This window comes from Ovis aries, chromosome 12 (genome assembly GCF_016772045.2).
Source record: "Ovis aries strain OAR_USU_Benz2616 breed Rambouillet chromosome 12, ARS-UI_Ramb_v3.0, whole genome shotgun sequence".
Classification (NCBI taxonomy): domain Eukaryota; kingdom Metazoa; phylum Chordata; class Mammalia; order Artiodactyla; family Bovidae; genus Ovis; species Ovis aries.
The window spans coordinates 2,422,394-2,670,473 of NC_056065.1; the positions used below are offsets into that span (position 1 = coordinate 2,422,394).

Below are 248,080 nucleotides of genomic sequence, written 5' to 3' on the forward strand. Positions count from 1 at the left end.
ATCTCATCCTTGGTCGTCCCCTTCTCCTCCTGCCCCCAACCCCTCCCAGCATCAGAGTCTTTTCCAATGAGTCAACTCTTCGCATGAGGTGGCCAAAGTACTGGAGCTTCAGCTTTAGCATCATTCCTTCCAAAGAAATCCCAGGGCTGATCTTCAGAATGGATTGGTTGGATCTCCTTGCAGTCCAAGGGACTCTCAAAGATTCTTCTCCAACACCACAGTTCAAAAGTATCAATTCTTCGGTGCTCAGCCTTCTTCACAGTCCAACTCTCATATCCATACATGACCACAGAAAAAACCATAGCCTTTAGATGGACCTTAGTTGGCAAAGTAACGTCTCTGCTTTTCAATATGCTCTCCAGGTTGGTCATAACTTTAGTCTTTTTACAACTTAATAAATAGAATTCACAGCTCATTACGGGGTCATCATCTGAAGCCTGCAGAACACTGGCCTAGGCTGACGTCTCGTTTTACTGAGGACAGATTGAAGGCCAAGAGGAGCACGCGTGCCCAACAGCAGATCAGAGACAGACCAGATCTAGAGCTCAGGCCTCTGAGCCCTTCTGCCCCTGCACTAGGGTCTCCTCTGGGCTCTGACCCAGGCCTCCTTTTGCACTGATGTCCAGAGGCCTCACTTTCTGTGGCCCTGGTCCATGTAGGACAGACTGGGAGGATCTGAGGACAGGTTCCTCCATGCCCAGGAAGGCCGGGGGTTGCAGCCACTTGTCTTGGGTGCACCCTTATGAACTTCTCCTGTTTCAGCACCGGGTGGCAGGAGAGAGAGGTGAAGAGCATGGCCTGTGGGGAAGGAAAAAGGGTGTGGTGGGCTCCTGGATGTGGCCAAGAGGTCAAAGAGCAGTATTAGCATCTTTATTTGAGGTCAGGAGCCTAGAAGCAATACTTTAAGGCTGTGAGGGGTTCTGTTAAGACTAAACTATCAACAATAAGCATTGCTGCTGCTGCTAAGTTGCTTCAGTCGTGTCCAACTCTGTGCGACCCCATAGATGGCAGCTCACCAGGCTCCCTAGTCCCTGGGATTCTCCAGGCAAGAACACTGGAGTGGGGTGCCATTTCCTTCTCCAATGCATGAAAGTGAAAAGTGAAAGTGAATTCGCTCAGTCGTGTCCAACTCTTCGTGACCCTGTGGACTGCAGCCTACCAGGCTCCTCCATCCATGGGATTTTCCAGGCAAGAGTACTGGAGTGGGCAATAAGCATTGATGGGAATACAAATCTGCACTATCTTCCTAGAAAGTATTTTATCGTTACCTTAAAATTTTTTTTTAATGTTCAAATGCACTGAACCAGAAATTCCACTAATAGAATTTAATATAGGTGCCTGGAGAATCCCAGGGATGGAGGAGCCTGGTGGGCTGCCATCTATGTGGTTGCACAGAGTCGGACACGACTGAAGTGACTTAGCAGCAGCAGCAGCAGTTATATATACAAAGATGTTCACTTCAAAGTTTTCTATTATCAAAAGGAAAAAAATCTGAATAACAGCAGCATGGAATCAGTTTTAAAATTCTGTTACCACCACCATCACAACTGCTGGGGTCCAGCCCCGGTGGATCCAGGGAATTCAAAGCGAGGACAGAGTCGGTGAGGAGAGACTTATTTATTTATAAATATCAAGAGAGATTAGGAAAGAATGGTGTAGTAGGAAAATTAGTGGAGAAAAGAGGCTGAATAATTTGGTTTATGCAGAGAACCAATAAAACTCTGAGACAAGGAGTTTGCACTGTATATGTAGGCCACCGGTGCCCGCTTGAACAGTGGAGGGTGCCCCATCTTGGGCTCTCTCTCACTGGGTCTTAGAAGCCAGGGCAAATAAGTAGACACGGTGAGCCTCCACACTCCAGATGGGAATTCAGCCAGAAAAGGGAGAAAAGAACAACATGGGGGAGCCAAGAATCAGTGCCAGACCCACAACTTATTTTCAAAAGCAGCTTATATACCCCAAGTTGTACATAAAGAAATAATGGAATATGCAGAGTTATGCAGGGGCAGCAGTCCTGACCCTCATTGAGACTAGGCTTTTTTTTTGCATACCTTCCCGTATACAAAAGGCCTTAGGTGGTTTTACATCATCTTCTGGCCAGGGGGCCTGTTAACATTTTTATGGCTCTTTTCCTAGATAAATGTCTATCAACCAGAAAACTCCTTTTCCCTAGAAGTGTTTTGTCTTTACTCTGCATCACCCTCAAAGTACTAAATAAAGTTACATTCCTGTAGAACAAAGGTGCAGTGGGTTATAACAAAGAAAGTACTTAACTCAAAGATCTAATGTTGCTAATACCAGGGCTACTACATGTTTTTTCTACATACCAACTATATCTACAAATAGGAGATATGAAAATTTGGCAGCAAGTATTGGCTCAATAAATGAAACCCTTAATCAGTCCTATTCTAATGATTTTGACTTCTTGGAAGCCCCTACATTCCTAGGATGTTTTAAGCTTCCTGTGCCTCTCGCGGTCGGGAGGCCACAAACAATCACATGCGCAGCTGTAAGAGTATGGCAGGCAGGTTAGAAAGCCATCAGAGGGGTTTTGGGATTGAAACACTCTTATTATGCCCAGGAGATTTATTATCTAAAAGCTCTAAATTAACTTTTCCCAGAAAAACGTGGTGGTGGTGGGGGGGACAGCCCCTGTTAATGACAGAAGAGTAGGTGGAAAGCATAACACAGTAAAGCAGGCAGACTCTGGTTTTGGGGGTAGATGCTCAAGAAAATCCAGGGGGGACCCCTGAGGCCAGATCCCACCTTTGCGTTTTGTCAGGCCCCCTTCCTCATGGCCTTTGCCGTGGGCGGGATTCCTCATGCTGGCTCCCGGCACACAACAAAAAATGTATACTGTGCAGCCATTAGGTATAATAATATAGAGTTTAAACAGCAGCTTTCAAAATAGTATGTGTGCTATGACCCCATTTGCGTAAAGCGTCCAAGGATTCTCTAGGTAGTGGGGTGAAGGTGAGTCACTTTGGGAGTTTTCAAACCATACAGCCTTCCTCAGCCCCTCACCCCAGGAAACTGTGATGTGCTCTTCTGGGACCTACAGCTTCCCTTTGAGAATCACTGTGCAGGGTGGAGGGGATAGAAAACCGCCAGACGTGTGTGAAGTGTGTGTGTGTTGGTAGGGTGTTGACGGGCTGTTGACCAGGGTGGTAGCAGGAATTGGCTTTGGGTGGTAAGACTTTCATGTGGTTTTCAGTAATAATACCTTTAATAATTATGAGAAAATACTGTTTAGTTTTTTTAACCATTCGCCTGTTCAAGGACATCTGGCTTGTTTCAAGTTTTGGGCTATCACAAGTAAAGTTGCTATGAATGTTCCTGAAGAAGTTGTTTAGTGAACATGTTTTCATGGCTCTGCCCTGAATTCCCAGGAGCGCAACTGAGATGTGTTTTATGGGCTGGTGTATGGTCCACCCTGGAGAATGCTCCGTGTGCACTTGGGAAGGATATATAGTCTGCTGCTGGTTGTGTTTCATAGATGTCTGTTAGGCCTGGTTGGTTTATAGTGTTCTTAAAGTGTTCTATTTCCTAGTTGAACTTCTATCTAGATGTTCTGTTTTTGAAAAAGGGATATTGGAGTCTCCAGCTATTTATTATTGTTGAATTATGTATTTCTCCGTTTCTGTCAGGTTTTGCTTCATGTATTTTAGTGGTCTGTCATTAGGTACATCAGTTCAGTTCAGTTCAGTCGCTCGGTCGTATCCGACTCTGCGACCCCACGAATCGCAGCACGCCAGGCCTCCCTGTCCATTAGATACATACACGGTTATAATTTTTATATCTTCCTGATGGACTGACCCTTTTGTCATTGTGAAATACTCTTCTCTGTATCTGGTAACATTTTTCTGTATGTGTTAGAGTCTATTCTATCTGACATCAGTCAGTATAGCCATTCTAGCTTCGCTGTGGTTGCTGTTTGCAAGATATATCTTCTCTCAGTTTATTTGTAGCTTTCAAAACAAAGTGTGAGTCTTGTAGACAAAATACAGGTGTATCTTTTTCTTTTTTTAAATGCATTCTGACAATCTCTGTCTTTATTTGGATTCTTTACTGTTTTATTGGCACAATTGGATTTACGCTTGTTACCTCGCTTTTAATTTTCTATGCATCTCAGGTCTTTTTTGTTTCTCTTTTCGTCTTTCACTATTTTCTTTTGCACTAAGTGAATCTTTTAAATGCAGCATTTAAATTTCTTTAATATTTTTTTAAACTTTAAAAAATTATTTTAACGGTTGCCCTAAGGCCTTTTACCAAACACATCTTTTATATATATATATATATGTATATATATATATATACATATATATATACACACACATATTTGTTTATTTGGCTGCACTGGATCTTCGTTGCAGCATGTGGGATCTAGTTCCTGGACCAGGGAATGAACCTGGGCCCCCTGCACTGAGAGTGCAGAGTCTTAGCTGCTGGACCACCAGGGAAGTCCTCCCAAATACATCTTAACTCATTATATTCAGCTTCAGAGTTATACTAGCTTAACTCCAGTGATATATAGAAATGATACTCCTATATCTATTTCCTGATGCCCCCCATTTTTTAAAGCACAGATTTCTATGTCAAATGAAAGAGTTTCTGTACAGCAAAGAAAGCCATCAACAAAAATGAAAAGGCAACCTATAGAATGGGAGAAAACACTTGCGAATCATATGTCTGATGAGGGGCTAGTACACAAAATATGTAAAGAACTCATGGCTCAACAGGAAAAAAAATCCATTTAAAATGAGTGGGGGATCTGAAGATATGTTTCCAAAAAGCATATAGAGGCCAACAGATTCATGAAAAGGTGCTCAACATCACTAGTCATCAGGGAAAAGCAAGTCAAAACCACATCTGTTAGAATGGCTGTTACTAAAAAGACAACAAATAACAAGTGTTAGCTAGGATGTGGGGAAAGGATGTTTTTGAAATGCATAGAAATATCCAGTCACTATGCTGTATAACAGGAACTAACATAGTGTTGTAGGTTAATTATACTTCAAAAACAAACAAATAAGAGAGCTTGTAGAAAAACAGACCAAATTTGTGGTTAACCAGAAGTAGAAGGTGAGGGGAGGGGAAATTGGATGAAGGCAGTCAAAAGGTATCAATTCTCAGTTATAAGATAAATAAGTACTAGAGATGTAACATATAACATAATAAATATAATTAATACTGTTGTATGTTGTATATTAAAATTGTTGAGAATAAATCCTAAGAGTTCTCATCACAAGGAAACACATTTTTTTCTATTTCTTTAATTTTATATTTATAGGAGTTGATGAATATTCACAAAACTTATTTGGTAGTCATTTCATGATGTATGCATTATGCTATATATCTAAAGAGGGTTTCCCTGTAGTTCAGATGGTAAAGAATCTGCCTGTAGTGTGGGAGACCCAGGTTCGATCCCTGGGTCAGGAAGATCCCTTGGAGAAGGGAATGGCAACCTGCTCCAGTATTCTTGCCTGGAGAATCCCATGGACAGAGGAACCTGGTGGGCTACAGTTCATGGGGTTGCAAAGAGTTGGACATGACTGAGCGACTCATATTACTACTACACACCTTAAACTTATACAGTGCTTCATGTCAATCATAGCTCTGTACAACTGGAAGAAAGTTTCAAAAAAAAAAAATAAATATGTGAAAAACTTAACCTATTCAAAAAGTTCTCTGAATAGAACTTTTTCATAACATATATGGTAGCGACACTAATTTAACCTGAAATCACTTGCTGGCAAACCTGACCTGAACCATTGCAAGGCAATGAATTATAGCTTTATTCATCTGACTCAGTGTGAATATTCAAACATCTCATGGCAGAAGTATCAATGTGTTTGATTTACACACTGTTGCCCCAGATGTCACTGGGGTTGTTACATAAGGTATGGTTTTGCACCAAATTATCTTTCTAAAATCTGAACAATTTTGAATTCTAAAATACATCTGGCCTATTTTCCCAAAGGCACCTGGGAGAGCATCATATTCTATTTTTCAAGCCTTCTTGAAATTTTCTTTTTCCTTGCTAGTGATAAAAGAAAATACTCCTTTCCTCAGGAAACTGGGAACAAGGGAAACAGAGACAGATTTTTTACTTCTATTTATAGCTAGCCTCTGTACTCTCTCTGAAAAGTGTCCTTTCCTGAAGTGTGCAGGCCCCACTGCAGTTTGTAAAGCATCTACAGAGATCAGTGGCCGTGGAAAGGAAGCCTGGAGAGGGGAAGTGACTTGCTGGAGGCTGAGACCACGTGGCATCTCCACTGGGCAAGTTCAGGGCAAGTTGTTCATAGGCGCTCAGGAAGTCATTGCTCATAAACTGTTATGTCCGAATCACGTGTTTAGTTCCAAAACTGAACTTGTGGTGGGGAAGTGGCTCAGAAGCTAGAAAGAGAGCATGACAAGTGGAAATGGAGCCCTCTGACGGGGCGCCTAGGGTCAGTGCTGGGAGCTTCTGTGGGCCTCAACCTCGTGAGGGAAAGAAACTGTTGTTGGGGGCATGTGGAACAGGGAGAGTAGGACAGAAAGGCTGGGCACTCAGGGTCTGTTTGGAGTTTGAATTAGGGAATAAACTGGGACTGTGGTTTTAGAGATCCCCAGGACCATCTGCAGGGTCGACGATTTGCCAGATGGATTCACAGAACTCAGAAAGGCGGTCCTACCCATGTTTACAGTTGGTTACTGTGAAAGGAAACAGCAGAGAAAGCAGACGCATAGGGCAGGGCCCAGGAGAGACCTGGAGCAAACTTCCAGTTGTCCTCTCCCAGTGGAGACATGTGGACAGCACTTACTTTTCCCAGCAATATTTGGTGATGGAAGAAATTTTCACATAGTGAGTACAGTGGAGTCATTCAAGCTTAGACATGATTTAACTTGAGCTTAGGCTAACCAAAATAGCCTGCTTATGACCTGTCAAACACGCACTGTCCATCTGCTTTAAAGATTTTGCATTTTAAAATTAAAATGGAGTAACTGTGGTTCAGGCATCCAAAATGGAGCTGGGTGGCCACTGTGGATGTGGTTTCAGACATGTGGTTTTTGCATTGCTCACAGTTTGAATCTCCTGAACTGTGTTAGTCTCAAGGACACCACCAACCATTCTTAAAATAATTATCTGCCAGTTGCAACCTTATGGTCTCGAGGTCCCCACTTGTTACTAAGCAACCACTTTGGACCCCAACCAACCCTTGCTTAACAAATACCCGTACTTCTTCCCAGCTCCAGTCCTAATTCTTGACAAACAATTTATGCAGTTGTTGTGGGTTTTGTCTTTATAAGCCTCTCCCATTTTGTAGTCTGGCAGAACACAAGTACTTCTTGAATCTGTGTCTCCCAGACTATAGTCCTGCTGCTGCTGCTAAGTCGCTTCAGTCGTGTCCGATTCTGTGCGACCCCATAGACAGCCCACCAGGCTCCCCGTCCCTGGGATTCTCCAGGCAAGAACACTGGAGTGGGTTGCCATTTCCTTCTGCAATGCATGAAAGTGAAAAGTGAAAGTGAAGTCGCTCAGTCGTCTCCGACTCTTCACAACCCCATGGACTGCAGCCTACCAGGCTCCTCCGCCCATGGGATTTTCCAGGCAAGAGTACTGGAGTGGGGTGCCATTGCCTTCTCCTGAGTATGGTTCAAATAAAACTCCTTCCTATCCCTATTGCAGATTTTTTAAATGTTTTAAAAAATGCTTTTATTTTTAATAAAAATGTTTAAAATGTTTCCATCAGCGGTAGCAACATGTACAGACTGTTGCCAGCCAGAGACACTCACCTGAGCTTACTGGAGGTCAGACACAGAGGTTTGGCTGACTGCCTACGTGACTGGGGGCATACCTAGTAAGCCACTATCTTACTTTGGCCCCATTGTCAAGCCTGGTCACACCGTATCACAGATGATGTCATGACACTCTGAAATTTTCCCAGCCAAGTGTGTTTCATTGCTCTGCAACAGAAGTTCAAGGAGCCACAGTCTGTCTGACCCACACAGAAGCTGGAGCTCCCATAGTTGTATCTCAGTGGTTTCACTCAGAGACTCTTTATGGGGATTTCTGGCTTCACAAGGACCATGAACTTCAAACCTCTGGAATTCCTCCTAGACCAAAAGGACTTAAAGAGACACAAGCACACAATGAGAGAAATGCAAATTAAAAAAACAGTGAGCTACCACTGTATACCTACTAGAAGGGCCAAACTCTGGAGCACAGCACAAATCACTGATCATCAAATGCCGGTGAGGATGTGGAGCAATGGGAACTCTCATTCACTGCTGATGAGAATGCAAAAAAAAAAAAAAAAAAAAAGTAGAGCCACTTTGCTTTGTTTTTAAAATTATATTCACATACATTCCATAATATAAAAGCAAACAACAGCAATAGTAAAAAAAAAAAAAAAAAAACTAGTATAATTCAAAAGATTGCTGACATTCAGATGAAAGTTGCCCACCGCAAGGGCTATTGGCAGCTCCCTTAAATCCCTCTAAGGCAAGGCCCATCTTGGGCCCAGTGGGCTGCATTTTGACCCACTGAGGGGCTTTGCTTGGTTGTGTACAACAGTCTATTTAAACAAGTAGAAGCTCAAGGCCTTGGTGGGGGCAGGCTGTACACATTCTCATTTGTGAGATATCAGCTCACTTCTTATCATCTCATCCCAGCCACTTTCCAAAGGGTGGGATGAAGTCTATGAGCCAGGGAGCCAGCTGGGTTTGCTTTCTGACTGCATGACTTGCTTGCTAGCTTTGGGGCTTCGGTGGGCCAGTTAACTACTCTGTGTAAAATGCAGCTTATGGTAACTCTAATAGAAGAACCGCTTTGGGAGACAATTTGGTGGTTTCATACAAGATCAAGCATGCTCTTATCATATGATCCAGTAACTGAGCTTTTTTGGTATTTACCCAAAGAAGTTGAAAAACCTATGTCCACATAAAAGCTTGCATGGGGATGTTACAGCAGTCTCTTACACAGTTGCCAAAAGCAACCAAGATGTCTTTCAGTAAGTGAACACATAAGCCGTGGTCCACCCAGACAGGGCAATTTCATCCAGCGTTAAAAAGAAATGAGCTATCAAGCCATGATGAGACATGGAGGCAACTCAGCTGCACATCACCATGTGAAATAAGTCAACCTACAAAAGCCACTTACTATATGACATTCTGGAAAAGGCAAAATTATGGAGACAGTCAACGGATGGTTACCAGGAGTTAGGTAAGGAACGGAATGAATAATCAGAGCACAGAGGAATCTTTAGGGAAGTGGAAACACTCTGTAGGATATTATAATGATGAACACGTCATTCATACATTTGTTCAAACCCAGTAGAATGCACACCACCAAGAGTGAACACTAGGGTAAACTATGGACTTTGATTGATAACAATGTATCAGCATAGTTTCATCATTTGTAACAAATGCCCCACACTGGTGAGCCAGGATACTAAGAAATCTCTGCACTCTTATTTCCAACCTAAAGCTTCTCTTAAAAGGAACAGCGTTATACTTCCCTAGCAGCACAGTGGATAGGAGTCTGCCTGCCAATGCAGGGGACACCAGTTCAACACCAGATCTGGGAAGGTCCCACACAGCATGGAGCAATAAAGCCCTGTGCCGCAACTCCCGAAGCCCATGCGCCCAGAGCCTGCGCTCTGCGCCTCGAGAAAGCCCGCACGCAGCGACAAGACCCAGGAACCAAAGTAGACAAATAAATCTGATTAAAAAATAAAGTCAATTTTTAAAAACTGGAATTGGGAGCAGGGGACATACTCACTCATGCTTTTCTGATTTCCTTACCTTCTGCTGTAGGCATCTTTGTAAACAGATATAACACACAGGAATGCTCTCCTCCCTTCTCATTTTGACGTAATCTTCTCCTCTCCTTTTCACCAAGGTGAGTCAGCATGGCCTCAGGTCCTCCTTTTGCTGTGATCATTCCAGGGGTTCTGTGCTCCGTCTCCCTCTCCTGTGGTTGCCCCCACAGGTCCCCGAATGACGCAGACAAGAGTAGCCTCGGTGGGGCAGGTTCTCCAGGGCAGGCACAGCCCAGATGGAGACGCCAGCAGGGGCCCCGCACCTGCTCCCTCCCAACATCTCTAATGCTCTGGAAAACGGAAAATCAACTTTATGAATACCCACACAGCATTCCCCAGGATTAGGATCTGTCCTCATCCCTTCTCCTCAAGACACCCTCACCCCTCCTCCATGTGTCCCCCATTTTATTCCCCATCAAGCAGAATAGAGACCAGAGGGTGGAAAGGCTTCTCCACCAACTACCCCAAGGTCATAGTACAATGAGTGCCTGCAGCCCCAACATCCACCCCAAGGGAAAGAAGAAGCTCACGAGAGCTGGAAACCTAAAGCTTTGGCTTAAACAGTCATCAAATATGGCTTTCTACTTTAAAACACATCTGCTTGAAGGCATCTGGTTTTGGTTAAAGGCACAGACCCTGGAGCCTTAGCACAGGGGTTTGAATCTTGCTCTTCAGTTAACCAGATGGGAGACCTCAGGCAAGGAGCTTCACCTCCAAGATTTCCTCACGGCTTTAGTGTGACGAATCGATGTGTTTAACAGATGTCAAGTTCTTTCACGAGGGACAGTCACACGGTAAGCACTATCTAGGTCAGCTATTACTGTTGCTGCTGTTTTTCAGCCACTATGTCCAACTCTTTGCGACCCCATAGGATATGCACCTGGCTCCTCTGTCCTCCACTGTCTCCCAGAGTTTGCTCAACTCATGTCCATTGAGTTGGTGATGCTATCGAACCATTTCATCCTCTGCCACCCTCTTCTTTTGCCTTCAATCTTTCCCCAACATCAGGGTCTTTTCCAATGAGTCAGCTCTTTGCATCAGGTGGCCAAAGTATTGGAGCTTCAGCTTCAGCATCAGTCCTTGCAATGAATATTCAGGGTTGATTTCCTTTAGGATTGACTGGTTTGATCTCCTTGCTGTCCAGGGGACTCTCAAGTCTTCTCTAGCACCACAATTTGAAAGCATAAAATTTTTGGCTTCTTTACAGACTAACTCTCACATCTGTACATGACTACGGGAAAAACTATAGCTTTGACTACACGAATCTTTGTCAGCAAAGCGATGTCTCTGCCTTTTAACACAGTCTAAGTTTGTCATAGCTTTCCTTCCAAGGAACAAGCATCTTTTAATTTCATGGCTTCAGTCACCGTTCACTATTATTACTTTAATATAAAAAATGTGTTCAATACTAGCTAGAATACTAAACTTCCACCACTCCATCTCTGTCCTCATCAAGTCTGAGCAAAACTGATGATCTCTGAAGGTATGCTATGTTCTAGAACCCTTGATACACTAGTGATCCATGTCTTAAAGGATCCAAGTAGGGAAAAGATGACTCCAGACCAGCTCCAGCCAAAACCCCTGTAGCTGGCTAGTGCCAAATGGACCCATTGCTTCCCGCAGGGGGACTAAAACCACTGTGCTTGGCATCAGAGCCCAGGTCAACCTTACTGAACCGTGGGTCTCCATCGCAGTATCTTACTCCTGAGCACCCTCCGGGTAAACGTGACTTGTCTAACTATTAAAGGAGCCTTCCCACCTTCCTGCAGGGAGACTAGAACCACTGTGCCTGGCGTCAGAGCCCAGGTCAACCTTACTGAACCGTGGATCTCCCTTGCAGTATCTTACTCCTGAGCACCCTCCGGGTAAATGTGACTTGTCTGACTACTAAAGGAACCTTCCCCCAAACCAGTATTTTGAAACATTTTTATACTTTAAGACAGTAAAACTATTGCTCAGGTGGAAAAGGCGCTACTTTTTGTTCTAATTTTTATTTTATACTGGACGATAGCTGCTTCACAGCACTGTGTTAGTTTCGAGTGTACAGCAAGGGATCCCACTATACGTACACGTGTAGCTATTCTCTGTCTAATTGCTTCCCATTTAGGTAACTGAAAACCAGTGGGTGGAGTTCCCTGTGCTATACAATAAGTCCTTGTTGGTTATCTATTTTGCTTTCTTAATTAATTTCATCTTTAAACTTAGCTGCACTGGATCTTCGCTGTGGTGCGCGGTCTCTTTGCCACAGTATGCAGGCTTCTCCAGCTGTGGTCTGTGGGCTCGAGAGCGGGGGTTCTGCAGCTGTGGCCTATGGGCTTAGCCACCCTGTGGCATGTGGGATCTTAGCTTCTGGACCAGGGATCGAATCCGCATCCCTTGCACTGAAAGGCAGATTCTTAACCGCTGGACCACCAGGGAAGTCTCCTGATTATCTATTTTTAAATATAACAGTATGTGTGTGTCAATCCCAAACTCCCAGTTTACCAACCTTTCCCCTTTGGTATCCATAGGATTGTGTTCTATGTCTGTGAGCCAGTTTCTGTTTTGTAAATAAGCTCATTTGTATCACTTTTTTTAGATTCCACATATAAGCAATATGATACGATATTTGTCTTTCTCTGCCTGATTTACTTCACTTAGACTGATAATCTCCAAGGCCATCCATGTTGTTACAAATGGCATCAGTCCATCATTTTTAATGGCTGGATAATATTCCATTGTAGATAGGTACCACGTCTTCTTTATCCATTCATCTGTCAGAGGACATTCAAATTGCTTCCACGTCTTGGCTGTTGTAAATAGTGCTGCAACGGACATTGCAGGGCATGTATCGTCTCAAACCATGGCTTTCTCCAATTACATGCCCAGGAGTGGGATTGCTGGACCACGTGGTAACTCTATTTTTAATTTTTTTAAGGAACCTCATACTGTTCTCCATAGTGGCTGTACCAATTTACATCCCCACCAACAGGGTAGGAGGGTTCTGTATAGGGGTTATTTCGTATGCAGGCCCCTTCTCAGACAGTTTTAGGAAGCACAAAGAGTTGAGGACCTAGAAACCAATATACTTAAAACTACTCTTGTGCGCATACTTCCTGAAGAGTCTCTGGCTACCCACAGAGACAGATCTACCCCATCTTGAAGGTTGACATTACAGACTACAATGCTTGAAGTGGTTGGCACTTGCTACATTTAAACTTATTTGTTCCGGAGAAGAAACTACAGAGGTAAAAGCATGGAGACAGAAGACAGCCTGCTCTGGCTGCAGTTAGGGATGTAAGTAAAGAGACGCCTAGGAAACAAGGCTGGAAAGGAAGGTTGGAGTGTGAGTACCAGGGCTTGACTGCCATGCTAAGGTGGTTGGGCTTCAGCTTTACTCAACAGTGGCTGAAGAGTCTTGAGCAGAAGCAGCAGCTGTGGGATGATGCCAAGAACACTTCCTGGAAATCTGAGGACCGGGGTGCAAATTGTGCCTCGGTCACCGTGCGACTTCAAGGAAGTCCTTCTGAGGTTTTGTGCCTTTGGTCAGGTTTCCCAGAAGCAGAGCCTCAGACAGGCTGTGCCCATGACTTCTGGGGGGAGGCGGGAAGCTGGGTGAAGAGGAAATTGCCAAGCCAGACTGTGTCTCAGGTAAAGACCTTGGCCTGATCCACAGGGGCTCGGGGTATAACTCTGTGGCACAGTCCTCCCTGGGCCAGGGGTCAGGCGTTGCACTCCGCGTGAGTTATCATCGGCCTGCAGGCCACCCAGGGGGGCACCCCGCTCAGCCAGAGCAGCCCCCAAAGGGTAGAGGGGATGGATACTGCAGCGGGGGCAGGGCACTGGGCGTTCAGGCGGCTGTGCGGTGTCTCCCGCAGCCGGGTTCTACTTTTTTCACACAGGCCTAATATACTGACGCTGCTGAAGTTTTCGTGGGAGCCACGAAACAGACATTCTGGGCTAGGAAGTCGCAAAAGCAGGGACAGAACCGTGTGACCGCATGGCTTCAGGGCGGTAGTGTGCCTGAGCCAGGCTGTGTCAGCCTACAAGAGCTCCCGGCTGCATTTTCAGGGACCTTGCAATCTAGTTGTAAAACACGGTCGTTGCTGTTGTTGCTCTTTAGTCATTAAATCATGTTCAAGTCTTGGCGACCCCGTGGACTGTAGCCTGCCAGGCTGCTCTGTCCATAGGATTTCCCAAACAAGAATACTGAAGTGGGTTACCATAGCCTTCTCCAGGGGATCTTTCCTACCCAGGGACTAAACTTGCATCTTCTGCTTCGGCAGGCAGATTCTTTACCGCTGAGCCACCAGGGTAGCCCCAACACCATCATTACTTAAAATTAAGTTACAGAGGCTCACAATTAAATAATTATATTGAAGACAAAAGTAATAACTACTGCAAGACTTCATTTCTAATTAGTCTACTACCCTTTATGTCATCTCTGATCATGAGGCTGTTCACGTCGACTGTTCTGGGGTGCAGGACATAATATAATCCTGAGCCACTCAGCGCGTGCTTCTTCCCATCTTCACATTCAGCGACCGGAAGTAACTGTGGTGGAAGAATTTGCACCACAGGAATCAGAAAACGCTACACATCAGGGCTTCCCCTTTTCCCCCGGTGAACCTATTGTTATATATTTACCAGGACATCTGTGCTTCAGACAGACTCGTTCTCGCCCTAACACACAAAAATATGTACACAATGGCCAAGTGACTGCCCAAAGAAGGTTCTCTCTGGGCGAGAGGATGGGCAGGTGAGACACTTTTGTTTGTCCCTGGATTTTTTACAGCTGGGTGTTACTGAGGGAAGAAACAGTATGTGGGGTTCTTCTCCCCATCCTGGCCCCCTCAGTTCAGTTCAGTCACTCAGTCGTGTCCGACTCTTTGTGACCCCATGGAGTGCAGCGCGCCAGGCCTCCCTGTCCATCACCAACTCCCAGAGCTTGCTTAAACTCTTTTTTGTTGAGTCGGTGATGCCATCCAAGCATCTCATCCTCCGTCGTCCCCTTCTCCTCCCGCCTTCAACCTTTCCCAGCATCACGGTCTTTTCCAATGAGTCAGTTCTTCGCATCAGGTGCCAAAGTATTGAAGCTTCAGCTTCAGCATCAGTCCTTCCAGTGAACACCCAGGACTGATCTCCTTTAGGATGGACTGGCTGGGTCTCCTTCTAGGATCTCCTTGGTACCTGATCTCTATGAAGCAAAAGGAGTTCGTGGCCCCTGAAAATTTCTCATGTGCTTTGAATCCAATTATGGCTAGTCATCCATTCATTTCAAATTCTCTCCTGTGTCTGAGAGGGTAGGTCCCCCTTACTCCAGCCTCAGCTTCAGCAAGGGAATGAGAGATGGGGACTCAGGTTGACACAGGCGCCCCTCAGCAGGAAGACGGCATTTCCCCAGCTCCTGACATTCAGAGTCAAAAGACTCAGTTCATCTGAAGCCCCAAGAGAGAGCAAGATGTAATTATTAAGGCAGCTTTATTTACAAAAGAATTATTATTTATTGGAGAAATTATTTTTGTAAAAAGACTCTTAGAGGATCCTTAACAGGAATTCTGCACACAAAACTCTAAAACTGTGATGAACCTTGGGTTTAAGGTTTAGAAGCACACACCAGCCCATCTGCCCAGACAGATCAGTACTCTCCTGGGTCCACCCACCCAGAGGAGGTGGGAGGCAGGAGGGCTACCCATCCAGGCCTGAGTCTACAGACACAACGTACTGATGCTTGTTTAGAATAGAAACCTCCTCCTACTGTCTCCCGGGGGTTCTGTGCTAATAAACCGGCACTAATATGACCAACCCAGATAGCATATTCAAAAGCAGAGACATTACTTTGCCGACTAAGGTCCGTCTAGTCAAGGCTATGGTTTTTCCACTGGTCATGTATGGATGTGAGAGTTGGACTGTGAAGAAAGCTGAGCGCCGAAGAATTGATGCTTTTGAACTGTGGTGTTGGAGAAGACTCTTGAGAGTCCCTTGGACTGCAAGGAGATCCAACCAGTCCATTCTGAAGGAGATCAACCCTGGGATTTCTTTGGAAGGAATGATGCTAAAGCTGAAGCTCTAGTACTTTGGCTACCTCATGGGAAGAGTTGACTTGTTGGAAAAGACTTTGGTGCTGGGAGGGACCGGGGGCAGGAGGAGAAGGGGACAACAGAGGATGAGATGGCTGGATGGCATCACTGACTCGATGAATGTGAATCTGAGTGAACTCCGGGGTTGGTGATGGACAGGGAGGCTTGGCATGCTGCAATTCATGGGGTTGCAGAGTCGGACACGACTGAGCGACTAAACTGAACTGAACTGAGTAAGATAAACGAACAGGGGTGGCCAGCCTATAGGCCAGGCTCTCAGCTGCCCCCTCCTGGCTCCCAGCTCATGCTGGTCCTGGCAGTCAGCAGGGATTGTGCTGAGGGCCAGTGGGTAGGGGAGGGCAGAGCAGAGAAGCCTGGGTTCTGGGGCTGCAGAGTGCAGGTGCAGCCCGGAGGGTCTGGTCCAGGGCAGAAGGAGGCGTCCCGAACCATGTACACTTCTGGTCCCTTTAGCAGAGTGCGACCACAGTCTGCAGAAGATGGGGGGGGGGGGACCTGCAAGGTACAGGGACGGACAGCCAAGAAACACGGACAGACAAGAAATTTTTGCATGCTTGCTGTGTGCAAGAGGCAGCATCAGAAAGGTAATTTGGAGGTTGAAGGGTTGCAAAGGGTAAGGCATTTCCATGGTTTATGGAAAACAACAGGAAAGACCATTGGAAATCTTAAAATCTTACCTAGAATATCAGTGGCTACCATGTTACAAATCTTTTGTGGTTGTTACATGTGGTTGATATATATATATATATATATATATATGGCTATATTTCCATAGCCAGCATGTTTATTTCTGTCAAATATGTTTACTTCTCCGAGAAATAATTCTAATAAAGTAACATTCATTTCATACAGAAGAAGGGAAGCAGACGGTTTTCAGGCTATGAAGACAGCCACATCTATCTACATTTCGTTTCTTTGGTCTGCTCACTATTTATGTGTTTGGCAATACCTAACCGTAATGTGTTTACTTCAGTTAGCCTGTATTTATTTATTAACAGGGCATTCTTTAAATGTTCTCATGCCTGCCTTAGACCGTAAATAGAGTCTGTGTGATTCCTTGACCAGCAGCCTGCACAGCGCCACCTGCCGGGAGGTGCTTCATTCGTAGACGCCTGCTCCGAACAACTGCGCAAGTCGTGTGCGGCCCAGCCCCAGTTGCCGCCAATGGTCTTCAACAGAACTTTCTTTTATACTGTAACAGCAACCGTTCCAAACACTTGCTGGTTTGTAAGGACAGTTAGGAAAATCATGACCATGGAGTCACACAGGGCTGCCTCAGGACTGCACGGTGCCTCTGCTCTCCATCCACGGCAGTGAGACGTTTCATTTTAACATATAAAATATTTTAAAGATGCTTAAAGTGGACACCCGAACACAGGTGAAGGAAAGGCACTGGCTCACAGTCTTCATGGACTGAGACAGACACCAGGAGCAGGACGCCTCACCACACAGCTCACTCCTCAGCTCTAGAACTTTCTTTAACGACAGAAATGTTCTTCAGTCTTGGCTGAAATGTGGCTACTGTGACTGAATTGAATTTGTGATTTTAATTACTTTAATTTTTTAAGAATTAATTTGTCTCTGCTGGGTCTTCGTTGCTGCGTGTGGGCCTTCTCTAGTTGCAGGGAGCTGGGCCGGGGGCCACGCTCTGGGCGAGGCGTGCGGGCTGCTCACCGTGGCGGCCCCTGTTGTGGAGCGCAAGCTCTCGGGCACGCAGGCTTCAGCAGTCGTGGCCCTCGGGACGCTTTGCCCTGTGGTGGGCGGGATCTCCCCACACCAGGGACGGAGCCCAGGTCCCCTGCTTTGGCAGGCGGATTCTTAACCACTGGACCGCCAGGGAATTCCAATTAGTTAGATTAAACTTAAGTAGCCGCCTGTGGCTTGTGGCTGGCACCACTGGGCAGTGTGGTCTATACTCACAGAAGCTCTGCGTTCATTCGTACATTCGTTCAACGGTTGAATAAATATTTACGGAGCTTCAGCTACGAGCAGCACGCGGTGTTTGATTCTGTGGAGGCACAGAGAATAAAACCTCCCTACTGTCAGGAAACTTCCAGTCTAGTTAGGGAGACACGTCTGTAAAGAAAAGTAACATCACAAGCTACGAAGAGGGCGTGTGACACGCACACTGCTGCCCAGGTGAAGGCAAAGGGAGAGGGGCGGGGCCTGGCAAAGGGAGGGGGCGGGGCCTGGCACAGGGAGGGGCGGGGCCTGGCACAGGGAGAGGGCGGGGCCTGGCACAGGGAGAGGGCGGGGCCTGGCACAGGGAGAGGTGGTTTTTCCCCACCAGAGAGATGTTTAAGCAGGGTCTTAAAATAGGAGTCTACTGCCAAAATAAAGTGAGAGAGAGGTTTCGGGAAGAGGAATTGTTTAACATGTTTTAACCATTTGATTGTGGTGATACGGATGCTCTTGTGGTTAGCAGTGCCTGATCCCTCTCAGGACTATTTGTACAAGTGAATTTGCAAGACATCTGCAGAAGAAAAAGCTCTTTCGGCAAGGATTTTCTAAATGCCAGGACTCTCTGCTGGGGAGGGATCTTATTCATTCCTGTTTGGGGACAGGATTATGCCTAGAAAATGAGTCCTTATAGGCCTCTGGAAAACCAAGCTTTCATATATTTAGAGAAAAAGAGTTTGAAGCTGGGCTGTCTTCTTGCTGGCTGGCTGGCTGGAGGAGAGGAAAATGTAAACAGGTGTAGGCTTTTCACTGCGGTGGAGAATAGCTCCGAACAGCCTACTTTCTCCAGCACATTTATGCGGGTGAAATTTGCCCCAAATGATCATAGTGGGCAGCCTTTAAAGGGGGAAATATGCTTCGTGTACAAGCATGAACTGGAGTGGTTGCAGCTCTCGCTCACAGATGAGGGACAGGGCTGCAACAAAGACTGTTCCAGGGCCTCGCCTCCCCTCTGCCTGCCTCCTTGTTCCCTGCCAAGGGTGCAAGACTGATTCCACACCTTGCAGAGGGTTCCACATCTGGGAGCTAACAACACGGACATTGTGTGTGCTTTTCAAGTGACCTCAGGGCCTCAGCCCTCCTGCCCTCAGCAGTAGATGATTTTTTTTTTTTTTAATTCCAAAGCAGGAAGTGAGAAATCAGGTAGAAAATGCTCTCCAGCCTGGAACTAGACTGGACCTTTCCTTTGGGTGCTGAGAGGAGGTAGTCAAGAATGTGCCAGATGCGAGGGCATTATGGGGCTCGTGGAAAGGACCATGTGTGTCCCCAAGTAGGGGAAGGATCAGGCCCCAGTCTCAGTTTTCTCCCTCCTTCTCTTAACAGTGAGTGAGTGAGTGAAGTCTCTCAGTCGTGTTCGACTCTTTGCGACCCCGTGGACTGTAGACCACCAGGCTCCTCCATCCATGGGATTCTCCAGGCAAGAATACTGGAGTGGGTTGCCATTTCCTTCTCCAGGGGATCTTCCCCACCCAGGGATTGAACCCAGGTTTCCTGCATTGCAGGCAGATGCCTTCCCTTAAATCTACATACAAATCGAGGTTTAAACTCCCTTTCTGGCTTAGGGGACTTCCCTGGTGGCTCAGATGGTAATGAGTTTCTGCCTCCAATGCAGAAGACTTGGGCTCAATCCCTGGGTCGGGAAGATCTCCTGGAGAAGGAAATGGCAACCCACTCCAGTATTCTTGCCTGGAAAATCCCATGGATGGAGGAGCCTGGGGGACTACAGTCCACGGGGTCGGAAAGAGTCGGACACGACTGAGCAACTTCACTTCTGCCTTAAGGAGGGGAGGAAATGCTGAGGGAAAAGAAAGAGGGGGTGAAAGTTTCTAGCTTCTTAGGAGACGTATGGAAAATGGGGCTCCATAGTGACATCTTCCATTGACTTTCTCTGGGCCTGCCCCCCTCCACGCCCCACACTGCGAGGGGCACAGGCTCCTGGATCTTTCTAAAATCTTCAGTACTCCGTCTGAGCACACGTCTCAGCTTGCTTGGCCACATCCTCACCATCTCCCTGCCCCTTAGTGTGGCCATCACTCTGTTCCCCTTGCCCATCCACAGGAAGCTAGAATGTCCATCTTTCAGCACTGGTCACACAACGGGGCAGTGTAGGGAGTGCGGGGGACATGGGGAGGGGGCACACTGACATCTCTGAGACCTTTGCAGGACTCCAGATTCCACCACTTACCATCTTCAGAGTTGGGGAGCAGTCCCCAGAACCACCTGCACTTTGTCACCAGTTGCAAGCTTGGGCATCCTCCAAGACCACCTCAGGTCCAACAATTTGCTGGGAGGACTCACAGAACTCACTGGAAGCTAGTATACGGCTGGTTATGCTCTATCACAGCAAAAGGACTCAGAGTAAAGTAGACACAGGAAAAGGCGGAGCCCAGGAGAGCTCCACGTGCAGGGCCTCTGGACGTCCTCCCCAGAGGAGACACAGGGACAGGACCAAACCCCAGCAGGGATGTGTGATGGTGCGCACAGAGGACAGCCAGCCGGGGAGGCTCACCTGAGCCTCAGTGTGACGGTCTTTATTGAGGCTCCGTCACTTCCCCAGGGGCTCAGCTGGGAAAGAATGCGCCCACTGTGCAGGAGACCTGGGTTCGATCCCAGGGTCGGGAAGATCTCTGGAGAAGGGCATGGCAACCCACTCCAGTATTCTCGGGCTCCCCTGGTGGCTCAGATGGTAAAGAATCTGCTTGCAATGCAGGAGACCTGGGTTCGATCCCTGGGTTGGAAAGATCCCCTGGAGGAGGGCATGGCAACCCACTCCAGTTCAGTTCAATTCAGTCGCTCAGTCGTGTCCGACTCTGCAACCCCATGAATTGCAGCACACCAGGCCTCCCTGTCCATCACCAACTCCCGGAGTTCACTCAGACTCACGTCCATTGAGTCAGTGATACCACCCAGCCATCTCATCCTCTGTTGTCCCCTTTTCTTCCTGCCCTCAATCCCTCCCAGCATCAGAGTCTTTTCCAATGAGTCAACTCTTCGCGTGAGGTGGCCAAAGTACTGGAGTTTCAGCTTTAGCATCATTCCTTCCAAAGAACACCCAGGGCTGATCTCCTTCAGAATGGACTGGTTGGATCTCCTTGCAGTCCAAGGGACTCTCAAGGGTCTTTTCCAACACCACAGTTCAAAAGCATCAGTTCTTCGGCGCTCAGCTTTCTTCTCCCACTCCAGTACTCTTGCCTGAAAAATCCCATGGATGGAGGAGCCTGGTAGGCTGCAGTCCATGGGGTCGCGAAGAGTCAGACGCGACTAAGCGACTTCACTTTCTCTTTTCACTTTCATGCATCAGAGAAGGAAATGGCAACCTACTCCAGTATTCTTGCCTGGAGAATCCCAGGGACCGCCGAGCCTGGTGGGCTGCTGTCTATGGGATCGCACAGAGTCGAACACGACTGAAGTGACTTAGCAGCAGCTTTCTTCACAGTCCAACTCTCACATCCATACATGACCACTGGAAAAATCATAGCCTTGACTAGACGGACCTTAGTCGGCAAAGTAATGTCTCTGCTTTTGAATATGCTATCTAGGTTGGTCATAACTTTTCTTCCAAGGAGTAAGCGTCTTTTAATTTCATGGCTGCAGTCACCATCTGCAGTGATTTTGGAGCCCCCCAAAATAAATTCTGACACTGTTTCCACTGTTTCCCCATCTATTTCCCATGAAGTGATGGGACCAGATGCCATGATCTTCGTTTTCTGAATGTTGAGCTTTAAGCCAACTTTCTTACCCACTCCAGTACTCTTGCCTACAGAGTCCCCATGGACAGCAGAGCCTGGCGGGCTAGAGTTCATGGGGTTGCAGAGTCAGACATGACTGAGCGGCTAAGCAGCAGCAGCACTTAGACTTGACTGACCCCCTTGTGGTTGACCTAAGTTTCCAGCCCTCTGGCGGTGATGCCCCAAACCCCCACCATAAACCACATTGTCGGCATAGACTATCTAGTGAGGCTGAGCCCCTGCAAACAGACAAAGACCCTCTTGTCATGCAGGACATCGCTGGGCATCCCAGGGGTTCAGCGATGACCTCCCAGGGGCCAAGGGCAAAGGCTAAGCCTGTCTTTGGGCAAGGTTAATCCTTTACCTGGTTACCCAGGTGGTGCAGCGGTAAAGAATTCTCCTGCCAATGCAGGAGATATAAGAGATGCAGGTTCAATCCCTGGGTTGGGAAGATCCTCTGGCTAGGAAATGGCAACCCACTCCAGTATTCTCCCATGGAGAGAGGAGCCTGGTGGACTAAGGGGTCTCAGAGTCGGACACAACCGAACACACACACACACACACGCACAACCCTTTACCACATCCCACCTGCAGATGCTGCAGTTTACTAATCTCGCTGGGCTTCTGCTTCCTCATCAGTAAACTGGAGACAGTGAGGCCAATCTCACTGGGTTTTTGTGAGGACTAAATGATCTAACATATGGGAAGTTCAGTTCAGTTCAGTCACTCAGTCGTGTCCAATTCTTTGCGATCCCATGAACTGCAGCACACCAGACCTCCCTGTCCATCACCAACTCTTAGAGTCCCTCCAAACCCATGTCCATTGAGTCAGTGATGCCATCTAACCATCTCATCCTCTGTTGTCCCCTTCTCCTCCTGCCCTCAATCTTTCCCAGCATCATGGTTTTTTCAAATGAGTCAGCTCTTCGCATCAGGTGGCCAAAGTATTGGAGTTTTAGCTTCAACATCAGTCCTTCCAGTGAACACCCAGGACTGATCTCCTTTAGGATGGACTGGTTGGATCTCCTTGCAGTCCTCCAAGGGACTCTCAAGAATCTTCTCCAACACCACAGTTCAAAACATCAATTCTTATGCACTCAGCTTTCTTTATAGTCCAACTCTCTCAGCCATACATGACCACTGGAAAAACTATAGCCTTGACTAGACTAAGTTTGTTTACAAAGTGATGTCTCTGCTTTTTAATATGCTGTCTAGGTTGGTCATAACTTTCCTTCCAAGGAGTAAGCGTCTTTTAAATTCATGGCTGCAATCACCATCCGCAGTGATTTTGGAGCCCAGAAAAATAAAGTCTGACACTGTTTCCACTGTTTCCCCATCTATTTCCCATGAAGTGATGGGACCAGATGCCATGATCTTAGTTTTCTGAATGTTGAGCTTTAAGCCAACTTTTTCGCTCTCCTCTTTCACTTTTGTCAAGAGGCTTTTTAGCTCCTCTTCACTTTCTGCCATAAGGGTGGTGTCATCTGCATATCTGAGGTTATTGATATTTCTCCCAGCAATCTTGATTCCAGCTGGTGCTTCCTCCAGCTCACAGTTTCTCATGATGTACTCTGCATAGAAGTTAAATAAGCAGAGTGACAATATACAGCCTTGACGTACTTCTTTTCCTATTTGGAACCAGTCTGTTGTTCCATGTCCAGTTCTAACTGTTGCTTCCTGACCTGCATATAGGTTTCTCAAGAGGCAGGTCAGGTGGTCTGATAGTCCCATCTCCTTCAGGATTTTCCACAGTTTATTGTGATCCACACAGTCAAAGGCTTTGGCATCGGCATCGTCAATAAAGGTGAATGGGAAGGGCCTGGTACAAGAAAGGTTTCAACAAAAATTGGGTGCCTCCTGATTTCCTCCAAGTGCTCTGTCCTCAGGCTTCTACACCTGCCCAGGGATTCATTCCCTCTCTCTTCTCCCAACCTTTTATACCAGCTGGCTTTTATTTTTCTCCCAGAAAAGAATTATACGCTACATGCTATGATGCTGCTCTTCTTTTAGAAAGATACGTGTGTGTATTCTTATTTCTTAAGTGGCTCCAGACCTCTCCACAGGGCTTCCTAGGTGGCACTCATGGTAAAGAACCTGCCTGCCAATGCAGGAGACACAAGATCCCTGGGTCAGGAAGATCCCCTGCAGGAGGGCATGGCAACCCACTCCGGTATTCTTGCCTGGAAAATCCCATGGACAGAGGAGCCTGGCGGGCTACAGTCCATGGGGTCGAAAAGAGTCAGACACGACTAAAGCAACTTAGCAGGCACACATACCTCTCTACCCCATACATAATACAACCTATTTGATAACTGATGTCTGGATGGGCTACACTGAACGTCCTTGAGCATACACATTTTTGTGATTTGCGCCAGTGTTTCTGTAGGCTAGAGTCTTAGAGGTAGCACTGATGAGTTAAAGGCTACATTAAAGTTTTTGATGGCACTGGCAAATTGCCCTGTATCAAGTTAAACCTCCAGCAATAATGCAGGACCTGTCTGTTTCCCCACACCTGCTAGGGGCCATGCAGAAAAGGGTGGCTGAGGGTATAAACGGATGCTGGTGGGACCCAGCCGTGTCCCTCAGCACTCCCAGGCCAGTGTCCCGCAAGCACTTGAGACAGCGCGGAGTCTTTCTTTTGGCCTGAGCACAGGGTAAGGCAGAGCTTGTGCAATTGGGTTGGGAGCCATGAGATGCTAGGGAATGTAAGAATCATTTGTAAGAATCATTCGTGACTCAACACTCAGCATTACAAAGGACACAGGAAGTGGGGCTTCAAGTCTAGGGTCAGCAGAGTGATGCCTGCTGGAGTTTCAGACAGAACTAGAGACACACACTCAGGGGAGAAAAGGATACAGGAAGGCCAGAGAAAGGTCTGGAGAGAGAAAGCAACCGCTTTCTGCCCTTGGCACCGAGTCAGCCTGTTCCCGACACACAAGCGTGAGCCCAAGCCGGTCCCTGTCCCCAGAGCCTGTCGCCAGCAGGTGGCGCCCTCCCCTAGTCAGGGGGACGCCTCGGAGGAGCGAGCACCTGCTGCGCGCCCACTCGCCTCTGGCCCAGAGTTCATTTCTTCACACTACAGCTGTGAGACGCGAGTTCCAGTTCAGTTTCCACCAGCAAATCAAAGCCTCAGTTTTCTTACCTGTTTTGAAGAAGATGAAGGAAAGGAAGAGAAAGCTGGGCAACAGCTAACATGTGCGCAGAGCGTTTTAGTTTACGAAGGACCTTACCTGATTGGTGTTCACTTTATCCCTATTTTACAGATGAGAAAAGTCAGTCTTCGCTTAAATGATCTGCCCAAGTTCACTCTGCTGGTCAGCTAGGACTTTCTTGGCAAATCCCATGCTCCTTCAACATCAGAAGGCTCTAGGAGAGAATCTTCAAGAAGATAAAAATTAATATAATACTTGAAAGCTCTGAACAAATAGACAGAGAGTTCTGACGGAGAGTTTAGAGTTGAATTATAGATAATTACTGTATGTGAGGGCTTCCCTGGTGGCAACAAAACAAACCCAAAATGAAACATATTAAGTCCAGAAAAAAAAAAAAGTTTGCAGGAACGGAAAATGTCAGTTGTAAATAGGATTTAAGTAATCATAATAAATGGAGAAGGCAATGGCACCCCACTCCAGTACTCTTGCCTGGAAAATCCCATGGACAGAGGAGCCTGGTGGGCTGCAGTCCATGGGGTCGCTAGGAGTTGGACACAACTGAGCGACTTAATTTTCACTTTTCACTTTCATGCATTGGAGAGGGAAATGGCAACCCACTCCAGTGTTCTTGCCTGGAGAATCCCAGGGACAGGGGAGCCTGGTGGGCTGCCATCTATGGGGTCGCACAGAGTCGGACACAACTGAAGTGACTTAGCAGCAATCATAATAAACACTAGTTCTGATTTAACCAACGTTGATATCTGACTAGATTGGGAGGTTGGAGAAGAGAACAGGACGGGTATATATGAAGAGTGTCTTTCATAGGGTGGAATCAAGAGATAATGCCTAAACAGAAGCAAGAAGTTGCAACATAGCATCTTATCAGATACACGGAAGTAAATAGGCAATAATCAAAGATCAAAAGGGTTGACAGTGATGGCTTCTAGAGAGTGGAAAGCATGAGAGAAACATATTTTGTAAGAAATCTTATAGAATGATTTGGCTCTAATTCATACTTGTAATTCTATACTTGTATAGATTTAATAATATTTTTCAAAAGAAATAAAGGAAATTGCCCACATTCACCCACATCCGATGTGGTGGAGGTGGGATCTGAGTCCCAGCAGGCGTCTCTGGCTGGTGTCATCACCACAGGCAATACCACCTAAAAAGTATCTCCATCTCATCACTGTAAAGAGCCAGCAAATGATCTAAACAGGAAACCCAGCAGCTGACATACAGCAGATGCTTAGAAAAGGGAAATTATTTCTTTATTCTATGGAGACAGCCACAGCTGGACACGTCCAGTGAGAGAGTAAGGGGGTCCTGCCCTGAGTCCAGGCCTAAGGGCCCTGGTGCTTTGAAGCACCTTTCTCTAATTTTTCTAAGTTTCTCCTTAGTGCTTGGGACCAACTGGGGCCAGTAATGCTTCTGGATGGGGCTCCCCAGTGTCCAGATTCTCCCCTTCAGAGAAATTTATAGCATTCTACCTCACCTGCCAGTGGGGCTGACCAGACCCCCCAAGAGGCTCCTGGATGCTGCAGGGTCATCCCAGGGCCTTGTGGTTAGGCCCCACTCCAGGAGCATGCACTGTTCTGTTCATAGGATTGTGTGAGAGTGGGCTGCCAGAATGATGCTGAGACTAGATGTTGAATGAAGTCAAATTGTTTGTAGAGATAAGGGACCCTGCAAAAACTTTTCCCCAGGGTTCCTTACACCTAGAGGCAGCCATGCTTTCAGGTCCTGTCATATCAACACCTTCCTTTCCCATCGTATAGACTTTGCCTAATAGCTGTAATTGTAAGTCTCAAAGCACCTAACTTTGTTGGGTATTTGGATGATTCCTCTATTACTGGCCATCATTCATTCCTTGATCAAGTATTGATTGAGCACCTACTGTGTGCTACAGCTGGGAACAGCTTGCGGAGCAAGACGCATTCCTGCTCTTCCGGAGCCCACAGGCTGGAGAGGGGACAGAGAGGCTGGGGTGCAGCTCAGCAATCGTGGTGCTAGGGCAGAGGCTGTGTGAGCACAGGGAAGGGGGCTGAGTGTGCTTTTTTTTTTTCCTTGGCTTCTTTGACTGCCACATGGTACATGGGGTCTTAGTTTCCAAATCACAGACTCCTGCATTGGAAGCAGGGAGTCTTAACCACTGGACCACCAGGGAAATTCCCTGAACATGACTTTAAATGGGACCTCAGAGGGGACTGCCAAGGGAACTGTGGTTTGGGATGACGGATAGACTAGAAACTTCTTCCAAGTGCTCTTCCCGCCTAAGGTTATGTGATGCCCCAATCCAGATCTCTCCATGGTCTCAGGTGACAATGAGCTCGTGTCTCACTCAGCCTGCACTGGGCCTCACAGTTCCTAGTTCTGAGTTCAGTCCAGTTCAGTCGCTCAGTCCTGTCCGACTCTTTGCGACCCCATGAATAGCAGCATGCCAGGCCTCCATGTCCATCACCAACTCCCGGAGTTCACTCAAACTCATGTCCATCGAGTCGGTGATGCCATCCAGCCATCTCATCCTCTGTCATCCCCTTCTTCTCCTGCCCCCAATCCCTCCCAGCATCAAAGTCTTTTCCAATGAGTCAACTCCTCGCATGAGGTGGCCAAAGTCAGCTTTAGCATCATTCCTTCCAAAGAAATCCCAGGGCTGATCTCCTTCAGAATGGACTGGTTGGATCCCCTTGCAGCCCAAGAGACTCTCAAGAGTCTTCTCCAACACCACAGTTCAAAAGCATCAATTCTTCGGCGCTCAGCTTTCTTCACAGTCCAACTCTCACATCCATACATGACCACAGGAAAAACCATAGCCTTGACTCCTAGTTCTGAAGGGGTCATCTAATCAACTCTTCGTCGTCCAGTTGAGAAAACAGGCCCACAGAAAAGTATCTCACCACGTCAGAGAGTCAGAGTCAGAAGGAGACTTTGGATGTCTGGCCTCCCAGTCCTGGGCTTCCTCCCCCTTAACTCAAGTCTGGGCAGGGCCTGAGCCCATTTAAATGAAATTTCCCGCTTTTAAAAGACCACTCCACCATCAGCAGGTGTCACAGCATTGCTCACGTCTCCAGTTCGGGATTCAGCAGCTCTCCAGGAAAGAAAAGCTCCTGAGAGTCTACCAGAAGTCTCCCTGGGAACAAGCCCCCCAAGGAGTCCCAGTCTGATGGTGGAGGGGCGTGCACAGGACAAACGCGATAGTCCCGGATAGCCCGCCAGCGTGTTCCCTCCTGCAGGTCTGGCTCGGCGAACGGAAACCGGAGCGGATCACTACCGTCCCCAACCCCGGTGCGCAGAGGCCGGGGGTCCGTGCGAAGAGAAAGGCGGCGCGGGCGGGGCCCGCAAGCCTCTAGCCCGCGCCGCGCCAGGCCCTGCTGGGTCCCGGCCCGCGCGCTCCCGCGTCCGGCCCTCCCTCCCCTCCCCCTCCCCCCCCCCCCCCCCCCCCCCCCCCCCCCCCCTCCCCCCCCCTCCCCTCCCCTCCCCTCCCCTCCCCTCCCCCTCCCCTCCCCCTCCCCCGCCGCTCCCCTCCTCTCCCTTCCCCCTCCCCCGTCCCGGCGCGCGCGGGGAGGCGCGGGCGCGCGCACGCAGGCGATCGGGGGCGCGCGGCCGCCGGGGCGCGCACGGGCCGCGCTCTGCCCTAATGCGGCGGCGGGCGGCGAGCGGCGCTGCGGGGGACGACAGGCAAGCGGCGGCGCGGGCGGCGGACAGCGCCGGCTGCACCCGGGGCCGGAGCCCCAGCCCTTGCAGGTAGGCACGCGCGGAAGCCGGAGACGAGCTGCGGGTGGAACCGGGTCGTGGAGGCCCGTCCAGCGCCGTCCCCTTGCTCCCGCCCTTCTCTGCCTGTCTCCATCTCTCAACCAAGCCCATCCCCTCCTTCCACGCCGCGACCTCTCCCTCCGCGTCGTCACCTGCCCGAGCCCCGAGTCTGCACCGGGACCCTGCCCGACCCGGCTCCCCGCCCCAGCCCCCCGCACGCCTTTGCTCCTTGGCCGCCTCCCCTCCCCCTCCCTCCCCTCCGTCTCTTCGCCTGTCCTTCCGTCCCCGCCGCACCCCGAGCTCTCCCCTGACCTGTTTACCACCGCACCCCACTTTGTGCGACCCCGTCCCTTCTGTTTTCCCTTCCCCGCACCCCCGCCTCCCTCCTGCCCTTACTGCTCCGGCCCCCGATTCATGCCCCCGTCCCTCCGTGTGCGTCTCTCTATCAGCTCCCTCGCAGTTTCTGTCCCCACCGCGTCCCTTCTGCACACCGGGGCCCAGCCCCTTCCCAGCTGCCTCCTGGTGTCCGCCTCCACCTTCTCCAGAAGGCCGTCTTCTCCCCCTTGGCTGTTACCTGGCGAGCCCCCCATCACTTTCCCCACCTGCCCTTCCTGGTGCTGTTTGTAGCCACACAGACTTGTCCCAAGCCCCCTCACCTGCCCCTGGGCCCTCCTCCTCTGCTTGGGGAGGCCTAGGACTCTGAAGGCCCTGTGTGCTCACTGTGGCAGAATCCACTTATACCCCTTTCTGCGTGTTTGATCCTATTCATGGCTCCGCGGTGGGGAAGGGCAAAGATGCTGCGTGTTATTAGGCCTCTCTTATGTTCCTCTTGAGCCACTGTCTGCCTGTGGCTGTTCAGGTTTGTTTCCTAGAGGGATGGGGGTGGGGGGAGGAGGTGCTAAGCTTAGGAAAACTAGAAAGGAGGAGAAGCAGAATCCAAAGAATGGCTTCACGGCCTCTTCCTGGTCTTGGTCTGAGCCCTGGGATGCAAAGGCCTGGATGAGGAGCCTCTCTGGAGGGCAGGAAGATTTCAGATTTTAGAAAGGATTCTTTCACAGTCTCCAAGTCAGCACTTTGGCATCGAGAGCTGTCATGAGTGTAGCCCATGGGCTGGGCTGAGTGGGCAGAGTGCTGAATCACCTTAGGCTCTGGTCCCCATGGCAGTCCCTCTTGCCCTGAGCTGGGTTCTGTGCCTCATTCCTTACTTGGCATTTGGCAGTGGTGTGTGTGTGTGTTGGGCAGAGATCCCTCCTTCCTCAGCCCAACGGAGTGGATGACGATGTCCCTTTTCTGTCTGTCTGTCTCCCTGGCCTGAGGGCCCGGTGTGTATTATCTACCCTTGGAACTCGGATGAGCCCTTGCTGGGCCCTAATCACGTCTCCAGCAAGGGCAGACCACAGGGCTTGGAGACCCAGGTGGGCAGGAAGCAGATTTTTTGTCTAGAGCTGGAGACCAGCAGATTCACAACCCGTTGAACTTGAACCATAAGTAAGAGAGGCCCAGGGAAAACGTGTAGAGACCCTGGAGACTGGTCACACCGGCTGGTGGAACAGAGGGAAGAGGAGGACAGGAGCCTGCCCCTACCCGCCCCCCCCCCCCCCCCCCCGCCGGTGTGGGGGCGATTGGATTTGGTGGCTTTGCATTGCAGGAAGATTTAAAGAAGATGGGGGTGGGATCTGCTCTGCCTCTAATAATTCTGCTTTTTGTCCTGATAGAACTGGCACTTCGGAGGGAGTAATTTCTTCCTCCCCTGTTTAGATTCAGCTGAAGGTGTGTGTGTGTGTCTGTGTGTGCGCGCGCACAGGCACGTGCGTGTGTATAGAAAGAGAGAGAGCAAAGAGAATGAGAAAGAATAACACAAATGAGGAAAGAGACTGTTACACTTAGCCCAGAAATTGTGTTTGGCACCGCGAACCAGGCAATGGCAGCCCAATTCCTGCCCTCGGGACCTCAGCTAAAAATCCCAAGTCTTAAATTGGAGGTTGAGAGCAAATTGCTGGTGGATCCTGCCCCTTCTCCGCAAGGCTCCCTAACTTTAGAATAGAGTGGACTCCTTCAGCTCATGAGCAGCGTCTCTGAATGGACAGGCACAGGCAGGGTCCAGCAAGGGGCTGGGGGTTCGAGTGTGCTGCTGGGGGACTGGCTGTCCTCTGCTTTGTCAGTCTTCCGCGTTCCTCCCCGCATGAGTGGGGTGGGGTGGTGGCTTCCCCTGGCATCAGCATTCCCAGGGCTCACAGCTTTTCCTGCTCCAGGGAGGAGGTATCACCTGGAGCCATCTTTGAGAGCTGATTGGATTAAGTTACTGATGTTGAAATGCTTGCTTGGGGCTCAGGTTTAGTGGGGGATTCTGATAATTGTGTATATATCTCCTAGTTCTGTGCAGCGCATCTCATCTCTCATCCCTTGTTTGATATCACAGAGGCTATGGCAGGGAGAAATTGAGGCACACAGAATGGAAAGCCAGCTCTCTGTGGGTTGAGACAGGCTGGGCTTATGGGGTCAGGCTGTATCGGTCAGGGGTACGTTGAGGAGGTGGCCGGTGTTTGGGGGTTGGGTTCTTGCTTTGGATATCTGGTGGCAGAGGCACAGAAGATGGTCCTGTTTCTGCAGTGACGGAGAGACAGGATTCCAAGCTTCCTGTTACTTAGTTGTTGCAGTGTGTTCCCTTTCCCTGGTGCCCCTCTTCTCTAAGATCATCCAAGAGCTGGGGTGTGAGGATCATCACTTAGTCTTTAGAAAAAGAGATTCCTAGGAACCTAGAAAGAGAGGGGCAGAGAAGTTCAGTCTTCAGTCTGTTTGGCTTGGGAGAAGAGGAGGGGAAGGAAGTAAGGGGAATTTAAGGCTGGTTACATACTTTCTCATTCAACAAATGCTAGTTAAATCCTACAGTGTGCTAGGTGCTGGGATCATAGAGATGGAAAGTAAAACAGGGTCTCTCAGAGCTGCCAGTGTGATGGGAAAGAGAGACAAGCGATCAGACAAATAGCACAGATAAGCTTGAGTGAGGACATGGGGCCAGGGATGAGGGACGTCTTTCCCTCCAGCGGCATCAGCCCCCTCCACCGCAGCTGGGAAGAGGGCTCGGTTGGTGTTGTCTAAATGGGGCCCAGGGCTGACTTGGAGGTTGAATGTGAGGAAGAAGGTGGTGCAAGATATTAGCAGATCCCTGACTCCGGGAAGAGGTGGTGTTCTGCATGCAGCTGAACCCTGCTCGCTGCTGCCTCAGCCTGATGGGGGAACCCTGGGACGAGACTGAGGCTCCTCAACTCTCCCATTCTCATTTCTTAAGCACTTGTATTTTAGGGGCAAAGGATGGTCAAAATATGCTTAGAATGGCAGAGTGAGCCAGAGGAAAGAGGCCCAGGATCTGCCCTCAGGGAGCTCCTAACTGATGGAGAGACAGCGAGTACAGATACTTGCTCAGGAGCAAGGTGAGTAAAGTCATTGTGAGCTCGACATGGGCAGAAGGGTCTCGGAGTTCTGGGAGGTCACGGTCAGGTGGGGGTCATCGGAGAAATTCAGATAGGAGGGAGGAGGCTGATGGTGACAGAGGGATCCGTAGAAGCTACACTCTTGAGCACAGGTTGCCGTGAACATCCACGGCAGCCCAGGATAAAGACAGCCATCCTCACCTTTCTGAGGAAGCCCCCTCCTCCCTACACATCTGCTTTATCTCATTTCATTAGTGTGTCCCAAGCCTTTGAATATATCCTCGGGCATATTGTTGTATGCCCAACTAAGCTACATGTTGGGCGTATAAGTTGAGTTGGAGTTACAGAAATGAAAACAAATGTAAGTTCACTACAAGAAATGCTCCGCCAGAGGCAGATGGCTTCCTGGCCTTGCAGGAGCGTGGCTGAGGGGTCCTGGCGGGCAGGAGGGCCTGGGATGACTGCACCGCCCTGTTTGGATCGACGGCCGCTTTGGCTAGAAAAGCCTCATGTCAGACTTTTGAGCGTTTACTCCCAATGCCCAGCTAGGGCTCAGGCCTGGCGGCAAGGGCAGACTTTAAATGTGTGCGGCCTGGTCCCTGGGGCTTCAGGGAGGGCTCTGGGAGCTAATGACTGTGCTGGGTGCTTGAGGAGGCGCTTCTCACAGCTTTGCTGACCCGGGGCATTGGTCAGACTTTGCCAGCCAGCTTGAGATCTCTTGATCCACCCTCTTTGCTTAGGTTTTGAGACAAGCGAGGAAAAATAAAAGTGGCGTAATACAAAAGTGGCACCAAAGTGGTATCGTATAACTAAGTCTTCAGACCCTGGGCAGTGAGATTTCCAAGGAAGCAGTTATGCCTCAGTATGGCTTATGGAGTCAGGGACGTGACAGCATTGTGAAAACTGCTCAGCTTTGGCTTCAGACAGACCTTCTGTCAAAGCTTGGTTCTTCTACTTATTGGCTGAGGAGCTTCAGTCTCCCCGTCTGTAAAATGGGACTGTTAATATGAAGTTTGCAGAGCTGTGTTAGGGATTACATGTGATAAGACAGAGGAGACTCCAGCACCCTCCCTGGCCAGCAGTAAATACCAAATGCTAACTATTCTTCACAGGGGGGTGAAAATGGAGCTGAACCTTGAAAGGTCAGTAGAGTTTTGGTAAGGAAGGGAAGGTGAGAATTTTCTAGATGAGGGAACCCACCAGGGGTATAAGCAAGAACTCTGTGGAATCAGATTCTCTGGAAAGAAGTGACGTGCCTCCCCTGCCTGCTCGCCCCATTTTCCTGCAGTAGAGCCTTACCGAAGGGACATCATCACGAACAGCAGGAGGGGCTTGTTTTACTTCCAGCCCCATCATTCAGTGCAGTTCAGCTCGGTCGCTCAGTCGTGTCCGACTCTTTGTGACCCCATGGACTGCAGCACGCCAGGCCGCCCTGTCCATCATGAACTCCGGAGCTTGTCCAAACTTCTATCCATCGAGTTAGTGATGCCATCATTAACAGAGCTTCAATATGTTTCTCTCTCTCTGTAACACTAGAAGATTGCTGAAAGTCTCTAGTCCCAGAAGCTCGTGTCTCTGGAATTTATGTTATGGATTAATTTCTTGTCTTGCCTTCCCTCTCCCAAAAGCCATGCCTTGGAAAAGTCGGAGTGCCTGGGCCTGTCGGATCATCCCCGCCGGCTGTCACCATCTCCACTGACTCCACCAGCCCCTCTGACCCCGTAGCTCCCCTCCTCTGGGAAGCAGCTGTCTGAGCATCTGCCTTCTCCTTCACCTGCTCCCGCTCACTCTTCCCCTCCCAGACTGGGCCAGGCCCTCCTGAAAGGCCTCCCTGGCAGCCCATCTCCCCAGCATTATGATGCTAATCGTGTTGTTAATTTTTCTGAGATGCAGAAAGAAAGCCCCAATCTGTTCTAATGAATTTAATTAGAGAGGGGCTTGGAGGGCTTCAGAACCTCTTACCAGGATCACAGTAAACAGGGTTAACGAGATAAACAGCTTGGGAGCAGCGGCTCAAGGGTAGGAAGGGAGGATTTCTGACTCAGTCCTAGAGTGAGGAAGCTCTTGGCACTGGAGTTGGAGGAAGGCTCTGTGAGCTGTTGCTCACCATGTGGGTTCCCTTTTGGGTTCCTTCTGCCTGCCCCACGCAGTCCCATGGACATAGTTGTATATCTAGGTCTGTCCTTGGGTAACAGGAACCTTTGGGGAGGTCTTACTATTCTTATCATCATCACCAAACATTTATTGAGCATGTGCTATGTGGGTAATGGGTACCACACCGTCTTCTGGAGCAAAATGGAGGCTCACAAGACCTTGTCTCTACTCTAATGGAGATAAGATATATATATATTCAAATATAAGAAACAGTTGCTAATTCCGGACAGTAAATGCTGAAAGGTTGACAGGAGATTATATTGGGCTTGGACGATCTGGAAAAGCCTCTTGAAGGAGGAGATAATTGAGGGGGATCTTGAGACCTCGAGATTTGAAGACTTGGTAATCAGAGCTGCCGGAGGACTGCAGATTCGGTGGCAGGAATGTGCAGGGGTGTTTGAGTCACGATGAGTAAATGGCATGGCTTGTGTGGTGGATGCATGCAATTCAGTAGTGAGGGACGTTTTTGGAGCACGGTACTGAGACACGGTCATAGGGGTCCCTGAGTGCCGGGGTCTACTTTTCTAACCTGATCACGCTGCAGTCTCGCTGCTTTCCCTCTCTGAGCACTTAGAATGGTCGGCTTGGGGAAGGGCTTGGGACAGGTTGATTGTGGCCCTGATGCTGGGCTCACTTGCCTGCATCCAGTTGAGACCAACTGGGGTCGGTTGACCAGATGCTAAATTTTGTTCTCAGATCTTGTGACTTTCGGGGATGAGAGTGAATGGCTGGCAGAGCAATTCCAAGGACTTTTCCCAGTGATGATAGTTCCTGGCCAATTTGCTTTGGCAGTAACACTTTTTTGCAAGAATTCAGTGGAATCTTCCAGTTCCAGGCTCAGTGAATTTCATAACTCATCTCTTTCTATTACTAAGAGTTCTTTGAATGTATGTGTATACAAGTATATGTATGTTTATGTGTGCGTGTCGCTTTTGCTATTGAAATTGTTTCAACTGGATTCTCATTCTAACGTGATCTTTATTTGCAATACAAAAGTTATTAAACTCTTCTGGGTCTCAATTTCTCCATGTGCGTGAGGGAAAGAACCATCCCAGTATCCTATTGCATGTGGATCTGGAAGCTGGTGCTTTGAGAACAGGATTTTAAACACAAAGGGGGTCATATAACAATCATTTTGACAAGAAGTAAAATGTTGAGCTGAAATTTTAAGCCAGTTCTCACTCCCCTTTGGAAGCTCTTGACTTGTAAGACCAGTCCGAATTTTATTTGGGGGCACCAACAAAATTATGTTTTTTGTTATTTTCCATAGTCGGTCTGGGCTTACGCCTAATTAGCAGTGGGGTGAGTGCGCTGCGGTCAGGTATCGGTTGGCCTGTCCACGGATGTCTGTATGAGAAACCTTGTTATAATGCCAGTATTATAATACACTGTGCGATATTTTTCCCCGTGTTAAAGGTGACGTGTTCTCTGAGGCCACAGGCAGTTTTCCTGTGCTGTGACGTAGGAAAGGACAGAAACAGGATCTCTTTCTGATCGTCATCACACACTGAGTGGAAATGAAGCCTTTGTGACTCATGTTGGAAGCTAAACCAGGGTCTCTAGCTGTTCCCAGCTCTGAGCTGTGCCTTGGTTTTTTGTTTTTTTTTTTTTTTTTGGTGTTTTGTTTTTTTTTTTTTCTTTTTTTTACATGGTGTTCTTGCATCTGCGGTTAGTCTTTGAAGCCTCTGTTATGAGCATAGCACACTTCCGGGTGGCAACTTGTTTTAAGAGAATCTTCAACTCAGAGAATGTTAGAGATGGTTTCATCTAAGATCATTATTTTACGATCAAAATGTCTAGTTGCTGGCAAAAGTAGGTCTTCCATGTACTAGGACACTGGGAACTTTAAACTCTGCATATGAACCTAGTAATTGTACAATTGTAATTAAGTTCCTTAAAGCATGATCTAAACTAGAAATGCCTTGGTGTGTCAGAAAAGAGAGGATACCAGTGTAGACTAAAGTCCTTTGGGAAGATTTTGAAGACGCAGGGGCTGATCTGGGTCCCCAGAGATGGGTAGGAGATAAAGGTAAGGAAACGGGCTAAAGGAGCATAATCAAAGGTTTAGAGGAGGGGAGTGGTCCTCTGGCATTGACTTGGCCAGGCTGGAACAGTGGAAGGTACAGCTGGAGGGGCCAGCTGGGGCCAGACTCCAGAGAGTCCTTAATCTGACTAGAAATTGGACTTTGTCTTGAAGTTGGTGAGGAGCATTTAGGCTTCTTAGCTGAGCTTGCTCTTGTTCTGAAGACAAGATGGTGGCATTAGGAGACATGAGTGACATCCCTGCATAGGCAGTGCTGTCTGGGGAGTGTTGTTTCTGAAGGGTATCTCGGGCAATGGGGAGGACTGGAACGCTTCCTTGGCAGGCAGGGAGCTTTGTCGCTGTCCAGGGTGCTGACCTGCCATCTGAAAGATTTTTCTCCCCAGTGATGCCATGTTAAAAGGTAAAGCCAGGGAATGCTTAGAACCATCCAAGAGGGATCTGGAAAACAGTTCTGGCTAGGACTAGGTGGCATGTGGGCTTTTTGGCACCAAATTGGTTTGCAGCATTTGACTTCACAATCTTCGTGATGAAAGCAAGAGTTTGGGTTAGGAGAAACTAGTAATAGCCCTTTTAAGAAGGAGAGACCGTGTGTGTGCACATATGCATGTTAAAATGACCCAGTTTGTAGCCTTGTAAATTTTGCCTTAGAGTGTTTGTGTTTACATGAGACTCCCAGCACATTGCCTCTTTCATTGTGAAAAGGTACTCTTTCTACCCAACATTCTGAAATGTGCCTAAAACCTCTCCAGCACACCTGGATAGAACAACAGAAGTCCCCAGAAGACCCTACTCATTTCTTTAAATGAAAATCTAGATGTTCAATATTCGTGCTGTCCAATAGAGCCTTCTGTGATGGTGGGCCTATTTTGTATCAGCATTGTCCAGCACGGTAACCACTGGCCGCACTTAGCTGTTGAGCACTTGAAACGTGGCTAATGTGATTGAGAACTGAAATTTTAATTTAATTTAAATATCCTGCACAGCTCTAGTGTCAGAATCTTTGCAATTTGCCTCTTACATTTGCATATTTGTCTCTCACACTCGAATCTGTTTGACTTAGAACAAAAGTGGACTTTTGAACGGGGAGGAGTTTGACGCACTGCTGGAGAAGGCGTCATGCTGAATCGGAACTGAAGGTCTGTACGTGGCTATGAGTTTTGCCATTTTTGTCACAGTGAGAACAACCATACGTGATGCACTGCGGTTTTCCTTTCAAGGGCAGGGAGAAGGCTCCTTGGATTCTGGCTCTAGTCCCAGGGACCTGATCCGAGACTTTCTGGAGCCTTGAATGGGCCAGGAACTCAGTGTGTATGCCTCTGGACACTTGACTCTGTGGTGAGATGGGGTACAGATTTTGTACTGTAACAGTAGATGTCAGATGTTTGTGGGCATTCAACAGAGAGAAGTTCCTGGTCTTGATTCATCTTCCTTTCTGACTGTAGGCATCATTTCATCTTGTTTACCTGGATGTGGTCAGTGGTAGAAATACCAGAGGGGAAAACGCTTTAAAATGCCAATCAATAGGCAAGTAATAACAAACTGTCAGAAAACTGGAATAGAAAATTTCCATTGTGTTGTTATGAGTCTGTGCACAGAGGTCTGTGTAAGCTTATCCTAAATATGTTTGATTTCTTTGCATCTCAGTCTTAGGCTTTCTGTGTATAAGTCTAGTTTTCTTAACCAGAGTGTGTGCTTTTTGAAGCCATGCTTTCTAGTTTTCTTACATAGAATCTCAGTTTTCTGATAATAATCCTTAATAAATGCCTGCTTGTGAGTAGCTCTTTGTTACCCTGGAGCTCTGGGTTTGACTCCTAGAAAATGCATGTGCATGAATACAGATAATATTTCTCAAACCCCTGCTGGGCCTAAGCCTCTGTACTTGGTATTACGGGCAGTGACAAAGGAGGAGCCAGGGAGGGTCGATCTCAGTCTAACAGGAGAGCAAAGGCCAGCACGTGAGAAAAATTACACACACACACACACACACACACACACACACACACACACACACTGATGGAAACAAAGACTGAGGGCAGCGGGGGGTGCAGAGCTGGGGGAGGGGCGCGGGCCGCTGGCAGGACCGCCCTGTGTGTGTGTCGCTGGCCTTCTCTTGAGGATTCCCTCCTTCGCGAGGCTTAGCCGGTACCAGCCACCCCGTGCCTGCAGAGACAGAGCTGCTTTTATGGTGGGTCGGGCTGCCCACTGTCCTGAGGCTGGGCTGAGGCGCTGCTGTCCTGAGCTTGCCTCTTCTGTGGTGGAGACGCTCCGATGGGGGGAGGGAGATGCAAGGGGAAGAAACTCCCTTTTCTTCTTGTCACTGAAACCGTGGCAGGGTCCTGCTCTCAGATTCCCTCCTGCTCGCAGAGGGGCTTGCTGGGGCTCCGGCGGCTCTGGTCCGTGGAGCAGCATCGTGCAGGCTCAGGTGTGACTCTGCGGGGACAGGAGGTGCAGAGCTGAGTGAGGCGGCTCCCCGCTTTCAGCCCAGCTCTCCTCTCTGGGGTGTGCCCTGCATGGTGGGGAGCAGGTGGGCTGTATCCCTCAGCAGGGCTGGGAGGGCCTTCTCTGATTGACTCTCAGGACGGAGCCTGCCCTTGCCCATCCTCCACCTGCCCGTGAGTCCCTGGGGATCTTGTTAAAGTGCGGGGCAGAATCAGTGGCTTTGGACTGGGCCTGAGCATCTGCATTTCTGACAAGCTCCGAACTGGGGCTGGTACCACTCATCAGTAAACCGCACCGATTGGCAGCGCCCTGCACGTGTGTTCTCAAGCTGGCAACGAGTTAGCTTCACCTGGAGAGATGTTCAGATGTGCTGATGCTGGGACCCACTTGCTGCCCATTAAATCACAGTCGCTAAGAGTCGAACCTCAGCGCAGGAGCGTTTCAGTTTCCTCTCGGTGATCTGTAACGTTATTTACTGATTTATTTTTGGCTGTGCTGGGTCTTCACCGTGCACGGGCGTTTCTCTAGGTGGGGCCGGCAGGGGTCTGTCCTTGTTGCAGCACGTGGGGCTCTCACGCGGTGGCCTTTCTCGTGCAGGGCACAGGCCCTAGGCACACGGGCTTCGGCGGTTGTGGTGCACAGGCACAGTTGCTGTTCCCTGGCTCTAGAGCACAGCACGTGGGCTCCGCTGCTCTGAGGCATGAGGGGTCTTCTCAGACCAGACATCCCATCCACGTCCCCTGCCCTGGCAGGCGGATTCTGTACACGGAGCCACCAGGGAAGCCCCTCGTTGATTCTAATGTACAACCCAAGCTGAGAAGCACTGACTCTCTGGATGGGTTTTCTCCTCCTCGGACCTGCTTTTCACCTGGCTGTTTATTCGTCTCTTAGCCCAAGAGATAAGAAGTGCCTTGAGGGCGCGGAATGTCTTATCCGCCAGCCTTGCCCACCAGCAGTCCTCAGTCAGCACACGGGCGGTCAGCTCGGCTGGCCGTATCACGCTGACCTCTGCTCCCAGAGGCGCACCACCAGCCGTGAGGCACAGAAGCCGGTGGCTGGCATCGGGTAGGCTGGTGCTGTTCCTGGAGCCGGTCACGTGGGCCTCCAGCCCTGCATTCAGGCCCAGGACAGAGTAGACTTAGAAGAAGCAAACAGTAAATGGATGATTATTCTAGTATCGGGTGGCAGGAAGGGCACTGGGTCAGGGATCTGAAGGGACTAGAAGCAGTTATTCACCCTTCTTTAGCTTTAATTTTCTCAGTTGTGAAGTGGGGATAATAATGCCTACCTAACAGGACTGTGTAAGAGCTGTATAGGAGAAGGAGCCCTATAAACGCTGGCGTGCACTTAAGCGCGTGTGTTTGTGTAAGGGTCCGTTTGCACAGTGGCTGGCTGAGCTGTAGGTGCTGGGCTTCCAGCCCTTGTCGGAAGAGCCTCCCTGGTCCCACTGTGTGTGCCTCTGTCCGCAGGACAGCCAGGGGCCGAGGGAGGCACGGCTGACTGGACATCGGCCCTGTGTCAAGGACTGTGTTAAATGCGTGCCTTCTGCCGATTCACTGACCCGTCACAGCCTTGGACTGGATATTTATCCCCATCACTTGGAAGGGTAGAGGCTCAGAATGGGCCTGAAGTAGGTTATCTCTGAGTGGCAAAGCTGGGATTGAATCTGGTTCCAAAGTCATTCCTGGCTCATTACCCAATGGACAGCTCTGAATTCCAATATGTGCTGATGGTCCCTTGTTTGAGAAGTTTACGTGTCTGAGAGTCACTTGTATTGAAGAGTGAGATAAAAGTCTGGGAACACAGACCCCCCGGTCTTCTGTTAGGAAACGTTAGGGTCTGATGGCCCTGGAGCCTTCTGAGTCTTGACCAACACGATACTGTATCACCACGGCTCGGAGGCTTCATCAGGACCCGGGGTGGAAGCTACGGCCCCCTCCCCATGCAAGAATCACCATCTGCCCCCGCGGTGCCCTCTCTGCTGGGCGGAGCCTCTGAGCCCAGCTCTCGTCTGCTTTGCCTGTCTAGGCTTGCCTTTCATGCTGGTGCTCTGTAAGAAAATGGGGCCCTGAAAGGGGACACTCCCAGGAGCCTCTTTATGCACAAGTGTGACATCGGCAGATGATTTTCATCTCCTGGCGCCCGAGCTCCCACCCTGCGGTGTGTTGGGGGGTCTTCTCCAGTAGACCCAGCGCAGAGAGGAGACCCAATGTCTGCTGTCCTCCTGTCCGCCTCTCTAAGCTCAGTAATGCTGCCATTATTACAAGGACACACCCTGGCAGAAGCTATCCTGGCTAAGCTGTTGAGTGAAAGAGAGAGGAGGGCTGTCTTCATGGTCTGACCAGTTATGGAGGGACCTACCTCATCCAGGTGCTTATCTGTCTTTACTTGGAGTTGGAAGAGTTCTTTAATTAAAGACCTTATCAGGTGTTAGCTGAGACTAATGGAATCCATACTTAGAGGACCCCCCCCAAAAAAAAAATTTGACCGTAGGATGGGAATTTCCTCTCCTGTGTATCTGGGTAGGAAACTCAGGCATGGCGGTACACGCGCTGCAGATATCCCAGGTTGTGGCTTTGCTGTGAATTTCTAATGCTCCTCACTGAGAAATGACTGACTCTCTCTTCTTATATCTGGTCCACATTTACCCTCTTGCTCTGTTCCAGTTTGACTGGTTTTTTCCTCTCGTACATGCCATGAAATTCTGGGCTGAGATGCTGCTTTCCTGTTTCAAAGCCAGTATGACAACATCCAGACCTCTCCTAGACTTTGTTGATGGGTTGTTCAGTGTTTACTTTTAAGTACAGAGTGTTTATGCGTTGTGTTGCTTCAGTATTTTCTCTGCTAAATCTCCATTTCGTATTTTGGCTTTTCTTTCTCTCTGAGTGTCCCTAGGGTTTTCTGTTTCTGAGAGCTCTGTTTCCTGTCTCTGGTTGTGCACGATCAGCATATGCTGCCCTTCTGATAAGAATAAGGACATCCAGTTAGGCCTGGGCTGAAAACTGAATCCTCTGTCACCTGGAGGAACTGATGCTTTTGAACTGTGGTGTTGGAGAAGACTCTTGAGAGTCGCTTGGACTGCAAGGTGATCCAACCAGTCCATCCAAAGGAAATAAGTCCTGAAAATTCATTGGAAGGACTGATGCTGAAGCTAAAACTCCAATACTTTGGCCACCTGATGTGAAGAACTGACTCACTGGAAAAGACCCTGAAGCTGGGAGGGATTGGGGGCAGGAGGAGAAAGGGATGACAGAGGATGAGATGGTTGGATGGTATCACCAACTCAATGGACATGAGTTTGAGCAAGCTCTGGGAGTTGGTGATGGACAGAAAAGTGTGTTGTGCTGCAGTCCATGGGGTCACAAAGAGTCGGACACGACTGAGCGACTGAGCTGAACTGACTGATAACCCAGAAGCTTGGCCACCCACAACCTGTCTGTGTAACACTGTTAAATACCCTGTCTAACTTAGAGGTCTGTGGTCTTAGTACTTTAGTCTTTTTCACTCTCCCGGACTGGGGTGTTCCAGCACAACCCGTCCTGGGTTGTATAGGAATCAGCGTGAGCCTCCTGGGCTCTGGGACTTGGGTGGGTTTGGCCGGTGGCCCCGGGTGTCTGGCTCTTCCTTCTTCATCTGGCTGCCTTCACGCAGTGGGGGCCTTCATGCTGCACTGACAGATGTGGAGTGTGCAGGTTAGGGGAGTTCAGTTCAGTTGCTCAGTCGTGTCTGACTCCTTGTGACCCCATGGACTGCAGCACACTGGCTTCCCTGTCCATCACCAACTCCCAGAGTTCACTCAGATTCATGTCCATTGAGTCGGTGATGCCATCCAACCATCTCATCCTCTGTTGTCCCCTTCTCCTCCTGCCTTCAATCTTTCCCAGCATCAGGGTCTTTTCCAAGGAGTCAGTTCTTCACATCAGGTGGCCAAAGTATTGGAGCTTCAGCTTCAGCATCAGTCCTTCCAAAGAATATTCAGGACTGATTTTCTTTAGGATAGATGGGTTGGGTCTCCTTCCAAGGGACTCTCAAGAGTCTTCCCCAACACCACAGTTCAAAAGCATCAATTCTTTGGTGCTCAGCTCTCTTTATAGTCCAACTCTCACATCCATATGTGACTACTGGAAAAACCATAGCTTTGGCTAGATGGATCTTTGTTGGCAAAGTAATGTCTCTGCTTTTTAATATGCTGTCTAGGTTGGTCATAGCTTTTTTTTTCCAAGGAGCAAGTGTCTTTTAATTTCATGGCTCTAGTCACCATCTGCCAAGATAAAAGGGGGCTTCCCCTGGTTGTTCAGCAGAAAAGAGTCTGCCTGCAGCTCAGGAGCCAGAGGACACGTGGGGTCAATCCCTGGGTTGGGAAGATCCCCTGGAGGAAGCTATGGCAACCCACTCCATTTTTCTTGCTTGGAGAACGCCATGGACAGAAGAACCTGGTGGGCTAAATCCATAGGGCTGAAAAGAGTCCTGCACAACTGAAGCAACTTAGCACGCATGCAAGATAAAATGAGATACAGCAAAAGACTATGAGTGCTGTGTGGCTGGACCCTTCTGGAAGGTTCCGGTGCAGGAGCGGGGTCAGGGCCCCATTCCAAGTCAAACTGAGAAAGTCTCTGAACACATCCCGTGGTTCCTCTGCATTATGAAGCCTTGAAAAATAAAGAAAAAGCTTTTGGATGGCAACCTAAAAAATTACAGTGGGGCTTCTGAGAGCAAGAATGCTTTTGTTTCTCACCAGGCTGGTGACATCATGTTGGGTCTACCCAGATGTGTTATGCTGGGGACAGACTAAAACAGGCCAAGGACTACTCAGTGGTAGCTAAAGGTATTCTATTGCCCTGGACTATTTTTCCTCCCGATCATTTGCCTGCGTTCTTTTCTTTCTGCCCTCCCAGGTTTGTTTTTCTCAGCTCCCAAAGTGGAATGCTCAGGGGCATGCATCTGGTCTTGGAAGTAGAAGATGGTGCAAGAGCAAGGGTCCGGAGTCAGGCTGCCTGGATTCCAGTCTGCCTCTCTGCTCATTAGTGGTGTGATCTTTGGCAGATAAGAAGCACCTGATGAAAGTGAGCTGCTGCTGCTATTCCCCACCTTCCCGTCTGTAGCTTCATGCCCAGCCTTATTCAAGTACACCTAACGACTTTGGGGAGCAGCCAGAAAATATTTTTGAGCCTCAAACAGGTGCTCATTTGCGTGCTGGGTACTGTGAGAGTTCCAGTGGAGAGGGAAGAGGCCATCTTTGCTCAGAAACCTTGCACTCTAGTTGAGCAAGCGTTCCAGGCATCCGTGCGTGGTGAAGATGGCTAACTACACAAAGTGATAAAGGGGGATGCCAGTGCATGGTTTGGAGCACAGAGCTCTTGGAGTTTGAGAGTTCATTTCAGTCTACGGTAGCTTGGAAGATTCAAGGAGGTGATTCAGAGTGGAGCTTTGAAGGATGGAGCTGTGACTTTTTCTGTGTGCCTAGCAAGCTCATTAGATTGTCTCCTGTAAACAAGGGCCGATAGAAATTCAGAAGAAATGGATAGTCTGGTGATCCTCGAGCTCTGATTTCCTGATTCCATTTTGGCCACACCTACAAGGAGAAAGGGTGGCGGGGAGAAGGGATGGCTTCTCTGAGGCACAGACACAGCAAGGAAATCAACACAAGGTTAATCAATGAAACAGAGGCAGAAGTGAGACCACCTATCAGGCCAGAGTGTGAGAGTTCATTTCCAGTTATAAACCATTTCATTTCCCTTGTCTTGCTTCCTATAATCTACTTGTATCTTAATCATCTGCTTGCTACACTGAGTTAATACCCTAAGCTCATGATGGTTTCTGCTGTAGAGGTGGGGAAACCAAAGCATAGGGAGCTGGTGACCAGTTGAGGAAGCAGCGTGCATCAGAGCAGAGGCAAGCCGCATTTTCTACCTGTGGATTCCCAGTCTGCTCTCTTCTGGGTGTGTCCTGGGACATGGGGCTCGGCTGGTGTCCAGCGTAAGGCAGGCCCTGGATCCCTTGGTGGGCGATGGCGACCAGCTCAAGCAGCTCTGGCCCAGAACGTCATTGACCATTGATACCCCCTCCCAGCTCTGGCAGGGCTTCAAGTCCTGGTCTCACCAGCCCTGGGACTTGGTGGCCAGGCCTGGGAAGGGCCCACTGTCTTCTTGCATCACCACTGGCTGTGTGGCTGCTGGCTGGCTGGCTTGTTCGGCTTTAACTTGTTTTGTGTAGATTGCTCTGAGCCCTGTATTCAGCTGCAGCTGGGCAGCTGGCACCTGCTCAACCTTGGCCCCAGAGTGTCCTAGAATCCTCTGTGGTACCGATGGAGAACTGCTGGCTCTGTGAGTGCGTGTGCATGCATGTGCGTGTGTGTGTGTGTGTGTGCGTGAGTGGAGACGGAGGGAGAGGATGGGTGTGTGTGTGTGTGTGTGTGTGCATGAGCGGGAGAGGGAGGGAGAGGATGTGTGTGTGTGTGTGTGTGTGTGTGCACGTGAGTGGAGACGGAGGGAGAGGATGGGTGTGTGTGTGTGTGTGTGTGCATGAGCGGGAGACGGAGGGAGAGGATGGGTGTGTGTGTGTGTGTGTGTGTGCATGAGCGGGAGAGGGAGGGAGAGGATGGGTGTGTGTGTGTGTGTGTGTGTGTGTGCGTGAGTGGAGACGGAGGGAGAGGATGGGTGTGTGTGTGTGTGTGTGTGCACGTGAGTGGAGACAGAGGGAGAGGATGGGTGTGTGTGTGTGTGCGTGCATGAGCGGGAGAGGGAGGGAGAGGATGGGTGTGTGTGTGTGTGTGTGTGTGTGCACGTGAGTGGAGACAGAGGGAGAGAATGGGTGTGTGTGTGTGTGTGTGTGTGCACGTGAGTGGAGACAGAGGGAGAGGATGGGTGTGTGTGTGTGTGCGTGCATGAGCGGGAGAGGGAGGGAGAGGATGGGTGTGTGTGTGTGTGTGTGTGTGCATGAGCGGGAGAGGGAGGGAGAGGATGGGTGTGTGTGTGTGTGTGTGTGTGTGTGTGTGCATGAGCGGGAGAGGGAGGGAGAGGATGGGTAAGGAAGGTATTAAGCCTCCTGAAAAGCAGACCTCCTTCTTTATTGGGGGTTCCTCTGGGTGGAGGTAGCTCAGAGCTGATGTGTGATTGTCAGGAACCCGTGTGGTTTTCTTCTTGCAGATGTGGGAAGCTGCCCTTGGTTCTCTGCCTGACCCCCAGTGGGAGGACAGGAAGTGTGGCGTGGTCATGAGTCCTGGCCATTAGTGGCCTGTGACCCTCCCCACGCCGACTCCCCCCACCCCCGCCCCGGCTGTTGTCATAGCAGCAGCAGCAGTAACAGTAGCAAGAGTGAGCTTAGAATAATGGCAGTTTCCAGATAGTCAGAACTTACCCTAGGCTAAGGGCTTTTAATCAGTGTCTCCCCACTCAGGAAGCATTACTCTCAGTGGCCCTGCTTTACGAGTGAGTGAAGGGAAGTTCGGGGAGCTGGATGGCTTTTTTCTGAGGTTCCTCAGCTAGGAAGCTGTGCACCAGGGGCTTCGATTCAGATCCTTTTGATCCCAGTCAGATTCCATCTAACAGAGCTCGCACCCTCCGGTGCCGTCCTGAAGGCCGAGGAGGTCCTTTCCCTCTGGAGAGCCCACTGTCGGCTGGACCACCCCCCGCTGCCTCCTGGTGGAGTGGGAAGAGGCACCCATCCGGCAGCTCATGGGCTCCTTGGTTCTGTGTCTCACGAGAGACGTGGCCGTCTGAGCTGGGGAGGCCCTCGCTCTGGGTGGGAGGAGGACGAAGCCTGGGGAAGGGACTCGCTCAGAGCTGGCGGCAACCTAGTGGCAAAGAGAGGGGTAGAACCCGGTCCCCCCACCGCCTGTTTGTCGAGCACCTTTCTAGCCCACGTCCACCCCCAGATGCCAGTGTGAGACGGTGGGGAGGAGGAGGGCCAGGCCAGCTCTCTTTTCCCTACTGGGCTGTCGGCTTGAATGGGCAGCGGAGATTCCGCCAGCTTCTTTTCCTTTGTGTTTGTTACCCACTGGTGCACTTGGGAAGTTGGGGGGCTGTAGAGGACTTGACTCTTTCCTGCCACTCCCCAACCCTCCCATTTTTTCTTTCCAGAAAATTTCACAACCCGAGTAGGTTCTGAGAGACCCCTCCCTGGCCGGGTGACGGATGCGCCTTCATCTCTATCTGGAGGCAGGCCACTTTGGATTTTGCACCTTCCCCTGGAGCAGTAGGCCTGGTGGCAGGGGGCGGGGCGGCTGGCGTCTTGGTGGGAGTTGTCAGGTTTGCCTCCTGAGGTGAAGAGCTCGCAGGATCCCTCCAGAGCCAGAGGGGCACAGTTGCGTTAGTCTCAGCTGTGATGTCAATAAGACGATGAATATACAGACAGGTGGGGCAATATGGGCTTTGGGGATTCGTTTCTGACTCTGCGTCTGTCTTCCTGTCAACCCACTGGAAACAGTTATTTCCTGGAGGGACACACGGAGACTCAGGGACCCAGAGCCCAACCAGGGAAATCTGGAGAACTCATCCTGTCCATTTCACCCATCCTACCTGAAAACCGATGCTACCTTGTAGCAGGGATCAGCAGGACTCAGTGGGTTGGATGCACTCCCCTTTGTTATTATTTTTTTAAATAACTTGTATTAAAATAAAACATATATACAGTAAAAGTATAGAAATCCACATTTTATGTTTCTTAAATGTAAGTTTTCTGGTTATAAAGGTAAAATTATAAAATTTGAAAAGCATTAACAAACCAAAACCCCCAAGCACTTAGAAATCACAACCATTAGGAGGTGATGTGTATGTTTTCAGTTGCTCTTCTCCTGGTTTGAGAGGTATTACCAGAAGTCGGCTGCTGGGAACAGAGGACATGGACAGGGTCCTGGAGGATCCTTTGCCCCTTCTCAGGATGTCTCACTGCTGGTCGCAGCTGCAGCCTAGCTTCTATTCTTCACCTGCAACTTAAAGACACAATCATCCCTGCCCCAGCTGTTAATAAATCAAATAATTAGTAGTAACACCATGCAAGCCATTATTTGAATTTTCCTGCATTGTTCAAAGTATAGAAGTCAGATGTGATGAGTTGGAAAGAGTCCCAGAGTACTGAGGGCAGGTGCGGCTCAGGGAGGCCAGTTGGCCTGGGTAAAGCCTGCTGTTTGGGTCTCCCGCTGGGGCCTGTGGACAAGGCTTCGAGGGCAGCAGCCCCTGAGTGGGAGGATGTAGCCCCACTCTTGGGCATGTCAGCTGCAGCCACTTGCAGCTGCGCCTCCCTACAGAGATCGCCTTCCACTGGGGCACTGAGTCATTTTACGTGGAGTGTTCAGAAAGTGCTTGGGGCTGTGACAACTCTGCCAGTGTTTGTGGATGCCGTCGTCATCCAAATCACCATCTCATTATTCAGGCTGGGATAGAAACTGTCAGAGCTGCAAGGGACCGTGAACACAGGCTAGTCTGTGATTCTCAGACCAGCCTGCGCTGCTGTACCCTGGATGGCCTCTGAGAACACTGGCTACTGGGCCCCGCCCCCACAGTTTCTGAGTCAGGCGTTCTGGGGCGGGGCCCTGAAGTGCGCATTTCTAGCAAGCTAGCAGCTGATCTGCTACTGCTGGTTCAGGGACCGAACTCGGAGGATGGCTAATCCAGTTCTTTCATTTTCGGAAGTGTGGGCCTGCTGTGGTCTGAAAGTGTGTGTGTCCCCGCCCCCTACCCCTGCCAAAGTATCTGGGTTGAAAACCTAATGCTTAAGGTGATTGTATTACGAGGTAGGGCCTTTGGGAGTTCAGGAGGGTGGCACCCTCGTGAATGGGATTAGTGCCCTTACTTATAAAAGATCCCTGAGCTAGCTCTTCCCTTCCACTGCGTGAGGATGCAGTGAGAAGGCCGGCGTCTGTCCCGAGAGAGGCTGCTCACCAGAACCTGACCATGCCGGCACCCTGACCTGAAACTCCCAGCCTCCAGCACCGTGAGAAGGAAGTATCTGTTGTCTGTAAACCGGCCAGCCTGCGGTATTTTGTTACAGCAGTCGAAGGGGCTGAGACAGCATGGTGGACCACACTGTGTCCTGGGTCGCTTATGCTCCAGGAAGTGCCGGCAGCTGGGTCTTCAGAAGCTGCTTTCTTGATGAGATAGAAGCTGTCCCGACTCTGGAAAGGAGACAAGAACAGGCACCCCTTGACTCGGGGAGAGGCAGAAGCAGGAGTATACACCCTGACCCGCTGCGGCTTCATTCATTACTTTGATCGAGTGCTGGGGGGGGGGGAGCTGCGCCTGGCTGTGGGGTGGCCCGCAGACGGGAGGGTCTGCGTGCTGTGCAGCTCTTTCCCGCTCCCCTCTCTGGTCCCCTGACAGGGCCTCGCCCTCAGACGGCTTTGCAGTCACCCTGGCACTGCCAGGCTCACAGGGAGAGCAGAGGACCCAGAGTCAGGAGCTGGGTCCCGAGCCTCCTCTGCCCCGACTCTCAGGTGACCTCAGCTAAATCCTTGCCTGGAGACCTCGGTTTCTTCACTAAAAAATTCAGTGTAGCGATAGATGAGGTTGTGGTTGAACAAGACCTTTTCCTACCTTGTGATTCGGAAACTCTGGGGACTCTCAAGTAGTTAAAGTGTTGTCTGACTTCATTTCTGCTTTTAATCAGTTAATAGCTCTATTCTGTTTCTTCCTCCTTAATAGGAGACAGATTGGGCTCTGCTGGTATGTGAGGGGTGAGGATTTGGAGGTTAGTGCTGTAATGTATTATCTGCTGAACCTTGCTGGCTGCAGGGTGCTTTTGCTCTCAGAGTTTTAATTTGCTTTTCTTCATAGTCATCTATGGTTTCTTTTATCCGTAATGAACCATGAGTGGAGACAGGAAACATATGGAATGTTAGAGAGCTAATGGGGAACACAGTAATAATTCTACAAATTTCCCTGAAGATGGTGGTTACCATATTGTAATCATTTGACCAGAATTTTTATATAGCACATCAAGATGTTTCTAGTACTCAGAAAAAGTGATAATTATACCTAAAGTGGCTTTTCATTCACTGGGAATAAACACTATTTACACCTATAAAAGAGAAATGCATGTAAATTAGTCTGAACACTTTTCTCTTACAGAAACAAAATTTCAAGCTTAACAGAGCAACCAAGAATAAGAAGTTCCAACTTCAGGATGTGAGAGCAGGTTTTGATTATTTTTATATCTTAACATTTGATTAAGTTACTATAATTTGTTCACCAAGCCCGACGTGATATAATATGCCATCTAAAAATGTGTCAACAGGGAATTCTCTGATGGTCCAGTGATTGGCAATGTGAACTCTCACTGCCAAGGGCCCAGGTTCAGTCACTTCTCAGGAAACTAATATCCTGTGCCTGGCATGGCCAAAAAATGAATTTTAAAAAATGTGTGCTTTTTTTTAAGTCTAGTTAACCTGAACTAATTGGGCAACTTGTTAAGTTGGGAACGTGGAGAGTTCAATTTATTCCTACAATAACCATTATTAAGGATTGTGTTACAACCGCAGTTTATCAAATTTTTGATAGTAATCTAATCTAAGAAAAGACAGAGGAATCAGAGATCAAATTGCCAACATCTGCTGGATCATCGAAAAAGCAAGAGAGTTCCAGATAAACGTCTATTTCTGCTTTATTGACTTTGCCAAAGCCTTGACTGTGTGGATCACAATAAACTGTGGAAAACCCTGAAAGAGATGGGAATACCAGACCACCTGACCTGCCTCTTGAGAAATCTGTATGCAGGTCAGGAAGCAACAGTTAAAACTGGACATGGAGCAACAGACTGGTTCCAAATAGGAAAAGGAGTACGTCAAGGCTATATATTGTCACCCTGCTTATTTAACTTATGTGCAGAGTACATCATGTGAAATGCTGGGCTGGATGAAGCACAAGCTGGAATCAAGACTGCTGGGAAAAATATCAATAACCTCAGATATGCAGATGACACCACCCTTATGGCAGAAAGTAAAGAACTAAAGAGTCTCTTGATGAAAGTGAAAGAGGAGGTTGAAAAAGTTGGCTTAAAGCTCAACATTCAGAAAACGAAGATCATGGCATCTGGTTCCATCACTTCATGGGAAGTAGATGGGGAAACAGTGGAAACAGTGTCAGACTTTATTTATTTCTGGGCTCCAAAATCACTGCAGATGGTGACTGCAGCCATGAAATTAAAAGACGCCTTACTCCTTGGAAGGAAAGTTATGAGCAACCTAGAAAGCATATTAAAAAGCAGAGACATTACTTTGCTGACAAAGGTCTGTCTAGTCAAGGCTATGGTTTTTCCAGTAGTCATGTATGGATGTTAGAGTTGGACTATAAAGAAAGCTGAGCACTGAAGAATTGATGCTTTTGAACTGTGGTGTTGGAGAAAACTCCTGAGAGTCCCTTGGACTGCAAGGAGATCCAACCAGTTCATCCTAAAGGAGATCATTCTTGGGTGTTCATTGGAAGGACTGATGTTGAAGCGGTAACTCCAGTATTTTGGCCACCTGATGTGAAGAGCTGACTCATTGGAAAAGACCCTGATGCTGGGAAAGATTGAAGGCGGGAGGAGAAGGGGATGACAGAGGATGAGATGGCTGGATGGCATCACCGACACAATGGACATGTGTTTGAGTAAATTCTGGGAGTTGGTGATGGACAGGGAAGCCTGGCCTGCTGCAGTCCATGGAGTTGCAGAGTCGGACACGACTGAGCGACTGAACGGACTGACTCACTGAATCTGATCTAAAACAGCATACTTTTAAACTTAAAAGTATGCAAAAATAATCAAATTATATCAGCATTTCCTTGGCATGATTCCATGCTAGAAAGATGAGAACCATTAACAAGAACAACCTGTAAGGTACCTTCTGGTTCCACTAGGATTCTAGGATGGTGTGGGGTCTGAAAACCATGATGAAGAATGTGACAGTTCTTCTAATGATACATCGGGGTTGGTGAACACAGTGTGCCCCCTTCCTCCTAGGTTGTTTATGGAGATGGGATTGGATGCAGTCTTTGAGGGTCCAGGTGTCAGAACTACAACAAGCAACATTCTGTCCAACTTACTTAAGGACTTCAGATTGGAGCAGAGAATTGGAGGGGATCTTAGATATCATCTAACCCTTTAAGAGCTGCCCCCAAATAGGAAGTGGAGTGAGAAGCCTTGCAAGAAGTGAACTCTGTGTCTTAGGAAGTGTTTAAGTAGAGGCCGGTTGACCCCAGGCCTGGGATGATGGCCTGCCCTGCTGGCCTGCACGGCTGGAGCCTGCCAGTGGGGCTCAGAAATGAGCTTGGCCAAATGGTCGCTGCTCTCCCCTCTCCCACCAGCTAAAAGCTGTCTTTGGCAAAGGTCAGTCCAGGGATGGATGGGTGTGGGACCTGGTCTTGGAACTCCTGGGAACACTGCTGCAGTGCTCCCTCTCGCCAGTCTCCTAGGCATGCCTCTGCTGGGTGAGCTGGTTGCATGCCTTCCGTGCCATCAGAATTTTAGCTGCATGTTTGAAAGAGGCACTAATGACGTCGTCTGGTGGCCATTAGGTGTGGAGCCTGGTGTAATGGCCCTTGGCCTTGGGACGCATCTGAGGCCTCACGTCGCCTACAGCATCCTCTGCTGGGTCAGTAGACATTGTCTCCCCGCCACTTCCTCCCAGCCTGGCTTGCTGCTTTTCTGACCACATTAACAGATGGGAAGCAATGTCACAGAAAGTGCGAACCCTAGATAATCTACGGTCCACATTAGGTTTACGAATGACTGATTGCATGTCATTTTTGCACAGATTATCTCCCTTACCTTCTCTTTCATTGAGGCTGAAAATGAATGCTTTTACGTATACTTGGAACCCATATTGGAAGTGGGGTACCCACTGAATTCATTCAGGCTCAGAAGTAAGCTGTTTGCTGCAGATAATTGATTGCTTTTAGTTTCCCACAGTCACATTAGCTTATGTTTTTATATGTTAATCCTCTTCAGCTTTGGTCATTTCCTGTGTGTGTGTGTGTCTCCTCACATACCCCATTTAGACTTGACCTTCCTCTCCGAGCCCAGCCTAGAGCATCTTTCTGCATCTTTTTATAGTCAAGACTCCGTAGCCGGCTCCCCTACTCTGGGGAGTGCAGTTTTAAGATGCAGCCAGCTGCAGCACAGGGGCTGTAACCCTGAGCCAGTCCTCTGTGTTCCATCCCTGTCCATGGGAGGCATTTGCTGTGTGTGTGTGTGTGCTGAATGCAGCTGTTCACACAGCGCGCACCTCCTGGTATGATGTCAAGCCCAGCCAGCCCCTCCACAGCTCACTGACATATTGAGAGAAGTCTCTGATGTTCTTGACCTGCCCACTTGGAGAGTGAGAAGGACTCCCCATGGTGAAGGTGTGAATGAGTTTCTCAGTGGGGTTCTCAGGACACACCCTTTCTGCCTGCTGCTCTGCTGGATGTCTGCCACCGCAGGAAATGAGGGGGCGCGGGGTGGGGAGATTGGAGACATAGGGACCACAGGAGAGCTGATCAGCTTCTTTCCTGCCCTTCTGGGTGGGGTTAGCAAGCTTCCTGACAGTCTCACTTGACCATTAGCGTGATCTTGCTGCTGGACCGTTCCTCGACTGCCATGAGGCTGCTGGCTCCTCTCCGCCCTCCAGCTTTATGTCTGACCTGATCATAGCCTCTCAGCAGGAGCCCAGATCCTGCCACTTCTCTTTCTCTTGTTCATTCTGACCCTTGGGCGAGGACCATCCCACTGTGACTGGGGGTTGCGTGTAAGTGGCCCCAACTGCTTCCACTTTTCAAGCCAGGCCCCTTCATTCTGCGGCAGACCCTCCACCTGGGAGGTGCCAGACCCTCCACTGCAGAGATGAGCCCCTGTCTTGTGGGAAGGGCTGGCTCAGCAGGGAGCTTGGCCTGGGACTATGGGGCTCCGTTGCGTTGCCTCCCCTACCCTCCAGACCGGGAAATCCTCTAAGCTGACCTAATTACCTACATGGAGGAGCAGTTTGAGGAGGGCGGGGACCCTTGGACTGGGGGTGTGCAGCACTCTGGGATTAACCTTTTGGTTGCTGCCGCCTGAGGACAAGTGTCTTCTTTCCGTTTGCAATCCTCGTGGAGGTGAACCCCTTTGGAGTCCTTCCAGCCTGGACAGTCCTGCCCTGGTCATTCATTCGTCTCAGGGATGCAGGAACCACAGTCCCAGCTTGGCATAGATCTGCTTTGAAAGTGGTAAAGTGTTAGTCACTCAGTCATGTCTGATTCTTTGCAAGCCCATGGACTGCAGCCCACCAGGCTCCTCTGTCCATGGTTATCTCCAGGCAAGAATACTGGAGTGAAGAAGCCATTCTCTTCTCTAGGGGATCTTCCCAACCCAGGGAGCGAACTCAGGTCTCCTGCATTGCAGGCAGATTCTTTACTGTCTGAGCCACCAGGGGAGCCCTTCAGTTCAGTTCAGTTCAGTAGCTCAGTCGTGTCCGACTCTTTGCGACCCCATGAATCACAGCACGCCAGGCCTCCCTGTCCATCACCAACTCCCGGAGTTCACTCAGACTCACGTCCATCGAGTCAGTGATGCCATCCAGCCATCTCATCCTCGGTCGTCCCCTTCTCCTCCTGCCCGCAATCCCTCCCAGCATCAGAGTCTTTTCCAATGAGTCAACTCTTCGCATGAGGTGGCCAAAGTACTGGAGTTTCAGCTTTAGCATCAGTCCTTCCAAAGAAATCCCAGGGCTGATCTCCTTCAGAATGGACTGGTTGGATCTCCTTGCAGTCCAACGGACCCTCAAGAGTCTTCTCCAACACCACAGTTCAAAAGCATCAATTCTTCGGCTCTCAGCCTTCTTCACAGTCCAACTCTCACATCCATACATGACCACAGGAAAAACCATAGCCTTGACTAGCCGGACCTTAGTTGGCAAAGTAATGTCTCTGCTTTTGAATATGCTTTCTAGGTTGCTCATAACTTTTCTTCCAAGGAGTAAGCATCTTTTAATTTCATGGCTGCAGTCACCATCTGCAGTGATTTTGGAGCCCCCCAAAATAAAGTCTGACACCGTTTCCACTGTTTCCCCATCTATTTCCCATGAAATGATGGGACCAGATGCCATGATCTTCGTTTTCTGAATGTTGAGCTTTAGGCCAACTTTTCCACCCTCCTCTTTCACTTTCATCAAGAGGCTCTTTAGTTCCTCTTCACTTTCTGCCTTAAGGGTGGTGTCATCTGCATATCTGAGGTTATTGATATTTCTCTCGGCAATCTTGATTCCAGCTTGCGTTTCTTCCAGTCCAGCGTTTCTCATGAGGTACTCTGCATACTTACCTGGGCACATCTCCGCTCCTCTTTCTCAGCGGGGACCCTCAGGTGATGGTGTGTTTAGCCAGAAGCCCCAGTCTGTCCTCCTGCAGGGTCCCCTTCCACCCCAGTCCAGGCAGAACCGTTCAGTCCCCTGGGGAGTCCCTGGAGAGACACAGGTTTCTGATGGACCCTCGCCAGGCCTGGCTGTGCTGACGCCTGCTTCTCCAGACCCACCGCCTTCAGGGATGCTGGAACCTGGGGGTTTGCTGTGCGGGCCGCTCTCCGTGCTCATCAAGCAGTTATGGAGCGTGTGCTTTATGACGAGTGCCTTCTGTGGCCTCATGCTTCCCAGGGTGCAGGATTCTTTGCCTGTGAGGCTGCTGCATTTGACTTTCCTTACAGTGCTTGGAGAACTCTGACTGGGAGCCTAGAAGAGGGCCCCTGGGACTCAGGCTTAGTCAGTGAGGGAGGCATGGAGCCGGGATCAGCTTTCAGCCCGCCTGCCTCCGGGAATGGGCTTCTGCAGCACGGCAGAGGCTGTGTTAGGGCTCGGCAGATAGAGCACATGTGTGCAGCTCAGGGTCTTCCTCAAGGTTATAATCTTAATGTGGGAACGAGATTTACACACGCAGAAAAAGACTCAACAAGGCCATTCCATGCGCGAACATAACTGACTCAATTGGCAGCTGATAAACCGCAGTGGGGTTAGGAGGGAGGAAGTCCACCGTTGACTGGGGTCATTGAGGAAGGCTTTGTGGAAGAGTCAGGTTGTGAGCTCGATGTGCAAAGATCACCAGTATTTTGATGCGTGGAGAAAAGGAGAGAGGATGACTAATAGGCAGAGCGGGAGGGACGAGTGAGGAAACCTGTAGCAGCAGGGCAGGATACGTGTGTGGGGCAGGGAGGCCGAGCAGGCCCTGCTCGTGTCTCTGTGTGTGCCCACATGAGTGGAAATGTCTGGGAAGCACCCGCCAAGGTAGCGAGACTAGACTAACTACCCATATACCTAGGGCTTAACTTAAAAAAGTAATCTATTGAGAGGCAATTTGCGTGACATAACGGTTTCAAAGTGGTGTTTAGTAGATTCACCGTGTTGCCCCACCACCTCTTTCTGGCTTCAGAACTCTCCCATCACCCCAGAAGAGCACTTGCTCTCCATTTCCCCCTCCCCCGTCCCTGGCAGCCTTCCATCTGCTTTCTGTCTGTATGGATTGGCCTGTCCTGGACATTCCATATCAGAGGAACCCTGCAATGTGTAGCCTTTGGGGTCTGGCTTCTTCTCCTTGGCTTTCACTAATCCACATTGTAGCATGTATCGTCCCTCCTCATGGCTGAGTAATATCTATCACGTGCATATATCATGACCTGTTTATCCATTCAGCCGCTGGTGGGCTTCTGCACTGTCTCACCTTTCGGCCCTTGTGAAAGGCCACTGTGAAACTGTGCACACGCGCTGGTTTGGGTGCCTGTTTTCAGTTCTGGAGGTGTCTGCCTAGCAGTAGAATTGTGGCTCATGTCATTTATGGTTAAGTGGCGGAGGAACCAGCAAACGGTTTTTTCCCCCGGTCGCCCCATTTTGCGCTCCTGCAGTGATGCCCCGGGATTCCAGTGACTCACGCCTCCCTCCTGGTGCTTGTCCTTTGACCTGAAGATCGCCCTGCACAGTTTTACACCCTGGACTCCGAGGAGCAGGTGCTTCTTTCTCCCAGTAGGACTTAAGCCTGCTCACCTCAGGCTGGAGGCCCTGGCCGCTTCTGGTTCTTGTCATCCCTTGCTGTGCACTGGTTCTGCCCGCAGGGCAGCCTTGTGTTCTTCAGGTTAGGGCACGGGGCCCAGGAGGTGGGGTGACTCTGCTGTGCTCAGCCCAAGCAGAGGAGCCCGGGATGCCTGCAACAGCCTGCCTCCCCGGCACTGAGTCTGCCGGCCACTTTCCGGGCTGGGCCGTCCTGTCTCCCAGCCTCAGGCCCCTGGAAGCCCGCTGCATGGACACGTGGCACCTCTGATTTCTCTGACTCTGCTGCTGAGATGATGTTTCCATTTTGGTTGGCACCCCAGAATGGCAGCTGGCTTTGAGGGGGTCCTGTTTGGGTGGCATATTGCTGGGACAGCCATAACGAAGTACCACAGACTGGGTGACTTGAACAGCAGAAGCTTGTTTCCTCCCAGTTCTGAAGCCTGGAAGTCCTAGGTCAGAGCAGCAGCAGGGCCGGCTTCTCGCGCGCCTCACCCTCAGCTTGGGATGGCCCCCTTCGCCCCGTGTCCTTGCTTGCGTTTCCCTCTGCTCCTGCCTGCGTCCCGCCTTCTGTTCTCATAAGAACACCAGTCATGCTGGGTTCGAGCCCGCGCTAAGGACCTCATTTTACCGTAATTATCTCTTCAGGAGGTCTGAATTCTGTCCCATTCTGAGGTTCTGGAGGTTCGGACTTCAGCATAAGAGTGTTGGGGGCCGTGGTTCAGCCTGTGACGGGTGGAGAGGGCAGCCAGGGTGAGAAGGACGGGGTGGGGGGGAGCAGAGCGGTGCGGGGAGGGCCTTGGGGGCCTGTGATGTCTCTGGGTTCCTGTTTGGTTCCTCTTTCAGCCAAACGCAGAACAGGTGGAGGAGGGGAGATGAATGGCGGCAGCCTGGAGGGCACTGGGGGCTGTGGGCAGGCGGGGGAAAGCAGTGTCCGCGATCAATAATTTATTCCTGGGTGCCACGCAGGAGGGCGTCGTCATGGCAACGAGCTGTGCTGGCCTGACAGTTGCCTCTCTGAGCTGCCCCTCCCCTCTCAGCTCCTCCCGCCCTCCCTCGCCTTCCCCTCGTTTTTCTTGTGGGGATGTTGTCCTCACAGGAGCTGTAGCAGCCCCGTCTCCATCCCCGCGTGGCCGCGGTTAGGGGGAATGATCAGGGCCTGACTCCTTTCTCTGAGGTCATCCCGCTGCCTTTTCAGCTGCCGGGCCCCTCGTGCAGGCGCCCTGGGTGCTGCTTTTTCTGCCGCCTGTTTCGCGCTACACCTCACCGTCTCCCAGTGAGCAGAATGAATCAGCTCCTTGTCACGCTCGCTGTGCTTGGAGCTGCCGTCCGTGGGGAGGTCCCTTCGAGCCTGGCTGCTGGGCAGTGCCTCCCCTGCCTGAGGCATCCTTGCGCGGCAGTCAGCAGCGACAGAAGTTGGTCCTTCATTCCTTTCTCCCGACCTCAGGGGACTGGAAGACACCAGAAGCACGCAGGAGGTCTGTAGTCCCCCCTGGTGCTGAGTGTGCAAGGCGTGAAGGCGGCCTCCGGTAATCCCTGAGTCAGGAGGAGGCCTCGCATGCCTGGGTCGCTCTCCCATCTTTCCCAGAGCCTGGGTCTCAGGTCCAGCAGCTGCACTGAGCTTTAGCCAGAGAGACAATTGAATTTTAAAGTTACTTTTCATATGCGCTACAATTCACTGCTTCCCCAGTTCACTGACTGTCACAACTAATAAGGGATCCGGGTTGGTAATAACCATTTAAGACTTAATGTTATTAGTCTTGTAATTGCTGCTAAGGGTCTTGTCTGTTCTCTGGATTTGTAAATCCTCACGCATGAAGATTAGGAAAACATACCCCTAAGCTGGAGGCTGCCGGGGGCCGGTGGTTGGAGAGCAGCCTCAGCTGCCTGACTGGTGTGTGTTTCCTGCTCAAGCCTGGAGCTGGCCACGCAGAGAGGCGCCAGGAGCATCTGCGAGCCCCTCAGGGAGCTGGCGGAGGAAAGGGGGGGGGGTGCCTTGCAGAGCAGTGTGGCCTGGGTTGCCCTCCTGACAAGCAGCTGCTGGTGGAGGGAAGAATCTCATCTGCAGGGAAGGACAGCTCCTTCCCTGCCCCCAGCCCAGCCCCCAAGCTCCCTGCACTGATGACCCAGAAGAGACAGGAGTGCTGTCCTAGGCAGCCAGTCAGGATGCCGCAGGCAGAGGTGAGAGTCGGCAGGGAAACCAGCTGAATTAGAAACGCTCTCCTCTGGCTTTGTCTTGGGAAATGTCCCTGCTTCTCGCCACAGGGGATCTTTTGTCACACGTGGCTTGAGCTGCGTTTGCTGCGGGCTGGCTGGTGGTGGTGGTTGTCGCACCCCGCACCCCTTCTCCTCTCGCACCTGTGAGGCTCTCGGCCCTGCTGCCTGTGCGCTCCGCCAGCCCTCGCCAGCACCGCTGCCCTCTGCAGACTGCTTTCTTGCCAGAGGTGAGCGGAGAAACCCTGCCCACTTACTTCTTTTGTCTTTTTCTCCTTTCCGTAGAATACCCACAACATAAAATTGACCGTTTTAAAATACACAGTTCCGTGGCATTTCGCTTATTCACACTGCTGGGTGGCATCACCACTGTCTAGTTCCAGACCCCTTCCATCACTCCCATCGCCCCTGGCCATCTCTTCTCCGCACACGCCTCTTCTGGACATTTCATAGCAATGGAATCGTGTGCTCTGCGGCCTGTTGTGACTGGCTTCTTTCACCTAGCACGATGTTTTTAAGGTACGTTCATGCTGTAGCAGGTCCTGTGTGGCTCTATACTATTCCATCTGTGTACACCACGTTTTGTTTATCCGTTGATCTGCGGGTAGGCATTTCGTTTCTTGTGAATGGTGCTGTCACGAACATTTGTGTTCACGTTGTTGACTGAGCACTTGTTTTCAGGATCCTGGCATGTATGCCTGGGAGTGGAGTTTCTAGTCCGTGTGTTTAACTTAACGAGGACCCGCCAGACTTTGCCCGCATCTCTGCATGTCCCAGTCTCTGTCTTCTTTAGAGAGCAGGCAGCCTGCTCCCTGTGCCCACTCTAGGCCGTTGGCTTTGGCAGCCACTTCTGGAAAGTTTCTGGTTCCATGGACGGAGGAGCCTGGTGGGCTGCAGTCCATGGGATCACTACGAGTCGGACACGACTGAGCAAATTCACTTTCACTTTTCACTTTCATGCATTGGAGGAGGAAATGGCAACCCACTCCAGTGATCTTGCCTGGAGAATCCCAGGGGTGGGGGAGCCTGGTGGGCTGCCTTCTCTGGGGTTCGTACAGAGCCAGACACGACTGAAGCGACTTAGCAGCAGCAGCACCCAGCCAGACACAGTGACGTGAGTGGATACAGCAAGGGATCTGTGGGGACAGTAGCGTGATTTCAGATTGCTCTTAATTGTATAACCAGATCTTACTCATTCACACATGTGTTGTCCTCCAAAACTGCACCATTTGAGGGCTGTGTATTTATCCCTATAAGGGGGCCAGTGCTCAGAATCTTGTTTCATCCTGCTAGGAATAGTCTTCAGAGATCTATCCTCGATAATAGTAATTCTCCGCTTTTAACATCAAATAGTATTCCCAACTGCGTCACCAGCTGTCTTTCCCATTCTTAGCCCTATCTTTCAAGCTAAGAAAAAAATCGAATCTACCCACATAGGATAAACATTTGCCACCTTGGGGGCCCATCAAAAGTTATGCTATAGGCTTTGAAAGCAGTTCCAAAGAGAAGCTTCAGGAATGTTCTAAGGACAGGCAAGTGCATTGTTGGAATATGTATATAGCCTCCCAAGGGGACTTCTTGGAAGGAGTCAGCAGACATCCGAATGTAAAAATTCTGGTGTGTTCATTTAAAAGATCAGTCAGAAAGCCTTATAGGCATACACTAAAAAAGATGATGTGAATAGTTATTGAATTATGTACCCCTCCAAGATACCAAGAAAAATATGCATTTTAGGAGTTTTAGAGAGACCAAGTCCAAAATATAACTTGGGAATGTGGTGGGCTGCTAAACACGAAATAGCATTGCCTAACTGCTGGGGAGGAGGGGTCAGTGGGGAGCCCCGTCTTCATGAGGGTCGGTGGGGCAGTTAGGTGTTTGCAGTCATTGGTCTGGCTGGGAAGTGAACTATGCACAGATCATTCTCCCCCTTAAGGGGCAGTGTGGGAAGGGAGACTGGTGATGGTGCAGGTGAACTGGTACCTTGGCAAGTGGAATTTTAAAAATTTTAAAATAGCACATCTCTTGCCGTCTATCTTCCCTGGTGGCTCAGACGGTAAAGCATCTGCCTACAGTGCAGGAGATCCGGGTCCAGTCCCTGGGTCGGGAAGATCTCCTGGGGAAGGAAATGGCACCCTACTCCAGTATTCTTGCCTGGAAAATCCCATGGATGGAGGAGCCTGGTAGGCTATAGTCCATGAGGTCGCAAAGAGTCGGACACGACTGAGCGACTTCACTTTTCACTTTTGCTTGCTGTAGCCTGAACAATCCAGGGCTTCTCTTTAAAGGTTAAATATTTCAGCCAGCTTTGGAAGTCTGGCAAAGAACTCAGGGCAAAGGCCCTAGGCCAGTGTGCTGGATATATTTTACCTACTGGGTGACAGAAGCTGAAGTCAGCAGTGAAGAGGGTGGAACTAAAGACATCTAGAGAGGGGCCTGGAGGGAAGGTGCTGGGTCAGAGACAAGCAGTCTGGTTCTGAGGAGATTTCAGACGCATGTTGGAGGCTGGTGACGTGTCCCAGTTCTGCAGCCAGGCCCAGGAAGTGAGTGACAAGGTCGGTGGAATTTCACAAATAGATCCCTCCACCACTGCATCATCACAGTAACTCACTCAAAGGTTTGCAGAGTATCGCCCTCTGGGGAAATAGCGCTTCTGAAATCTTCTGTCTTTGTCGCATTTATCCCTGACAGGCATTTGTCTGTAGTCGGATGTTGATGGGTTTGGCAGCAAAGCAGGGGAGGGTGCTGCAGTGATTTTTGAAAAAATCTTTTTTATTGCTGTAACTATGTGTGTACGTGTGTGGCACGAGATTTGCCATTTTAACCATTTTAAGTGTACTGTTCTGGCATTTAGGATATTATGTGATACAGCTGTCACTGCTCTCTATTTCCAAAATGTTTTCATTACTCCAGTGGAAACTCTGTAAACATTCAGCAGCAACTCCCCATTCTCTGCTGCCCCAGCCCCTGGCGACCTTAACCTACTTCCTGTTTCTGTGAATTTGACCACATAGGTCCCTCATATAGGCAGAATCGTAGCGTTCTAGACACAACATTTATCACTTTGTGTCTCGCTTGCTTCACCTGGCGTGTTTTCAGAACTCATCCGTGTCTCCGCATGACTCAGAGCTTGATTCCTTTTTATCGCTGGGTAATATTCTATAGTTTGGATAGACCACATTCTTTTTAATCCTTTCATTCATTGATGAACTCTGGTGTTTTCCCCACCATTTGGCTATTTTGAATAATGCTGTGATGAACACTGGTGTGTAGCTGTCTGTTTGAGTTCCTGTTTTCAGTGCTTTGGGTGTGTCTGTGGGACTAGAATTGCTGGATTGCATGGTGATTCTGTGTCTAACTTTTTGAGGAACTGCCAAACGGTTTTCCGCGGTGTCTGCACCGTATTGCCTTCCCGCCAGCCGTGTGGAAGGGTTCCACCTTCTCCACCTCACCAGCACGTGTTACCTTTCATTTTACTGATTATGGCTATGCTAGTAGGTGTGGAGCAGTATCTCTTCATGGTTTCGATTCGCCTTTTCCTAATGGTTAGTGGTATCAAGTGTGTTTTCATAGATCTTATTTGGAGAAATGTCTTTTCTAATCCTCTATTTGTTGTTTGCCTTTTTTGTTGTTGAGTTTTAGGAGTTCTTTATATGTTACGGATGTTAAGATTTTATCAGATATGTGATTCGCAAATATTTTCTAATCTGCCGATCTTTTCACTTTATTGATGATGTCCTTTGATGCATATAAATTTTAAAGTTTCATGAATTCTGATTTATTTCTTCTTTTGGTTTTTTTGTGCTTCCACATCTAAGAAGCTGTTACAAAACCCAGGGCCATGAAGACATATTTCTAGCTTTCTTCTAAGAGTTTAATGGTTCTAACTCACACTTACGTCATCGGTCCATTTTGAGTTAATTTCTGTGTATCATGTGGAATAGGGATCTAAAATCATTGGTTTTCGTGTGTAAATCCAGTTGTCCTAGCACCATTTGTCGAAGAAACTGTTCTTTCTCCATTAAGTAGTTTTGGTACTCTGGTCTAGAATCAATTAGTCATACAATCATCAAAAAATCCACAAACAACAAATGCTGGAGAGGCTGTGGGGAGGAAGAACCCTCCTACGCTACTGGTAGCAGTGTGAATTGGAATAGCCACTCGGAGAACCGTATGGAGGTTCCTTAAAACACTAAAAACAGAGCTACCATGCTTCCCTGCCGTGCCACTCCTGGGCATCCATCCGGAGAAGAACACGACCCGAAAGGATGCATGCGCCCATGCCCATCGCAGCACTGTGTGCGGCAGCCAAGATGTGGAAGCGACCTGAGTGTCCACCGACAGAGGGATGGGTGAGGAAGTGGTGTGTGTATCCAGCGGAATATTACTCGGCCATAAACAGAATGAAATAAAGCCGTTTGCAGCAACGTGGATGGACCTAGAGAGTGTCATACTGAGTGAGGTCAGACAGAAAAGGAGAAATACTTCTGACATCCCTTCTACGCCTAAAAAGAAATGATACAAATATACTTACAAAACAGAGACTCACAGACTTAGAAAACGAACTTATGGTTGCCGGGGTAAAGGATAGTTAGGGAGTTTGGGAAGGTCCTGTACACACTGCTATATTCAAATAGACCTCTTGTACAACTCTGCTCAATGCCATGCGCCAGCCTGGATGGGAGCGGGGTTTGGGGAAGAATGAACACATGTATATGTATGGCTGAGTCCCTTCGCTGTTCGCCTGAAACTACCACAACATTGTTAATGAGCAGGCGGATTCTTTACCAGCTGAGCCCCCAGGGAAGCCCAAGAACACTGGAGTGGGTAGCCTGTCCCTTCTCCAGCGGATCTTCCCGACCCAGGAATCGAACTGGAGTCTCCTGCATTGCAGGCGGATTCTTCACCAGCTGAGCTATGAGGGAAGCCCAATCAGCTATATCCCAATGCAAAATAAAAAGTTTATAAAGTTTGAAAAAAAGATCAGTTGGCCAGAGACGTGTGAGTTCATTTCTGAACTCTAAATTCTGTTTTGTTGGTCCGTCTCGCCTTGTGCCAATACGGCACTGATTTGATTGCTGTGGTTTTATCCTGGTGGTGGTGCTTGTTTAGTCACTAAGTCGTGTCCGACTCTTGCGACCCTATGGACTGTAGCCTACCAGGCTCATCCATGGGAATCCATGGGATTCTCCAGGCAAGAATACTGGAGTGGATTGCCATTTCCTTCTCCAGGAGTTTTGCCGTAAGTTTTGCAGTTCAGAAATGTGAGTCTCTGATTTGTTGCTGTTCTTCAAAATTGTTTTGGCCCTTCAGGTCCTCTCACAAGTCTGTATGAATCTGAGCACAGTCAGCCACTGCTGAACAAACTTTTGTGTGGATGAGAGTGCTGACTTCCACTGGGTGAGCGCCCAGAGGTGGGACTGCCGGACTGCAGGTGTTAATGTGCCTGGCTTTAGTGCGCGCTGCCCAGCAGTCTTCCGCAGTGACTGTCCCCGTTCCTGCTTCTGCCAGCAGTGTACATGTTCCAGTTATACCACATCTTTTCCAACGTTTAGTACTGTAAATTTTTTAGTCGAATTTTAGCCACTCTGGTATATTGGCCCAAAGTATGAGTCAAACACCACGCTTATTCTTGAATTCTTTGCTCAGGGGCTCTTTCTCCTGGCACCAGGCCTTGAAGAGTACTCCTTGCTCCCTTCCCCATCACCGTGAGCCAGGGTCTTCCTCTGGATGCTGGAGATCTGGCTGGTGGGCAGGCAGAATGGGCTGCAGAGTTTCACCCTCCCTGGGGAAACCTCGGGATGGGGAGTGTGTGTGTAGGGTTGCTGAAGGAAGTTTGTAACTGGACTCTGCCCTGGCTGCAGCAGCGGATGGTGTGTGTTCCAGTGTGGACAGGGCTTTGGAGCTGTGCCCAGCTGCTGAGAGAGGTCGGTTGTTAGGTAACCATGCTTCACAAGAATGAAGAAGCTGGCAGAACTGTCCCATCTGACCTTGGGCACTTGCTCCCAGAGGCGGCTCCTTTAGGCACAGAACCTGAGACCACAGAGGCTAATAATAGGTTTTCCTAGCCCTGCAGCTCACCAGCGCTAGAGACTTGCAGGCCTTTATCTTGTACTTGCCCGGTTCTAAAGACTCCAAGACAGTACATGTCATTTCCATTTTCAGCTTGCTGGGTAGCTAAACCCAGTGAACGCTGGCTGCAGGCTCTGTGCACCAGATACTGAACCAGGCACTTAGGGAGCTGCAAAGAACTGGGTGAAGTTCCTGACTCTAAGTGCTTCATCATCCAATAGTGGAGGAAATGCCTGTGCCCATCATTGCAATGAAAGGGAGGACGGGATCTGTGCTTAGGGAGGGATATAAGGAATTTGCTTGGGAGCCGGAGGCAGGAATGGTCACATCATGCTAGAGGATAGGTCTGGTGGCTTCCTGGAGGAGGTGGCATTGGCTCTAGGCCTTAGAGGATGGGTAGGATTTTGCTGGGTGGGGCAGACAGGGTAAAGGAACTCCAGGCAAAGAAGCAGAAAAAGCAGAGATAGAGATGGTCCATCTCAGACATTTGGAGAAAAGCAAGCGTAGCAGATTACTGGGTGTTGATGAGTTCCCTGGGTGTTAGCCTGGGAGAGGTGGGTTTTATTCTTCAGAAGCAGGGTTTGCAGGTGGCCGATTCATGCAGTGCTGTTCCTGACTAGAGAGCAGCAGGGAGACCCTGGGCCTGTCCCACCCTCTCCTGACCCTTCTCCTCCACACCCATGTGCAGACACACATAGAAAGATGGTACACATATCAGGATAGACACACATACCCATAAACATGCACAGAGGAGCCAGGACCCACACATGTGTGAGATTAACAGACCCACACATCAAAACACATATCCTTCCATTGGAACTTACACACACATATTTGTACTCACATACCTACACGATGATGCCAACCCATAAACCCAAGGAGCACACATCCCATACCATGCATGTGTGTTGAAACACCTGTGCACATGCCCAAATACCCACACATATTGAGTCACACTAGAGTTGCACGCACAGACCACTAGACAGACATTCTGGGACAGTCACACACATAAGCTCACCAAGCCAGGCATGTAGGTATGCACTGAGATGTGCATACACTGAGACATCTTCACGCAGCGAAGGGTGCTCACACTCACGGGGGCGCACGTGTGGGAGTCAGAGCCCTCCCCCAGGTGTGTGCCTTCACACAGACTCACAAATGCACGCTCACACACAGGCACAGCCACAGACAGATCCGAGTGGCACAGTCCTGGGCTGGCTGCTCTGGGAACACCTGTCCTCCTCACCCCAGCCTCACATCGGAGCGACTGGCTTTCTGCCGGCCACCTGCAGCCACGTGCACTCCTGGCATCTCGGCCCTGGACAAGCCCTCAGAGGCTCTCCTAGCCCGTCTCCCACTCCCTGTGGGCATTTTTCAACTGTCGTTGGGGGTCTCCCAGCTATTGCTTAACCACTTTAAGGGAGGTATTTCTTGACAGCAAGTTTAGTAGAATTTGCTTTTCTTTCTAGGAAGTGAGGATTCTGTGCCTGGAGGTGAGGCTGAACCCTTCGCCACAGCAGTTAACAAATGTGATGTGAGGACCTCAGGCGGGGACTCAGACCCGCCCCGAGCCTGCAGTTCCTATGCACCCTGGGTCACGCTCTGGCCGAGTTGCCAGTCCCCAGACGGTTTCATTGCTGACTGTCCTGGGGTGGAAGAGTGGCATTCCAGTCCTGCCAGCAGGGGCTGCAGATGGCAGAGGGGTGCTCCTGATGGCTGGGGGCGAGGGGCTTCTCCCCCGGGCACAGCAGCCCAGCTGTTATTCCAGCCTAAGCGGATGTGACCCACAATCCGGCCGGCCGCCCTGCAGCTCTCTGCCCTCTCCTGCTGGCCCCCCTCTGGCTTCCCACCCACCCCACCCCTGCTCTGCCCTGGGCCATCACCCCGCATCCAGAAAGGGGCTGCTGTCAGCGGGGGCTCCGAGGGACCGGCTAGCGTGGCTGCGCCCGTGAGAAGAGCCACAGACACCGAGAGCAGGAGAGGTGGGGCAGGGGGCGCTGCCCTCCGGGGCACCCCGTCTGGATGCTTGTCTGGCTTTCTCAGTCTTTCTCTCTAGTCCTCTTCAACGTGGGATAAATCTGGTCCCTCCAGTCACCCCTCCCTATCCTGCTGATGTGCAGGGGGATTTGCTTCTGCCCCTCATCTGAAAGGTGCCCTTTTCCAGCTCTGAACCTTAGGCCACACCTTCCACTCTGGCCTGGCCCTTCTCAACGATCCTTCCCAGACGTTCCCACACTCCACTAGCCCCACGTTCCTCACTGGCAAGAGAAAGGGCCCTAAGCAGCCCCTGGGGAATGGCCAAGCAGGAGGCAAGTTGTGGGGCTGAGGGAGCCGGGCCCGGGGCTGGGTTATCACCTTGCCGCTCAGTGTGGGGCGGCCGTGGGAAGGGAAGGTCCAGGGTCCAGAGGGGCTTCCCCGAGGGAAGTCGAGGCAGGGGCCAGGGCTGCCCTGTCTCTGGGCTGGGGGCGGGGCCATCCTGTTACACATACTTCTCGTCCACCAGAGCAATTTATGTTCCTTGCAGAAAATTTAGGAAATGTAAATAAACTCAAAGCAAAAATGCAAATTATCTATAGTTGCACTATTCAAAGATAGCCATTCTTACCCTATTTTTTAAATCTGCCTTTTTTTCACTTTTTCATATTATTAAGACGCCCTGCATTCTCTCACCATTTTAACAATTATGTAATATTCTGTGGCCTGCGGTAGTAGTAAGAATCGAAGCTTTTTTATTTTAAGCATTTACCTTATTTATCAGGTACTGTCGTTGTTGAATTGATTGATTGTTTTTTTATGCCAATTATACAAATAGTGAGGCATAGAGAGGCTCAGGAATTCGCCTGAAATAACACAGCCAGTAAATGGCAGAGTCAGAATCTTTGTTTCCATAGCCCACAGCCTGTCAAACCATGGAGCTGCCGTAATGTGGTTACCATTTCCCCTAGTGATGGCTGTCTAGGGGTCTTCTAATTTTTTACCTTTATAAGCAATACCCTGATAAACATTGTGTGACGTATCTAATTAAACTTGATTATTTGCTTAAGATCTACTCCTAAAATGGAATTTACAGAACAAAGGGCATAAACGTCTTAGAGACATTTGAACGTATCTCTAAGCTTTCCCCCGGAAGAATGTTACAAGGGACTCGCTCACCAGCAGGCTAGGAGAGCTTGAGGGAAAGCCTGACCTTCTGAAGTCTGGCCCTCTTAGGGGGAGCAGGCTGGAGCCGTAGCCTGGAGGTGGCTTCCTGCGGGGTGGTTGGAGAGACTGGAGACATTTAGCCCAGAGGAGACTGGAAGTTTTGGCAGAGGCTACACGCATGGCTGCCATCAAATGTGCGATGGGCTGTTGAGAGGAAGAGAGACGGTTTGTCCTGGAGCCCTGAAGCAGAGGTGGGCCAGCGGGCTGAGCCGAGGGGTGTGGAGAGCCGCCCCCTCGTGTGGGCAGCACCTGGCCGTGATGGGCAGGGTAGGGGTTGAGTAAATGCTCCGTGACCCGCTGCTGCCCTGACTTGCGGGGGGGGCCGGTACCACCCACAGCACACTGTGCTCCTCCACGACCATGACGTCTCCAGGTCTTAGCTGGGGGGTCTGCGCCCCATCCGCCCCTGCCTTGGGGAGCCTGGCTCGGCCTGGCACTTGTCTGCGTCTGTCCCCCTCGAAGCCTGAGCGGCACAGCCTGGCCTGTGTCACGGGTCGCACAACCCCTCCATTATGCAGGAGGGGACCCGGCGGGGAGAGAGCGAGCAGGCTGGCTGGGGGTGGGGACCCGAGTGCTTATTAATAAACAAGAGCATTGTGTGGCGTCCCATTCACAGCCTTCTCAGGGGACATGGTGGGCTTGCGATAACAGAGCCCTGTTTGTGCCAGGAGGGCCGGGGAGGTGGCATGTGGGAGGTGGCGAGGAGCAGGGAAGCCACAAGCTATTTTGACTCCACCGAGGGCCGGGCTGCTGTGTTTGCTCTGCGGGAGGTGGCCAAAGGGAAGACCTAGCTAGGAATTCGCTCAGGCCTGCGTCTGCCCCCCAGGGTGGCCTAAAGCACGCCTCGCTGTCCATCCCACCTGTCCCCACGGAGGGAGACTGAGCAGGCTCTGGGTGGACTGGCCGCCTCCCCCTGGACGGAGCTGGGATGCTTGCCTCTGCCCTGTCCCTTGGCCTCCTGTCCCCGCCCGATGCCTCCTTCCAGGTGAGTCCCGCTTCGGCCTGTGTAGGATTCTGCATAATTCCCTGACACTGCTAGAGCTCTGCTTGCGTGCAAGGTCTGCAAAAAGCTTCCGTGCCAGAGAGTGGACCTGTTTGGTGTTAGGATCAGGAACATGAAGCAGGTGGGCCAGAAGGGAGAGTTGCGATTGTGATGAACGAACTGAAACGTAGGAGGGAGGCCGGTGGGGGCGAGGTGGCAGGGGCGCTTTGGGCTGAGGAACAGGGGTGTCGGGGAAGGGCGGTGCTGAAGCTCGTTTCAGCCCAGGGAGGACTCGGTGCTGTGACCTCACTGCGCGGCTCTCTGCGTTAACGCTGTGACCTGGCCTTCCCCTCTGTTTCCTGTCTTTCCTGGCCTCTCCCTTTCTCTTCTCCAGCTCCTTTCTCTGGGTCCCACCAGCCCAGGTGAGCCCCTTGCCTTCCAGGCCTGCCAGGAAGGCTCAGTGTTGGCATCTCCGGGTCTCAGGTCAGAAGGCAGAAGCTGCTGCTTGCAGAGAAGTGAGAACAGGCCGTTTCCCTCTCGGCTGGCTTCCAGGGATGAGAGCAGCTCCTAGTTCAGGGGAGTCCTGGTTCCCTGTCATTCAGTGCTAAACCAGAACAAGGGGGGAGTCAGATGCCTGGGTCAGCTGGCTCTCCCAGGAACTGATGGTGCCTCCCTTTCAGCTTTGGAAGTGAGTCTGGCCAGGAGCTACCTTGAATTAGGAAACCCTTCCATCATAAGACAGCTCTGAGAGATGCATGCTGATCTGGTTGTGAGTTGGGAGGGAAAAGGAAGGGGCTCCTCCCGGTGCAGAGCAGACAAGGCAGGCTCTGAGCCTGGCACACCCCTGGTGTTGCCTGCCTGGGCCCCAGCCTCAGCGCGACGGGTGATGAGCAGGCTCTGCAGAGAACGCTGCCCTCCCGGGCTCTCCACAGCTGCCCAGCTGGGCATTTGCCTCCCTCCCTCCTCTACAGTGTGAAGCAGCAGTGACTATTTTTAGAAGCATCTGCATGCTCTTGGGAGCACTGTTTCTGTGGTTTATCTGCTGGGCTGGATGCTCGTCTGCTTAGTACGTGAGCCCTGGAGAACCAGCTGGACGTGGGGTGTGGGAGTGTGTGCACGTGGAGAGTCTGATGGGAGTCAGCCGCCCGGAGGGATGACCCAGCGTCCTTCACCAAGCTTTTGGGGTTTCCTTCTGGCTCTGTCTGTGACTGGCAGTTGCTCTGGGAGGTTCCTGAAAGGTCCAGGAGCAGAGACAAGGGCCTTCCCCAGGAGGGGGCGTGCTGAGTCACTGTGGGCACACCACCTTCCGAGGCTTCCTTGCACATGGGGCTCCAGGAGGAACCGGCCAGGTGGCCTCCCCAGTGATGTGGACACCATCAACAGCCGTAACAGTGGCGAACATTCGTGGAGAGCTTGCCCTGGGGCCCACGCTGCTGGAGCCTTGAGCTCTGTCATCTCCTGGAACTGTCCCAGTAACTGTGCAGCTCTGCGCCGGGCTCGAGGGGGGAAGCATGCCCAGTGTCGCACTGTCTGCCCTGCTCCGGAGCCCCCGCCCTCCAGCCCGAGTGCCAGTAGATGGAAACAGTGCTTGTGGCCTCGGCGGCCACGAGGACCGAGGTCAGATGCAAGGACGCTTCCTGACGGTGACAGGGGGCTGGGTGGGATGTTCCTCCTTGGAGATCTTTGAGAAGCACCCAGCTCTGCAGAAGAGGGAGGGGGCCTTCCTGCAGGCCGGACTCCGGGTTCATGACCACTTGAGGGATTTTCTTGCTTGGGGTCTTGGCAGCTTTGTTTCCTGGACCCCTGACCATCCCTGAAAGATGCTGGACCGTGTGTCAGTAACACAGGGTGCCCACCGCCAGCGGCTTCTGGGCGCACCAAGGACTTACCCAGCATCTGGGATGTGGAAAGCTGGGAGACTGGACCATTCACGAGGCCCCAGGAGGAAGGCTGAGAGAGGGGAACTACTCCTGGGAACTCTGGAGCGCCTGAGGGTTAGTGGCCTTCCAGGCAGATGTGCGGTGCTCCCCCAGCAAGCAGCGCTCAGCGTTGCTGGGGCCTGTGGCCCTGGGCCTCTGCACACAGGCGTCTGTGGTGGATGCATGCTCAGCGAGAGCTGCTGGAAGCTCTCCAAGCAGACACCGTGTAGGCGCCAGAGCAAAGGGCCCCTCGGTGAGATCTGTGAGCTGTCGGGGAAGGGCTGGGGGCTCCGTGTGTCAACTGCTCAAGCAGTTTCTGCCCCGTCACCCTGCCAGTGCCGTGGAGCAGCCTCAGAAGCATGGGGCGTCTGTCCTTCCCCGATGGGCTCTGTGAGCAGCAGATGCAGCGTCCTGGAGGCAGTGTGGCAGGGTGGTCAGACACGTGGGTGATGGGGCCAAACGAGTCTGGTCCCAGTTCCACCTCTGCTGGGTGACCGCCTGGCTTCCTCAGCTCTTGATATTGATAGCAGGTGCCTCTTGGTTTTTTGAAGGTGAGTGAATGACCCAGGAAACCGTTTAGCACAGGAGGAAGGAGCCGGGGCCCCTCTGTCGAGGGCTACATGGGTCTCTGTCCTGCGTGGGGCTGTCCTTCCACGTGCTGGTTTCCCCGGCGCTCACCTGGGCTCAGTGAAGGGGCCCAGCAGACCCTGGCTGCCCCCTGCCCCCTTGAGCTCTGGGAGCCAGCACCAGGCTGGACACTCAAGGTCCAGGGCTCCTGCTGTCTGGGCTGCCTTTGGCCCTGTTCGCTTCAGGTTTCTGGAGGTGAGCGTCCTCTTGTAGTTTATGCCAGGTTTCTGACTCCACGGGTCTGCTGCACGGCTCACCTGTTAACAGCACTTGGGGGCCTGGGAACCAAACCGTGGCTCCATTCTGTTCCCTTTCTGCCCTGTGACAGGCTCTCCAGGGCCCCGCCTCCAGTTCTAGCCTGCTCTCCTGCTCCCGCCTCCTCCCTCGCCTTTCTGACCCCTGGTCCTGGTTGCATCTGCCGAGATCCTGCCCTTTCTCCGCCAGCGCCCTTCTCCCCTCCCGCCTCTGTCTCGTCCCTGCTCTGAACCTCACCAGGGTCATCCTTCTCAGTGATTCTAGCACACTGTGTCATGCCTGCTGCACACATCTGTGGACATTTAAAAGTACTTCAAGGCCCACACAGCGTACTCTCTTTCTGGGGTGGGAGACTTAAAGGCGGCCCCTCTGATGTGTCAGCCTGCATTTATCATCGCTTCTGAAAATGAGAGGTAACTGTCCACTTCGCTCTGGACTGAGCAGGGTCAGGATGAGGGAGCTGGGGGGAGGAAGGCGGTGGATGCCCTCTGACTGCCCCCAGGCCCTGCCCAGGCTTCTGACACATGTCCTCATTCATTTCCGTCAGTAATCTGAGGAGGCAGGTACTACAATCCCCATTTCACTGGCTGGGAAACAGAAAGGTTAAGTGACTTGCCTAAGGTCACACAGCGATTAAGCGAGAGAGTCAGAATTTGAGTGTGGGTCTGTTTCTTTCTACTGAAATCATGCAGCTTCTAGAAGGAGGTGGGTCAGATAGGAGACAAGGAGGTGACAGAGGATGAGATGCTAGGACGGCGTCATCAGTTCAATGGACACGAGTTTGAGCAAGCTCCGGGAGACAGTGAAGGACAGGGAAGCCTGGCTTGCTGCAGTCCAAGAGGCCGCAAAGAATCAGACACGACTGAGCGACTGAACAACAGATACGTCAGAATTTTGATTACCCGGGAGCTGGATTTTTGACCCTGAGCAAATCCAAGCGTCCTGTTCACATCCCTTGCTTGCAACTCTCATCTCTTCGCCATGGACCTCCCTGAAGGCAAGATGGGAGACCCCAGCGCCCCATCGCTCTGTCAGCCTCTCGTTAGACCAGGCATGGGGGCACCGCCGATGTTCAGCTTCCCAGAAGCCACACGTGCCTGAGAGTAAATGATATTTTGCCAGAGAAGGGAAAGGAAAACAGATCTGGAAGTGCCTGAATGATACAGCATTAGGAAGTTGAAGTGCTTTCCTCCCTAAGAACAGGCTGGAAAGGCATATCCTGCAAAGCTCTTGCAGACTGTCCAGGAGGCTTGAGTGCTGGGCACCTGCTCAGTCTGTGGGGAGTCACTGCTCCTGTTGCCGTCTCGGGCTCTCCTCAGAGCTTTCTCGGTCCCCAAGCCCTCAGCTCCCCTGGAGGCTTTTATAGGGAAAGATATAAGTGGCAGGTAATGGTCCTGAGCACACTCCAAGAGCCAGTGACAGGGGCCAGCCACCCGGTTCCCCCTCCTCAAGTCCCCAACCAAGACAGGATGTTACTAACTAGTTCTGAGGGAGCATTTGAAGTTCGGCCTGTGTGGTCTGATTGGGTCTTTGTCTGCCTGACTCTGAAATCCTAGGGTTAGTGGGAGGAGGCAGAGGCAGGTCTGTGGGTCTCTTAGACTCAACACAGAACAGCCTGGCCTACACACAGTCATTTGGGATGTATCGTCTTCCTTCTTGAGCCCTTTAGGTTTACCTCCTAAATTACTACCAAAGCGTGTGACTTTGTTACCCGTGCTCTTTTTTTTAAACTTCAAAAATAAACTGTATTGAGGTATAATTTTCATTCAATAAAGTGTACTCGTTTTAAAGGTATCATCAGATGAGTGTTGATAGATGTGTACGCCCACGTAACCACCACTGCAATCAGGATAAAGGTTATTTCATCTCCCCTAAAACTGCCCTCATCCCTCTGCAGTGAGTTTTCGCTCAGGCGCCGGCCCAGGCAGCCTCCCAGGGCGCCCTGTCGCTGAGACTGTCTCTGCCGCTCAGAGATGGCCTCTTTGTGCCGCTTCTGGGGTCTGATGAGACGTGGGAGAGAGGGAGTGCCTTGACTCGCTGGGTCTCTGCGCCCTTGCCTGGCCTCCCGCCATGCTCCCGTCTGCAGCTCACCGTGTCCTCAGGCAGGCAGGGGGACCGCTGTGCTCACCCTGGCACTCCTGCGGCAGAGCCGCCCCAGGTGGCCCCTGCTGGAGGACACACCACTAACGATTTGCTGCAGCTTACGTGACCTTTCTGGGATCCAGCTCACCTGTGCTTCAAGTGGCCTATTTGGGGATATATTGAGGTTGCTTTCAGCCTTTGGGAAAAAGGGATACAAGCTAAAACCAAGATGCTATCAATATGGCACTTTTTCCCCTCTTTATCATCATCACCATTATTGTTTAATTGTGGTTAAACATATACAACATAAAACTTGCTGTTTTAAACATTTTTAAATGTTCGGTTCAGGGGCGTGAAGTCCATTCACTTCGTGTGCGGTCACCATCTCCAGAACCTTCCGTCCTGCCCGACCGGAATTTTGTGCCCATTAGATACTAACTGCCTATGGGCCCCCCCAACTCTGGTAACCACCATCCTACTTCCTGTCTCTGTGAATCTGGCTACTCTAGTAACCTCGTGTTAGGGAATCAGTGTTTGTGTATCTGGTTTATTTCATTTAGCATAATGTCTTCCAGGGTCATCCATGTTGCAGCGAGTATCAGAATTCCGTTCCTTTAAAACACTGAGCGTTATTTCATTGTATAAATAGAGTACGTTTTGCTTATCCGTCAGTGGCTATCTGGGTTGTTTCTGCATTTTGGCTGTTGTGGATAATGCTGATGTTATGAACATTTGTGTACAAATATCGGTCTGGTCTTCGTGGTATTTAAATGCTCAGCAAACCCTTCTAGCATCTCCTCTTGCTTAAACCTGCTGCTGCCTGAGGCCTGGGAGAGGAATGCCCTTCTCCTTCTTAGCCCGCCGCCCTATCCCTTCTGGCTTAGTGCCTGTGACAAGTGATGCTATTCACACACTTCAGTCTTGGATGGGTATTGGGAGCTCAGGTTTCCCAGGCAGTAGAGTTGAGTTCCTTTCTTTAGAAGCAGTCTTTTGTGTCTTAGTTACTAATGTGTCTTAGTTATTCTTGGCCACCAGCTAACTTCTGGAGTTTGATTCCACAAGCTTCTTAAGAATATAATAGAACAGCTTTGTTTCATTAAGGGAAGAAAATAAATTTTATCCAGCACCTACTATGTGCTAGGTACCTTTTGAGGTGCTTTCACAGTACTGGAAGCTTCACTTCCTTTGCCTCACTGGGTAGCCCTGTGACGTAGGGACAAAGCCTAAGTTTTAAGGGTAAGGAAGCAGAGGAGAGGCTCAGAGGGCTTGTGTTACTTGCCCAAGCTCAGAGGCCAACACTCTTTCTATACACCACCTAAATACCATACTGATCTTTCAAATGCCAGAGATATTTTCCAGATCTTTTCTTTTACAATATAAATCCAGGCCTGGTGTTCCACCTGTCATGTGGAAAGAGTAAGCCTTTGGGCTTCTTTGCCCTGCTGCTGCTAAGTCGCTTCAGTCGTGTCCGACTCTGTGCGGCTCCATAGACGGCAGCCTACCAGGGTCCCCCGTCCCTGGGATTCTCCAGGCAAGAACACTGGAGTGGGTTGCCATTCTCTTCTCCAATGCATGCTTGCATGCTAAGTTGCTTCAGTCATGTCTGACTCTCTGTGACCCTGTGGACAGCAGCCTGCCAGACTCCTCTGTCCATGAGATTCTCCAGGCAAGAATACTAGAGTGAGTTGCCGTTTCCTTCTCCCTAGTTCTGTAAAAGAAGGAATTATTAATCAAAGTTTTGTTTATTTTTCAAAATATACAAGAGTAGAGAGAATAGTCTCATGGATCCCCACGTCTCCCATGCCACCAGCCTTGTTCCATTGACCAGGTTCTTCTTTTTGATCTGTGGGGTCCTCCCATGTGGATTGGTAGCAGTTGGCATTTTCTGGAAGAGGGAAGGGGAGTCGGCAGATCTGGGCACCATGAAGTTAAATCTCTTCCCAGCTGGAAGAGTGTTAATTGCCATCAGTTGGAATCCCCTCTGATGGTTCATTATTCAGCTGGTTACTGAACAGCATCCAGGAGGCAGGGGGAGGGGACCAATCTTTTGAGAGGCCTGGTGAGTCCTGGCGAGGTGATGTGCAGAGAGACTTCCTGCTCTTAAAGCATTTTCCTCTTTCCGTTTGATTTTACTGGAATTTTTCTGAGTAGGAGGAGAGGTTATGTGAGGATAGCCATCCCTTTAGGGGAACAGCCAAGGCAATCTAATATGAAGTGGGAACCAATAGGAAATAAGCTTATGGCCTCTTCAACTAGATTTATTTAACAGACATTTTAATTTTTTTTTTTTAATATCCACCATGCGCCAGACACTGAGCCTCATCCTGGGAGTCCAACTATGTAATGTTGATATCTGCTCTGGAAAAATTTGTGGTCCACAAAAATAGCAGCTATTATTAGCAACTAATGTAACAGCTGATAATAACAACTCACATATGTATGTGCTAGACGCTTGACATTGTCTGATTATACCCCCCAAAGCAGTCTGTAAGATGGGTACAGTTTGTGTCTGTTTTGTAGACAGGGACACTGGGGCCACCGCGTCCCACCTCTGGCGGAGGGGTGGCGCTGTGTGTGTTCTTGCCGTCCTGTCTGAGCAGAATGAATGTCTGGAGGGGAGACCGCAGGTGACGGAGGGTGGAGGGACCAGGGGCCATCTCTGGGGCTGCAGGAATGGGCTCACATAAGCGCCACCAGATGTGCTTTCGCAAAGGATGGGGGCAGCCGAACGGTACATTTTTTCTCTCAACTTTGCAGACGATGTGGGATTCCTTGTATTTCAAAGCCAGGGCAGCTCTTTGGGAGAAAGGGAAGAGTGAAGACTGGAATTTAAGAGTGCTTTTTGGAGGCTGCAGAAAGTGATAGAGAAAAGACAACGGGCTAGGTTTGTTCTGTTTTTGTTTTAAAAGGAAAAAAAGATTTGCCGTCTTTCAAGGGAGAAGAGTTGGGGAATGAGAGAAGTGGTTTCTCGTGTGAGGAAGGGGCAGTTTCTGCTCTGGTTGACATAGCCCAGCTATCGGATGCTGGGACCCTGGTGGTGGGGTGTGGCTCCCCGTTCACGGGAGCTGGTGGTGACGGCACTCTCTTTCTGGGGTGAAGGTGGCTTGCTATGCCCAGTTTCTTTCGCATGGAAGCCTGCTTTCTGAGTTTGAATATATTTTCTAGGGTCAGATCGGTTAGTATCTCTGTAGAACGGTTAGTATCTCCATAGAACGGGGCACCAAATTGTTTAAATATTTTAAAAGAAAACCTGTGACTGTCTTTCGCATTCATCCCAGGAAGCCCCTCACACCTACTCACGTTTAACCTGTAACCTATGGTGTAAGATAAATGTAGACCCTCTGGCTCCCTGACCGAAAAGGAATATGAGACATTGAAATGAGAGTCCCAGGCTGGGATCCCTTTTAAGGGAAGCACTTATTATGAGTGTTTTAATTTTTTCCACTTTAATTTTTAAGTCATTTGAAAAGAATATGTGTTTTTGATTTTGCCATGAGATCGGGTGAGGTGCCATCTGGCTCAGAGGCAGGGGGGCAGGACGTCTCAGGTTCCTACCACCTGTATGATTTGTTTTTTTTCTAGTTGTCCCTACTCCGAGCTCCCAGGTAACATAGAAGCAAGATTTTATGCAGGATCGGCTTCAAGTAGAATCCGGGAGAACATCCTGCCTTTCAATCAGTATATCATCTCCATGTATACCTTGCTGACAGAGAGGGGAAACAGACCAAAGTGTGTGAGGATACCTCTGTCAGGAATGGAGCGCTTCCCAAACCAGCAGGAGGAAAGCCTGTCTCCACTCAGAGTAAACAGCAAGAGTGATGCTGCCTGCCCTCCCTCCAGGGATGGCAACTCACAAATGCCAGTTGCTATGGATACAGGCTCCCCTGGGGCAGCGGTGGCGGTGGAGGCCTCAAGGCTGTTGCAGCGATGCAGGGCTTGGGGTGGTGTGTTCCTGCAACGGTGCCTCAGCGCGGGGCAGGGGCCAGCCTTGCCTGCGCCACCACCTGGGCTCCTCTGAGGGGCTCTGGTGGCCAAGCCTGCAGGGTGGGTGGGGCAGCTGGGGTCGGCCACACTGTGTGGAGCCGCTGCGCCGTAGGTGGCAGGTGGAGGTTCAGGATTGGGCCCCGAGGGGAGACATCGGAAGGAAGGGGAAGCGTGGCCTGTACCATCAGGGAGCTCTGGTATGAGAGGCTCAGTGGGCTCCCAGTCTGATGAGGCCAACCAGAGGCACAGGAAGAGCCAGGGTGGGGGCAGAGACGAGGAAACAGCTGTCACCCCCTGTTTCGAGCCCTCCCGCGGCCTCCGTTTTGGCTCGCCATGAAGTCGGACTCCCCTGCGTGGTGTACACGCTCCTCCCCCAGGCTTCCGCCGCCCTGGGCTCTGGGCTTCGGGACTCCAGCTGGCCTCTGCCTTGGGGCCCTTCCCTGCTGTGCCCTGGCCTAGAGCTGTTCGCCCGTCACCTCCTCTGCCTTCACTTCATTCGGGCCTCTGCTTTGGTATCCTTTCCTGACCACCCCGTGTCAAATCAGGACTCCCTTCCTTCCTACCCCCTTCACTTGCCCGCTTTCCCTGCCTTGCTTTTCCTCACAGCACTCGTATACTTGCTTGTTCAATGTGTGATTGCCTGCCCCCCCACCTTCTGGAAGGTCCGCTCCTCCAGTGCTGGGACAATGTCTTATTCATCCCGGAATCCCATTGCTAAAAGCATCGCCTGGCACATGGGACGCACTCGATAAATATTGGATGACTAAGTGACGAACTGTGTAGCTCAGAGAATTGCATTTGATCGTGTGAGATTCTGTGAGAATGTTTACAATATGCTTTTGTATTGCTCTAACAGTTGTCAAGAGAAAACTTCTCTAAGCCAAGGAGAAAGACAAATACCATATGATATTGCTTATGTATGGACTCGAAACTATGATACAAGTGAATTTATCTGCAAAGCAGACTTATAGATAGAGGGAACAGATTTGTGGTTGCCACGGGGGTGGGTGGGGGAATGGTGCATTGGCGTTTGAGGTTAGCAGATCCGAAGTATTATATAGAGCATGAGCAGGAAACAGGGCCCTACTGTGTGACACAGGGAACTGTATTCACTATCCTGTGATAAACCATGATGGAAAGGAACGTGAAAAAGAGCGTGAGTGTGTGTGTGTGTGTGTGTGTGTGTGTGTGTGTGAATAACTGAATCACTTGCTGTGACAGCAGAAATTAACACTATAAATCAACTATACTTCAATAAAATAAATTTTTTTAACATTTAAAACGAGAAAAATTCTCTTGTACAATTCTAAGTTGCAATTAAGAGACAGTGTTTATAAAATTAGATTTTGGTGTTTTTAAGACAGTACCTCTTACGCTGGGATATACAGACCCCTTGGGGGGGTGCGGTTCTTAGATATGCCCGTGAGAATTTGGGGATTGTTTTTTCTTTGGGAGATGCTGTACGTTAGTCAGTTTCGGGAAATCCATGTGAATCACGCACGAAACGGCTCATGAGGTGGAGTACATTGGAGGTGGACTCTGGAGGACTTTCTGGAAAACAGATCTTAATCAGTAGTTGTAAGAAAAAGGCAGGTCTTCATACAGGACAGAAGAGCTTTGGGTGACTCACTTTGAGGGCCTGGTTTGTAATGCTGAGAAGCCACAGTGGGCACGCTCTCACCGGCCACGGGGAGCAAGTGTGCCTGGCCGAAACGGAGTCTGAACTTGGGTAGAGCAAGGCGAAGCGGTGACGCTGAGGGTCTTTCCTGCTCTGAAGGCCCGGGCGGGAGTGCCAGCTGTGCACTGAGCTGTGACCCATGAACTCTGCTTTCTGGCCCCTTCCTCGTCACTCACGTCTCACTGGAGTCCTGTTGGCATGACGCCCCCCGTGGCCTGTGCAGCTGGGGCGTGGAGAGTGTGCTGGGCCCAGCCCCTCCCCGTGGCCTGTGCAGCTGGGGCATGGAGAGTGTGCGAGAGTCAGCTGGCAGGTGGAAGATGGCCCGCCCTAGGGAAGGCGGCCCCCAGCTCACCAACTTGCAGTCCTTTGTTTAACTCGGAGTCAGCCAGGCCAGAGGTCAGCCTTTTCCTTGGGAGACCATCAGAGCTGGCCTGAGGTTGAGGGGGAGCGGGCCAGGGTGTGACCCTACCTCCTGCATCCGCCCTCCACTGTCTGCAGCCTGGCTGCCTGTGGCATGTGGTTGGCAAGCCTGGTCCCAGGCTGCAGACCTGAGGGGCTGGAAGGCCGTCTGCAGGCCTTGCGGCGGTGCCCTTGCCGTAGGGACAAGGTGCCTGGGGCCCCGAGAGTTCCAGAAGAGCTGGGACGCTGTCCCCACTCCCAGCTCGGAGCTCTTTGCACTGTCTCCTGTTTAGGGCAAGAGCCCAGGCGGGTGAGCCGTGGGCAACAGTGCATCAGCACCTCAGTTTTCAGCCCTGTGTCCCACCCGAAGCACTGAGGTTTGCTCTGGGAAGTTAGAATAAGTGGATCCTGTTCTCTGCTGGAGCGACAGTTATTCTCCTCGGACACCGGACTGCAATGTGGCTTCCTACCCTGTCGGGCTCCAGGCAGGGCGTGTCAGGGGGTGTCAGCCCTGTGGATGGAGTGGCCTCTGGATGGAAAGGCCGTTGGCCTGCGGGAGGTATCTTTGCCCTGCAGTGCCCTCCCCTTCTCTGTCCAGTTTCCTGTCTGCCTCCTGCTGCTTCTTCTGGGGTCAGTTGTCTTGGTGGGTGCGTGCCTGGTTGCTCAGTCCTGTCCGACCTTTTGCGACTTTTTGGACCGTAACCCACCAGGCTCTTCTGTCCATGGGATTTTTCAGGCAAGAATAGTGGAGTGGGTTGCCATATCTTCCTGCAGGGGATCTTCCCCACCCAGGGGTCAAACCCGAGTCTCCTGTGTCTCCTGCATTGCAGGCAGATTCTTTACCCGCTGAGCCATCAGGGAGGCCAGTCATCTTGAAAGTGGTTCCTAAAACCACCACGTGGGCTGTGCACTCCCTTCTTCCTAACCCCTTAGCCTAGAGGGGGAGAGTGTGGAGATTAGGAAGGGTCAGGTAGAACCTTTGGGGCTGAAATGCCTGAAGCAGAAGGTAAAGTCAGGAGTGTTCTGACCCCTTAATTTGGGATCTTGAGAAATGAGCCATATCAAAGTGCTGAGAGCTCTGCTTTTGGAGTCCAGGAGACATAGATTTGTACCACAGCCTCTCCTCTTGACCTTGAATAGGCTACTTAACCTCCTTGACCTTGAATAGGCTACTTAAGTTTCTTGAGTCTTGGTTTTCTTATCTGAAAAGTGAATTTAATGGCCCCTGGCACCTTGCACTGTGTGGTGAGATACCGCATTACCCTGCATTACCCTGAGATGATGCATATCAGCAGAGCCTTTATCCAGGAACCCAGCACCTCGTGGGCACAGGTGATAAGGTGACTTAGCATCGCCGTCAGCACCACTTGACAGTGCTGCACCTGTGTCGTGCCCAGTGCCATGCTGGACGCTGAAAAATACAGAGAATCACATGTCAGCCACCGAGGACATAAGTTGGCTGGAAAGAGAAATACACACAAGACAGAGGACAGTGCACAGCATACACAGAAATCTAAAATGAGGTTTAGACCGTAAGGGTGTCGGGGAGAGACCCATGGAGGGAAGAAGCCTTTTGAGGAGTTAAGGGTGGGGTTAGGAAAAAACTTGATATATATTCAAAGTAATACTCTACTTTTAGTATCTCCCTGCCCCTGCAAGTGAACACTTTATAATAACACACGTGGAGCAACAAGGAAGCCCTCTGGCTGAGGGGCCAGGTAGAAGGTCCAAGTGGCCAGAGCCTTCTAGCCCCACCCTCGCCATGATCTCCGAGGGGCTCATCCATGGGCGCCTCCTTCCCAAAGAGCAGAAGATCTTTGTGGCTAGATAGAGGAGGAATCTTCCACCCTCTTCGCTGTCACTGGACTCTGTGGGATGCTAGAAATATTTTCCAACCCACCGAAGGAGAAAGAACCGACCAGGGCGGGTGCCAAAATATTCAGTCAATTCGAAAGAGTCTTTTGTTTGCTGAAGAAAGCGCCTGGGCTGGAGCCTCCTCTTCTGATCTGACATCACAGCCTGGGGGGTTGGGCCTCCTGTTCTGGCCCAGCCCCCACTCCCAGGCTCCAGGGTCTTAGCCTGCGCAGGGTTCTACCTGTTAGTTCCGTCACCTTCAGCGAATCCGTCAGCCCCTCTGGCCTTAGTGGCTTCACGTGTGAGATGGTGGCGGCAATTCCGCTCGCTTTGAAGGGGGTCTGGGAGGGTGGGATGATCTTTCACTCCCCTCCAGCTCTGATGCAGCGAGTGTTGCCCCTTTCCAGAGATGCCAGACACACAGCTGTCATTGTTTGGAACACGTGAGAGCTGTGCTTTGGATCTGCCTTTGAGCCTCCAGCTCAGGCACATTCACGCTTCCTCAGGGATGGGTTCTCTTCTTTCTCTTAGAGGGAATCTAATTTGGGGGAGTAGCTTAATCAGGAAAATAAGTATAAGATCAAGCTGAATGGAGATTCTTTTAGTTGCAAACAAATGAAGCTGATTTTATCCAACTTCTGACTGACCCAGAAATGGATTCCAAATGAAATGTCAAAAATGTTTTTGTGCAAAGACTCATCCTTAGAAAGCAGGTGGTAGGTTCTTATTATTTTAAAGACAGGACTCATGTGGGCATATTAATTCTGATATTTTTAATGGAGTTTGCTGTTTATGTTTATATCTCATGTTTTTAAAAAGTGATCCTCTTCATTCCTGTTCATTTCCTAATGCATTTGTCTTATGTGGGTGGATACTTGTGCTTTTTATGTTATTAAAAATGTGGCTTACGGAGTTCATTATCAATTATAAAAACATAAAATGTTTTATGTCAGTGGTTCTCAAACCTTTTAGCTTGTTCAAACCCAAGTGGCTGGGCTCACGCACAGAGCTTCTAATTCAGTAAGTTTGGGGTGAGGCTCAGTAATTTGCATTTTAATATACTCCCAGGGGATGCTGTTGCTCCTGGTGCGTATCTTGAGACACCTCCTGAGCTAACTGAAAGGGGCTTTTGGTCAGCAAATCCAGCTCATTATTTTACGTGTTGGTTAACTGAAGTATAGGAAGAAGAGGCCCCTTTACCAAGTGTCATGTAATTCGATTAGTAAGAAAGCTGGATCTGAAACCCAGGCGTGCAATAGGCCCAGTCTAATGCTTTGCGAATTATTATTTCTTGGTTGGAGGCTAGCTAACATGAGTGTAAGTTTTTAAGATTTTGTAAGACCTTCCTGGTTTCAAATAATCTGGCCTGTTATCCCCTTTAGTACACCTGGGCCTTGATTTTTATTTCACCACAGGAATAACTTGTGTTTGATCTGCTTTTTAAAAATTTGTGATAAAATGCACACAACACAAAATTTAAAATGCTGCCCATTTCTAAGTGTACTTAGTACACGTTGTTATGCTGCGTCACCACCACCAGGACATTTCTTATCCTCCCCAAGGGAAACTCTACCCAGTAAAGTGAAAGTGAAGTCGCTCAGTCGCGTCCGACTCTTTGCGACCCCATGGGCTGCAGCCCGCCAGGCTCCTCTGTCCATGGGATTTTCCAGGCAAGAGTACTGGAGTGGGGTGCCGTTGCCTTCTCCATGTGCCCAGTAAACAGCTCCCCATTTCTTTGTCCCTCCGCCCCTGATAACCACCATTCTACTTTCTACCTCTATGAATTTAACTACGTTGGGTATCTCATGTAAGTGTAACCATCTTAGTATTTGTCCTTGTGTGTCTGGCTTATTTCACTCAGCTCAGTGTCTTCAGGGTTCGTCCGTGTTGAAGCCTGTGTCAGAATGTGGTTCCTTTTTCAGGCTGCATAATATTCCGTTGTAAGCACACACCGCATTCTATCCGTCCATTCATCCGCTGATGGACACTTGGGTTGCTTCTGCCTCTTGGTTACTATGAATATTGCTGCTTTGAACATGGATGTGCGAATATCCCTTCAAGCCCCTGCTTTCAGTTCTTCGGGGAATATACCCAGAAGTGGAATTGCTGGATCACACTTCGAGGTACTTGATTTTCTTTTGATTCTGTGAGCTTGCGGCTAGAAATATGGATCTGCTATTAACAATTAGTGGGTAGACAGAGCGGGAACGGTCCCTGGCTCTTACTCATCTGGTGCTCACGTTGGAAGGTGAATTCACTGCCCTGAGGCCTTGTGACAGAGACCCTGTTATTTTCAGTCTGCTGCCAGAGATTGCAAATGCTCCCCTGCGTTTTCTCTCTTCTGCTCCTGACTCTGCTCTGACTTCACTACCGCCAGTCTTCATTCAGGTTTGCCTCCTTCTTTGTCTTTGAGCATTTTCCTGATAGTTTGTATTCCTGTCCATCAAATCTTGCCAGCCCCAAGCACTCCCACTGCATTGCAGAATGCAGTCTGGAACCGATAGATCCAACCCCGTTACACTGCACCTTCCGTTTTCTAAATGGAACATGACTGCGATCAGGGAGGCAGCATGCCAGGCGGCGGCGTGGGAAGACCTTACATGTAGTAGAGATTAGAAAAAATACTTGTAGAATTAATGAGTGAGTGTGACGAGAGAGCGAGAAGCTAGCAGACAGGGTTCCAAAGCTGGGCATTTGGCAGGAAAGAACCAGTTACTTGGATTGGTGTTTTGCCACCACCCAGCTACCTCTTGTGTTACTCTGCAATTGGTGAGGCCAGTTGGGAAGTCTGGCGCTTGCTGCTTACGAACGGGTGTCAGCTTGAGGGTCGAAGAAGGTGTCTTCCTTGGGATCCGTTCCTGTCTGGAGGGATCTAGAGCAGCTGCTTTTAGCAGCTTTTTGGGGGGCTGAAGGGGAAGAAACAACAGGCCCTAGGCTTGCCAGCTCACAGTCCCAACCCAGCGTGCGGAACCCAGATGTCTCTTTAGCTGACTCAGGAGGATGCTGTGAAACTTAACGAAAATCATAATATTTTTAAGTGTAAGGAAAGTTGAGACTAAATAGCATTCCCTTTCTGGTTGACTTATAAAATTCTTCTGTCAATAAAGTTAAACCAAAAGCATCAGGTGTAGGACTCCTGAAAGGTGTGTATCGCCTTCACTTTCCCACCTACCCAGGATCAGGGAAGCAAGCGGCCAGGTTGCTTACTCTTCTCCAGTTTTGAGTTTTAAAGCAGCAGGATGCCCATTATTGAGCCCATCAGAAATGACTCTGTTGGTCTAGCTCTAGAGCTCCATTATCCAGGTTAACTGAGGGGAACAGTGAAGCAGATGGGGCCGTTAATCCACAGAATCCCTGTGGGCCCAGAACAGCATCGCTTTTACTTACTTTGTTTCCGCAGACGATGCTGCCTTTCTGTATAGAGTTCCCTGGTTACAGGCCCCTTTCCCCACTTCGCTCCATCTCTCCGCAGTGGTAAATGTCTTGGCAGGTCCCAGGGCATTTTCCCAGGGGCAGTAGACCAGACATCCACCTCTAAATGTCTGTCATCTGTGTTTCCTTTCACTCACGTTAGAATGGAGGCTTATAAGAGTTCTCAGATCCCAGGAGCAATTGTGGAAGGTAAATGTCCTGGGTGGTAATTGGTGATCTCTCTGGCTGTTCAGGTCTTCAGAGTACAAATCTGTAGAATCCATTGACATCAGTGGCTTGCTCCTAATTGTAACCAGACCCTACCTTATCTCAGCATTGTGCTGCAGCTTAAAAGGTAATTCCCCTCCAGTTAACTGACTACCTTCTCCTGTCGCTATATCACAGTGATCACAGGAGACCAGCAAGCAGGCCTCCTCTGTCTCTGGGAGTTCCCTTGTGCATCTGCTTAGGGTGCTACGTAGCACAGAGGCAGATGTGGCTGGCTCTCTGGGCGTTAGACCTGTGGGAGAGTTGGTGCTTTGAGTCCTCTGAGGTGCCTCCTTGGTAACATCTGTCTCTTCCTCCGTCCAGATAGTGTTTGCTTGTGCTAAGAGTGGCCCGGGGGCCAGAGCTGAGTGAGACCTGGTGTGTGCCTTCACAGGGCTTCCAGGATGCTTGGGAAAATCAGACTGCTCTGTGTGAGACTGTTGGCAGAACGTAGAGCACCCAACCCTGGCATCCCACAGGTGAATCAAGGGAGCAGGTGAAACTCTTGTTCCTAAACTCGGCATAAAATAGTATCAAAAGAGGGGGAGAAGTGGAGTGTTTTAAGCATCCTGAGTAAACGTACTTAAGAAAAACAGTGTCTGTGTCTTTGGAAAGTGAGGGGCTCTTTTCCAGGAGGGGTGGTAGAGGGGAAGGACGTGTTTGCTCTGGTTGTGGACTGGGCCCTCTCGGACAAGCAGAGTGGGATGGGAGGGGTCCTCAGTTGGGAGCCGAAGAAATGTCGATCTCCCTTGAAGCCCCTAGACACAAGGTGTTTAGTGTCATATTTGAGTGGGATCTACCCCCTGGAAGAATCCTAGATGACTCGGCCTCTGACCCAGAGTCTGGAGAACACAGCCTCAGGCAAAGACTTGTGTGGCCCACCTTTGCCGGCGAGAGCAGCCCCAGACAGCAGTGCGGCAGCAGGTGACGCGGGGAGAGAGGGCGCGCCAGCACGCGGACGCGCTCCTGCTCTGCCGCTACTTGGCATCAAGCCCAGCCAGGGGTTCCGTCTCTCAGGCTTGTAAGAGCTGACGCTCCTCAGTCGGGAGCAGAGGGTATTCCTTCTCCCATGGGTCAGTAGCTCGTCCCACTGGGCCTCATTCCCTGGCATCTCTGGGTCACACTTGCCTGGCCTCCCCTAGTAGGCCCTGCCGTGTCTCAGCCCACAGGGTCAATAGGGAGCCCTCGGGCTGGAAGCCGGAGGTGCTGGGAGTGGGCAGAAGTCTAGGCACAGGCGGGTGGTGCCCACGTGATGTGGGCAGTTCTGTACAGCTGGTCACTGAAGCAGTGTCGGGCTGGAGGGAAAGGCTGAAAGGCCCAGGCGGCAGATGTGGCTGAGGGGGGGCCAGACCACACACTCGCGCACCGTAGTGGACAAGAGGCAAGATAAATTTGCTTTCAATATTGGCAAGAATGTAGGGCGTAGGATGGGGCTGGGGGTGGTGCCAGGAAGGATTGGTTTTCCTTTGCGTGAAGATAAAGAGGAAAGATAGCCAGGTAAGCAGCAACAGCTTCCGTTCAGTCCGCTGTGGACCAACCTCTGGTCAAACGAACCTAGTCTGCAAGGAAACCATTGACCTCTCCAGTCCTCCTCCACGGAGCCTGCACCTAACCCAGCCCAGATAAAAGAGTTCTGTGGACTCCTCAGCCAGTACTGAGTGCCGAGGATGTGCCTGGCACCTGTGTAGGCAAGTGAGGCTTTAGCAAGCAATATACAAGCATGAAGGGGGGCTCAGTGTTGGCAAAATTGAAACATTTTGAATAAACTGAATCTCTGACACGGACTATCCGTTTGCACTTTTCTTTTACTAGCTTGCATTCACACTTCAATAGTTAACCCCTTCCTCCCTTGAACTCTTAAAACCTTCATTTCTTTAGTAAAGGCAGCAACATTATCTATGTTGCATCTGGTTTTTACTGCTTCATAACAAGCCACCTCCAAAACTTAAGGGCTTAAAACAACCACCATATCATTTATTCACAATTCTCTGGTCAGTAGTTTAAGAACAGGGTGGTTCAGACATTCTTCTGCCTGGAATCACTCACGTGGTTGAACCCACCAGGCGGCCCAAAGGGACGGTGTCAGACAGCCTTGCTCATCTGGCATGAGCTGTTACCAGCTGCCTGGCTGAGGGCTGTGGTGCCCCATATGGTAGCAACTAGCCATGTATGGCTGTTGCAATGTGGCTGGCTCAATTTAAGATGTGCTGTGAATATAGAATACACCAGAGTTTGAAGACTTAGCAACTATATCTAATGTAATATATCTCATTAATAATTGTGATATATTAATTTTGTGTTTTTTAAATGTTGAGTTTGAAGCCAGCTTTTTCACTCTCCTCTTTCACTTTCATCAAGAGGCTCTTTCGTTCCTCTTTGCTTTCTGCCATAAGGGTGGTGTCATCTGCATATCTGAAGCTATTGATATTTCTCCCTGCAATCTTGACTCCAGCTTGTAGCTTCATCCAACCTAGCATTTCTCATGATATACTCTGCATAGAAGTTAAATAAGCAGACTGACAATATACAGCCTTGATGTACTCCTTTCCCAATTTTGAACTAGTCCATTGTTGCATGTCTGGTTCTAACTGTTGCTTCTTGACCTGCATGCAGGTTTCCTAGGACATAGATAAGGTAGTCTGATACTCTCATCTCTTTAAGAATTTTCCACAGTTTGTTGTGATCCACACAGTCAAAAGCTTTAGTGTAGTCAATGAAGCAGAAGTAGATGTTTTTCTGGAATTGTCTTGCTTTCTCTATGATCCAAAGGATGTTGGGAATTTGATCTCTGGTTCCTCTGCGTTTTCTAAATCCAGCTTGAACATCTGGAAGTTCTCAGTTCACGTATTGTTGAAGCCTGGCTTAGAGAATTTTGAGCATTACTTTGCTAGCGTGTGAGATGAGTGCAATTGTGCAATAGTTTGAGCATTCTTTGGCATTGCCCTTCTTTGGGACTGGAATGAAAACTGACCTTTTCCAGTCCTGTGGCCACTGCTGAGTTTTCCAAATTTGTTGGCATATTGAGTGCAGAACTTTCACAGCATCATCTTTTAGAGTTTGAAACAGCTCAGCTGAAATTCCATCACCTCCACTAGCTTTATTCATGGTGATGCTTCCTAAGGCTTACTTGACTTCTCACTCCAGGATGTCTGGCTCTAGGTAAATGACCACACCATCGTGGTTATCTGGTTCATTCAGATCTTTTTTGTATAGTTCTTCTGTGTATTCTTGCCACCTCTTCTTAATATCTTCTGCTTCTGTTAGGTCCATACCATTTCTGTCTTTTCTTTTGCCCATCTTTGCATGAAATGTCCCCTTGGTATCTCTAATTTTCTTGAAGAGATCTCTAGCCTTTCCCATTCTGTTGTTTTTCTCTATTTCTTTGGATTGTTCAGTTAGGAAGGCTTTCTTATCTTTCCTTGCTGTCCTTTGGAACTCTGCATTCAGATGGGTGTGTCTTTCTTTTTTTCCTTTGCCTTCACTTCTCTTCTTTTCTCAGCTATTTGTAAGGCCTCCTCAGATAACCATTTTGCCTTTTTTCATTTCTTTTTCTTGGGGATGGGCTTGATCACTGCCTCCTGTAAAATGTTATAAACCTCTGTCCATAGTTCTTCAGGCACTCTATCAGATCTAATCCCTTGAATCTATTTGTCAATTTCACTGTATAATAGTAAGGGATTTGATTTAGGTCATACCTGAATAGCCTAATGGTTTTCCCTACTTTCTTCAATTTCAGTCTGAATTTGGCAATAAGGAGTTCATGATCTGAGCCACAGTCAGCTCCTGTTCTTGCTTTTGCTGACTGTATAGAGCTTCTGCATCTTCAGACTCAACATTCAGAAAATGAAGATCTTGGCATCCAGTCCCATCATTTCATAGCAAATAGATGGGGAAACAATGGAAACAGTGAGAGACTTTATTTTCTTGGGGTCCAAAATCACTGCAGCTGGTGACTGCAGCCATGAAATTAAAAGGCGCTTGCTCCTTGGAGGAAAAGCTGTAACAAACCTAGACAGCATGTTAAAGGAGCGTGTAAAGAAGGCTGAGCACTAAAGAATGGATGCTTTTGAACTGTGGTGTTGGTGAAGAATCTTGATCAAACCAGTCAATCCCAAAGGAAGTCAACCCTGAATATTCATTGGAAGGACTGATGCTGAAGCTGAAGCTCAAGTACTTTGGCCACCTGATGCGAAGCACTCATCAGAAAAGACCCTGATGCTGGGAAAGATTGAGGGCAGGAGGAGAAGGGGATGACAGAGGACGAGATGGTTGGATGGCATCACTGACTCAATGGACATGAGTTTGAACAAGCTCTGGGAGATGGTGAAGAACAGGGAAGCCTGGTGTGCTTCAGTCCATGGGGTGGCAAAGAGTTAGACATGATTGGGTGACTGAACAACAACAATTATGTGTTGAAATGATAATTTGGATTAAATAAAATGCTAATTCTACTTGTTTCTATTTATCAGTTTCTTTTTAGTATTTTAATATAAGTATTAGAAAATTTTTAACTATATATGTGGCTTATATTTCATTGGACAGCATTATACTATATGAATGAAATATGTAGTTGTGTTACAAATGAAGCTATGATTTCACAGTTTATACACATAAATGATGAAATAGATAAATGGTCCTACCTTTCACCTCTGTCCCATACATTTCACTTCTGGTAGAAGGATCCAGAATTATTTAAGGTTGAGGAGCTTGGGCTAGTGTGCAGAGTCTTGCTTTGTAACACCTCTGTTTGAAGGAAGAAAGCGAAGGTCCAGAGGGCTAAGTGACTTGGTGAGACCTAGAGCCTAGGACTGCTCCAGTCCGGGCCTGGGCTGTGCTGCTCAGGCCCCTCACTGACATGTTGGTGAATGCCAGGCTTCTCCGTGGACCACCTGCTTCTCCAGCTTCGGTGCTTTCCTCCTGCTAGACACCTGCATACCCTTCCCCACCCCACGTTGCACCCTGTGCCTTCATGCCACAGACAGCCCAAGTCGATCCCAAGCCCCAGAAGCAGACACGGTAGCTCAGGCCTGTAGTTTGGCATTCTGCTGTAGTCAGCTGATGTCCACTCGTGTTGCTGGGACAACATGGGGAACAGTCATCAAGCCAACCAAAGGACGGAAAGTAGACACTGCTCTTAGTGACAGTCGTTGAGCTTGACTGAAGGACATCCACCTAGTCTTTTGACCCACAGGCTCTAGGTCCTGAGGGAGTCTGCAACTTCTGGGACCACCATAACACAACCGTACCCTTTACCTTGCTGAAACTCAGAGATCAATACTATTAGCAGGAAAACAGTTATCAGGTTTTATAGTGATCTTGTTGAGACTTGCACTAAAGCACAGCAGGAAGCATGACTAGTAAGGGACAGAGTAATTAGATACTTTGGAGCCAAAACTGATAGAAATTGATTGTGGAAGGCTTAGTGAAACAGAAGGCTTCCCTTGTGGCTCAGCTGGTAAAGAATCCACCTGCAGTGTGGGAGACCTGGATTCGATCCCCAGAGAAGGGAAAAGGCTACCCACTCCAGTATTCTGGCCTGGAGAATTCCACAGACTGTATAGCACATGGGATCGCAAGGAGTCAGACCCAACTGAACGACTTCCACTTTTCACTTTAGAGAAAGAGAAGAGTCTGGTTCTCAAGTCTGGGTAGGTGGATAATTGTGTCATTCACGGATAATGTGACTACAAGGAAGAGGAATAGGTTTGATAGAGAAGATCATATGTCTTGTTTAATTATGTTGTTTTTAAGGTACCTATAGGAGACCCAAGTAGAGATGGTCAGTTGCTGCTGCTGCTGCTGCTGCTGCTGCTGCTCACAACTGTAAATATGAATTTAACTGTGGGAGAGGAGGGACAGGAGAAATTGATTGGGAATCTTATTAAGTAGGAGATGATTAAAACCATTGCAGAGATAGGATTCTCCAGAGTGGTGCTTGGTAAACTAAGAAGATATTGCTTGGGAGTGAGACCCTGGGAAATAGCCATGTTTGAAGTACAAGGAAGGTAAACAGAACCTTCAAAGTAGGCCAAAAAGTGATCTAGTAACAGGATCTTGAGCTTAATCTATAATTGCTGAAGAAAAGGGAAAAGATTCCTGGAACATAGTGGGCCATGTATTCAGCATTTTATTGCCCCCAAAGCTTTGTATACAGAAAGTGAAAGTGAAAATGAAGTCGCTCAGTCGTGCCCGACTCTTTGTGACCCCATGGACTGTAGCCTACCAGGCTCCTCCATCCATGGAATTCTCCAGGCAAGAGTACTGGAGTGGCTTGCCATTTCCTTCTCCAGGGGATCTTCCTGACCCAGGGATCAAACCCGGGTCTCGTGCATTGCAGGCAGACGCTTTACCGTCTGAGCCACCAGGCAAGCCCTTGTACACAGAAGACACATAATATTTGTTGAATTCGATTAAGTCGCATTGTATCATACTGCACTTGTTTGAACTGAATTGGGTTTACTACTTTCTGGGCTACTCTAGCTATTTTAGGCTTTTTCCCTGCTCTGTTCAGCTTCTCGCCTTTCCCTCCTCTTGTTCACTAAGTCCAGTACAGTATACAGCAAGAACTTTGCTTCCCAATTAAACATTTCAGGTCTTAGTAAAAGCTGTTAACACATTACCTCACCAGTTACCATTTGCCAGCCTTCAGATGACTGTGAACAGAATAACCAGACGGCAGAGGCTTAAGTAAAAGGACACTTAATTACCTCTCTGAGCAGTCTGAAGATATGTAGCCTCAGGGGGTAGGACTTATAGGACTCAGCTTTTGTTTCTCTCCTCTTTGGTGTCTTAAGTTTCTTGATCCTTAAGTCTCCAGGTTTAGTGCCTCATGATTATGGGATGGTTGCCATACTTCTAAGCATCATATCCTAAAATAGTCAAGTTCTTGGAAGGAATAAAATGTCACATGTCACGCCTGTGCTTTATCTTTGTCAGAGATAAAAATCTTTGTCAGACGTTTCCCTAGCCAGTTTCCTCTTATGTCTCATTGGCCAACTTGGCCATTTCTAAACCAAGCACGAGCAAACGGAGATGGTATTACTGTGCTGACCTAACCAAATCATGGCTCGTACCTTGGAGCAAGAGGATGATCCACCTTCTCTAAGCCTGGCACTAACAGGAAAAAAAAAAAGAAAAAAAAAAGGATCCTAAAAACCAGGGAAGAAGGAGGGATGACTTTTGGATGGGAAACCAGTGGTGTCTTCCATACCCATATTTTTGGCCCTTGCAATTTAGGCTTGAAAACATTCAACCCAACATTTATTAAGGGGCTCGGTTCAGTTCAGTTCAGTCGCTCAGTCATGTCCGACTCTTTGCGACCCCATGAATCGCAGCACGCCAGGCCTCCCTGTCCATCACCAACTCCTGGAGTTCATTCACACTCACGTCCATCGAGTCAGTGATGCCATCCAGCCATCTCATCCCCTGTCGTCCCCTTCTCCTCCTGCCCCCAATCCCTCCCAGCGTCAGAGTCTTTTCCAGTGAGTCAACTCTTCGCATGAGGTGGCCAAAGTACTGGAGTTTCAGCTTTAGCATCATTCCTTCCAAAGAAATCCCAGGGTTGATCTCCTTCAGAATGGATTGGTTGGATCTCCTTGCAGTCCAAGGGACTCTCGAGAGTCTTCTCCAACACCACAGTTTAAAAGCATCAATTCTTTGGCGCTCAGCCTTCTTCACAGTCCAACTCTCACATCCATGCATGACTACTGGAAAAACCATAGCCTTGACTAGACGGACCTTTGTTGGCAGCTATGTAGCAAAACAGTTATTTCACCTATTTCACCACTGAGGCATGTAACAGGTCAAACTTTAAAATACTGAGTAGACCCTTCTGCCTACTACCTTTCGTTGGCCGCTGTCATTCCTGGGAGGTCTTTAGTGCTTGGGATACTGAATCGGCCGACTGGTTCTGCTCAGTTCTAAATCAGTATTGCAGCCACATTCCTCACCATCTTGGTTGATGCAGCCAGCCCTGACTTTGCAAATCCTGTGTTCATATCACAGTCACTCTCTTCCACCTCCTGCCTTGCATTACTCCATTCTTGACGAGTCACCTGCTCACCTATGCTTCTGTTCTGATTCGAACACAGTATCTGACGTAGAATGTTGCAGTGAGTCCATTGCCTGTTCATGAAGTCTCGCCCGACAGAAGGGTCGCCACTGAGCCAATAACAGTAGTTATCTATGTAGGAGAGACTTGAGAGGTGTTAAGGGGTTTGTTAACTTCATCTGTATTACATCTCTTACTGCAAGAATGTATTGTGTTACTTGAAGAATTTAAAAAGAAAAAACCTCTAGCCTAGCTTTCAAAGCTTCCCACATTCTGTCCAGCCCCTCTCGCATTGTGCTTCTGCATGAGCTCCCCTCTCCATTCGAACTGGCATCCTTCCTGCCCTCAAGACCAGCCTTGAGTCTTTCATTCCACAGACACAGCCCAGGATCGAATGATGCACGCGTTCCCTGCCTGGGATCGAATGATGCATGCGTCCCCTGCCTGACTTGCTTACTTCCTACCCCGTCTTTAAGCTTCCAAGAACTAGGCTGTCTGCTCAGCAGCCCCCACGCCATCTCTTTAGCAGCTGCAGCTCCCCCCCATGAGTCTCCCACAACCCCTTCCTTCTCTGAACTCTGATGCACTTTTGCTGTGGTATATACATCAGTGTTCCAAACACATCTGCCCCTTGGTGTCATTGGTCTCAGCTCTTTGTTCTTGTTCTTCAGTTGCTAAGTCCTGTCTGACTCTGCGGTCCCGTGGACTGCACGACACGAGGCTTCCCTGTCCTTCAGTGTCTCCCAGAGTTTGCTAAATTCATGTCCATTGAGTCAGTGATGCCATCTAACCATCTCATCTTCTGTTGCCCCCTTCTCCTCTTGCCCTCAATCTTTCCCAGCATCAGGATTTTTCCCAAAGAGTCAGCTCTTCATGTCAGGTGGCCAGGGTACGGGAGCTTCAGTTTCAGCATCAGTCCTTCCAGTGAGTTTTCAGGGTTGATTTTCTTTATGGTTGACTGGCTTGATCTCCTTGCTGTCCAAGGGACTCTCAAAAGTCTTCTCTAGCACCGCAGTTGGAAAGCATCAATTTTTCAGCTCTCAGCCTGCTTTACAGTCCAACTCCCCATCTGTACATGACTACTGGAAAAACCATAGCCTTGACTAGACAGACTTTTGTTAGCAAAGTGGTGTCTCTGCTTTTGACTATGCTGTCGAGGTTTATCATACCTTTTCTTCCAAGGAGTGAGCATCTTTCAATTTCATGGCAGCAGTCACTGTCTGCAGTGATTTTGGAGCTCAAGAAAATAAAATCTATCACTGCTTCTACCTTTTCCCCTTCTATTTGCCATGAACTGATGGCACCAGATGCCATGGTCTTAGTTTTTCGAATGTTGAAGGTTTTTCGGTAATTTTAAACTTTTTATTTCGTGTTACGGTGTAACTGACTGCTGTGTGGTAGTTTCAGGTGAAGAGCGAAGGAACTCTGTATCCATTGAATGTTGAGTTTTAAGCCAGGTTTTTCACTTCCCTCTTTCACCGTCATCAAGAGGTATCATATCACCTGCATATCTGAGGTTGTTGGTATTTCTCCCAGCAAGCTTGATTCCAGCTGTGATTCATCCAGCCCCACATCTCACATGATGTACTCTGCATATAAGTTAAATAAATAGGGTGACAATATATAGCCTTGATGTACTCCCTTCCCAGCTTTGAACCAGTTCATTGTTCCATGTTCGGTTCAAACTTGCTTCTTGACCTGCGTATAGGTGTCTTAGGACATAGATAAGGTAGTCTGGTATTCCCATCTCTTCACGAATTTTCCAGTTTGTTGTGATCTACACAGAGACTTTAATGTGGTCAATGAAGAAGAAGTAGATGTTTTTCTGGAATTTCCTTGTTTTCTCTATGATCCAGTGAATGTTAGCAATTTGATCTCTGGCTCTTCTGCCTTTTCTAAACCCAGTTTGTACATCAGGAAGTTCTCAGTTCACATACTGCTGAAACCTAGCCTGAAGGATTGTGAGCATAACCTTACTAGCATGCAGAATGAGCGCAGTCGTCCAGTAATTTGAATGTTCTTTGGCACCGTCCTTCCTTGGGATTGGAAAGACAGCTGACCTTTTCCAGTCCTGTGGCCACTGCTGAGGTTTCCAAATTTGCTGACACACGGACTGCAGCACTATAATAGGGCCATCCTTGGGTGTTTTAAATATCTCAGCTGGGATCCCATCACCTCCATTAACGTTGTTCATAGTGATGCTTCTTCCTAAGGCCCACTTGACTTCACACTTCAGGATGTCTGGCTCTAGGTGAGTGATCGCACCATCGCGGTTATCCCGGTCATTAAGACTTTTTTTGTAGGGTTCTTCTGTGTATTCTTGCCACCTCTTCCTAATCTCTTCTGCTTCTGTTAAGTCCTTACCGTTTCTGTCCTGTATCATGTCCATCCTTGCATGAAGTATTCCCTCGATAGCTCCAGTGTTCTTAAAGAGATCTCTAGTCTTTCCCATTCTATTCTTTTCCTCTACTACTTTGCATTGTTCATTGAAAAAGGCCTTCTTATCCCTCCTTGCTGTTCTCTGAAACTCTGTGTTCGTTTGGGTATGTCTTTCCCTTTCTCTGTTGCTTTTTGCTTCTCTTCTTTCCTCAGCTGTTTGCAAAGCCTGCTCAGACAGCCACTTTGCCTTCTGACATTTCTTTTTCTTGGGGATAGTTCTGGTCAGTGCCTCCTGTATAATGTTGTGACCCTCTGTCCGTAGTTTTCCAGACACTCTGTCTACCAAAGATCTAATCTCTTGAATCTCTTCATCATCTCTGCTCTACCAGAGATCAAATTGTGAACATCTGTTCAATCATAGAAAAAGCAAGAGAATTCCAGAAAGACATCTACTTCTGCTTCATTGACTACACTAAAGCCTTTGACTATGTGGAGCACAACAGACTGGAAAGTTCTTAAAGAGATGGGCATACCAGATCATCTTACCTGTCTTCTGAGAAACATGTATGCAGGTCAAGAAGCAACAGGTAGAATTGAACACGAAACAATGAACTGGTTCAAAATCAGGAAAGGAGTACATCCAGGCTGTATGTTGTCACCCTGCTTATTTAACTTCAATGCAGAGTACATCATGCGAAATGCCAGGCTAGATGAATCACAAGCTAGAATCAAGATTGCTGGGAGAAATATCAATAACCTTAGATATGCAGATGACACCACCCTTATGGCAAAAAGCAAAGAGGAACTGAAGAGCGTCTTGAAGGTGAAAGAGGAGAGTGAAAAAGCTGGCTTAAAATTCAACATTCAGAATACTAAGATCAATATTACTCAGCCATAAAAAGAAATGCGTTTGAGTCAGTTCTGATGAGGTGGATGAATCTAGAACCTGTTATACAGAGTGAAGTGAGTCAGAAAGGGAAAGATAAATATCATATTCTAACACATATATATGCAGTCTAGAAAAATGGTACTGAAGAATTTTACAGGGCAGCAGTGGAGAAACAGACATAGAGAATAGACTTAGGGACATGGGGAGAGGGGAGGAGAGGGTGAGATGTACGGAAAGAGTAACATAGAAACTTACATTACCATGTGTAAAATAGATAGCCAACCGGAATTTGCTGTATGGCTCAGGAAACTCAAACAGGGGCTCTGTATCAACCTAGAGGGGTGGCATTGGGAGGGAGATGGGAGGGGAGGTTCAAAAGGGAGGGGATGTATACCTATGACTGATTCATATTGAGGTTTGACAGAAAACAGCAACATTCTGTAAAGCTGTAATCTGTAATCCTTCAATTAAAAAAAAAAACCTGAGATCATGACATCCGGTGCCATCACTTCGTGGCAAATAGAAGGGGAAAAAGTAGAAGCAGTGACAGATTTTGTTTTCTTGAGCTCCAAAATCACTGCAGACAGTGACTGCAGCCGTGGAATTGAAAGGTGCTCACTCCTTGGAAGAAAAGCTATGACACACCTAGACAGCATAATTAAAAAGTAGAGACACTACTTTGCCGACAAAGGTCCATGTAGTCAAAGCCGTGGTTTTTCTAGTAGTCATGTATGGATGTGAGAGTTGAACCATAAAGAAGGCTGAATGCTGAAGAAGTGGTGCTTTTGAGCTGTGGTGTTGGAGAAGACTCTTGAGAGTCCCTTAGACTGCAAAGAGATCCAACCAGTCCATCCTAAAGGAAATCAATCCTGAATATTTATTAGAAGGATTGTTATTGAAGATGAATTTTGGCCACCTGATGCGAAGAGCCAACTTGTTAGAAAAGACCCTGATGCTGGGAAAGATTGAAGGCAGACGGATAAGGGGACAACCGAGGACAGATGGTTGGATGGCATCGCCGACTCGATGGACATGAAGTTGAGCAAGCTCTGGAAGATGGTGAAGGACAGGGAAGCCTGGCGTGCTCCAGTCCATGGGGTCGCAAGGAGTCAGACGCAACTGAGTGATTGAACAACAGCAACTGTATAAGGGATTTGATTTAGGTCATATCTGAATAGCCTAGTGGTTTTCCCTATTTTCTTCAATTTAAGCCTGAATTTTGCCATAAGGAGCTGATGATCTAAGCCACAGTCAGCTCCAGGTCATGTTTTTGCTGACTGTGTAGAGCTTCTCTATCTTCAGCTGCAAAGAATATAATCAGTATGATTTTGATATTGACCCTTTGGTGATGCCCATGTGTAGAGCTGTCACTTGTGTTGTTGAAAAGGGTGTTTCCTATGACCCGTGTGTTCTTTTGACGAAACCCTGTTAGCCCTGCTTCATTTTGTACTCCAAGGCCAAACTTGCCTGTTATTCCAGATATCTCTTGACTTTCTGCTTTTGCATTCCAGTCCCCTATGATGAAAAGGATGTCTTCTTTTGGTGTTAGGAAGGTCTTGTAGGTCTTCATAGAACTGGTCAACTTCAGCTTCTTTGGCCATCAGTGGTTGGGGTATAGACTTGGATTACTGTGGTGCTGAATGGTTTGCCTTGAAAACAAACAGATGATTCTGACATTTTTGAGATTGCACCCACGTACTGCATTTTGGACTCTGTTGTTGACTGTGAAGTCTACTCCACTTCTTCTAAGGGATTCCTGCCCACAGTAGTAGATGTAATGGTCATCTGAGTTAAATTCCCCCATTCCCATCCATTTTAGTTCACTGATTCCTAAGACGTCAGTGTTCGCTCTTACCATCTCCTACTTGACCGTGTCCATGGACCTAACATTCCAGGTTCCTCTGCAACGCTGTTCTTCACAGCATGGGACTTTGCTTTCACCGCTAGATACTCCCGCACCCCAGTGCCGCTTCTGCTTTGGCCCCGCCGCTTCATTCGTACCGTAGCTGTTAGTAATTGCCCCCTGCTTTTCCCCAGGAGCATATTGGACACCTTTTGACTTGGGGGCTCATCTTCTGGCGTCATATCTTGTTGCCTTTTCATGCTGTTCGTGGGATCCTCATGGTGAGAATGCTGGAGTGATTTGCCATTCCCTCCTCCAGTGACCACGTTTTGTCCGAACTCTGTGCTATGACCTGTCCATCTTGGGTGGCCCTACACGGCAAGACTCATAGCTTTGTTGAGTTACCCAAGCCCCTTCGCCATGACAAGGCTGTGATCCGTGAAGGGGTGCTTTGGGGACTCACACCCAGGTCATCCATTCCTGCTGCCTTTGTTCTTTCACATTCTGATTTTAGCTGATAACACAGGATAACAGGATTTCACGCGACAAAAGTGAAGTTTAAGATCTGTTCCCAGAAATGCCTTGCCAGTGGCGTGGAACCCCTGCACTGTTCCTTCAGCTTCTAGAGAGGTACCTCATGGTAACGTCTCTGGTGTAGTAGACTTGATGCATTACTTAAATGCCACATTGTTACTTAATATTCTTATTTATCTCATCCCCCTAACAAGACTGTAAGTATGGTCAATGTCCTGTTTTATTTATTTCTATTTACCCCCCACAGTATCTTTCCTAGTAAATATTTGTTGGTTTGATTTCAGTCTTATTTCATACAACATTTTGTTCCTATGAGGAAAATGCAAATCAGCACTCAAGACTGTCTCCTCTTTTAATACTTAAGATCCCACGTTTGAATGTGAGGGCTGATGTTCCCAACCCCCTTTCTCTGTGTGGCTCCTCTAGTCCTGCATTCATCTACATGGAGGCACACAGTCTTCTAGCACCTTCTCCAGGCTTCTACTTTCCTCCCTCATCTGCAGGCGGCTGAGAATGAAGGGAATTGGTTCTGCCGATGGGTTAGGTTGCCTGGAGATGGCCTGATCCACTGGTTTCCTTGTGATTATTTTGTTTAGAAGATTCTAAACTGCACACAGGTCTGCCCACTCTCTGGCCTGAAGGAGACAGCATGGAATTGGCCAAAAGGAACAAGATGGAGGTGGGGAAGCCAGAGTGGGGTAATCAGAAAAGCTGAATGCCGAGAAATGAGGCTCACTGCCTGAAGTCACTGTGAAATTGGTGGGAAGGATAGCATTGCAGCCTCCGCCTGTGGCTGATGCTTGCTGGGTTTAGTAATTGTATTCCGAGTAGCATTTAGGCTGGCATTTAGACAGGCCTAGAATGTGAATTCTTGCAGGGGAGGCAGCCAACACAATCCTGCTTTGTTCCAGTTCTTTGAGGACTAAGGAAATAATTTTTAAAACAATACTCTCCTTCCTGGGCTGTCACTCGTTTGTTTGCTCTGAGGATTTCTCAGTAACTCCTTGGTCTCTGTTCTTTTTAAATTGTATGCTCCTAACCACAAGCAGCGGGGTTGCAAAGAGTCGGACCCAACCGAGCTACTGAACTGAACCACAAGCAGAAATTGGTAGAAGGGAGGGTTTGGGTTTATATGAATGGCTGGGGACGTATTAATTGTGACATTCTGTGCATGCTGGACACTCATAAAGGGCCCTGGATCAGAGCCTCTCATTCACTTGTTCCTTTAGGCATCCATGCGGTAAACACATTCCAGGCCTTGGTTTTGTGTCCAGGACCATCCAAAGAACTGTTTGGGTTGGGAGAGAAGTGAAAGACAGGAGGCTGTGGTGAGCGTGCAGTCATAATATTATCAGTGATGATTGGCACCATTTATTGAATCTCTTTTTCTCTGACCAGAGACCAGGCTAGCGATATCACAGATATTGCTCAGCTTGATCAGCCAGCATCTCTGGAGTGCTTCTGGTCTCGGCACTGTGCCTGGGCCTGGGGTACGGAGCTTGGTCTGGCAGGAAGACAGATACCATTAAACAAATGTCCACAGGTGTGCGAGAGGGCCTTGCCACTCTCCAGGGCACTCCTCCCAGCAGCATCCAGACCACCTGCATGCAGCTTGTTACAAATGACAAATGCAGGGCCCCACCCAGGCATGCTGTAGTTTAGTAAGATCACTGAAGTTTGGGAAGCACTGGCCAGCAGACTGGGATTATCTTGGTCTAAAGTAAGAGATGAAGGAAGGCCTCTCCCAAGCAGAGACTTTTACACTGAGATGTCACGAGGATCCAGCAGGAAAGGCAACAGGTGAGGCCAGGGTGGAGCGAGCCCCAGGTGGCGGCAACAGCCTGTGAGCACATGGGGCTGTGAAGTCCAGCGTGGTCGCAGAGCAGAGGGCTAGGCGGGGGCCGGGACGGGGAGGCCTGTTAAGAGATTTAGATCAGTGAGAATGGGTTGCAGAGATGCTGTCCCCAGTGTATCAGTGAGGCAACCAGATTACAGAGGGGTTGAATGAGTGGCCCACAGCGACACAGTAATTCACTGGTAAACTGATGGAAGCTGTGGTGTGTGTCCAGGTCTCTAACTCCAAAGCCCATTTTATGAATCACTGCACAGTTTTGTCCTCTGAGATCACTGATAAGACAAAAATATATACACGATATAATTTTAACGCATCTTTGTATAATTTAGGATTTAAAGTCGCAAAGAGTTGGACACAACTGAGCAACTGAACTGAACTGAACTGAACTGTGATGGCTTAAATAAAACAAGATGATTAAATTTGGAATAAAATAATAAAATCCATGAGCTGAGGGGAGATAGAAATTCCATCTGAGCACAAATTTTTTCCCCCTAAGTTTCTTAGGAGATGCAGAATAAAAGGAGACACTGTAAGGTTAGTCACTCAGTTGTGTCCGACTCTTTGCAACCCCATGGACTGTAGCCTGCTAGGCTCCTCTGCCCGTGGGATTCTCCAGGCAGGAATACTGGAGCGGGTAGCCATGCCCTTCTCCAGGGGATCTTCCCGACCCAGGGATCGAACCTGGATCTCCTGCATTATAGGTGGAGTCTTTACCATCTGAGCCACCTGTAAGTTGTATAGCTAACCCTTATGATCTGAAAAACCTGAAGTAGCCCTCTTCCTCAGGAAGCACCTGTTTCTTTTTCCTGTCATTCGACTGTAAGAGGAAGCATGAAACTATTAATTGTGAGGGCAAAGCGCTCTGTGATTAAACTAGGGCTGTGCTGCTGGGCTGAGGGGCCCCTTCCTTCCTGTCTGCTCCCAGGGCGGGCAGCAGGACGCATGGGGCCGGAATGTGGAGGGAGAGGCAGGGAGGGAGCGGGGAGACCAAGCACGGCCAGTTGTTCCACATCTCGTCCAGTCCAGAAAGGTGAGGCTCGGCATCGGGGATGAGCTGAGTGCCTGATCCTCTCCCAAGAGTCTGATCTCCCAGGTTCCCTCGCGTGGTTCATGGATTTCTGAGAGGTCAGATTGCAGGGGAGAAGAGAACACAATCCCCTGTCCTTGGTGTTGGGGGGGTCAAAAGAGGAGATGGGGGTCCTGGGTTTCAGGGCACTCTAAAGCTGTTGGGAAATGTGACCTTTAATCTGAGGTAGCTTCCGGTCTAATGGAAGAGACACATCCCCTGCCTTCAGACAGCTCCTGGTGTGGTGGGGGAGGCACAGCTCATGAAATCCAGACTGAAGGGGAGGGAAGACCCACCCCAGGGAGTCCCCAGGCTGATGGGAGAGAGAGAAAGCCTAGACACAGGATAGTAAATAGAGCACAGTGACCAGAGTTACCAAAGCCAGATAGAAAAGTCACATTACTTAGGTCTCCATGCTGCCACCAGAGGACTTTGAAATGTTCGCTGCTTCTTGCCTTCTCCTGGCTGCTGAAAAGCAGCAAGTGCTCATCATACCTGCAAAATGGGAAGCTGGTGAGGTCAGTCGTTTCCGAGATTGGGCCCATCTTAGTTGAGCCAGTCTCCTCTGCCTGTGGCTTGTTTTAGGCGCCTCCTTAAGGCCCTGGCAGGATGTAGGGAGACAGGTAGCTGGCAACACTCAGGCTGTCTTTCCACTCCCCTCATCCAAACCCCAGCTTTGGCTCACAACTCACATTCCACTGTGTGGGCCGGGCTCGTGGTGCGGGTAGGAGCCAGCTCCTGCCTCTGCAGAACAGCTGGGCCTCTAGCTGATGCTCTAGGGTGCTGTCCAGCATACAGCGTGTGTGTCTGGCCATCCTTGGTGAAATGGAATCCTGCTGTCTCCCTGCCCTTCCTCCCTAGCACCTCCCTGGGAGCCTCTGACTGCTGATGTCAGGAAAGAGAGAAAGAAAACTTGAGGTCTACTGCAGGCAAAGTTGAATTAATCAGGAAGCTCTTGCTTTTGTCCCACAAATGACTTAATGTCACCTTGAGCAAATTGAGAGTTGGACTATTAAAGAAAGCTGAGCACTGAAGAATTGATGCTTTTGAACTGTGGTGTTGGAGAAGACTCTTGAGAGTCCCTTGGACTGCAAGGAGACCCTACTAGTCCATCCTAAAGGAAATCAGCCCTGGGTGTTCATTGGAAGGACTGATGTTGAAGCTGAAACTCCAGTATTTTGGCCACCTGATGAGAAGAGCTGACTCATTTGAAAAGACCCTGATGCTGGGAAAGATTGAGGGCGGGAGGAGAAGGGGACAACAAAGGATGAGATGATTGGATGGCATCACTGACTCAATGGACATGGGTTTGGGTGGACTCCGGGAGTTGGTGATGGACAGGGAGGCCTGGCGTGCTGTGGTTCATGGGGTCGCAAAGAGTTGGACACGACTGAGTGACTGAACTGAACTGAACTGAGCAAATTCTCCTTCATTCCATTGCTGTGTTACCAGGGCCACTGGTTTTCCCATCAGTATTAAACTAAGGAAGCATGGTGGACAGGAAAGACCATGTGATATGAAATCATGGGCCTCAGATTCAATTGCTGGCTCTCCTGCTTCTAACTGTATGACCTTGGGTAAGGCAAATCTCTTTCCCTCAGATAAAGGATTTTTAAAAATCATTTGAGCTTCAGTTTTCTTATCTGTCAAATGGAAATAATGGGAATAATGTCTACCATACAAGGAGGTTGTGAGGATTAGTTATAGTGAAAATGCTGAAACACTTTGACAAGTTTAAAGCATTTAAAAGCCAGTGTTCTTTGTTGAAGGGAAGAGTGATACCCTTCCCTTTGCACGTGGTTGTGGTGGTGGTAATATTGGGGGGAAAAGGTCTTAGTGAAAGCAAAAAGTTTATTAAAATACAAGAGTCTGTGCTTGTGCTTAGTCACTCAGTCGTGTCCGACTCTTTGCAACCCCATGGATTGCAGCCCACCAGGCTCCTCTGTCCATGGGGATTCTCCAGGCCAGAGTACTAGAGTGGGTTGCCATGCCCTCCCCCAGGGAATCTTCCTAACCCAGGAATGGAACCCAGGTCTCCCACATTACAGGGGAATTATTTACTGTCTGAGCCCCCAGGGAAGACAGGGAAGCCCCCAATACTGGAGTGGGTAGCTTATCTCTTCTCCAGGGGATCTTCCTGACCCCAGGAATTGAACTGGCGTCAGCTGCATTGCAGGTGGATTCTTTACCAGTTAGAGATTTAAAATTGGGAGTTTTCAGCATATAGTGTTAAATCTTAGTCTCTCAGTTGTGTCTGATTCTGCAGCCCCTGGCACTATCCCTTTTCAGCGTATACATGGTGTTTAGTGCCGTGAGACTGGGTGAGATCCCAAGGCAAAGAGCCTAAGTAGAGAAGACCTCCTAGGATAGGGCGTGGGGCACTCCAGCCCTAGAAGATGGGCCGAAGAGGAGGATCCGGCAGAGGAGATGGAGAGGGAAGAGCAGTAAGGAAGGAGGAGGATGGTGCTGTTTCAGATGCCAAGTGAAGTGCTTTCAGGAACACACAGCAATCGCTTGTGTTAGAGCAAGAAAGATGAGACTAGGAATTAATTCACCACTGGACTTACACTGTTGAGGTGACCTTGATAAGACCAGTTTTGGTTGAGTTGTATGGGAAAATCTTGGTTGGTACAGGTTTACGAGGAGTTTGGAGAAGGGAAATTAAAGGATATAAGCATTGGCAGGCCTGTAAGGATTTTTCTTGTGAAGGGAAGAGAAGTAGGGCCACAGCCAGAGGTGAAAGTTGGGCGAGAGAAGGCTAATCCTTGGCTTGGGATAAACTGCAGCATATTTGTAAACTAGTGGGCATGATCCAATAAGCAAGGAAACCTTGATGAGGCGGGAGGACAAGAAGCGTTGCTGGAGCTCGTTGCTGAGCCAGCAAGAGGAGACTGGGCCCAGAGCCAGACAGGTCACCCGTGGGGAAGGACAAGGAGCTGGGATGTGCAGGACATCAGCTGGCAGGCGGGCATGTGGGGCGGTGGCTTCTGTGGAGGTTCCTGCTTGTTATCTCTGTTTTCTGTCGAGGAATAAACATGGCCATCAGCCAAGAGCAAAAAAAGATGGGAGAGTCCCAGTTTCTTTAAGCTGTAAAGTGTCAGGCATTCTTCTCAAGTGTACATGGAACATCTCCAGGATTGACCACATGCTGGGTCACAAGGTGGGCCTTGGTAAACTCAAGAAAATTGAAATCATGTCAAGCATCTTTTCTGATCACAAAGCTATGAGATTAGAAGTAAATGACAAGAAAAAAAACTCTAAAAAACACAGACACGTGGAAGCTAAACAGTATGCTACTCAACAACCAATGGGCCACTGAGGAAATCAAAGAGGAAGTCAGAAAATACCCAGAGACAAGTGAAAATGAGAGCACCACAGTCCCAAACCAGTGGGATGCAGCGAAAGCAATGCTTAGAGGAAAGTGCATAGCACCACAATCTTTCCTCAGAAAACAAGGAAAATCTCAAACAATCTAGCCTTACCCCTAAGACAACTGGAGAAAGAAGAACAAACAAAATCTAAAGTTGGTAGAAGAAAAGAAATCATAAAGATCAGAGCAGAAATGAATGGAGACAAAACTATTACAAAGATCAATGAAACTGAGAGCTGCTGCTTTGAAAAGATAAATAACATTTATAAACCTTTAGCCAGGCTCCTCAAGAGAAGAAGAGAAAAGACTCAAATCAGTAAAACTGGAAATAAGGAAGAAGTTAAAACCGACTCCACAGAAATACCAAGGGTTATAAGAGACTATGAGTAACTGTATGCCAATAAAATGGACAACATGGAAGAAATGGACACATTCTTAGAAAGGTACAGTTGCCCAAGAATGAACCAGAAAGAAGTAGAAATTATGAACAGACCAATTACAAGCACTGAAATTGAAACTGTGATTAAAACCCTCCCAACACACAAAAGTCCAGGACCGGATGGCTTCACAAGTGAATTTTATCAAACATTTAGGAGAGAATTAACACCTATCCTTATGAAGCTGTTCCAAAAAATTGCAAGGGAAGGAAAACATCCAAACTCATTTTTATGAGGCCACCATCAACCTGATACCAACACCAGACAAAGATACCACAAAAAAGAGAAAATTAGAAGCCAATATCACTGATGAACATACATGCATAACTCCTCAACAAAATTCTACCAGTCTGTATCCAACAGTACAAAAAAGATCAAGTGGGATTCATCCCAAGGATTTTTCACCATCCACAAATCAATCAATGTGATACACCATGTCAACAAATTGAAGAATAAAAATCATATGATCATCTCAGTAGATGAAGAGAAAGCTTTTGACAAAAGTCAGCACCCATTTATGATAAAAACTGTCCAGAAAGTGGGCATAGAGGGAACAGACCTCGACATAATAAAGGCTATACAGGACAAACCTACAATCAGCATCATGCTCGATGGTGAAGAGCTAAAGGCGTTCCCTCTAAGATCAGGAACAAGACAAGGATGTCCACTCTCCCCACTTTTATTCAACATAGTTTTGGAAGTCCTAGCTGTAGCGATCAGAGAAGAAAAAGAAGTAAAAGGAATCCAAATTGGCACAGAAGTTAGACTGTTTACAGGTGACATGATATTATACATAGAAGACATGAAGACACTACCGGAAAACCACTAGACCTCATCAATGAATTTGGTAAAGTTGCAGGTTACAAAATTAATACACAGAAATCTGTTGCATTTCTATTCACTAACAGCAAAAGATCAGAAAGAGAAATTCAAGAAACACTCCCTTTTACCGACACATCAAAAAGGATAAAATACTTAGGAATAAACCTACTTAAGGAGACAAAAGACTTGTACGCTGAAAACTATAAGATGTTGATGAAAGAAATCAAAGAAGACATAAACAGATGGAAAGATATACCATGATCATTGATTGGAAGGCTCAATATTGTCAAAATGACTGTACTACCCAAGGCAACCTACAGATTCAATGCAGTCTCTGTGGAAATTAACAATGGCATTTTTTTCGCAGAACTAGAACAAAAAAAATTCTCAAAACTTGTATGGAGAAACAAGAGACCCCAAATAGCCAAAGCAGTCTTGAAAAAGAAAGATGGATTTGGAGGTATCAGGCTCCTTGACTTCAGTGTATACTACAAAGCTACAGTCATCAAAATAGTATGATATTGGCACAAAAATAGAAACATAGATCAATGGAACAGAATAGAAAACCCAGAGTTAAGCCCATGTACCTATGGACACTTGATCTATGACAAAGGGGGCAGGTCTTCACAATGTTGGAAAGACAGTCTCCTCAAATGGTGCTGGGACAGCTACATATGAAAAATGAAATTAAATCCTTCTTTAACTCCATACGCAAAAATAAGCTCAAAATATCCAAGTGTGAGACCAGACACTATAAAGCTTCCAGAGGAAAACATAGAACACTCTCTGACATAAATCACAGCAGTATCTTTTTCAGCTTATCTCCTAGAACAATGGAAATAAAAACAAAAATAAACAAATGGGACCTACTTAAACTCAAAAGCTTTTGGACAGCAGAAGAAACAAAAAACAAAAAGACAACCCACAGATAGGGAGAAAATATTTGAAAATGACGTGACCAGTAAGGGATTAGTCTTCAAAATTTACAGCTAATGACTCTTAACAGCATCAAAACAAAAAATCCGCTCAAAATTGGGCAAAAGACCTAGATAGACATTTCTTCCAAGAACACATACAGATGGCCAATAGGCACATGAAAAGATGTTCAGCATCTTTAATTATTAGAGAAATGCAAATCAGAACTACAATGAGATATCACATCACACCAACCAGAATAGCTATCATCAAAAAAAATCCACAAACAATAATTGCTGGAGAGGATGTGGAGAGAAGGGAAACCTTCCCATACACTGTTGATGGGAATGTAACTTGGTACAGTCACTACAGAGAACAGTACGGAGGTTCCTTAAAAAACTCAAAATAGAACTGCCGTATGACCCTGCAATCCCACTCCCAGACATGTATCTGGAGAAAAACATAATCCAAAAAGAAATATGCACCCCAGTGTTCATCGTATCCGTGTTTACAATAACAAAGACATCGAAGCAACCTCAGTGAGCGTCTACAAAGGGGTGAATAAAGAAGATGTGGTACATATATATACAATGGAATAGTACTCAGCCATAAAAAGAATGAGGCGATGCCATCTGCAGCGACATGGATGGACCCAGAGAGCGTCATGCTGAGTGCATCAGGCAGAGAAGGAGGAATGTCATATGATACCTCTTATATGTGGAGTCTAAAAAGAAATGATACAAATGTACTTGCTTACAAAATAGACTCACAGATTTCAAAAATGAAATTGCGAGAGGGGAAGGGACAGTTAGGGAGTTTGGGGAGGACATGTACACATGCTGTATTTGAAATGGGTTAACGACAAGGACCTGCTGTGTAGCACATGGAACTCTGCCCAGTGTTACGTGGCAGCCTGGATGGGAGGGGAGTTTGGGGGAGAATCTTGTTCAGTTGCTAGGTCGTTTCCAATTCTTTGCAGCCCCGTGGACTGCTGCACACCGGGCTTCCCTGTCCTTCACTATCCCCTGGAGTTTGCTCAGATTCATGTCCATTGAGTCTATGATGCTATCTAACCATCCCCAACTAGCCACTGGGGGAGAAGGGATACATATATACGTATGGTTGAGTCCCTTCACTGTTCACCGGAAACTATCACAACATTCTTTTTTAATCAGCCACACCCCAAAATAAAAGTTAATAAAACGTAAAGGAAAAAAGAGAGATAGAACTCCAGTTTATTTTTTTTTAATGTCTAAGGGAAAAAAAGAGATGAAGTTAAAAGAGATGTAATAATTATCAACTAGTTTGTGGATCTTATTTGGGCTCTGATTCAAACAGTGGATAAAACCGCCATTTGCGAACCTATTGGAAATTTAAACAATGAGTGAATATTTGATAATAATAAAAGTTTTATTTTACTTTTATTTCTTTTGTATTTCTATTTTAAATAGTGCTGCAATGAACATTGGCATACACGTGTCTTTTTGAGTTGTGATTTTCTCAGGGCATGCGGGCAGGAAGCTACCACATAGCACAGGGACCTCAGCTCTGGGCTCTGTGATGAGCAAGAGAGGTGGAATGAGAAGGTGGGAGGGAGGCTTAAGAGGGATGGCATCTATGTACACACATGGCTGATTCACGATGTTGTACAGTAGAAACTAGCGTAACATTGTAAGGCAGTTATATTCCAATAAAAATTTTTAGGTTATTGATAATTTTGGAGGTGTGCTGTTATTGAGGTTATGTTTTGTGAAAGTGTCGTCTTTTAGAGATAGATGCCAAAATATCTATAGATGAAATTGTCCAGTGACAGGGGATTGCTTCAAAATAATCCAGTGGAGAAGCGTGCATGTGCGTGTGTGTGTGTGTGTGTGTGTGTGTGTGTGTGTGTGTGTGAGATGATGTGCGATTGGCCTTGGGTCAGTAATTGTCAATGTTGGCAGGTGTGCTCACGGAGATTCATTATGTTTTTTCCTACTTCATAATGAAATTAAAACAAGGGGAAAAAGAATGGGGAAGGAGAGGTCGGGGGTTAAGAGAGGAGAACGTAGGAATTGCCATCTGGGAGAGCAGATGAGCAGGAGATGCGTTTGATTGGCGTGTGCCTTTAAGGACCCCCTTGAGATTCAAGAGCGTGAATTAAAATGAGACCAGACTGCATGGACATATATATTTGCCTAGCCGTGACCAGCTGCACATGTAGGGATCAGCGCAGGTGGGGCCTTGTGGGCTTAGGACGAATTAATATCATCTTCCCATCATAATGATAAAAGTCGTGGAGGATCAGAGTCCTGTTTTTGCTTCACAGATAATTTGACTGATTCCCCAGCCCACTCACATGTTTTGACTAGACTCAGTACTCTACCGCAAGTACCTTAAAATGGTTTATTTGCAGGTGCTAAACAGAGGAGGGAATATGGGAATTTATTGTGTACTGGCTGTGGAGTGTCAGTCTAGGGAGATGAAGACGTTCTTAGGAGGAATGGTGATGATGCCTGCACAGCAGTGTGAATGTACGTACCACTGCTGAACCATACGCTTAAAATGATCAGAAGGGTAAATTTTATGTTGTGTGTGTTTTGTGGTTGTTCAGTTGCCCAGTCGTGTCCAACTCTTTTCCATCCCATGGACTGCAGCACACCAGGCCTCCCTGTCCCTCACCATCTCCTGAAGTTTGCCCCCAAGTTCATGTCCATTGCATCGGTGATGCCATCCAGCCATCTCATCCTCTGATGCCCTCTTCTCCTTCTGCCCTCAATCTTTTAAAGCATCAGGGACTTTTCCAGTGAGTCGGCTGTTTGTATCAGATGACCAAAATAGTGGAGCTTCAGTTTCAGCATCAGTCCTTTCAACGAGTATTCAGGGTTGATTTCCCTTAAGATTGACTGGTTTGATCTTGCTATCTAAGGGATTTTCCAGAGTCTTCTCCAGCACCACAGTTATAGATTCTTTGGCATTCTGCCTTCTTTACAATCCAGCTCTCACAACCGTTCATGACCACCAGGAAGACCATAGCTTCGACTATTCAGACCTTTGTCGGCAGAGTAATGTCTCTGCTTTTCGACACACCCTCTAGGTTTGTCATAGCTTTCCTGCCAAGGAGCAACCGTCTTGTCATGGCCGGGATCACTGTCCGCAATGACTTTAGAGTCCAAGAAGAGGAAATCTGTCACTGCTTCCAACTTTTCCCTTGTGTTTGCCGTGCAGTAATGGGCCCGGACACCCTGATCTTAGTTTTTTTTAATAGTTTTAAGTCGGCTCTTTCACTCTCCTCCTTTACCCTCCCCAAGAAGCTTTTTAGTTCCTCTTGGCTTTCTGCCATTAGAGTCGTATCATCCACATATCTGAGGTTGTTGATGTTTCTCCCTCCTATCTTGATCCCAGCTTGTAACTCGCCCAGCCTGGCATTTCTCATGATGTGCTCAGCGTATAGGTTAAACAAACAGGATGAGAGTAGACAGCCCTGTTACACTACTTTCTCAGTCTGGAACTAATCAGTTGTTCCATACAGGGTTCTAACTGTTGCTTCTTGACCCTCATACAGGTTTCTCAGGAGACAGGTAAGATGGTCTGGTATTCCCACCTCTCTAAGAGTTTGTTCCACAGTTTGTTATGGTCCACACATAGAAAAGGAAATGGCAGCCCACTCCAGTGTTCTTGTCTGGAAAATCCCAATGGACAGAGGAGCCTGGTGGGCTACAGTCCGTGGGGTCGCAAAGAGTCAGGCACAACTGAGCGACTAACACTTACACACACAGCGTAACCGATGAAGCAGAGGTAGATGTTTCTCTGGAATTCCCTTGCTTTCTCCATGATCCAGCGAATGTTGGCAATTTGATCTCTGGTTCCTCTTCCTTTGCAAAACCCAGCCTGGGCATCTGGAATGTCTTGGTTCGCATAATGCTGAAGCCTAGCATGCAGGATTTTAAGTGTGACCTTCCTAGCGTGGGAGATGAGAGCAACTGTCCAATGGCTAGCACATTCTTTAGTACTGTCCTTCTTGGGAACTGGGATGAGGACTGACCTTTTCCAGTTTTGTGGCCACTGCTGGGTCTCCCAAATTTACTAACATATTGAATGCAACACCTTGATGGTATCACCCTTTCGGGTTTTGAATCTATATTTTGCCAGTGTTGTTGTTGTTGTTGTTGTTGTTGTTTTTAATATTTACTTGGTTGCATCTACAGGGGAAAAAAGTGGAAATAGAAGTGATTGCAATTGCCTTGTGTCCCACGCTCCTCCTCTTTGGTCCTAATTAGGGGGTAGTCTTTTTAGAAGGAAATGGCAACCCACTCCGGTATTCTTCCCTGGGGAATCCCATGGACGGAGGAGCCTGGTGGGCTACAGTCCGTGGGGTTGCAAGAGTAGGACGTGACCTAGCAACTAAACCATCACCACCAGGGCGTAATCTCAGTTTGTAAGTCCTTTCCCCACGTGCATGTGGCTGGGATGGGTGTGATATTATTGCCTCTTGTGAACAGTGTCAGATCCTCATTTTCACTTGTTAGCTTGTTCGGTGGAGGATGTTGCTGAGGTCTAGTTGGGAGTCAAAGCATGCTCTAAAGATGTAGGGCGTTCCCCACCCCTAATGATGGCTCGGGTCTTGTAGAGTGCTGCCTTCACCCGCTCCTGTCAGTTTGTGAACTTTCCCGGGCTCTTCCATCTGAAGTGAGAGCCTGTCTTTCCTTGGAGCCTTTCTTCCTAAGTCCCAGTCACAGGAATAGAGCTTGCTGTGACATCATGTCTGTTCTCTGGCCAGTTCATGTTGCCTTTACAAATTTGCCTCTCATTCATGGTGTATTTTAAAACCAAGGCATATGGAATATATAAACTAATTATAGTTATACCCTTTTCCCCCTTAGGGAAACAATTTTCTGATACAATCACAGTAACAATTTTCTGATATAATTACAAAGAGAAAGCAAGGTGAAAAGACAACCCTCAGAATGTGAGAAAATAATAGCAAGTGAGACAACTGACAAAGGACTAATTTCCAAAACATACAAGCAGCTCATGCAACTCACGGAGAAGGCAGAGGCACCCACTCCAGTGCTCTTGCCTGGAAAATCCCATGGACGGAGGAGCTGGGTGGGCTGCAGGCCATGGGGTCGCTGAGAGTCGGACACGACTGAGCAACTTCACTTTCACTTTTCACTTTCATGCTTTGGAGAAGGAAATGGCAGCCCACTCCAGTGTTCTTGCCTGGAGAATCCCAGGGACGGGGGAGCCTGGTGGGCTGCCGTCTATGGGGTCGCACAGAGTCGGACACGACTAAAGCGACTTAGCAGCAGCATACAACTCAATACCAGAAAAACAAACAACCCAATCAAAAAGTGGGGAAAAGACCTAAACAGACATTTCTCCAAAGAAGACATACAGATGGCTAACAAACACATGAAAAGATTCTCAACATCACTCATTGTTAGAGAAATGCAAATCAAAAATACAATGAGATATCACCTCACACCGGTCAGAATGGCCATCGTCAAAAATCTACAAACAATAAATGCTGGAGAGGGTGTAGAGAAAAGCGGATGCTCTTGCCCTGTTGGTGGGAATGTAAGTATGTGAAAGTGAAGTCGCTCAGTCGTGTCAGACTCTTTGAGACCCCGTGGACACCAGGCTCCTCCGTCCATGGGATTTTCTCGGCAGGAGTACTGGAGCGGGTTGCCTTTTCCTTCTCCAGGGAACTTCCAGACCCAGGGATCGAACCCAGGTCACCTGCATTGTAGACAGATACTTTACCATCTGAGCCACCATGGAAGATGGTATAGAGAGTCCTTAAAAAACTAGAAATAAAACTGCATAAGACCCAGCAATCCCACTCCTAGGCATATACCCTGAGGAGACCAAAATTGAAAGAGACAGATGTATCCCATGGTTCATTGCAACACTATTTACAACAGCCAACAACAGACTGGTTCCAAATCGGAAAAGAAGTACATCAAGGCTGTATATTGTCACCCTGCTTATTTAACTTCTATGCAGAGTACATCATGAGAAACGCTGGACTGGAAGAAACACAGGCTGGAATCAAGATTGCCGGGAGAAATATCAATAACCTCAGATATGCAGATGACACCACCCTTATGGCAGAAAGTGAAGAGGAACTCAAAAGCCTCTTGATGAAAGTGAAAGTGGAGAGTGAAAAAGTTGGCTTAAAGCTCAACATTCAGAAAACAAAGATCATGGCATCCGGTCCCATCACTTCATGGGAAATAGATGAGGAAACAGTGTCAGATTTTATTTTGAGGGGGCTCCAAAATCACTGCAGATGGTGACTGCAGCCATGAAATTAAAAGACGCTTACTCCTTGGAAGAAAAGTTATGACCAACCTAGATAGCATATTCAAAAGCAGAGACATTAATTTGCCGACTAAGGTCCGTCTAGTCAAGGCTATGGTTTTCCTGTGGTCATGTATGGATGTGAGAGTTGGACTGTGAAGAAGGCTGAGCGCCAAAGAACTGATGCTTTTGAACTGTGGTGTTGGAGAAGACTCTTGAGAGTCCCTTGGACTGCAAGGAGATCCAACCAGTCCATTCTGAAGGAGATCAGTCCTGGGATTTCTTTGGAAGGAATGATGCTAAAGCTGAAACTCCAGTAGTTTGGCCACCTCATGCGAAGAGTTGACTCATTGGAAAAGACTCTGATGCTGGGAGGGATTGGGGCAGGAGGAGAAGAGGATGACAGAGGATGAGATGGCTGGATGGCATCACTGACTCAATGGACGTGAGTCTGAGTGAACTTCGGGAGTTGGTGATGGACAGGGAGGCCTGGCGTGCTGCGATTCATGGGGTCACAAAGAGTCGGACAGGACTGAGCGACTGAACTGAACTGAGAACATGGAAGCAGCCTAGAAGTCCATAGACAGATGAATGGATAAAGAAGTTATATACACATTGGAATATTACTCAGCCATAAAAAAGAACGCATTTGAGTAAGTTCTAATGAGGTGGATGAATCTAGAGCCTATTATACAGAGTGAAGTGAGTCTGAAAGAGAAAGATAAATACCTTATTCTAACGTATATATTCTAGAAAAATGGTACTGAAGAATTTATTTATAGGACAACAGTGGAGAAACTGACATAGAAAATAGACTTATGGACATGGGGAGAGGGGAAGAGAGGGTGAGATGTGTGGAGAGAGTAACATGGAAAGTTACATTACCATATGTGAAATAGATAGCCAATGGGAATTTGCTGTATGGCTCAGGAAACTCAAACAGGGGCTCTGTATCAATCTACAGGGGTGGGATGGGAGGGAGGTTCAAAAGGGAGGGGACATATGTATACCTAAGGCTGATTCATATTGAGGTTTGACAGAAAACAGCAAAATTCTGTGAAGCAATAAAATTCAATAATTAATAAATAAACTTTAAAAATTACAAAGAGAACTTTTAAGTGAACTTGAGGGCCATTCACAAAGTAGCAGTAGGAATGTTGCCCTGTTGCTGTGAACCAGGCTTCTGAGTGGCATCAAAGGAGTGTGGGTTCTGAAGACACCCACCAACCTGGATTTGAGTGTTGACTCTGCCTCTCACCAGCTGAGAAACCTTAGGCAAGTTTTTTTTCTTTTTAACATCATTAGGCTTCAAATTTCTCATGTGTAAAATCTGAATAATAATTCCTTCCTTATAGGAATGTTGTAAGACTTAAAAGGGCTGGTGGTTTGTAAGAATGGACGTCTGTTCTTAGTTTTCTGTTTAATTTGCTGTTCTTAATTTGCTTTAACGTCTGTTCTTCATTGCTACTGTCTGTTTTAGCAAACGTGGCTGAGGAAGGATTAGAATGTGGGCGTCTGTGTGACTTTAGAGAAATCACTGGACTTCTCTGAGCATCATTCACATCTCTCATCTATTTCTGCGTCACTTTTCTCATCACCTTGAATGATGGAATTCAGTTAATGGTTTCTGAGATCCCTTTCATTTTAGATAATCTAGGATTCCTTTGACCCACTGAATATTTTTAGGGGAGGACCTCAGGAACACAGCATTGGATTAATCATGATCCTTGCCTTATGACTCATTCTCCTCATGGGTCCCAGCATGCCCTGCTGTTTCTCTTTCTTTTATTCCTTCTCTCCCTCCCTCCTTATCTCTCCCTTCTTTCCCCCTTCCTTCTTACTTTTTTTCCCTTCCTAATCCGTTTACTTATTTATTTATAACAATATTGTTCAGTTCAGTTCAGTCGCTCAGTCGTGTCCAACTCTTTGCGACCCCATGAATCGCAGCACGCCAGGCCTCCCTGTCCATCACCAACTCCCGGAGTTCACTCAGACTCACATCCATCAAGTCAGTGATGCCATCCAGCCATCTCATCCTCTGTTGTCCCCTTCTCCTCCTGCCCCCAATCCCTCCCAGCATCAAAGTCTTTTCCAATGAGTCAGCTCTTCGCATGAGGTGGCCAAACTACTGGAGTTTCAGCTTTAGCATCATTCCTTCCAAAGAAATCCCAGGGCTGATCTTCTTCAGAATGCACTGTTTGGACCTCCTTGCTGTCCAAGGGACTCTCAAGAGTCTTCTCCAACACCACAGTTCAAAAGCATCAGTTCTTTGGCGCTCAGCCTTCTTCACAATCCAACTCTCACATCCATACATGACCATAGGAAAAACCATAGCCTTGACTAGACGGACCTTAGTCGGCAAATTAATGTCTCTGCTTTTGAATATACTATCTAGGTTGCTCATAACTTTTCTTCCAAGGAGTAAGCGACTTTTAATTTCATGGCTGCAGCCACCATCTGCAGTGATAACAATATTGTCAGTACCTGCAAATCCACCACATACAACAAAATATGAGACTTTGAGAACTAGCACATATCTAGTCTTATGGTCCCATCACAGCTAAGCTGTTCTTGCTACCTCTCCCACTACCAGAAGTAATCATTCTCTTTCTTTTTAATTGTAGTAAAATATGCGTGACACAAAATTGACCATTTGACCCATTTTTAAAGTGTGCGCCTCTATAGTGTTTAGCACATTTGTATGGTTGTGCAACTCATCTTCAGAACTGTTTTCATCTTGCAAGACTTAAACTCTGTACCCATTAAAGAACAGCTCCTTGTTCCTCCTCCCCTTGGCAACCATCATTCTACTTTCTGTCTTCATGAGATCTGACTACTCTAGGTATCACATATAAGTGGAACCATACAGTATTTGTCCTTTTGTGACTGACATTTTAATTTACATAGTATCCTCAAAGTTTATCCGTGTTGTAGCACGTGATAGAATTTCCTTCCTTTTGAAGGCTGGAGAATATTCCATTGTATGTTTATACCACATTTTGATTATCCTTTCATCTGTTGATGAATACTTGAGTTACTTACACCTTTTGGCTATCTTGAATAATGCTACATTATTTTTTCTTAATTTAAAAAATTTAAATAATTTTTTGACTGCACTACACAGCACACGGGATCTTAGTTCCCCAACCAGGGATCAAACCCACACCTCGTGTAGTGGAAGCATGGAGTTTTAACCACTAGACCACCAGGGAAGTCCCTCCATTCCTTTTTATATGTACCCAGGTCATGTATGGATGTGAGAGTTGGACTATGAAGAAAGCTGAGCACCAAAGAATTGATGCTTTTGAACTGTGGTATTGGAGAAGACTCTTGAGAGTCCCTTGGACTGCAAGGAGATCTAACCAGTTCATTCTAAAGGAAATCAGTCCTGGGATTTCTTTGGAAGGAATGATGCTAAAGCTGACACTCCAGTACTTTGGCCACCTCATGCGAAGAGTTGACTCATTGGAAAAGACTCTGATGCTGGGAGGGATTGGGGGCAGGAGGAGAAGTGGACGACAGAGGATGAGATGGCTGGATGGCGTCACCGACTCGATGGACGTGAGTGAGTAAACTCTGGGAGTTAGTGATGGACAGGGAGGCCTGGCGTGCTGCGATTCATGAGGTTGCAAAGTCGGACTCGACTGAGCAACTGAACTGAACTGAGAATGGAATTACTGGATTATATAGTAATTCTATTTTTAATTTTTTGAGGAACCATCCTGCTGCTTTCTGTAAAGGCTGCACTATACTCCCCCCAGCAATGGAGGAGGGTTCCAGTTTCTCCACATCCTTGGCAACACCTGTTATTTTCTGTTTGGTTTAGATAGCAGCCATCCTAATGGGTATGTGATGATTTCCCATTGTGGTTTTGATTTGCATTTCCCTATTGAACATCTTTTCATATGCTTGTTGGTCATTTATGTATCTTCTTTGCAGAAACGTCTCTTCAAGTCCTTTGCCCATGTTTTAATTGCGTGTGTTTTGTTGTTGAGTTGTAGTAATCATTATTTTGAATCCATTATTTTGACTAAAATTTTCTTTTATTTCCTCTTTATTATATCACTTTATTGCATAGCACTCTAATTCACTTATTTTTTCTGCTTTGTGTATTTCACTGTTTGAGTCTAAGACAATTTAATTTTCCATTCTTTGTTGATGAACTTTTGGGGCATTTCTAGGTTCCTCCTGTAGTGAACAGTGCTGCCAGAGACATAGTTCTACATATGCAAGAGTTTCTTATGGATCTATATCAAGGAGTAAATTTGCTAAATCGTTGTGAATGTTCATCTTCAGGGGGTGATGTTAAACTTTTTCTGAAGTGATTGTACCCTTAGCAATGTATAAGACACTTTGTATATTTTCAGCCGCTTACAGCAGTTGATATCATCCGATTTTTGCCAATTGAATGAGTTTGTAAATTGGTCCTGATTTGCATTTCCCAATTACCAATACTATGGTTATTAACCATATGCATTCTTGTCCCCTTCCTGTATTTCTGTTGGACTAGTTATCCTCTTATTTACTTACGGAACTTCTTATATATTCCTGAGAGTAATCCTTTGTCAGAGACGGCAATGGCAGCCCACTCCAGTACTCTTGCCTGGAAAATCCCATGAACAGAGGAGCCTGGTGGGCTGCAGTCCATGGGGTCGCGAAGAGTTGGACACGACTGAGCGACTTCACTTTCACTTTTCACTTTCCTGCATTGGAGAAGGAAATGGCAACCCACTCCAGTGTTCTTGCCTGGAGAATCCCAGGGACGGGGGAGCCTGGTGGGCTGCCGTCTATGGGGTCGCACAGAGTCGGACACGACTGAAGCGGCTTAGCAGCAATCCTTTGTCAGATCTGTATATCCAATATCTTCCCTCAGGTTTTAATCTGCCTTTCATATACCTTAAAGGTTTTTCTTCCAAGTTCAGTCAATGGAGATATACCTCAGAATAAAATCCACTTTTGTTAGGTGTTCAGTCCTATAAATTTTGCAGATACATACAGTTAGGTAACAATCACCATAATCAAAATACAGAGCATTTCCATCATTCCATAAAAGTTCTTATATACCCACTTTTGGTTAATCTTCTTCCCGCAATCCCAGCTTCTGGTAACCACTGACCTGTACTATGTACCTGGAGTACGCATTTCTTAAAATGTCATATAAATGAAATCATATGAAACAGGCTGCTTTTACCTAACTGCATTGGAGATGCCTCTAATTTGCTGCTTATTTCAGTTCAGTTCAGTCGCTCAGTCTTGTCCGACTCTTTGCGACCCCATGAATTGCAGCACGCCAGGCCTCCCTGTCCATCACCAGCTCCTGAAGTTCACTCAGACTCACGTCCACCGAGTCAGTGATGCCATCCAGCCATCTCATCCTCTGTCGTCCCTTCTCCTCCTGCCCCCAATCCCTCCCAGCATCAGAGTCTTTTCCAATGAGTCAACTCTTCACATGAGGTGGCCAAAGTACTGGAGTTTCAGCTTCAGCATCATTCCTTCCAAAGAAATCCCAGGGCTGATCTCCTTCAGAATGGACTGGTTGGATCTCCTTGCAGTCCAAGGGACTCTCAAGAGTCTTCTCCAACACCACAGTTCAAAAGCATCAATTCTTCGGTGCTTAGCCTTCTTCACAGTCCAACTCTCACATCCATACATGACCACAGGAAAAACCATAGCCTTGACTAGACGGACCTTAGTTGGCAAAGTAATGTCTCTGCTTTTCAATATGCTATCTAGGTTGGTCATAACTTTTCTTCCAAGGGGTAACCATCTTTTAATTTCATGGCTGCAATCACCATCTGCAGTGATTTTGGAGCCCCCCAAAATAAACTTTGACACTGTTTCCACTGTTTCCCCATCTATTTGCCATGAAGTGATGGGACCAGATGCCATGATCTTCGTTTTCTGAGTGTTGACCTTTAAGCCAGCTTTTTCACTCTCCTCTTTCACTGTCATCAAGAGGCTTTTTAGTTCCTCTTCACTTTCTGCCATAAGGATGGTGTCATCTGCATATCTGAGGTTATTGATATTTCTCCCGGCAATCTTGATTCCAGCTTGTGCTTCATCCAGCCCAGCATTTCTCATGATGTACTCTGCATAGAAATTAAATAAGCAGGGTGACAATATACAGCCTTGACGTACTCCTTTTCCTATTTGGAACCAGTCTGTTGTTCCATGTCCAGTTCTAACTGTCGCTTCCTGACCTGCATGTAGGTTTCTCAAGAGGCAGGTCAGGTGGTCTGGTATTCCCATCTCTTGAAGAATTTTCCAGTTTATTGTGATCCACACAGTCAAGGGCCTTGGCATAGTCAGTAAAGCAGAAATAGATGTTTTTCTGGAACTCTCTTGCTTTTCCATGATCCAGCGGATGTTGGCAATTTGATCTCTGCTTCCTCTGCCTTTTGTAAAACCAGCTTGAGCATCAGGAAGTTAACAGTTCACGTATTGCTGAAGCCTGGCTTGGAGAATTTTGAGCATTACTTTACTAGCATGTGAAATGTGTGCAATTGTGTGGTAGTTTGATCATTCTTTGGCATTGCCTTTCTTTGGGATTGGAATGAAACCTGACCTTTTCCAGTCCTGTGGCCACTGCTGAGTTTTCCAAATTTGCTGGCATATTGAGTGCAGCCCTTTCATAGCATCATCTTTCAGGATTTGAAATAGCTCCACTGGAATTCCATCACTTCCACTAGCTTTGTTCGTAGTGATGCTTTCTAAGGCCCACTTGACTTCACATTCCAGGATGTCTAGCTCTAGCTGAGTGATCACACCATCGTGATTATCCGGGTCGTAATGATCTTTTTTGTACATATCTTCTGTGTATTCTTGCCACCTCTTCTTAATATCTTCTGCTTCTGTTAGGTCCGTATCATTTCTGTCCTTTATTGAGCCCATCTTTGCATGAAATGTTCCCTTGGTATCTCTAATTTTCTTGAAGAGATCTCTAGTCTTTCCCATTTTCTTCTTTTCCTCTGTTTCTTTGCATTGATCCCTGAAGAAGGCTTTCTTATCTCTTCTTGCTATTCTTTGAAATTCTGCATTCAGATGCTTATATCAGAAAACTAGTCAATCTAATCACACTAGGACCACAGCCTTGTCTAACTTAATGAAACTAAGCTACGCCTGGGGGGCAACCCAAGATGGGCAGGTCATGGTGGAGAGGTCTGACAGAATGTGGTCCACTGGAAAAGGGAATGGCAAACCACTTCAGTATCCTTGCCTTGAGAAGCCCATGAACAGTATGAACAGTTTGAAAAGGCAAAATGCTTATATCAGTAGATCTCTTTCTTTATTGATAAGGAGTTTTCCATTGTATTACATACACAGTTCATTCATCCGCTCACCTGTTGACAGATATTTGGCTTATTTCTAGCTTTTGGCAATTATGAACAAACTTGCTATGAATATTCATGTGTAGGTTTTTGTGGATCACAATAAACTGTGGAAAATTCTGAAAGAGATGGGAATACAGACCACCTGACCTGCCTCTTGAGAAATCTGTATGCAGGTCAGGAAGCAATAGTTAGAACTGGACATGGAACAACAGACTGGTTCCAAATAGGAAAAGGAGTACGTCAAGGCTGTGTATTGTCACCCTGCTTATTTAACATCTATGCCAAGTACATCATGAGAAACGCTGGACTGGAAGAAACACAAGCTGGAATCAAGATTGTCGGGAGAAATATCAATAACCTCAGATATGCAGATGACACCACCCTTATGGCAGAAAGTGAAGAGGAACTAAAAAGCCTCTTGATGAAAGTGAAAGAGGAGAGTGAAAAAGTTGGCCTAAAGCTCAACATTCAGAAAACGAAGATCATGGCATCTGGTCCCATCACTCCATGGGAAATAGATGGGGAAACAGTGGAAACAGTGTCAGACTTTATTTGGGGGGGGGGGCTCCAAAATCACTGCAGATGGTGACTGCAGCCATGAAATTAAAAGACGCTTACCCCTTGGAAGAAAAGTTATGACCAACCTAGATAGCATATGCAAAAGCAGAGACATTACTTTGCCAACTAAGGTCCGTCTAGTCAAGGCTATGGTTTTTCCTGTGGTCATGTATGGATTTGAGAGTTGGACTGTGAAGAAAGCTGAGCGCCGAAGAATTGATGCTTTTGAACTGTGGTGTTGGAGAAGACTCTTGAGAGTCCCTTGGACTGCAAGGAGATCCAACCAGTCCATTCTGAAGGAGATCAACCCTGGGATTTCTTTGGAAGGAATGATGCTGAAGCTGAAGCTCCAGTAGTTTGGCCACCTCATGCGAAGAGTTGACTCATTGGAAAAGACTTTGATGCTGGGAGGGATTAGGGGCAGGAGGAGAAGGGGAGGATAGAGGATGAGATGGCTGGATGGCATCACGGACTCGATGGACGTGAATCTGAGTGAACTCCGGGAGTTGGTGATGGACAGGGAGGCCTGGCGTGCTGCGATTCATGGGATCGCAAAGAGTCGGACACGACTGAGCGACTGAACTGAACTGAGGTTTTCCTGTAGAAATATATATTCATTTCTCTTGGGTAAATACCCAGGAGTGGAATTACTGAGTCATATAGTAACTATATGTTTCACCTTTAAGAATCTGCCAAGTGGTTTTCCAACGTAGATGTACTATTTCTATGTATGTAAGTTCCAGTGGCCTCATATCCTCACCAGCACATGGTATTGTGAGGTTTTCATTTGGGGGTTTTTGAGCTATTCTTGTAACAGGTATATAATAGTGTCTTGTGGTATCTCATTGTGGTTTTAATTTGCACTTCCCTAATGACAAGTAGTCCTGAATATCTTTTTGAGTGCTTATTTGCCAAAAGTATCTCCTTTGCTGAAGATCTATTGAGATCTTTTGCTTATTTTTCATGGGTTGTTTATCGGCTTCTTATTTAGCTGAGAATTCATTGTGTGTCCTGCAGCCAGCCCTTTACCGGATTTGTCTTTCAGACATTTTCTCCAAGTCTGCGGCTTCTCCTAGAAGTGTCTCTCTTAGTGGCCGTGCAGGCCCCTCTAGCCTTTCCTGGTTATTCCTCCCCTTACTGTGCAGATGAGCTTTTAAATACATCTGGGAAAATGTTTTAGTTTTTAAAAATAATGTCAAAAGTCTGTAATCTGTGCTAGCACATAATGAAAATATGTTAAAAAGATATTTCTATCCAGTTTGCATTACTTTATGTGGTAGCAGATTTTTCTTCCCAATTTGTTTTTCCAATGCCCGACATTAAGTTGAATCTGCCAAAATAAGGAAATGAGGCATAAAAATTGGAAAGGAGAAAATAACATTATAATTATTTACAGATGATATTATTATGTGAAATACGAAGAGAATCAACTAAAAACTACTTTAATTATATTTTTTATTTGAGACAATTATAGGTTCCTATGCAGTCAAAGAAAATAATACAGAGAGATCCTTTATATGCTTTGATGGTGTGTGCTCAGTTATGTCCGACTGTTTACAGTCCTTTGAACTGAAGCCTGCCAGGCTCTTCTGTCCGTGGAATTCTCTCGGCAAGAATCCTTGAATGGGTTGCCATTTCCTTCTCCAGGGGATCTTCCTGGCCCAGGGATCAAACCCATGTCTCCTGTGTCTGCTGTATTGGCAGGCGGATTCTTTACCGTTGGGCCTCCTGGGAAGCCCTGTGCTTTTCCCAGTTTCCCTCAGTAGTAACACCTTGCAAAACTGTAGTATAATATCACACTAGGATACTGACAATGTGCTGTCAAGATAAAAACATTTCTGTCAGTACAGAGATCTCTCTTGTTAACCTTTTGTAGACACACCCATCTTTTCCTATTACAAACCCCCTTTCTTAACCCATGGCAGCCAGTAATCTGTTCTGTTTCTGTAATTTTTGTCATTTCCAAAATGTTATATGAGTGGAATTACACAATATTTAACCATTTGGGTTGACTTTTTTCGCTCAGCATAATTTAGTGGAGATTTGTCCAAGTTATTGCATGTTTCAATAATTATTTCTTTTTTATTGCTGGTAGTGCTCTATGATGTGGACATACTGCTGTTTGTTTAACCTTTCATCCTTTAAAAGATACTGGGATTACATTCAGTTCAGTTCAGTCACTCAGTCGTGTCCGACTCTTTGCGACCCCATGAATTGCAGCACGCCAGGCCTCCCTGTCCATCACCAGCTCCTGGAGTTCACTCAGACTCACGTCCATCGAGTCCGTGATGCCATCCAGCCATCTCATCCTCTGTCGGCCCCTTCTTCTCCTGCCCCCAATCCCTCCCAGCATCAGAGTCTTTTCCAATGAGATAACTCTTCGCATGAGGTGGCCAAAGTACTGGAGTTTCAGCTTTAGCATCATTCCTTCCAAAGAAATCCCAGGGCTGAACTCCTTCAGAATGGACTGGTTGGATCTCCTTGCAGTCCAAGGGACTCTCAAGAGTCTTCTCCAACACCACAGCTCTAAAGCATCAATTCTTCGGCGCTCAGCCTTCTTCACAGTCCAACTCTCACATCCATGCATGACCACAGGAAAAACCATAGCCTTGACTAGACGGACCTTATTTGGCAAAGTAATGTCTCTGCTTTTGCATATGCTATCTAGGTTGGTTATAACTTTTCTTCCAAGGGGTAAGCGTCTTTTAATTTCATGGCTGCAATCACCATCTGCAGTGATTTTGGAGCCCCAAAAAAATATGTAAAATAGATAGCCAAGGGAAGAAAAAAAAATACTGGGGTTGTTTCCATCTGTGGGGTTATTATGAATTCAGTTCAGTTCAGTTCAGTTCAGTCGCTCAGTCGTATCCAACTCTTTGCGACCCCATGAATCGCAGCATGCCAGGCCTCCCTGTCCATCACCAACTCCTGGAGTTTACCCATACTCATGTCCATCGAGGCGGTGATGCCATCCAGCCATCTCATCCTCTGTTGTCCCCTTCTCCTCCTGCCCCCAGTCCCTCCCAGCATCAGGGTCTTTTCCAATGAGTCAACTCTTCACATCAGGTGGCCAAAGTATTGGAGTTTCAGCTTCAACATCAGTCCTTCCAATGAACACCCAGGACTTATCTCCTTTAGGATGGGCTGGTTGGATCTCCCTGCAGTCCAAGGGACTCTCAAGAGTCTTCTCCAACACCACAGTTCAAAAGCATCAATTCTTCAGGGCTCAGATTTCTTTAGAGTCCAACTCTCACATCCATACATGACCACTGGGAAAACCATAGCCTTGAAGTAGACTGACCTTTGTTGGCAAAGTAATGTCTCTGCTTTTTAATATGCTATCTAGTTGGTCATAGCTTTCCTTATTAGAGAAATGCAAATCAAAACTACAGTGAGGTATCACCTCCACCATTCAGAATGGCCATCATCAAAAAATCTGTGACCAATCAGTGCTGGAGCGGATGTGGAGAAAAGGGAATCCTCCCATACTGTTGGTGGGAATGTAAACTGATACAGCCCTTACGGAGAACAGTATGGAGATTTCTTAAAGAAAAAAAAAAAGTAGAAATAAATCTACCATATGACCCAGTAACCCCACTACTGGGCCTATACCCTGAGAAAAGCATAAATTGAAAAAGACATGTACCCCAGTGTTCACAGCAGCACTGTTTACAATAGCCAGGACAGGGAAGCAACCTAGATGTCCTGTGACAGACGGATGGATAAAGATGTGGTATTTTTATACAATGGAATATGAACCATAAAAAAGAACAAATCTGAGTCAGTTCTAGTGAGGTGGACAGAGTGAAGTCAGTCAGAAAGAGAAAAACAAATATATTAGCACACATATATGGAATCTAGAAAAATTGTATTGACTAACCTATTTGCAGGGAAGGAACGGAGATGCAGGTGTAGAGAGTGGGCTCGTGGACACAGTGGGGGAGGAAGAGAAGGGGACGAAAGGAGAAAGTAGTGTCCACATATATGCGCCATCAGGTGTAAGGCGGACAGCTGGTGAGAAGTTGCTGTGTAGCAGACAGAGCCGAGCCTGGTGCTCTGGGATGACCTGCAGGAATGGGCTGGGGAGGGGAGGGAGGAAGCGGAGAGATGTATAATTACGGCTGATTCACGTTGCTGTATGACAGAGATCAACACAACACTGTAGAAGTTAAAAAAACAGATATACATAAACAGGCTACTGGCTGAAAATGTTATAGTAAATTTAACATACTAATATGGTATTAGATAACCATTAATATGGAAATTATAAGAAAGGAATCTTTAATTTTTAAAAAATCTTTCTGTACAAGTAAACTCCATATAATTTTGAATTTTAAAAATCTATGTTCTAAGAAAAAAAGTATAAAGTGTTCCTTCAAACTGACAAGAATAAACCAACTATCCAGTAGAGAAATGGGCAAAGAATACAGTAATTCAAAGAAAATAAAATTGTTCAACCTCACTTATAATAAAAGAACCACAAAGGGATGCCAGTTTGTGGGCATGTGATGGTCAAAGGTTAAAAATAATAATAACATAGCATGTTGGAGAAGACATGGGAAGCAGGAACTTTTATAAATTGCTCGTGGGAGTTTAAGTTGTGCAAACTTTCATGGAGAACAATTTAGCCACATTACCTTTGGCCTAGGAATTTTGCATCTCAGAATTTATCCTAAAAATGATCTTACAAATAAGAGAAATCATATTTATCCAAAGATAATGTATCACAGCAATTTTCCACGTTCAGTGGTTACAAACATTCTAAGTGTCTATCAGTAGAGGATTATTATATTTTTTCATACAGTAGAATACTATACAGCTGCTATATACACCTGTAATAAGGCAGTTTCATATGAACTAATATTGAAAGATACCTAAGATGTTAACTGAAAAAGACAAGTTAGAAGAAAATATGTATAGTATGCTATGATTTTTACAGTGTATCTATGTATACATAGAAAGTCTATGGGAGGATATACAAAACACTGTTAGAAGAAGCTGGCAGGGGAGAGAGGTTCTCAGTAGGACTGGGAACCTTCAGACGGTCTCGTGAAGGAAGTTTCCTTATATACGCTCTACTTTTACTGTGAGCCCTTGTAACTTTGGGGTTTTATATCATGTGAAAAGATTACCTGTTCAGAGTACAAAGTAGCTTTTTAAATGTTTAAGAAAGAACCTCAAGCAAGAGACAGAGAAAGTCCTTGTTCTCTGAGCTCAGACTAAATATCTCAGGGAATTGTTCGGTCGCTCAGTTGTGTCTGATTCTTTGTAACCCCACGGACTGCAGCATACCAGGCTTCCCTCTCCCTCACTATCTCCTGGAGTTTGTTCAAACTCATGTTCATTGAATCGATGAGGCCATCCAACTGTCTCATCCTCTGTAGCCCCCTTCACCTCCCGCCTTCAATCTTTCCCAGTGTCAGGGTCTTTTCCAATGAGTCAGTTCTCTTCGCATCAGGTGGCCAAAGTATTGGAGCTTCAGCTTCAGCATCAGTCCTTCCAGTGAACATTCAGGACTGATCTCCTTTAGGATGGACTCGTTTGATCTCCTTGCTGTCCAAGGGACTCTCAAGAGTCTTCTCCAGCACCACAGTTCAGAAACATCGGCGCTCTGCCTTCTTTGGGACACGGGAACCAGGATCCAGGAGGAGCCTGACTTTGTACTTCTGCAGAAATAGGCGCTTATAGTATCATGAAATTCCAAGGTAAAAAGTGCTAGAGACACACTGTTCTTCTGTGGGAGAGGGAAGGACAATCTGGGAATAAACATTTGCTGAGAAGAGACCTGTGAGTCCTCTCCAGGCAGACACTAGGATTACAGATGCCAAGGGAGAGCAGTTTGGAGCTGGTGAGCAGCCCCAGGCACTCCCCCCGTGTCTGACATGCTCTGCCTTCTTGTCTCTAGAAAGCCGTGTTCCACTGCCCACTGCACTCCCTCCAGCCTGGGCCTCATTCAGGGAACCCAGCAGGTGTCTGGCCTTCTGGAATCTGGAGGCAGTACCCAAGATGCCCAGCAGCCTGACCAGGGACCCCACCCACCTGTGACTCCAAGCCACTTTTTTTGCAGTCTGCAGGGTGTCAGGTGTCTTTTTGATCCCTGATCGTCTCCAGAGCATCAGGTGTCGAGGACCATCCTATTCCTGGGTCAGCTGAAGAGTCTATATCCTGAGTTCAAAGCCTCATTTCTCATTTTACCCTCACGTCCTGTGAGTGATGGTAAAGGCATTGGGGTAATTGTAATCTCAGTCATCTTTAAGGGTTCTCTGTTTATCTGTCTTGATATCTGTCCATCTTCAAATCACAGTTCCCACTGGATCCTCACAACAACTACATAGGACAAATCTGGTCCTCAATTTTCAAGTGACAGAAAGATATATATACAAAGATTTGTTTTCCAAGGACTTTTCTCGTGGTAGCTCCCGTTAACCTCATGTAGGCAATGAAAATTTTATTAATGCAGTTGTAAAAGATGAGAATATTAAAGAAGCAACTGTTAAATAGTGAACTTTGGAATAAGAATGTGTGCATTTGAATCCTGGCTCAAAGAATTGTTTACACTTATTTCTTGCAGTGCAAAGTGGGAATAATAGTGTCTGTATCCTTGGCTACCATATAGCATTATTGTTAGGATTAAATAACTATGGTTCTAAAGTTTCAAGAATTAGCATTCTAAGATTTCTCATTTCTCAACCTGTTCTATCGTTTAAAGTTTACCTTTATTCTGAAAATGTTTTACAACCAGGAGAGAGTACTATGATGGACCTGATGTATCCATCACTCTCTTCAATAACGATTAGTACAAGGCCAGCCTTGTCTCAGCAATGATGCTACCCACTCCTCCCCCTTTTGCTTTAGTGACCAGATTTTAAAATGATGAACTATGTTCCTAGCATCCCTAAAAGGTGACTCATGGGTTATCTGGGGGTTTAAAGAATCTTCTTGGGGATTTGTAAGATTTAAACACATTTGTTATGTTTCAACTATTGTAGCCATGGTTTTGTTTTAATTCTCAACTTAACCAGGGACATCCTAGGCTGGGTAGCTTCTGAATCTTTTTGGTGTAACTCTAGAAATGTGTGCTTTTCTGATGTGACAAGATGTTCTAGACTCAACTTACATATTTGCTGTATCAGACCTTCCTCCAAGAAAGCCTGATTCCTTTAGGGGATGGTGCATAGCGTTCATGATCTGATTCTGGGCATACTCATTCCTTCTAGGACCATCCTTGTTTCTAGGCCTGGCTAGGAAGTGTGTGTGTGTGTGTGTGTGTGTGTGTGTGTGTGTATGGATATAGGTAAAACATGGAGTTCATCCTGATACTCCCAGTTCACACTCAGGACTACAAGATTTAAACTTGATCTCATCAAGCTTACATTTATTTCTTCTTTCAACAAGAAACTCTTATTTTTCAGTAATATAAATATTATTACTCATTTGGTTTATCCCACAATATACATACAAAAGTCTCAGAATGACAACAATTAAAACACTATATCTTCATCAATAATATGATTACGGAAAACAATTTAGGGTATTGGGTGGGGGGATGAGGGATGGGGCAGTTCTTTTTATTAAGGTGTATCCCTCTAATGATATACAGCCAAACTGCCATATTTGAGTTTCTCTATGTGTAGCTATACCAACCAACTGGACACATAGACTCATTTGCTACACTTTCATTTTAGGAATGTCTTTAAAAAATATAGTGCCTTATTATTATGTCAAATACGGACATGTTTCAAAGCAAATCCGCAAAACAAGATGTATTCAGTGTCCCTGTTCCCTCCACATTATTCTTCCCTTTCCCTATAGATACTTGAAATTTTATTTTATGCTTTATCTTTTTCTTGTCTTTTCAGAATATATATATATATACATTTGTTCTCCCTTTCTTAAATGATAGCATATTAAACACACTTTTTCCTACCATGGTTTTTTTCACTTAACAGTAATCCTCAAGGTCACAACATGGGCATCATACAGGATGTATTTTGAAAAGATTCCTAGAACTGAGACTGCTGGGCCAAAAAGGAAATGCACACTTATTTTGATAGAGATTGCCACATTCCCCTCCACACAGGCGGATGTTACCATTTCCTACAGACACATGTTAATGTTAAAGCAAATGACTGAGGTATGTTATCTGTACTGAGAAGGGCTAAATGATTGCCCCAAAGGATCAGACCTGGGACCAGAACATTTGAAATGTCAGCTAATGGCCTGGTGATCTGATGCACTGTCCTGTACCTTCTCCCCATTTTACAGATGAGGAAAATTAGTTACACGTCGCTCAGTCTCTCTGTGACCCCACCCTAAATAATAAAAAAAGCTAGGACCTAAAACCCATGTCTCCTACCACCAAAATCAGGTCTCCTTTTAATGTACAATTTATTTATGATGAACTCGGTTTGATTATCTGTAGATGGAGAAGAAAAACATAATACTTAAGTAAGAAAATTAATGAAATAATTATTGGGTAAATTCTCCCTTGGGTGTAGGAGAAATTCTTTTGAGATATGGTTTCCCTCCTTTAGGTGACTAAGGATTCTGCAATTTGTCAGGTCACAATAATGATCTTATGGAGAGAGAGAGAGACGACCTTCCTTCCCCAGAGTCCAGCACGCTTAGGCACCTTGCAGAATCTCTCCCATTTCTTGCAGAGTGCTTTGAATTTCTGTGAACAAAGATGTTCTTATGCTATGTGAAACTGTGCAAACGGGTGTAGACAAAGATGTAATTTCCCAGTGAATGAACAAGCTACAAAGCACAAAGCCTTTTCTCTTTCTTTCCTCGAGTGACCCTGGGGTTCTTCTTTGTGTTTGCTTTGTGACAGGTTGATTGACTTCTGTGCAGTTTGGGACGCTGGAGTTTTCCTTGCCTCTGCAGCCGGGAAGGGAGCCCCCTCTGGCGTTCCAGGAAGGAGGCTGAATGAGGCAGAGACGGTGAGTGCCTGGCTCCCTGGCTCCGGGGCGGGGTGGGGGGAATTTCTTGCCTCCTGCCCCTTCTCTTTGATGAGAGAAGTTTCTGGCTCTGGAATCTTCTGAGGGACAGCTCCATCCTCCTTCCCATAGTGGGCCACAGAGCCAGACTGCAAGGCTGGCCTTGGCCAGGAGGCTGACTTTGGGGAAGCTCTTGTTCCTCTTTCTCCAGCAGATGTAGTGAGCCGGCGTTAGCCCTGCATATTGTCCTGGCTGTTCACCTCATTTGAAAAACTGGGGAACAGCTGTGTTTGTGGCCCGCACCCCCCTTAGCCTGGCCTCTGCAACCGGGGAGCCTCCTGAATGACAGCACCAGCATATGGGGGCCCTTGTGAGAACCCCTTCTCTGGGTGGGCGGGGGCCCTGGTGGATGGACAGCTGTCCAGGGCATGGTTCGGGGCTGAAGCTGACGTCCCTGAAGCCACACCCTGTGTCCAGGGTCTGCATTGTTCCATTCCGGGATAAAATTTGCTGCTGCTCCCGGCAGCTCCTGTTTCAGTCTCCAGGCAGGAATGTCAGAGGAGGACATGCAAGAATTAAGGGCTACAGTTTTAACCAAGGAGTAATTGGCACTGAACCACAAACAAGCAGCCTGGAGGCTTCTGGGCTGAGGGAGTCTGTCCTGGAAGCCTGAACAGAGAAGCGTTTCCCCATTCTTGAGTGGGGGTATCTCTGCCTCATTGCTCCAGTTCCCTTTCCAGACGTCTTCCTTCCTCCCAGAAAGAGTTGGGGATTTGGGCTGGGAGGATGCAGGCAGGGAGGGAGCTGAAAGTTAGGAACGGGACATGCTGATAACATGGATTTGGGCTCTGGACAAAATCCAGCTCTCCTTTCAAGCCACTCTAGCTGTCTACATGGGGGTAACAAGGAATATCTTGTGGTCAAGATGAAACATAAAGGAGCCCTACACTGTGCCTGGCATATAGTAGGCTTAGAGTAGGTATTCTGGAGAAGGCAATGGCACCCCACTCCAGTACTCTTGCCTGGAAAATCCCATGGACGGAGGGGCCTGGTGGGCTGCAGTCCATGGGGTCGCTAAGAGTCAGACACGACTGAGCGACTTCACTTTCACTTTTCACTTTCATGCATTGGAGGAGGAAATGGCAACCCACTCCAGTGTTCTTGCCTGGAGAATCCCAGGGATGGGGGAGCCTGGTGGGCTGCCTTCTATGGGGTCGCACAGAGTCGGACACGACTGAAGTGGCTTAGCAGCAGCAGCAGGTGTTCAGTATATGAAAGTTATTACGTGTCATAGCAGCAGTGGCTCGGATATACCTGTTTTATGAAGTTAGTTTCTGTGGGGGTTCTTCTAGATCTGCAGCTTGCCCTAGAACAGTGTCAGGTTTCAGGGACCGCCTGGGAAACCCATCTGACCCCAGGACTTTTGCACCTGATCGTTGTTACTAAAGACTGAACTTAAACATACTGGCAGTAGCAGGGGGACACCAGGGGTTTTTTGCTTTGTATCTGGAGGACTCTGGTTGCAAAAAGAATGCGTAGGTTATTATAACGGGCATGTAAGTATCTGTGGCACAGCATAGGAACAGACCCCAGGTGTGTGCAGAATTAGGGGCTGGTCCAGCTTTGGGTTGCTGTGCCCCCTCTCTTGGTACTTGCACCCTCCCTACTTTCTATCTCTGTGCGTGCGCCTCGCTGGGCACACACATTCACGGTTGCCCAGCCAGATCCCTCCCTGAGGAACCCGCTTCTCTGACGATAGCAGGGTCCTTGTCCGGCAGTCCATCTGACTGGCAGCTGGAGTCCCACCCTGCCGCAGCCTGCCTGATGCAGGGCAAACCTGTTCTAGTTCATACGTCTGGACACGTCCAGTCTCGTCTGCAAGCCTAATATTGGTTCAGAGCTTTTATTTTTATAGTGCATTTGTTTAGATTAGTTGTATCATTTGACTTTCATGAAAGTTCTGGGACGAGGGCAAGGCTGGTGTCAGCATTCCCATTTGATTGATGGATAAACTGAGGCTCAAGAAGTTATTTCTCTAACATCCACAAAACGAATTCCTAACAGAGCTCGTATTAGGACTCAGATGTCCGGACTGTGAGCCATTTTTCTTGCTGGGACACCACACCGCCTCCTCCAGTCTGAGGCATCATGAAAGGTCAAAGGATCAGAGGACTTTCAGATTGACTGGGAAACTTAAAAAAAGAAAGCAAGAGTGGCTTTCTGAGGCTACTGAGGGCCCAGGAAGTTCTGAGAGGAGGAGGACTGAGCAGGCTCTTTAGAGGATGGTAACAGTCAGCCTTGCCTGAATCAGCCCCGAAGGGCTCCCCGGCCCGCGCTCGGCGTGTTCCCTGTAATCCTCCGCACGGCAACTCTGTGAAACGGCGCACATTTTTACCACGTTTTACGGGTGTCACGACGACAGGTGAAGGAGTGTGCTCAGCGCTCACGGCTGAGAAAGCGCCCGCGCCCGGATGGAAACCCAAGCCATCCTGCAGCGCTGGGACCACGCAGCTGGCCTTGCGACTTCGGGGCTGCGGAGCGTTCTCAGGGTGGGCTGGGCTGCACAGATGATTCTGAGCAGGACTCTAGCCAGGTTCTAGGTAGAAATCTGATTTTGTGTCTCCGCTTGGGAGGCCTCAGATGAGGAAGTCATCTGTCTGTCTGCCCTCCTCTCTCTGCTTTTCTCTTGTTCCGGGCCATAGCCATCTGGGGTCGCCCCAGGTCTGCTCCCGCACACGCCCCCTCCGCCCTCCCCCTCCGCCAGGCCAGCGTGAGCACCTGCCGGCTCAGACTAACCTCTCCCTCCCTTGGTGCCTCAGCTCCCGGCTCCCGGGCCTGCCGGCGCTTGGAGCAGACACCTGCCCTCTGACGCAGGCAGAGGAACCACCGGCCTCCCCAGGCCTTCGGGGTCTCAGATGGCGTTATTTGGTTAATTGCATTCACACCCCTCAGCCTCCCTGCCAGGTGCTCGGCCTTCTCCCTCCAAAAACACTGCAGCGGGCCTCCCTGGCCAGGCTGGGAGATGATCGGGGGCGGGCCGTGGGGCTTCACTGGGAACTCTCCTCCCCAGGACCAACTCCGGGCCCCTGAGACAGCACCCATGCTTACCACCCTCTCCTGGGTGCTGAGGTGTGCAGGGCTGGGTGTGGAGCCACCGGTGACGGCAGGGAGAGCTGGCCCGCTCAGTGGCGTGTGCCGTCTGCCTCATCTCTGTGGACGCGATGTGCTCACGTCTACACCGCCCCCCAGCCTTTCTGCTGCCCTGCTGAACCCACCTGTATAGCGGAGGTGGGGCTGCTGGGTTTGAGACAGCGTGTCACCCTGTGAGTTTCTGATTCTAACGGGAGGATGAGAGACTACAGCAGAGAGAGGCCCTGCCACACACAGGTGTGTGCACTCACTGGGGGCGTTAAGGCGGCTTTCCCCTCCACCGCTGGAGCCGGCCGTGTCTTTGGCGTAAGCATCATAGCCAGCACTCAGCCGCAGACCCCTAGACAAACGGCGCATCTCATAACACAGGGAACGGCGTCCCCTGTCTGTCCCACACCCCCTCCTCCACGCTCCTGTATTTTCACATCTCCAGCCTGCAGAAGCCTGCCAGGACGGAAGTTGGACCCAGACCAGTGTCTGAGTTGGATGTAAATGCAGAGGGCTGGAGGGAGGGGAGGGAACAGATGCCGCTCCCTCCTGCTGTCTTCGTCCTCTCCTCCCTGCGCCTCCCTGTCATGTCAGACAGGAGCCTGAAAAATGCAGCCAGGGACGTGCTATCCTTGGAATATCAGCAGCTAGGCCAGTGTTGACAGCAGGATGGAAGCCTCAGAAGAACGGACCCGGCTCCTTTCAGGTCGACTCCCGCCTGGCGTGGTTGATGTCATGGGGCGTGGGGCCACTGGTGGAAGAGGCTGGGGGAGCAGGGGCGGAATGCGGGTTGGGGAAGTGGTCTCCAGGAGCTCCTAGCGCTTTGGTTCACGGCGCAGGGTTGAGGCAGGAGAGAGGGAAGCAAAGGGCTGCTTTGGCTGCTCTGGAATCTCACAGGAGCTGCCCTTCTGTCTGGTCCACAGTAGACAGCACTTATGCAGATGACCGTACGACCAGAGGGTAATGATTCCTTGGCCGCAGAGCTGCTGCTGCTGCTGCTGCTAAGTGGCTTCAGTCGTGTCCGACTCTGTGCGACCCCATAGACGGCAGCCCACCAGGCTCCTCCGTCTCCGGGATTCTCCAGGCAAGAACACTGGAGTGGGTCGCCATGGCCTTCTCCAGGCCCCAGAGCTAGGTTATGGTTACTAGCACAGGCACTGTGTATTTTGTAGGTCTGTAAGACACAGCTAGGGTCGAAAGTCCAGCTTGTCCAAAGCCGTGTAGCAAAGCATTGTACCATCTGTCACATGTGGGGAAGAAGAAATAACCAACAGCTTTTGAAAGTCAAGTTTGGGCCAGGCCTTGCCTTAGATGCTATCGTGGTGGTGGTTTAGTTGCTAAGTCGTGTCTGACTCTTGCCACCCCAGGCTCCTCTGTCCATGGGATTTCTCAGGCAAGAATACTGGGGTGGGTTGCCATTTCCTTCTCCAGGGGATCTTCCCAACCCAGGGGTTGAACATGGGTCTCCTGCATTACAGGCCAGTTCTTTACCAACTGAGCTACAAGGGAAGCCCGTTAGATGCCATACAAATGCATTAGCCCATTAATTCACTTAAAATGAATTAAATCAACTCACTTAATTAATAATCACAATAATATTGTAATAAACGTGTATTATCCCATTCAAAGACAAGCAAGCTAAGGCTCTGACAGAGGGAGAGGGTAAACAGATTGCTGAACTGTGAGGTGAGAGGGAACCTCGGGTATGTGGCTCCCAAGCCTGCACCCCCTTCCTGAGCCAGACGGATCACAGCACATCCCTTCCTCCTGAGGCTGTGGCTCGGAATCCCTGTCTGGCGTGTTTCCCCCGGGCTGCATGTTCCCAGTTGGTCCTGTTCTGCTTTCATCTGGTGCTCATTTCTATGAAGAGTATAGGAAAGAAGGAGAAGACACCGCCCTCGGCCCCCAAAAGCTCACAGTCAGTGAAGGGGCTGGAGGTCCGTCCTCCTTTCCCCACCCCAAGCTTCTTCAAACAGCCTTCCTGCTCCCCTGCCCCCATCCTTTTCTTTCCTGCTTGAGCTCATCCTGTGGTTTTCAAATGGCTTTAGAACCCTGGTCTGTTGAAACTGGGCCTGGAATCCCGCAAAGAGAGGGTGGAGTAAGCAGCTTAACATGAGTGACATGGTGAACAGATGGGTCCAGATGGTAGCTCCTCAGATGGACAGGGGCCTGGCTGCGAGCAGACAGCCCGCTCAGGGAGCCTGGGAATGCAGTGGCCGGTGACTGGAGTGCGGAAGCGAGGGTCTGGAAGCAAGCCGGCTGGGGCACAGCCACCAGCCTTCAGGGGAGCTGCCGAGATGGAGACTGAGGCCTCCGGCCGCGCTTCTTGCGGCTCTCCGTCTGCACAGTGCTGTGCAGCTTACTGCAGAGGCGGGGGGGTACGCAGACTCGGACTTGTTCTGGGTGGCATCCAAGGAGTTAGCCCAAAGTCTTTTTTAAAAAATCAATATTCAATATACTGATCCCCAAACCTAGTTTTTTCTTAAACCTTTCAACTGATACATTTTACAATTCTTTTTATAAATCTCATAAATTTTAATAATCATCTGTTTGAGTCCATTAATAAACTTGAGTTCCTTTGAACATTTGAAGCTACGCTTATAAATTTAATCGTTTATTAGTATCACAGTTTTCTAACAAGGTCTTCCAAGTTCTTCCGTAATTAATCCTTTTTTCCGCATTGATGTTTTAAACAATAGTTTCATCGAGATAGAATTCACATACCATACAATTCACCATTATAAAATACACAACTTGCATATCAACTATACTTCAATAAAAAATAAGTTTAAAAAATATTATGCACTGATTTTTAATATATTCACAGAGTTGGGCACTAATCACCACAGTTAACTTTAGAACATTTTCATTACCTTCTCCATTCACCAAAAAGCCCCGTACCCATTAGCCGCTCCTCCTCTTCCCCCTGACCACGGTCTTTCTCTCAGGGAGTGAGGGTTAGTCACTCAGTTATGTCCAGCTCTTTGCGATCCCATGGCCTGTAGCCCACTAGGTCCTCTGTCCATGGAGTTCCCCAGATAAGAATACTGGTTTGGTAGCCATTCTTTTCCCCAGGGCATCTTCCTGACCCAGGGGTCGAACCCAGGTCTCCTGCATTGCAGGCAGATTTTTTTACTATCTGAGCCACCAGAGGAGCTCAGGCTTCCTCTAGCCCTAGACAGTCATCAGTCTATTTCCTACTTCTGTGGATTTGCCTATTTCAGACATTTCAGATTAATGGAATGGTACAATACGTGGTCGTTTGTGTCTGGCTTCTTTCACTTAGCGTGGGGTTTTCAAGGTTCATCCGCATTGTAGCATTCCTCTTTGGTGGTTAAATAATATTCCATTATATATACAGATATACTGCATTTTATTTATCCATCCTCAGCTGATAGGCGTTCCGGCTGTCTCCACTGTCTGTCTGTGATCAGCTATGCTGCTGAACGCATTTATGCACAAGTCTCGTGTGGACATATATTTTTAGTTCTTTGGTGTATACCCAGGAGTGGTTGGCTGGGGCATACAGTAATTCTCTGTTTCATGTTTTGAGGAACCCTAGGTCTTTCCATACTAAATCCAAGCCCCCTTCAGGCCTTCTGTCTCCAGTCTCTATCTTTCCTCTGAACCCGGGTCCGTCCTCACCCTCCCTAGACCTTGGGCTGCACCCTTGCACACACAGGATCGAGTCTGTAGGTTATGATTACTCTTCCCTCTAGCCTCTGCTAACAGGCCGTCAGCCAGCAGGGGGCCAGCTCTGCTATCCTGCTGTTTTCTCCCCCACGTTGGCTGGCGGGGTGGGGAGCTTCACAAGCCCTCTCTCCTCTCCCTCCAGCTGTGAAAAAGATGTGTGTCTAATTGCTGTGAAACTCTCTCCCTGAGGGTGGAAAACAGGGAGATGAACACGAAGCTGGCTCCTGAGTTATGGAGAGGTGGGGGCTCTCCTTGTCCTCCCTGGAGGCGGCAGAACTTCTCCCCCCCCCCCCCCCCCCCCCCCCCCCCCCCCCCCCACTGAAGGAAGGCTGTTGCCTGTGTCTCTAGCTGGTGTCTCCAAGCTGGAGGCTGTCTGCATACCCTACTTGTTAACTTCTGTTTCCTCTACAGTCTGTTTTACCTGCTAGTCTTTGTAAGGAGCCTGGTCAGACAGAGCTCAGTTAACACTGAGCAGTGGCAGTGAGCAGAGCCAGAATAACGGAAATTCACAGATATCCACCAACCTTATCGAAGGCAGCCCCTGTGCAGAGTCTGACCAGCTACCAGGCAGCGGCTCTGGCTACATTTGAGAGCCTTTTCCATTCCACACGTGCTTCCCAGTCCTGCCTCTTGGAGGATGAGCGAGTAAGCAATAATAATAATATGGAGAAAATGCACAGCCCCAGAGAACGTCAGAAAGCTGGCTCGGTTGGATTGCAGCACCGGTGCAGTCCCTTCCAGTGTGTCCAGCAACTGCTGGCTTGTGCGCTGGGATGTCCAGGGTTGGACTGGCCACTTATACTTCGGGCTGCCTCTCTATACCAGGCGAAGATATATTTCAGGTTCCAGTTGGCGTGGGGTTAAAGAGACAGGATAAGGCAGCCACCCCACTTCCTCTGTATTATATGTAGAGGGATATTCATTGAAGCATTGTGGTGATGGGGAAAAATAAATAAAAATAACCCAGGATCCATTGTAAGCAGAAGGTTAATAGGCTTTTGGTAGACCCACGCAAATCAGCTACGCAAAATCACGCAGCTGGTCTCCCTGTCCAAGCTCTGTTGACTTAGTGTCCCAGCCAGCTCTCCCCCCGCATTGAGGGGCCTGCACCTCCTGCCCAGAAGGGGGACACGTGCCGGGTGGGCGCAGCCTTCACGAGCGGCCTGGTGGCTTGTGAGCACCAAGGCGCCTGCCTGTGCTCTGGGCCCCTGGCAGCCTGGAGGGAGCCTGAGAAGCCCACCTGATACTCATGGTGGGCACCCCAAGGGAGAGGCCTCTTCCCTCTTTCTCCTTTCCTGCCCCCTCCTTCCCTTGTTCCCAGCCTAATAAATAGCCAAGAGGTTAGGTTTCAACCAATAGATTAGTTCTGGGTGTTGGGCAGGAAACAGTTGTTTTCAACCAAATCCTTAATCCTAAACCCAGGTGTCCCCCTCTGCCCCCTCCCCTGGTGGGAATCGGGGTCACCTGATATTGTTGCTCCCCATCCCCCACTCCTGCTGAGACCCCGTGACCTCAGGCAGGGCAAGGAGGGGCCAGACCTGCCGGTGCCCCTGCCGCCAAGGGAGCCCTCTCAATGGTTAAACACAGCCCCTGTCTCCCCCCAGATCGCTCCCTCTGACAATGCCAGGGAGCCAGGCAGGCAGCACAACCACCGAGCAGATGGAGACCACCCTCCTCCATCCCTGAGAAGGGAGGAGGGGGAAGGGGGCTTGAATCCACATACAAGGTGTCCTTAGTTGTTGGAAAATCCTAGAAGACAACTGGTCGGACCCCACGCAGGGAGGAAGCGGGTCTCCTCTCCTGGGCAGGGGAGAGGCAGGTGAAGAAGCAGGCTGGTGAGTGCTTTCTTAGGCGGTCAAGTCCTGGGGCCCCAGGAGGGCTCGTGTAGTTGCAGCCCCGAAAGGGAGAGGGGGAGGGGCGCATGGGCAGCGAAACTTTGTGAAGATGCTGAGACTGTGGCCGGCTTGTGGGGGTGAAGGGGAGATGTGAGGCATCTAGCTTCACTGGGGAAACTTGGAAGGAAGGCATGGAGCTCCTCCTGCACCTTCCCATCGGTCTCGTCTTCCCCTCTGTCTTCCTCTTCCCTGCTTGGTGCTCTCTTTGGGAGAGGCTGGGGATCACCAGTATGGGGCACTTGAGTTTCCCAGGAAACCCGTCCGGCCTTCAGATGCCTGTGAGTGGAGGGAGCACGCGGGCTGGGGTCACCATCTGTTGCCTGGTTCCTCCCTTGGCGTAAGAGATGGAAGGGAGCTGTGGACCTGCGGAAGGAGGGGAGCAGGGAGGAGGGTCCTCCCCGGCGCCTGGGGCACCCCTCTGCAGAAGGTGACCTCAGAATCAGAGCGGCTGAGCTGAAACCCTCAGGATGAGGGTGCAGGGAGGCTGGGAACAGAATAGATGGCCATTCAGGGGTTAGTGCCTGGAGCCCCCGAATCCCAAGTTCTGAGAGTCTGTCTGCAGAACGGAGGAAATGGGGAGGCCCTGACTGAGATCAGACAGACGCCGTGAGAGGGAGTAGGGGTGGATTTCAGGGAAAAGGGGGACAAGTGTGTCTGCTGAGCAGGGACAAGGTCTGTCTACTTTATAGGATGCTTCATAGATGTTATTAGGTTATTGCTGTTATTTTTATTACTCAAGTGTATGCTGTAACAAGTTTTATTATATATGATTTAATCAAGAATTTCTAATACACTAATTCTTGATGGATGCATATCTCTCAATTAAGAGGAAGTGTCTGATAAGATGGCTGTTCACTCACTCCACGAATATTTATTGTAATGGTTTGCATAGACTCAGGAACTTCAGATTCTGATGCAGGAGATGGTTGTAGGAACAGCTAGTCTCACTGGCAGGAGGATATGTATAACCCCTGGAACAGAGCGTGCTGGGGGTACAGGGGAAATCGCAGCCCACTTTCAGTGGGAAGGTAGGGTCTGCGCTGCAGAGGGGTTGCCACTGAGGGCCTTGGTGAGGAGGGGCATTTGCACTGTAGAGAGGTAAGGGGGTTAGCACTTGCAGCGTTCACAGAGGTGGCCGAAGGTCCAGAAAATTCCTGGCTGGTCTGGGGGGCTGGGGGGTGCAAGGCCCGGGCTGGCCCTGCAGGAGAAGAGGCCGCATGGGGTGGGAGCCAGGTCACAGGGCTTGAGCGGTGCACAGACAGTGTAGGTCAGCTCCTCGGCTATTTTTTCTGCCAAAACAAACATAATAGAGGACACATACCAGCTCTTTCTTTGTTCTTGAAGAAAGGAAAGTGAGTGAAAATGTGATTATTACAAGTTTTATATATTATATATCTATCTGACCTGAGCCAGTTGGATTTATATTCATGTATACATCATTTGCAACTGTTCCCCGTTGATACTGGGAACAAATGACAAGAAATTCCTTACATCCTAGTCCTGAGTTCCCCTAAGAGGGCCTGCCTGCCTGTCTGCAGGGAGCCCAGGGCCTGGCCTGGGATACTCCTGAGTTCTTTTGAGACCCCACGCACACGGTCCTTCCCCACTCCTTGTTTTGATGGGCTTCTATTTGCTCTTTTGTTTCAGCTCCTCTCTCTGATTTCTGAACAGGTTGCTTCCAGGCAGCCGCAGAAATAACCCTGCTGCGTGTTTGTTTTTTTAATCTGATGCAGGGTGACTGAGTTTTGCGTTGGCTCGGTCGGGCTTTTATTATCTCTCTGCTCCCCCCACAATATCCTGTGGCAGTGATGTGTGAGCGTATTCCTTACTTGGCTCTTGTGGTACTATTCTAGTCATTTCATTAATGTATTCTGAGAGCTAGCTGCTGGCACGTGGCCCTGTAGCACTAATCTGTCGCTGTGCGTATCTGCAGGCAGTAATTCTGAAACACAGCATCAGGCTACCTGCAGAGGTGTATTGTTCACAGCCCTGGGCATTTCGAACCGGACATATTTGGTTCCAAGCTCACGATCTCCCTAGCCCCAGTCACTTCCAGACGTTTCCCCTTCCTTAATTCTTGATGCCAGTTATGAGTGTCATCCCATCCAGTCTCCCAGCCTAGGAACCGTGATGCCGTCCTCCTTCCCACCATCCACTACCACGCTGCCATCAGCTTCTACCTCTGTTGATTCTAACCCAGAGAACCTGCTCTAGTCTCTGGGAGGCCTCAGAGGCCATCGAGCCATTCATCTGTCTCAAACACAGTCTGTTTCACACCTGCCCCGGGGGGGGGGGGCAACTATGGAATCTGGAAGCTAGGACAAAGCGAGTGGGGCGATGGGGAGAGGAGAAATGGTTGAGGAGCCTCACCCCTGGGCGTCGTCCCCAGAGCTAGACGAAGTGGTAGGGCAGGGAGTGGGCTGCGGCCAAGCCCCACGCCACCCATCAGACGGGCGGAGAAACGGCAGGTAGATCATAGACCCTCTCCCGGGTCCAGACTCACAGGTTAAAGGTCTGTGTAGTGGCGTCACGTGAGCAGTGAGACCGCTTCCGTTCGAGCTGGGCTTCACGTCCCTACACACTATTCGTGGGGTTGTCACAGCCACCACCTGCAGCAGACAAAGCAGGAGTATCTGTTTCCATTTATGAGATTTTGGAAAAGGATTGTAAAACAAGTAGCTTGCAGAAGAGAAGTGGCAGGTCTGAAACGTTTGCTTGGATCTTCCTTTCCCTAAATACTTCCTGCCAGGGACCCTGCCAGGCACTGCGGACACGACAATGAGCAGGCATGGTCTGAGCCTCGAGAATTCCACAAAGATGGGAGAAAGCTTAAGCCAGTGGTGAGCAACCTGCCAGTCCCGGTCCGCTGCCTGTTTTGTGAATAAAGTTTTGTTAGCGGATAGACACACCCATCCACTCACTCCTTAATGGTAAAGTTCAGCGCTTGTGACAGAAACTGTCTTCAGTTCAGTTCAGTCACTCAGTCGTGTCCGACTCTTTGCGACCCCATGAATCGCAGCACGCCAGGCCTCCCTGTCCATCACCAGCTCCCGGAGTTCACTCAGACTCACGTCCATCGAGTCCGTGATGCCATCCAGCCATCTCATCCTCTGTTGTCCCCTTCTCCTCCCGCCCCCAATCCCTCCCAGCATCAGAGTCTTTTCCAATGAGTCAGCTCTTCACACGAGGTGGCCAAAGTACTGGAGTTTCAGCTTTAGCATCATTCCCTCCAAAGAAATCCCAGGGCTGATCTCCTTCAGAATGGACTGGTTGGATCTCCTTGCAGTCCAAGGGACTCTCAAGAGTCTTCTCCAACACCACAGTTCAAAAGCATCAATTCTTTGGCATTCAGCCTTCTTCACAGTCCAACTCTCACATCCATACATGACCACTGGAAAAACCATAGCCTTGACTAGCTGGACCTTAGTCGGCAAAGTAATGTCTCTGCTTTTGAATATGCTATCTAGGTTGGTCATAACTTTCCTTCAAAGGAATAAGCGTCTTTTAATTTCATGGCTGCAATTACCATCTGCAGTGATTTTGGAGCCCCCCAAAATAAAGTCTAATACTGTTTCCCCATCTGTTTCCCATGAAGTGATGGGACCGGATGCCATGATCTTCGTTTTCTGAATGTTGAGCTTTAAGCCCACTTTTTCACTCTCCTCTTTCACTTTCATCAAGAGGCTTTTTAGTTCCTCTTCACTTTCTGCCATAAGGGTGGTGTTATCTGCATATCTGAGGTTATTGATATTTCTCCAGGCAATCTTGGTTCCAGCTTGTGCTTCTTCCATCCCAGCGTTTCTCATGATGTACTCTGCAAAGAAGTTAAATAAGCAGAGTGACAATATACAGCCTTGATGTACTCCTTTTCCGATTTGGAACCAGTCTGTTGTTCCATGTCCAGTTCTAACTGTTGCTTCCTGACCTGCATACGGGTTTCTCAAGAGGCAGGTCAGGTGGTCTGTATTCCCATCTCTTGAAGAATTTTCCACAGTTTATTGTGATCCACACAGTCAAAGGCTTTGGCATAGTCAATAAAGCAGAAATAGATGTTTTTCTGGAACTCTCTTGCTTTTTCCATGATCCAGCGGATATTGGCAATTTGATCTCTGCTTCCTCTGCCTTTTCTAAAACCAGCTTGAACATCAGGGAGTTCATGGTTCACGTATTGCTGAAGCCTGGCTTGGAGAATTTTGAGCATTACTTTATTAGCATGTGAGATGAGTGCAATTGTGTGGTAGTTTGAACATTCTTTGGCATTGCCTTTCTTTGGGATTGGAATGACAACTGACCTTTTCCAGTCCTGTGGCCACTGCTGAGTTTTCCAAATTTGCTGGCATATTGAGTGCAGCACTTTCACAGCATCATCTTTCAGGATTTGAAATAGCTCAACTGGAATTCCATAACCTCCACTAGCTTTGTTCGTAGTGATGCTTTCTAAGGCCCACTTGACTTCACATTCCAGGATGTCTAGCTCTAGCTGAGTGATCACACCATCGTGATTATCTTGGTCATGAAGATCTTTTTTGTATAGTTCTTCTGTGTATTCTTGCCACCTCTTCTTAATATCTTCTGCTTCTGTTAGGTCCATACCATTTCTGTCCTTTGTCGAGCCCATCTTTGCATGCAGTGTTCCCTTGGTGTCTCTGATTTTCTTGAAGAGATCTCTAGTCTTTCCCATTCTGTTGTTTTCCTCTATTTCTTTGCATTGATCCCTGAAGAAGGCTTTCTTATCTCTTCTTGCTATTCTTTGGAACTCTGCATTCAGATGCTTATATCTTTCCTTTTCTCCTTTGCTTTTCACTTCTCTTCTTTTCACAGCTATTTGTAAGGCCTCCCCAGACAGCCATTTTGCTGTTTTTCATTTCTTTTCCATGGGGATGGTCTTGATCCCTGTCTCCTGTACAGTGTCACGAACCTCCATCCAGAGTTCATCAGGCACTCTATCTATCAGATCTAGTCCCTTAAACCTATTTCTCACTTCCCCTGTATAATCATAAGGGATTTGATTTAGGTCATACCTGTATGGTCTAGCAGTTTTCCCTACTTTCTTCAATTTAAGTCTGAATTTGGCAATAAGGAGTTCATGATCTGAGCCACAGTCAGCTCCTGGTCTTGTTTTTGCTGACTGTATAGAGAGCTTCTCCATCTTTGGCTGCGAAGAATATAATCAATCTGATTTTGGTGTTGACCATCTGGTGATGTCCATGTGTAGAGCCTTTTCTTGTGTTGTTGGAAGAGGGTGTTTGCTATGACCAGTGCATTTTCTTGGCAAAACTCTCTTAGTCTGTGCCCTGCTTCATTCCATATTCCAAGGCCAAATTTGCCTGTTACTCCAGGTGTTTCTTGACTTCCTACTTAAAATACTATCTAGACTTCTACAGAAAAGGCCTCCAAGCCTTAGTTTAATCATACAGGTTTGCCCAGAGAGGCGGTTTAAGCTATAGTGGAGATGAGAGGGACTCCCAGCTCTGCTGGCGGTAGGGGGCACGGAGGGGCGCAAGGCGTTCTTTACCGTGCAGAAGAGGTCTGAGCAGTGAAGTCTTGAAGGCTGAGTGGGAATTAATCACACGACAAGGAGGGAAGGCCTTTACAGGCACAGGGGCTGGCATGGATAAATTATGGAGGTTGGATACAGTGTGACATGCTTGATCTCTGGGTCGGGAAGATTGCCTGGAGAAGCGACTGGCTACCCCCTCCAGGATTCTTGCCTGGAGAATTCCATCGACAGAGGAACCTGGTGGGCTACAGTCCATGGGGCTGCAAAAGAGTCAGACACGACTGAGCAACTAACGCACAAGGGAGCATTCAGGGTTTGGCTGGGCTTGGAGGGGACTCCAGAGACCTGGTCTTAAGGGGCCTTATGTGCTGTGTTCAGTGGTTTGGATTTGATCTTACATAGAGCGATGGGAAGAAATGGGAAGGTTTTCAGCAGAGCGGTGACATGATCAGGTGGGGATTTAGAAAAACCGCTGTAATAGCAACATGGAGAATGGATTGGAAGGAGACCCCGCGAGAGGTTATTGCAATGAGACGTGATGTTATGAGAGGCAGGCAACTGGGAATGTGCAGAGGAGGGGGAATGAGAGACACCCAGAGGGAGGCATCCAGGGGCCTTGGTGCCTGGATGTGAGGTGTGAGAAGTTGGGGGTAAGAGTGATTCAAGAGCCTGGCTCGGTGACTTAGGTGGGCACCAGCAAACACAGAAGAGAGATGGAGGGCCAGGGCACCGGTGAAGACGCTGAGGACATCAGGCAGGGGAAGAGGGCCCAGCGGTGTGATCGGTGCTGCCACGGAGGCTATGAGGGCCGGGAAGAGAACGAGCCCCAAGAGTGGGGTTTCAGAGGCTAACAGGCAGGAAAGGATGCTAGGTAGGATGAAGGACGGGTTGGGTGATTAACAGTTGTTAGTACCTCCAAGGGGCCTGGCAAGATACAGACTGCAGACCCTGAATCTGGCCATCTGGAGGCCAATTCGGGGTCCAGACAGGAGAGGTTCAGGGTGTGGTTGGATGAGTAATGAATGGGAACAAAATCAGCAAACATAGAAGCCATTGACCTCTACTGAGGGGGGGAAAAAAACTTTCATGAGAAGAAATGAAAGGAAAAATTAGGTACCTATAGGGAGCTATGCAATACAGAGAATGATCTTTTGGTTTCATTATGAGAGAACGTGAAGATGTTTCTCTGCGAAGGCAGACAGCCAGTTAAGAAGAGTTTGGAAACCTTCAGAAGGGCAGAGAGTTGGTGGTCAGAGACCCTGCAGAGGGATGGGGCCGGGTCCAGGCAGAGGCAGGCAGGCGGAGGGGACCTGCTTCTTTAACACAGAAAGTGAAGATCATGGGAAGCTTGTGGCTTCAACGAACATTCTAGGGGCATTGCTGATTCTGATAGCACTCTCAGTTGCGAGTGATAGAAAACAACTCCAGCTGGCTTAAAAATTCAAAAGAATTTTTAATAGAAACACACATGTAATTTAAAATCCCCAAGTAGGGCTTTCTTCAGGAAACCCTCCCTCAGTGACGGAAACAGTCAGGTCTCACTACGTCTTCTGTCTGCTTTCTGCATTGTTGGGGTGTCCCCACAGTACGCTCCGAGACCCCCCCGCCACCCGTCCCTGAAGCTCCACCCTCTTCCGCTGGGGGCGCCCTCACTGCATCTCGTTCAAGAGACGGGGAAACTTGTCTTTCTCAGAGCTTTTAGCAGAAGTCTCCATGAAGCACAGTGCTTCTGGCTGGATAAGGTGTCCATTCCTAAACTGGCCATATGGGTGAGAGTTAGAAAGCGCTAATTTTTTTATACTAATCACAGCCCAACCCTAGAACTGGGTAGGATCACTCTAGAGACAAAGTTGCTAAGGAAAATGTCTGTGCTGTTACGGACTGAGTTGTGCCCCTCCTTAAAATTCATGTGTTGAAGGTCTACCCACATGTAACTATATTTGGAGATTGGGTCTGTACAGAAGTAATTGACAGTGAATGATGTCAGCAGGGGGGGCTCTCACCCAGTAGGACTGGTGACCCTATAAGGAGGGGAAGAAACACCAGGGGTGTGTTTGCGCAGAGCAAAGGCCATGTGAGCACACTGCGGGAAGGCACGCACGTGCAAGCTAAGGCAAGAGGCCTCGCGAGAGACCAGCCTTGCTGACACCCCGACCCTGGGCTGCCAGCTTCCAGAACTCTGAGACAGTGAGTTTCTGGTCTGTGGTACTTTGCAACGGCAGTGCTAGCTAATGGATACAGGTACAGTGGATGGGAGGAGGAGAGCAGGGATGCTGGATAAACATTCAGTAAATGCCCATGAGGTTCTCTGTGTCCTTGACATTGTGTGGGTTGGATAAGACACTGTCCCCCATCCTCAGGGAACTCATTGCGTAGCTGGGAGACAACATTCTACACCAAGACCTAGCACTCATTACAGCAGGTATATCCCAGAATTCTCTGAGGGCATGGAGGGTGAGGACAGGATCCAGTCTTGGTGGTCCGGGGAAACCAAGGAAGGCTTCCCAGAGGTGGTGTCACTTGACCTGCGCCTGAAAGATAACAGAAAGTTGGGTTGAAGAACAGAAAAGGCAGACTAGGAAAAGAGAGTGATTGTGTAAAGTTGGTGTGAAGATAAATGCCACCCAAGTGAGCACAAGCAGAGGCTCTTTATTCAGAGTGAACTGCAGCAAGGGGGTTGGCCACCATCACTTGCTCTGGCAGAGACTTAAGGCAGAGTTCCGCCTTTTCCAGAATGTCCCGTAGTTAACTATGGGCTCATACAGTATACAGCTTTTCCAGACCGGCTTCTTTCATTTGCTAATATGAGTTTGTTTCCTCCATGTCTTTTCATGGCTCGTTTCTTTTTAGTGCTAAAATATATCCCGTTTGTCTGGATGGACCACAATTGATTTATGCACTCACCTGCTGACAGACAGTCTGGTTGCTTGCGAGCTTTGGCAGTTATGGGAAAGGCTGCTGTGTGCAGGTTGGGTTGGGTTTTCTTCTTTGCACTTCCTGGTGCCTCACTCTGTTGTTACTGCCGTTCGAGGTTTATCTCCTGTCTTCCCCACTGGAACGCTGTAAGCCCTGTGACAGTAGAGCTTGACCCTTGTCCCCGTCTCCGTCTCTCGTCCCTGTTCTTTCTCTGAAACCAGGTCTGGTAAGTGATCGAATGGCTGGCCGACTGCCGCTCAGGAGTCCATGGCGGACTCTGCGGCATGGGGTGTGGAGCTGCCAACCGGGCTGTGTCTCGGCACAGCCTGTCTTTTCTCCCCGTCACTTCAAATGTGTTGTGACCACCAGTACAGCCTGCTCAGAATGGGGCTGTGAGAATGTGGGGAGCTCCCCATTGCAACAGCTTGCAGTCCTCTCATCCATCTGCTGGGGACAGCTTGAGGAATCAACACCGGGGGCCCCCCAGTCTGGGAAGAGAAAGCAAACCAGGACCCACAAGAAAGGAAAAAGAGAAAAGCAGAAAGTGACTGTGCTGAATAAGTAGTATTGCTCCTTGGGGCTGTTGCTGGTAGTGTCCTGGAGCTAGGTGGAAGCCTGCTGGGTGGCAGCAGCTAACATTTCTTGAGCTTTTGCCCTAAGCTTTAAGTGCTTTGTATAGGATTAGGGTATCAAGTCACAATTGCAGCCCTGCAGAATAGGTGTTCCTCTTATCTGCAGTTTTCAGATGAGAAACGCCAAGACCTGAAGGCTCAGTACTTCTGCACCTTCTGTACTCCCCACCTTGTAAGCGGGGAGCAGCTTCAGACCCAGGTGGTCTTTCTGCATAGCCGCTGCTCTTGAACTTGGTCAAGACAGGCTGTCATTTCCAGGTGTCTCCACCAGTGGCTGATCATCACTCAACTCACATGTACTTCCCTAGGCCCCGTCTTAAGATAATTTGAATTCATATCTCCCGCAAGGCTTGCAGATATAAAGGCCTTGCCTTCAGGAAGGTTGCCCAAGTACGTGAAGCATCCTCGTGTAAGATGACCACAGTTTTAAAGGCCTTCAAACTGAAAAAGGCTTTTCTAATCAGCAGGCTTGATTTGGTCCCTGCCTAGACGTTTGAGGGTCCAGAGATTTGTGTGCTTACAGTAGTGCCAAGGTGATCCTAAGAAGCATCCAGTTGCCTTCCTGAGGGGGCAGGAACACACCTGACCAAATGCCATTTGCATTCTTTATGAAAAGCAGTGTCACTTGCAGAACACTTCATGTTCAGCTCAGTTCAGTTGCTCAGTCGTGTCCGACTCTTTCTGACCCCAGGAATCACAGCACGCCAGGCCTCCCTGTCCATCACCAACTCCCGGAGTTCACTCAAACTCAACATCCATCAAGTCGGTGATGCCATCGAGCCATCTCATCCTCTGTCGTCTGAAGGGTTAATAAGGTAGCAGAGATGTGCCTGCAAACGGGCCTCTCTGCTAGGGTTGGACGTCCTTGCAAACGAGGCGTTCTGCCAAAGAGTCTGGACACAGCCTTGAGTTTAATGGTCCCTTGCAAACGAGGAAGCATTCCCTTCTTGTGATAAGGAAGGAATAGAGGGCTTTGAACAGACTCTGCAGTAGACGAGGATTTTACTCCCCTTTGCTGTACAGTAACATGTATGCACCTGCGCTGTGCTGAAAAGGCTTATTCGTGCAGTCTGGAATTCTGCCTAGGGGGCTTTTATAATAAACGGCAATTAGTTTTTTGCCCAGTTCTGTTCCTCCGGCCGGAGTGTGCGTGTCGTCTGTCTTTTGTGTGTCTTGTTCTGTGTCATTTCACTCGTAATCTCCAACAGTCGTCCCCTTTTCCTCCTGCCCCCAATCCCTCCAGCATCAGAGTCTTTTCCAATGAGTCATCTCTTCGCATGAGGTGGCCAAAGTACTGGAGTTTCAGCTTCAGCGTCATTCCTTCCAAAGAAATCCCAGGGCTGATCTCCTTCAGAATGGACTGGTTGGATCTCCTTGCAGTCCAAGGGACTCCCAGGAGTCTTCTCCAACACCACAGTTCAAAGCATCAATTCTTTGGCACTCAGCTTTCTTCACAGTCCAACTCTCACATCCATACATGAGCACAGGAAAAACCATACCCTTGGCTAGAGGGACCTTAGTTGGCAAACTAATGTCTCTGCTTTTCAATATGCTATCTACGTTGGTCATCACTTTTCTTCCAAGGAGTGAGTGTCTTTTAATTTCATGGCTGCAGTCACCATCTGCAGTGATTTTGGAGCCCCCAAAAATAAAGTCTGACACTGTTTCCACTGTTTCCCCATCTATTTCCCATGAAGTGATGGGACCAGATGCCATGATCTTCGTTTTCTGAATGTTGAGCTTTAAACCAACTTTTTCACTCTCCTCGTTCACTTTCATCGAGAGGCTTTTGAGTTCCTCTTCACTTTCTGCCGTAAGGGTGGTGTCGTCTGCATATCTGAGGTTATTGATATTTCTCCCGACAATCTTGATTCCAGCTTGGGCTGTTTGGGTGACTCTATTCTCTTTTTTTCTTCTCTTTCATTTACTTTTCACACAGAGGGTTGGGGAGTGGGGCTCGCAGATATACAAGATGTGAACTAATCATAGTCCCTAGTTCATGGTGTCAGAGAAGGCGATGGCGCCCACTCCAGGACTCTCGCCCGGAAAATCCCAGGGACGGAGGAGCCTGGTGGGCTGCAGTCCATGGGGTCGCTAAGAGTCGGGCACGACTGAGCGACTTCACTTTCACTTTTCACTTTCATGCATTGGAGAAGGACATGGCAACCCACTCCAGTGTTCTTGCCTGGAGAATCCCAGGGACAGGGGAGCCTGGTGGGCTGCTGTCTCTAGGGTCGCACAGAGTCGGACACGACTGGAGCCACTTAGCAGCAGCAGCAGTTCATAGTATACCTCAATTCACACAAGATTTCTCTTTTGGTTTTCTTTATTGTTGTTCTTTTCCTGACTCTCTCCCCCTGCAGTAGGCCTCCCTTTAATGTATTTTATATCCTTATAGTTCACCTCTTACCTATTTAATTCAATGTAAGAGGATTGTTCAAATGCATCATAGTGGTAGCTTGTGTGGGTGGTGTTTCATTTTCATAGATGGCTTTGTATGATGGCTATATTTATTAGATTATTCTTCTCTGCATCTCAGAGAAGCAGCTGCCTCTCTGGAATTTCTTCTCATTTGATCCTTTTTTTGCCCCCATGAAGCTAAACAGAAAAAATCCACACCCTCCTCCAACTTTCCAAGACCGTCATCACCACCCCCTCTTCTGCAGCCTCCGTCTGCCCTTTCAAGGATATGTGGCTTTCCTTACTCCTCCACGGGATGCTCCGTAGTTAGTGGCATTCCCCTTGAAGGTCCTTGACAGTTCCGCCCCCGAACCCCGCCCCTGGCTGCTCAGCTTCTCCCACCTATATCCAGCAATTTGTTTATTCATTTATCTCCTGATGGACACTGGGCTGCTTCAACCCCTTGGCTATTGTGAATGATGCTGCTACGAACACGTGTGTACGTGTACTTGCTTGGGGCTTCCCTGGCGGCTCAGTGGTAAAGAATCTGCCTGCAATGCAGGTGCTGCAGGAGATGTGGTATTTGATCCCTGGCTCAGGAAGACCCCCTGGAGGAGGTGATGGCATCCCACTCCAGTATTCTTGCCTGGAGAATCCCATGGACAGAGGAGACTGGAGGGCTCCAGTCCGTGGGGTCACAAAGAGTCGGACACGACTGAGCAACTTAGCATGCAGCATGCGTGTGCTTGTTCATGTCCCTGATTTTAATTCTTTAGGGCATATACTTAAGAGCAGAAATATGGGGTCATATGGTAACTTCTATGCAGAGTACATCATGAGAAACGCTGGGCTGGATGAAACACAAGCTGGAATCAAGATTGCCGGGAGAAATATCAATAACCTCAGATATGCAGATGACACCACCCTTATGGCAGAAAGTTAAGAGGAGCTAAAAAGCCTCTTGATGAAAGTGAAAGAGGAGAGTGAAAAAGTTGACTTAAAGCTCAACATTCAGAAAATGAAGATCATGTCATCTGGTCCCATCACTTCATGGGAAATAGATGGGGAAACAGTGGAAACAGTGTCAGACTTTATTTTTGGGGGCTCCAAAATCACTGCAGATGGTGACTGCAGCCATGAAATTAAAAGACGCTTATTCCTTTGAAGGAAAGTTATGACCAACCTAGATAGCATATTGAAAAGCAGAGACATTACTTTGCCGACTAAGGTCTGTCTAGTCAAGGCTATGGTTTTCCTGTGGTCATGTATGGATGTGAGAGTTGGACTGTGAAGAAGGCTGAGCGCCGAAGAATTGATGCTTTTGAACTGTGGTGTTGGAGAAGACTCTTGAGAGTTCCTTGGACTGCAAAGAGATTCAACCAGTCCGTTCTGAAGGAGATAGGTTCTGGGTGTTCTTTGGAAGGAATGATGCTAAAGCTGAAGCTCCAGTAGTTTGGCCACCTCATGTGAAGAGCTGACTCATTGGAAAAGACTCTGATGCTGGGAGGGATTGGGGGCAGGAAGAGTAGGGGACGACAGAGGATGAGATGGCTGGATGGCATCACCGACTTGATGGACATTGCTGCTGCTGCTAAGTCGCTTCAGTTGTGTCCGACTCTGATGTACGTTGAGTTTGAGTGAACTCCGGGAGTTGGTGATGGACAGGGAGGCCTGGCGTGCTGCGATTCATGGGGTCGGAAAGAGTTGGACACAACTGAGCGACTGGACTGAGCTGAACTGATGGTAATTTTATGTTTAATTTTTGAGATACTGCCAAACTATACATTTCTTTTTTAAATTGCAGCTTTGCTCGGTAATTGTCATATATATGGAGAGACAGGGAAATCTGATGGAAAAACCCCGGGCTACCAGTCAGGAGACCTGGGTTCTTAGTTTTGCCACAAAGCCATGTGTGAGGTGAAATTGAGGATATCACCTCCCCTTTCTAGGCTCTTGTGTCCTCATCTGAGAAGTAAGGCGATTCCATAAAGCCAAATCTTTAAAGTATCTTCCTCTGTAAAGACTTTATCGGAAAAGCTGGATTCCAAGGGAAGAGGGAGAGAGAATTGTCAAATAGCTAAATGAGATTATTTCTCTGTTCTTTTCCTACTGTGTTGTTTAAATTGTGGGTTAAAGACACTGCAAATAATTGGCCTCTCTTCCTGCCAGTGTGTATCTAGTTAATGAATAGCTTCTGGCTTCCGGTTTCCATCAAGATTCCCAGAAAAAGATACCCTTCTCTTTCCCATCACTTCCTCCCACTTGGCGGCTCCTGAACAAAACGTGGTGCTCTCAGAGCCAAAACTGGAGTCATCCCCACTGTCCTCCTGGGAGGAGTGCCGAGCCTCTGCCTGGCCCCTCAGCACCAAGGTTTCAGATGGACAGCCTGAGTCTCGTCTTTGGAGGTGAGGAACCACAGAGGGGCAATCGCAGCCTCTTTCTGAGACACTGTAAGGGTCATCTTAGAGAAGAGGAAGAAACAGCAACCTCCTGCGAGGCCTTCCAGCCAAGTCTCCCGTCTGGAGCTGTTCTGCCTTAACTCACTCCCAGCTGAATGGTTCCCAGCCGGAGAGCAGCACCTGTGTAGGGAGGGGATTTTCCCCCACGGACTAAACGCCCTCACCGTTCCGGGTCCAAAGCCTGTGCTCTCCTGCGCCGCCTGGTGGTTTCATGGGGAAACACGCGGTCTAAAACATGGGAACCAAGTGGTTTGTTTTGCTCAGGCATTCCTCTGCGCATTTTGCATCCATCTCTCACATGGTTCTGAGCGCCTGCTGTGTTTTAGGCATTATGCTATACCCTAGGAATAAACAAGAAGAGGTACCTTCCCTACAGTGCCTTCCTCTTTACAGGGTGTACAGAGGGGTGACTTTGGGAATGAATTCATAGTGACAAGTGCTGTAATAGGGGAGTGGTGTCCAGGAGCACAGACAAGGGGGCATGTCAGTCGTACCTGGCACACCCTAATGAGAGCGGGCAGACGCAGAAAGGCTTCTAGACAGAAGTCAGTCTGTGCAGAAGTCAGCACAGTAGAGCTTTAGAATCTACCCATGTGGGCTGGGATTCAGAATGCACGGGGAGGGTAAGAAATGGTCTTGCAGTTGGGGCTGCATCACACAGGGCTTCCAGGCAAGTCACGGACTTCAGCTTCAATTCTGGGGCAGCAGTGAGGTAGTGAGGTTGACTAGGGGATACCGATCTATATTTGCATTTGCACTAAGATCACGGCATCCGGTCCCGTCACTTCATAGCAAGTAGATGGGGAAACAGTGGAAACAGTGTCAGACTTTATTTTCTTGGGCCCCAAAATCACTGCAGATGGTGACTGCAGCCATGAACTTAAAAGACGCTTGCTCCTTGGAAGAAAAGCCATGACAAACTTAGACAGCATATTAAAAAGCAGAGACATTACTTTGCCAACAAAAGGTCCGTCTAGTCAAAGCTATGGTTTTTCGTGTGGTCATGTATGGATGTGAGAGTTGAACTATGAAGAAAGCTGAGCGCTGAAGAATTGATGCTTTTGAACTGTGGTGTTGGAGAAGATTCTTGAGAGTCCCATGGACTGCAAGGAGATCCAACCAGTCCATCCTAAGGGAGATCAGTCCTGCATATTCATTGGAAGGACTGATGCTGAAGCTGAAGTTACAATACTTTGGCCACCTGACGTGAGGAACTGACTCACTGGAAAAGACCCTGATGCTGGGAAAGACTGAAGGCGGGGGGGGGAAAGGGGACGACAGAGTTGGATGGCATCACCAACTCAATGGACATGAGTTTGAGTAAACTCCAGGAGTTGGTGATGGACAGGGAGGCCTGGCGTGCTGCAGTCCATGGGGTCGCAAAGAGTCGGACATAACTGAGCTGAACTGAACTGAACTGATTTCCTCTGAGGAGTAAGTGCTCTGGTTATGGATGGAGAATGAGTCAGAGGGGAAAGGGCAGAAGTGGGGAGAGACCACTCAGGAAGCTGTTGCAGTAACTGATGTAAACAGTGATAGCAACACCAAGGAAGAAGCAGTGGGAAGGGAGACAGCAGACAAGGAAAGGGGTCCAGAAACACACATGAGGTGAGGGGCTGGCATCAGGCCCAGCTTCCGTTGGTTTGCCCACATTCAGGCACAAGGGATCCCCTATACCCTCAGTCAGGATATATGGGAGCTGGCAGGAGTGTACGGGTGATAGCAAGGCTTCACATTGCTGCCAAATTGTTTTAAGCAGTGTGTCCATTTGCTAGGTGGCTACTCATCCAGAAAAGCCAGAGGAATCGTGGGGAAACTGCTTCCTGCTGTCCTCTGTGGTTTGTTTGGCCCCGTGATAGTCAGAGCAGCAAACTGGACCACTTTTTAAGATTCCGTGTTTCAGAGCCTCAGGCAGTTTAAAGGTTGGTATCTGAGTCTCGGCTGTGAGCCATTCTTGCTCCTCTGTCTCAGGACCAGGCGGTGGGATTTGTCTCTCCAGGACCACCGCAGGCTCCTTGGACAGGCATGTTTAGCCCTTACCCCGTCAGCCCTGGAATGATGTCTTGTGCTTGAGGGTGTGAGCATCATGCTGTCATGAATCTTGCTCATCCTCCCAACCCTCTGGAGCCTTCTGTCCGGAGCTGTCATGTCCGCACTGCCATTATCCCTAAAGGGACAGCGTCAGCGACCACTGCCAAATCGTTAGCTGCACAAAGTATCTGCAGAAATCATTCATTTACAAACTCCTGTGGGCCACCAAGTTTCCACTTACCCAACTTCTGCCCCGCACCGCTGCCTCCTTCGCTCCCCCCAACTCCAGGTCAAAGGACACATGAGGTGAGGGGCTGGCGTTGGGATCTTGTCTCCATGCTGCTGACCCAGACACACTCAGCCTCAGGCCCCCTCATCACATGTGGGTCAGAAAGGCTGTGAGATAGGTGTGTTTCCTACAGGTTCAGTGCATGGGGTTTCCCTGGTGGCTCCGACGGTAAAGAATCTGTCTGTAATGCAGGTGACCTGAGTTCAGTCCTGGGTCGGGAAGACCCCCTGGAGGAGGGCATGGCAACCCACTCCAGTATTCTTGCCTGGGGAATTCCATGGATGGGGGACCCTGGCGGGCTACAGTCCATGGGGTTGCAAAGAGTCGGACACGACCGAGCAACTAACAGTGCGTGGCGCCTTCCAGGTGCTGGGCCTGCAAGCCAGTATTTGTTTTTACAACTATTCTATGTAGAGTTGTCCTTCCTTCTGGAAAACTGGTTCTCAACTAGGGGTGGTTTGCCCTCCCTCCAGGGGACAGTTGGCGATTCTGGAGACGTCTTCAGTTGAGGGCAGGAGTAGGGCATCCTGGCATCTAGTGGGCAGAGACCAGGGGTGCTGCTCAGCACCCTACAATACCCAAGACGGTCCCCACACAAAGAATTGTCAGGTCCCAAAAGTCGATAGTGCAAGGTTAAAAAAAACTCTGTGTTAGAATGTAGGTCTGTAATCAAGGGGTCCCTGAATCCTCAAGGCTCCGTAGGATTTCTAGAGCGGACCAGGAGTTCAGGGAACACTCACTTGGCATCATATTTCTTTCCGCAGCTGAACTCCGTCCGGGAGGCTCAGTTCCAGCGACTGGAGGCAGAGAGACCTCGCAGGCCAGGGTGCGGGGTGCGAGGCCCGGTGCTCAGGATGGCCGGGCAGCCGCCGCCCTGGGCCTACACAGCCATCCTCCTCTGCGCACTCAGCCTCGGCAGGGCCATCGAGATTCCCATGGACCGTGAGTCTCCTGTCCGCTTGGAATCTGCTGACGGGGGCAGAGGAGTCGGGGGGCGGGGAGGGGCAGGGAGAGTGAGGACCCTTCAGAGAAGGCAGGGACAGCAGAAGCAGTGGCTTCTGGATTCAGAGCGGATTTTCCTCCAGAGGATCAACCCGGGCGAGCTCATGCTTGGGAACCTGGGACCTGGAGCCGCTGGGCCATCTCTCAGGGCCGCGGCTGTGCTGAATCACAGCCCGGAGCCTGCTGAGAGTCTGGAAGCCCGAGCGTCACTCGGGAGTCCTTCCCTTCACACCCCTCCCTCATCCCTCTGTGGTCTTGATTAACCTATCAGAGCGGAGATTCCAGGGGCCGAGCATGGTGGACGGCTCTGATTTGCCTTTCTCATATAGCCAGGTCCTCTTGGCTGAAGTGGTGAGGACAGATGGCCTGGGGAGAGTGGTAAAGGAGGTGACTTTTGCAAAAGACTGTGACTAAGTGAGACATTAAAATAAAGAACCCCATTATAGTGTCATTGTGGGAGAGCCAGGCACGAATTCCTTCTGTTTGTGTTCAGCTTTCCCATGGTAAAGTTGAAAAGTAAAATCCATGCGATCTGCTTCCTATGGTGGGACGTTATTGGGCCCTCAAGATCACAAAGTCAAGATGAAAACGCTGGTCTGACAGCCGTGTCTCTACCAGCCGTATCTGACGTTATGTCTGTAAGCGGCCCGCTGACTGGCAGCCGCGCTCCTTGGCCCTGTGTTTAGATGGGTGCCGCCTCTGCTGCAATTCTGACTCTTCTGCCAGGAGTTCTGGGCATCCCAGAGCTATGATGTGAACAGACCACCTCTGTCCCCCGTTCCTGCTTCGAGGGATAGATAGGACCTATGTGACGTCAGTGTTGACTTGGACTCTCTCCAGGTGACAGGTGTCTGGGGAGGGGTGGGAGAGCGATACAGCCTCAAAGAAGGCCCCACGGAGCTCTCCAAAGCCGGCCTCTGGGGCCCGGAGCTAGCACAGCCTGGAGAAGAGCCACAGGTCTCAGCTCCCTGCCGCCGCCCGCCTGCACTTCACCAGGACCCGCTGCCCAGAGAGGGGGTACTTCCGGGTGGAGAAGGCCAGGAGAACGTGTGGCTGGACCCAGAGCAAGGTGGACAGGGCCCCCACGGCCCTCCTGGTGGCCCAGCCTCTGTGTGTGTGTGTGTGTGTGTGTGTGCACACACACACAGGGAGGGAGGGGGAGGGCAGTCGTGAAGGAGACCATTCCCGTGGAGACCGTCTGCACTGCTGGCTCAAGGATAGTTTCTCACGAACGGTCCCAGGCAGACAGTCTAATGAGAAGCATGGTAAGGCCACGTCCCTGGAGAGGAGGGGGCTGCGGAGGAAGCTGGCTTACGCAGGACGCGGTGAAGGCTCAATTTGCTTCTGCCACCTCTCCTTGGTTACTCGCCTGCCACTGGTCCCTGGGGCAGGTGGGTCAGGGGTGAACCTGTGAAGCGAGGGCTTCGACATCTGTGTTAGGAATCTGGATCCTAAAGCTCAGGGGCCCTGGGCAGGACCCCACAGCCAGTCTCTGCAGAGCACCAGCCATGGGGCAGAGCTGCCAGCCCCGAGGAGGGCCTGCAGGGCGTCTTCCTGAGTGTCCACCGGGACCCAGGCCCCTGCTTCCTCAGGGTCATGCAGCAGGTGGGCGACGGACTCGTGGAAAGAGCCCCGGCCCCTCGGCCCCCAGGCTGGCACCACGTGCCACACCCCGCCTCTGTTGGCCTGCCCCTTTAGCTCATCTCGGGTCTCCCTGGAATAGCAGCTGCCTCAGAGAGCTCGGAGCTCTCCAGGCACACTCTCACAGCCCGTCCACGGAGTCGGTGTCATCCTCGGCTGACCGTGAGGGGCAGAGAAATGGAGCTGCTTTCTCCAGCTCACGCAGGCAGGGCCAGGACTTGACCGAGGCTTCCGTCCTAACAAGGAGGCCTTCTGCAGAGCCGCTCCCGGTGCCCCGGCCACGTCCAGAAGCTCCCGCTGCTGCCGGCACCTGTCGCATGCGTCCTGTGCCTCCCTGGCCGCTGCAGGCACGGTGGCCGTGGGCGCGTCTGCAGCCTGAGTCTGCGAAGATGAGCGCAAGGCGAGAGTGAGGCAGGCTCTTCAGAGGGCACCCAGGTGCCCTGGGAAGAGGCACTCATCAGTCAGGGTCTCCCTGCCCCTGGGCCCAGCAGGGTGGACGCCTCCCAGATGATCTGAGCCGGTCCTTCCATCTCACCCAGTGGAACGGGCTGGGGAAAGGTCAGGCTTTCTCCCCTCCAGCCCCAGCTTTACTGAGATATTACTGACGTAAAAATATGTCTATTTACGGTGTAGAACTCAGAAAAGAAGTTGTCTTTATGGGTGTGGGGGGGTAACTTCTAAGATCTCCCGTGCCGGCTTGTAAGAATAGAATACAGCGCAGTTAACAGTAGTCGCCTCGCTGCACGCAGGAGCCCCGGAACTCACCCATCTTGTCGCTGAAAGTTGTACCCCTTGACCAGCGTCTCCCTACTCCCCCACCCCCAGCCAACTGCCATCCTACTCTGTTGCTTTGATTTGAACTTTTCGATTCTACATGTAAGTGATAACACACAGTGTCCTTCTGCATCTGACTTATTTCGCTTAGCATTGACGCCAGGGTCCGTCCGTGTCGGTGCGAAAGGCAGGAGAGGTGCCCGCACTCCTGTGTGCACACGGCTTTGCTCACAGTAGCCGGTGGCAACGCCCTCAGCTTTCTCTGTGTGCCGGCTGGCGAGGGGGCAGAGGGGCTCAGGCCACGGGCTGCCCGGCGTGTCCACTGCTCGCTTCCCCTTTGGGGGCATCATCTGGGCCTCGGGGGCTTGGGCGCAGCAGGTGTCCTAGACCAGAGCCCAGGCCACAGCCCAGTCCCTCACTGAACACGCGGCCTCCCGCTGCGGCTGCTCCGCCAGCAGTCACATGCACCCCACCCCGCCCCCAAGCAGAACAGCGTGACCTTTGGAAAAACCAAAGGGTTGCTTTTGCCCCATCCATCAGAGTGATTTTGCCAAAAAAGTGAGTCTGCTGGCAGCTTGCCCCTCTGTCACCCTCCCCGCCTCAAGGAACTTGGCATTTTCCCCTCTAGGGACCCGCAGAGGGGCAGCGGGGTAGGAGAGCGCTCCCTCCTCACTGTCAGGCCAGGGCATGAGGCTGGGGTGGCCTGACAGCGCACACGCACAGTCACTCCATCCTCCAGGGGCAGGGGTGCCAGGGGCTCAGAGCCAGGGAAAGGAAAGGGCTCATGAGTGCAGGAACCCTGCAAACTGAGTGGGCGTCTGTCTCGCCCCCTGCAGAGCCCACGGGAAGACTTTTCCTCCCACTTGGAAGTGAAAGAGCAAATCCGTCCTCACTCGACATCGCCCCTCAGCAGGTTCCGTGGGAGAGAAGGGCCGGGTGTGCACAGGGCTAGGTGGAGACGGGCACCCTGTCCCCGGGCAGGCTGTCCTCGCTGTCTTCCCGCCGTGGCAGCGTGTCCTCTGGGCTGACTGTGTCCCTGTGATAAATGCCTTGGCCGCACAGTGGTGACTGCAGGTGTCATTGCCTCTTCAGGCAAGCAGTCAGCGTGATCCCCGACCAGATGTCAGCGTGGGGCTGGGGGCAGAATCCAGAGAACCTGCGCTCTCCCAAGCTCTGTCCAGCATGTCTGGGAGAGCGGAGTGCCAGGGCCCCCGCTGGCTGGCTGGCTCACCTCTCCAGCCGAGAATGGATATGTGAAAGGAGCTCTCAACCAACGGTGGGAGAGCTGATTTTCCTTGTGATAATACATTGCCCCAAACTTCCTCTGGGACCTTAAGTGAATCAACTTCCCTTTTAAGAACCAGACACTCCCTGGGCCATGTCTCAGGCGGCCTCCATTGAACTGGCCTATGTGTAAAAGAGACTTGAAACCCATGTGGGCAAAGCAGACTCTGTGTTAGGCTTCCCATCTGGGGCGAGGCCAGGGCCCTCAACTGGATATGAGGACCCAAAAGACGTCAGATGTATCCTGAGATGAAGTAACCAGGGGCCCAGGCTGGTAGTCAGGGGAGTGGGTCAGGGGTCAGCCCTGCTGCTCCTAACCGTGGGCCCCTCCCCCTCCTTCCCCCTCCCTGCCCAACACCCCTGGCTTTCCAGAGTCACCTTTCTTGGGTCCTGGCAGGAGAATCATAGATGGTTGAAGATGCTGCGGTGGGGAGCTTTCCAGAGCCTGTGTTCAGAAACTGAGATTTCTGCTGTTCCCCTCACGTTTTCTTTCCTTTTCTATTTCTTGCCAAGGTCGCCCCAGGCACATGGTAAAGCAGATAAAATTTCTCTTTAATCCGTGAACAGGCCACACACCCCCAGCCCACTGAAAGAATCCCTTTGAACCTTTCCATGAGCCTTATTGTCAAGACTTTCACTTCCTGACAGTGTGTAGCAGGGCCCTCGCCCCTGCTGCCCCCCACCTCCCCTCTCGATCTTCCCTGTCCTGTGGCTCCTCTGTGTCGCTTGGTCGTGTCTTAACTCTGCTTTCTCCAGGCTGCCCCCTCAGAGCCTCTAATCTCCTCTTGCACATCTCACTGATCAAGTCAGAAAGTTTTGAGCCCATCATGGTACAGCCTTCTCCCAGGGAGTGCTCACTTGGAAAAGGTCAGCTCACCACACCAGCAGTGTCTGACCTCTCCACTGGCCTGGAATAAGAGTGGTCTCCAGTAATGTAATCATGTAATATATACAGTGATGTAACTATGAGGAAAAGACATCTTAAAAAGTTATAGCAACCCGTGTTCTCTTCTCTGCAGAGAAATTTTCCCCAAACCCTTCTCCCCAAGAAGAATAAACCCTCTAAAACCTTACTGTTCACTGTGTGGCCCGCAAACCGCAGGCACCAGCGTCACCTGGCTGCTTGTTAGAAATGCAGGCGCTCAGACCCCCCCAGACCTACTGAGTCAGAGCCTGCATGTTTACCAGACAACCTCCCCCCAGGGGATTCTCACGCTGATTAAGATGTGAAAGGCCCACACCCCGAACACCCCTGTGCATGAGCACCGCACGTCTCAGGTGAGGCCGGGGGAAATCCGTGCCCCCTGCCCCTTTGCCCTCCTTGTAAAAAGCACAGAAAGCAGTGGTGGGTTCTGCTGCATCTCCAGAGTTGTTCAGAAGCAGGGTTTCCGTAGAACAGTGCACCTGTGCCGAGAGCAGATGACGATCATTCATCCTTCCCTCGAGTTTTCCGAAGGATGGCAGAGGAGGAGACGGTGGGAAGATGCTTTCAGGTGTGAAGGAGAAGGTGCGGAGCAAGGAGGCTGCGGACCTGACTGGCCCTTGGGCTTCGCCCTGCAGCAGTGGTTCAGCTCCACCCCTTCTGCGGCCCTCCAGCCTCACCCTCGCACCCCTGGCTGAGGAGCCTGCTTTCCTCGGGGGCATCTGGAGATGGCGAGTGGCGTCCTCGGACCTCAGCCTCTTTTGAGCAGCATTGCCAGTTCTGACTTGCAGATTTCCCTGGAAATCACTCGGTCAGAAGCTGGCCATTTGCTCAGCTGTGCGGGCTGGTCCCCTGGGGGAGGCGTCCCCTTCTCCATGAAGCGTGGCTGGGTCTGTCCCCGCCCCTGCGTGGCTATCCCACAGAGCTCCGGGGCTGGGAGGAGACAGCCACCCTGGCCTCCCCTCCCCCTGCAGGCCGGGGCCTGAGGCCGCCTGGGTGACAGTCCTGCCGATAACTGATAACCGTTGTCTTCTTTTCTCCCCTCACAATGCTAACCCTCGGGAACTAACAGCAAGCATTCAGAATGAGCGTAAGTCCCCTGGGGGCCTGTCTGCACTGCGCCTCTGGGAGGTGGCGGGCAGTAAGAAGGGGCGGGAGAAGGTGGAGGACACTGGGGTGCTAGCGGCTTCTGGAAGGACCATCCTCAGTGGCTGGCACGGCAGTGCAATGAGGGCTTCGGATCTTGGGGCTGGGAGCTGGAGCTGGCTCTTTGGCTGCAGACAAGCCCCTGGGAAGGCCTCTGGGGACTAACGCGGCTTTCAGCCCTAGCCTCACCGCAGTTTGCCAACTATTGATCCTACAGGGCTCAGAACCATCATGGCAACTAGGTTCTGGAAATCGAGCTGCTTTTGGTTCCTTTATTCATTCAATGAACATTTATCAAGAGCTGTTGTATGCTAGACATTGTACTAAGCATTAGATATATGAACAAGTACACCAAAAGCCTGGCCTTCAGCTTCTCATAAAGATGAGAGCGTAAAGGGGTTCTTCTTATGCTCAGTCCTTGACGCACCACGCCCTTTCTTTCGACCCTGTTTAAGCAGTTGGGTCTCTGGAACGGGGCACTGCTCCCCGCTGCTGGCCTGCTTGTCTGGGTGGCTCCTGGAGCTCTTAATTTCAGCCGTTCCCCAAGGGCAGGTCCCCTGACTGCTCACTGTGTGTGCTCTTGCAGTGTCCCAGCCCCCGACCATCACCAAGCAGTCAGTTAAGGACCACATTGTGGACCCCCGTGACAACATCTTGATTGAGTGTGAAGCCAAGGGGAACCCTGCCCCCAGGTGAGTGCACGGTAAATCCAAGCTGGGTGGAGGGAACAGGACCTGCAAAAAGGACACCGAAGCCGCCCCTCCCCCGGAGCCTGATGCTAGTTGAAGCAGCTGAGAAATCCATTCAGAAAATGTCCACTAGGCACCTACTAGGTAGAAGGTACAGTTTGGATAACTAGGAAATGTAGTTGATGAGGAATCTGGGGGCCGGAAAACTTAACTGGCTTCAGTTCACACCAAAAAGCCAGGACTAGATGTGAAGTTTTCTGACTTTGAATGTAACATTCTTCCCACTGCTTATGTTTCCAGCATCCACCCAGTGCTTAGCGTACAGGAAGTCCCTCCTCGCACTAACTTTGGTCTTCCATTCTGAGTTCATATCCGCTGATTTATGTGCATATCAAGATCATACGGTGGGCTTCCCTAGTAGCTCAGATGGTAAAGCGTCTGCCTGCAATGCAGGAGACCCAGGTTCGATCCCTGGGTCAGGGAGATTCCCCTGGAGAAGGAAATGGCAACCCTCTCCAGTATTCTTGCCTGGAGAATTTCATGGACAGAGGAGCCTGGTGCACTGCAGTCCATGGGGTCGCAGAGTCGGCACATCTAACACACACACACAAGACCATATGAGATGTCAGCAGACACGAACCGCAGGCCTGCTGTGGCAGGCTCTGTGTAAATGTTCCTCACACCGTCTGTTCGCCCACCTCACCGCCCTTCAGGGAAGGACCCGTGTCCTTGTGGAGAGGAAGTGAAATGGAGGCACAGAGATGTCAGGTACCTAACCCCAGGCCTCTGACACCCCAGACCAGGGATAACTTCTACCAAGTGATAAGCACTGGGGATGGGAATGCCCACTCTCTTCAAAGCAGCAGCCACAGGCTGGAGCTCCGGCAGCCTCATGGCGGACTAGTACCCGGACGTGACAGGCCCTCAGGTAGTGTGTGTCTGTCGCAGGAGTCGTGAGGTGGGCAGGGCCTCGGGGTGGGCACCCTGCTTCTGCCTCCCTCCATGGGTGTGCCCGAGGCGGCTGGCCCAGAAGCAAGCAGGGCCTCGCTTGCCCTGGAGAAGCAGGAGTCTCCAGCGGGGCATCTTGACCTCGCGTCTCAGGGCGGTCTTTCTCCCGCAGTCCTTTGCCAGGCAGTGCCTGAGACTCCGAGAAGCTGCCGTCGTCCCTGCTTCTTTCAGGCTATGTCCTGGGCAGACACACGTCCGCCCCCAGAGAGACAGAGGGTGTCCTAGTCTCTTCATGCTAGGCCCAGTTTTATTAAGGCTACTTGGTATTTTAAAACTGCTTCTCCGGGGTTGTAATGTACAGCTGCCATTTTATAATCTGCATCCTCTGAGCAGCGCACAGATAACCTGGGGCCATTTCACTTCGACCTTAGAGTCAGTTGTCGAATAATGACCCAGGCGGAGAAGGGCCCATTCCCTGATGTGTTGGGACCGATGGAATAGGAATTTGGATTTGGGTTGAGAATGCTTAGGGGTGGGAGTAGCTGCTCACTCTGGATTTTAAAAAACCAGCATTGCTGCCTACTCTTTCAAAGAGCACAGTCCCCACGGCCGCTTGGTATCTCTCACTTCAGTCATGGTCCCCAGCCTCTGTTGGGTGGCACGACTTCTGTCGGGGGCCTCCTCAGAGACTCCCCTGGGTGGGACCCAGGACCCAGCACTTTATCAGGTGTCCGAGCAGGTCCTGCTGCTCAGCCAGGGCTGGGACCCACTGGTCTGGAGGAATGGTTACGGCCTGAGTCCCGCTCTAGGGCCCTGAGGTTCTGGCCTGGAGCCGGGAGCCTGGAGCCTGCCCTCTACTCTTGGTTGTCCCTGACCCTAACCCCCAGCCCACGTCGTCCACAGCTTCCACTGGACGCGGAACAGCAAGTTCTTTAACATCGCCAAGGACCCCCGGGTGTCGATGAGGCGGCGGTCCGGGACGCTGGTGATCGACTTCCGCAGCGGCGGGCGGCCGGAGGAGTATGAGGGGGAGTACCAGTGCTTTGCCCGCAACAAGTTTGGCACTGCCCTGTCCAATCGGATTCGCCTGCAGGTGTCCAGTGAGTGCTCGGGCCAGGCCCAGGATGCCCCGCTGTTGGGTTGGTAGAGGGCAGGGCGTAGAGGGTTTTTCCAGAAGGGCTGCCCGCCCTTGGCCTGCAGCTACCTGGGGCATCTGCGTGCCTGGCCTCTGAGCAGGGGTGCACCTCCCTCAACTCAAAAAGGTTCCTTGGAAAGGACGTTTCCAAACCGCTGTGGAACAGCCTCACTGACCTGTCCGGGGCACAGGGCAGGGAAGGAGAAGAGCCTTGGGAGATGTGTGTTCATTCAGTCTGACAAAAGGCCTGCCCTGCCTCTCCAGGCCACCCCTGGCTCAGACATACAGACCCTGTCCCTCTCGCGGCCCTTCTTTGTCCTCCTGTTTCCTCTTCTCTTTGCCCTCCTCGCCACCACCTTCTAACCCAGCTCCTTGCCCAGCCCAGCCGTCACCCTCATCGAATCCTCCTTTGTTTCTCCCCAGAATCCCCCCTGTGGCCCAAGGAAAACCTAGACCCTGTCGTGGTTCAAGAAGGTGCCCCCTTGACGCTCCAGTGCAACCCCCCACCTGGGCTTCCGTCCCCGGTCATCTTCTGGATGAGCAGCTGTAAGTCTCGAGGGCCTGGTGCTTTATTGCTGTTTTAATCTTAGGGAGTGTTAAATGGGAAGGGGTCTTCCCAAGGCTAGACGACCTTGACTCGTGAGAACAGATATAAGGTAGCCATGTGACTGAGAACACGGGCTTTGCAGAGAGAGGTTGCTGGGGCTCACTGTTGAGCCTGCCTGCTATTAGCTGTGTGATCTCAAGCAACTTGTTTAATGTCTCTGGGCCACAGTTTCCTCTTTTAAAAAAACTAGGGCTGATAAATGTATTTATCTAATAGAATTATTATGAAAATTCAAATAACAATATATCCAAAGTGCTTATAAGAGGGCCAGACATACAGTAAGTGTTCAGTAATATTTGTGATGATGGGTAAGAGCAAGAGAAAAAGAAATGGGTCAGAGGACGAACTGTCAATCAGCCGGTTGAAGGCAGGTTGAAACCAAGCCTCTTTCGATCTTTGGTTCATCTGGATCTGCTCTGATTCAGTCTTCTCGTAGGACAGAAAAGGGATTTGGGAATGAAACTTTGGATAAAGGAGTGATGGGGAGACAGGGAATTTGGAGCAGGCAGGACAGAGAACCTCATTCAGAGCTTGTCCTGACTCAGTTTTGGACAGAGGCTCTCTGAACTGTCTGCTGTTTCTTCCTGTGTTTTCAGTCAGAATAAAGGGAGGGGGCATTATGAAGATGGATAGAAGGCTGCCATCTCTCTGAGCATCTCCCTGGCTTCCTGCCCCCCTCCCGTCCTGAATGGATGGCTTTGTGCTCAGTCGTTGCCCCCGCCTTGCCTCATCACAGTGCGGATGTGTGGGGAAGGCAGCTGGCCACAGGCCGGAGGGTTGGTCTGTGAGCCCCTCTCAGCCCCGCAGCGCGCCGGGTGGTGTTCACGCTGCTTCCTGAGCATATCTCATGACCCTGCTCTTCCACTCTCTCCGCCACCTCCCTAGCGTGAGCCCCATCAGCTTTTCCTTGGGTTACACTCATCATCCATACCTGGCCTCCCTGGTCTTTCTAAAAATGATCCTTTCATTCATATGCCCTCCCCACCCCCCGACTCCCCAGTTCAGGCTGTTGGTTCTTGCCTTTAGCACACACTGTCCCTGCTGCTTAGAAACCCCTTAGCTCCTTCCTCTTCTGCCTGGTAAATGTCACGGGACCTTCGAGCCTCAGCGCAAATCCCAGGATGGACTGGGTACTCCTTCTCTCAGCTTATCCCCTTGTCACCGCGTGGTAAAATTAATTAAATAGAACTACTTTTCAAGAGAAAGAAACAGAAATGGTGACTTGAGAAGCAGTTGTCAGGGATAAGAAGGAGATACCTGGGAGTAAGTTGTCAGCCTTATGTTTTTACAAACCTAACAACCTAGAAACCTGGTCAGGTGTGTTTACAGATACAGTGCTTGGGAAAAAATGCAGACAATGTGGTCAGCATTCTCAGCCCCTCCTATGATGTTATTAATCTTAAAAAAAAAGCACATATTTGCATATTTTAACATCTCTAAAATTGGAGAGTGTCCTAAAGTTGATGGTGTGCATCACTGATTGGTGTGTATCTTACAGTTGGTGGTGCTTTTCTCTTTCTTGGGGATGAGTGGAGGTTTAAAAAATAAGACAACCGAACGTGCCTCCCGGTTTGGGGAACATCTGAAGGACTGTTTCCTCCCTCTGGCCTCAGAGCCAGTCAGATCTTTTGTGGTCACAGAAAGGTGTGGTCACAGACCATGAACATGGTGGGCAGACAGGTCTGAATGGAATGCCACTCCCCTTCACTGCTTTTGCAACCTGCATCTTGTTAAACCCTCTGCTTTCTTATCCCTAAAATGGGAATGACCCCTGCCTCAGGGTTGACAGTATTCAGTCAAATACTGTGGAGCTCCTGGCCCTCGGTAGGTGTTCAGTCTCCAGAACTATGATGATGTTTCTTACTGTTCTCAGCACTGCTAACCTCCCCCTGTACCCCTGCTTCCTTGTAGCCATGGAGCCCATCACCCAAGACAAGCGTGTCTCCCAGGGCCATAATGGGGACCTGTATTTCTCTAATGTGGTGCTGCAGGACATGCAGACGGACTACAGCTGCAATGCCCGCTTCCACTTCACCCACACCATCCAGCAGAAGAACCCGTTCACCCTCAAAGTCCTGACCAGTGAGTGTGCGGGCCCCTGCCCAGGGCTGGGGGCCTGGGGCTGGGAACAGCAGCCCACTGAGCCCAGACAGCCCTGGGCACCTGGATCTGGGAAGTGCCTTGTCCCCACGGCTGACCTAGAAATTCTCCCAGCTCACTGTGCCTGAGTGACTCTAGCTGCTCTTTAGCCGTCTCTCTTGATTCTGGAGCCTTGAGTTAAAGTCGGTCCTGCTCCAAATCAGTGCTTCTCAAACTTTGGTGGAGGAGTCAGAGTCACCTGGCAAGCTCGGCACCCTCACTTGCACCCAGTCCCACGCCTGCCCGGGAGTCCTGGGCCTCTCTGGTCTGCATTAGTTCTCCAGGTGTCCTGGGGACACACCAGAATTTGAGAAGCACTGCTGTCGGTCATTCAGCACCTCCCTCATGCAGTCGGCTTGATTATTTTTCGTCATCGTTTGGTTATCTTTATTTCTAAAATAAAGCAATCGCATGGAATATCGAAATTAGTGATGCAGCAAAATAAATTGTGTTTGATTCTGTAATGCCAGTAAGTGTATGCTGGACCATATGGAATCGCTGTGTTTGCAAGTTGCAGGCTTATCTTTTCGTTTTATCTGCTTTCCTTTTTGTTCCCTGATTGTTTGGCTGGTACCAGAATGAATCAGCGTTTCCTGACCCTGATCATTTTAGCATTGATGACCCTTCACCAGGAAAGAGAGAAGCTCTCAGTCTAGAGAGTCACTTTTTGCCAGAAACCAGCCAGCCTGAAGCTTTGGCTACAAAGTCCTCAGCCTGCTCAGGACACTGGAAGTGGCCGTATTGGTTTATACTGTGGTTTTGTCACCGACCTTCGGTATAAAAGCCCCCAGAGATGTTCATCTGTCTCAGGCAGTTGTGAATGTTTCAGTACCGTGGACAGAGGCAGTAGGGGAGGCGGTGGGGCAGAGGGCCCCCTGTGGGGCTGGCCGTTTCCACAGGTTAAAGCAAAGGGGCTGAGCCCCGGCTTCCCAGAGCGGACTGTGGGTGATTGGTGCTGCCTCCTGGGTGGGCGCGGGAGGCAGAGGAAGGCAGCGGTGAGCTCACCCCTCTCTCAGGACACGTGGGCCCTTCTCGCCTCACTGGCCCCTGCGTAATGGGAACCGCAGTGCTGCTGGGCGACCCGGCCCCACCCTCCAGCCGTCCCACGGGTGGAGATGGGCCCCGAAGCAGCTTCCCTCCTGTGCACCTTCTGTTGTGGGCCTTTCTCTTTTCCTTTCTCTTCACATTCTTCCCTCTTTTTCCCTTCTTCTCTGTTTCGCCTCCCCTTTCCTCTCTTCCCCGTTCGTCTCTCTCTGAATCCCACTTCCTCCTGCCCTAATCTCCCCCTCCCACCTCTGCGGCTCCCCACACCCTGCTCAGAGCTGCCCGTACTCTGATAGCCAACAGGATGGCCAGCAACCAGGGACAAGCCTCGCTTGTTCCTAGCAGGGTTGCCCAGCTTCAGTCCACTTGCTGCCTCTACCCTGGTGTTTTTCCTTCTGGATCCAGGCCCAGAGAGGACCCCTGAGAAGAAAGTTGGGTTGTCTGAGGTGTCGCCTCAGTGCAGAAGGGACTGCCTGCCAGCTGGCTGAGCTGAGGAGGACAGTCTGGTCTGCCCAGGGGCCTCTGGAGCCAGGACAGGGCAGGCAGCCTCAGGCAGCAGTGGAGGGGCAGGATGTTAAGGCAGCACCTCCCTGGACCTCCTTCATTGCCTCACCGGGGTCCCTCTCTCCCAACCCAGGCTTGGAGCCTGCCTGCCTGGTGGGGACTGCAGAGTCAGGTGGCCACTGCAGTCCTGGGCAGAAGCTCTCACTGGTACTTGGGGTAGAGGCAGGGAGACAGAGGTGGTGAAGAGCCTTCCTTTGTAGAATTAAGCAGTTGAAGATTTCAACAACCTTTAGAAGTTGGACTTTCCAGAAACATCCTTTTCTCTACCAGAGTTAGGTAAGGGATATTTGTTTCTGCTGCATTTCTGGATCCCCTTCTCCACCGAAACTCTCACCTCCAGTTGCTGAGAAATGTGCTGAGCGTTAGGGACAGAACCCTGTCGGCTTCCTGGAGTTCTCCCAGGGGCAGCTTTGGCTGGGAGCAAGTTCTGGGCATCCGTGCCAGCTCAGAACTGGGCTCAGTTGCTTAAAATAACTCAGCTGTGCTTTCTCTGCTTTCCTGCCTGGAAAGGACACAAGCGTTTTCTTGTACCTTCAGAACCAGGTCTGGGAGTGGGAGACAAATCAGACAAGTTGGGACAGCTTCAAAGACTGTTCTCACCAGGGGTTTCTTTCACAGTCTGCCCACTGAGGAAGAAATAAATCTCATCACAGCCAATTTTTTATTACCTGCATTAAAGGAAGGAAAGGATCTGATACAGAACAATGGGCAATATAAAATTATTTTACAGTCTTGCCTTGGGAGGTAGTCAAAGACAGTGAAGTGGGAATAACAGAGAAATGCCTGTCCCACTTTGGTCCCGGGTGCCTCCCGGGGACAGGAGGCAGCCGTGGGAAGGAGCAGGGCTGTCCTTGAGTCAGGCTGGAAAACTAACCCTCCTTCCTCTGACATCTGTTGTCTAAGTGACCTTCTTAGAGGCATCAGGAAGTCTCCCTGAGTTTCTCAGATGTGCTTCCGAGTCCACAAAGCGTGAGGTCAGTTCTGAGCGTGGGCCCTTCTGTCGCAGCTGGTGGCACAGGAGCGTGGGGCGCCCCCGTCCTCCGAGGCCCAGCCACTGCCCCTCCCGGCCCACGCTGCCCTCCCTTTTCATGCCAGTGAGGGTCAGGTTCCACCTTTACCTCCAGATAAACCCAAGCTGCCTTCCCACACACAGGCAAGGTCTTTTACAACCAACACACCCCTGTTTAAAGAATGGTCCTAAATAACGAAACTCCTTCTAGCGGACGTTAAGCGACTCTGGGACGCAGAGCGATGCCGGCACTCCTGTTGTCTCCCCGCCATGAGTTATAAGAGGATTTGATCCGCCTTCCAAGATGCAAATGTTCTGGCAGCCTCTCCTTCCTCAGGCTGCGGGGCTGGGTCCAGGCTTTTCGGGGCGTCTGCTTGGCTTCCAGTCGGCTCTCCCATCCCTACCCTCTGTTGGTGCTGTCAAAACTTGAACCAGTAGCTGGATGAGGACGTTGGTAGGAGAATGAAAAGCTCCTTAAGGATGTTGGCATGATCATAAGCCCCATTCCAAAATGTCTTTCTCACTGAGGATTAAATGCCCAAAGGTTTTCATTACCCAACATCAGAGCCTGCTGGTCTTGTTCTATAAGGGATGGCTTCATCCTAAGCTAGTCTAGAGAGCTTTGAACCTCTATCTTGTTAGCAGGCCTTTCCCTGTTCTAAGTGTAGAACTCACAACTCACGCACTCTCTCCTCTCCCAGGCTCCCTTTCTGAGCCTAAACTCCGAAGCTCAGCCTAGCTGTCCCCCTCTCCCTGAATCACTCCTCAGCTCTGCAGAAGGAGGCGTTTCTGCCAACAGCCTCAGTCTGGAGACCAGGATAGTGCCCATCTGGGCAGGCTGGGGAGTTCCTGTTGCTGCTCAGCGCGTGATTGCTGGGCCCTCCCAGCGCTCCTCCTGTCCCATTCTGTTGGTGATCTGTCTCTGCCTTCTCCCCTCATTTACCTCCCACCCCTTGCGAGCTGGCTTCTGCTCAGGTGGGTCTTTGCTCTTGCCCCAGGGCTCACTAACACTCATTTTTCTTTAGCAACCCCAGAAGCTGGCCTGACCCAGAGTCCTGGGAACAGAGGATTTTGGTGGAAAAGAGTTGTTCAAATTGCTACAGGATACCACTAATTCATATCTCATTTGTTTGAAATTATAGTATGACCAAGCAATTAGAGGTCATGCCTAATTTCTTTATTAAAAAAGAAACTCATTATTGCCTTCTTTTGCAGGATTTAACCTTTTCTTCCCTTTTGGGAGCTGTTTTGTGTTGCTTGTTTTTCACCAAGCGTATTTCCTTTCCAAATATGCTGTGTGTTTCCTTTGCAAAAGGCCACTGGTGCTCGCTGGTTGTTTTGTGGCTTCGCATTTCTGTTGTTCTCTCCCATTTATGCCTCCTTGACCTCTCCGTGGTCCCTGTTTGCTCACCCTCTTTTGTTTATTGCAGACCACCCCTATAATGACTCGTCCTTAAGAAACCACCCTGACATGTACAGTGGTGAGTCGCCGTGGTAACCTTGGGAGTAACCTTGCCTGTCCTAACCCCAGTTGGCCTAACTCGACTGACACCATGTCATTAACTCGTGCCGGCTGCCAAGTCTTACAGTTGGCCAGGTCAGGGTACCAAGGTGACTCCTGCAGAACTGGGAGGAAGGTGGCCAGTGTGGAGGGCGGAGGTGCTTGTGCGATGGTGTGGTCTCCTTGGAGATGCCAGCCTCCAGCTGTGAATTCTGGATAAGTTGACCTACCTGGTCAAACCAGGGTAGGACTTCAAAACAGCTTCTCAGAGGTTCAGTAGAAACTTAGGAATCAGTGGTGGGTGGACAGAGAATATCTGAAAATAAGGGACTTCACACAGTCAGGAGGAAACAGGAAGTCTCGTTTCCATCGGTGGCTTGAAGAGCACAGAAAACTTTGTAGTGTTTGTTTAGCCGGGTTTAAGTGTCTGCATGTGAATTGCCTGCATCGTGCTCTGGCCTTAGTCACTGGGGATACATTTCACAGGTCCTACATCTCTTTAAAATTCACCTGGGAAATAGGAAGAAGAGTCTTGCTCTGAGTTTTCTTTCCAGGTAAGTATAAATGAAGTTGGACCATCCGTTGCGTCCTATCACCCGATTCTCTTCCCTCCTCTGGAAGTGTGCTCAGATCCAGTCCCACCCACTCCGCCACACATTTGCAAGTCATGGAACAGTTCCCATGAGGCATATTTCTAACTCATCACACAACTGGTTGCTCAAGCTGATTAGGAGAGTAATTGGCCCTTTCCACACCTGAGCTACCCCCCAAGCATGGCTCAAGGATGTCTCGTTTTCCTTGAGCAGCCAGAGGCATCATCATTTGCTGGCTCTGGAGACGCAGCTGCTCCCAGCATCAGTTGTGACTCAGAGCTAAGGCTTCAGGTTCCCAGGGGGGTCACTGTGGGCTCAGAAAGATAGGAAGTGTCTGTGTGGTGATGTGCTAATATAAACTGATCAGTGTCTGGAGTGGAGGAAGGGAAGGGGGAGTGAGAGCCAGGGAGACAGGCAAAGGCTTTAACTTGGCATCAAGCAGCCAGAGCCGCGCTGAGACCCTGCCAAAGAGATTTACTGCCCAAGAATGCAGGGGACCTCTGTTGGATTCTGGGCATTGCTTTCAAAATAATGGGGCCAACCACCATTATGTCAAGAGCCTCAGAGTGCTGGTGTGAAATGTGCCTTCTTCTAAATTAGATTCTGGGTAATCTGTCATGGAAGTAGTCTTTAGGTTGGAGCCAATAGAAGCCAGTAAGTCTCGTAGAGGCCATCTGGTCCAAGCTCCTTGCTTTATATAAGATAAACCATCGAGGCAGATGTATAGAGTTATTCTGTCAGTGATAAGTTTGAGTGATTCTAGCCATTTAATAAACTAGTATGTGACTGGTGGTGGATAGTATTATGAGTAAGCAGGAGTTAGAAGAATCATCCAAGGCTGGGAGACTAAACAAAGCTCACGGGAGCTCACAGGAAGATTAGCCTCATATCCTCAATCCAAGGTGCATGGGGCTGAGCAAGTATGACCTGGGCTAGAAAGAGCATGAAGTCAAAGTGAGGCACGTGCTGAACCAAGGACAACTGGCTCACATGCTTCTAGAAGAAAACAGAAGGTGAAACGGAAGGAGAGAAGATACAGTCCTTCCCTGAGTTCCTGGACAGAGAGGCATAGTGTGATGAATAATGCCCATCACTGGAAAAGACCCTGATGCTGGGAGGGACTGGGGGCCGGAGGAGAAGGGGACGGCCCAGGATGAGATGGCTGGGTGGCATCACGGACTCGATGGACGTGAGTCTGAGTGAACTCCGGGAGTTGGTGATGGAGAGAGAGGCCTGGCGTGCTGCGATTCATGGGGTCGCAAAGAGTCGGACACGACTGAGCGACTGAACTGAACTGACCCCTCTGGGCTTAGCTTTGAAATATGCCCCTTTTGTAACAGCAGGGCCAGATCATAATCACACTTTTCCTAGAGTGGTTTCGTATCCTGTGAATGTATGCCAGGTGTCCCCTGACATGCTAAGTAGCAGGGGGACGCTGGTCTGAGACGGTAACTTGCCACTCAGAATTCAGCCCTCTGAGGCAGTCTGCCTGGAATTAAACTCAGGCTCCAAGACATCCCATCGAGTGACCTTGGGCAAGTCATTCAGTCTGTTGGGACTTTACTCTCCTTATCTGCAGAATGGGTATATTACCTGCTCCAAAAGATTGCTCTGAAGATTAAATAGCATAATGTGCGTATGTCCCTAGTGAGATGTGAAACACATTCATGGTTAATAAATGTTACCATTGTTGGTGTTAAAGAGGATGGTTTAGTGTTGACTGGATCAAGCACGGTGGTTCTTTGCTTCTGAAATTGAGGGATGTGGAGGAACTGAAGGGGAGAGAGACAGGCACAATCACAGGAAGAAGGTACTATGGAGGGAGAAATTGTGGGGCAAACTAGAAAAACGAAAGCTTTTCCGATTCTCAGCTACGCTGAGAGCACAGTAAGAACAAAGCTCCAGCTACTGCTTGAGGGGCTGGGGGTAGATTTATGGAAGAGATTTCTTGGCAGTAGAAGATATTAAATGTCACTAGCAAAGAGTTTTGCTCACCTTCTGGGGTTGCTTGGGCAGCTGTTTCTAGAGCCAGAGAGGTGGTGAGATGCCAGGAATCCAGCCCCGTGAGTTCTCAGTTCCGAGAACCAGAAGCAGCAAAGGTAGGATCCAGCCACCCCTAAAAGCTGTGTGGCAGAGGTTTTCAGACACGTCTGATTCAGTGAACTCTCTTCTGCTAACACGCAGCACTCGACAGAGGCAAGCAACTCGGATTTCCCTTAGTCTTGCCGTGTCCTCTTGCAGGAGGCGAGTTTGTGCTGAGGCAGTTTTCGTTGTCTCTGTAAAGCCAAGGTGGTTGAGGCAGAGGCGTCTCCTGATGAGCCCTTGCTGACCCGATCCCCTGGAAACCCATGAGCCCACTCTTGCCCCACAGCAAGAGCAGCAGAGAATGGACTGCCCGTGACCTCGAGGTCAGATGAGCCCATGTGGGGAGCTGTGAGTCTTCAGAGATGTGAGCGTTAGCGGCTGGATTCTGAGTTTGTTCAGATATCAGGTCTGACTCCAGCCTTGATGATTTATGAGAATAAGAGAAGCAGCATCACGCTGGAGAGGCTGGATCCCCAGCTCTGAGACAGATCCTGTGAAACACTCTGTCATCTTCCAGCATACACAGCTCATAGAGCAATCACCGTTGTCTCTAGCACTCTTCCTGGGTCCCCCAGGAAAGAAATGAGCTACCCTCCCTTGGGAGCAGTGGCTCCCAAAGGTACCAGCTGGTTTATCTTTCGTAAACTTTCCTGTAAATCCGTTTCATGTAAGAGGACACTTCTTCATAGCCTCCCCTTTGAGTCCAGCCTTTTCATCCCTTAACGATCCCATATGTCACCCTGACTCCTCCTTAAGCTTTCCGTGGCCTTAACAATCCAGTTGAGATGTCTTTGGAGCCTCTTAATTTCCAGCCCAGCTTCTGTTTTTCCAGTTTAGGAGAGAAGGATCTCCCCAACTTTATTGACTAGACATCAAGGAGAGAAGGACTCTCAGCTGAGATGGCAAGAACAATATTTGAGGGAAACATCGTGGAATAGTTTCACCAGAGAAGCCCATTAAAACAAAAATATCTTTCTCCTTTATCTCTTTTGCCCTTGAATTTTGGTATTCTTTGGTTTGAGTTAAGAAAGATCTTCCCAAAACTGACTGTCAGTCGTAGGAACAAGTAGGGTATCTATCTTTAAAGAGAGGGGCAGTATAGAACAGATGCTGCAGCTGAAGCTTTGGCACCAATGGTCCAGAATCCAAACATGACTGGCTCGTGACTTTGCCAAGTCTGTTGACTCTGCTGAGCCTCTGCGTCCTCTCTGGAAAATGAGAGGCATACCCCAGGTTTGCTGTGATTTCCGAACGTGACGATGGTGGTAGAGACGGAGCCGAGCCCGGTGCTTGGCCCGCAGTGAGCGGCCAAGCGGCAGCCCTGACTATGACCTCTGCCCTTAAGACACTCTTCCCTGTGTTTCTGAACTTTGGCCTGGCTGCAGTGGCCTCCCCTCCTTTGGGACCACTCTGGTTGCGAGCCCGCACCCTGTAAATGAGGGATGCGGTGGCCTTTTTAGAGGCCCAGCTGCAGTGTGTCCAGGCAGCCACGGGGGCCGCTGTGCTCCCTTCCCCCTCTCCCATGCTGGGCATGCTGGTCACGTGTGCTTACAGGGCTGCACGCTAAGGTGTGAATTACATGTCCACAGGGACACACATTGGTTGCCGCAGGTTTGGTCCCACGGGGAAGGAATATGCTGACTGAACTTCCATGTAACCCCCCAGTTCCCAGCTCTCAACAGATCCGCCAAACTGGCACCAGAGCCTCCTGCCTTCAGACCTCCTTTTCCTCCCGGTGCCCCTGGCCTTGTGCTCTCTGACCATTTGGGCGACTCCAGGCTGACGGGTGGGAGGAAGCTGCTGCCTTGGCATCAGGCTTCTTTGGTGCTGAGAGCTGGATGCGCTCAGAGTTGCAGATGGTAACGAATTAACCACATAATGGATTAACCCCTTGAGTAGCCCATGTTGTATGTGTGTATGCTGGTGGGACGGATGAGGCATCTGCACAGAGAGATGACACGGGATAAACCGTTGCCTTCTTTTTTCTTTCCTCCTCTTGGATTTATTCATTCCACAAACATTTACCCAACACTTGCTACACTGCATGCATTGTGCCAGCAGACTAATTACCTCCACGTATGTTTCATCATTGCTTCCCCTTGATGAGAGGATAAAATACGTGCCAGTGCTGTGATACACCCTCCTCTGATGGCTGATAGAGAGAAGCTGGGTACCTGTAGGACAGGAGCCCTGCTGCGCCAGCCAGACCCCAGCTAGCCCCTGAGCCCAGCAGGGGCACTGAGACAGGGTCCCCGCCACTCTGTCCTCGTTCCACCAGCACCCAGTAACAGTACCTGCCCCGCCTGGAAGCATGCTTGCTCTCACTCCAGGCACCCAGTAACAGTACCTGCCCCGCCTAGAAGCATGCCCATTCTCACTCCAGGCACCCAGTAACAGTACCTGCCCCGCCTGGAAGCATGCTCGCTCTCACTCCAGGCACCCAGTAACAGTACCTGCCCCCCCTGGAAGCATGCTCGCTCTCACTCCAGGCACCCAGTAACAGTACCTGCCCCGCCTAGAAGCATGCCCATTCTCACTCCGGGCACCCAGTAACAGTACCTGCCCCGCCTAGAAGCATGCCTGTTTTCACTCCAGGCACCCAGTAACAGTACCTGCCCCGCCTGGAAGCATGCCTGTTTTCACTCCAGGCACCCAGTAACAGTACCTGCCCCGCCTGGAAGCATGCCCGGCTCGCACTCCAGGCACGTCTGAGGGCTCCCAGCCCCTGGCAGCCCCGCCTCCCCTCCAGCTGAGTCAGAGACCCATTAAACCTGTGGGTAGGCCCAGGTTGTATTTATATTTTCAACTCTTCTTGTTGACAGTCATACACCTTTTGAGCAAAGGTGACCCCTCCAGTTTGCCCTTGCTTTGGGGTTCCTGGTTACAGAATCCTTGTTCTTCCTCATCCCATCTCATTCATTCCCGTAGAACTGTGCAGAGAGCTCTAAGGGAGAGGTGAGGCCAGACTTGCATGACCCCCTCCACAGGGAAAGAGCCACCCTGAGCGAGTCGCCTCTGTGAGCCCCTGTCCTTGGAAAGCTGTGTGTGTCTCACCGATTGCAGGCCCCAGGGCTGCTCCAGCCGGGTCGAGTGGTGGAGCAGCTTCTCCGTCTTAGCTGCACTTGCTTCTCACCCCTCCCTCAGTCTCTCACATCCAATTAACACCCTCCTCCCTGCCGTGCCAAAGTCATTAGTGAAGCAGCAGATTGGTTTCTAGCCCCACAGTGATTTCCTGTCATCCCTGTTCATTAATTCTCCCCCTGTCTTTGCTAAGCCGTTAATAATACTCCTTGCATCTCTGACTGCTCATCTGAGTCTTTGTGGCTTCATCCTGGCTCCTTGTCTCTGGGCTCCCAAAGAGCAGGTTGTCTGTCCTGTGGCCCCAAGCTGAGAGGGCCTCCCTGGGGCCACCGTGCTGGCCTCTGGATCCCAGCATGGGATGCGCAGGGAGTGGACTGTCCCTGCTCAGGCAGCCCTTGCCCCTTCCAGGGACAGAGAGGCTTACTGAACTGGGGGGACGCTGGGCTCCTCTTGGCAGAGCCTTTCAGAGCTTAGAGCTGCTCACACACGTGTGCCGGTGGGGCCGAGGAGCCCCGCGCTTCCTAACACACCTCTCTTAATAATGCCCCGGCCCCTGGGGTGGTTTCAGCGGCGCGGCAGGGGGTGGGGGTCTGGGGCTGGTGCCTCTGCGGCTAAGGGCATCATCAGGAGGGCATGACGACCTTTCTCTCTAGTCCAGTAGCTCGGCCCAGCTGGGACAGCCCTCTGGACAGTAAGCTCACAGAGCTTGTTCCATCCTGTTTCAGCCCGAGGAGTTGCAGAGAGAACACCCAGCTTCATGTATCCCCAGGGCACCGCGAGCAGTCAGATGGTGCTGCGTGGCATGGACCTCCTGCTGGAGTGCATCGCCTCCGGGGTGTATGTACGGGGTGTTTGCACCCCGACTCCTGCCCGCCTTTGAGGAGGATGGGTTGGGGGATTGTGCATGCTCTTGTTGCAGCATTTGTCCGGGGGTGGGGTGGGGGAGAGAAGCAGACAGCTCCTAGTGAGGACGCTGCCAATCACCGTCATCCCATTCCGGCCGCCTTTCTCAGATACTGAGGAGAGGCGGGAGCTAGGCTTCCTATATGTGGTAGACCCCCTTGTGATCTTAGCTGAGTCCTTTGTGTGCCCTGTGGCCGAGCATCCCCTTTGCACAGGAGGGATCAGCCCTCGAAGAACACGCGTCCCCCTGAGCCCAAGGACACCATAAGCACACCGTGGTGTCCTAGGCTCCACACAGGCGTGGCAGAGCCACATTTGGTGGTAAGTCCCTGTTTTTCGCTTGGTCTCTCTTAGCCCCACACCAGACATTGCATGGTACAAGAAAGGCGGGGATCTGCCATCCGACAAGGCCAAGTTTGAGAACTTCAACAAGGCCCTGCGCATCACCAACGTGTCCGAGGAAGACTCCGGGGAGTATTTCTGCCTGGCCTCCAACAAGATGGGCAGTATCCGGCACACGATCTCGGTGAGAGTGAAGGGTACGTTGTGCGCACTTCTCGTTACGACAGTCTCGCCAGCCCTCAACTCCACGGCCATCCCTCCCTCTCGGGGTGGTTGCGTGAGTGGGGAAAACACCAGCACACTGATGAGTGGCAATAGCGACCTGCAGGAGTGTGTAAGGGCAGGGGGGAAGGGGGGTGTCACGGGCGGAGATCCCCCCACCATTGCCCTCCTCCCCTGAGCGCCCGGGGCTCTCTCAGCAGGCACACTCTCTTCTGTGGCCCGTTTGGATGACCCGGAACCCGTCTTTCGTTTCTCATTCCTGTTCATGGTGTGTTGTCTTAGCCCTGTGCTGTCTGTATACTTGAACGTGGTTCTTTTTAAAAACGGGGAGGGATCATGGCCTGAATTATTTTTTTAGGAAATCACTTCCCTCCCCTAAGAGCACCTGAGCTGTTGTCAGCAATGGAGCACGTGTCTGTGGGTCCCAGCCATGGGGCTGGGAGGCCCGCCAATCACTTCTCAGTCTGAATGGCGGGGCTGAATGGATGATTGGGTGATGAGGTTAAATACTACAGGATAAGAACTTTCTTAGCACAAGCTCATTGACCTGTGACCTTGGTTTCAGCACCACACTCAGAATAGGGGTGCTTAACATTTATTGGGGTTTCAAGATCTTTGAATTCTGATCTGAAGGACCCTCTTCTCAGAGAAATCCACATAGTCACAAAATTTTCAAACAGTTGGAAGGAGTGGCCAGCTAAGAGCTTCTGCTGACCAAAGGTCAACAGTAAAAGAATGAGCAGCATGCCTTTCCTAAGTGGTCTGATCTTGCAGCAATAGCGTGGAAATCCAGCGGGGCCGGCCCCTGCTACTTTATTGCCCTCCCCGGCTCGAACCCTTGGGTGCACATCAGGAGGGCCTGCTGCTGCTGCTGCTAAGTCGCTTCAGCCGTGTCCGACTCTGTGTGACCCCATAGATGGCAGCCCACCAGGCTCCGCCGTCCCTGGGATTCTCCAGGCAAGAACACTGGAGTGGGGTGCCATTCCTTTCTCCAGTGCATGAAAGTGAAAAGTGAAAGTGAAGTCGCTCAGTCGTGTCTGACTCTTAACGACCCCATGGACTGCAGCCTACCAGGCTCCTCCATCCATGGGATTTCCCAGGCAAGAGTACTGGGGTGGGGTGCCATTGCCTTTTCTGAGTAGCCCTCAAATCATTGGCTGCCTGGGCTTCCCCCTGGGGATTCTGACTTACTAGGTTGAAGATGGGCCCTGGCATTTGTGTTTCTTAAAAGCTCTTCAGGAGGCCTCAGTTTAGAACTCTTGTTCTGTGAACTTGAAATAAACCAGTCCGCATCTGTAGTGCCGAGTCAACCAGAGGTCTGGACCGTCATCCCATCAGGACGAGCCCTGGGCCGGTGGGGGCCGGTGGGGGTGGGGGCTGGCACTCGGGGGCTCCTGCCTTCTGAGAGGGAGCCCACTTGGTTTCTTTGCCTGCTTGTGTCATCTGACAGCCCTGCCTGTGCCTGTCCTTGTCTTCCAGCTGCTCCATACTGGCTGGATGAACCCAAGAACCTCATCCTGGCTCCTGGCGAGGACGGGAGACTGGTGTGTCGAGCCAATGGAAACCCCAAGCCCACGGTCCAGTGGATGGTGAACGGGGAACCTCTGCAATGTGAGTAACCGCTGCTGTCCTGCCTGTCTCTGCTCTCCCTCCTGGGAGCATCCAGCTCCCCACCCCTGTGGACCAGCTCTGTGCCATCAGAAGTGAGGGAGCGGCCCATCCCTTTGGACCCTTCAAGAGGGAGGAAACCTGCCTCCTTTGTGCGAGAGAGAACAGGAGGCCCGTGCCCGTGTTTAGGGGATTTCTGCTCCCTAGGGTTTTTTCATAAATGTCTGCTTTCTGCCCCTAATAACTGCAAACCCAGTTCAAGAGCTGGGGACCTCAGCTGTGTCCCTGAGATTATGGGCTCTGGGTCATGGGGCTCAGGAGGTAGAGGAGACCTTGGTAGCTCATCTTCATTGCCCCCCACCAAACCCCTCCCTCTGCTGAGGGTATAATAAGAGGAAGGCCTGTGCGACAACATGGGCGATACGATCGGAAATGAGGGGAAGCCCCTCTGAGAGCAGAGCTGCCCAGAGCAGTTACTGAGTGCACACTGGCGTCCAGGGAGGTTTAGTCCCCTCCAGACGCAGGGGTGCGTGGCTCCAGGCTCCTTCCAGCCAGAGTCTCAGTCGAAGTTTCACATCTGAATTCACTCCAGTTGCATTTACTCTCTAAAAAATAACTTCATTTGTTTTGGGCTGCACTGCGCCTTCATTGCCGCGCAGGCTTTTCTCTAACTGTGGGGAGCGGGGGCCCCTCCCTGGCTGTGGGGAGCGGAGGCCCCTCCCTGGCTCTCTTGAGCGGGGGCGGTAGGGGGGGGGCCCTCCCTGGCTGTGGGGAGCGGGGGCTCATCTCCGGTTACGGTGTGCGGGCTTCTCACTGCAGTGGCCTCTCTGCATGGAGCTTGGGCTCCAGGGCGCAGGCCCAGTGGCTGCGGCCCCAGGCTCCAGGGCGCAGTAGTTTGCTGCTTGGGCTTAGTTGCCCCGTGGCATGTGGGGTCTCCCCGGGCCAGGGAGCGAACCTGAGTCTTCTGCATTGGCAGGTGGCCCCTTACCACTCTCCACTACCAGGGAAGCCCTGCTTTACATTTTAAAGGTCCTGTCCTTACTTTCTCTGAAGGGTCAGAGCAAATACAAACGGTATTATCAACCAGATGGGACAGAAACTAGATGGCAAGAACTCAGAGCCTAACTCGTGAGCAACAGCTGATAAAAGGTGGAGAGGTAGGGAGACAGGCAGAGGAGAAGGCGTGAATGCACCTTTCTAGACATTTACTGGGTGCCGGGCGCTGAGCATCCCTCTTACCTCATTAACCTCAGATGTTGAAGATGAGGAAATGAAGTGCTGCCTTTGCAGCAGCTGCCCAAGGTCACACGACCTGGGACTGAGGGAGCTGGAGGCTGCTGTGACAACACCCAACCTGCCCTGTTTGGTACTGAGCCTCTGGTTATCCTGGGAGATAGCCTCCCCCTGCATGCAAGCCACTTACTGACTTGGCCTGCCCTCTGCCCTTCTCCCTGTCCTGATGGCACTTTGGGGATAAGGCAGACAAAGGCTCTAAACTCCACAGCTCCATTAAAGAAATGCAGAGCCCGGGATTTGCAGCTGAGCCCTGGCCCTGGCAAGGTCCCCCATCATTCAAAGAAGTGACTGGGAGAAACGCTGGTCGCCTCGCCAGGCGAGGAGACGTAAAGTTGCTGGCGTTGCTTCCTTTGTGCCTTTTTGCTGAGATGCCGGAAGAAGGGTAAGAATGCTGACCTTGGCTTTGCTCACCAGCTGATTCCACATCTCCAGGCTCAGACCTGCTGTCTGTGGGGTGGCGCCCGTGGGGCCGGGCCCTGGGTCCCCCTCTGCCGACTCCTGGGGAAGGTCTGAGTGACCCTGGGTGAGGTCATAGATCACACAAGCCAAGTCATCTGGCCCAGGCCCAGAAGCTTACAGAGGAAAGGCACCTCGTGGTGTGAAAGATGAGAAAAGGGTGGATTCTTTACATTTCTGGAAAACTTTTATTTGTATCGCTTGTTATCTCATTCTTGCTGTCTTACCCTACCCTTCCTCAGAGGAGGGGAAGATGGAAGAAATGCTTCCCTACTTGACAGGTGAAGGAAGTGAGGCCCAGAGGAGCTACTGATTTGCCCCAACTCTTAGAGTGATTTGGGCTTCCCTGGGAGCTGGTGGTAAAGAACCCGCCTGCCAGTTCAGGAGACATAAGAGACGCGGGTTCAATCTCTGGGTCGGGAAGATCCCCTGGCGGAGGGCGTGGCGCCCACTCCAGTATTCTTGCCTGGAGAATCCCGTGGACAGAGGAGCCTGGCAGGCTAAGGTCCATAGGGTTGCAAAGAGTCGGACGTGCCTAAAGCGACTCCCCAGCCTCCGTTCTCAGCATCCACGGCCAGGAGAACTGCGGCAGGGGTGTCCTCTCAGTGCGCACGTGTCTTGGGAAGGTTAGGTCCCTTTGGCAAATGCAAGGGTGCATCAACTTTCAGCAGGCGTGCGCCTCCAGGTTTAACTTTGTGGACGTCTGCAGAGTGCTCTGCTCAGAGGATGGGAAGCGGGCAGGTCCCACCTAGTTGTGTATTGCTTTTCAAAACACTTTTCATATGCTTTTCAAAACCCTTTTGAGTATATGCACATTGGGTTAAGATGCTAACAGCAACCAGCCAGCCCTCCCAGCACATGTGCTCAGCCCTCTTCTAAGGACATGCGTAGACTCTTCAGTCATCCTCATAGAAATGCCACGGGGTGGTGTTATCCCCAGACAAGGAGACCAAAGCGTTTAGAGATGGTAGGGCCAGTGCATAACGTGGTTAGAATTCAAACCACAGCTGCCCGGCTGCCGGGCTTTGACCGGGATTCCTGTTCCCAGTGGGCGGATTGAGAAATAGACTCTGGCTCAGTCCTACCAGAGTCCCACATGCCCTCTGCCCGCCCTCCCCATCTTACGAGGAGCACCTTCCTGTCTGTAGCGGCGCCGCCCAACCCCAACCGTGAGGTGGCCGGGGACACCATCATCTTCCGTGACACGCAGATCAGCAGCCGGGCCGTGTATCAGTGCAACAGCTCCAACGAGCACGGCTACCTGCTGGCCAACGCCTTCGTCAGCGTGCTGGGTGAGTGCGCGCCCCTCTCCGCTCGCCTTCCGGGGGCCTCCCGGGCCCTGCTCAGAGCATGGGCTCCCTCTCTGCTTGAGAGATCGGTCAGGCTGCAGGGAGAAGGGCAGCGGAGTGGGGAAGTGTGGAGAGCCAGGGTGAAATGAGGAGGGGTGATGGAGGACTTAAAATCTGCAGAGCTGGGTGTGCAGACTGTTCATTCCACTCAGAGGACGAACGGAGAGCTGAAATGCCAGTTTCAGTCCCCTCCCTCCCCCAACAAGAGAAGGGACCATCTCACCTTGTTGGTGTGTCCGTGTTGAGTCTCCCCTGGGTTCTCCGGGGCCTTAGGGTAGGAACTACCCTGAGTGTGTTTGTGGCTCTCCTGGAGCAGACGGAGGGCAGTGGGCAGGTGCCTCTAGGAGAAGCCTTGGGGCTGTGGAGGGGCAGATACAGAAGCTGCTGGAAGGCTGGGGGCGTCCTCTGCAAAAGTGGGACTGGATGTAGGCTAGGCGCAGATGGGTAAGCTTCCTCCTTCCTCACCTAATCTGGGAGGGAGGTTGATGGGGGAGGTCACGCTGGTACTTAGAAAGCTGCCCCGAGGAGAAGGCACACAGAGATAAGACTGGTCCCCAAGGAGGGGGAGGAAGGCAGACACCCGCCCAAGGTCAGGGTTAGGTCTCTGGGGTCGCAGAGGAAGGCAGACGCCCGCCCAAGGTCAGGGTTAGGTCTCTGGGGTCGCAGAGGAAGGCAGACGCCCGCCCAAGGTCAGGGTCAGGTCTCTGGGGTCGCAGAGGAAGGCAGACCCCCGCCCAAGGTCAGGGTTAGGTCTCTGGGGTCGCAGAGGAAGGCAGACGCCCGCCCAAGGTCAGGGTTAGGTCTCTGGGGTTGCAGACGTGCCGCCTCGGATGCTGTCGCCCCGGAACCAGCTCATCAGGGTGATCCTGTACAACCGGACCCGGCTGGACTGCCCGTTCTTTGGGTCTCCCATCCCCACACTCCGATGGTAAGTTCCAGGAGACCAGGCTTCCCCCACGGGGGCATCTGGAGGGGGCATCTGTCTCACCTCTCTCATCGCATTCGGCCCATGAGAGGGGTTCAGCAAGTCCTGGGAGCCGCAAAGGGTGGAGGCTGAGACGAAGCTGGCAGAGCATCTGGGTCAGGCCTCTTATTGTGCGAGGAAGGAAACTGAGGCCAGAGGCTTGCCAAGGCCAGCCCTGGGTGGGGGCAGACGCATGGCTCGGGGTCCCTTCCCCCCGGGCTGGCCCTTTCTCAGCATGCTGTGTCCTGCTGCTCCGTTGTGAGGTTTAAGAATGGACAAGGAAGCAACCTGGACGGTGGCAACTACCACGTCTATGAGAACGGCAGTCTGGAAATCAAGATGATCCGAAAAGAGGACCAGGGCATCTACACCTGTGTTGCCACCAACATCCTGGGCAAAGCAGAGAACCAGGTCCGCCTTGAGGTCAAAGGTAAAGGAGAGGGTCGCTAGGTAGAGGGCGCAGTGAGTTGGGGAGTGGGGGGCATTTTTAACTTTGAGAATGCCATCTCCTCAAAGCTATCCGTGTGTGTCACTTTGAAAACGCACCACCCTTAATGTTTAATCCCTAGTGGGACCTCCCTCAGGGCCCCCAGCTGGCCTGGGTGCTGCACATACTTCCCTAGGCAGGGAGGCCTGCTCCCCACACCAGCTCCCCACCACCGCCCCAGAAACCACGTCCTGTGTTCCTGAGCCAGCGAGAAAGGACCTGGGCATTATTTCCACTGGGGATCTCCTATTCCAGCCCTCCCCGACCAGTTCACCTAACTGAATCCTATTTCTGCCACCCTCTGCGGTCCATGCAAGCTAGTCTTGCGTGTCACCCTGTGGCTGCTTGCGGGTGGGGGTGGCAGAGAGGAGCTCGAGCTCAGGCGCTTCTCTGCAGACCCCACGAGGATCTACCGGATGCCCGAGGATCAGGTCGCCAAGAGGGGCAGCACGGTGCAGCTGGAGTGCCGCGTGAAGCACGACCCCTCCCTGAAGCTCACAGTCTCCTGGCTGAAGGATGACGAGCCGCTCTACATCAGCAACAGGTCTCTGCTCCTGCCTCCCTGCCTGCTGCTCTCTGGGGCCCTGCCTTCTCCCTTGCTCCTGGTGATGCGTGGACGCACCTGCAGCTCCCATGTCGGTGTTTCGCTGCAGAACCGCCGAAGAGGGTTCTGGACCCCTCAGGGGAGACCCCCTCCAGTGCCTGCCCTCTCTCCACTCAGCGCCCTGCTCCTCTCCCCTCCTTCCCTCCTTTCCCTCCTCTCTCCATCTGCACTCTCTTCTCTGTCCTTCGGCCCCTCCTTGCTCCTCTTTGGTGTCCAGACTGGACGCGCCCCCGCCTCCTTGCAGCCCAGCCAGCAGTTCCGCATCCCCCGACAGAGGGCGGGGCTGCCTGAGCAGGCTCTGACCCTGTGGTTAGTTGGCTCGCCCTTACTGTGCCCTGGGCCCACGCCTGTCTTCTCCCTCAGCCAGATTCGGATCTGACTGGAGTTGAAGGCGGGCCCAGGCATAGATGGTGTGTAAAGTCCCCCAGCTGTTGGGAGTATGCAGCTGGGGCTGAGAACATTGCTCTGAGCCTCCTCCCGGGCTCTCTTCTGTGCCAGCTTCGGTCTTGGGGCAGGGTGCACATGGGTACCAGCTGGGTCTGCTGATCATCTGGTTTCCTGGAGGGGCATAATCCTCCAGTGGGCACGGGTTTTGCTGGCACCCAGCTCCTGGGTGCCCTCCTCCCTCTGTGGAGACAGTTCAGGGGAGCCCAGGGCACTTGGCTGAGTGCAGGCATCGCTCTGGGTTGGAGACAGAGCTGGGAGCTTGAGAAGACCTGCCTTCAGCGGTGTGCCAAGCTATGCCCTAATTCAGGAGGGGAGCGCAGAGGACCTGGGGTTGGGGGGGAATCTGAGCACAGTGAATACAGAGGGGGCCGCTCTAGTGCCGCCTGTGTTCCATCCCCTCCGTGAAGCTCCGCAAGTGCTCAGCGTGACAGGAAGACCCTGCCCCTCCCACAGCACTGCGATGAGCCCCCGTCCCCTAGGAAGGGCTGCAGCTGCCCGCTCGGGCCCACTGTCCCCACCCCAGGGAAAAGGTGGACAGGCAGTGCCCGCCAGCCCCGCCTCCCTACCTCACTGCCTCCCCTCCACCTTCCTCCAACCCCTCCCTGTTCCTTTGCAGAATGAAGAAGGAGGAGGACTCCCTGACCATCTTCGGCGTGGCCGAGCGGGACCAGGGCAGCTACACGTGCGTTGCCAGCACTGAGCTGGACCAAGACCTGGCGAAAGCCTACCTGACCGTGCTAGGTAACCACCGCTGCCCTCGCCCTGCCGCTGCCCCCGCCCCACTTCCCCGTGTCCAGAGAGGTGGGGGTGGCTCGGAGGGCAGTGCCTGCAGTCAGCCAGCCAGCCAGGCATGGGAGTCCTCTTGTCTGAGGGCCTGAGGGTTAGGAAGCTGCTCCTCTCAGAGCAGGCTGTACTGGATGCCTTACCTCCTGAGTGGAATCGCTGACTCGCCTCAGTCCTCAACTGAAAGGTGCCGGAGGAGAGAGGGATGGACGGGGTTCTTATTGTGGTCGTCTTTACCAACTTTACAGCTGACTCTAAACCACTAAGTCAGTTAAAACTGCCTATCCAACAAGACAGCTCTGTTTGGCCTTCCAACACCCGCTGCTGCTTTATTCTCTGCCCACCTCTCCTGGAGGGATTTCACAAGGTGCCGGGCACTCCTGATGACTCCCTCTTGGAGGCTCGCCCCCAAGCCAGCCTGTAAATACGAAGCCATCCCAAACCCGGGGGTGTGGTCTCCCGCCCAGCAGAGTGTATCCTCTTTTCACCTCTGCCGCCTAGGTGTGTCCCTGCACCGTCCCGGGGAGCAGTGGGCCCAGGCGCGGTGCCGGCACCAGGATAGCAAGCAGACCGCGTGCCCGGCCCTGGCTGCGGAGGGAGCATGGGAAGGCCTTTGTGAGGGCCGGGGCACCCTCCACGGGATGGGGGATGAGGCCAAGCAGGCGCTGCTGTTCAAGCCTGGCCTCCTGATCCCGCCCTTAGAGCACCTTTATCCCCAGATGACCTGCTAACCTGGATAACCCGTCTTACCTTTGCAGCTGATCAGGCCACTCCAACTAACCGTTTGGCTGCCCTTCCCAAAGGTAATTCGTACTAACCCCGGGACTCACACCAAGCACTCCAGGTGCCTCAGAGCGGGGCATGTAGGAGGAGGAAGGCCCTGCAGGAGAGGAGTGCTGTGCACAGGGGAGGGGCCAGCTCGCCCCACCCCCGCCAAGTCTGAGCCCTCTCAGGAGGCCCATCCCCTCCCTGAGCCCTTCTAGTCCCGCCCCTTTGGCAGACTGAGTTGCGGTCCCCTCCCACCCCTTACCTCTGGCCACGCCCACCACTCCCCTGGGCGGCCTGTTCTCCACGCGGTCTCGGAACGCTTGCTTCCAGTCATCCGTAGGCCCATCTCTTTGGCAGCCTCTCCAGATCTGCTGTTACGCACCCATTTACAGTCCACGTGCACATGCGTGCAACACGTAAATGTGGCTGCTGGGACCCACCTTTCAGATCCTTCCAGTTACCAGCCAAAATGTGGAAATAACTAGTTCAAGGGGCCAGGATGGGAGAAAAGAAACCTGCCTGCTCTCCCCAGTCGGTGGCCAGGAGGGCACTCGCACCCACTTCAGAAACCCAGTGAGACTGGAGCCCCCAAAGGCACTGCCCCACCCTTGCGGGGGGACACTGTCCTGCTGTCCATCATGGAAGCTTCTAGACGGAGCTGCTCTCTCCTCCCTGGCCTGGTCCTCTGTGTTTGTCCGCCACCCCTCCCCCCATCCCCCTAACTGCTCTGCCCTGCAAGCTCTCCAAACACCCTCCTGGGCTCCTGCCCCCTCAGAGCCTCAGCATACAGAGTAGAAGATAATTATAGATGGAAGTTCCATACTTCTTTCCTAAAGGTGTGATTCTTTCCCAAATGTTTCCACTCCAAGAACACCCACAGATTGGGGTGGGTTGGCCCCAATTCTCACTGCTCCCTGCACCCCTTGATACTCTTTGGGGGGATGGAATTTGGGGGTCTTTGCTCTTTGTCCCTCCTTGAACCCTGAGGGCAGGGGTGGCCCCTGGGCTGACCCTCCAGCACAGGCTGGGCTTGGTCCCTGCTGGGGGTGAGCTCAGCCCACTCGAGTCCTGTCTGCGGGACCGTGGCCGGGGCTGGGGCCCGTGCAGGCCGGGCCGGCTCTGACTCTGGAGGCCCCTCCCTCTGCCTCCAGGACGACCGGACCGACCCCGGGACCTGGAGCTCACTGACCTGGCCGAGAGAAGCGTGAGGCTGACCTGGATCCCAGGGGACGACAACAACAGCCCCATCACAGGTCAGCCACGGGCTCACGCAGACCAGGAGAGAGGGATGCAGCCCAGTGGCCGGCCCGGCCCTGGCTTCGGGCCCCACCACCTCCTCACTGGGCATGTGCCCTGGGCTGTCGACAGGATGGAGGCCGTGGTCTGTCTCCCATTCTGTGTTTGGGAAGGGTTCATGTGCCTCTGTCTCCCTATGGGAGGCTGTCAACACTGCTGGGAACCCGAGGGACACCCTGGGAAAGAGCTCACTGACTCAGCTCCCCAGACAGTCCGGATTTCCTTGCCTCCTCAGACTACGTCGTCCAGTTTGAAGAAGACCAGTTCCAGCCAGGGGTCTGGCATGACCATTCCAGGTTCCCGGGCAGTGTCAACTCAGCTGTGCTCCGGCTATCACCCTACGTCAACTACCAGTTCCGGGTCATCGCCATCAATGAGGTGGGCAGCAGCCACCCCAGCCTCCCATCTGAGCGCTACCGAACCAGCGGAGCACGTGAGTGCTTGAGGGCTAACGGCAGGTGCTGACACCGGGCACCCAAGTACAGACTAAGTTCCCCGGGTCCCCAGCCACATGAATTTAGGCAAGCTACTCCAGGCCTCCTCATCTATGAAACAGAATAATTATGCCATCTCCGTTAGGGGGCTATTGTGAAAATACAGTTGTTTGAAAATACAATTCAGGTCCCTAATGTAATGTGCATGGAGTAAGCACACAATAAATGTTAACTGACATTTTTATTATTACTTATTAGTAATAATTATGAATAATTCTTGATCTGCTTTAAAGGGAAGAGCTGTGAAGATTGGCGGTAGAAACATATACTCTCATGTCGCATAAGGTCTCTTGACATACTTGGGTAATGAAATGCTTAGATGTCTGAAATCACACTGGCTCGCTGAGGGTGAAAGCCGCTCCCCCAAAATGTTGAATGCCAGGATAAACCAAGTTGGTATTAAACACCCTTAGTGGATAATCCACATTGAGTTGGCTCTATTGAGCATCTGAAGTGTGGAAAGCCTTATAATAAATGCTATCGTGTCAGGGATTAAAACTCAGAAGAAACTATCCCTCCTTTGGGGGTTTAAGTCTCGGCTAGGAAGGCACATCACATGTACGACAGAGTGGCAGAGCAAGCTCAGCCGCGTAGGGGACGGAGTGTGTTGAGAAGTGCAGAGGCGAGCACGGAAGGGGCCGGTCAGCTGGGGAGGAGAGGCTGTTTACTGTGCCCTGTGATGCATGCTCTGGGTTTGAACTTTGTCTCCATTTGGGTTCCAGCCCCCGAGTCCAACCCCTCTGATGTGAAGGGAGAGGGGACCAGGAAGAACAACATGGAGATCACGTGGACGGTGAGAGCTCCTCCAGCCCGCCCGCGAGGCTTGCCTGGCAGTCTTAGGGGCCCTCGCCCTGTACACTCCTGGGGCCCCCAGGCTGCAGGATGGCCCAGGCGTCCTGCCTGGTGTGAGGGCCACTCTTTGCATCGAGCGTCAAGAAATCAAACAGGAGAGTATCTAAGAGCAAGCTGTAAGACAGGAGCAGAGGTGACTTAGGAAACAGACGCTATCCTTCTGGCAAAAGCAGAGAGTGTCCCACAAAACCAAAGCGCTTCTTTAGAAGAAGGAGAGATTTAGATTAGTCCCCAGAAACGATGTAGCCTAAACACCGGTACCCCACTTCAGTGAGTTCTGAGCTCCTCTCGCTGGAGATTGTTGAGTGTGGAGAGAGACCAGCCGAGTGGTGGGTCTCCAGTGGCAGCCGTCTGTAAGTCCAGGGTGGACAGAGGGGCTCCGAAGATGACTGCCAGACCAGGATTGGAAAACTCATCTTCCGTCTTGGCTCACCTGACCACATTTTCCAAACCAAAACTGGGATATGTGGCCTCCAAATGACATTTTTTTTTTTTTTCCCAAACTGCTTCTAAGTCTGAGATGCAAATTCAGCCACTGAACATTTTTTATTTTTGGCTGCTCTGGGTCTCTGTTGCTGTGCGAGGGCTTTCTCCAGCTGTGGAGAGAAGGGGCTGCTCTCTAGCTGTGGTGTGGGGGCTTCTTCTGTTATGGAGCACAGGCTCCAGGGCACATGGGCTTCAGTAATTGTGGTGCACAGGCTTGGTCGCTCCACAGCATGTGCCACCGGGGGAAGTCCCAGCCACTGAAATTTTAACGTTTTTGTGCTGTTGCTGTGCATAATGGAAATAGACAGATGCAGAGTTTAGAATCACGACCATCACTGTCTGCCGAGGGCCTGGTCTCAGCAGCCTTGGCAGTTGGGCTGAGCCCAGACTTAAGACTCGAGGGCTCATCTTTAGGACCTGGCAAGAAGTGGTTCAGCTCCATATTGCAGGCGCCCAGGGAACGGCTTCCTGGACCAGCCCTTGGGGAACAAAGACAGAGTTACGCCCGCTCTCAGCTCCAGCCTTGTAAGAAGAGTAGGGCAGATAGGCGTGGATTCGCTAGGACTGAAGTCGGGAATTTTGACTCATTGGTGGCAGGCGGGCCATGACTAAACCAGAACCCGCTCCTCTGACTCTGGAGGCTTGCCACATCCCCGTGTGCATTCTGCTTCTGGTTGCTCCATCACTGCAGAGTCCTGTTGACAGTGACGCTTTTACTGCCTGTGTACCTGCCGAGGGGGGGCTGTGAGGTCACAGGGACTGGGGCCTGGGTGGGGGATCTGTGCGCTGCTGGCTTTGCAGGACTCTGGGCTCCCGGGGGACTCAGAGTTGGGGCAGGCTCTCTCCAGCTCTGCAAGGGGCTGGCCATGGTTGGGCAGGCTGGGAACAGGGGCCTGCCGTGGGAAGAGGGCGAGCCGGGGTGGCCTGGGCTCCTCGCCAGTGCCCCACCACTCCTGCCGTCTCTCCCCACTCAGCCCATGAATGCCACTTCCGCCTTCGGCCCCAACCTGCGCTACATCGTCAAGTGGCGGCGGAGAGAGGCCCGCGAGGCCTGGAACAACGTCACCGTGTGGGGCTCCCGATACGTGGTGGGGCAGACCCCTGTCTATGTGCCCTACGAGATCCGAGTCCAGGCTGAAAATGACTTTGGGAAGGGCCCTGAGCCAGACACCGTCATCGGTTACTCTGGAGAAGATTGTGAGTACCCGCCCTCCCTCCACCCGGGGCCCGCACGGCTGGGCTGCCCAGGCCATCCCCGCAGACCAGGAACCTTGGCCTGGGCCCTGGGTCTTCTAAGAGCATCCTGGAGGACAGCAAGTTACCAGGAAAGAGGGGTTTCCAGCAGTGACCTAGAGCAGACAGGCCCCAAGTGGTGCCGGGAGCAGAGATGGTATCATCTGAATGCTAGTTAGAATTAATCAACATCGTCACACAGTCCAATACTCTCACATTATGAACATGAAAACTGGGGTCCTGCGAGGGAAACCTCCGCCCATATTGCACAATAGCAAATTCCAGGCTTAAGAACAGAACCCAGGTTTGTGGTCTATCTTACTGGCAGGCCTTGCTAGCCTCAAGGACCATCTGACCCAAAGGCCATAACTAAATGCCTCCACAGGAAGCAGGGCCAGGCCAGAGTCCTCCCTGGGCTCCCCAGGGGAATCCTGGAGGGCCTGAAGTCCACAGCTCCCCAGACCGAACACTCCAGGACCACCCACTGCAACACTGGGCATAAAAAGAGTTCTCTGGAGGCTGTCACTGGATAAATCAACGTGATTGTGGGATATGTGTAGAAGTGTGTACCTGCCTCTCCAGACAGTGGAGGCAGTACATCAGTACATCAGTCCTGCAGGCTGCTGAGCAAGGCCGGAGGGTTAGTGATGCCCCTCCTGGTCAGGGTAATCCATACCCTGGTGGATGTGGGTCTGATCCGAGAAGAAACCATGGAGGTGGGTGGGGTGACCCAAAGGAAGGAGGGAGGAGAGTCTTGGGAAAGAGTGGGTTCAGGGGGCCAGTGCTGGGGTCATGAGCAGGGCCAGTGGGGTTCATGACAGTGAGCTAGGAGGAAGTGAGGGTCAGGTCCCGTGCCCCGCTTCCCTGGAGGTGATTGTGGATCGGACCCCCTCGGGAGATAAGGAGTGGGGATCAGAAGGCCCTCTGTCCATCCCGCTCCTCATTTCCATGGTGGCAGACATTTCCAGACAGAAGGCGGTGGGGACTTCTGGAGGGTAAGTATGGAAAAAGCAGCATCTAGCCATGGACTCACGGACCAGCCCACCGTTTCCATCGCATCTGTGTACCCTGCGGCCGATATGTTAGAGGGGATAGGGCAGGACCACTGTCGTGGCAGAGTAGAAAAAACTGGAGAGAGCCAGTTATGGGCGCAGTGGCCCTCCCTCTGCAGGTAGTCACAGGATCAGAGTCTTTTCCTGAACTAGGCTAGGGCGTCTTTAGTCTGTGGGCAGTGTTTCCTGCGAGGCGCTAGCAAGAAACAAATGCCACTCAAGGGGGACTATTTCCAGTGTGAGGACAGGGTTAGAGGGTAAACAGCAAGGTTGGTAAGCCACCAGGAGGCCAGCCGCAGTGGAGTGCCATCACGCCACTTGGCCTGGAGGGAGTGCCCGGCGTCCAGAGTGGGCTGAAGGCGCAAGCCAGCAGAGGGCAAGCAAGTCGGAGGGGACTCTGGAGTCAGGGAGGGGCAGCCCCACCTGCATAACCAGCTCTCTGTCCCGACACATTGCAGATCCCAGGGCTGCACCCACAGATGTTAAAATCCGAGTCCTGAACAGCACCGCCATCAGCCTTCAGTGGAGCCGCGTCTACTCCGACACGGTCCAGGGCCAGCTCAGAGAATATCGAGTGAGGAGGCCAGCTGCAGGCCCCGTCTAACCACGCAGCTCCCTAACAGGGCGAGGGGGTAGCAGACGCAGTACATGAGATGTTTGGAAGGGGTCCTTGGGATAGTTGTTGGATCCAGAGTTGGTTTAAGAAGATGATGTCTGAGGAATTCCCTGGTGGTCCAGCGGTCAGGACTCCACACTTTCAGCTCCTTGGCCTGGTTGGGAAACTAAGATCCTGCAAGTCATGGAGCACAGCCAAAACAAAAAAGAGGACGTCTAGAGCGAGCTGTTCAAAATATCCTCAGCAAAAACAGATACACCAGGTGTCTCCTGCACCAGGTGTGCTGGGTGTGCCTTGGCCACACAGAGCACATTATGCTTGCCCTCCATGTGAGGACACACGTGTATCTTCAGAGGCAGTGTTGAGGCACCGCTGAGCTACACCCTCCCCTCTCCTACAGGCCCTTCTGGGCTGCTTGCCTCACCCAATCTGATTTCATGAAGCCCCAGCTAACCGGAAGAGCTACTACAAGGGTACAAACCCTTCCCTGTTGCCACAGCCAACTGCAGTTATTATGGCCCTTGACTTCCCCCGGCCGCCTCTTCTCTCCCTGATGTTTCTCTCTTTGAATGAGCCTTGAATGGGTATTCAAGGCTCTCCCTGATGAGCTGCTCTATTTAAAACTCCTGGAGAGGCTGTGGCCCTGGGGTAACATGGGTTCTGTGCCTTAGGGGTCATCGGGGGTTGGCTGGACAGTTGGTGGCACAGAGGAAGTCAGTCTCTTCTAGGGAAATGGATTCGGCAGACCAAGGAGGGAAAGGGAGATGATATATATGCTTGAATGAGCTCTTCCCCAACTTGCACCTTTAACCTACTTGCCTGGAGATGTTTTTGGCTAAAGCTCTCTTTGGGTCCCCTTCTTAAGTCTGGACTTCCTCCATGCCTTGTCCTTGGAGGCCCCAGGTGATGCTGGTGTGACAGCCTGACCTGGGGCTTCCCTCCCACTGCTTATCACACCCCATGCCACAGCCTTCTGACTGTGGCACTACCACCTTCCACAGGCTGTCCCATCCCACCCCAGCTCTTGCCATCCCACAGCCTGGTCTCCCATTGGCTTGGACATGTCACTCTCCTAATGGTTTTTAAATAGTATCAAGAGGAAGCTTTTGATTTTAAAGGACTAAATCAACCCTTTCGTGTATTCAGACTTCTGGGGCTAACCTGCTACTTTTCAGCTCCTGTCTGCTGCCAATCTAAACCATACTAAATCTAACTCAAGGTGATGTGGTGTCTGAGCACAGAAAAGAGCTCTCCATGCCTGGGCCCTTGGCTCGAATTTGTGCTTTTGGTACAGACTCCCTGAGCAACCTATCCCCTGCTTGGAAATAAGTCTCAAGATGGAGCATCTCAGCTGTACGTTTGGCCAGCATGCCTGTTCCCCAGAGAGACGACACAGCTCAGAAAATGATCGAAAACAAAAACTCTATTTGGTTTGACATCGGTCCCCACGCGCTAGTGGCTCATGATCGGGGACTGTCAGGTTGCCTCCCCCAGCCCTCTGCGGGGCTGCTGAGGGCCTCTGCGATTCGGAGCCCGTGGCCAGGAAAGGGAAGACCAGTCACCACCAGCACCACCACTAACAACTAACCCTGCCCTGCCCGGCCGAGCCCTCACCAGCCCGCCTCTGTCCCAAGGCCTACTACTGGAGGGAGAGCAGCTTGCTGAAGAACCTGTGGGTGTCTCAGAAGAGGCAGCAAGCTGGCTTCCCCGGCGACCGCCTGCGTGGTGTGGTGTCCCGCCTCTTCCCCTACAGCAACTACAAGCTGGAGATGGTTGTGGTCAATGGGCGAGGCGATGGGCCTCGCAGTGAAACCAAGGAGTTCACCACCCCGGAAGGAGGTAGGTCCGTCTGCTGCTCCCCAGGGAGGGCAGGACGGGGGTGGCATGGCCGAGTGGCCCCAAGCGCCTCCAGCACGCCTCTCCCTGGATGACACAAGTTGACCTCTGCACAACCTCGTGGAGGGATGACCGGCATGCTGATGGCACCCGTGGAGCGCTGTCCCCGAGGCGGCTGCCCTGACGGGTGGTTCTATGTCAGAACAAGACTGTGAGGCAGCTGACAGGACTCTGGACAGGCTGTGCACATGGACTCCTAAGGGCACTGCGGGAGCCGCCCACTGCGTCTTGAGGGAGCCCAGGTACCTGGACTCCCAGGAGGCACCTGGACTCCCAGAAGGCACCTGGACTCCCAGAAGGCATCTGGACTTCCAGAAGGCACCTGGACTCCCAGGAGGCATCTGCTTGGTTCACCAGCCTCAGCCCCAAGGACCTTCCCTCCTGTCACCACTATGACCTAGAGGCTGTCCTTCAGGGGCGCCCAGTCCTGGGAGCTGGACACCTGGGCAGGTCCCCGCACATCTCCTGTTCCTGCCAGGCCCCCAAGACCAGGCCCTCTTCTGTTTCTCCTTCCTGCCTTCTTACCTGTTACTTTCCCCCATTCTTCTGCCCCTCTTCCTTTTTCCTCTCCTGTGTTTCCCCGCCGTTGTTTCTTTATTCCTGTATCCCTTCCTCCTTGTCTGGTTTTCATCACCAGCCTCTCCCCATTGCTCCTGCTCCTGGCCCCATCCACGTGTTCCAATGTGGGTTTCTCTCTCCTCACACCTGAACCTGGCATTCTCAGCCCAGAGGCCAAGGTTTGATACTTTGACCCTGTGGTAAGAATCCTTGTCTAAAGATTGAGAACTGCGGCTTCTGTTACCAAACAGAGGCTAAAGTCGGTTTCCTACCTGAGGATGATTCTGCCCAACCTGGAGGTTTTTTTGCAGGATCAGAGTCTAATGTGTGCTGTATTCAGGGTAGTTTTTAAAGGAGAACTTGACTGACTCCTTCCCAAGATAAACCAAGTCTGAGCCGTGCTTGTCCTAGATGTGGGGAAATGCCATCCTGGATGAGGCAGTAGGTGCTAGCCACCTCACAGCCCTCCAGGTGCTGGCTTAGCAGCAGTCCAGCACAGGGGTTGTCCAGAGGTCAATGCCTTCATACTTGTGCTTTGTTTCTTGTGTTTTCCTCCTCCTGCCCACCCCTTTCTCTCCCCCCGTCCCCCGCTCTCTCCTCCTTCCCCAAGTACCCAGTGCCCCCAGGCGTTTCCGAGTCCGGCAGCCCAACCTGGAGACAATCAACCTGGAATGGGACCATCCAGAGCACCCCAATGGGATCCTGATTGGATATACTCTCAAATACGTGGCCTGTACGTTCTGCCCTTCTTTCTCTTGGATAATCTGAGAATCAGAAACCCCAATCTCACCACTTTTCCTAAGGAATCAAGGTAGAAAGCCTCCGGGTACACAGGGCATCGTGGAGGGATGCAAGGGGAAGGGAAAAAGCTTCCTATAGGATTATGGGAGGCAAGTGAGACCCAATCCCTGCTCTCTTGTCACGGCTTCTCCTTCAGGGGGCTTCCACTCACCTGGTGAGGCATAGGGGGCATCTGGTCTGATGAGGGATTCAACCCCCAGGCTCAGGAATCTTAGAGTCTCTAATTCCTAAACGTCTAGGACAGAACATTTCTTACTTGACAGAGCTTCCATCCGCTAGGGCAGACAGTACGTGCATAGGGATCCACACGACACTGACCCTCGGGGCCACCTTAACACGTTGCCATTTTGGGTAAAGCAGCTGTTTGTGGAGTTGCCATGGAATATTAAATATTCAGTATTGGATATTGGCTCACTCAGGAGCCTGGGTTGGGATGACCTCACCTAAAGAATTCAGCATCACCAGGCAGGGACAGGAGTGTCATTCATTTGGAAGACTTCAAATGTCGTCTAAAGTAGGTGATGTTATACCTTACTGTGAGGCTCAAAGGGCAGGCATTGTGTTATTAAGGATTTTAATAGCCAACTGTGTGCTTGTTTGTGATTCTGAATCCATCTCTGGACCTGACCTTCCCCTTCTGAGGTATATAGTGAATAGGCCTTTTACAAAGGAGGCACTAACAATGAAAAAAGCTCTAGTGGTTTTGCCCTAGTTCTGTTGAAAGGAAAAAAGGAACTCAAGTTTGTCCTTGTTGAAAAAGCTCGAGGATTAAAAGTTGAATCTTTCAGAATCAGCCACATAACCTTGTGTTGAGCTAGCAATAATGAGATCAGTGGGAAAGTGTTAACCCTGGTGCGTCATCGAAGAGCCAGAGAGGAGTTGTGGCCCAACACTCAGCCTTTGAAACGTCTCCCAAGCCGAGTCCTTAAGATCACGAGCAGGCTTCGTGGGTTCCCTTCCCAGCAGAGTTGAGAAGGCTTCCTCCTTCCAGCAGCAGTTTATATATAAGCCATCATGGTCAAGATTGCTAAAGCTCAATTCCACTTACCTGTCTCTCTCCAGTTAATGGAACCAAAGTAGGAAAGCAGATAGTGGAAAACTTCTCTCCCAATCAGACCAAGTTCACGGTGCAGAGAGCAGACCCCGTGTCGCGCTACCGCTTTTCCCTCAGTGCCAGGACGCAGGTGGGCTCGGGGGAAGCGGTCACCGAGGAGTCGCCAGCACCCCCGAATGAAGGTAGGTGCACTGCGGCAGCCGAGGGGCGATGGTCCCGGGAAGTGCAGGCGCCTAGAGAAACCCTGAGCTGGCCTGGCCTCCTGGGATAGCGGGGCCATGGCCCGCAGGCCCGCAGAGGGAGAAGCCAGCCTGCGTGCTGAGAGGTAGGTGCCGGCGATGGACCTGGGAGACACGTCTTCATACTGTCCCAGTCAGACCTGGGTCCCCACGTGGCCTCGACTTGCTCAGCTGTTTACCTGTTGGGGGTTCAGGGAAGAGAGAGTGGCTCGTGGCTGAGCTGAGGGGACGAGAGAGAATGCACGTTGGAAGTAAGTGTGCTCACGGACTCCACAGAGCAGGAAGGCGTTTGCCAGGTGAGGGAGGCCGCGCTGTGAGGGAGGCGGCCCCCGAGGGCCCTGGGGCTGCCCCTTCTCTGAGGCGGCCTGGCGCTGAGGGGAGCACGGACCAGCCGTGACTGACGCTGACTGCTGGCGTCCTGGGTCGAGCAGGAGACAGATGTAGCCCTCCTGGCGGCCTGAAGGGAGTGAGCTGTCAGGCCGAGGAGAGGACAGGGAGCTGGGAAACAGCCGTCGGCCCAACCAGCTTCACAGTGAGCTCCTTCCTGGGCTCTGGCGTCTTCTCACCGTGAGCGCCCGTCCGGAGCTGCGCGTGCTCGCGATGTCCACTAGAGGGCGCCCGGCCCGGAGCTGCGCCCGCACTCGATGTCCACTAGAGGGCGCCCGGCCCGGAGCTGCGCTTGCTCGCGAGGTCCACTAGAGGGCGCCCGGCCCGGAGCTGCGCACACGCGGTGTCCACTAGAGGGCGCCCGGCGCCCCTGCTCGTGGCGTCCGGGAGCGCTCGGGCGGGAGAGACTCTGAAAGCCCTGGCATCCATCCGCAGACCCCCTGTGAGAGAGGGTGGGGGCTTTGCCTCCCCAGAAGCACCGTGGGCTGTTCAACAGCCACTGCCCGAGGTGCCAGACAGCTGTGCCAAAAACCAGGGATATAAAACTAATGAGCTCCCCCAGTCTAGAAGGAGGGACGCCCACAAGAGGATTCAACTGTGATTCACCACAAGCAGCGCTGTGTTTAGGTGATGGAAGTGCAGTGGCTGGCCAGGGGATAGGGTTGAGTCCACAAGGGAAGGCTGCAAAGAAGGGGCCATGTGGTTAGGGACCTCTGACGCTGACCACAGATTACCGTGTCCAGCACTCTCCCAAGGAGGCTGAGGTCTGCTGGCCTGGGGGGCCTCCTGGGCATCCCCACCCCCAGCCCAGGAGAGCAGTTGTACCTCCGGGCCTGCTGCCTCCCCCCATGCTCCCAGCTGAGCTCCACAAGCAGTCCCACATCCCTCCCCTGGCCCTGCTCACCTGACCAACAGGCCAGCACTGAAGCAGAGGGGCGAGGGGCCAGGCGGAAGCTGGGGAAGGCTGACGGTGCTGTGTGTGTTCCTGTCTGCGCCTGTAAACCAGGAGTGAGCCACGCAACACACCCCTCTCCCCCAGTCTCCCTTCCAGTTTCTCGGGTACTTGGACAGTGTATTAGGCCTGGGTGACTTTGGGTAAGTGGTTGATACATGCCTGTTACCAAAGGTCAGGTCAGGGATGGTGCACTTTCTTGACGACTTCACTCTACAAGGAGATACATAGAGAGCCTCTTCTCCCTCCCTTTTCCCGCCCCCACCAATACTGAACATCAGATAAACAAAGCCCCACTGCCCAGCTCTGGTGACCACCCCAGGGAAGGATCTCAGTGCCAGGGGGCAAGAGAACAAAGAGGGGTGCTCAGCCCCACTCAGCCAAGGGCTTTGCAGCAGATTCAGGAGTTCCTTTTAGGCTCTCAGTCCGCAGCTGCATTTCCTCTTTCATGCAGTCCAGTGGACGGGAGGACATGGGACAGGGCCCCGCGCTCCCGTTCATCACAGGTCCCAGCTTTCCAGGCTGAGATGGTGCAGGGAGGGCCACCAAACCCATTCTCCGTCTCCCTCCACCCCAGCGTGGTTCAGCTACCCACCGCCTGCCCCTGGGGATAAAGGAGGCTTCCTTTTGCCTGGGATTGGTATCCTTCTATACACCTCTGTCTTATGCCCTCAATTCCTGGCACCATCAAGGGTCACCCAGCTCCTTCGTAAAGATCAGCCCGCTAGCGAAGGACACACCCTTCAAAACAGACATGGAAACGTGGCATTCTAGGTGTGCTGTTTCTGCAGCCACCTCCTAGATGTCCTTGAGTTGAGATAGAAGCAAAGATGTTAGAAAGGTCTCCAAGACCCAGGAAGGTTTTCTGTAGCAACGTGGCAGACCCCCGTGGGGTTGAACACGATCCCTGAAGGCCAGGTGGTATCCGCAGGGCTGTAGCCAGCACCCAGCCACGCCATCTGGGTCAGTTTGAGCCAGAACCGTCTCTCCTGTGATTGCTTGTCCTGTGGTCTCACCTGTGCTGTTTTCTCTTTCCTCTCATTCTTTCCACCTCTCCCTCTCTGGCTATCTTGGGTGCCGTGTTCTGAAGCCACACCAACCGCAGGTACTGTACCAACCACAGAGGTAACGGGCATGGCATGGGGCAGCGCAGGCAGAGGCCAGCCTGGCGGGGCAGACAGAGGGAGAGGCCTGGGGTGAAAGCATGCTCTCGGCACGCACCCTTTCAGCGGATGGGAAGCCGGATTCTGCAGGAGGCTGTGTGTGGGGGGCAGGGCCAGAGGAGAGCCAGCACCTTCCCCTCCCTTCGCTAACGAAGGCAGCTGGCTTGGAAGGGAGCCCATTCAGCGGCTCCAGACCTGCTTCCTGGAGCTGCAGGTTTCTCTGGAGCTGAGTGGTTACCTCCTCTGAGCACCTGGTCTCTTGCCCGGCTTGCCATCTCAGAGCACAGCAGGCACAGAGCCCTTGGGTGACCTGCTGTGCCCTGGGGGTGGGGACAGCTGGCTCCTGTCTCCGGGTCAGGCTGCCACCCCCTGAAAGAGTGACCCTAGGGTGAGCGTGCCGTGCATGCTGGCCTTGCATGCGGCATGGGGCCGGGCACCAGCTCTGCCATCTCCCATGGGTTCCGCTCAGTGAGTCTGTGTCCTGGATGGGCCAGGTACCCCTGACCTGGAGTCTCAGAGGATGCCATGGGCTGAGAGTCCCATCAGCCTGCCGAAACCCAGCTTCTCGGTCTTGGGTGTTAAGGACAGTGCCCACTTCTGGGGTCTGGAAGGCAGATACACCGTGAGGAGCTGGATGGGCAGGTCTGGAGCAGGAGGTGACCTGCCCTCCGAGGCCCTCCTCCCAAGCCCCCTCACGCTGTGGTCTGAGGAGCATCAGCAAGGCCGGCCCTCAAGCTGGAGGGGCTGGGCAGGGACCCAGGCTGCCGCCCCTGCCCTCCTTCGAGGCAGAGCGGAGGCCGTGAGGTGGGTGCACCGGGGCCGCCTCAGGCAGCAGGGAGGCTGAGAGCGGGGTGAGGAGCTGGAGGGCCGGCTTGCGTGGAGGACGCCGCCTCCCCGGCTTGGTCCCCTGCACCCTCACTCACAGCCCCCGCGCGTTAGGTTGGCTCTGTCTCTGTTGCGCACCCTGCGTCCTCTGTTTGCGTTTGTCCCGTCAGCCAGACCTCTGGGAGGTGCGCGGTCATCGTGCTCCCCTCTCCTCCTTCCTACCCTCAGATAACCCAGCCCAACGGCCAGTGCCTCCCTGCCTCTGCTGGGACGGGAGGCAGAAGGGGGTCCTGGGCCTGGAGACCGGGGGAGGGCCATCCGTGCAGCCTGGGGGTGGCCCTGACTTCCTGATCCGAGTTTGCATGGGCGCCCCTGGGGCTGGCCCAGCAGGTCCCCAGGGCCCTGAAACCACTCAGTGCAGGCGGAAGGAGAGAGGCAGTGAGGGAGCCACGCAGGTCACCTGGAAGCTCTCTGGTCAAACAGCTCGCAGTCCCCTCCCCATGCTGGCACCCGGGACCCGAGGCAGCTGGGTCTGGTGGCAGGGAGCCTGTTTTGCTCGGTGGGATCCGTGCCGGGCTGTGATACCCCTCTCGCGTGGCAGGTGTGAGAGGGATGGGTGTAGTTCCAAACCCCCACTTCCTCCTCATTTAAGAAGGATCCGAGCTCACCCTGGTGTGCAGGGGGAGCCGGGACTTCTGTCTGTCTGTCACGTGTTTCCTGGGCTCTGCTTCCGCCGGGCACAGGGCGTTTCTTGGTAAATGAGCTGTGCCAGTAGCACTGGCTGTTCCCAGCCTTGAAGGCGCCAGTGACGGCGCCCAGGGTCTCCATCGTTGGCGTGGTCTGGACCCTAGCCCGCTGCTCCCTTCTCTCTCTTTCTCGCCAATTGTGGATGTTTTTCCCCAAAACTGATGTGTTCCTCTCACCCAGGAAAGATGATCCCTCTCCTGCGCCCGTGTCTGCAGTCTCTTAGGGTTGCTGCCCATCTGTTCTGGCCATCTGTATTTGGCCAAGGTAGTCTGTCCACCAGGTGGACACTTTTGGACCAAGCCATCCACCTTGGAATGTCTGGGAACTGCTGCCCTTGTGTTTGGCTCAGCTCTTATCTGCCAGCGTTTGCTGGGCAGCTCTGTGGTAGGTTCTGGGCAACAAAAGATGAATAAGAGACATGTTGTCTCTTAATTTTCTCCATTTCTTGCATGGTATCACCCAAAACTCTGGTGGAAAACCCTTGGCCTTGGCTGGGGCGTCTTCCAGAGTGTGTTAGCACACTGGGTTGAGTACTTCGGGGAGGGGTCCTGTGCCTCCAGGTCCACCCTGGCCCTCCATCACTCTTGGCCGCCACCCTGGCCCTCTGTCACTCTCGGTTATCACCCTGGCCCTCCGTCACTCAGTTAGTTTCCAGCCTGGTGGTCTCTGCTGAGCAGTGAGTGTATTGGTTCTGCTGTGGTTGGAGATGGCATCCCAGCCCAGCGATGGGTCTGTCCAGCCCATGGGCCATTCTGCCTATAAGCCCCGCTGCCTATAGCCCCCCCACCCAGGGTAGCCTGGAAATAAGGGTATCTATCTGCTCCCCTAACCCTGCCCCGGGGGTTGAAGTCATCTGAATCCCCTTAGACCCGAACACTGGGTTGTTTCCCCTGGAAAGCCCGCCCTTCCCTCCTGCCTGCACACGGCTCTTGACAGCTCACCCACTGACTTCCAGCCCTTCCCTCAGAACCTTGCCTTCTTGCCTCTGCCCTCCCAGTCTCTCTGGCCCTGCCCATCCCTGGGACAATCGACGCTGTTAGCAGTGGGCCAGAGAGAGTGCCGATTCACCAGCTGTGACTGCGGCCAGCTAGGTGCCGCCGCCACTGCACCTGCAATGCTGGGCATCCTCCGGGAGGGCACCTGGGAAGCGACTCCTTTCCTCCCGCTCCTCTTGGGCCCCTTTCACTAACGCCTGATTATTGCTGCCAAGCTGAAGGAAGAGCATCTAGTAGCCATCATCAGAGAAAACCCTTGCTCCAGCCACACTGGGTGGAGGGACCGGAGAGGGAGGGGTTGAGTCTGTGGCAGCATCTTCATTTCTCGTTCTTGTCTCTGCCCAGCGGAGCCCAGGACGGACTTGTTCTGGCCCTCTCTGCATCTGTTTCTAGGGCTGCTCGCTGCAGTGCCCGGGGACGCATGTGGGCCTCCAGTCGGCCCTGTGTCCACTTGAGCGTGTGTCCCTGCCCGTGGGAGGCCCAGCGCCCACAGGAGAGTGTGTAGTCTCCAGGGGCTGGAGTGCAGAACCACTGTGCACATGGGGGGAAGCCCGAATCTCCACACTATACAGAGGGGAGTGACTTAACTTAAAAGCGAGTGTCAGTTTTTTTATAATGTCTTTTAAGTAGTCATAGCAAAGGTGAGCCTTCTGAAATTATTAGAAAACACACTTGATAAGGAGCCAAATCAGAGTAGTTCTGTCCAGATGGACAAAATAGCTTCTCAGGGTTCCTTCCAGCAGCTCAGAACAGCAGGAAAAGCCCGTGTGTGTCCATGGCCATAGAGCTGCCAGTACCAGGCCTAGGCGGGAGCTCGCCTTTGCCCTGTGGGTCTCAGATTCGTGTGTGTGCATGTCTGTCTCGTTGCCTGTCTTGGTGAGTGGGATAAGAAAATTCCCGCTGGCTGATCCTTGAAACACCAGGCTTGCATTGCAGGCCTGTGCCACCTGAAATGCATCCTTGAGTACTCACTGTGAGAGGGAGAGTTTTTCCCACTACATGTTTCCCCTCACGCCCACCTTCCTGATGTCCGTGTTGACTGGGTTTGGGGAACGTAGTGCTATCTGGTCCTGACTTTGTCCAGGAATCTCTGGAATGCATGGGGCATGGTCCGTTGCCCACTGTGACCTCTGTGATCAGCACCCTCAGGCCCAGTAACGCCTCTGATCTTATAAACAGGGAAGCAACTGGGATCCCAGGAACAGTCACTCCTTTTCTGTGGGGGACTTGTAACGTGGAGGCCCACGGGAATGAAAAGGGCTTTTGTTGGTCAGGCTCTTGTTGAGAAGCTTAGGATCTCTTAATTCTTGAGAGAAGCTTTCTGGCAGTTTTCTCTCTGGTCTCTTTCTTGCTTCGGCCCTCTTCTGGGGAGTGTGGATAGTATTTTCCTGAACTTCTGGAGATTTGAGATAAGATAGGATATCTCTCTTCATTGGAAGTTAGCGTTACCTATTTGTGCCTTAAGGGCTTCCCTGATAGCTTAGTTGGTAAAGAATCCGCCTGCAATGCAGGAGAGGCTGGTTTGATTCCTGGGTCAGGAAGATCCCCTGGAGAAGGGACAGGCTACCCACTCCAGTATTCTGGCCTGGATAATTCCATGTACAGAGGAGCCTGGCAGACTACAGTCCATGGGGTCACAAAGAGTCAGACACAGCTGAGTGATACCCTACGTTCTGCCCTGTTAGCGGAAAGTAGGCTGGTCAGATCACAGGAGATAGACGGTAAGGAGGAGCGGTATCCCTGGCTCTCTTGATTTCCCATCATTCTTCTCAGCATTAGCAGTACTGGAACTAAAGAGTAATAGGTCAGCCCTTTGTTAGCATCCACAGCTCTTCTATAGAAAGAAAGAGGGTCTGTGGAAACATTGTCATGAGAGACCTAACCCCCTACGGCTCACCCCTGTCAAAGGGCAGCTTTGGATGGGAGATGAGAAAGTAAGAGTTAGGGCAGATGCGAAGCCCTCTGAAGATTTATGCAAAAAAGCAGCCCGCGTGTGCCTCACTCGTATCTTGGGATTTCTGCATTTACTGTGGACTGGGGAGGTGGGGCCCAGGACCCAAATGTCCTAGAGAGAAAGGCAGTTACTACAAGCCAGGGTGGTGGTGGTGGTTTAATCGCTAAGTTATGTCCAACTCTTTGTGACCCCCTGGACTGCAGCACGCCAGGTTTCCCTGTCCTCCACTATCTCCCTGAGTTTGCTCAAACTTATGTCCATTGAGTCAGGGATGCCACCCAACCATCTCACCCTCTGTCGCCCCCAGGATGGATTGGGGTAATTGCAGGAAGGACCATCCCTGGGCAGAGAAGAAGGGAAGAGAGGCAGGAAGTAAATACGAGCTGAGAGCCTGGGGAAGGGGTGACGGTGGAGGCAGAGAAGAGCAAGCACGGGACAAGGCTTGCCTGCAGAGTGGGGATGGTTCTCTCTCTGTCGTTGGGTTTGGGTGGTGTTAGGACTCAGGCAGGTGGGAGGAAGTGTCATTTTGGAGTGAATGGTTGGGAATGGCAGGCTTCCTGGTGCTCCTGCAGACAGGGCCCTGCCAGCTGCCCATCTCAAGGCCCAGGCCCCAGGCCTGGACCCGAGTAATGCTGCTTGGCCTCTGCTGGGTGGCGCTTGGCCTGGGACTCCATGTCACCCTTGGGGTCTGAGGGACTCAGTCCATGTGCCTTCGTCGTCACTGCCCTTGGCTGGGTGCATGCTGGGCGCTTTGAGCCACATAGGCCGTGAGAAGAAAATGAAACACTCAGGCTTCATTCTCTTCCCTTCCCGCGGCCCTGTGCCTGCCTGACCCATCTGTCCTGCTTGGAGAGCCTTCCGGTCACTGAGCTCCATCTGTCCCGTGGGCTGCCTGCCTTGCACGCGGGGCCCTGCGTCCAGCCTTGGGACAGCCAGACCGACCAGACGCGACTATTTTACATTTCCCCTTAGCGCCTCCCACGTCGCCCCCGACCACGGTGGGCGCGCCCGGCACGGTGAGCAGTACCGATGCCACTGCCGCCACCGCCGAAGCCACAGCAGTCCCCACCGTCCCACCCGTCTCTCCTACCACCACCGCCACCACCGAAGCCACAGCCACTGCCGCCACCTCCGCCTCCACCACCACCACCACCACCACCACCACGGAGAGTCCCGCCACCACCAGGACTGAGATCCGGGAATCCGGTACTGCCCATCGTCCATGCCCCTGCCCCTCCATCCGCAGGCCTCCCCAGGCAGGAGGGGGGAGACTGGATTCTCAGGCTGGTGGCCTCGAGGCACAGAGCACCCTGCCCCCACTCTTTGGGGGGTCTCCACCGCTCAGACCCTGTCCTAACCTCAGATCCTTGTTCTTTAACAGAGGGCTACACCACGCAGGCAGGCACTCCAGGGCCCAGACAGTAGGGCCGCCTCCAGCTACATACTGAGGGATCGGCTGAGGGCTGAGCACTGCAGAGGGGGCGAGGGGGGAAGGAGAGGGGCTGGACATTGGCCAACTACAAAGGCCTCCTGCCCTTGCCGTGCTGCCCCAGCCTTGCGGCAGAGCCTGGGGAGGGGGGCGTAGCTGGCCGAGCCAGGCGGCTCTGTTCCCAGAATCCCGCGCCTCCCTTGAGCCTCTCCAGGAAAAGCAGGTTTATAGGCTTCTTTTTATAAGGTCAGAGCTTCCAGGAAATGGTACTGCCGAGGAGTTCTGAAATGCTGGCGAGTGCTTTGTTGCTCTCTCCCCTTGTATTCCCCACACCCCCAGATTATACACACAGAGGGAAAACCACAGGCTTTCTAGGGGCCCCTGGGAAGGATCGATCCCAGGGCTGGCCTGCTGAGCCCAGACAATGTGCTGCTCCTGCATCAGGCAGCCAGGCCGGGAAGCTCTGTACTTCCAGCCCGCGGAGACCCCTTGGGGACCCAGCAGTGCTTCTGAGAACTGACATCAAACACTCCTATTACCGTGGAGGGGAGGGCCTCCAGCTTGTGGAGCCCAGAGACCAACTGTCAAGCCAGCGTGATGCGGCAGCAGGGCTGCGGGCAGGAAGCTCCCGGAACGCTCCTCCGGCAGCTGCAGGGCCGTAGGCCGCCCTCTCTCCTGGGCACGTCCCTCCAGCTGCCAGGGCTGCACTCACCCCTCCCCTGTTCTCTCAGCACCCGAGTGAGAACGGAGGCTTAATGCACGTGTGAGTCTTTTCTTTAATCCAGTTACGTGGAGTTGTGTGAGCTGTACGTGAGACACGCAATGTGTAGCTGACATGATGCTCCTCAGACCTTGGAAACTGATTTAGCTTAAAGCTGCAGTATTGAAAATGTAGACAGCCTGCTCTGCAAGAAAAAGTTGGCTAAGGAGAAACCTGCTAGGCTATCAGGAGCTGCCCCTGGCAGTTTGGTGATGGGTGTTCTTTGGGGCCATGGGAGGCTTCAGGTGGGCCTCTGTGTCCCACGTGGATGCTCCAAATTCGCAGGAGAGATGTACTGAGAATGAAGACAGGGAGTGGGCCTTGCTCTTGGAAGGGTTGGTCCTGATGCCACAGAGGACGAGCCTGTGGACGTGCAGGCAGAGTTGTAGCTGCACCTGAGATGCTGCAGGGGCCACGCCGCCCTCCGAGTTCGTCCTTACGGGGCCCCCTCGACATCCCCAGTCCCTGCACGCAGCGCAGCGGCTCTGCTGCCCAGGGTTTCCAAAAGGAATGTGCATCTTTATCACGCCTTACAACTGAGGATAGGATTGTTCCTAAGTTTACTTTTTTTTTCAGGGTGAAATGGGACTTTGTCCTGTGGTTCTCCTTTTTTGATCTCAAGGGATAGCCCTTACGTCTCACATCCCAGGAGTCGACAGAACAATCCCTGCTTCCCTTCAGTTCTTGTTGTTGTTATAGTCCAGGATAGGTTTCCTTATTGCTGCCTCTCTCTGAGCTTTTCATCTTTTAGTGATCATCATCTTGGTATTTCTAGACGGCAGAGCCTTCCTCCACCTCCCACTAAAAATCATTTGGTTTCCCACTGCTTGACCTTATCTAATAGTGCCCCCATTTCCATTACCTTTAAGACAGTCAGCCTTGGGCCAGGGTTGTGTTGGTAGTCAAACTGTTTAAACCCAAATCCTTGGGCTTATTTCCAGGGCCCAGAGCTGAGGAGGGAAAATGTCAAGTCCCCAGACCATAACCAATCACAGTTCACTCCCACTAGAAAGAGCCATGAGCTCCTAAGGAGCTGGGATTCGGGCTGACTTAAAGCAGCCGATACAGTGGAAACCGTAGACAGATCAGTAAGGAAGCCTGCCTTCTGCCCTGCCCGCAGAGAAGGCCTGGCACCATCAATGGAATCTCTTTCTTGCTCCTCGCCTAAAACGAATCACATTCACCTGGGGCGACCGGCAACTAGCAAGGTTGGAGTAGAAAAGGCGCTGCTTTGGAGTGAAGACCAGGAGATCGTTTATCACTTCCCGAGCCCTGCAGACTCGGTCACGTGTCAGATAGATAATGCACGCATCACCAATGTACTCTATTCATTTATTTTTGACAAGTGAGTTGGTGACAGTGCCCCCTTGCGTGCTAATAAAAGATTCAGGAGCCGCACTGGTAAAGTCTTTGAGATACAAGTCTTCGTGCTAGTACTCCGCTGTGAAATCTTTGCTGAGAAATGGGGTACAGAGACTAGACTGCTGGGATGTGGGAAAATGATTGCGTTTGAAGATTCCTGCCACTCTCCTGTCCACAGGCTATAGCTTCAGATTGTGTGATGGCTTTAATAAAGCAGCTCCCAGCTCATAGGAACTACGTAATTAATGTCTTCTGTGTTGCATGGAGATCAGGCCTCAAAGATACCAACAGAACAGGATTCTGCTGGTGTCTGGGCCTCTGAATGTTGGGTGTCAAGAAGGAATTACCTTGTATGTGCCGTGAAAGGGAGAGGAAGGATTTGTACTGTCTCTTCTCGGAGCCCTGGGGTTTTAGGCCCAAGTCCCGTTAGACAGTCTGAGGCCCTTTTTCACAGAGTTCAGCGTCTTGGTGACCAAGAATGACCCCAAGGGCTCTGTGTAAGCTGCCGCTCTCCGTCTCCAGTTTCAGGAGTGCAATAAGGTTTTCCTTTGGTCCTGTCCTTTGTGCAGATCTCATCTCTCTCTCGACCGGCTTTTCAAGATGCCTTTTTCCTTTCTGTAGAACGTCTGTAGCTGATGGGAAAGAGGCACATTTCCCCCCGGCCCCTCGCCCCCCACCCCACCCAGGTCTGCATCCTAGCTAACAGGGCTTTTCACTACACCGTGGAAATCTGTGAGAAGGGACCTAAAAAGGGAAGGAACCCTGGCTAGGGCCTCCGGTGGCCTGGGCCACACCCACTCTTTCATTCGCACCCCCACCTATGTGGACACACAGTTTCCAGCTCTGCCTCACACGCAGGGCCCCGGACTGTCCTGCTCGTGCCTGGATGGCGACCTCTGGCCTGGCCGCCAAGGCTGCAGCTTGGAGCTCCGTCAGGCCCTGTGTGCAGCCCCTTCCTACTTACCCTGCCCTAGCTGCCCGTGTGTGTGTGTGTCTGTCTGTCTCCAGCGCCTCCTCCCTCCTCACCACTAACTCCTCTTCTAACCCCCGCCAGCCCCCGACGAGCAGTCCATCTGGAACGTCACTGTGGTCCCCAACAGTAAATGGGCCAACATCACCTGGAAGCACAGTTTCGGGCCGGGAACTGACTTTGTGGTTGAGTACATCGACAGTAAGCATTGCTGTGTGGGTGCGGCAGCAGCTGCCGCGGGTAGCACGGATGCCCTTCGAGAGGCGCAGGGCGCGCCCCCGGGCTCAGGGAGGCCTTTCCGCCGCCCCACTGTGGCTTCATGAAGTCGATGCGTGCTCAGGCGGCAGGGGTGGGCAGAGCAAGCTCGAGGTGAAGAGGGATTTCTGCGCCATCAGTGGCGGTCCAGGGGTGCCTTGCTCGGCAGCGGGGGCATGGCCTGGCTGAGGGCCCTCTGTCCATTTCCTGCCCAGGACAAGGGTTTCGACAGTACCCCAGTGAGCTCACTCTTGCTGCTGTGTGGGTTCCTTAATTTAGGATCCTTACTCTTAGGGTCTCCCCTGGACAGTTGGACCCCCAACTGTACTTTGCTCACAGAGGGACGCCAGCTGCCCACAGGTCAGAGACGCCATCCAGGGTCACACGTCTTAGCTTGAGCTGAGCTGGTGCTCCTTTACTGGATATTTGTGAGACTGGAGTGAGATCAGGGTAGCTGGGTGAAGGCCCCATTCCGGAGGGCTCAGACCCGCCGTGCTGGCCTGCTAGACTTGTGCTGGAAGGCCGCCCCAAGCTCTGAGAGAGAACAAAACCAACTCGGTTCTCTGTGGTTGGAGAACCCAGAACTGCTAGTTTGTCATAGTTTTCCAGCGCTTCCCACGACCAGCATTCACCCCACCCCCCAGACAACGAGGCTGTCGCTTCTCCTGAAGTGCGAGCTCACGCAGCGAGAAATGAGAGGGGAAGCCGGGAGTGAGGCCTGAGGAGTAGAGCCACCCTGCGGGGTGCTGAGTTTCCCTCTGCAGGGTAGCGGAGCGCTGGCTGGCACCTTGAGAGCCCAAGGAAGCGGGTCCTAGTGTGCTCAGTGCCTCAGCCTGCGGCGAGCACAGGAAGCCTCATGAGGGCCAGTGTCCTGCGGGACGGCCTGGCCCCCGCCGCCCCCACCGTGCCTCCACCTTTGGCAGGTGCCCAGGCGTCTAGGCATTGCCTCTCCAGCTCCCCGTGCCCAGCCTTAGGCTGACTGAGGTTTCTGTTCCCCAGGCAATCATACGAAAAAAACTGTCCCTGTTAAGGCCCAGGCTCAGCCCGTACAGCTGACAGACCTCTATCCCGGGATGACATACACGTTGCGCGTTTATTCCCGGGACAACGAGGGCATCAGCAGTGCCGTCATCACCTTTATGACCAGTGCAGGTGAGAGGGGTCTGGCCTGGCCATCCCCGGCAAGCATGGGCATGTCGTGCTCATCCTCAGCTTCCCGCTTGTCTCTCCTCCCGGGAAGGAAGGCTCACCCTCCCGTTCTTCATCTTGCATGGCGTGGCTCGGCTCTTCTTACGTGTCAGTCTGCAGCTACCGGAAAGACAGAATGAGCCAAAAGTGCATGCCGCCAGAGAGGAAAGTGCACGCCCGACCCTGTGGGGATGAGGGGGCACCACGCAGCCTGAGGACAGCGGAGCCCCCCAGCCTCCACTGTGCTGGAAACGAGGGCTCGGTGTGAGCATAAACATGGTCTTTGTGTGGGGGTCTCGGGGCAGTGCGATCTGGCCTCACACAGGCTCTCTTCCTGCATGTGGGGTTAGGGGATAGACCAGGTCTTTACCCCAGGAATCTTCCCAGGAACCAAACCAAGGATCAGCGTGTATGGCATTGCCTTGCCACTGTCAACTGTTGTTTAAAAACTCCAAAGGGTGTGACCCGAATTGTTTGGAGCTTTGTTTTTGGGCTTCCCTGGTGGCGCAGAGGTTAAAGCGTCTGCCTGCAATGTGGGAGACCTGGGTTCGATCCCTGGGTCAGGAAGATCCCCTGGAGAAGGAAATGGCAACCCACTCCAGTATTCCTGCCTGGAGAATCCCATGGATGGAGGAGCTTGGTGGGCTACAGTCCATGGGTCGCAGAGTCGGACACGACTGAGCGACTTCACCTCACTTTGTTTTAGTTTAACTTTGCCCCAGATTTGTCATGGCTTAAAAGTAGTTGACCTTTTGTTGCACTGAGGAGGAGAAACTTTCCAGTCCTAGAAGAGCTCTGGACCTTTCCAGCCTTCAGCTGTGGATGGAGAAGCTTCTTCATTTGTACCAAACCAACAGGGAAACTGGGGCTCAGTTGACAAGGTTCAGAAATCTGTTCGTCAGGGTGGCTGGCAGTCTGGAGGGCGCTTGCTTGTCTGTTTGTGTCTCTCTGTAAAATCAGCTGGGCAAGCTGGCCAAGGGGCCTGTTTGCTAAGCCCTGGGGAAAGGATGAGTTTGGGGAAAGAGACAGAGAAGAAAGGACCATCCCTGCCCTCAGGCACGTCCTGCTCAGGTGCGGGTTGCTAGACACAAGGCCAAAGGAAAGAACACACCACGGTTTATGTGGAGTTCCAAACGTGGACTTACGTGTCCCCCTGTGCCTGGCTTGAGGCTGATCCTGGTGGCTTGCGTCTCGAGAGTCTCAGCCCGTGTGTGTAATGCCTCCCGCCACCCCTTCCAGCCTGGTCCCTCGCGGTCCGGGTCTCCCGGCCTCCTCCCTGTGTCTCTGCCTGTTCTGCGCACGTGCATGTCCATGCCTATCCATGCCATCAAGACTCGGGGAGTCTGAGTCCTGCTGCCTGCTTGAGGCTCACCAGGCCAGCTAGGACAGGAAGTCTGCAAGTAGCCAGGCCATCCTGGGAGCCAGGCCTGGAGACTGGGCAGTTGACTGACTGAAGCAGGCGGCTGGACTCTGTCTGACCCAGTCAGGGCTCCAAGCTGTTGCTCACATGTGTGCATGCGTTTGCTTTTGCTTTGTTACAAACTTGAGTCCAGCCCAGACGCAGAAAGCAAGGATGAGATCTGATGAGAGAGTTCCATCCTAGGGAATGCAGCAAAAGCCGGCTCAGCCTGCTTGCAGAGCTTAACTTTGCCCAGTGCTGAGCCCAGGGGCTGTCGGTGTGGGCTGGGGAGAAAGAGCCAGAGGGGAAGGGGCCAGTCCCTGCCCTCAGGGACGCCCCAGTCTGCTCTGAAGTCCCAGCATTCCGTGCAAAGGAAAGCAGTGAGAGTGATTGGCGATGCCCTTCTGAACACTGACTTAGAAGTTCATTTCCCCTTTCCTGTGGTTGCTATGGAGAGGCTGACCCCATAGCTTGCTTTCAGGGTGTGAGGCCTGCAGCGCCCGCATGTGTCCCCACCTCCTCCCCATGCAAGCTGGAGAGGGCAGGCTCGTGACCCTCGCTCTGGGCACTTACTGCTCCCTTTCCTCACGGGCTGGCTGGAAATGACTATGTGCAAACCACATAGAGAAGAAAACTGTTTTTACTTTCTAAACTTCGTGTATGCCTGTGAGTGTGTGTCCAGATCCTCTGAAAATACACGAAGGAGTGGGTGGACTCCAGAGCCAAGTTCACACAATCATCTCCCAGGTCCCTGGGTCTCATCAAGTTCATAACCATCCTGGGGCCCAACCACCAGTCTTTAGACAACCACAGGCTATCGCTTCTGTCCATAGACTCAAACATGTTACAATGGTTCACGAAGGAAATGGAAAAAAAACCACAAGGAATGCTCACAGGCTCCCTGATTCTCACCAGAAAGATCCCACATGAGAAGTTAATCACTTTCTTGAAGCTTTTGAAACCAAAGAGGCCTGAGGGGCCCCAACACATAACCTTGGATTCCAAGAGACCTTTCAGCTCTCACATCCTGGAGCAGGCTGGATGGGGTGCTGACGGGCCCAGCGAGACAGACAGCAAGCTGCCTTAGGCCTCAGGGACGTGGGAGGAGGGACATTAGGGGACCTGCAGTCGGCCTCTTTTTGCTGAGCTGGGAGAAACCCAGGATGGAGTGAGGTGAAGATGGAGAGGTGTAAAATGATGCGTAAGTGAGAGCAGCCACACCAAACTGCATTTGAAGAAAGCCCGTCCCTGTCATATTTGTTCATCCACCCTATTTCTGAAATAGTTTTTCTGCCTGCTTTGAGTGACTGGCCTCTCTCCAATGATCAAACCAATTTCCTCTTGATTAGAGTGAAGAGCCTAAGGGACCTGTGCTTTGCAAGTAAACTACACATTTCCGAGCAGGGTTGTAGAGAATGGTTGTGACCTCTAGGCCAGAGTAGGAGATACTAGAACCTGTGTGTTCCCAGTGAACAGGTGCTGTCCGGGGTTCTGTTAGCTCCAACAAAGGTCGAAAATGTAGATATTCACTGATCTTGGGATGTTGCTATTACTGTGACCATTGGGGATCTGGAAACATGTTGAATGGATCGATTAAGAATGGTCTTGGCAGACAAATGTAATTGCCCTGAAGCCCTGCAAAAATGCCGCCTCCTCTCAGGGTCTTTGGAGTCATGTGAGTGAGATTATGTCCTAACTTTCTTTTGGTTCTTGAGAAACTAAATCATTTTGGTGGAGTCTGATTGAGCCCACCTTACCCCAGATCCCACTGGGTTTTTTGTGTCTTTGTTATTGTGTATCATTGACATTGATTAGTTTTAGGCATACAACATAATCATTTGACCTATGCAAAATGATTATCAGGACAAGTTTAGTTAACATCTATCACCAAACATAGTTACAAAATCTGCTTGGTTTTGAAGAGCCTTGTATGTCTGAACTTCACAGGAAATTCTTTGATCTTTTCAGTAAGGACTGAAAGTAACATTTGAACTTTGCATGGTGGTGTCAGGAATGGAAAGCTATATTTAATTTGTAAATTTCTCCTATGGCCACCTTCTGTGGAGAAAGGAGTCTCATGGGAGACAGCTGTCAGCAAGATAGGGGAGCAAACAGGTCACTGCAGACATTCAGACCAACTTCTTTGCAAAAGATGGGAACCACCGTTCAAACATAAGTTGAAGTGACTCCTTCATCCCAGTGCCCAGGTGGCATGTGGTGAAGCCAATACCCTTGGGACCCTTTGGCTGGTATGAAGAAAAAATGAAAGAGACAGCCCATGTTAACCTTAGTGGTGGTGGTGGTTTATTTGCTAAGTCATGTCCAACTCTTGCAACCCCATGGACTATAGCCTGCCAGGCTCCTCTGTCTATGGGCTTTCCCAGGCAAGGATGCTAGAGTGGGTTGCCATTTTCTCCTCCATAGTTATATTAGGATTAAATTGGCCATTAGTCAGTAAGTAGTCGGTGACAACTAGTTGGGTGACCAGCATCATGCTAAGGACAAGGGGGCTCAAAGGATCCCCAGGTCTCCAGCCTTTGTAATATCATTGGACATCAGAACCCAGGAAACAGAGCAATTAAATATTGCATCATGTGGAGTAAAGGGGGTTGAAACTGGAGTTAAGAGACTGGTGTGAGCTGAAGGAATCGGAGATTCAGGAAGGAGGGGGTTGAACGTGGAAAGGGGAAGGATGGGAAGGGTGGCTGTCCAGGCTCTCTGAGGCAGGGTGGGGAGGGTGCGGAAGGGGACAACCAGGGCACCTGACTTGACTGAAGTGTTCTGAAAACATAACAGCATGATGTACCATTGTATCCTTGGAGTCTGACGAACAGACTGAGTGGAACCCTTTAGAACTGGGTAGTGACGTGACTATGGGAAACACTTTGGAAGAAGCAAATGATCGCCCTTAGAAGTGAGATGTGAGGTGCTGGCAGCAGGGACAGATGGGTGAGCCAGAGAGATGTTGGGAGCAAGCCCCGGGCTTGCAGTGTGGAACTGGCTAGAAGGACAAGGGGAGATGAAAGGAGTTTGGAAAGGCACGGCCAGAGGACAGGTGAGAGTGAGTCCAGGGTGCTGTGGTGAGTCTGGGAAAGGCGCCCTTGGTGGTGGTGGGTGAGCACGGAGTACAGCGGGCGTGGAGGCCAGCACGTGGGGCACAGAAGAGCTGGCAGGAATCGGCGATGATGGCGGAAGGTTGGAGCATTTCCCTGTAAGAGGACAGTGTGCGCATGAGAGCCAAAAAGCCTGGCAGGCTCCTCAGAAATGCCTTAAAACAGGGAGCTGCAGCGCGTTTTACAGAGAAAGGGGAGAGACAGGACGGGGGGAGAAACTGAGAAATGCTGGAGTTTTCAGAGATCCTTACAGGACGGAGCCACCAAGGAGATGAGGTGTTGGGTCCCTGCAGAGGGGAGAGAGGAGAGCCCTCTCGGGTATGGAAGGAGCTGGCTGCAGAGGCTGTGAAGCTCCAGTGTGGAGCAGGTGAGCATGACACCAAGACGCAGACTGGGAGGGAGGGTCACGTCGGATCAGCGGGAGGGAGAGGGGGAGCAGGGAGGAGCGGAAGAGGGGCCGCTGCCGTGGAGGGCCCACTGAAGTATGACTCCGTGAGTCTGTGACGGGCCTGGTCTGCATCTTCCGCCAGCGAAACTCACTGTAAGAGCAGGAGAGCGCAGTAACTGCCAAGGGGAGCCGCAGCGGGCGATTGGGTCAGGTGTGGCACGGAAGGGAGGGCAGCATGCAGCCTGCAGGAGGCAGAGCCCCATCAGGCCCAGAGGGTGAGGGGGTGGACCAGGGGACGAAGCCAAGGAGCAGATGAGAACCGAGTGCCCTGTGTTCCGGGCTCTGGCCCAGCCCCGGGGACGACAGTCCCTCCTTCAAGGAGCTCACCTTCTGAGTGGAGTGGTGAAGAGCACGGACTCAAACCAGATAGCCTGGGGCCACAGCTCAACTCTACCACTTACCCGTTCCAGGGCCCTGAGCCGATCACTGACCTCAGCACATCGGTTGCCTCACCTATGAAATAGGGTGATAGTACAAATGCACCTTCTTGCCTTTTCCTGCTGGTGAAGAGGTTTGCCATTCCCTTCTCCAGTGGATCAGGTTTTGTCAGAACTCTCCACCATGAAACATCCATCTCGGGTGGCTCTGCACAGCATGGCTCACGGCTTCATTGAGTTACACAGGGCTGTGATCCATGTGATCATTTTGGTTAGTTTTCTGTGATTGTACTTTTCATTCTGGAGGCCATGGGATTGCAGTTCTTGCTGCTGCTTAAGGAGGGGAAGGGATGACAGAGGACCAGATGGTTGGATAGCATCACCATCTCAATGGATACGAGTTTGAGCAAGCCTGGCATGCTGCAGTCCACGGGGTCGCAAAGAGTCAGACACGACTTCATGACCGAACAACAAATCCACCCTATGGGACTGTTGTGAGGCTTAAACTAGATAAATGTGGGAAAGTGCTTTGAGCTGTGTCAGCCCATAGGAAGTGCTTAAACAAGTGTAAGCTGTGAGCAGTAGTAGTCTAGCCAGTTGCTTTACATGCTACGAAAAGGGCAAGTGCAGTCCTGTAGATAGAGTGGCCGGGTGGGAAAGAGAGTTTTGTCTTAGCTGGGAAGGTCCAGGAAGGCCTCTCTGAAGAGACGACATTGGATGAGGCCGCCGTCTCATCAGATCTCAGGGCAGCAGATGCAGAGGCCCCTGAGGCAGGCGTGGGGGCGGCCAGGGGGCCCGGAGCGGCCCGGGTGGTGGGAGACGCGACTGATGGAGCCCGGCGGGTCAGGGCAGGGAATGGAGGAGTTTTTCCTAATGGGAGTGAGAAACACCGGAGGTTGAAATGAGGTAATCTGATCCTGTGTGGGGCCTGGGAAGACCTCTCAGATCTTGTGTGGGACGTAGCCTGTGGACGCAGGGCTGGGACTTCCCCCTCAGCACCCGGATCAGCGTGGTAATGGCCGTGTTCTTATGGAACTTTCCAGCCCGGACTGCCTGGGCAGCCAGGCTGCAGAGAGAGGGGAAGGTCTTGCTCATCAATCTTCATTGTTTATTGAGACCCAGCTTGGTGCAAGACCCTTGGCTGGATGCTGAGAACACGGTAAAGACAGTTTCTCTGCCCACGAAGAGCCAAGAGTAGGCCACACCTGGATACCTGCCCCGCACGATGGTGTGACGCAGAGCCTGGGGTCCAGCCTGGGGTCGCGTCTCTGCCGCTGTGCTTCTTCCCTAGGAGGCCTAGAGCCTCAGCTCGGGCTGCGTGGCTCCCAGTGCTGCCACCATAGTCTGGGTCTCCCAGAGGCTCCTCCGCTGGCTCTGCCTGCCCCGGGTTCCCTGCGGTCTCCTCTGTCCCTGATCCTGTCCTCCAAGTCGTGGTTTCCATGGAAGGCTGCGTCTTTTCTTCTTCAGTCCGTAGACAGGAAGAGGGCAGGTGACTCCTATGCGTCCCACCCCTTCCCATCTCTACCCTCAGTCCTGGGTCCTCCAGGACACCGTCAGACGTGCCTCCGGTCTCCAGGCCCATGCAGCCTGCCCCTGGAGTCATGAAGGGGTCTCCCACCTTAAGACAGGCCTCCACGTGTCTAGGCAGGGATGGCAAGGGGCCGTCTGTCACAGGGGTCTCTGCGTGTGGTGGAGTGGCGTGGGGTGTACTGAAGGCACGGCCCCTCCACGGGCCCATCTGAGGTGCCCACGCTGGGACGTCTTTGCTGCTAGCCGCAGTGCCGTTGGAAAGACACGAAGGAGCACGGGGCACCCTGGACTGCACCGCACCCAGGTCCCGCTTCGGGGACGGCCGACTGGCTGCTAGGACAGGTCTCTGTCACAGTGTCTGTGCCGGCCTGCAAAGGTGTTCCTCCAGGGTTGTGCGTGTGACCGCGGCCCCCGTTCCTGGGTGGGCAGCGTGCCAGCTCAGCCCGGCTCATCCACAGGGAGTCACAGTCAATCGCTGGCCTTCCCTCCTTCCCCACCAGGCTGTGCCCAGCCACTGTGCCTGCAAGAATGCCAGTGCCTCAAGCTTAGGACCGTCCTCTTCCCAGAGGGCCTGCTCAGCCTTCTGCTGCTTATTCTGTTCCCTCTGCTCCTTCCTTGGTGGTGCCTCTTTCCTGACCTTTGGCCCTCGCCTTTTCGTCCCTGTAGTGGGGTGGTTTGAGCCAGAGGGCCGCCGGGTGGTAGCAGTAGGCTGCAGGAGAAAGCTGGCCATGAAATAGCTGAAATTCTCCCTGCTCCTTGCCTGCCACCTTGCGAACCGTTCACTCATGTGTTCACCTCTGGCCCTCCCCCACAGCCTACACCAACAACCAGGCGGACATTGCCACCCAGGGCTGGTTCATCGGGCTCATGTGTGCCATCGCCCTGCTGGTGCTGATCCTGCTCATCGTCTGTTTCATCAAGAGGAGTCGTGGCGGCAAGTACCCCGGTAAGATGTGTCCAAGGAGCCGGCTTCGGGGACAGGGCCAGCAGGCTGTCCTGTGACTCACCATTCTCTCAGCAAGCACAGCCCTTCCCCAGGCTGGGACAAATGGTCCTTTTGCCTGTTCTGTGCACCGTAGAGTTGCCAGAAAGCACTTGAGTTAATTAAGCTCCCCTGAGATGGGGGGATGGAGCGGTCCAAGCAGCCAGAGAGAGGATGGAAGGAACCCTGGCTCCCATTAAGAGTGACCTTCCCTCCCCTGGACTCACCACCCATCTGCTCAGTAATTGGCTTTTTTCAGCCTGAATCTCATTAGGATCCTGTATCCCAGTGAAGGAGAAAGGAGAGATGCTTTTCTGTAACCATGAGAGAGAGAGGCTGGAGGGAGGAGAGGTCTGGACGGAAGAAGCACACACATGAGAGAGGCCGTGGAGCTGGGCGCTCAGCACGGCGGCGGGGTTGCAATCACAATACTTCAACAGGAGGGCAGACGGCCCTATATGAGGAGCAGGCAGAGGCTGGGGGGTAGGTTGCACCGAGAGGACCCCCACCCCTCGCTAGTCCTTAAAGGGCTTTGGGCTTTTATTTGATTCCCAGAGAGGTACTTCTGTGGCCTCAAGATCCTCCAGCCCAGACAAACCAAGGTCAAGGACAAGGACCTCTGGCTTTTTTGTTTCTGGAAATATTGATTGTTTTTCAAACAGGGACAAGAAAGCCATCTGTCTGCGGTGGGGTGGGGAGGGTGCCAGGAGACAGGATAATGGATGACCCTGAGAGCAGACGTCCGGCTGGACTGCAGGGTGAACTTGTTCCCTGCCCCCAGAGCCGTCACCAGACGCACCCTGAGCTCTCCAAGTGCTGGCTCCTCCCCGTCTCTGTGAACAAGTCCTTCTCCACAATCTAAAACTCAGCCCAGAGAGAGGAGGTTCTATTTTATTTCCGTCCTCTGGCCCACGTGCTCTCAGACCCTAGGATTCTAAAGGACTCCTTGACGGACTCCTTCAAGTCAGGAAAGGCAGGAAATTATACTTCATTATTGGTGAATGATGGAGAGGGAAATGGCAGCCCACTCCAGTATTCTTGCCTGGAGAATCCCCATGGACAGAGGAGCCTGGCGGGCTACAGTCCACGGGGTCGCAAAGAGTTGGACACGACTGAGCGACTTAGCGCTTAGCGTGCTCATTGGTGAACGAGTCCTTCACTTCGTTGCGCTGTGTTGGGATTGTTTTTCCTCTGTAAGAAAGACTGAGGAAGGGCGGCCTTTCTGATCTCACTCCTTGTTCCAGGTGGAACTGGGACACCTGAGAACTGATCAGATAACTCTGGACCTTCCTCTGCCCATTTTAGGAAGTTCTTCGTACAGTTAAGCTCCTTTCCTTTCATCAGAGGATGAGTGAACCGGGAGCCGTGAGACAGGGGCTCCAGTGTCCACTCTACACTTTGTTTAGTTGCTAATTGTCCTGTGACATCGTCCGGGCCTCAGCTTCCCTCCGCTAAAACAGGGGTGGTTATCCCGCCTTGTCCTTAAAAAGAAGCACAGTCACTCACCTAAGTGTCTGCGGTGTACCAGTCCTGGTGCTTGGTGCCGTAGGAGGGTCACAGCACCAGACAGGGCCTGGGAGGAGGGCTGGCCCTTCATGGGGCGGAGTGGGAAAGGGGAGTCACGCAGACAAGTGGGGTCCCAGTTAGGGGAGCACCTTCCATTCCAGAGGCATGTGCAGCGTGTCCTCTCTGCCCAGGGCACTCTCCTAGGAGCTTTGAAGAGACACACAGGCCCCACCCTCAAGGAAAGAACTGGCATTCTATTATGGGCGTCATAAATGTGCACAAGTAATTGTAACACAGAGCAGGATTAAGAAAGGTGCCAAGGAATTCCCTGACAACCCAGTGGTTAGGACTCCGTGCTAAGGAGTGCAGGAGGCATGGGTTGGATCCCTGTTCAGGGAACTAAGATCTCGCCTGCCACAGTGTGGCAAAAAGAAAGTTGCCAAGGAAAGGACAGCGTCCAGGTGTTTGGGGGAGACCTCATGGAGAGGCTGAGGTGAGCCAGGTTGGGGAAGATTTCAGTGGTCAGTGGAGATGATGGCGAGGAGGCGGCGGAATTAGCTTGGAACCTGCTTAAATGCGGGAGGCAAGAACCAGAGGCCGTGGGTCGTGCGGTATTGAGAAGGAGAGGTATTGAACCCAGAGGCCGCGTCTTCGGCTGTTCCTTTGGGGCCAGTCATCACCTCTGTGTCTTTGTTTCTCTTCCTGACAAAGTGCGAGAAAAGAAGGATGTGCCCCTTGGCCCTGAAGACCCCAAAGAAGAGGATGGCTCCTTCGATTACAGGTGCGCGGTCCCCTTCACTCCTGCTCACGCTCAGCACCCCTGTCTGGTGGGTTTTCCTTCCTGCCCTCAGGGCTGACAGCTGGGCTCAGAGGCCGCCAGGCGGATGTCCTCCCATCACCTCTGCCTGTGGCGGGAGCACCGCCAACACACTCACACTCATTTGATGAACAGCGTTCTGTTCATCCGGCTGCACAACTCAGGTTCACTGTGTGTATGTATGTTTCCGCCTTTTTGCTCTGAAAGCGCGCCCCAGGCTCCCTCTTGCTGTGAAATGAGCTCTGCTCTCAGCTTCCCCTCTGCCTGTACCCAACCCCGGCCCTGAAAATGGTGACGACACGGGGAAGTTGTATTGTGTTTGAGACTCAGCCGGGTGAGGGATGAAGGGAGCGGTGTTCTGGGCCTTCCCCTCAGGACCTAGAATGACACCTCTGGGCTGCAGCCTGGAATGGGCCTTGGACGGCATTTGGTCCGGCGCCCATGTCCCAAACGAGAGGATCAAGGCCCAGGCTGGGGAGTGTCTGCGCCTTATAGACTGTCTATCCGTCCACTCTGCATCCTCATAAGCCTCCCAAAGGGCAAGTGTGAGAGGCCCTTCCCTGACGGCCTCAGCACCCCTCGTGGGGCCCAGCTTCCTCGTGGGCCGAGGGTCCCTCTCTGGCCACGAGTCCCAGAGAGCCTGGGCCTTCTCTCCCAGACCCTCAGTGCACCCCGAGGCGGCGTGAGGGCAGGGCCCAGGGACCTGTGCTCAGAGAAGCCGCTTCCTCGGGCACCTCTCCTCCCAGACACCACAGTTGCTGGGTGAAAACGTCTGCTTCCCCCCAACTCCCACCCCCGGGCCACTGACTCTGAGGCCGGAGACACACATACTGGTGCACGCACGGGCTTGCACAGCACACACGCGCACGCGCACGTGTGCACACGCACACCGCTTCGCTGTGGCTCTGGGGCCCCTGCAGCATCCATCCTGGAGCCCCACTTGGATGAGTCCAAGAGTCGGAAGTTGGAAAGGGCGAAAATCAGTATGTTAGAGGAGAAGCCAGGTTCCCGGGCAGGACAGCCTGGGGTGCGGGCTCGCCCTGCTCGTCTGGACCCCCTGCCCAGCACCTCTCTGGTGGGGCTCTCTCTGCTTCTCTCTCCCTGGTCTGTCTGCCTGGTCCTCAGAGGTCTTCTGGAAGGGAGGCGAATGGGTGCCTAGACCACGAGGTCACAGTCCTTTCCCGGATGTAGGTCTTTCCCCACAAGAACCTGACACGATGAAGACCTCTCCCACCGCTTCCACGCCCACTGGGCCAGGCTGTCCAGAGTGCCTGCATGTAGCTTGGGGGCCTGGAGTTCACAAGAATCACACAGACACAGTCATCACAGCCCTGCAGCAGGGGTGGAGAGCCCCGGGGGAGGGTGCCTGTGAAATAGTGGCAAGTGGGCTAAGGAGCTTGGTCATTAGAATCTGCTGGTTTTCAAAACATGAAATTTCACCCCCTGAACAAAGATAACATAACGCTGGAGGCCCACTTCCCTCTCAGCTGCCCTTCCCGCAGCCCTGCCGTCAGTTAGGCCAGGAGACAGGGCCACTGTCCCTCAGCGTGTGGCGGGGGTATCTTGCTCGGCACGGCAGGGATGGGCTGCTAGCTTCCCACTTGCTGGTGCCCAGCTCCTCTGCTCTGGTTCACAGTCCTCCCCGCCCCTGGCAGCTGCCTGTGCCCGGTGCTGAGGCAAGAACTCCCTTCCCACTCTAGTGACAATCCAGTGTTTGCCACAAGCCCAGGGATGGCTAGGTGTGGCCTGGGGCAGAGGAGTGGGCTGCGGAGTGTCTGCTGAGCCTGCCAGGCCTGCTGTGTTCCTGCCTGCCGGGACCTCGCTCTCCTCTGAAGTGCAGCATCTGGTCCCCGCCTCAGGGGACGGGATGCGGTGCCAGAGCAGATGCCCACCCCCTCCGGGTGTCTCCCTCCCTAGGGGCACAGCAGGCACCCCAGCAGGCAGATGCCGCTGTAATGACCAGCTCTCTCTGCATGCGAGGAGCTTAAGGGCAGGGCCTGCAGGGCCTCCGAGGGAGCTGGGCACAGTCCTCCGCGCCTGGCTAGTTTTGTCTCTGATTGCCGGCCCTCCTGTCTCATACGCACACCCTCCCACCTCCCTCCACTTGCCCTGAAACCAGCACCTTTCTGTGGATAAACCAGAGCTGAGGGTAACACCGCCAAGAAAGAGGAGAGGAGAGGCAGGGAGGGGTTTGACTCTCTCAGGCTCGGACTCTCACTCGTTGCCAAGGGCAGTCTTTCCAGAGAGAGTCACAGATCACGGAGTCAGAGCTAGATGGACCTTCTTGATGGCAGGACTAAGGCCCAGTGAAAAGGAAGGGCTTTCCCAAAGCCGCAGGGACACGGGACCAGAACTCAGAATCCTTGACCCCTTTCTTTGACCCTTCCTGTCCCTGCTCGTCCACAAGCAGTTCCCTCTGCCTCCTGGGGGGGTCTAGCTGCTTCTGTCTGCTTCCATCCCAGAGAGCCAGCAGCCCGGCCTCACAGAAAAGACCCCCGCCCAGGCATCTAGGAGTGTGGGCGCATGCTGGTATCCTGGCCCAGCACCACCCTGCCCCTCTGCCTTAGAGAAGTGTCCTCTCTTGGCCTCAGCTTCCCCTGCAGACCTGGCCAGACAGGCCAGCAAGTGAGGGCTGTCTGGGTCATCCTGGGGTCCGGTCCTTTGAGCAGCGAGAGGCTGGAGGCCCTCTCCCTTCCGGCTGGGGTTTGGGTGGCACTGAGTAGGCTGGCTCTGATCCTCTGTCTCTCCTCGTCCAGTGACGAGGACAACAAGCCCCTGCAGGGCAGCCAGACGTCCCTGGACGGCACCATCAAGCAGCAGGAGAGCGACGACAGCCTGGTGGACTATGGCGAGGGCGGCGAGGGCCAGTTCAACGAGGACGGCTCCTTCATCGGCCAGTACACGGTCAAGAAGGACAAGGAGGAGACGGAAGGCAACGAGAGCTCGGAGGCCACGTCTCCGGTCAACGCCATCTATTCTCTGGCCTAACGGAGCCTTGCAGGCACAACTGCTACTCTGCAAGCAGGAAGGGAGAGGGGAGAGAGCCGCTGCAGACCTGCCCCAGAGCCGCCACCACCTTCAGGGACGGAGGACAGCATGAGAGGCTGCCGAGCTGTGAGGGCCGGTGACCGCCCAGCCGGCCGCAAGCCCCCTCCCGGTGACCCCCCGGTGCCCACCGTGGGCAAGCTGCTGCCTCGGCTCAGCTCCGCCGGAGGGAGCCCCGGTCTCTCGCTCAGCCCCACGGTCACCCCAGGCCTCCGCCCACTGCCCGCCCCGACCTCCACACACACTCACCAGGTTTCCGCTGGTTACAGTCCTTCTCATTGTCTCTGTTTTTGCTGTGAGTCTTACCCCTCCAGACCCAACATGTCCATTTTCTTTTCCTTTTGAAGAAATGTCCCTGAAAAAAGAAACGATAGGCGGATTCTCCCCCAGGAAACTGCAAAGATAAGCAAAAAGGATTGATCTGTAAGCGAACGTACCGAAGAGCTGTAGTATTCAAACCGCTGCTGGGCCCATGTATTTCCCAAGGATGCCTTTCTCTTCACACGCCTCCCCCCGACCCCAACCCCTCCACCTCAACCTTGTCAGCTGCTGAGCTGGGCTTGGCACCTTTCTGGGAAACAACAGTATTTTTGGCAGGGAGGGAGAGGGGGTCAGGCCTCCTCGCCTGGCTCTGGTTCAGCTGTGGGGGTGGGCTTACCTCTTGCTCCTCACTCTCACCCTGCCCCTTGCTCTGGAGCGTCCGAGACAAAAGCTGTGCTGACTGAAGGCCTCTGAGGAACAGGAGTGGGCACCAAGGTGAAGGACTTCGGCTCCGGTGACCATGTACCTCAAGCAGAAGGAAGCCAGGCGTCTGGTCCCTGGGGAGCTGTGCCCACCTCGAGAGAGAAGGGAAGGGCTGGACTGCCTTCCTCCTCATCAGTGAGACTCAGGCTGTGGGGCAGAGGACCACGCCCCCAGCATCCAGGGTTGGGGCTGCCCCCAGGAGATGGACCGCACGATGCAAAGACTGTGCTGGTGTGCCTGGGGGTGGATCTGCACTCCCCTTGCCTGTCTGGCAGGTAGCCTCTCCTCAGTCGGCTCTGTGTGACGGTGAATCTGGTGTTTTATGGTGTGTGCATGGGGTGCAGCTACCCCCAGGACCGAGCCTGCGTGTCCGTTCCTTAGGGTGTTCATGATCAGGAACCCCCACAGGACCGCGGGACCTGGTGCTGCAGAGCTGGGCCTGGCAGGGCTCTCCGTATGCCTTATGCAGCTCTGACCTGTCCCTGCAGTCCCCAGCTCCGCAGCCCCTCCCTGCAAGCCTTGAAGCCTCCAGTGACACCTGTCTCGAGAGCAGGGCAGCCTATGCAGGCGTCCCAGCAGAGCCCGAAGCAGCCACTCAAAACGTGCCCCAGATGGAGACACTCGAAGACCTGCGGTTCTCAGAGACCCAGGGCTCTGCCTTCATCCTCCCCACCTATTCCATTTTGAAACCAAAGGTACCTAGCCTCAGAGAGAGAGATCTTGAGCCTAAGGATAGCCCTTCGGCTGTTGCTGCAGCTAGAGTTGCTTTTAGGAGAGTGGAGCTGACCCCCAGAGTGGACCACCTGCCACAGACACAGCCTCCGCTGGGAGCCTCCAGCTGCTGGCCAGGGCACCTGGGCCGGAGCAGCACTGTGTTCTTCAGAGACCTTATTTAAGCCTCTTTTGCCACATGTTTAAGCCACAAAGGTATTAGCAATGCTTGAGTCACTTACTGGTCAGTTGAAGGTCAAGCCCCTAGACACGTGTACTCTGCAGATAAGAAAAGGTAGCCCTGAGCTGTGCCAGCTGTGCTGTTTGAACCGAAGGGCAGGCAGCTCTCCACTGGCCCAGGCCGCAGGAGGTGTGCGGGCAGGAGGCCTGGGCGGGCTCTCGTTAGAGGGACAGGGTGACCGGCAGGGGCTGAGGAGCTAGCTCAGGGGCGCCTTCCCGGGCGTTCACCCCCACCTGCCTGTTTGCCGCTGGGCATTCCCGGAGCCTGGGCAGGGAATGCAGGGAGGTATGCCTGTGAGCTGGATTTCTGGGGGACACTCTGGATGTGAGCAGAGCAGTCGTTACTCAGGCCTTCACTCCACATCGCACTGTCCGCACTTGCTGCGCGGGAAGCAAGCTCTGCGAGCAGGGTGGATGGTGAGCTGTCCTCACACCATCCCCCTGCCTCAGGAAAGCGCTTCACATGGCCGATGACGGGAAGGGGTTCTGCTCCCGGGGGCTCGGGGGGTGATGACCCCTCAGCCTGTCTCCCTGTCCTGCCAGGCTTGCCCCCTTGGGTGTGAAGGCAGTGCCACCAGCCCCCTTGTGCGCTGTTGTGCTGAGAGCCACATACCACGTGACCGCCGCCCTCCTGGCAGGTGGGGCCCAGGTTGACCCTGATCAAAGACGGCAGGGGCCCAGAGGGCTGCGTGGGCCGCAGGGTTAGGCCGAGGAGAGTGCATCTTCTGTGGAGCCCGCACCAGAGCCCACCCAGCTCAGCTGGAGAGCAGCATTGTCCAGCGCTCCCTGCCAAGCAGGGTGCTCAAGAGCCACCCCGAACATACCCACCGCAATGCCAGGAGAGCTCCACCACTGGTGCTTTGGCCTGCCTGGCCGGGGGCAGGGGAAGGGGTGGAAGTGTAGGCCGTTTCCAGCTCTGGAAATCCCCAGCCTGAGCCCCCGTCCACCCGCGGGGCTCAGCCATGGCGCCTCCTGCTCTCAGCTGTCCATCCATCCCTCTGCGCCGCAGATGCTTAGGAGCAGCTGGCCTGAGCCCTGGAGACTGCGGTGATGGGCAGCCGCGGCCCCTGTCCTCAGCGCGAGGTCTTGTGACAGGCGGTGGTGACGGGAGCGCTCTGCATGCTCAAGCCCCCATGGCTGCAGATTGAAGGGAGGGTCCTTGCAGGGACAGCTCGCTTACCCAGGCTGGGCCGGACGGGAGCGGTCCTCCCGGATCGCTCTGTGCCGCGCTTGGGGCAAGCTGCTTGACTGGTCTGTATTTCAGTGCCTCTGTCTCCCCTAGTCAGTCCCTCCTCTGAAAACCTGTCCCCACAGAGGGGCATGTGCCCAGCTAAAGGACCGGGTGCCAGTCTCTAGGGAGCACACGCCTGCAGGACCGGGGGCAGTGCCTGCTCCGTGGCCAGGGTCGTGGTGAACAGGCCCCTCTGCCCCTTGCCTTGCTTTTGAGGAAATGGTTGAGCTTACGCTTGTCCCCTGGCCATCGCCTTGGCCCCTTCCCAGCAAGTCCCGAGGCCTAGAGAAACGTTCACCTGTCCGAGAGGCTGCCGGGGTCGGGACTGCTCTCCCCAGGAGGACATCTGTGGCCTGGGCCCAGAGAGTACCCTCGTGGTTTCCCTGAACACAATTAGCCTTAGAAGAGGGCTGGAAACAGATCCGTGGATGTCTGCGGCTTTTCCAGCCAAGGGAGGGCCTCCCCTGCTCACACTCAGCACCCGCACGGACGTGCACGTGCAGCAGGCCGAGGCTCCGTCACAGGGTAGCGCTTTCAGGAGGAGCAGTACAGAGCGTGACCTTGTCTGGAAGAGGCTGAGTCCACTCCCAGACGCGGAGATGAAGTGTGAAGGGCTGTGGGGAAGTGTGTTGGAAGTGTCAGGGCAGCGGTAGGAGGCTGCCCACGCGGACCCCGTCTGGGCAATTCCTGTGGGCAAACCCAGGACAGAGTTTGATCCAAAGGAAAGGGAGCTCTCCCTGGGAACAGCATGGGCCGCAGCTCTCCAAGGCTCCTGGAGCCCTCTGCAGGGCCAGGGCCAAGTCACAGAGCATCCCCAAAAGCCGTGTTACGAGAGCGGTGGGGGTTTCCTACCCTCACCGTGGGGGTTTCCCACCCTCGCCTCGGTCTCTGCACGGCTGCTCCGCTAAGGGCTGAAGAGCGCCTTCCTGGCCTCTGAGCTCGGGGGCGGGAGGGCACCTCCACGGCAGGACCCAGCACACACCCCGTCTGTGATGCCTTGATCACTCCGCCAGCAGCACGTACACCCCGGCCCGCGCTGTGATTCAGTCCCTGGGAAAGAAACCTCCCTGCAGATCCTGTTTGATCACTAGGTGGGGGGCTTAAGAGGTGCATAGAGGGAGACCCTTGATTAAAATAAATCAGAGGCGTCAACAAATAAAGCAAAGAGCTTGAAATTACAGGAGGACCCTCAGTGGCCTTTGCAGAGCCCAACTCCTGGGCAGCCCCTCTTTAGGACAGGCAGGGGCAACCTGTGGGAGTTCACGCTGAACTATGGCTGTGCGCAGCCTGCCCAGCTTACCCTCCCTCCACTACTGAGAACGGGTTCTGAGAGGGGACGGGGAAGGGAGGACAGCCATCCAGGGAAGCCGCCAGACCCCACTACACGGCGTCTCAAGCCAAAACCAGTGCCCCATGCTGGTCTATTAGTATTAAATGGTGGTTTCATCATAATAAGGACGGAAGTGAAATAGGTACAAAGGTGTCTAGCTTAAACAGGATCAGATTTCAGCATGCATGGGAACCACAGAGCTGATCTGATTGAAATGACTCATTGTACGGTAAAATCCAGAGAGGGGAAGGGACTGTCTGCAGTCACACAGCTGGCGAATCGAGGTGAGGTCCAGCCTTGAACTCGGGCCCTCTGACTCCTTGTCCAGTGTTCCTTCATCTCAGCACAGCTGGAAACAGCGGTGTTCCCGCCTTGGACACAGTGATGTTATTTAAGAGCTGGCCCACATTCTTTTCTGCTTCTCCCACATGCCCTTATACCTCCACAAGTGAAATCACAGGATTTTTCTGAGTCCCAGGTCAGTCAGTCTGCCAGCCCATGGTGAACCGGTTGTGCTGTTCAGGAGAAGAGGGACCAGCTGATTGGTGTTTGTCACCACGAAGCTCTCCCCTTGGGTGGCATCTCTTGCCTCATGATGCATTGGGCCCCCAGCATACTGCGTCCCTGCGAGAGGGGCCTGGGGGGCTCTGTCCCCTCCACCCTGGCTGCAGGGCATTGAGCGGGAGCAGGGCCGTGGAAGTTCTGCCCCTGGATCCGCCGGGCTGGAGTGCAGCACGGGCAAAGACTTCAGTGAAGCAATAAACACAAAACTCTGGGAGAAGAAATCCGGAGTTTTGTGCACGTCTCTTGTTTCTCTTTCAAAGAGGATGCAGGTCGGATGACTGCCCTGCTCTCCTTTCTGACTCCCAGATTCAGTGTCCTCATCAGCTGTCCCCGCCCAGCTCCCAGCCTGTGCCAGCCTCGCGCCCTCCTGCTCTGAGCACCGGTCTGTCCTGCCCCTCCCTCCCCCACGCTGGGCCCCAGGGACCTCTGGCCCTGCAGCCTCCCCAGCACACACATTTTCCAGTTTGTTCCGTTCAGCAGGGAAATCTTTTCCAAATGTCTCCATCCCTTCCCACATACCCACACACCCACAAGTTGGCCTGATCTTTTTTTTCCCATTGGTTAAATATTTTAACTCACCAAGGCACACCTTGTTTTAACCCCTCTCACATCGTGTTCTTTCCTTTTTTCGAGTTATTTTGCATTAACCAACGTTGTCAGTGACAGATGCGTATCTGAGGGTGTCATACTCGGCCTTCAGCAGGGAAGGCTTCTGGGCCGTAGAGGACCATCTAATATGTGGACTTATAAGCTGACTGCATGAGCAATGGAAAGGCCAAATTATTCAGAATTTTTTTTTGAATCACTGTAAAAAAAAAAAACTGATTTCTTTTGTATAGAGAACACTAAACGTATAATAAAAGTTGTTCACAATGGACTCTGGCCATGTAATTTGTTCAATTTCCTTAGTTGGTGGCTAGAAGAGGGATGTTTGGGGGTTAATGACAGAAATGAATCACAGGGGACGTCCCTGGTGGTCCAGTGGTTACGAATCCACCTACCGATGCAGGGGACATGGATCTGACGCCTGGTCCAGGAAGATCCCATGTGCTGCAGGGCAACTAAGCCTGTGTGCCACTTCTGCCGGCCAAACCCCAGAGCCTGCACTCCGCGACGAGAAGGCCCACCCCCACCCAGTGAGACCCACAACCACGAAGACCCGGTGCAGCCAAAATACATTTTAAAAGAATAAAAATGAAATTATATATAAAAAGAAATGAATCATAGGGTTTTTCATGGGCGTTAGGCAGCATACACACAGAATTCTGTGATAGCAGCCCCTCTCTTTTCTTCATTTGGCTGCACTGAGTCAGTGGCAGAACGTGGGATCTCTGATCTTCATAGCAGAGTGCAGGATCTAGTTCTCTGACCAGGGATTGATCCCAGGCCTCCTGCATGCAGAATGTAAAGTCTTAGCCACTGGACCACCAGGGCAGTCCCACCAGCCCCTGTGTTGAAGTTGGTCATATCCAGGAAAACTCACTGGCACAGTCTGTGTTTTCAGCGTAGACGGAGAGGCACGGAAACGTGCTCGGTTGTGGAAACACTGCTGACTCCCTGCAGCTGCGCGCCTGCTGCTGCACCCCCACCTCTAGGGGAGCGCCGGGCCCGGGGGTGGGGGTGGGGCGCGGGGGATGGGGGCGGGAGGAGTGCCTGCTGGCCGCTCCGCCCGAGCAGCCCTACCCTGAGACGGGAGAGCTCCATCGCATGCCTGGCCTGGTATCTGCTGCAATGTAATATTGTTGAATTTTAATACTTAATATTAAATATTGTTGAAAGAATGAATAAAACTGCTTGCGATGCACCAAAAGCCCCTCCTAATAGACTCAGAGGCTGTCTGTGGCACAGGGTGCCCAGGGCTAGTGTTCTGCGACAACCTAGAGGGGTGGACGGGGTGGGAGGAGGGAGGGAGATTGAAGAGGAAGCGGCATAAGCATACTTAGGGCTGATTCACGTTGGCGTATGGCAGAAGCCATCACAATATTGTAAAGCAGTTATCCTCCAATTAAAAATAAAATTAAATTGGAAACAAATAGACTCAAAGGAATATCAACCAATGAGCAAAGAGAGAAGGGAAGGAGCCAGAGGGGCCCCTGTTGGTGAGGAACACGGCCCCAGCCCCACCGCGCCTCCTTTCCTTTGCTTTGGCCCACGGCAGCACACGTTTTCCCCGAGGAGCGGCTGCAGACCATCACCAGGCAGGGTGGATGGTGAGGGATGCACCCAGACTTTGTCAGCCCCCTCCCTTTCCTCAGGACAGTGTGGGCATACAGCGGTTCTGCTTGTGCAGAAAGGTAACTAGTGGTTTATAGGCAGTAATGGGAAATATAGGCAAAAAGGTTCCCCTGCAAATGCAGACCCAAATCTCTGGGACAAAGAACCACCAAGTTCCAAGCCACTGGTATTTATTCTTCCCTCAGAAAAGATCATTGACTTGAGGAGTTACTGCTTCACTAGATTAAAATAAGAACGTATTTCCAGGTCTAGCTCCTTCTGAATAACTCATTGGGTTTATCACACACCACTTCTGAACTTCCCTGTGCACTTGTTCTAACGCAAGAAAGATCTTATCATTCTCAGGTTCACAAACTATCTCAGAAATTTGCTCCTTGTGTTCTTTTGCACTGTCTCCAGCACTAGTCCACGGCCTCATGCTGAACTGACAGTGTCCTTGCCAAGAGTGTTCCCTACTCCCTCTTGAAACTGTAGCCAAAAGATCTAAAAAACAAATCTGACCATGTCACTCCTTTACTTGAAAACTTCAAGTTTGCTACAATAAGATAAAGTCTAAACTCCTTGGTTTGACATGTTAGATCTTTCATGATCTGACCCTTACCTCTGCAGTCTTATTTATTACTTTTACTATTCTTTGAGAGTCCCTTGGACTGCAAGGAGATCCAACCAGTCCATTCTGAAGGAGATCAACCCTGGGATTTCTTTGGAGGGAATGATGCTGAAGCTGAAACTCCAGTACTTTGGCCACCTCATGCGAAGAGTTGACTCACTGGAAAAGACTCTGATGCTGGGAGGGATTGGGGGCAGTAGAAGAAAGGGACGACCGAGGATGAGATGGCTGGATGGCATCACGGACTCGATGGACATGAGTCTGAGTGAACTCCGGGAGATGGTGATGGACAGGGAGGCCTGGCATGCTGTGATTCATGGGGTCGCAAAGAGTCGGACACGACTGAGCGACTGAACTGAACTGAACTGAACTGAACTGAACTGAACTGAACTGAACTATTCTTCACATATACCCTAAATTCTAGCCAGTTCAAGCTATTTCTAGTGCCTTTGACATGCAATTTCTCAGACTTCTCAATTTTGGCAATTTAATTCCCCTCAAAAAGCACCTATTAATAACTTTTTCTGGACCAGTTAATGACATAAAATAAGTAGGATAGATTTCCAGTCCTCAGGAAACTCAGACTACCAAGGGAAATGGCCAGGTAAGCAAAAGCAATGTGACAATGCCCAGGACAACGGGCTAAGTAACTGTGGATTCAATAAATGAATTATCATCAAAAGTTGGCAGGCTTGAAATACTCTCCTGTCAACTTTACAGACACCTGTCCAACCGGATAATTCATAATCTGATGCTCACAACCAGGCCTTGAAACACCTAATTCCAGGCTCTTTCATCTTTCCCAAATCTCTCTAACCACATTTCCCCTACAGACACATGCACACACACACACACACACACACACACACACAGAGCAGTCTGGTTAAGATTCCCTCTCTAAGCCCCCAGAACACCTATTTCACGTCTCTCCCAGGGGCTTAGCATACAACACTTATTTTCTGCTTCTTTCACTAAATGATGAACAGCCTGAATTAGAATCATTTTTTCACCTCTGTATCCGCAGGCCAGCCTGGCACACAGTAAGGACAGAATGACTATGGATGAATGAATGACACGGCTGTGCCTTTGAAGAAAAGAAATAGCCAGGTGAATTCGAAACTTTTGTGTCATCCTTTTGGATATTTGGATTTTGGACTTGGATATATTTGGGGGGTCCACTGGCCCATTTTTAGAGCAGGAGCCCCCACTCAAGAGCACAGAAGTAGAGAGATGAAGCCATTGTCTTACTTGAAGAACACGGACCCCGATTCAACTGAGTCCAAACAAAGAGAGGCCGGCCTCCCTTCAGAGCCCCCAGGGACCCCCAGAATATCTGTCATCCCTCATCCCCGTCTTCTGAAGGCTGTGCCTCCCAGCCCATTAGAAATGCTAATCCCCAGTGTGGAGCTGGATTAACTGACCCAGTGGGAGGGAGCGAGTCATCCTCCAATCTTTATTAAGAGTGAAGGCTATACCCCCTCTTGCCCAGCTGCCCCCGAAGGGATGGAATCTGGGAATTCATTATGGTCCCTCTCATCAAGGCAGCCTCTACTGCTCAACACTGCATTAGGTGGGGGGTGGGGGGGGGAGGGCTTATTTCAGCCTCCCTCTCCCCACTTAATGCATCAGAGCCCATTTGTTTGATGTGGTTCCTGCCGAATTGCAGACCAGGCAGTGGGCCTCTGAGCAATTTGGAGCCACAGCTGCGGCCCAGCAGCCCCAGGTCCTAGTCCCCTCTCCCCTTCCCCCCCCCCCCCCCCCCATCCCCCACCCCCAGAGCTTGCCGCTGTTGAGCCTCAGACCCTTAGCAGAGAAGCGCGGCTTTGTGTAGACAGGGATGGGTCTGGTAGGGTCCTGGCCAGGGTTCCATAGGAACTCATCATATCCTCAACAGGAACTCAGCTTCAGGAGAACTAGGGAAGGGTGAGCTGTGGCTGGCAGGTGAGAGTAGATCACTATGAAACAAAACAAAACAAAACAAAGTTACTGAGGAGATACTTAAAATCACAACTGCCCTCTAACAGGGCTGATTCCTACTAGTGGAGGGTCTGGGGCTGACCTGGGTGGAGCGTTCCCAGAGAGCAGTGAGGGAAGCCTGCATGACAGAGGGGGCAGGTCTGAGGACTCCGGAGCAATCCAGGGCAGGAGACAGCTGCAGCTCGGGGACGGCAGGAGGAAGATGAGGGCACGGTCCCAGAGGGTGGTCCCCGGACCGGCAGTGGGCTCAGGGTGTGGTCCCCGGACCAGCAGCCGTCCCAGGGTGTGGTCCTTAGACCAATAGTGGTTTCAGGGTATGGTCCTAGACCAGCAGTGGTCCCAGGGTGTGGTGCCCGGACCAGCAGCAGTCTCAGGGTGTGGTCCCCCACCAGCAGTGGTCTCAGGGTATGGTCCTTAGACCAGCAGTGGTTTCAGAGTGTGGTCCCTGGACCAGCAGTGGTCTCAGGGTGTGGTCCCCAGACCATCGGTGGTCTCAAGGTATGGTCCTAGACCAGCAGTGGTCTCAGAGTGTGGTCCTTAGACCAGCAGTGGTCCCAGGGTGTGGTCCCCAGACCAGCAGTGGTCTCAGGGTGTGGTCCCCAGACCATCGGTGGTCTCAAGGTATGGTCCTAGACCAGCAGTGGTCTCAGAGTGTGGTCCCCGGACCAGCAGTGATCTCAGAGTGTGGTCCCCGACCAGCAGTGGTCTCAGGGTGTGGTCCCCGGACCAGCAGCGGTCCCAGGGTGTGGTCCCTAGACCAGCAGTGGTTTCAGAGTGTGGTCCTTGGACCAGCACTGATTTCAGGGTGTGGTCCTTAGACCAGCAGTGATATCAGAGTGTGGTCCCCGACCAGCAGCGGTCTCAGGGTGTGGTCCCCGACCAGCACTGGTCTCAGGGTGTGGTCCCCGGACCAGCAGTGGTCCCAGGGTGTGGTCCCCAGACCAGCAGTGGTCTCAGGGTGTGGTCCCCAGATCATCGGTGGTCTCAGGGTATGGTCCTAGACCAGCAGTGGTCTCAGAGTGTGGTCCCCGGACCAGCAGTGATCTCAGAGTGTGGTCCCCGACCAGCAGCGGTCCCAGGGTGTGGTCCCTAGACCAGCAGTGTGGTCCCAGGGTGGTCCTGGTCACCAGCAGCAGTCAGTGTGTGGTCCTCACACCAGCAGTGGTCTCAGGGTCTGGTCCCTGGACCAGCAGCGGTCCCAGAGGGTGGTCCCTGGACCAGCAGTGGTATCAGAGTGTGGTCCCCGGACCAGCAGTGGTCTCAGAGTGTGGTTCTTAGACTAGCAGTGGTTTCAGAGTGTGGTCCCTGGACCAGCGGTGGTCTCAGAGAGTGGTTCTTAGACCAGCAGTGATAGGATCACCTGGGAGCAGTAGGATCACCTGCAGAAATGCAGATTTCTTGCCCCGCTCCCATACACTGCCTCAGAAACTCTGGAATATGTGCTTTAACAAACCTTTGAGGCAGACTGATGCTTGAGGACCCTTAGATTAGAGGACCCACAAGGAAAAGCCTGGGAACTCTGGGATGCAGCCCTACCCACTGCCCCCAAATTGTCAGTCGAGTCTACCCAATTGATGGATTAGCTTTGTGTGAGTCAATGTTTTATAAAAACTAGCAAAGTTGGTGACTGCTACATCCAAACTGATGCAAAGGGAAGCAGAGGCCACAGGAGAATGCAGAGGTCAGAGCACAAGGCCTCAGGAATTAGCAAGAATTATGGGAGACTTTGACTTCTACAGACCATGGAATTGGCAGGCAACTAAGCCGTTTATGGGAGAAGGCAGTGGCACCCCACTCCAGTACTCCTGCCTGGAAAATCCCATGGACAGAGGAGCCTGGAAGGCTGCAGTCCATGGGGTTGCTGAGGGTCGGACACGACTGAGCGACTTCCCTTTCACTTTTCACTTTCATGCATTGGAGAAGAAAATGGCAACCCACTCCAGTGTTCTTGCCTGGAGAATCCCAGGGACGGAGGAGCCTGGAAGGCTGCAGTCCATGGGGTCGCACAGAGTCGGACACGACTGAAGCGACTTAGCAGCAGTAGCAGCAAGCCGTTTATACATAGATGTCAAAGAGGCAAGAGGCACCAGCTGGCATTTGGGTCACAGTACATCTACATTAAGTGATTCAGGAGAAGAGTAACTAATAACGTTGAGGCTGGCTGACCGTGCAAGGCAGAGGCTGTGTGCTTTACGCAAATGGTCTCTTAACCTCACAGCCGTCCTCTGAGGAGGTAGCTTTATGTCCTGTTATGCATGAGGAAGCTGCAGCTCCATGCAGCTGAAATCTCTGGCCCAAGGTGGGTGACGAAGCCAGAACCAGCCGTCAGGGCTTTCTGACCCTGACCCCTCAGCTCTCACGGCTACACTCGGATGTGAATGCGCATCTCTGTGAAGTTAGCCCTGGCATCTTGCTTTCAAGGCTTCATGCCGCAGTGGCCCCTGCTAGCTCTTCACGGGATCCGGCAGCAGTTGGTCCCTTTCTGCTCTGCTCTGCTGTGGTAGCACATGTGGGCCCCTGAACCCACTCCAAGAAAGCCCAGAGAACCCAGGGAAGGGCTGTGGGTGCCTACAGCCCCTGGCCACATGACGAGGGGCAGCGAAGCCCTAGGCATGCCTCCTTCCACAAGTCAGCCTCGAGTACCGAGAAAGAGCCAGGGCTCGGGGGACAGTCAGTAAGATCCCAGCTGTGTAACTGCAGACAGGTTACCTGGCCTTGCTTTGCCTCAGTTTCTTCATCTATAGAGCAGGGGTTATCATTGTAGCAACCTTTAGGTTTCTGTAAGGATCAAATTTGGCTTCCTTTGTGGCTCAGCGGTGAAGAGTCTGCCTGCCAATGCGGGAGACGCAAGTTCGATCCCTGGGTCAGGACGATCCCCTGGAGAAGGAAATGGCAACCCACTCCAGTATTCTTGCCTCAAGAACCTCACAGACAGAGGAACCTGGAGGGCTACAGTCCATGGGGTCTCAAAGAGTTAGCCATGACTTAGCAACTAAACAACACCAAGGATCAAATTAGTTAAAATATGAAAAATGCCTGATGCATAGTAAGTATTATATAATACTTTGTTAAATTTAAATAAATGGATGAATCCTCTTATACTTCTGCCTTCGTCTGCCTTCTAGGATGTTCTCCCTAGCCTGATTCCTTCCTTTGAAAGTCCTTCCCATCCTCCCAGGGGGGCTCAAGTCCCTCCTTTCAAAAGCACCTTGGCCCACAATTCCATCTCTCTCCAAAGAGCTTCCCCTGACCTCCCCCTTCCTCTGCCCCAGTCTTCAGCACAAGTGTCCAAGTTGTCTCCTCCACGCCTGGCCAGGCTGCAGGCCTCTGGTGGGCAGGAGCAGCGTCCTGTGACTCGGTAACTCTGTGGCCCCTCACGCGCAGTGGGTGATCCCCACAGGCTGAGCAGGCCCGTTTGTCTTCAAGCTGTCTGCATGACAGTATTTACTGCCCAGCTAGTGGTTTAGTCTGGGTGGTGCTGACTGTGTGGGGGCAGGTGGGAGGGGATGGGAGCGGGCAGTATTTATCTTCCTAAAAGCAGGTTTACCAGGTTCCAAGAGGTTGGATGTAACGGCTGGTGATGGATATTGAGAGCTAGACACTCATTTTACAGCCCCATTAATTAAGTTTCCCAAAGTCCCCTAAGTGCTTTTGTCTCCCTTGAAAGCCAAGGAACCCACTCTCATTTATGGGAAAGAACTGTCCATCTTGAACCTCCCTCCCTCCTGCCCCTGCTCTCTCCAGCCTAGCCATTAGGACACAGCACAACACCGCGCCCCCCAACCAGACAACCCACAGAAGAGGAATAGGCTAGACATCCGGAAGGCCTGGATCTGTCCCAAGAGAGGATGGCCCCATGGCAGAACTCGGCCAGGTTCCCCTCCTGAGTTCTCGCCCAGACTGGAATCGGGTATGGTTACCTCCCTGGGGCCACTTTCCCTGAGACTGAGGAGCCAACACCCAAGCTCGACGGGAGGAACCACCCGTCCAGGCCACAGGGATGGGACTCAGGGCTCCTTCTGGCTCCACACCGACACATCTGTCACCGAGGAGGGGTGTTTGTCAGAGACCATCATTGATGCCATCAGCTCTAAAGTCCAGAGAAGCTAAAATCCGTTATCCCTCTCCCTCCCAAAGCCGAGCAACAGCCTCCACAAAAAACAAAAGCCAGGAAGTCCTTCCTCCTGAGCCACACGCACCTCCTCCCCAAGTTTTCCACATGACGATGCCCTGGGCTGCCTGCTGCGGTCAAGGCCACAGGCCAGCTGCTGCGATGGGACGTGGGCTGGGCCGGGTGTGCACAAGGGCTGCGAGCGCAGTCTTCAGTCGGCAGGGGCTCCTGGACGGACCCAGCCCTCCCAGCTCTGTGCATGTGGCTCGGACCTGAGGTAGGAGACGGATGGGCCCCTGGGCTGGACGGCAGGTTTCTGTCAAGCGGAGTAAAATTCAAATGTTGTTCTCACTCAGGTATTCCAAAGGCAAAGCTATTGGCAGAAGCTAAGCTCTGCTGAAGCAAAGAGATAAGATGGCCTCTCTTGAGGTTAAGGGAGACTTCCCTCAGCACACGTGCAGGAAAGTTTCTTGGGGGTCGAAAGGGGAGGGCCCTCCCCATAATGAGTGTGGACCTGCAGCCGTAAGCCTCTGCAGTGGGATCCGTCTCAGCAGAAAGTTGTGCGTGCATCTTGGCGGGGGGTCCAAGGACCTGTCAGCTGTGAAGGAAGAAACAAGTAATCGGCCAAATGAAAGCAAAGACCCAAAGGGCCGTCCTATATTGGTGATTTAAATCACTTTAGTGTGCTCCACACCCCTCTCCCAGTGTGTATTTCTGTGCTGCTTCGGACAAAAATAAATGTTCCTCTGTGTGCTCCCATATACACTGGGCTGCGTCTCTAATAATAAACTTTGAGCGTGTTTTGCAGTTTCTGACTCCTTGAAGCGTTTTTTGCTTTTAAATGGGGTAAGAATCAGGAAATTTGGCTTCTAGCCTCTAGCCCCTGGTAGAAGGGCAGCAAGGTTCAATCCCTGAACGGGAAGTAAGATCCTGGCCCTGCAGAAAGTGAAGGCCAGTGTGAGTCCCGGTCCGTCCCCTCATTTCCCAGCAAACACTGAGTCCCCGGCTCCCAGCGAATGCCCTGGCCCTGCCTTCCCTTTTAGCCAAGCCCTCCTTGGCGAAAGCAGGCTCACGTTTCTCATTATGCTCACCTGGACCGCATCCGAAAGGGCTGAGGGGTTTTCTAGAAGAAACAAAATATGTACAAACCTGAGGATAGATTCATTCTAAAGACAGGTAGAAATAGTTTAGGATTTTCAGCTGTCTCTATCTCCCACCAAACCAGGTAGCTGGGAGCTGTGCTGGGTCTGGGAAAACTGGGGGCATGATGGTTCTCAGGAATCTCGTCTTATCCTGGACCGAGGACCGTGCCAGTGCGACTTGCTCCCGGAAGCACAGCCTCTGCGCCCTCTCCCTGCCCAGCACCCACCCTTCCCACCTCCGACATCCGGCCCTCTGCAGAGCCGTCAGGCACACGCGGGGCCATCAGTGGCTTTAGCGGAGCAGCGGGTTTTCATCCCATTAGTGAGCCCGGGAGTAATTACAACTTCATTAGACAAATAGGTTCTTGGTTCAGAGACTCCCCCGCCCCCAAAACAAAACAGACACCCGCTTCGCTCCATCTGCAGTCTTTCCCCCGGGGGGCCGGCTAACAATGCAGCAGGCTCCAGGGGACCGGGACGGGAGAAGCCAGGGCCGTGCGGAGGAGGCCGGCAGCCCCTCCTCAGGGGCGCATCTGTCGCCGGCTGGCCCCCTGGAGAGAGTTGTGACAAGGAGACGGATGACACTGGAGCAAATGAGGAGGGTGACCCCTCGCCTCTCTGCTGCCCCTCGCCCTCCGCTCCTGCTCGCCTCCCAGTCACGAGTGGCCCTCATGATGGCCGGCTCACTTTCCGAGGGTGGACGAGACAACCGCCTCCTCTGGGGGCTCCCTGGCCCATGCCCAGGGAGCTTTAGCCAGGCCAGGCATCCAGGGCAGGCAGGCAGGTCCCTGACTCCACAGAGATTGCACTGCTCCCCTGTCTGACCTCCCGGCTTGGGAAAGTTCTCTTTGGGTGGACGAACCTAGAGAATGCCTCGCTAAGTGAAGTAAGTCAGACACAGACAGACAAAATGTGATGGATGATATCACCTATATGCAGAACCTAAAACATAATACAACTGAATCCATTTGTAAAACAGAAACCAACTCACAGATACAGAAAACAAACTTATAGGTGAAGGGTGGGAAGGGGCAAAATTAGGGTGAACAGATACACACCACTATACGTGTAATCTATACACAGCATGGACTTACTATGTAGCACAGGGAATTATAGTCAATATCTCATCGTAACCCATGATGGAAAATACTCGTGATACATACGTATGTATGTGTGTGTGTGTGTACACTTGAAATGAACACAGTATTTTAAATCAGCTATACAGTACGGCTGAAGCTAACGGTGTTGAAAGTCAGCTATACCCCAGTTTAAAAAAAGAAAAGAAAAGAAAGCTTTTTCTTTGAGTCTAAATTAGCTCCACATTGCAATTAAAACCATCCCCTCTTGGGACACTGCTTATCATCCGCTCCTTTCCTGTTCTTCTAATAGGTCTAGAAGCACAGCGTCTGAGCCTCCTGCCTCTGAGTGGGACCGGCCAGCCAGCTCTGGTCTGCACCTTCCTCGGTTACCCCAGCCACGCGGTGCGCACACCGGCTCCCCCTCCCCGGTGATCGTCCAGGAGGCAACCGCACCGCTGCGGGCCGTCCTGCCGCCCAGCTCTCCGCCAGGAGGAAGTGCAGGCTCCCTTCAGACCCTCAGGCCCTTGCTTCTTTGTCCATGAAACTTCCAGAGAGAGCTGGCTGCTGCTTCTGGGGCCTCTGCAAGTAACAGCTGGTGAATTCGCATTCCTGCTGAGGGCCCCTCTGTGTGGAGCCTCAGCCGGCAGGACACCGTCTGCTGAGGAGCAGAAGTAGAGATGAGATGACCTCCAAACAGCCCTGCCACTTGCCAGGCTCCAAGCTGTGTGCAGACTGGCCCAACTCTGACCTGACCCTGTTCTGCCCCCAGACCCGACCCTCTGCTTCATCCCCCTGTCCCCCAGTCCTGACCCGCAAGAGGCCCAGAAGCCAGGCAGGAGGACCCCTGCTCGCTGCTCTTCCAGGAAAAGGAGTCCCCAGAGTCTGGCCCAGCTGTCCACGCTGAGCCCCTGCTTGTGTTCCCTGAAAGCAACCGTCCTTTTGTTAATTCTGCAATTTCCCAAAGTGCCAGGAGCATCTCATCTGACAGTCACAGCATCTGTTCTTCTCACTTTCCAGAAGGTTGGGTGGGAGCCGTGCCAAACCCCTTCCCTGAGGCTCCCCCCGCCTCATGCACCTTCTGCCAGTTTGGGTACCCTGATCACCTGGGCCCCTGCGAGCACCCCCAGTTCCCCCTACCCCTGGCCCTGGCACCCCTCCCTATGTCCTCAGCTGGCAGCCTTGGTAACCATCTCCCCTTCTGGAACCAAACTCACCTGCCCAAGCAGGCAGGCACCTGTCCTGTCCTTTGGGGGATACGGGAAAGAGGTTAGTCTTCCCCTGGAGGCCTGCCCAGGGCCCCTAGCAGGTACAGGAGCCTCAGGGGGCCAAGAAAAGAACTGGCCTGTCTGCCCCTCCCCTACACACACAATCACTGAACTGCTCTATTCCAGAGCAGTGGAAGCTCTGGCTGGCTCCTCAGCCCAGAAGACCAGCCAGGAACCTGTCCGGCCCTGTGCTGACCTTCCACACAGGGAATCTCAATGATGCTTGGGGCTGGGGTAATTCTTGGGTGTGGGGCTGCCCTATGCTTTATAGGCTATTGATCTTTACCCCCTAGATGCCTGATACACATTCCATACCCTCCCCCACAACTCCGATTGTGGTAAAATGTCTGCAGACTTCACCAAATATCCCCTGGCCGAGAAGCACTGAGCTAAGGCAAGAGGAAAACCGACACCTCCACACCAGAGCCTGCCACCCTCGAGCCTCAGACCCCCAGGCGACAAAGGGACGGCTCAGACGCAGCACCTGCAAACAGCTCCTGCGCACCGCCCGACAGGGAGTGTGTGCAGCTGTGCGGGCCGTACAGACTCTCTGGCAACTCTTCCACCGCCAGAGCATCAGGGAAGCGGCCGGAAAGGCACAAATGTGGCGGTGTTCCAAGAAATGTTTATTATGAACATTGAAATTTGCATTTCATATTCTTTTTGTGTCTCCCAAAACATCTTTCCTTTTTCAGCTCTTTGAAAATTTGAAACACACTCTTAGCACTTGGGCCTAAGGCTCTCGAAGGGATCACGATATCAGGACCTTTGGGACGGGGAGGGAGGTTCAGGACCTTTGGGACGGGGAGGGAGGCAGCCAGCTGTGGTCCAGCACGGTCTCTTCCTCTGCCGCATCCTGAACCCCGGAGAAGAATGGGGGCCGCACTTGTCAAGCCGTTTAACAAACACGTTTCGAGCAGCAATACTGCGCTGACGGTGCAAAGATGTAAGGCACAGCGTGAGACAGCCCATCCCCACGCAGGTGAGTGAGGAGCACGCCCGCGTGACAAGGGCACCGGGGAGGGCACCTCGTGCCCGGGAAAGGCGGGCACACGAGGCTCCCTGGAGGCACGACCTCCAGGCCAATTCTCTAGAGCAAGGAGGACGTAGCCAGGCATACCTAAGAGAGAAAGACAGCCATTTTCAGCAAAGAACACCACCAAAAGAGTGAAGTTGGAGTCCAGCACCTCCCAGAAAGGGCAGACAGGTCAGTGTGCTTGGAGCGAGCGGGGGATACTCTGGACAGGGGCTGAGCTAAAGGGGGCGGGGCAGGCGACACTAGACCACGAGTCCCAGCAAGGAGCCTGGCCCCAGCCTGGAGGCGGAGAAGCTGAAGAATTTTTAGCAGGAAAGTGGCATGATCTGATTTGCATTTTAGGAGGCTCCCTCAGACTGCAGTCTGGAGGGTGAATGGGAGCGGGCGAGACTGGAAACAGAAAGCCTGGTGAGGACAGATGGTAAGGGCGCAGGTGAAAACAGGTGAACAGCAGAGCTAAAGCTGCGGGAGGGGGACCGGGGCAGGGCGTGCATGGGAGAGGCCCCTGGCGGGCAGAACTAGCAGGACTGAGTGGCTGGCAGGACACAGGAGGCAGGGCGAGGGGGTGGGTCCCAGAGGGTGTAAAGGGCGGGGCGCCATTCATGAGGCAGGGAAGCCAGGAGGAGAGGCCCGTGGACAGGGTAAAGGGGGGGTATCAACCAGGGTTCTCCCAAGAAAGAAAACAAGATGTGTGCGTGCGTGTGTACCAATACACGTGAAACAAATATGCTTCATCTCAAGGAACTGATTTACATAACTGTGAGGGCTATCGAGTCTGTTTGCTTATTACAAGCTGGCAGGTTGGAAACTCAGGTGAGAGCTGAGGCTGCAGACTGAGGGCAGAATTTCTTCCTCTGGAAAATCTCAGCTGTGCTTTTCAAGCCCTTCAGCTGATTGGATGAGGCCCGCCCACATTATGGAAGGTAACCTCCTTACTTGAAGTCAACTGATGGTAGATGTGAACCACATCTGCAAAATCACTTCTCAGCAACACCTAGATCAGTGTTTGATTAGACAGCTGGGTACTGTAGTCTAGCCAAGTTGACACACAAAACTGACCAACACAGGGATGGATACAGGGGCTGGTCCCATGTAGAGGTGTGAGAGCCCCGTGGTCATCTGATGAAGACTCCTGGCTGGCCAGCGCAGGTCTGAGCCCCATGCTCAGAACACTTCCAAGTCCCCATCACTTCTCCTCTGACAGTGGCTGAGTACACTGCCTCCCTGCCTCCAGGTCTGTGTCTGCCCTGTGCATTCCCCCTTCCCTGCCACCCCTGAGTGGACTTTCCAAAGCACACATCTCAGACTGTCTCTTGCCAGCTTAGACCCCTCCGATGGTCCCCACTTCCCTCAGATAAAGCTCCTCCTGGACTCATAAGGTTCCTTGAGGATTGACCACAGCCTTCCCCTCCAACCTCATCCCTTCCTTGAATCCTCAACCCTAGACCAACTCCTTTCCCAAACATACCATGTTCTGCCACACTGCTGCCTTTGCACAAACGGTTGCTCCTTCCTGGAACCACATGCTCCTCGCCCCTCCAGTTCAGTCAGTCAGTTCAGTTGCTCAGTCGTGTCCGACTCTTTGCAACCCCATGAATCGCAGCACACCAGGCCTCCCTGTCCATCACCAACTCCCGAAGTTCATTCAAACTCACATCCATCGAGTCGGTGATGCCATCCAGCCATCTCATCCTCTGTCATCCCCTTCTCCTCCTGCCCCCAATCCCTCCCAGCATCAGAGTCTTTTCCAATGAGTCAACTCTTTGCCTGAGGTGGCCAAAGTACTGGAGTTTCAGCTTTAGCATCATTCCTTCCAAAGAACACCCAGGGCTGATCTCCTTTAGAATGGACTGGTTGGATCTCTTTGTAGTCCAAGGGACTCTCAAAAGTCTTCTCCAACACCACAGTTCAAAAGCATCAATTCTTCGGCACTCAGCTTTCTTCACAGTCCAAATCCACACATGACCCCTGGAAAAACCATAGCCTTGACTAGATGGACCTTTGTTGGCAAAGTAACGTCTCTGCTTTTCAATATGCTATCTAGGTTAGTCATAACTTTCCTTCCAAGGAGTAAGCGTCTCCAAGCCCATGCCAAATACACCTGGCCTACCTCGTGAGCTCAGAGTATACCTCCAAGACTCAATTAAAATGTTTTCTCTGTTCCTGAGCCTCACTGTGGTTCCACTAGGCCAAGGCAGGTACCCCTCCATGATACTTTGTGCGAGCTGGGGTTACAGCACTCAATGGGTTGTGTTCTGATCATTTTTCACGTCATCCCACCATTCTGCTGTGAGCTCTGTAAGAGGGCATCCCCTGCCTTATTCTTCTCAGTGTCCCCAGTACCCAGCGCAGTGCTTGGTACAAGAGGACTCAATATCTGCTTGTTAAACGGATGGATGGATGGAAGGACGGATGTGGTCAATTTTCTCCCAGCTTCTGGCTGGACATTTCTTCTGTTCCAGGCACTGTGCTAGGAACTTTGAATCCTGAGCCCAGGCTCTGGGTTGCAGGCAGCAGAAGCAGACTTCGGCTGTCGTAAGCAAAAAGGACATTCACCAGGAGGTTATCAGATGGATCACAGAACCAGAGGAGGCTATAGAAACCAACTCAGAAATGGGCAGAAACAGAGGCAGCAGAGGCGGCAAGGTCACATCTCAGGACAGCCTGCTCAGGACACCGCCACGGGCATCACTCACACCGGACGCTCCCCCACGGGTGCCAGAGCCATAAGCGTCCTGCCGCCTCCTCTGCTGCAGTCCAACATGGGTGCCTCCCTCCTCTGACCCACACAGCCCTCTGAGGCAGATCATCTCGCCTCTATTTTACAGAAGAGGAAATTGAGGCTCAGAAAAGCCTAAGGTCACCAGACAATCAATACAGTGAGTGGGACTGGAATCAATAGCTGTCAGACACCAAAGCCCGTAGCCTTCCACTCTGTTCCGCACCGTCTCCTTCGAGGGGCACCACCCACCATGCTTATATAAGGGCAGCTCCCTGGATAGTGCTTCTTAGCAGCCCCAAAATTCTAATGTGCTGGCTTTTTTGTGACTGCATCTTTGGGGTATGTTTCTGGCCCTGACAGATTGTAGCAGGGAATATAAAGACAGCAAATTCAGCCCAAGAAGACTGAGCAGAGAGAGGGCCTGCACCCTGACATGGGTGGGTTGAAGCTGCTTCCAGGAGATGACATCTCAGCCATCTGGGGATGCTGGACAGCAGGGCTTGGCCTGAGGCTCAGGGAGGCCTGCAGAATCTGGCCAAGGACCAGTGTCCTCACCTGCCCCTCCGGCTCCCATGTGCCCAGGCTGCGCGTTAGTCATACAGGGCGGGCTTTGTAAAGAGCACTCAGAGGCCGCTGCCCAGCAGCCCTGCCCCATCCAGGGCCGTGCTTTGAGGAGGAGGCCATCCTTGGTGGGGGAGTCTTCTGACAAAGTCAAAACATGGCCCTGCATGTCCTGGAGAGGCAGAGGGCAGAGCCCCAGATGGGGAACCCCAGCGCCCGATCCCAGCCCAGCTCCACCTCCACCATCCGGGACCCTGGGCCAGCCTTTCTGGGCTTCGGTTTCCCTATGGCTCCGTCCTTTGTTGGCTGCCCCTGCCCTCCCACCCTCCACCTCCCACACTGGCCAAACTGTGCATAAAAAATGATCTCAGGGTTCTTTGAGCTCTTTGGAGAGACCGCATAAATGCAAGGCATTATTAGCGTCATTACTATTAAATATTAATAATGACATTAGCATTGTCCATTATAAGCCTGAAAAGAAGCTCCAAGAGCCCTGGGTTGAAATGGCTAAGAGAATAATTAGGCCCCTCCGGGCCACAGGCCCCTTCAGGCCCTCACGCAACATTAGGAAGGCAGATGTGGGTGGGGTACTGAGATTTCCCTTCCAGCCCCCTGCTCAGTTCGACTTGGCTCCTCCCGGACCCACACGAATCACGCTCTTTCCAGTCCCCAGCAACCCCCTGCCAGAAACGCGTTCCCCACCTCTACACTGTTTGCCCGCAGAGACTGCGTGGTCGAGCGAATCGTCACCAGTGTTTTGCATGGCGACTTCCCTGGCGGCTCAGACGGTAAAGCGTCTGCCTACAATGCAGGAGACCTGGGTTCGATCCCTGGGTCAGGAAGATCCCCTGGAGAAGGAAATGGCAACCCACTCCAGTATTCTTGCCTGGAAAATTCCAGGGATGGTGGAACTGAGCGACTTCACTTTCGCTTTCACACAAACAGTGCCTATAAAAGTCATATTTTAATCTACTTGTCCTTACACTATTCTAAGTTAAGAATAGGATTATTTGCATTTTGGTGATGAGAACCTGGATTCTCAGAGAAATTGAATGTCTGTCAGTGACCTGCCATTATCCCCCAGCTGGGTCATCCAGAGCAGAGAGAGTCCGGCTCTCCTGAAAGCGAATCCAGAGTCCCCCAACCCTTGAAGCAGAGAAGGGCTCAGCTATGAAGGTGCACACACTCATTACAGACAGGGAAGTTGAATCCGAAAAGGGCCCAAAGGGAAGTATGGATGTGTACTGAGTACCTACCATATGCTTAATTCAGCGTTCACACCAACTAGGTGAGGTTTGTATCTTCACCCCTGTTTTTCAGATGGAGAACCTGGGACTCTGAGATTAGTGACTTGCTTGGGGCCACGCAGCCCGGAAGTAGCAGGACTACGTGTCAAGCTGGTCTGGTTTCAGAGCTTTGCCCAACCCGCCTGTCCCTCTTTCTGGAGGCTGCGGATGGACCATCCGCCTCCCACTGCCAGACTGCTTCCAGAAAGGTTACAGGCACACTGAAGACAGACCATGTCCGGTGGCTCTTGAACACCCTGCTGTTCTAGGTAGAGACCCGGCTCCATAAACACATGAAGACTCCTGGGAGTGCTAGAAAACTTCTGAAGCCTGAGACCAGAGGTGAAGAGCCTGCTTGCAGGAGGGGCTGGGAAAGGCCATGTGAGGCTCGGAACTAACAC

The 248,080-nt window shown here is 51.2% G+C and overlaps 1 protein-coding gene and 1 non-coding gene across 20 annotated transcripts; both read left to right on the forward strand.

The window, feature by feature from the left end:
• The first annotated feature begins 28,336 nt into the window (after positions 1-28,336).
• NFASC (neurofascin) lies at positions 28,337-230,532 on the forward strand. 19 transcript variants are annotated; one of them, XM_042256949.1, is made up of 33 exons: positions 28,337-28,463; positions 130,603-130,711; positions 156,426-156,603; positions 162,357-162,374; positions 163,017-163,122; positions 164,971-165,167; positions 165,626-165,748; positions 167,721-167,891; positions 171,996-172,046; positions 178,551-178,662; positions 179,083-179,267; positions 180,772-180,903; positions 183,801-183,944; positions 184,818-184,929; positions 185,229-185,395; positions 185,849-185,996; positions 187,120-187,244; positions 188,045-188,089; positions 189,206-189,307; positions 189,586-189,783; positions 190,567-190,637; positions 192,157-192,379; positions 193,926-194,041; positions 195,718-195,922; positions 197,148-197,270; positions 198,401-198,574; positions 201,061-201,075; positions 206,627-206,860; positions 210,260-210,376; positions 211,430-211,582; positions 219,300-219,431; positions 221,685-221,754; positions 224,547-230,532. In XM_042256949.1, exons 1-33 carry the CDS (start codon positions 28,357-28,359, stop codon positions 224,776-224,778), a joined length of 4,395 nt encoding a protein of 1,464 aa, XP_042112883.1. In that variant the 5' UTR covers positions 28,337-28,356; the 3' UTR covers positions 224,779-230,532. The 19 variants fall into 19 exon arrangements, with proteins under 19 accessions (XP_042112883.1, XP_060251992.1, XP_042112879.1 ...); XM_042256945.1 differs by lacking the exon at positions 28,337-28,463 and adding an exon at positions 68,694-68,962; XM_042256947.1 differs by lacking the exons at positions 28,337-28,463; positions 188,045-188,089 and adding an exon at positions 68,694-68,962.
• TRNAC-GCA (transfer RNA cysteine (anticodon GCA)) lies at positions 163,531-163,603 on the forward strand. Its single transcript has one exon. It is a non-coding gene; the product is annotated as a tRNA-Cys (tRNA).
• Positions 230,533-248,080: the final 17,548 nt, after the last annotated feature.

Coding starts and splice junctions, on each gene's coding strand:
- NFASC (XM_042256949.1), top strand. CDS start 28,357: ATGCGGCGGCGGGCGGCGAGCGGCGCTGCGGGGGACGACAGGCAAGCG. Junction 130,712..156,425: donor GGCTGAATGAGGCAGAGACG/GTGAGTGCCTGG, acceptor TTCTTTCCGCAG/CTGAACTCCGTCCGGGAGGC. Junction 188,090..189,205: donor TTTGGCTGCCCTTCCCAAAG/GTAATTCGTACT, acceptor CTCTGCCTCCAG/GACGACCGGACCGACCCCGG.